The sequence below is a fragment of the Diplotaxodon limnothrissa genome, linkage group LG15 (genome assembly GCF_057381915.1).
Source record: "Diplotaxodon limnothrissa isolate DT_005_m linkage group LG15, D_limnothrissa_male_GT1.1, whole genome shotgun sequence".
Classification (NCBI taxonomy): domain Eukaryota; kingdom Metazoa; phylum Chordata; class Actinopteri; order Cichliformes; family Cichlidae; genus Diplotaxodon; species Diplotaxodon limnothrissa.
In genome coordinates, this window is record NC_140610.1 from 20,145,323 (window position 1) to 20,433,680 (window position 288,358).

The following is a 288,358-nucleotide window of genomic DNA, read 5'->3' on the forward strand; positions in this document are numbered from 1 at the left end:
TGTGACTTTGATAAGGCGGCATCATTCATCTCACACTCACAGATGTATCTCTAAAGAATGCCCGATTGCTTTTCCCAGGTTCAGATCCATGTTTACGCACTGTAGGCAAGTGTGGTGAATAAAGTCCACTCAGTTCACAGGTGCTCCGTCTCATTTCAGAGCTTGTTTTATTGATTTAACAACAGAACACACAGAATGTGTCTGGAATGTGTCTGTGTTTATTTCCAGACACATTCCAGCGACAGTAGGCGGAGGTTTTGTGGAGCGTTCCAACTGCAGCTGGTCGACATGTTTTTATCATCATTTCACATCACACGTGTGATAGCAGCGATCTCCTGCAGCTTGATCTCTGAGGATTTCACATTCTGTGCGTTGAAGCCACATGATTCAAACATCGTGCATTTAAATTTAATGACACATATTTTAAAATGCAATTTCACCGGCTCTGTCCTCACAAAAGTGTAAGATTCGCTTCTAGTATTGTTTCTAAATGATTACTTGGGGACATTGGAGTGTTGATCAGATCACTCAGGCTCTGAACACATGAAAGACATTTTCAATATTGTTATTTAAAAAACACCATTAAAAATCTTTGCTATACTAGTCAATTATGACAAAAATCCCAATAATGTCATCAAAACAAAATACTGGATCTTGGTTGGAACTACATGAGCAGTTCTCTCATCAGCAACGCTGCAATAAATACCTGCAAAGTCACCCTGTTCCTGTACACTCCCATATGTGTGTTTAGGTTAATTTTGGCAAACAGTTCACCAATTAGCTCAGGAATGTGAGGACTGCTGCGTGCCCAAACTGAGAAGTAGCTGTTGTCAAATTACAACCTCGGGGTCTGTGTTTGTGTCATTCCTCAAGAGTGGCTCAGGAACTGGAGCATGTTTAACAGGAGCTTGGATCAGGAGATGTCTGAGTGACATTCGTCTCCCTCTGTGACTTTTTTTGCACAACGTACCCCAGGTTATCCATATTAAAACCAAATGAAAACATTTCTCCTGTATGAAAATGTCTCTTTGCCTCTACGGAGAGCACAAATTCTCAGTCTGTCATGTTGTATCACATAAACTCAACACGGATCTGGCCTTTTTTTGACATGCAGTGTCAGTCAGGTTTCTAGCACACAGGAGGAGATGTGTTTCATACCTTTAAATAAACACAAAACACATGGCTGGCATTACTAGCCAGCAAAAGCAAAACAGTTGAAAGGAACTTGAAGAATTCAGCTTTGAACATTTCCCCTCTTAAATCCCATGTGTAGAAAGTCCATGATGTTGGTCACTCATTCCTCCCTGAGACAGGTGACACTTCCATCTCATTAAAATGTCAACATGTCCTGGATGCTCCACGAAAGCTTCTTACAAGCCTGAGCCACGCAGGTCTCCGACAGCAGGCCAACACAAACGGCCATCAGCGACAGACGTCTCCTGCTGTTCAGGATCACTGGAGAGGAGATCAAATTATTAATGCACACCCTTTTTACATGCTTGCTGTGTTATTGGAGTAATCTGGAGTAACACAGAGAATGTGCAAACCAAAATAGTGTGAACTTAAATGGTGAGAAGCTGAGAAGGCACCTGTTATGTAAAGAAAGGAAAAACGGCCACACAAGCTGGACGTGATGCGAAATTAAGCAGTAAGAAAGGTGAATTCGATACTTTGTTCACTGCTCAGAGGCTCGCCGCCAAACACGCAGATTTTTGTTTCCACAGATGCTGAAGAAATAATGACATGAAAACCAGAAACATGGACCTAAACCTTTGTGTTATATAATACGTTTATCTTCAAGTGCTGGGTCCTCTGAAGTCAGGATCACAGCAGCAGGGAGTAAGCTGCCAACTGCTGATGCAGAAGCAAAGAGGGCAGAAGCAAAGCTATTTGATCAGCAGTGGATCTCTTACCTCTGATCGCCTGTGAATTTGAGGTGAGCACAAATAGTTTGATGAGGCCCAGGCAGAGCGGGGAGTAATCGTGCTCCCAGATGACAGCGGGGATGAGGAGGACTTTGCCGTAGCACGATAACAGCAGGGCTCTGAGGAGCAGGCAGAGCTCCATGGTCTCACCCTGCAGGCAGCAGACCACCACCCAAAGGAAACACAGCACTCCGCCACAGAACGCTGACAGCTCTGAAGGTCCAACAGAGACACATATATAAGCCAGATCATGTAGCTTATATACTGAAGATACATGAAACAGGAGTCAGTATGAGAAGATGGAACCTGGGTACTCAGGTCAGCCACAATCAATTGGGACAAGTAGGTTACCCATGTGACACAAAAATATTTTCCAGTAAATAATATAATTTTATATGAATTAATGCTGATGACACTAAGTTGGTGTCAGTGATGAATTTCACACAGCTTTTGGTTGTAATCATAGATGTGTATCCTCATATCTGGAAGTTTTCCATATAACATTAAGTGCTTATAAGCTTATAAAAGTCAAAGAATAATTCTCTTTGCAGTTTTGGAAAATAATAGGCAATCTAAAGATGTCATATCGGGCTCTGTGACATTATGACGACTATTATTATTTAAGTAATAATTTAATACTTTACTCAACTTCCAGACACCGTTAACCCTCACGTGCTCCTATTTCATTGATGTTTCCTTTGCTCTGTGATAACACACTGATAGAAACTGTGTCTTATCATCTTACCAAGAGCAGCCAATCCAAACATGCCGTAGAATTCCCATTCCTTTGTGTATCTGATTATATCAGCAGGGTCACTGCTCTGCTCGGAGCCATGGAGCATGGACCACCTGAGGTAGGCTTCACACAGCAGGGAGAAAACACACAGCTTCCAGTGGATCTGCAGAGGTAAAGATTAACATGTAGAAACACGTGCATGCTGGTCAGAAGTCATGATAGCACCTGCACAAACGAATATGTGTAAGCCAGGACACACAAAGCACAAATCTTTAAAGTTATCACTCGTGCAATAAAGATAAAGGTGTCATTTCATCTGAAACGATCACATTTTAAGAATTTTTTTTTGCTCAACCATCTCTTGATTTGCCTAGAATTGTTTTTAAATGTGTATGTGTGTGTGTATGTGCAGTTCCTTTTTTACAGGCCCGTTCACCTACTTTTAAGCCTTTTCCCCCACCTTGTAATCTAAGGCAATACTTGAACATGTATATCCATTAGACTATTAAAGATACAAGTCACTGGTCTCTCTTACCATCAAAATGAATCAGGATCTGTAATTTAGGACAAATACCTAAAAAGCCAGACTATTAACTAGTTAAAATGTGAAAACAAACAAAAAATAAATAAAACGGAAGCCTTCCATTAAAGTTCCACATTTGAACAAACACTAATAAAAAAACTTCAAACTACAAAAGACAGCAAGTGATAATTTATTAGACTCTTCTAAGTCTTGAAATGGTAGATACAGCAGGTCTTGACAATGAAAAATCTGAGGTATTGTGAAATTAAATTATATACCATAAAGAAATTGTCACTACTTGTTTTTTGCAATGTGAAGGTTTTTTTTTTTTACCTGTAAAATGAAAATGCTTGATTTTTTTTCAATTATTAACCAACATTGAGACATTTTAATGTGTCTGTAATCTGTTTGTTTGTGGTAAGAGAGGCCACTGAATAATATTTTATATATGAAGCTAAAGTTTCCCAAACTTTAGATCATAAAGTTAATATGCAGATTAAAGATGGTCAACCAGAATGTCCATATTGTTTTGCGATGGAATGACCCATAATTTGCTTACATTTAGTCTTGTGTTGAACAAAATGTGCCTGAAAGCCTGTGTCTTGCACAAAATGGCATCGATGAGGATGATGACTGGGTCATATTCAATGTACTTGTCCACTGGCTTCTGGCAGGACTCCTGGAGAAACACACACGCAGAGTTTATGTCAAAGCCCTGCTATAATGTCTCTCTTTATATCACCTCCCAGATCTACTTTAAGAAGCACGCAGTCCATGTTTAGAAGCTGGCTCCAACTAAGGCGTGATGGTGATCGCTGTAATTAACATCTAAGACATGAAGTCCAAAGTTTGCTTGTTTACTTGCTATTCAGTAAAAAGGCCAGAGATCAGTGCACCTGAGAGCAAGACCTCAAAAAGAAAAAAGCAGTCACCATTTCGCTCATAAACCATTTAGCAGACAAGTTATTTCACTACAAATGTGTCTAGTTGCAACAGGAAAAGGTAGGAAGCTGTATGATATCTGGTAGGTAGCATCCTCATCGCACAAACGGTGTGACTTTCCAACGCACACATATTGTTATCTTCAGGATCCCGTTGCTGTAATCCCTGTGGAGTTCCGCTGCTTTTTCGTTACATTCAATACATCTAAAATCATCTTTTCCCATCTTTCATCTCTACACAGCTACGAGTAGCATGCTAGTACCCGGAAGTAAACCGGTAATAATAATGATTCTCAATATTTCAGTGGAACTCCTTCAAAATAAAAGTATGTCTTTGCCAGGTTCTGAAGGAGTGTCAAACGCCACTGAAATACTGCTAAATGACCTTGCAAAAACAGGAAAGAAAAATAGGAATTGTGAACAAGTAAACCTGATAATAAAAAAGCATCAATGGACACAAACCTATTAATATTATTTGATAGATTGGTAAAATATATTTGATTAAGATGTCTCGAGATAAATAAGTGTGGTTTTAACAATGTATGTTTTTTCACATTTACTCCGTATGCTGTCTTTACATGAGCATTGCAGTTTGAGATCACAGTGGAAAGGCTCAAAACCTTCAAAGATTGTCAAACTTAAAAGAAGACCATTGTTTATGATTCAAACAACTTTTCTAGATTTAAAAATAATTACATTTCCCCCTGTTTAGTAATGCTGGATAAACATGAAAAGTTAGTATTGCATCAACTGAACTCTAGCTGTCTTCAACACTTTGCATCCAACTCATTTGGTGCCCCAACCTATATATACGACACTGCTTTTCCAAGTTAAAGTGCAGCTGACAGTGTGTGTTGGAGTGAACCTGTTTTCACGCATGCAATATATGTTTGTTTTTGTGTTTTCTGTTTTACAGAATATGATTTTACTCTGTCCAGAGGTTGAATGTATATGGGTATATTCACTGCAGATACTTTTAAAAGAATATACAAAGAATTTAAGCTCTTTTCTCAATATTTTATGTTGATCAAGCATTTTATGTGGATGTGGACAGGACTAAAAATTAATACATCAGCTGGACAGCTCAGACTAAGCAGTTTGGAGAAAGATTTAGAGAGGCAAGGCACAGCTTGGACTAGACAGGAGAAGAAAAAGCTGTTTTCTCAACATAACTGACCAAATGTAAAATTAGCTCTACCAACCCTCTACCCCTATTTAAGTACTTAAATGCACTACTACTGTGCAGCTGCCCTATGAATAGCTTTTATTCTGATTTGTTTCATTGCACTTTGAGACAGAAGAGAACATTATACTATTGCCTACGATGTCAGAATTGGTTTATGAAGACAGACTGCATACTCATACTGTTGCGAGTTGCGACTAACCTCAAACCACAGATTCAGCCCATCACAATGTCATACGATTACCAGTTATTGCATAAAGCTGTGGATCATGTGAAAAGACTGACGTCTTCATTTCATGCGACATTGCTGTCTGAAATAGTAGAAGTTGAGAGCTATATACGTGACACTAGACCACAAGGGAGTCTGATGGGGTGTAAATTCCTCATACAAGCTAAACTGGATTGGGAAGACAGGATTCCACCCTTTACAAAGGCATGGCATGCAGGTCAACTGGTCAAGAAGTGGAGTACATACATAATTTAAAATTTTAAAAAACAAATTTAGAAAAATGTAAAAAAAATAATTCGCGTTGTCTAACCTTAAACATTTATAAGTTTATAAGTTTATAAGTCTCCTTTTGATGAACAAATTATCCTAGAAAATTGCCTATACTTTTATATTGAATCTCATAACGGAAAACCGTGATTTCTGGCTTGACGCTCGCGGAACCGGTTTGACAGCCGCGGAGGGTGTTGGGAAATGTGGTTTAATAGCTCCCTCCGTTTTGCGGGCTTCTTGTTCGCGTCCCGCAGATTCGCGCGTGAGGGGGGCGTGCCCGTTTGGGTCGAACTGCGGCAGCTTCCGCCCTGTGGCGTCACACATGTAGCACAACATGGCCCCTGCCAGCCGGGCTGTTGTTGTGGTAGCTCTCTCACTCTTGTACCTGTGCCGGGCGATTTTCTCCACCGAGTTCTTCTCCACTCTCACTTTATTCAACAACGACCTCCACAAACAGGGATGCAGCTCGCTGTCTGAATGGGAGGACTACGCTGCTGACTGCGGTAAAGTCTGCCTTTTCGCTGTTACTTTGCCACGTCCTCTCTGATACAACTGTCACTTGGACCCGGCTAGCCCAACCGTTTAAAGGCTAACGTTAATACGCCAATAACAGTAAGCGGTGACAGCTCGAAGGGATCATTAAGAGTAGCCTTTCCTGCCTCAAAAATAGTCTTTTTTTCCGCCAAATATGAAAGAAAACAGAGTTCAAACACAGGAAGTGGAGTTCAAGTGTAAATAACTGTAAAGAAACTTAAAAGTGCTTATCGAAAAGCTCACTTCAGTCAGCAAACTGTATGTTTTACCTTAAACAAAGAGAAGTAAACCATACTCCAGCCAAAGAACGCGCAATTTAATGTCGTCTTCTGCAGCAGTAAAATAAATATTTAAAGAGGAAAACTGAAAAGTTTTTTATAATTACAATGTCCTTTCGCTGCATTCGGCATGTCAGTAACTCACCCACTTCTATAGTTAGACTGACCAAAGCTTGTTGCAGTAACTATAACTGAGTTAAAAACCTATACAACGTGTGAAAAAGACATTTTAGTTCATTGAAATATTAATTAAAATTAGAATTCTGAACAAAAAGACAACCAACTGTAAATGTGTTACTTTCACTTGCTTAAAAACAAAATAAAAAGGAACTGACGTAAATTTACTTAGATTTGTCATTAAAGTGTTTTGTGTTCAATCGACTCTTAGTTGTTTTTTTGTTTTTTTCCCCTACAGTCTTTAGTTTACCAATACAAGCCTTTCATCTCATTGCCTGTTTAGATAGTTAAATGTAAGGAAAAGCAATGCGTCACCTGACTGGTTTGTTTTGCATGATGGCACGTCTGACTTTAGAAGAAGCTAAGATAAAATCTGTCTGTATGTAGATGAAATGCTTGTTTACTTTAACGCAACCTTTAAATTTGGCAGGTTTCCTGTAAATGTTGCTGCAGGCTCGCAGTAGCCACCTCATCTCTCTCTAGCAGCAACACCTGCAATATGCAGGGGCGAGTCCTAAACATGAGCCCAGCATGTACTCCACTAAGCTTCAGTTACTCATTATTTTTATATATAGGATAATAAAAAATTATATCTACTGATAACATGTGCAAATTGATAATAGAAAAATGTAGCACGTTACATTACATGTTAACTCAATGTGCTTAACATGGAATATAAGGCCCATTAAAAATATACAAGGGACCACTAAGAGCCTGATCTGCTGGCTGCTGGGGGAAAATGTTATGTTTGATACCAGTTAAGAGTCGCAACAGCTGAATACAGGCGTGTAGAGATGGGGATTTTCTTGCTTACAAACCAAACCAAAGAAGCTCTGCTATACTGCTGAAGGAAATTTAGCGGAACTGTAGCAAAAATATTGTTTAGTGCTTTTAAAACATGTGTCTTGTTTTCTCAAGCATAAAAATATTGTTTTTCTTCATCTAGTGTCCATATTTAACTGAAAATTAAGGTAATGGAGACTGATATGCTGAACAATGCTTACATACGTTTTCATACATCCAAGAAAAAGCCTATACACAGACCATTAAAAAACAACTTTAAATGCTAAACTCTTTACCTGCATAGTTTGTGTGTGTGTTTCTTAAGTTAGATTCACTAAAATGTCAGAATGCCTTTTTGTAGTTGTAGCGTGTACCAAACAAACATACTCTTTGCCCACGTTTAGTTTGTTGGAATTATTACGGACACCTCTTGTTTTCCCTGTGTCACTGCATTTAGGACAGAAATAATGAGAGATAATATAGTTGTACAAGTTGAAATAAACAGATTCTTAATGATTTGTGAAATATGAACCACGACATTGTTTCTTAACTTTTCACAGTGTTTTGCTTGCTTCTGATTCAATCAGAAGATTCAGTTCTTCTCACCGAAGGGCTCAATGTGGTGGTTGCTGTTACTGTGAAAATTACACCTAAAATGTACAAAACAAAGTAAAATAACACAGCGGCTTTACACCCCTAAGTTTATAAGGAACCATGCTGCATGCTCTTTTTATATGATGGACAAAAATGGTTGTGGTTAGTATTCATTTTGTACATTTGCAGCACTTAAAGACTGTCACATGCACATCATTGATCATCGTCTCATGATTTAAAGCTTTTGCCTTTTGGTCTGAGGGGCTCCGAAAATGTCCTGGAGAGCACTTTGTAACAGGCTTCATGAGTTTGGATTTCAGTGTGTGTCAGGTCAAGCCTGCTTAACTTCTCAGATACTTTTCTTTCTTTGAAACTTTACAATGTTTAATACAATTTAAAAGACATAGTAGCGTAATGGTCTGAAATACCCTGCCATTATGAACCGTTTTGTTTCCAGTGATAAATACTTTGAATCTTTGTCTTTTCAGAGTCTTCAATTTTACAGTTGGAAGACCCAGACTGTGAGGAGGGAAGCAACCCGCCCTGCGAGTCTGTGTTCTCACTTAATGCAGAGAAGATCTTGGTGAGATTTCAAACACTAGTCTAGATCTAGAGCAGCCATGGCCTGTAACGGTTTCCTTTAGAGTTAAAAAAATAGTATATTTTATATATAGTCAAGTATATATAGTCAAGGTTAAACCACAAAACACAGGTGTGTGTAAGCAGTTTATAAACCTTTTGAAATCTGTGTTCTAATGTTTTTTTTATGTTTTTTCCAAAGCAAGACATTCTGGTTATGTTTTAGTTTTACACACATTTTCTCTTCAGCGAGAAATAAAAAATCTTAAGTTTCAGTGGTGATCAGATACTTAAGCTCACAGTGATGGGTGTGGTTGCTTTTGGTGCTTACACATGTAACCACACCCTAAGGTGCTGTTGGAGTGTGATACTGACACCCTATAATTCACCTCTATTTCACTGCTCCAGTGTGTGAAAATAAATGTACACTGCAGGGCTTCAACTTACCATTTAAAAAGGCCCAAATTTAATGACCTGGTGAATTTTGCAATAGAATGACATTCACTGATTGTAGTGATCATATTGGATCTATGTATCCCCCCCCCCCCCCCCCAAAAAAAACAAAAACAAAAAACAAACAAAATGCAGTTCCTATCCATGAAAAAAAAAACACACAGAAGAGTACGGCACAGCTCATGGTTGGTGCTCTTCACCACAAGCTGCAAGATAGATAGCTTTTTGGGGTTGGTGAAAGTGGTTAGTGAGTTGATAGACGCAACGTCTGTGCTAAAGACGTTGTGACACACACACACAAAATTGCAGGTTGGCATGCTAGGTGCAGAAGCAACTGAAGACAAAACCTGATCTAAGGGATCTGTGATGAAGGCTGCAAGATGTTTAGGATCAAGATTTCTTTTTTAGGGCGTGGGGTGGGAGTAGTGCAGTCCCACAGTTTTATGTTAGGTGAGATTTGATAAGGATCCCCAATAAAAGGAATGGGGCAAGTGCATGCCTTGTCAGTTGCCTTGTAAAATGCTGCCGCAGCAACATTTCCATGCTGTCCAATTTGGATACAGTAATTCCACTGCAGTGCTGCCGTTTGGGTTAACATAGCAAGTACAAGATGGAAAAAAAGAAGCATTGTTGTTAATGCAGTAGTTTATTTTGCACATCGAGTCTGTGGTTGAAATTCCTGTATGTGCTAAATTTCCAGTTACAGGTCTACTTTGAAATCTTTATGCCTGCATTTGGAATTTGAAATAAAAAGTTGCTGAGTTGTTCTCTGTTCAGCAGTAGATAATTCTTCAGAGTAACCCTGAGATATTCAGCAGGGCTCTTAAAATCGCTCGTAAAAATATCCTTGAAAAAGCTGTTAACAGTTATATTGAAAATGTCATTTTACGCAAGTTGTCAACACGTTCTAAAGCTCTCCAATGAACTGAAAACACAGGTGTCGACAGCATTTAAGTGTTATCTTTTGTTTTTTCTCCACTCAATCGAGTTGCCTTCACACAGGAAGGAAATGATTATTTTGTGCCTCTCTTGACATTTCTAATTTGTCCTTCTTGTCTTTTTTTTTTTTTCTTCTTGTCGCCATCTCTTACAGAATCAGGCCAAATTGTTTATAGAACAGAAAAAAATACCTTTTCCTGTAGATAACCAAAACACAAATGAAGAGCTTGGTAAGTCAGCATGTTGTTCAAATGCTGTGCAGCTAAAATGCAGCTTTTCATTGTCACTTTTTCTGTCATTGCAGCTATAGGTTATGTTCTCATAGGCAATGGACTTTATGATGAAGCCATTAAACACTTTTCACTCTTACTGCAGGTATGTGTGTGCATACATGTTACCCAATACGGCTCTGCAAAAATTACCTTTCAGTTAACCTTTGAGAGATGTAGAAATTCTTTTGATGCCAAACAAAACACCTTTCTTTGCGTATTCTGAACATTTGTTCTGTTTGATACAGGGTGACCCAGAGCTGGTCAGTGCCATCTACGGGAGAGGGATAGCTTATGGGAAGAAAAGTCTGCAGGTAAGTGGCAGCTGTAGAATTCAGCACCAGTGTAAGACTTTATCACCCACAAATATGAGTCAAACATGTTACTGGTTTTAAGCAAGCCTGTTGTCTATAAATTAAGCGATTGAATGGATCTTCTACATATTGAACCTTTTTATATGATGTTTTTGTTGTCTGGATTTCTACCTGCCCAAGAACAAATGATGCAAATTAGCATGTGGCTAACTGGTTGAAGTGTGTCTTTCCTGCAACAACCCAAAAAACTACAAAGCAAATGTTTCTTTCCCAGGATTTTATTTTCCTTTTATACCATCTCACATTTTTATGTATTATTTTGTTGCACTTTAAAGGTGCTGTAATAATACAATTTACTTATTTATTTACTAGCCATTAAAATGCATTTAAAGTGGGCCACTGGTTATAAGCAACCTTACTGGCGACCTGATATCCAAGTGGTGAAAGCAGAGAGCACGTTAAACTCACAGGTAAATCTCTCTTTGTGTGCATGTGCACTGTTGCTTTCCACTAAAAGAAACAATGCCACAAAATGAGCTTAAAAAGCAACTTTTCTTGTATTGTGGGATACAAGTCTCAGTAGCAGAGGTTTCAGATGTAACCGCTCTTGTTATTTCCACAAAGAGATGGGGAGTCTGTGAACGCATCTGAGGAATACTGCTTTCAGAAAGAGGGAGGACTGTTTTACACTCGATGTCAGATCTTCCTTTTATCCTCAAAAAATTCCCAGAGTCCCTTAGGCAATAGTCACACAGGCCTAGAGACCTGTTGGCAACTATCTGGACAGGAGAACTTACATGAGGAAGACATAATTTCCCTAGAGGTTGCCAGGAAATATGTAAATGATTATGCATGAAAGATATTGAATTAAAATATAAGCAAATAATGTTTTACACCTAGTTTGCTAGGATGCCCGTCATAACTCCCAGCCTCTGAAATGTTTAAAGAGCTCCAGCAACAAAGTAAAACCCAAAGCCTGTAACCAGAGCAGATTCTTTTTAAATTCTTTCACTATAATTTTTGGGAAACAACTGTCTGCAATGACTAAATAGGCGAATCAAAACAAAACTGCATTTCGTTGCCCTGTACCTGTGCATGTGCAATGACAATAAAGTTGAATTCTATTCTATTCTAAAACAAACACTACTAATATTCTGCTTTCAGTGTTATGCAAAATGGTTTTTAATGCAAGCTAATCTGTGATTGAAGCATAATTTAATGTTGCAAGAAGGGAAATAAACCAATAATATAGTGTTTTCATTACTGAAGCAGTTATCCATCTGCATATCATCTTAGTCATAATATATTTATGAACTGTCGTAAGAGATCATCAACGGCTGTGGCTTAGGAGGTAGAATGAGTCCTCTACTAATAGGAAGGTCAGTAGCTCTCTGCATATGTAGAATACGTCCTGTGTGAATGTAGACTTTATAAATACAATCCACTTATGATATTTACTTGGGAGAGAATGTTGCTGGTATTTTATCAATGTGTCAGAAACACTATTCACTACTGTGCTGTGAAGGACTTGAGCTTAAACTTCAAGGCCGATGACTCATACTTCAGACTGTGCACACACACTTTGTTTAATGGACAGCCTTTATTTGCATTTGTCAGATGTTGAAATATATTTATTCATATTCTCGTTTTATGTTCTGCCAAATTGTTCTCAAAATCAAATTTAAAACAATTCTGACCTCCGCTGAGTTCGGGCTGCACAGAGAGTTGCTGTGTGGATGTGTTTTGTTGGACGCCTTTGGGGAGGTTTGTGGGTTTTGTTTTGGTTTATTTGTCCTCAAATAAAAAGAATCCTGTATTTTGTTGACAACAGCAGTTTCAGGTAAATGCAGAGTGATTCAGTGTGACATTCAGTGAATGCCAATTCAATCTGCCAGGATGCTGCGGTTATGGTAGTGTGCCCTCCAGAATAGGGGGGAGAAGAAAACTGCTTAGAGTAGTTTTTGTGTTTGGTGTTGTTTGTGGCTTTGTTCCAAGTTTTGTGCGCAATATGTTAAAGTTTATGGCAACAAAATGTAAGTGCCTCTCTCCTCTTGTGTGTCCATGCCAGGATATAAAGAATGCCGATTTGGCATTGTACGAGCTCAACAGAGTCATCACCCTCGAGCCCAGCTGGCCAGAGGTCTACGAGCAGAGAGCAGAGGTGAGAGGTGACTCTGTGGCAAATGTGATCTATTATTAGTGTTCCTCAGCACTGATATATTTTATGGCTTTCAAGTACTGCAACAAGCTAAGACAACAGTTTAACCATAAACAATCAGAAGAGTCTGTTCAGTGACAGGTTGCTTCTCCCCAAGACAAGAACTAACAGACTTAAAAACTCCTTTGTCCCACACGCCATCAAACTGTTTAACTCCTCTCTGGAGGGGAGAGGGAGGGGAAACAGGAGGACAAAGGAGGGGGGAACAACTAAGCTGTAGTGCCTCTTCACCTCACTGTACAATACCTTGTGCAATACTTTTTGTAAATAGTCAACAGTGCAATAGACTCAATACTTGAAATGTGCAATTCACTTGTATTTTTATTTTTTATTCCTATTTATTCTATTTATCCCCTTTGTATATTTTATTTATATTTGTCTCTGTATTTATATATGTGTGTGTGTGTGTGTGTGTGTGTATATATATATATATATATATATATATATATATATATATATATATATATATATATATATATATATATATATATATATAACAATTCTGTAACTGTAACTTCGGTCGTTGCTGTGCTTTTTGGAAGTCGAATTTCCCAGAGGAACCCACCCGAGGGATTAATAAAGTTCTATCTTATCTTATCTTATCTTATCTTAACAACTGTTGGTAGCAGTATAATTAAACTGATTACATGTAGTTGCCTTCCTCCTGTTTTGTAGCTAATTTTTCTGCTTCTAATTGTCAAGTTTCGGATTAATTTTGAGCTTTAATGTCTAATCAAGACTAATCTAATCAAGCAGTCAGAAGTTGTACTAAAGAGAATTCGTGTTCCATGAACTTTTTAGGTTCAGTTTTCAAGTGGAGTTGGTGACTTTTAAAATGCATCGAGCTGTGTTGTTTTGGTTTTTTAGACTAGAAAATACATCACAGCCAAATGAAAAAGATCTGCAGTCAGTGAGTCATCAGCCAGACATAAAATGTGAATGAGCTACAAATGTGCTCCAAGCAATCAGTCACCTCTCTCCAAGTCTGATGAGCTCCTCCTGCTTTGATTTTCTCCCAAATGATTTATCTTGACTGTTGAAGTTGGATCAGTTTGGAAAGCACAGAGTTTTTTTTAATCATAAAACATCATTTGCATTATTCACAAATAACTCCCCCAAACAGGTTTTGTCGATTTCATCTGCTTTCACACACACTGCATCCTGGAACTTTTCTAGGCATTACCCAGCAAGATATACTTGATAATGCAAATTAGCCTGGCAGCTTCCTACTGCAAAGTCTCTGTGATATCCGATTATTTTGATGTAAGACTAGAGGATGTTGAATTCGCAGCTAGCGAGCTGCTTTGCCTCCTGGACATTTTACTCAGCCTGCACCTAAACCACACAGAAGTGAGAACGTGCCAGGCACAGACTACATCCTGTTGTGCACAACATATGAGAAATGGTGTCTTTATACGAGTCTGATTCTCTTAACATGTTCAGAAACGGCTTGAAACACATCCTCAATAAATGTTAGCAACTTTTCATATAATCATGGTTACTGATGAAGGTGATCTCTTTATATTTGGACAACACATATAGAAGTAGTAGCAGCTGCCTTTTACTACAAATAATCGACAATGCATTGTCATTTTGAAAGAGGCAAAATATAAATTTTAAAGTGAATTCAAATAAGTTTTAAGCTACAGTATAGCAAATAATATTAGGCAACAGCAATATTCAAAAACAGTTGGGCACATAAACAGTCACCAGACATGGTTAGAGTTCTGGCAACTCTCACAAGATTAAAGAAAAGAATTCCCCCACTGCAGGTTTCACTCTGCTGTTTTATTTACCATTTCCTCTTTGGGACTTTTATACCATTTGAATTTAAACACAACACAGTGAAAAATGTAAATAAAAACAGAATTAAATGCTTTGCAAATCTCAAAACCCATAAACCATATTTTTATTAACAGTAGAGCATAGAAAACCTATCAAATGTTTAAACTGAGAATAATATTAGTTTGCTTTGTGTTTGATGGCAGCAACATCCCATGTCTCTAAAAAAGCTGGGAAAATGTCATGTTTATTGTTGTGTAGCATTCCTCCTCCTTTTAACAAGAGGCTGTAATCCTCTGGGAACTGAAGCAGTCCCGAGTCCAGATGTGTCAAATGTTTTCAGTTGGTGAAAGGTGTGGGCTGCATGCCAGTTCAGGACCTGGACTCTTTTTACTATGAAGCCATGCTGTTGTATTAGCTGTACTGTGCAGTTTAACATTACCTTGCAGAAATATGCAAAGCCTGTCCTGAAAATGATGTCATCTTTTGAGCACTGCAGTGACTGAATCATGCCTGTTTTTCATGAAATAAAAACAACAAACTTATCTTTATTCCCCCCAAATGTTCTTTCGATGCGGTGTAAAAGCAAAGAAAATAATTCAGTTCATCAGTATTTTGCAACAATAAAATTAAAAAGATGAAATGTGCAATTCGGTGCTTGTGTGTTTAGATCCTGTCTCCTCTGGGTCGCATCAGTGAGGCTCTGAGTGACCTGACAAAAGCCATCCAGCTACAGCCCTCAGCTCGTCTCTACAGGCACAGGGGAACGCTGCTCTTCATTTCAGAGGTTTGACAGTCAGATGCAGCATGAACGTACATATATGCCTGTATGTTTCCATGTGATGACTCTGTGCTTTGCTCTCTGTTCAGGACTATGTGGCCGCTATGGAGGACTTCCAGCAGTCTTTAGAGCTTAAGAAGAATCAGCCTATTGCCATGCTGTATAAAGGCCTGACCTTTTTCCACAGAGGCATGCTCAAGGTGAGCTGTTCACAGTCTCATATTCCCAGTATGGCCTTGTCCATATCAAAGATAAATAAACAATGTGATATCACTCACTGGTTAATGAATTACTGTTTGGAAGACTCGTGGCCTCCACCATCACATTTTATTGTAACCAGATATGACCACAGATAATGACATAGTGCACTGATTAGCTGTTTTTTTTTTTTGTTTTTTTTTAGCAAAGTGTATCTCTAATTCATTCATTCATTCATTCATTCATTTATTTATTCATTTTCAGGCACAACAAATACCTATATTGAACATAAAATACACAAAACAAAAAACAAAACTTGCCTGAAAAAGGAGTGGGACGAAGAAAACTTATTAAATCCCACCCCTATACTCACTCATCAACAAAAAAAAACAATAAACTTCCCGCAGCTACGCCCATCATTGCATACAGACCCATCAACAGCCCCGGGCAGATACAAGCATCTAAGCGGCAGCTCGCAACCAACAATTAGAGCCTTCATAACTGAATACAGAATATATAAATTATAAATTGCATTACCACAGGTAACAGGCAGTAATAACTACAAGTAACAGACACACATACATATACATACATATATATCTACACACACAAGTACATATATGTACATACATACGCACACTTTATTTTTTATTTTTTATTTTGGAATCCATACCAGCAATGGTAAGAGAACAGACATTACAGAGCACACTAAAACCCATCATTGAGTATACTGTGACCAGACCAACTGTTTGTAGAGAAATTTAAATCTATGAATATTTTTGCATTGTTTCAATTGTAAACTCAGACTGTTCCAGATTTTCACACCACATACAGACACACAAAAACCTTTACGGGTTGTTCGAGTTCTGGGTAATTTGAATTCTCCAAAGCCTCTCACATTATAAACCTTTTCTCGAATTTCAAATCTAGTTTGTAAATTTGCCGGTAAAAGTTTAGTAAAAGCTTTATACAAAATTATGGATGTATTGTAATTAACCAGATCCTGGAATTTAAGTAACTTTGCCTGAAGAAAGAATTTGTGAGTATGATCTAGATAACCAGCCTTGTGAATAATACGCAGTGCTCGTTTCTGTACTGTGACTAATGGATTAGTTGTATTTTTATATGTATTTCCCCACACTTCCACACAATATGTAAGATATGGAAGAACCAGGGTACAGTACAGAGTACGAAGTGCATCTTTATCAAGGTATGGTTTCACTTTGTTCAAAACTGCGAGGCTTCTGGAAATTTTGGTTTTTATGTGTCTGACGTGGAGTTTCCATGAAATTTTGTTATCAATTACGACTCCCAAAAATTTGTTTTCACTCACATTATCAATTGGTACACCTTCAATGATAATTGGTAATTCTATATTATATTTTAAATTACCAAAAAACATTGCTTTAGTTTTATTTATATTTAATGATAATTTATTTATGTCCATCCATTTTTTTTATTAATTTTAGCTCCCTGTTTACTGTTTATTCTTGTTATAAGGAGTATGGATTCCACTGTATGTTATAGCATTATCAAACTTGACAGTCTGGAGTTTTGCTCTTGTTTTTTTCTACAATCAGATATATCAGAATTTCACTAACAGAGTTTTTGTTGCACAAACATCCTGTTAGTGCATGATTACACCTCATTTGTGTATCCTGTCTATATTTATCTTTTCACTTTTTAATTACCAAAATATTATTTGAGTCAACAACATCAAAGAGGATTTAATTTAATGCAAACTAACAGGGTCGTTCTCAGCTCGCTGCTGGAAACACAGTCACAGAAATGTATTCAAATGTCAGCTGACTGTTTGGTTTTTTTGTTTGGTTTTTTGGGGGGGTTGTTTAAATATTATATTTGCGACTTACAGTGTCAGGAGATGAAGGGAAGGAGATGAATAATACAAGCTCAAGCTTATTGGGTTTCATGCATATTGTGTTCTAAGCTTGTCTGCAGATTTAACTTATTTACATATATGCAGCTGTGAAGCAGATGGAACCACATGCTTTGGTAAAGTTATTCAATTTGCTTTAACAAAAGTCAACTTTGTTAAAGTTGACTTTTTTTTTTCATTTTCTTCCTGGCCTTTCTGACGGATGAGATTGTTGCTGTGTTATACCAGAGTTTTCTGCTAGCTGTTTGTTGTGCTTGGTGATGTTTAGCACGTTCATGCTGAAAGTGTCTCTTAATGCTGGGGTAGCTGCTTTCGTCTTTGATAAAATCCGCTGTGCACCACAAGGGAAGTAAAAATGGTAGATGAATGATAAGATGTTGCTTAACTTCTAATTACTATGTTAATTTAAAGTCTGCCCAAGCCAAGTGCATTTTTATTTCCCACACACTGACTAATGTGTGCAGAGCAGCACTTGAATCTACATGACATGTAGATGCTAAACATAAAGGATTTCCTGGGGGAATCCCAGCTGCAGCTCCTGCAGGCAGCTGACAGTTAACTGCAAACAACAACATTAGCGCTTTTAATGATAGTTGCGAATGTGATTGTTGAACTAATTGCTTACTCTAAATGAGAGAGTTGTGCCCATTGGTGGAATCTGCTTTTTATTTGCATGCTATGCACTAAGGTTGGGCGATATGTACATTTTTTCTAACTGACATTCATCGGTCCCATATATGACGATAGGCGATATATCTGCACAGGTGACTTTTTGATGGGCAGAGCAATGTAATCATGCACGGACTGTTTTGCACGTTTAGAACACAGAAGAAGTCCAAACTTGGAGGAACTAGTTGTCCAAAAAAATTGAAAGTCAGCAATTTCGGATTTCTTTGACTTTAAACTGGATTAAAGAGCCAAACCTGAGGATGTAACCGCAACCACCGCTTGTGCAGATGTATATTTAAATAAAATATTTTGTTTTCTATTTCTGAACATAGGCTGCTGCCTTTCTTTCTGTTATGAGTTTGAGTAAATAAATCGCTCCATTTGGGGGCAGTCTGAGGAGGGTGCATTTGCTCCCAGCTGGAAGAGGATGACGTTAAAACAGCCCTATTTTTTTTTTTTTTTTTTTTTTCCCCCCCCCATTGACTGCTTCTTTTAGCTTCAACTGACATTATTAGCAAACCTACTCATGGGCAAATAAATAAATAAAACGACCAGTGAAAGGCTCAACCTATCGTCGATGGTTGATAAATTCGTCCAACTGTCCAACCTTACTATGCAAAGAGTGGCTGGACCAGGCTGAAATATCTGAACAGTTCTTAGTTGGCTTTCTATGGCACTTGGTGTGAATAGTCACAGATGGTGTCTGATGATCCCCTGTCTCAGTCTCTCTGTTGCATCACTATGATACTGATTTCTTAAATATCTCAGTTGGCTGGCTTGCCACAATATTTTGTAATAACGTTGTGCTGAACACCTAAAACTATCAGCATTACTGTCACCTTTGTTTGTAAAGCTAGGACTGTAATTATAGTAAACAGTTTAACTGTTAAACTAAGTGTTAAACAGTTACTGCTACACTCCAGCATTTAGCCATGTCCACACTGGGGTTACATAAGACAAAATCTGAATGTGTTAAAGTTCTGAACCACCTGCTGACTCAGAATTTCTGGTCTGCGTGTTCCTTAATGCATTTCCTCTCAACTGTGTTGTCAATGTATGTGAAAGGTTGCTTTTTTCTTTATCAGGAAGCCATTGAGACCTTTAAAGAAGCACTGAAACTGAAGTCTGACTTTATAGATGCCTATAAGAGCCTCGGACAGGCCTACAGGTACAAGCACTCTGCAGCATGCTTTCTTACTCCATGCATAAATGCAGGATGTCACTTTGACATAGGGTATTTAGCCAAATATCAACAGTTGCTTTTCCTCTTCCTTCTCCCAGAGAGCTTGGTGACTTTGAATCAGCCATGGAGAGCTTCCAGAAAGCCCTCATGCTGAATCAGAACCACATCCAGTCTCTCCAGCTCCGTGGCATGATGCTGTACCACCATGGCTCTCTGCAGGAGGCCATAGGCAACTTCAAGGTAGAATTATCCACAACGAAGTAAAACAGGCTGTCCTTACACCCCTCTCTGCAATTTTAGGAATTTTTAATTTACACAGGGTTTGCTAGCAGTAAAAGGAAAGAAGTGGTAATGGATTCACATGCAATGTAATTCTCTTGTTTTCCTCAGAGGTGTCTTCAGTTGGAGCCTTACAACGAGGTGTGTCAGTACATGAAGGGGCTGAGTCACGTGGCCATGGGGCAGTTTTACGAAGGCATCAAAGCTCAGACTAAAGTCATGTTGAACGACCCTCTGCTGGGGCAAAAAGCCAGCTCTGAATACCTCAAAGTTAAATACCTCAGAGGTGGGTGGGTCTTTATATATATACACACACACATGCATACACATTATGACTGATCGCAGATAAAGAGAAGAATGCTGATTCAAGATCAGTCTTATTTTACAGGGTAAATAAAAAGTCTGCTCTCCAAGTCAGAGCTCTGCCTACAGGATAAACTGGCAGATGAACAAACCTCAGAAACCAATGACTGGGGTGATTTATGGCAGCTACAACTGTCAGCTTATAAGACTGCCGCTAACATGCTTAGGATACCACGTGACACCTGGAGACTTCCTATAGAGTCCATTCAAGACATGTTTTCAAAGAACCTAGAGCACAAGAGTTGTTCAGGCATAGGTGTGCAGTCTATTACAGAGTCTATACTGAATGCATTATTACTAATTGTTTTAACAAAAAAGGAAACGGACAGTTATATTTTAGATTCTCCAAAACGTCACATTGCTTGTTTTTTCGTGTATTTTTCATATTTTCAAATGTTCAGAGTTTCTTTGAGCATTGGAGGCTTTCATTAAAACAATTGTTAAAGTACAAAGTTGAGGAAACAAGGGGGGAGTGACATGCAGCACAGCTGAGGTCAAGGCCACCAGATGTGACATACAGAGGAGTATTTCCAGTGTATTACTTTTGCATTAAAGAATAGCATTTTCTTCTGATTTAATTTTCAGGAGAACTATTGCAATTTTAAAAAACCCAGGAATGTTAGAATTTGATGGGCTTTTTAAAAAAACAAACAAAACAAAAACAGGAAATTAAGGCTTCTGAATGTCCTCCTGGTTCATCAGAAGAAAGCATTCATTCATTCAGTCTCATTTGTGCTTGTGCCCTTTTTGTATTATTTGGCCATGATAGACTCTTCTGTATACCTTAACCATGCTTTTTCTTTATTTTTAGCTTCAGTATCCTTTGACCTAAACCACCACCTCATAATGCACCACCTCTGGTCTATTTACTTCTCACATAAAGGTCCTGTTTACTTGATTTCTTCCAGAGTACTCTCGTTACCTGCACTCCCACCTGGATATCCCAGTAGCAGAGTACAACGTGGACCAGGACTTACCGGGAAACTTTAAGAACCACTGGGCCAAGAACCTGCCTTTTTTAATAGAGGACTATGAAGAACAGCCTGGCCTGCAGCCACATATCAAGTGGGTTTGGGGGACTGTTAACTCTGACCATAACGATCAACTGTAATAATGCTGCGATGATGAAGTGATTAATCTAGCTATTCTTTATATAAATGTCAAGCTTTCTCTGAGGTCAAAGCAGAAATTATTGTGACAGATTACATTTATTTTCACATTTCAATCTGAATTTAATTTAGGATGCCCTACGCTTCACCTTAAGTCTGTCATCATAAGAAAATCTAGGAAAATCAGGACCATCATAACTGTGGTTTCCTGAGCTTCAGTTTGTAGCAGTTTTCATGAGCTAAAACACGAGGCAGCGTTTTGTGGTTGAAAACCAACACCTGCCATGTTTTCCATATGACACGAAAGCTCCTGTGTTCATCAAGTAGATGTTTTTATGCATGCATGTCAGCAGGCTCGAACTACTTCATCTGTTTTGTGATATTGTAGAAGGTTGACAGCCAGTGTCTAGGAAAAAAAAAAGTGCGTTTCATGAAAGCCTTATTCTCCACGTCTTTCTGGTTGGCAGAGACGTGCTGCCACAGAACTTCGACAGCTACAGCAATGAAGTTCAGAAGCTGATCTGCACGGCCGACCATCTGGGGGCACTCATGCAGTATGACACTCCTGGTTTTCTACCCAACAGAAGAATACACAGAGGTACCACAGAGACAATGCCACAGTTTGAAAAGATCACCAAGTGTTAACAAGAGCCTAAAAATAAAGAGCTGTCTGTGCTTCTTCAGCCATGGGATTAGCAACCTTAGAGGTAATGCAGGCCATGCATCGGACATGGAGCAACTCCAAAGTGCGAGTCAACGGCAAAACCAGGCAAATGCAGTGGAGAGACATGTTTGACATAGCAGTCAAATGGAGGAGGTGAGAAACACACAAAATAAAAAGGACTTTGTACCAAATTTATATGAGATCACTCAGATCAAATTTATGGAGGCACCATTATGTTTGACATCTGTATTTCCATTGGAAAAGAGTGGCATAATGCAGAGACTGTAGGGAATTAATTTTAGCATCACTCTTTTAAGTGCATGTTTAGCTTGGACAGACATTAATGAGTAAAACACCTAGAAAAATGTTTCTTTCTCATTCCACAAGAAATTGGGTGTTGTGAAGAGGAACTATGGGATCCTAATTATCTCCAGGAAATGACTCTAAAACTGAAAACTGAAGGAATAGGAAGGATACAGATGCTGACATATGATGTTTCAACTGTCCTGCATTGCAAAATGAAGTCTAGACTGAAGCTGACACATGGCTTAAGTTTTTACCGTGTGAGCACTAGAAAGAACTCAGCAGTCAGGTCGTTTTTCACATTTCACTGTGGTTTACTTATCCTGGTAACTAGCCTGTTCTCACCAATTCTGGCCAAATTCAACAAGTCACTTTCCCACTAGAGTGTTTGATGTGTGGTTAATTAGATTGCAGTGTTGAAACACTAAACGGGCCTTTCCTGTACTCGTAGGATCGCCGATCCAGACCAGCCAGTTTTGTGGTTAGACCAGATGCCTGCCAGGAGTCTCAGTCGAGGCTTCAACAATCACATCAACCTCATCAGGTAACAACTTGGCCTCGAAGACGGCGTCAAACACTCTCATGGGTTACAGGATTGAATTTCCATATGGCCTCACCTTGTAGTGCAGAAACATTTATTTCAATTTCTTGGAATATGACGTATCTCTATCATTCTGTTCCCTTTGAGAGCCTCATTCTGAGAAGCTCCTTGAAAAGTAGTATATTGAGGTCTGTTTTTTCCCTCTTTATTTGTCCAGGGGGCAAATTATCAACATCAGATACCTTGCCTACTTTGACAACATACTTGACTTCATCAAAGACAGAATACTGGTCTACCACGGGTAAAACCTGAATCACAACTCCAATGACTTTGCAGAATTCCTTGAAGCATCATCTATGGCTTAATTATTCTTGCAGTGTTTTTGCTGTTTCTGTAACCAACATGTTCTTATTGTCTGTCTCAGGGCATACAACCCCAGAGGCCTCCTGGAAGTCCGCCAAGCTCTAGAAAATGTGAATAAAGTAGAAGATTTGCTTCCTATAATGAAGGTAAGAAGGATATGAGAGAATCTAGTTCAGGTTGCACTCAAGGATTCAAGTGGATATTAGTTTTAGTCTACTAGTAACACTAGTGATGTTCATTACTTCCCAGTTTTGTGTGTGAACTTATATCTATAGCTTAGATCTGGAGCCTAGATCTATATGCTGTTGATCCAAAAAATCACATCAAACTTGACTGACAGAAACTGAATTTGAAAAAAACATAAAAGTTTAAACGCATGTATTACATTTTTCCATATTAAATTTAATCAATATTTGGTTGTCATGTAGTTTAAAATATATTTTGATATTGATGAATGTTTGCCCATAAGAGACCTTTTAAAGCAGCACAACATCCTGTTTTGTTTTTGTTTGTTTTTTTGTTTGGTGTGTTTCTTCCTGAAGCAGTTCAACAGTAAAACCAGAGATGGCTTCACAGTCAACTCGAAGGTGCCGAGCCTGAAGGACCCTGGGAAAGAGTACGATGGCTTCACCATTACCATCACTGGAGACAGGTGCAGTCTGCCGTTCTCTGTGTTCAATATTCTAAAAGAACACTTTCTTCAACACTAACATTTCATATAAAAATTAAATATAAATATTTGAACAGGGGAATAATAATCACAAGGATCTCCTAGAAGGTATATTTCATGAACAGTAAAGTATTTACATACGTAGGTACGTGTACAACACAAAGGTCAATCAAAAGGTGCTAAGAATATGTTTCTTGTGCACAGATAAGGAGCAGTAACTGTCAGAATTTCACATGTTTTACAATCAGCATTGGGAGCGCTGGATTTTTGAACTGAATTAGAATTATTCAGGTCATTATAATAATAATAATAATTATTATTATTATTATTGTTATTAGCCATACCTGCACAGTTGTCTCTTTCCACTGGTACTATTCATCTTTTGTAGCTCCCCGTGACTTTGTCCTTTCACTTTGACTGAAATCAAATTTAAAAAATGTCAGAAACAATGGGAATTTTGTATCTCTGAAAAAAGTGACTACTTAAAAAAGGAGGGCAGTTGAAATTTAATGTTTTCATTTAATATGTGCAGACTCATTACTGCAAAAACCAGTAACACCTGTTTTTTAACATGTGCTCCACAGTTTTTAGGTAGATGCTTTACACTTCTACACACATAACCAGATATTTCCAAGTTTTACCCTCTGAAGTGTTTAATTTTCTTTTATTTCAGGGTGGGAAACATGTTATTCTCTGTAGAAACGCAGACAACTGAAGAGCGGACGCAGCAGTACCAGTCAGAAATAGAGTCCATCTACAAAGACCTCACAGCCAAAGGAAAGGCATTGATGTTATCAAGCGAACTCGGGGTAAGATTCCTGCTGGTAATAGAAAGCAGATGGTGGTGCAATGTGAAATATCCATTTCTGGACAGCTTTAAGTAGATGACATCTTAAGTTAACAAAGGATGTTCCTTTCTCTAAAGCAATACCTGCAAATAAAATGTTGTTTTTGTGTTCCAGCTTTGGTTCTAGTTTTTTTTCTTGCGGTTTCATATCTCTGATATTGTCTCTAGTGTCTGGGGTTTGGACATTTGGCAAAAAGATTTTTTTAATATATTTTCTGAAGAATAAATAGAAAATATTTACAAGTTGAATTCTGTTCAAGCAGTATCTAGCAAAAAGGTTTTGTATCGAGCTAGAAACAGTCACAGCTGCAGGAGAACAGATGGATCTGTCAATATAAACATAAAAACACATTAAGTCGTATTTATTATTTATTAGAGTAGCAAGGCTGTTTACAATCTCTTTACATAAGAGATAAAAGTCACTTTAGAAAAGACAAGGCAGTGTTCAAAAGCAAAACAAAACATAAGCCTCATGTCTGTTTTTTCCTCAGCGTCTTCCTCTCCCCTCTTATTCCCACTCTGGCCCTCTCTACTGGAATCACATATTTTACTTGTCTAGACAAGCAAACTATGAGTAGAACTGATTAATTCTCTGTCACTGTTGGATTTAGCTGAGTTTATTTGCTGCCATTCATTTCTGTTGATGGTTTTCTGTCAAACTGCCGGAATAAACAGAACAAACCATTTAAGCAGTTTGTCTTGATTAAAAAATCTGTGCCGGCAGCCTACCGTGACTTGTCTGCTAATTTATACAGACAGCACAACAGTGGTCCTGACTAAACAACTAACAAACAAGAACTAAACAGGATGTTCTCACTCCTCTGTAACAGAGACCTGGAACAATGTGAACATCCCTCCTGGCTTTCGCTCTTTGTTCTGTTTTATTATGTCTGCAGCCTTCTCTGCTTTCACCCCGTTAAGATAAACCGTAACTGAAGACAGCACACAGTGCAGCAGAGGTCACGACTACATTAAGCCTTTGTTCACAACTGAACAGCTGATTCTGTGATGATCTTTGTTCTTTCAGGATGCAGATGCAGTGTGTAACCTGATCCTCTCCTTGGTTTATTACTTCTGCAACCTCATGCCTCTTTCCAGAGGATCCAGGTAATTTCAAAGTCAAAACAGCCCACAGGTGCAATATGAAGCATTTCTACATTTGAATGATAAATGGGAGAGAGAGTTTCTTTGTAGCTGTCATCTTAGTTTGGAAAAAACTCCCAGAAACAATGGCCTAGTAAGACTGAAAGATAAATGCAGGATAATAATATTAGTGTTATTTTAGTCTGTGGTCTTGAAACTTGAAACTCTTGAAACATGTCAGAGGAAGTATTCAGCTAATGAAGCATCACTTTCTCCTCAGTGTGGTGGCTTACTCAGTGGTGATGGGGGCACTGATGGCCAGTGGGAAAGAGGTCATTGGTAGGATCCCGAAAGGAAAGGTAAATTAATGTGAATCTTACTTCAGTAGAAGAATATATAGCAAGTTTTTATTGACTTAACACTAATCTCTATGACATTTGTTATATATGGAAGTAATGCATAGGACCAAATGCAACTTTTTTAGCAGATAATTAAATATTTTAAATGTAATTTTTTAAAAATGGGTAACAAAAATTTGAAAGCTGTCCATTGTCATTTACACTGGTGCTTACTCTACCATATGTTATGTAAGATTACATTGCTTATACGGTCTAGAATGTGTTTCTAGGTCTCAAGTCGTGTTTAAATGAGCACTATGTACATGTAGGTGCTGATTTACCTGGTGCAGAAGGACTGCAGACTTCATGATTTCCTCTTGCAGGAGTGGTGCAACATTCAGAGATTACATTTTTTTGGTGATTTGTGGTCACTTCATCTTCTGTACAATTTTGGACCATCATCACTTCAGCCAAAGTCCAGATGGTTTCAGTGGTCCAGAGTGGCAGCAGAGCAAAGGTTCAGTCTTCAAAATAACATATAATCAGACTGGAAAACTTTTTCCTCATAAGAAAGAAAAACCATTAGCTCTGCAGCAACCTCCCTTGCTGACATATTTGATAACAGTCCAGGATAATCGGTTTAAATCCGTTTAGTTCTTTTTGCCTGATTAGTGATGACATCAGTGTCTGCTGCCTTCACCTGCTTCTCATATGTTAACTAATAAACATGTTTAATTAAACTTCAGGTCATAGTTTTCTTCAACTTTGCAGTGCTTTTTTGGTACTTACTTTAATAATTAGAGATTACAAGTGCTGGGATGTATCTGCTGAATTGAAAGTGGGCCAGGGGTCAGTCCTTGTCTAAAATCAGATGTGGTCTTTCATCTATGATACATCCTGGTATCGCTGATCTCTGTCTCCTGCCGTTTACTGCATGTAAGAGAGGATTGTTCGCGTTCCTTGTTCGTGTTCAAGTCGAGAGTGAAAGCAGGTGTCTCACAGATGGTATGAACAGTTGGCAGCCCTGCTGTGTTTTTCTTCATATTGTTGCTTCTTAAGGAATTTTCCAAAACCCTTCATGATTTAGTCTGACCACATTGGAAAGAAAGCGGGCTTCTCATTTTTGCTACACAGCGTTTAACTTCTATAAAGTTATCTGTCAATTTTTAGAAAAGCTTTCTTTTTTTGTAAATCTGCACTGCAAAGAAAGAGCAGGAACTGGCTTGTTTAACTTCAAGTGTGTCTTGGAAAGCATGGTGCTCAGGTTTATTTACACGTCTCTTTATTTATGGAAATGTGGCCTTCGCTTCAACTACTGTACCTATCCTTTAAGCTGGTTGCGGTTGTGTGGGAGTTTGGGGGGGTTGTTTGTTTGTTTTTGCTTGATTTAAATATATATATATATATATATCTTTTCAGCTGGTAGATTTTGAAGCCATGACCACACCCAGTCCAGATAGCTTCAGTAAAACAGCAAAGAGCTGGATGAATCTCAAGAGGTACAAAGAGTAATAATTTCTCTGGTGTGTTATTTGTCTGCTTCAGAGGCACATTATCTGACATTTTCTCTTCCTCTCTAGTTTACCAAGTTGGTACCAGAGTCTTCCATCTGTATCAGAGTCCTTCCCGACAACCAGAACAATGATTGAGGTCCTCAACACAGACTCATCTTCACATTGTCCAAAAAAGTCTTAACACGACTTGTGCACTGCAGAGAGGTCTGTTTAGGAAAGTCTTAATAATAAAGCTCCTGCACTGGGTAGAGCCTAAGGGACCGTCATCTTCTACATCCCAGTCAACACTGGACTGAGATCGGCAAAACCATCTCGGCACAATTAATTAGGAATTAATTATTTAAAATGTAATAAGGGTTTTGGCAAAGTAGTAGTGTGAGCTCTTTTTGAACCTTGAAGGAAGTGAAAGGCTTTTAATGCAAATTCATGGGATTGCTTTACTCTTTAAAGAGGTGACCTCTGTTTTAATTTACCAAAAGTTGATCTTACTGTTTTATCCAAATCTTTGTTGCCTGTTGTTTCTCCTTAAATCCATGTAAAAAATCAGCTTCTACTTAAAAAACATGGTTTGAAGGGTTTTCAGAAATCTTAGGTTGACGTGCTAAGTCACCTCTCTGCCACCTGTTTTAAGTTCTTCAACCTCTGTTGTCAGGCAATTCAACATTTTTCTTTTCTACTTCTTATAGCACAACCTTAACTCACAGAACTCTAAGGATAAATTTAGGTGCTTTTGTTATTACTGGCCGATGTTAATTCCTTAGATCCACACTCTGTGTTTGTGGAAACGATACTGGATGGTGAAAGCAGGATGTTTCAGTTTGTTTGGGATGCAGAAGAGATTCTGTCCACCTTTTGCTCTTTCTCTGCTTTATAGGCCTCGTGCCTCAGACACCCAAAGCACAACCAACGCCATCTGTCCATCGGTCGGTATGAACAAGCTTTCTTTGCAGAGTCATGCCGAAATCTCTTACTTTAGGTTACCAAGAATGTGAAATGGCACTTTCTGGTTTTATTTAACATTAAAGATTGTAATTGGCACTTTAAACATTTTCTGTTAAACCACTGCTGTGCACGCACACAGAATCCAACCTTTCAGCAGAGAATGAGTCTGGGGGGTTTTAAAAATATGGAACAAAATTTTCAGGGCTATTGTTTGTCAGCACTTGAGCAAATATGATTTATTTTATTATTTTCTTTTTGTTAATGATGAATAACAGCAGTCAGAGATTTTAGAGAGCTTTCAGAGCCATTTGGTGCTTTTTGCGTAAAATATCAAACATTCACCAAATCTGCAGGTGTCTTGTCGTTATCAGTTTTGAATCTACAAAAATTACAAAAAGTCAAAAAGTTTCTTGACTTTTTCTCTGGTCTTTTATAAGTTCAATCATTTTGGGGGATTTTTTCATTACAAATGCATTAGACCATCTGTCATTAAAAACAAAAAAACTCTTAGAAATCTCCCCAGAACTTGTTTAAAACAAAAAATTAAATACACAAAGTTTAACCTGGCCCAATCAAGCATAACATTCAACCACTAAAACATTTTTCTTCCATGGAGCAACAATGGTAAATGATTGCAATTTGGTGTTATAATCAAAAAATAATTGCTTTACTATTTTATTGCTTGTTTTTGTAAACCTACATTTACAAATTGATGGATAATGATAATTATTTATATTATTTTGCATTAAAAGTATTGAGCATTAAGTATTAAGCTCTTGATTAGAGAGCTTTTGCATTCTGGTGATCGAATAAATATGTTAAGCACATGTAGCTCTAAATGGCTAACATAAAACAATTTCACCGTAAATAAAACCACAAAGAAATCAGACTGGCTTAATGAGAAGACACTTCTTTATAGTTTCAATCATTAGCTCTTAAACACTACATTTAAATTTTTAAAGTTTATGAATGTAATCGGACTTACCTGACCAGAACTTCAGATGATCGTCCTCTAACATCTGTGACTGTTGTGCCTTTAAAGATTCATTATGGATGGAGAAAAGCACACCGCATTTATTTCCTTCCTGTCTTCCCTCGAACTTGCATCAGCTGCCTCTCTTACATCGAATATTAGCTCATAGATTCAGTTTGCTTCCTCATCACACCTGAGAGCAATATCTTTGGGAGATAAGGGACATGTCTTAAAGATTAAAATATTGTCTTTGATTATTTTAACCCCCCTTTTTATTACATATGTAACAAGTTCTTGTTTGAGTTTTTGATATCTGGAGAAAATCTGGTCTGAATTGGAATGTACTTCAGTTTAAATAATAAGACTGATGGTGTGGTCTTTTTTTGTTTGTTGGTTTGTTGTTTCAGAAAATCTGGGTGAATCCTGCAGGATTTTTTTTCACTTAGGTAAAATGTAAACATGCAGTAACCTATGGAAATAAAATTTAAGCACAGTGATGAACAAAATGAGAAGGTGTGACTCACCTGGACTAATCTATCATATTCTGTGGCCTTTGATGCTTAAAGACACACCATTAATAGTCATATCAATACTGCAGTAGTTCTGTTTTTTGAATGTCCACAACAAAGCAGTCTCTCCAGTGTTTAATTGGTTTTCGCACTTCACCAAAACGTCAGGTCCTTTGGGGTTTTTTCTTATCGATGGTTATGCTAACTGGTTGTTATTTTCTTTTCTGTGCTGGGTGTCCCAGTCATTTATTTCTGCAATGGGCTTTAGAGTGAGGAGTGCACAACTTATCTAATGTCTTCAGACTTGAAGGAGGGACTTTTTTATGAAATGAATGTTCAGCAGTTAATAAAAGTGTTTGACAGTTTTAACAGTTTGTGGTGATTTTTGTTTTCCTCACAAGAAGTTCACAAACAATAATTTAGTCAAGAAGAAAGAAAAATGCATTCATGTTTTGGTGTGGCAGACCGTCAGTTCTGTCCTTACAACGTATATATATATTTAAATTACATGTACCAAATGAAAGTGAAGTCAGTAAAGAAGTGTGCGTCTTCCTTTGGCTGATCGCTCTAGTGGTCACCACAGCAGATCTGGTTTTCCTCTTTACCTCCCGCCTGGCAGCTCCATCTTCAAAATCCTTTGTCCAGTATATTCACCATCCCTCCTCTGCACGTGTCCAAACTATTGAACATTCACATCTCACAACTTTGTCTTCAAACTGCTCAACCTGAGCCGTCCCTCTGATGTACTCCTGTCTAATCCTGTGCATTCTGGGCACTCCCAGTGAAAATCTTAACATCTGCATCTCGGCCTCCTCTGGCTCCACTTTGTGACTTTTTGTCAGCGTCACTGTCTCCAAATACATCATACCTACCGTCATTGTTTTAATTCTTGGTGCTGTCCATCTGTCACAAATCAGCTCTGACATCCACCCACTCTACCTTGAAAATACTCTTCTTCACCTTCTCTTATGTTCGCATGCTCATTTTCTACATTTATCAGCTCTTCACAGGACTCTCCCACCTTCTCAGCACACTCTGACTTGTTAGCACATTTCTATTTCTCTTTGATCACCCTAACCTTCTGTTCTTTCTCTCGCTGATTTTGAATTATGACTGTAAAATATCTGATCTGCTAGGTTTAAGTTTACTGTTATTACAATTATTTAAACAAATACAGTTAAAATGTAGAAATCACTCCACTTTCCCTTGAGAAAAGTATGTCATTATTGTATTATCTGGACTAAGAAGTATTTTCTTTACTGCAGTTCAATTTCATTCACTTAAATTTGTTTTTGGTAGCGTATGTGGGCTTCCATATAGGGTGGACAGGTCATGCTTTGTAGGCTCAGTTTCGTAGACACGGATTAAGCCTAGAGGCAGGATAAAAGAAACATTCAGGGAAGTTCTCCAATGAAAAAAGGCTAAATCCATGTCTGGGAAACCAAGCCTGAGAGATTTGCATTCAGATTTAATGAATGCAAAACTCTGTTTTTGCACTGAGGCTCCTGCAGTGTTGTGCATTAAGAGTCATTTCACACCCTCATCATTGTCAAAATCTCTGATCATGTCCACAATCCTGGTCGACAAGCCAAGTCTATCGAGCATGTTAGGTCCATTATGTCTGTTTACCTTCAGTCACATTTGAACCATCTAAACGAGTAAGATTACTGTTTACCCTTTGCCATGTTGCCCCCTAAAAAGCTGCTTATTAACTGAGCCAGTGTCATCTAAGGATTTCATCACTATCACCGACTGTCAGCTGCAAATATCAGAACCTCAAAGTTCTGACAGTAAACACTCTTTACTGTATGCCCAGCACAGACAGCATTCATAATTGATGCTGAAAGTGGCCAACTGAATACACCTCCACTGACTGTTGGAGCTTAATGTGGCTGATTGACTGGCTGATAAGAAGGAAGATGTTTGTAAGAACAACAAATGAGCCAGTGATTAAGTATGTCTGTGTATAGAACTGAAGAGCAGCTCAAATTCATCTGCAGTTAATGTTTAGTTTTGTTGCACAGCTGAGTAGAAAAGCTTCTTTCAGAAATTACTTTCTCTTGCAAGTCTCCCTGCTCACCACTAGGTGCTGCATAAAGGTTTTCAGAGTCAGACCCACGTGATTTTGTCACATGGAAGATGTAGTTTGCATAGCATCGCTGCATTATAGTGCAGGTGACTACAGATTAGTTGTCAGAGTGGCTGTGGGCTGATGTGGTGATCATGGCTGAGGATGTGGCCGTGTCAGAGGAGATCTTAACAGATGGTCTCACTCTGCTGGTGAACATGGGCAAAGTTCTCCTGCAGAACGCCAAGGAGGAGGCAGCAGGTAGGGCTGATCCTAGTCGCAAACCCTGTTGAAAACCTTTCACACTTTAATGTGTGTTGCTACCAGAATATCTAAAAACTTCCTAGAAATGTATGTTTATGCTTTGTTAAAGTTTTGTTCTGCCTCTTTTGTAATTCGGCATATAAAATATGCAAATTATCATTTAACTTTTTTTTTAATGGAAACTTTATTACTGGGTAATAACCCTGTGTGTGTGTTATGGCTGTTTTACAAAGAAGTAAAACCACACACAAAAAAACAAAAACAGAACAATAATTATGTCTATGTTTGTCTGCCAAATTGAAGAAAAGATATTTTTATAATAAGCTGATGCTTTATCTTCGTTGATTAACTGCTTTATAACAGTCCCTAACCTTAAGAGTATAAGAATGCAAGAAATTTGAATGAAGTCTGGGTTTCCTATTGAATATTTTATAACTTGGCTTCTGGAGCCTTGTTACTGGATTAAAGGGGCCTGCTGGCATGAAGGTGGTGTAATGTAATCCCCGTCATGCCTATTGCCAACACAATGACATTGCACAAACAGCTTGACCCTGTAACTGTGGCCCTTTGTTCTGATGCAGACTCTTTGGAGAATTTTGTCCCACATAAAATCACCACTTTATTCGGCCTGATCACAGCTGGAGCTAGATTCTACAGCAGGTAGGATTTGGCCGTAGACGCTTAAAGAAGCACATTTGTCTGTGTCCTTATGAGAAAAATAATAACCGTTCAATCTGTTGAGCAGCATTGAAGTTAAAAAGAAATGTGAAGCGGAGGCTGTTTGGCAGAAGTCTTATCAGTAAGTATGTTTAAATAGCAAGCTGAAATAAAATGCCATTTATATTTTGTGTGGGTGATATAGAATTTTTCTATCCTTATTCCTTCTAGCATTTGAATTCAATGACACCATTATGCCATATTAAATAAATTTAATAAAATGATGTTTATTGAGGCAAACGTATGAGGTAGACCGTGATAATCCCAATACACTGTGGAACAACTGAGAGAAAACACAGATGATGAAACTCTTCTTTTGTCCCACTTGTAACTGAAAACGTTGCCAAAAACATCCCCAAATTTTTAAGACTTCTCTTTTTTGTTATTAAGTCAGCTTCTACTTCACAAACCGCAAATGACGAAAGGCTCTTCACAGCTATGGTTGCCAAATAAATCTTTAACAGCATTTAGCCACATACCAAGCTGAAGTTATTGCTTTACTAGTTTACAACATTTACATCATGTAACATTAATCACCTACAAGTGATCTCGAATAAAAACAGCTGGAGAAAAGAATAGCTCTTATTTACTTTAAGATAAATCCATCTGCAGACCCAAGATGTGTCAGTAAGTGTATGTTGCTTCATTTTTGTTAATGCTGAAAAGTCTGGCCCTTTGGGAAACTGCTGTATTCTGCAATCTACAGTCTTGAGCAACCCCTCATGTTTATATTCTGCTGTAACCTCCTAGGACAGGAGTCCCCAATCCCAGTCCACGAGGGCCGGTGTCCCTGCAGGTTTTAGTAAATGGTAAAATTTGTATAGCGCTTTACTAGTCCCTAAGGACCCCAAAGCGCTTTACATATCCAGTCATCCACACACTGGTGATGGCAAGCTACATTGTAGCCACAGCCACCCTGGGGCGCACTGACAGAGGTGAGGCTGCCGGACACTGGCGCCACCGGGCCCTCTGACCACCACCAGTAGGCTACGGGTGAAGTGTCTTGCCCAAGGACACAACGACCGAGACTGTCCAAGCCGGGGCTCGAACCGGCAACCTTCCGATTACAAGGCGAACTCCCAACTCTTGAGCCACGATCGCCCTTTAGATGTGTCCTTGATCCATCACAGCTGATTTAAATGGATAAATTACCTTCTCAACATGTCTTGAAGTTCTTCAGAGGCCTGGTAATGAACTAATCATGTGATTCAGGTGTGCTGATCCAGGGTGAGATCTAAAACCTGCAGGGACACCGGCCCTCGTGGACTGGGATTGGGGACCCTTGTCCCAGGACCTGGCGTCCACATATGTGGACATCACATTTTGGGTTATTTAGACCAAAATTTTGCTCTACAAGGGCCTGATATCCACTTATAAGGACATCATACTGCTACTGTTCTATCGAAATTTTAAACGAATATCCTCATATGTGGCTCTCATTTTTCTTAGAAACAAAAAGTCAGGTAAAAAAAAAAATCTGGTAGTTCTTTGTTTTTACATTCATCGGGCCCCAATCAGCCCAAATATCAAAGAGAAATTAAAAATGCATGCCGTGGAAGAGGTCAGGTCTTAGGAGGTTAAAGCAGGCAGACTCTCCTGTAATGTTTTTTCTTTAGACATTTTCTTCTTCATTTTCTCTCATTTTTAGTCCAGTTGTTGCATCTGACCAGTTTCAGAAGTATGTTTAAGCAATTTAACTTTCAAAAAGGGTACATAACAGATGAACCATTGTTGTGTCTACACACAGTAGAGAACTTAGTAAAATAAATAAATAAATAGTGTTTTTAGGCACTTTGTTACATCTTTATAGGAATCTGAAAAATGCCCAAAATAACACAGCTTAAAGAAATTCCAAGAACGCTGCCTAAGAGAATTCAGGCTGTGTGAAGAAAAAAGATGATCATATCACAGATTGACTTTTAAGCTAATTAAAATTGTAAAAACTCTGTTTTTGCTCATACATTTGCTTATATTTCAATAGACTGATGCACCCGTTTGACATTTTCCTAGCAAAATATGAAAAAATTAGGATGGATTTAAGACTTTTGCACTGAATTGTAACTCCTTAGAGCATCATGTATAAAACACGCAGTATTAGCTCAGGTGCACTCAGTGCTGTTATGATGCTGACTGATAGATCTTGGATGAACGACAGTGGTGCTGACTGAAGCTCTATCACCAAACTTGTGTGTTTTTCCAGCCATGCAGCAGTGAGAGAGCAGGTGCAGGAGCTTCAGCAGCTGGAGGTGTGTACAAGTGCAACTGTTATTTCTTCTTATTGTTATATTATCCTTATTTATTTATTTTTGAGCTACACAAACTTAAAATTAAGCTTATCTGGTTGAAATGAGTTTAAACTAAACCCATGACCAGTTCCTTTTGAACACTTTAAACTGTCTATTTCTTTGTGTGTGTTTGTGCTTGCAGAAAGAGTGGGACTCTTTCCTGGAGAGTGTGGACAAAGATCTGCAGACAACAGATGTGCAGCTGTCTGGAGGAAAGACGGCCGACAGTCTGAGCCCAGAAACTCTATTCACCGATGGAAGAAGTGGAAGGTAAGTTTGCAAACCCGGCCTGAATGTGGTGCACCAGCAAAAACCAGTTCAGAGCATCAGCTGGTTTGAGGTTATTGTTGTGTTGTTTTTTAACTGACCAACCTGGGAAGACCATGTAGGTTTTTTTGTTCCATGAAACCAGAGATTAGTTTCATTAAGATGTGTTGTCTTGTGTTGTATTTAAAGGAGTGTGACTCTCAGTCAGTACCTGGGTCAGGGTCAGAACCTGCTGCTGGTTCTCCTCAGACATTTTGGATGACTGCCGTGACGAGACCACGTGACCGAGCTGACGGCCAATCAGGTCAGCGTACCTTTATTCTTATTCCACTAGAAAAAACCATCGCCATACTGAATGAACTCCAACACTGAAAAACCACAGGCACACAAAAAACAAAAACACACTGTTACTTTTTTATGAAGACAGAATTGGAAATTGAATTACTAATTTAGTCATTTAGTAATCCACAAATTAATTGTTAGGATCAGAACAGAGAAAGCCAAGATTAAGGTTTAAATTCATGAAGGCCAGTTTGTGATGTTAATAGTGGGTTTAAGGTGGGCGACAGTGGGAAGGAAAAACACCCACGACCCAAGTTCGCTCATAATATTTTACGTCTTTTTATTACTGCATCTTTTTTATAAGCACTTAGTTTACAAGGACGAAATCTTTGCTGCAAGCACTGAGATCCCAATGAAGCCACAAACAAATCTTTTCTTAGCAAGACAGCCTATAACGTTGTGCTGAAATACCCCTTTTACCTCTTTGAGGCTTCATTCTGTCTACAAAAGATTCTAAGATGTTTTTCCATAGTGGCTGTCTTCACTTAATCTTGCATCCAAAACTGGTTTAAAACTTTTTAAATGTGTAAACAGTGTTTATCAGTAATTAACATTGTATCATCCCGCAGGCTCTGCTGGAGGCTCGGTCAGTGCGGGTCTTGGTAGTTTCTTTTGGCAGCGTCGAGGGCGCTCAGCTGTGGTTGGAGCAGACTGGATGTACCTTTGACATTCTGCTGGATCCACAGAGAAAGGTTAAGAATTTTTTTCCCCCCCGCTCTGATCATCTGATTCAAAAACTGTAACTTCTGCTTTAAAACAAATTCAAATAAAAACAGTCAGTCCGTCTGCACATTTTACTACATTTTATATTTATATTCAGTGCTGGTCGGGAGGTGCATAAACTCTAAATAGGCCACTGTAATTTATAGAAAGTAGATTTGGCTGTGACTCAGTACAAACAAACCGAGGGACCCGGAGGATTTAGCAGCTGTTTGATGATGTGTCATAAAAGCCCAGCGACCTCAGCCTCCAAACCATTTATTCAGAAAAGTCAACCACCAGATGTTAGCTGGAGTCAAGTTGAAATAACCAAATATGAAAACAGAACATTTTCCACATGCCACACAAGCAATCCTCAGTCGCAAAAAATGCGACGCTGATGCATGCTACTGACTGTATAAACCGCATGTGTTCTTAAATGTCTCTTTTCTGGCACAGGTGTACAGAAGTTTTGGCCTTGGCTCATCCTACGCCAAGGTGATGAAGTTTGGCTGCCTGCTACAATACTCAGACTACGTAGTTGCAAACATAGACTTCCCAGATTTCCCCCATCGTCTGCTGGAAGACAGCTACCAGGTAAGAATGCACAAGTCTGTGAAAACCTTTGACGAGACTCTTGTGATGACACATTGAAGAAATCCTAGAAATCTATCCAAGGATGGATTTACATGCACGAGTATCTCGCATCCTTCTTCTATCCCTTGGATATTAGCAAAATGAAAATCCAAGTTGAGTCCCTGAAGTCCTGTGAGATTAATATTTTTTATCTTGTATGCAGAAGATCAATGTTGAACATTATAATTAACAGTGTGCATAGAAATAAAATGAAAAAATGCCCTAACACCCTCAGATGCACTTAGCCACCTTATATGGAGACAGCTTATGATTAAACTGAACAAAAGCACTGTAGATGTCTCTTTGGTTGAAGTCTATCTAACTGCTTTGGTAGATAAATGTGCTCTTTCCAGCTTCTTCTATTCAAACCTGACCATGATGTAACTGAGGACACTTTACTTTAAAAGTGAAAATTAAAACGAGGACAGAGGTGAGGCGGTGAGAGTGTCAGTTTGTAGAAGTCAGGATATGGATCAGATTCTTTTCTAACAATAACTTTAGAGATAAACATCCAGTGCCATCATTAAGTCCTTCTCTGCTTCAGGTCATTTTCATGTTCTTGGTTTTGTATGTGGCCCTAATTACAGGCTCATGTCTATATCTGTCTGTGTAGCTGCATCAGCCTTTTAGAGAACACGAAACCTCCGTGATCAGGGTTGGGAAGGCAGCGAAAAATCCTGTCTTGCAGAACACCAGAAGAATATTTTCTGTTTCTTAAAGCACTTTTCACAAACTATATGAGAGCAACTACTACTACTTAGTCGTTGGTTATAACCAGAAGCGCTTGGGAGGTCTTTTGGTCAGTTAAATGCATCAGGCGAGACATAAATGCAGGTCATAATTTGCACAGAAAACAATAACATATTTATTGTGTTTTGTCCTTTGGACGAAGAGGGCATGTATAGTATAAACTATAATGTTTAAGCTGAAACAGCCGGGGTTCCTTTAAAGGAAAAAGTAATTTGGGGCTATTTATGGGACTCCACAGGGTTCAGTTTAAAACTGCAATACGTTTTTATACCACTTGGGGGCAGTGACACATTCATATTGTCCTTTTAATTCAACTTTACTGATTAAACAGTTATTTATTTATATAGGCGGTATGTTATGGAGCAACATGTTCATTATTTTTACATTATTGCTACTTTAAATCCCCGGGTGACTCTTTTGTTTTAGAAAATTAATTTTAAATACTCCATAACAGACAGGACTACCACATCCACCGTAAAAAGTCAGACTGACCTTCAAATTTTACAGATTTAACTTCAGGAGTGGTGATAATTGAATAATGTGTGTTTGTCTTTTCAGCTAGGAGGTGACTTTTTGCTGGACAGTGCAGGGAAGGTACTTCTCTCTCATCCATCGAAAAACCCTCTGGACAGGCCGACCGTGGAAGACGTCTTGCAGTCCGTGGACTCCGCAGGACAGTCCACTAACTCTGCTCACAAGCAGAAGCTGTGAAATTCATTCAAACACAGCCTCAGGGGTTCAAGTCGCTAAACGCATCGCTGACTCCTCACGGCAAGCGCAGCTCTTTGGCTCGCGTTCATGACGTCACACCTTACACTCATGACATCATGAAGGGGTGCGACTGATGTTCCAGTGCGAGGCAGAGACATCTGCTCTTCTGTGTTGCGTCAGCATGGCGATGCAGCATTGCAAATAAAGTAGTGGATTTGATTAAAACAGAATTTGACAATATATTTGTATTATTTAAATTTAACAAAGACTGAAGATTTGTTTCAGGAATTTTACCTTTTAAAGGTGCATTTAACAGGTTTGGATTTTAGTGACCTCAAGTGACAGTGAACGGTAACACAGTTTGAATTACATCATTACCCACAAATCACACAGTGATATGAGACTACTGCAAAAACTTTTTTATTACATATTACCTATGATCCATGAGTAGTTTGATGATAAAATCACTACCCAGATAAGGCTGAGCACTAAAAATATGATGAAAAAATATACTGACATATTAATTTATGGTCAAGTATGTGCCCTTGCTTTATATTTTAAAAATGTGACATTTATATACAAAGTTTCTGTGAGAATTTAAGCAAAATTTAACAAGAACTATGACTTATTTTGTAGCATAAAAAAGGAATTTACCTCTATATTTCTAAACAGTTGTGATATTGCAAAGGTTTTGTCTTGGTATGAAAATGAAAACTCATTTTAGTCCACTGATTTAGTAGTACTATTTAAAAAAAAAATGAAAAGTACCACTCCTTACGAGTGAAGCAAATCTCCCTTTTACCTGTTGAACATGTTGAACAAACTATAATCAAACCATAATAGTAAAGTTTTTAAAAAAAACATCCAGGCTTTTATCTACACTAGTTTTCTCTTTTGTCTTTATGCATGGACTCTGGTTCAGGATACATTTGCACACAGTGATGTGTCATTTTAAGGAAGTAAAAGAGGGTTCAGGGTGGGATTGCAATAACAGAAGTCACACCCAGCACTAGACTTTGTTAAAACATCTTCAGCATGAAACATAGAAATGCTGCTTAATTCCACTTTAGCCAGAGTACACACTGATTCATCCCTTCAAGTTCAGTATGTGCTGATCCTGAGAGAAAAAAATAACTCCAGCGTTCCATTTTTCTCTTTTTTGGAAACTTGACAAATATTTAGAATCCCATGAATGAAATCACAGCAGAGTCCAGACTGGCTTTAACTCATATTACTGCTGCTGCATGAATAATGTAATATTCATAAGTCTGATAAAGCCTTATTCAATCAGTACACATCTTGTATAGAAATAAAGGATTTCTGAGACATCGCTGTAAAACACTTTAAATACTATAAAGTATTTCCATTCAGCAAGAATCTACTTAAACAAAGCTACAAAGTTTTAAATGAAAATAAATTATTAGAAAATTGAAATGGGCTTTGTTTTCTAATGATCTGCTGGTGTTTAATGTCATAAAGAGAGGCTGTTTGGAAAAGGTTCCTTTTAAAGAGCCACCCTGTCATCAAATTCGCACATATAGTTCATGGTTCGATCGCAGTAGTGGTCCCACCAGTCGCCATCATCTGACGACATCGCCACGCAGTTCTCTCGCCTCCCTCCATCTGGCTGGCTGGACAGGAAGTGCTTACGCCACTGGAAGTACGTGACCCGAGTTCCATCGTCAAAGAGGTACAAGCCCTCAGAGCGGAGGTCGTTGACTCCCAGCCAGACCGGCCAGTTTCCAGGGTGGAAGAAGTTCTTTACGTAGTCAGCCAGGGCCTCTTGCTCCTTTCGATCACGGGGCATTGCCATGCGTCCTCCACGTTCTATGCACTTCCTGGATGCTCCGGCATAATCTTCCAGGCTGTTGTACACCAGGTAACACTTGTATCCAATCCGTTGTCCCTTCTCGCAACCTTTGAAGCAGAGAAAAAACAAGACTGGTGCATTTTCAGACATTTACCACAAGTTTCTGAATTGGCCACTTGAAGCGGACTCTAATAGAAATAAACATGTAACATGCATGGTTTTGGTCTCTATGGCTAATCTTCCCCTTCATTGTAACTGCATGGAAGACCGAGTTTATTTATTTATTAATTTTTTTAAATTGTGGTATATCTTGAACTTATGGACTATTAGGTGCATGGCTGCTTTGAGTGGTTGTGAGTAAATAAACTAAACCTCTTGGCTGTTTGTGGAACTTTTTAGAGCATTTTTAAAACAGCTATCCACAATCTAAAGATGCAGCTTGCTAACATTAGCTGCTAATGTAGCATGCTATCGTGTTGTCAAAATATGACCACTTCTGGTTGAGGAAACAAAACAGGAAAAAAAAAACACATACAAAAACATGCTTTCTTTTGAAAGCAGTTGAACAATTTGTTATCCTTTCATAACCTTAATAAGTCATTGTTGAAAACATGTTAGCCGGGAGAAATTAGCATGGCTCTGTTATCTCCATTTTTAGCTGAATTTTGGTCTCTACCGTCTCTTAAGGGAATCTGTGTTTGCTGAATTTTTCAGCTTTATGCAAATGTTTTTGTATGCTGGTTAGTCTGAACAGGGAGCATATGTGGGTTTATTTTCCAATGAAAATGGTTACCATGCAACCAGAAGAGTGAATCAAAATAGATTCATAGCCTGAATAAAAACATGCTAAAACAAGCCAGAGGAGTGCGGGAAAAAGTGGTGAGTGTTCTCTCTTTGAAATGCTGGTTTTGATTTCAGGCTTGAGAATTGATTGATCTTCCTCTTTTGTTTTTTGTTTTTTTTAAGAGGATCAAGTCCCAAAACCAAACCAATGTCACGCCTCTTGTTATTACAGCTACTTGGTTGATGCCTGGAGTGCTGAGCCATCAGCACGATTTTTAGTTTAAAGGCACGAGTGCACCTCACGTACCCTTTAATTTTGCTCAGAGTTGACAGAAATGCTGTAAAATTTCAACACACCTTGTTGATACAAACATAGGCGTATTTGCATATTACTGAACAGTTGATATGTTAGTTCCTGCATGTTGCATCACGTGTCCATGTTGCCATTCAACCTTCCCTTTCTTTGCACATATCCACTGTCCTTCTCTGGCCTTCAGATTTTATTACCCCTGTTAATTAGTATTTATCCTCCAATGAAATTTTTAGGTGTATTTTATATATGCTTTTCTCACTATTTTCTCATTACTGATAGTTTAACAAATAATTTAACGCTACAAAACATAAAATAGAAATTTATATTTATACAATATTTAGTCTGCTATTTTAAAATGCCACAGTGCAGGATGGGATGCTTGAAGTAGATCTAAGGAAAAATGATACACATGTACCTTCGAGTCTTCCGATCTCCTTGCGGTTGTCCTTGCTGTGTTGGTAGACCTCCTGGATGCTGTCCTCCAGCTCACCGACTTTAGCTGCCATTTGAGTGATGAGGAGCAAGAGAAAGACGGGAACATAAAAGTAGGTACAGCGAAAGGCTTTGTTCCCATTAGATCTAAATCGAAAATAAAAGCTCCCGTGGTACAGCATTAATACCCCTACTCTCAGTTTCATCAACACCATCACCAGTCTTACCATCCATCCTGGAGAGACGATCCATCAACTGGCTGACTTTAACATCCAGAGTGTAGTGACCGACATTCAGCTTGTGGATGGCTAGGTCCATACTGGCCAGTCTGGATACTGTGGGCCAGAGTAGATTGGAAGTGAGAGCACAGTATGATATTTTATTTTTTTTAAAAGAGAACACACAAAGGAAGGCTACCGGCATACAGATATGTGACTTTCCAAAATCTGGACACTTCTTACTCCAGAAACAAAACAGAAAAGCCCTTAATTAGCCTGTCAAGAATGTCCAATGATACGGCCATCAGTCTGTGGATGCACTCTACCAACCAACGTTGGTAGCATAACTTATCTCTGTACTCTTTTTATTTTCTATTTTCTATTTGGGTTCCCCACCCACCCCTATAGTTTCTTTTCTTTTTATCTCTTTTTTCTCTCTGTCAACTCTTGAGGGAGATACCTCGCTGAGATGAGGCTTAAAGTTATCATGATGGTGAGTGACATCACAGATTTCTGACTCGTATGACCAAAACCAACACAAATTTCAACATTTCTAAAATAACGTACAGACATAGTTGTATGAGTTCTCAAAGTCCGATACTGGGCTGGTTGGCTCTGCTTCAGGTTCTGGTAGAATATCGGGAACATCGCCTCTTGTCCTCTTCACCTCTGGTTCATACGCCTGATGGAACACACACACACATAAAACTCCCAATCCATCACATGTAAGTGTGTTTAGTGTCTTGGCTTTAGTGGTTAAAGTAAAACAAAACCCAACTTCCATTTCTTCCCAAAACAAACTTATTAGGGTTGTATCCAAATTCCAGTTTAGACACATCTGGAGCTGTTTTACATTCATATTTTCCTTATCGCAGAAAGCAGAAGCATTCAATATCAAGTCAGGCCAAGAATTTTACTCCTATTACACTTATAGAACACAGAGGAGCTCAACCAAGTTTATCACTTTATATTTAGATTTAAGAGCTCAGTGGATAAAAATGTTACCATTTAAAAGTTGAATATCTTAGCTGGAAAGCACATGGTGTAGACTTTGATCGACAACAGCAATATATTTACAAGTATCAGCACGTTCCTTCAGTGGCTTATGGCATGGTGGAGGGAGAGGGGTGCTTTATTTTGAAGTCAAACACACATGCAGACAAGTCCAATGAAAGAAAAACCTGTCGGGTTGATCTGCTTCTCTGGGTGTGTCATCATCAGTTCTTCACATGTCCTTTCCATTACATCATAACTTATAGTAGATAAATCAACACAGATTACATCATGTTTTCCACTTTATTCTTACATAAAGATAAAGAAAGAACAACAAAATCTGCCTTAGTGTGTCTTAATTGCCTCATTCACTGAAACACTCACAGTCACTCATATACATTTACTACATATGAAAGGGATCAGAGTCTCAACCTAACAAACAGGCATGGCAGATCACAGTTAAGAAAATGCACGACAGTGAGAGCAGCCTCTAATAGAAAGAGCACATACAGCATATGAAGTCCTGACCTGTGCTGGTGCAGCGCTGCCTGTCCCCATAGGAACACACACTCCCAGAGAACATAAACACAGCAGAGCGAGCGAGGTGGCAGCCGGTCCCATTTTCTGCTTCATAGTAACTCTGCTTTTCCTTCAGCAGCAAAAACTCCCTCTGTACCTCCTAGTCTCTCTGTCTCTCTCCTTCCACTGTCTGGGTTTCTCTCTCTCTCTCCTTCACTCCTCTCCTACAGTAGGAAGCCAGTAGGAATCTCCCTTTAGATGTGTGAATGGGAGCTGGTGTACAGCCCTCTTTAAAAAAAAGGGGGGGGGGGGGATCACAGGTATCAAACAGGAAAGTCAAAATAAAGCCCCTGTTGCCTGCCTGCTGCCCGCTCTTCTGTCCTCCTTCAGAACAAGAACTCCTTTCAAACAAAGGAAAGCTCTTTGTTTTTCCTACTACCTCCCATTTCCACTCTTTGTGTGCACACTGTGGAGTTACAGGTCTCTGTCCGGTGGAAAACATGTACAGTATGTCTAAAACGTAAACAGTTCACGAACCGTGAAAAACAGCTTTGTTACCAGCTTTGCATTAATGTATTTGAGGATTTACCAGGGCTTTTATAACATACTCAAACTAACAACAAATATATGGGATCATCCAAAGTTTATGATTGAATTAGGTTAAAATAAAAGCTTCATTCTTCCTGTCTTTTCAGTAACTGCTTTTTTCCAATTTTCCTGTCCTTGAGTTAGTGTGCAAGAAATGTTTGATTGGCCAGCAAAAAAATGGGCATTTTATTTCAGTCCTTGAAAGTGTAAATAAAAACAGAATGCAATCATTTGAAAACCAAATTTTTTAAACCTACAAACACAAATAACACATTTGTGAAATGAACACTGTAAAACCAAACATCTGGTGGATTATCTGACATATAAAAAGAGAGATGGGAGTTGGGCAGAAACCGAAACTGAATGTTTATGATGTTCAGGCTCTCGTGCAAAGCTGCATCAAAACCAGAAATGATTCTGGAGTAGAAATCTTTGGCACGGGAACATTTCTGAAAACCACTTGTCTTTGGACTGAAGATGAGGCGCACAGTTTGAAATCGAGCATTTGTGATGCTGTCGGCATGCTCGTGGCACGGGAGATCTGCATCTGTTCAGAAGTTCCATTAATGCAGAAAATGAAATATGCAGGTTTGCAAGCAACATGATCGTTAGCTTTCAGGAAAGATCATGAAAACTGTTATGTCTGCTGTCCAAACTTGTCACGCACTGAAAGCATTTGGAGGATAAAGAAACACAAATAGAGCCCCAAAACTGTTGAGTGACTGAAATTCCATATTAATGGAAGAAACTGGTTGCAGACTATACTAATAATTGAGCTACCAACTACCCAAATGCTGCATTTCTATCCTTGAGATGCTCTTCTAGGACTTTACTGCAGCCACCTTCAGCTGCTGCTCATTTGTGGGTCTTTCTGTATTTCGCAACTGAACTGTGCTTTATGGGGTTGAGATCAGGTGACTTGACTCGGTAATTGATGAATACCCCTTTTCTTTGACTTAAACTCTTGGGTTGCTTTTGCAAGATGCTTTTGGTCAGTTTTGCAGCATTTTTTTAATCAGAGCAGCGTATCGGCTCAAACACTTATAGTCCCAGCTGCTTCTATCAGCGGCTCTGTGATAGGCTGGCAACTTGCCCTGTGTGTACCTCAGGTTTTCCCATATGACAGCTGGGATAACCTCCAAGGCCCCCCTGCAACCCTGAACTGGATGGACGGACGGATGGACGGACGGATGGACAGACGAACTTCAAGCAGTCACCTACAAACACTAGTGATCCGGTTCCACTGGCAGTCATGTTTGAACATGACATAACGCCGCCTCCACCATATTTGACAGATAATGCGGTATGCTTCAGATCCTGACCTGTTGCTTTTCTGTTATCATTCTGGTACAACTTTTTCTTCGTTTCATTGATCCAAAGACATTTTCCACACCTGTGCAGCCTCTGTTAGATGTTTTCTGACAAAGTTTAACCTGGCCTTCTTGTTTTATCGACAGATTACACCTTGTTGTAAATTTGTATTTTTATTCTCGAAGGCATCCCTTGATTGTAGACTTGGACAATAATATTCTGAGCTCATCCAAAAGTGTTCCTGACTTTGTTAGATAATGTGAAGGGAATTTCTTGACTAAGCAAAGAATTCTTTAATTGTCTTCCGTGGTCTTTCAGGCCTTTTGTTGTTGCTGAGCTGGCCACTGCATTCCTTCTTTTTAAGGACGTATCAGACTGTTGATTAGGCCACTCCTAAAGTTCCTGCTATGCCCTCATTGGGTTTATTTGGGTTTGTGAGCCTAATGATGGCCTCCTTCACTTACTTCAACATCTCTTTGGACCTCAAATGCAGTGGTCCACTGGAAAGCCACCACATGCTAGATCAGCACTTGGAATAAACTTCAGATCTTTTATCTCCTTAATTTTTTCAATTAAAAATAATGAGAGAACAGACATCACCTCACAGTTGACTGCCAATTAATTTTGAGCTTCTGAAAATAGGGGACTATGCATAAAAATAGTTGCAACTATTAAACAGCTAATGGAAGATTTTTGCCAAACATCTTGAATTAAAGCTGAAAATATTACATAACGTCTCGAGTGCTTGATTTGAGACCTGTTTTCATGATTTAGTGATATTATGGTATCACATTTAAAATTCTTATGGACTTAACTATTTTTAGCTAAGGGTTTTACAGTTTGCAAGTCATACTATATATCATATCTACACAAACAGTCCTTTTATGAATTTGGCTGAATGTGTATAATATAAAAGTTGGACAGTTTTCTAGTATAATTAAATACATTGGTGGTAATAGAAATATAATTTTGTGAATTTGTTTAGGAAATTGTGACATAATGACGAACCTGGCACTGAAGAGAAACCTTATGTAAGTGGCCATGTGTGCGTATGTGTGTGTCCATATGTTTGGGCCTGCAGCAGGAGGTATGCCAGTTAAAATGCCACAAGAATCCAGCAGAATTTCCAGGGAAGCGAATGAGGAAAGGCTCTGCGATGTGGAGACTGGGTGGAGCTCAGACGGGGACTGTGAGGGACATTCGGGTCTGAGTCGGCAGGACAGCTGCACATGCACAGCTGTTTCAGTAACACAACTGATTCCAGACATGTTTCCAGACCTCAGTTTTGAGTGGAGCAATGGTCTGGAAAAATAAATGAGAGCAAGAAAATCCTTGCTTTGACCTCATGGTTCCTTATCGCTGGTTTATAGAAACATTGAATAAAACACAATGTATTCAAATGCATCATTAGAAAAATGTCTTCCTTTTTGCCTCATGGAAGATTTTGAAGCACACACTTGGGCTTGAGGAAATTGTCACTAAAAAGTTTTTACTATATTCTCAAAGGCCAAACAAAAATACCAAAATAATTCTCTGTACTAACAGTTCTGCAGAATAGGACTGAAATGCAAACATTGCTCACTTATCATGGAGTATATCAGCAGTAAAATATCTGGATGACTCAGTCAAATTTCCACCTAACCCTGTCATGTTTGACCTGGGAGGGAAAAAACATCAGTCAGGAACAACACTAACAGTTACTAGATTATTTCTTTTGGCTCATAAGACATAAGGTAACAAACTTTACACAACAAGAGTCCTGTTTCTGTTTTCGTTGTAACTTTAATACCATTCAATGATTTTCATTCACCCAGATTTTTGATGAAAAAATACATCTTCACCCAAACATTTCCTGAACACAAAGCAGCCATTCAGGGTCTGGAAGCACTGGGTGGTGCTTCAGTGAGGCAGCCGGACTGGACAGAGGTGCCTCAGTCCAGAGTGTCCACAAGCACTCATAATACATAATGTGATAAATGAGCAATATAAGATAGTTATGAGTCAACTCTGACCATTTAATATTAATTAGTTCTTCAGTCATTCATTGTAGTCTAATTATAGATAACATAAAAGTGCAGATTGAAATCTGCTAACCAGTCTGAGGGAGTAGCCGACTACTGCTGATACAGCTTTTTTATGACTGCACAGGGAGCTGTGCAAAGACTGAAAGTGCCTCAAGTGATTTCACCTGACTCAGTGGGACTGAATGTTCCCCAGTTTTGCTCAACTCTGCTAGATGCCGAGCGGCATTCTGGGTAATTCTGGTGCCAAATTTTGACTAGGAGGATGAAGCAAAAGCAAAATATCTCTGGCTCTGCACATGTGGTAGAGAGTGTTATCTACCATTTGGAAGATTGGTGGTTTGATCCCAGACTTCTCCTGTTTAGAGTCACCAATCAATCAAACATGCCTGGCTTTGGATCATGGGAGAAATTTCTGAGTTCTGAGACAGAACCCACACAGGCACATCGGCAACATGCAGACTCCACAAAAAGGTTCCAGCCGACTGGTGGATTCAAACCACCAGTTTGTTGTGGTTTGGCCTGACAGTTCAAAGTTTCAGATACTATTTTTGGATAGTAGTATATTTCAGATACTATTCAACAACTGAGGTGGTTCAGGCATCTCACTAGGATGCCTCCTGGAAGCCTCCAAGGCAAGATGTTTTGGACATGTCCTACCAGTAAGCAGACCCAGGACTTGCTGGAGAGATCATATCTCTCAGCTGAGAGGAGAGGTGGCTGGAGTGAGGGAAATCTGGGCCTCTGTGTTCATATGGCTATTATTTTATTTATTTACTTTTTGGTCTGTCCTGTCTGGCACTGTTAGCAATCAGAATTATTGCCTAAAAGCCAAGAAAAATGCCCAACAGATTTATTTTCCCAAGTAGATTGTACAGCTTTTGCTATACTGGTCCACTTGATTGTCATATTTTATTCTACCTTTATTATTAACATTATTATTATTTATTTATTTATTTATTTATTTCATGAGTTATTGCAGTCAGAATGGACAGGACCGGAGGACAGGAAAGAGAACGAAAGGTTGGGAAGATTGTGAAGGTTGTGGGGGGAAATAGAGGAGAAGAGGAATATAGAGAGCAAAGACTGAAAATCTGCTTGATCACCTGCTGAGAGAGAGAGAGAAAAACAACACAACTTCACAAGTTCACAAAAATGGACAACAGTTGCAGACAGTAGATGCCCTTTGTGCAGCCGTCTTCACCAGTTGGTGAAATGTTTCCACTCACCTTATGGAAATGCTCGCATCAGCAGTAACAGTGGAGCTACTTGTTACTGAGTTCATGTTCAGAACTTTTGATCAGCTGTAAAACAGCCTGTTTCAGTTTAAGAGTTGTTTTCAATAAATTGCATGCTCAACAAAAATCTTTTGTCTCGCTCCCATTTCTTTTTGTTGCATGTTGAAGCTCTACTTGGAACCTTGTTAAGATGCAATCATGCAAAACATAATTTCTGGCCATTTTTCAAGGGCTCTTAAACTTTTGATTAGGATTGTATGTTTAGAGGCAGCAGCCAACCAAGATAATGTGTGTCTGTAAGTACCTGTTTGTACACCTGTGTGTGAGCGCAGTTATGTTCATAAAGTTTCTCCATGTAAGTATTTAATTGTGGGTATGGGGAGCCATAGCCCTGCCTTCCAGGTCATGAAGTAGGCATGGAGGAGACATGGGCCCAAGATATCCAGAGGCCCCCCAGAGCACAAGAGCCCAAGGAGGACCACCGCAGGGGCAATCGTGCCACCTACCTAGAAAAGGGCTGAAGAGTGTCCCGGATGGGGGTCACCTAGCAGCCACTGTGCAGAAGCCACAAGGGGCTGCAACAACGAGCCCGCAGGCTCCACCAGCAGCTGACTACACCAGGGCAGACCGAGCCCCAGGCCTAAAGACCCAAGGGCCCTCCATGCACCGGAGGAGGCCCAACAGAGCCAGGGGGACCAGGGGCTTTTTCTCATCTAATATTAGTTTATTTTAAGTAAACTATAATAACCATGCTTTTTTGCCTAACAGCCTGTTCACTTAATATAAAGATTTTTGAAATCTATAGAAATATGCCTTAATGAAGCTTTAGATGACCATTGGACTAAAACAGGAAAGCAGCTTTACATTTGCTGTACAGACTTTACTTAAGTTAAAAAAAAAAAACAATTTAGGTCCATCAAACCCTAGCAACACTGACAAATGTTACTTTACCTCAGTGCGAGAGAGCTGAGCAGCTATGCCTACACCAGCCCTTCACAACATACATAATGCATGAAACAGAATATCGCTCTTGCTTTCCTAAAATACACGCTGCATTGTGGTTGCTTTGCACCCCGGAGGGAGATGGTAGATTTAGGTCTAATGATTCTAAACGGGGCTGATGAGATGTTTTATCAGAGCAGCACAAAACTTCCTTCAACTGCAGCATCCTTCTCTCTCCTTCCTAATGACATGATGGATTAGGAATCATAGATGGAGAAACACAGAGTTCTTTTTCACCACTTTTTCTGTTGTAGGTTTTTACTACCATAAGCTACTGCAATGACTCCTTCCTTTTCCTCCACATGGAAACTTTCATCATCATGGTCTTTACTATTTGAGGAAAATATATTTTTGGGTGTCATGGAGGCATTTGTGATAGAATGAAAAAGATAATAGCCAGGTTTAAGTACAATTTGTTTATTTCCTTCCAAACTGTGACCCCAAAATGCATGAATGTGATGCATGTGTGTAACAGAAGATACAATGAGCAGATAAATATAGAAAACTAAGCATTACATGTAGATCTGACACAAGTGCCACCAAACACTATAAGCCTGCCCATTTACCTACGACACAATAGTTGAGTGTGAATCATTTCACACTATGCACACTAGATTTGTTCAGCATTATTTTGAGGTCAAAGGTGAAAGCTGGGAGGTGTGAAAGTGTTTCCAAGTAGCTGAATCCATGCAGGACATCTGTAACTGGTTCCCATAGCAGCCCGGACATACAGCCCATGACTTTTCCATGACTAAGTCTGAGCACTTCCCAGTTCTTCCCTCCTGTGTGTTTTTTTCCAAATACCAAACAGAACAATGCTGCGGTTTCTATTTAGCTACATTTAAACCAACCATCTATTTCTATGTATGTATAAAAGCTTTAAATACATTCTGCAATAATAAGAGATGTAACGGTAAAATCCCAAGATTTTTACTGTAGTAATTGCACTGTGTGGGTCAGGACTGCAACATCACGCACTACTCTAAATTTCTTAGGTTTACAGGAATATATAAGCATAAATAAAAAGAACATGAGCAATAAAGAATAACAAAAATATTAACTTAAACCTGGATATGGGTTTAGTGTTTTGTTCCATGGTGACGAATAAAACTGTTCATTTGATAAACTCGTGTCTAGGAGCTACGTGTGAAATCAACTGTGCATTCACAGCACACGTACGCAACAGAATCATCAGGTTACTGTATGCAGCAGGATTATGTGACCAGCGTGTACATCAGATCGATAAACTTATTGATTTCAATTTTTCTCTGAGTGGATTTCCAGCAGACTTCATATCAAGTGGTAAATGTGGAAGTGTTTGGCAATTCTATGGACTCGATCCTATTCTGAGAAAGGAGAGGGGGGAAAAATCCACCAGGAAAGGAGCAGTGAGATAATGTCTTAACTACCCACTGAAGACGATTACAAGAACATAATGTGGTTATTTTAAAAAAATGGTGTCTCCTAAATCTAGACGTGGATGTCTGTGGTCATGGTAGTGTGGTCCTTCTTTAAAGTTATGATGAGGATGACTCATTCAGAGCAGTGACTGGGTCCTGCTGTGGTTTACCAGTTGTCTAGGAAGTCGAATCCGGTCTTCAGGATGTTGCTGCTTGTATTAAACTGAAAGGAGAGAAACAGAGAGATCCTGATAAATAGCAGTGAGGCAGAAGACACTGTACAGACTGCGTTTGAGCTATTATTGGGCTACCAACGAAGAAGTCATAAAAGACAAAGACCTTGCTTGGTAATGCCCCTCCCACTGTCTTAAAGCTTGGGACTCTTTCTTTAATTGCACATAGCATCAGCCCTCTTTAGGGTTTGTGTTTGCCTCATGTAATTAAGCCAGTTTGTGACAGTTTGTCTATCATATTTTTTAATCATCTCTGTCCTGTTCAAGCCATTCAGTATTCTACCTGCACTCTTCATTACTGTCACTGGGCTTTGCATTTTTGGCTTTCTTGCAAACTGCATTGTCAAGCAGCTAAAGTGCTATGTGATTAGGTTCCAACACAAGACCATAAATAACATATTAGTCTTCTGTTACAAAGGAAACAAAGGTGGTCGTGTTGGAGAAAGGCCAGGTTTGAAAGACCAGTGATGTCTCTTGGCAGAATAAGTCGTACACTGTCATTGTGGCATCTGCGTTGATCCTGTAACACATCAGTCTGAAGCCTTAATACAGAAACACGGGTCAGTAATAGACTTTAGCCACTATGTCCAACACCAACAAAATGAAAATGTAGCAACTACATGTTAACTCTCAGCTCCAACGTTATGACACAAAATGTCAAGGTTTGCTGTTAATATCCAATATTAGGTTTCATCCTTATCAATAACACTGAGTCCTCCCTTTAATGTAAAACTTAGTTTCTCTGTGTCAGTACAAACAATAATGAAGCAAAACTAAAAACATAACCATTTTTTTAAATTACGTTTAAAAAAAAAAAAAAAAAAAAGTTTTCTAAACTATAAATGTAAACCCGACCTTTAGAAAGCTTGGACCAGGTCAAGAACCAATATTATCATGGGCCTGTAAATACTGGGATAAACACATACGGTATGACCTTTTTAAAGCATATCTCATGCCCGGTCACCATCAAGCAGCAGGTACTTCAAAGAGCTGGGCCTTTTATTCTTAACTTTAGCTAGTGTTTAATAAAATCCAAAGCAAATGCTTAATTCAAATGTACTTAGTACTTGCAGTCTCTGAAAACGGAACTTACCTGGGTAAAAGTGGGGCTGACGTCAATATTGGCTGAGCTCTCTTCCTCCTTCTCTTTCTCCTTCGAGACATTTGAAGGCTTGGACACCAGGTTGGAGGCGAACATTTCATCGACCGTGTTGCTGACGGATGGCAGGGTGCTCTGAGATCTCTCCCAGCCTGCATTTGTAGATGGGACGCTGATAGGTGGGGGCGGGTTTGGAGAAATGGAGATGGATGCCGGGGTTGCGCTGACAGCGGTGGGGATAGGAGGTGGTGGCACAGGAGGCTTGGGTGCTCTATGCTTGGTGGACCTAGTGGGAGCTGGAGCATGGTGCTCTGCAGTTTCAGGCTCCTTGGCGCTGACAGAGCTATCCTGTGGGAAAATGTAAAGAAAGCAGCATTGAAGGATAACGTTCAGAAACAAACCTGGCATCAATTTTACATTTTCTTTTCTCTCCTTCTTAAACTGTAGCTTGTTTACATTTGCCATCTGCTTCTACTCGTGGAGGCGTCACTGATGCCAGATATTGCAGTTTCAGGCTAGGTTCTATTTTAAGACACAGTCTGATAACACATGTTAAGGCTGGAACTTTCCATCTGTTATTTATCAGAAACTTTACAGATCATAACAAATGTTTTTGCCTGAGAATTCGGCATCATCCATAACTTTTTTTGAAGAAGTTGCAACCTTCAGATTGTAATCAGTAAATAGGATGTGATGGTATTTTTACATGCGTACCTGTCGGAGGTAGGATGGGAGGGGTTTCTCTCCTTTCTCTATGGACTTGATCTGGCTGGGGGTCAGGGACTGGAAGTCAGCTTGCTCACCCTCCAGCCTGGACCTCTCAGCACTGATCTTCCAGAAAGATGACTCCTCTTCTGGTCTCCGGCCCTCGCTGACCGACACCTTCCCAACCACACAGAAACAGTTATGCACACAGTCCTGCATTCTTAAGATACTATGAAGCGAGGCTTCTCGGGTAAAATTCCTAAAACCTATTTTAGGTGATCTACTTAGCTCTTTTTAAAAATGTGAGCAAAGGTGAAGGTTTTTCAGAAATAAATGTATCTGAAAACTTTTTTTGTGGCTACAACAAGCAATTGTTCTGTGAAAAAAAAAAATCACAATACCAGTAGTCAGGCATTAACCGTAAGAAATACAAAAAAATATATACAGTTAACATTTCTGCCATTTTTACACAAAATTAAACAAACATCACCACATCCACTTTATGCTCGACTACTGCAAATGTTTCACTCATTTTACAGTCCTATTACAACAGCAAACACTTCCCTTCCAAATGTGCATGCTGAATCTCTGCTTCAAACATGAGGCCCCACCATACCTTTGTTCCTGCTGCACTCTTGCCAATCTGACCGGAATGAGTAACCTTCGCCGCTTTTGAGTCAGACTGAGAGGATGATGAGATCCCCTGGTCTACAGGGCCTGATGTCAAGCTGAAATCCATCTGACTCTGAAAGAATGACATGTAAGGGAGGATATACTTTATGTATCCAGAAAACAGACATTCCTGTTAATTTATTTTTACCTTTGTTTCCCACGAAAAAGGTGCAGAATGCTCATCCTGCCAGGTGATATCCTAAACACAAACACATGCTGTGATTAGTTTCAGCTTACACAGTCATTGTGCTCACTGCCCGTATTTAAGGGTATTTATACTAGGTTAGGTGGCTAAAGTAACATATGATGTGTGTATTTTCTATAATCTAGCGCCAACAAATACCTTGTCTATTGTAAGACTTCCTTTTGATACACTGGTTTATCGGTTAAAAGGCAACAAATGATACTTCCTACCTGCCAGTTTTTCTTAGGAGTTAAACACTTGTCAAAATCTGCTCATAGCAGCCTTGATATCATTTAAAAAAAGTGTTGCTGTGAGCTGATGTGTATGTTTTGATGCTTACTATTATAAAACAGTAAATATGTTATTAGTTACAAGTATTTAAAGCGCATAAAAGGCGAACTGTCTTTGCAAACTACTTTTTTTCTGCATTTATCTTTTACAAATCAACGATTACATTAATAATGAAACTCGCATAAATACAGTGGCTCTTACCATATATAAAGATAAAGCCAATGTCATTTTAAACCCTTTAAAATATAAAATGTTTCACTCTTAAATATTTCTATTCATTATACAGTGACACAACACCATATTTGTCGCCAGCCGTCTCGCCACAGTGACGTTTACCAACATATTTTCGAGGCTACGTGGCTCTCGTTAGCAGGCTTTTCTTGTTAGCGGGCTATCCTCGCCCTAAAACACACCTTAAACACACAGAATCCAAACTCTAATGTCTTTTAAGTACCTCTTCTCCGAAGTGAACTATCTTCTGACCCGTTTGAATGAGCATTTTAGGGTAACAGACCACTTCTTCACGCTCAACTCTGTGCATAGCGTATCGGGCTCGGATATGAGGATCCATCATCCAGTTGTCGATGGCGTTGTCCTGCTCTTGCGGCGTCATTTTCTCCCAGGACGAGCCGTGCTTGGCTTTGATTTTCTCCCTCTCCTGCATTATTTTCTTTGCCATGGAGTTGATGGAGGAGAAGTACTCCAACTTCTTCTCCTCCATCCTGTGGGCATCGAGCCCCGCCACGGTTGCGACGGCCATCTTTAACTGGGGCCAGCTGTTGTTATTGTGAGAAAGAGGAAGCCGGCGTCGCTGAGTGGGCGTCACCATAAAATCCACACGGCACCACTGCTCAGATTTAAGGGCTAATAGCGCCATCTAGTGTTATAGTGTACGTGTAAATAAATATATATATATATATATCTGGCAACCTGATACATATATATGTATTAGGTTGCCAGCCATACATACAGGGCCAATACATAAGAGCTTTGTAAATTACTAGCTATATTAAAATGATCAACAGGGATTAGCATAACATAGCATAAAGGCACAAGTTGCACTGGATAACATAAAGAGGAAGATAAAGAACATTAGTGGACAGGGTAGTCAACTTACCTCATTGTGAAAAATGTTTATTTCTTATAAAACAAGCTGTATGGTGATTTTAATTGAGGATTGCCTAGGTAACACAATGATATTTTTCACCCGTGGTTCTCTTTTATGTGGCTCATATAAAATAACACAGTAAGAACACACAGCATGACTTATCTAAGTAGTGCTTTTCCTAGTCCACCTCTTTTCAACACAGTAGGCCCACAGCAACAATTCTCATCATTAAGAAGGCCTGTGTAAGTATAGTTGGTTAGTTGAGTACTTTTCTTTTCCTGCATCCTTATGAATCATGTCTTTCCTCAACCTCATGAAGTTGTTTTGGGGGCTATTCAAACGCTTCATGTGTCCATTAAACCTGTTGTGTGTTGTTGACCACTCGGGGGCAGTGGGAACAAGCTTTAAAAGCTGGGCTTTATAAGTTGTGGCCAAAAATTTCTTTTTTTTTTAAATTTCCTTTATCTATTTACCCATCTTATTTTCCACATACTGCTTATTGTTACACTTATTTGCCTTGTATGTCTACTGTACAAACTGAACTGGAATGACTGACTGTTAACTTTCATAATTTCAAATAAAGTAAAGAATAACAATTTTAAAAAAAGTTGTGGCAAAAACGTCGACAAACTGCTGTATCTTTACTCCTTTAGCTGCTATGCATTGATTTTAAGAACTGCAAAGTTAAATCATGTGCATGCTTTATTCATCTAATCCACATGGACAAAAAAAAGAACCACAGAGCTGCAACAGTCATTTGCATCATCTTTGTAAAGTTACAGAACTTCATAATCACATACTACTTTTAATTTGTTCTAATAGTCTACATCTGAGTATTGGTATTTATTTCTCCTCACAGATCTGAAATTTGTCCTTGATGTTTTACTTCTTCTCAGTGAGTCATTTATAATAAATCAAATGAAAGAGTTTCCAATACAAAGATAATTAAACATAAACAGAATTTTAAAACAAAATTCAAAACATAAAAAATATTTTTTTCTCAATAATATTTATTAAGATTACACGAGGTACAAAGACAAGCCACATGAAGTCACATATATTAATATATAAACATCAAAGCAAACCATTTTAAATGACATAAATGTACATTTCCAAAACATCCATGTCTGTAAAATCATCAGTACATCAGAGAAACAAAGAAAAAAGACATTTATAAAGCAAAGTAGTGCTAACAGTCATACCTTCTTAGCGCTACAAAATGGCTTTTAGTAAATGCAAACTGCAGCAGTTAAAACATATCAGCAGTGGGTTCAGAAATCTAGTCTTTAGATATTTAGCCCATGTAGTCAAAGGCCACACATCAGACTTTTCAACTAACACCAAAACATGCACCTGTAATATTATGTACAAAACCAAAAGTAAGTTAAAAAGAGACAAAAACAGTTTACTCCAGTGACAATATACCAAACATCAGATTGTTTTAGATGTTTCAGATGTGTGAGTTTATTGCATGAATTTCAAGCATTTAAAATAAATAGCTGTGAAAGACGTTTGTTTTCCCTTTTACAAATGTGTGCCAAAGCTTCTTGCAATGTATCCCTATTAGCCTCTTTGTTATTTGCCCTAGTTAACTGTTCAAATACTGCACATTGGATCAAAGCCGCACTTCTCAGGCTGTGCTGTTACTGACATCATTGAGGCTAAGTTTCTGATTTTTCAACATAGTGTCACTGGTGAAACGGGGGTGAAGGGGAATGGCGGTCATCGGCACTGTTTTGGCCTTTCGTCTGGATGAGCGACAACACAGCAGGTAGAAGATCTCAACCACGTTGAGCACAAGTGACAGGCAGGATGCTACCATCATGAACATGATGAAGATGGTCTTCTCAGTGGGTCGAGACATGTAGCACTCAACAGTGTAGGGACATGGGGCTCGGGAGCATTCAATTAGTGGGTCCATGACGAACCCATACAGATAATACTGCCCCACAATAAATGCTATCTCCAGGAGGATCCTGAACACTATGGAGACCATGTAGTTTCCCAGCAGATTACCTTTAATCTGCACCTTTCCTTTCTCGTTTGTATACTTTGGAGCTTTTGTTATTTCACTGCTAGAGTGGGTCTGTATATATTCTCTCAGCTTTTTCTCTTTGTGGATGACATGCATGACATGACCGAGGTAGATCAGTGTCGGTGTCGAGACGAAGATGATCTGCAGGACCCAGAATCGTATATGTGAGATTGGGAAGGCGTGGTCATAGCACACGTTCTTGCAACCAGGCTGTTTGGTGTTACAAACCATCTTGGACTGTTCATCACCCCAAACCTGCAATGTTCAGATGACAGTGTTTATTATTATTATTAAAAAAAATAAAAATAAATTAAGGTATTACATTTAGTCACACAGCAGCACAAATCCTATACACTGAAGTGCAAAATCAATGTCCTAACATATAGTAAGCAAGCTGATTTAACTTAACTTTCATACTAGTTTTATAAATGAACTCGTTTTACAGAGTTATCTGTGCTTTTTTAATTGAATAACTGGTACACTTGATTTGCCTGAGTATGAACAGTGCAGACTGGTAGATGCAAAGAGTCACAGACCTGGTACAACTTAGGTTAAAATAATTGATTTGGAAATTTTCTTAGCTTAACCAAATTTTCTAAGTGCATTTAACTTGTTCAGTATGCATATGTACATATAAAGACTATAATATATTTAACAATTATGAAGTTAATTTGAAAAATTCTCATCTTAACTATTGAAATAATCAAATTATTGCAGACCACTGCCTTGCGTTTACACTTTTAAGACAACAAACCAAAAATATATTGTATATTTTACATATTTTGTAAAGTGTTACTCTGTACAATGACCAGGCTATAAAATAGAATTAGGCTATATATCTATAGTAAGATCAACTTTAATAATAAAACTTCAATGTACCAAACCAGTGTTTTTTCACTGTCAGTGCAACCTAGCAAATTTATATTGAGAAAAACGTGTAATTCTCATATCCACTGTAATCCACTGTTTGTGAAGAAAATTTACTCTATCAAAGCATTATTTGAATTTTAGTTTCAACACTGTTTTTATGTGGACTTTTGTTATACCCACCAGAGGGCGTTTTTTTTGTTTGTTTGTTTGTTTGTTTGTTTGTTTGTTTGTTTGTTTTTAATCTGAAAGGCCAAAACTCACAAAAGTACCTAAGGCATGTGAGTTATGTATAATTCTTTCCCTCAAAAGATGAAAAAGTAGAAGCGGACCTTCTCTGCTCCAGCTCCAAGGATCATGATCCTGAAGATGAAAAGCACGCTGAGCCAGACCTTCCCGATGACCGTGGAGTGGGACTGGACCTTATTCAGCAGCGAAGACAGAAATCCCCACTCACCCATGGTTTCTGAAAACAAATAAAGATCCTTAATGACTGATAAGATGTGAATAAATTCAAAGTTTCATCAAATCTAGCCTTCGGCAGATCATTTAGAAAATAAATGTTTTGCTGAGGAGATCATAGTTTGTTTATTTAGCTGTTGCATATGCAGTACACTATATTCAAATTATAATCTGAGACAAAACCCTGAATTAAACTTAAATTTTAGAGTCAAATGACTAAACTGGCCTCAAATTTTGAGTCTTTCAAACTTATAGATTGAAGTATCTTATTATTTAAATTATTAACTTGTAGTTTGTTATAATCAATCAGTGGAAATTGTTAAACATCACCAGAAGCAGCAGAAAGTCTGCCCTGCTTCTAAGACAATCACATGTACTACTATCCCCAATAACTGTTTAGAAGTTAAAGTAGGAGCTGTGGAATAAATATATTTGATTGGATTTTAAACAAGAATGTACAAGCAACGGATGTTTGTATATGGCTTTCACTATATTTTTATCATATGAAAGAAAAGCCCTTTAGTGCATTAACAGCATAATAACTGCATATCACTGATTTATCCAATCTGAGAAAATACAGAAAAATGTAGTTAATCAGATGTTTGCTGTCACAGATTATGTATAGTGTGTCATTTTGTCTCACTAACATACACTCCCTAATAATAATCAGTGCTCATCAGTCAACACATGACAAGATGCATCTTAAGATACCTTAATAATGAGAACATGACATTATTTGAATCTTATTCCAATATATTAATTAAAAGTTTACCCTGTTTACAGTTTATAATTAAAAATAAATGCCTTGTAAATGAGGAGGATTTTTAAATAGGTCATTCTGTAGCTTACCTTTGAGTGTAACAGCTCTTCTTGCAGGCAAGCGAATCAGTCACCAGTTGTAGAGCTGAATGGCAGCGAGCGTACCAAACCAGACTTGTCTATGATACCTTGAACTTTAGATTAGATGGAGTTGTGCAAGCGTGTGAGCTGTCACGTTGTCATGACATCTGGAAATGAGAAATCTCATGTAGACAAAATTGGGCTGAACATGGAAAATGTTAATGATTGCCAAACTTTTAACCGCTTGTACTTGATTTTTTCCCCTCTGTATTGGTTTCATAAGATGATACAGTAGTAGTTATCACTGTATGATAAGCTTCTTTAACATTTTGAATTCAACAACATTTGTCAGTTATGCATTTTTAGTCAAACAGTAACAGAGTCAACGACTAAACGGTGCAAACAGATTACAATGAACATGAACGCTGCTGCATTTTGTGAGGACTCATGTTCGTTTTGTCATTAAAAAAATGCTGAAAGTCCGAACAAACTGAGTAAGTTTAGTATTATAAGCTTCACAAAGACTGAGATATTGAACTGAAATATGCTGAGCTGATATATTTGATCTATAATGTTCCACTTTCTTTCTTTTTTTCTTTATGTTTTTTTTTATGAAGATATTCTCATTGTCTTTAGATAAACTTTGAAAGTATAGCGCGATCGATTACCAGTCAACCTAACAGCCGCACCCCATTCTGAAGAAATACCAGATTATAGATGGAAAAATTAGTCAGTCGCCACATGATTCATTTGTAACAACCTTGTATTAAACAATTATTTACATAAGTTTAGCAAAATGTAAAATTATTGCATTTCAAAATATGTTAAACAAAACTATCAGCTATTATCACTATTATCAGCTCTGGGAGGCTTTGACTGTTGTTATTTGCCAGTTTCTACACACTGTCACTTCAACTAATGCCACTTAAATAGTTTAATAGTTTAATAATTTATATAGCACATTTAATTACAACAGGAGCATTGACCAAAGTGCTGTACAAGAATACAACATACATAATAAAACAACTTAGAGTATTAAAAGCAAACACCAAATATGAATTAACAAACAACTCTCATGCTGTATTAAAAACCAGTAAATAAAAATGCGTTTTAAGATAAGCTTTAAAAAGATTGACAGTAGGAGCCTGTCTGATGTGTAGGGGTAAATTATTCCACAGCTTAGGCGCTACGACTGCAAATGCTCGATCACCTCTATGAACCAGCCTCGACCTTGGTACAGCTAAAAGCAAAAGATCACTTGATCTAAGATATCTAAGGGGGGTATAAGTCTGCAAGAGGTCAATGGGCATTGCACTAGTTTTGCACAAACTGTATATAGTACTTGTCTTAAATTCTATAAATATTGAATACTTTTTTCTCTTTTTTCCTCTTTATCATAATTATTACCGCTATTTTCTGTTATTTTCTTCTTAATTTAACTGCACACTTCTATATGCTCATGTAAAGCTGAGGAGCACGAGCCAAAGAACTTCATTATGGGTAAATGTGGCTACACTGTTTATCTGTACATGACAATAAAACTTGAAACTAGAAAAACCTAAAAAACTAATGAATAATGAAAGTAATTATTAGTTGTAGATATGAAGTCACACAAAATGTGTGTAAATCATGGTTTTTCAAAATAAGGGCTTATGAACTGAAAAGTGTGAACATCTAAAGACAAGAGATTGATAGAAGCAACGTTTCTTCAAGTTCAAGTCATTTATTTCAAACAAATAAGTATACAAAAAAAGCTGCTTACACATAACAAACAACATCATTTTTATCTTTCAGTAGGTAAATCAACTCATAGAAAATGAACAAGACAATACCATAACTTAGAGAACATGACCGGGCATACAGACATTTTTTCTCATTAAACTGTTACAATTTTTTTCATGTTGTCAGCAGAATACTGATGGCAGGATTACTAGTAGTTTACTGTTTATTTGACAGTTTTCCTGCTATAATCTACTTTACAGTAAGTTGCTGTATTTGATGATTTGCAGTATAGAACTGGCAGCTAAAGTTTGCTCGTATAATATAAATATGTTAGTATTGCACCTTTTAGTAATAGATTTTCAGGCATATACAAAGGAATGGAAGCAAATGCTAGAAGAATATATAAGTAAAAATACAACAATGTATTATGTGAAGACTTTTCTAAGCACATACTAACATATTAATGCAGAATGACAAAGCTTTTCTATTGTCTTTCAGTCCCTTGGATGTATCTGAATGCAGACACCGAGCAAGATAATACATTTTAATTGTCACAGACATGGTTTTTAATGACCGCTCAGGAGTCGTTTCTCATCCTTTGCCCCATCCAAGCTCCCTGCAACACTGTGGCTGGCTTCAAGATCTGCATTCATCCTGTTCTGCTTGAGGGCTTCCTCTGCAGTTGGCCACCTTGGACCTGAGAGGCTAGCAGGATATTCTGGAGAGGTAAACTTATGAGGGCGACGTCTACACCTGACCCTTTTGCAAATCAGGTAGAACATCTCAATGACGTTCAGAAACAGAGAAACACAGGCCACCACCAGCATGAAAATAATGAAGACGGTTTTCTCTGTGGGTCGAGACATGTAGCACTCAACAGTGAAGGGGCAGGGCTTTCTAGAACAGGGGAACATGGGGACCATGACGAAGCCGTACAAATAGTATTGTCCCACAATGAAGCTGGCCTCAATAACTATCTTGACCGCAAGCTGGGTCAGATAGCTCCCCAGTAGATTCCCCTTGATTTGCACCTTCCCCCTTTCATCTGTGTATTTGGGCCTTTTGCACTGGGTGCCACCAGGGCTGGAGAGCAGCTCCCTCAGCTTGTTCTCCTTGTGGATGATGTGCATGGCGTGGCCCAGATAGATGAGTGTTGGCGTGGAGACAAAGATGATTTGGAGCACCCAGAAACGAATGTGCGAGATGGGGAAAGTATGGTCGTAGCACACATTCTCACAACCAGGTTGCTGAGTGTTGCAGACGAAATCTGACTGCTCATCACCCCAGACGCTTTCAGCACCTGCACCCAAAACCATGATTCTGAACAGGAAGAGGACGCTCATCCAGATCTTGCCAATCACAGTGGAGTGTGACTGGACTTTTTCCAGCAAGGTTGACAGAAACCCCCAGTCTCCCATCTTTAATGACAGTGTTTAGCCTCTATTTCTGAAAAAAGAAGGCAAACGTTGTAAAGACATAACACCACACCTTATTTCTGAAACATTAACTACAACTTATTCTTTAATCAATAAACTCCTGGTGAATGAAAAGAGCTTACAGCTCTTTAGATAGATCATTTTATCTCCTAAAACCTGAGAAGGAAGAAGAAATTACAGTATTCTGACCCTTGAGCTTTTGGATCAATATTTTCCACACATAATCATTAATCATTAGAAAACGGAAGAACAAGAGACACAGTGTCATCAGACAAATGAGTAAAAGTGGAAAAAAAAAAACTTTAAAAAATGTTTCTTTTAAAATAAGTACATGCAAATTTTTATGCATACAGAAAATTAAGCTATAATATGATTAAAACTATACCATAAATAAAATTAACAAAGAAATCTGATGCTGTTAATGTAATCAAAAAATAGTAATTATAACTGAAAAGTAAATTAACAACCAGCCATGTACTTACGATAAAGTAAGAAATGAATCTTTAGTGTGAAAAATTCCAATATAATAACAATTTTCTCTAATTGATAAAATGATCGGTTATCTAAAGCAGAGGAGAGAAACCGTTACATCTTACCTGTTGATCTGCTCAGAGAGGACTGAGTCTCGTTGAGAAAGATCACCAACTATAGTTGGACCTTGGATTTCTGGGCTCTGATCAGCGGCTGAGTTACGCAACACACATCTGTGAGCTAACAAGAGCAGGAAAAGTTTAAGAAACACCAGACCAAGAGGGCAGCGGGTGTAATAATTGACAAGTGTTCAGTTCAGTTGTGTCAGTGAACCGCCATTAAAGTTTGAAAATAAATAAAATAGGAATGTGTGTGTGTGTGTGTGTGTGTGTGTGTTTTCATGTACCGTATTTACATTTTTTGTGTGTGTTATATACAAATGAGGAAGAGGAGGAGTAGCATGATGAGTAACTGTATTAGTCTGAATTGGGAGGTTAGTTTGAAATTTGCACTCTATGTGAAACCATTAATCATGAATGTGTCAGAAGAGAAGAAGGTCTTCTGTCAGCTGCACAGTCGGCGAGCAAGAGATGTCACTTTAAAATAGCACTGGAAGTTGAAAATAAGGTGCATGTGTTCAAAATATATGTATTTATCAATTTCATTTATTTGTGTATTTCACACACAAATGAGAACTATGCACATGGATGATGAAGTACTGTGTAATTCCCAGTTGGGAGGCTAGATTGGAATTCGGGCACCTTGCTAAAACATTTGTTGATTTAGTCAACAAATGTTTTAGTCATGAGATTGTAGATAAGGTTCAAGTAGATGAACTGGTAAGTTTTGTGACTCACAGTAACATTCATAACCAGCTGTTTCCTGCCAGAATCATCAAAACATCACGCCCTGCAACCAGGAAATTATTCATAATCTGTGGGATTAGAAAAACCGTTTACTGTCACTTTTCTTATGCAGGTCAAAAGCTAAGCTAAAGCTAAGTGGTAGTAAATTAAGTTTTGTTAAGTTTAGGCAGAGATAGTTTAGCTCTAATCTTTTTTCTGTTTCTTATTGTACATTTTTCTGATGCTATTAACAACAAATGTGGCTGCTGTGGCTCAGGCAGTAAAGGAAACTGCCTATTAATCGCAGAGCTGATAGTTCAGATGTGCAAATAAAGACACTGAACTAACTACCAAATACAAAAGAAATTGTCCGTTACATTTTAAAGAATAAATTGCATATATTTTTTCATTAGATTCAATAAACACTAAGTTTTCAAAAAAATTGAATTTTCCGGCTTTACAGGGTTAATATATTTTAGGTCATTATCCAGATCCAGATTTCATCAGTTTTGTAAGCATTACACAACTGCTACTCCATATACACACTTATACATTAATGGTCCAGTTTTAATTTTTAAAAAATTAACTAAAAAAAAAAAAACCCAACAAAAAAGCAAATGTTAATATTGTGTTTGTGTATCTTTGTAAGAACTGGCAACCTCTCCAGAGTGCAACACCACCTCTTATCTCATGACAGTGTGAATGAACGCCAGCTACCCATGATGCTAAGATAGATAAGGGATTGAGAAAATTGATGAATGGAGGTTTTGTTCATTTTAAATTGAGGAAATTATTGTATGGGACATTGCACATAAAAATTATTTGAACATTTATTATGTATGTTCCATTACTTTTACATACAGGGTGGTTCATAGCATAAGAACAGGACAGTGACATTTCAGTCACATCTGGGTCTTTATTGAAGGTTTATTGAATCAGCATTAAACATTATTAAATGTATTAAAAGTGGAAAGCAGTTGACTACAATCATGTAATGCATTAACAGTAAACTCCAGTTGTCTATTGTGAAAAAAATGTAATTTTCTGCAGCCCTTTGCATGTGACTGAGTCTTGTTTGCAGAAGCTGGCCATTTCCCTCCCACCTGCTCTATTTAGTGCACACACAAACACACGTCTCCAAAGCCTCCAGAGCATACAAATACTGCCAGGAACCGCATATACAACCTATTGCTGGGCTTATACATCAGATGTGGATCTCCCCCATGTTGTTGTTCTCAGGTGATCCATTTCTAGGAGCCTCACTGACTCCACTCGTGATGCCGTTCACCCCTAACTTTCGTCCTTGCAGCTCCAGCTCCAGGTTGACATAATTCTGAATCATCTCGTCCCGGTTTTTAAAAGCCTTCCTTTCTGAGGGTGGAGGAGTCACTGGGGTCACAGTGTAGTCCTGTCTCCTCGCCATGCATTCCTTCACCGCTTTCACACACAGATAGAACAGCTCCACCAGGCTGAGGACGAGGGAGACACAAGCCGCCACCAGCATGAACCAGATGATGACCGACTTCTCTGTGGGCCTGGACAGGAAACAGTCCACTTTGTGCGGGCAGGGGAAGCGGGTGCAGACATAGCGTGTCTGTAGGGAGAAACCATAGAGAAGGTACTGACCCACGATAAACAGAACCTCGAGGGCAATCTTGGCCAGGAGATGGAGGACGTAACTGCGCAGGAGGCGGCCACGGATGCTGATCTTGCCGCTGTTTTTGGTGTACTTGGGAACTTTATAGGCCCTCCTAAGGAGCAGATTGGTTTGGTCATCCAGCTCTTCCTGCTTCTTCATCCTTTCCTTCATCTTGGATTAGAAAAGCAAGAACACAGAGTTATACATTTTCCAGGAAACAGATAAACCTTAATTCTGGCAGTGTGAACAAACTCTCACAGTTCCAAAATGTTCTGCCAAAATATGGCTGAACAGTTACTCCAAACTGCCACACTGTTCCAAGCTGTGTTTTCATTAACATTTTGGCTAAATGTATGAGCACAATATAAAATATCAGAGCAATGTTAGCATATGGTGGAACAGCTAATAATGTGCGTTGGAGAAGCACTGAGAAGCTTTTTTGTTTCTTTAAACTAGCACTAGAGATTTGTCCTGCTAAGAAAACTCCTTCTTAAGCCATCAAGAAATGGTTTGACTATCAATCCATTGTCTTCCGCTTCCAATTCAGGGTTGCGGGGGTGGGGGCCTGGAGCTTGCCCCAGGTGTCCACCCGGGACAGGTCGCCAGGCTAACATATAGAGAAGCTATTCACATCTATAGGCAATTTGGAATCATCAATTAACCTAACCCCACTAAGTACATGTCTTTGGACTGTGGGAGGAGCCAGAACTCATGCGAAAACAGGGAGAAAATGCAAACTCACACGGCACAGGCCTGGCCTGATGCTGGAACTGAACTCGGCACCTTTGTGCTTTCAGGCAACACTGCGCCATCATGCTGCCCCATCCAGAGTGCACCCCACCTCTCATCCTAAGGTAGCTGGGATAGACTCTAGCACTGCCACCCAGTCCCATGAATGTTTGGCCACCAAGGTGAAGAAAACATGAAATCAAATGTTGTGTTTACACTGGATCATTTCCAGCAGTGCTTGTAATATAAGCCCTTTGCAGGTTCCTTCTTTCAGCCAAAACAAAAGCTTTGGAGACTTGAGTCTACTAGCTGCACATTACCAGCAAATGTTACATTGTAAGTTTGGTTTATGTTTGACTTGGTTAGCCTGCAAAAGTGTCCAGGTCTTTATTAGCAAGTTATTTACTCTAATGGAAACCGGAAATATGGACAAAAGCACTGGACCACACCTCTTAATGTTTGAATTTTCACTCCAATTGCCACAGGTGTATAAATTCAACCACCCAGCCATGTAGTCTGCCTTTACAAACCTTTGTCATTCTAAAGAGATCACTGAATTCAAGTGTAACTGTAACAGTATACTACTGTTGCAACAAGCCAGTTGGTGAAACGTCTTCCCTGTCCGTATTCTTGCGAAATAGAAACAGACTCAACAATAAGTCACCAACACTCTCACTTACTCGATAACTACAGAGCTTCAAACCTGGAGCTGTTCAAACCTCTGGCATTAATATTGCAAAAACTGTGTGCCAGGAGCTTCATGGCATGGAGCAGCTCCTGTAGTCAAAATGTGTTGATGTCCCAGGGCTTTATTCCAAATATTGTTGCCATGTTAAAGCACACATAAATAGACATACTCATAAGGTGGAAAGAATAAAAGCTGTTATGTCTGGGGTGAAAAATAATGACGCAGTCTTAAGCTTCCTCTTTAAGTGATAAACATTAATGCTAACGATGGCGCAAATTAACTTCCCATAAAGGGTGCTAAAAGGATCTTCTCTTCCATGCAATTGCCACTCCCTTATAGGTGTGGCATGCATGACAAAAAGCAGTGATACAATTGTACTGCACGTACTGCAGCGACACACCTTCTTTTCAACGTGGATAACATGAAGGACGTGACCGAGATATAACAGCTTTGGAGTCGCTATTGCAATAATCTGAAGAAACCAAAAGCGCACGTGAGAGATGGGGAAGGCCAGGTCATAGCAAACGTTCTCACAGCCGGGTTGCTGAGTGTTGCACACAAAGTCAGACTGTTCGTCTCCCCAAACCTGAATGAGATCAGAGGAAAATTAAAAATGTTATTTAAAAAAAACACCATAAAGCTATAATCCTGGTTTTCACTCAGATATGTCCTATAAAAACAGCACCAAACCTTCTCAGCACCAGTTTGCAGGACCATGATGCGGAAGATAAAGAGCACCGTGAGCCACACTTTGCCGATCACGGTGGAGTGGCTCTGCACTTTATCCAGCAAGTGGCCCAGTAGATCCCATTCACCCATTTCAATCACCAGCTGTCCTGCTTCTGTTAAAGAAGGTACAGATGAAATAAACATGGAGGCAGATAGACACAGCAGTCGAAGGCAGTCATTTCTGAAGGGATGCGTCGGTGATCTCAGATGTGTATATATTATTACAGAGAGTATTTTGTAACCTGACTTGCAGTTCAGGTCAGAACAGACAGCCTCACTCACAAGGCCAACTTTTTATCACTTCTTGCAGCCTTGTGACTGTGCAGATAGAGGCCACGGCTGCTGATTTCAAGTCTCCAAAACATACTTATCTGCTGGACACTGAAACCTTAGCCTTGGTTACCGCCAACCGCCGCCAAGCATAATTCAAAGAATTCCAGAAACTGAGCTTAAACTGTTCATAAAGAAAGTTTTTGCAGAGTTCATTTTAGATGATGATTTTAAAGCTGATACTGTTTCACGCAATATTCGGTGACGCTTCTGTGGCTTTTCTGGCCCACATTGCATTATCTTTGGATTTTAAATTACTCTAAATACATGATTTTTTGCAGCTGGCTTGTTTTGCCTTTGCCAGCTCTGATCCATATTTGCATGCTTACACTCAGTGTCTCATAACAACAACCATTAAATAAAATTCAATGATGAAACGCAGTTATCCTTGCAAATAAAACCCAAGTCATAACAGAGACATACTCCAACATCAGTCCATTAACTATTATTTTTCTACAACATGTACATCATTATCACTGATTTTCTTTCTTTCTTGAATGGTGAAATCAGAGATAGACTGCATCTGTATATAAAAATCAACTTACCAGCTGACCAAACTGAAAAATTGAAAAGAAAAGGTGGCTGAAGAGAGAAGTACCTCAAGAAGATGAGGAGAAGAGAAAGTGAAGAAGAAGCCGTCCTTGTTTTATTGTTCATTCAGCGACTTATCTGGAAGGACACCATCCTAACCACAACAGCAACTCCTTGTCTTAACAACAATTCAGACGTTCTGCTGAAGTGTAACCAGTCATTGGTTTATAATATAATTTCATTTTTGTTGCATTTCAGCTTTGTTGGACAGTGAAAAGAGAACGTGATCGTCTGCTGTACGTTTTCTAATTCTTTTTAATATTGGGAAATAAAGGAAGATTCAGGAGATGAACTAATGCAGAAGCTCGTAAGCATGACTGACACTTCAGGAAAACGGTGTGAATAATGCGGTTAGCTGAAAACCAAAATTAAGAATTGAATCATATGTAAAAGTCCCTTAAATGAATCTTTCAGAGCTTCCTACGCTTTTTCTTACACAAGTGAAACATTTGCTCAAAATCAACAGTGTTTAAATTTTTGTTAAGATAAGATAAGATAAGATAAGATAGAACTTTATTAATCCCTCGGGTGGGTTCCTCTGGGAAATTCGATTTCCAAAAAAGCACAGCACCGACAGAAGTTACAGAGTTATACACACACACATATATATAAATACAGAGACAATATAAATAAAATATACGAAGGGGATAAATAGAATAAATAGGAATAAAAATAAAAATACAAGTGAATTGCACATTTCAAGTATTGAGTCTATTGCACCGTTGACTATTTACAAAAGTATTGCACAAAAGGTATTGCACAGTGAGGTGAAGAGGCACTACAGCTTAGTTGTTCCCTCCTTTGTCCTCCTGTTTCCCCTCCCTCTCCCCTCCAGAGAGGAGTTAAACAGTCTGATGGCGTGTGGGACAAAGGAGTTTTTAAGTCTGTTAGTTCTTGTCTTTGGGAGAAGCAACCTGTCACTGAACAGACTCTTCTGGTTGTTAATGGCCGTGTGCAGAGGATGCCTGGCATTGTCCATAATGTCCATCAGTTTCTTTAATGTCCTTTTCTCTGCCACTGTCACCAGAGTGTCCAGCTTCATGCCGACCACAGAGCCAGCCCTCCTGATCAGTTTCTCCAGCCTGGATGAGTCCTTCTTTGCTGTGCTGCTCCCCCAGCACACCACAGCATAGAAAAGTACTCCAGCAACCACCGACTGGTAAAACATCCTCAGGAGCTTCCTGCAGATGTTAAAAGACCTCAGCATTCCTGTTAGCTTTCCTGTCAGTATTTCACTAATGTCCATAATCCATGTGGTCTTTTTCAAATTATTGCCCCAACTGTGAAAAATTGCACACGAGAAACTGGAAAAAAACTCGATAACCTCTCTGAAGGAATGACCTTTTACCTAGACTTAGCTGTGAGTTTTTTTTGCTGTTGCTTATAGTATTTTTGCTTAAGCAAATGTTTGTCTTTTCACCAGCACAGTATTCAGACTCTGGCGTCATATTTAAATCCTACCACAGAAGGGTTTGCACAGCACCGTGTCTGTTTACTACAAACCACCACACTGCGGGTTCATGAGGTTTACAAGTTTCCTCTAAGGTTTCCTCTGACCCAGGTCATCTGTGGGGGTTACAGACTGAACTCTGGAAGCCTGCATCGTCTCTGCTCTGTAAATAATTTACTCCGTACTTACACTTTAAAGAGAAAAACAAAGCCTGGCCTTCACCTTATTGATCAGTCATTGTATCAGAGAAGACAAACATGCACAAGTAAGGCAGAGGGCTGAGGTTTTATAAAAATATGGTTCAACATAAAAGACAAAAGTTACAGTACACACATGAAAACAACGTCACAAGTGATGTTGGAATGGAGGAGTTTTATTGGTCTGATTATGTGCTACAATAACACACGGATTTCACATTCCAGCAATCAATTAACATAATTAATCTCAATGTGTGTGTCAAATATCACACAAATGATTAACTAAAGCAGACCTATTATATTTTTCCACATTCATTTTCTCATATATGTGCTGTAATAGTTTAGGTTATTCATTCTAACCCACCTGCTGTTCAAATCTTGTGTTTGTGAGGGACAGCCAATTAGTTGGCTTGAAATGAGGAGTTAAAAGTGGTCGAATCAGTAACGAGATGGAAATTAGCATAACAGGTCCACTTTAAGCAAAATGCTCTCATATCAAATGTCTTAAATATTGTTTCTTAATAAAATAAAATACCATAAACTTCAGTACACCTTTAAATTGGAGATGCTTGAATATCACACTTCATTCACTCGTCACACACTTATCTGTATGTAAACACTTATATATATATATATATATATATTTTGCAACAGATAAACACCACACTGTATTGTAGAAAGCTTGACATTTAAACTCTTTGTTTGATTAGACCAGCAAATCAAAGAAGCCGAGGATACAATCTCGGTGCAAGAACGAGTTGAAATATAAACTATTTTTTTTACTTTCAACAAACATGTTTGTAGCATCTGGATGAGGTTTCCCGTACAGCTTTTTTATACAAACACATTGATGAAAAGGCTATCACATATTATTAGCCTGTTATTTTTGTTTTTGGCTCTGTGTATGTGTCAGATGCGCGTGGTCAGAGCAAAAAGTTTTTGGTTAGAATGAAGTCACATGGTATGTAGATTAATAGCAGATAAAAGCAAACCTTATCACAGTGCAAGTCAAAATACTTTCTTAAATTTATTCTTAAATCTAAATCAAGCCTAACTCCTTAAATTTAGACTTGTGTAATTAGTGAATTTGTTTATACTCGTTTCACTTCGGCTGTGTTTGTATTATATTGCTCTTATTTGTCTCACATTTAAGGTGAGGATTTTGATATTGTCTGCACTTATACACAATGTTCTCTTCCACTGAAGTGTTTTTGAAGATACACAGGAGGTAAAATGAGTTTCACTCGTATAAAATGGTTTCTGTGCACAAGACCAAACAAAGTCTTATTGTTAGGCTCCAATAATAATTGACAAGCTTGTAAATCCAACCCAAACACAGGTCTGGAAATAATTAAGGTTGTCTGGCTTCAAAGTAAACGCTGGATGTCACAGATTCATCAGACCATAATCTAGTAATGCAGGAGCAATGTTGAAAAAATGTTTGTACTTTTACTCATCATTTTAGATGAATTCCACTGCAGGTTCTTTATTAACTAATACCCAATCAATAGAAAGAAAACGGTAGTGTCAGCCTTATCAGAGCATCAAAGTTCAACAGATTTAATAGCAGAAGAAGCTGGAATGCAACAAGATTCGTGTAACAACAAGACCCAGTGCGTCAGATTAAGCTCTTAGCTTGAGCTAATGAGCACTCGTGATCCGAGAACCCAGATCCACTCTGGAATGCATCTCATCAATCCGTACTGCAAAGACAAAAAGAGAAGAGAACAGGATATGGAAAAAGTATTTAATGTTTTCAATTCTGGTTTCACAAAAGCTTTAACAGTATCAGAGATCATCTCACTCAGAGTAATATACTTCACATTTTTTACATTTTCTGTGATGCTGTCAAAATAAAAACTGATGACATGACTTCATTTCAACTGACCTGCAGGGTATGAGGCCAATATCCTGTGGTCCTGTTTGAGACTCCCAGAGTGGAGATGGCATGGCGAGCATAAACTTCTGGCTTTGGTACAAACCAGCCTTCTCTTCGTGATGGTGATGAAGATGATGGCTGCTGCTCACTTGAGGCTATCTAAATGGACATGGACAAAGATGAAGTTAAGCAGCTTGATTTCATCGATCTCCCTAGTTTGATAGCCAATTTCATACATGATGTGCAAACACGACAAGCCACAAATTAGCATCTATCAGAGTAATAGCAGTGGGGATCGTGGATCCAGCCAGACTTTTGCTGCCAGATTTCAGGTCTTACAGAACAGCTACTGTTAAGATATTTACCTGGAAGGGGAGCAGACTCTGAATGAATATGCCTTTGCTGCTGTACTCAAGGTGAAGAGCTCTTGACAAATGATCCAGGTATCCCTGAAATGTCAGAGGAAAGGTTGCTGTTGTCAGGAAAAAATAATGTTGTTGTGACTGGGACTATAGCCAGCACACAGAAGAAATGGAGATGACAGTTCAAAAACCTACATAATTTACTTTAAAGAGCGGCTTACTCTGCTGATTCTCAAACCTTTTTCTGGCTGACACTACTTTACATACTAAAAAAAAGTTACATTTTTAATCAATCATTAACAAACAATCATGGTTCAAAACTGAAAACAGAAGACTAAAACTTATTTTGCATAAATCCTGTTTGTTCAGCTTAGTTTTACAACATATTTTCCACCAGCAGTGGATCTACTTGCCACAAATCAAGAGCTAATACTTTAAGGGGATAGTAGTAACAACAGATCTTCAAATTGATCAGAGACATCAATGTGCTCTTCATCATATTACAAAGGATCTATACAGGCTATAGATATGTTTTACTGGCACGTCTCCATGCCTGCAGACTGTAACAGTGATTTGTCTCACAGTGGAGGCGGTGAGCGTCACTCTTCCAAGAAGAGGTCTGCAGCAGGCACCCGATGATATATTGACCACGGCACCTCTGCTGCGATCCACCATCCCCGGCAGAACCAATCGGGTCATCAGAGTAGTGACTGCAATGTTCCTGTTCACCAAATCCAAGAGGTGCTGTTCGGGCACTTCAATCAGGCTCTGGGGTGAAGCCAAAGATTCATCGACACAGTTTACCAGGAAGCCAATATCTTTACCCCTCAATGCTTCTTTGATGGGCTTGCAGGCCACTTGGTCCAGGGAGAAGTCAGCTGAGACCACAACAGTTTCCACTCCATAATTCTGGGAGAGGTATGCACTCATGTCTCTAACAGAGGAGGGGTCCCGAGTGACAAAGATGATGCTGATGGCATGCCTGGCCAGCTCCTCTGCGTATGCTTTGGCTACAGGCTCCGATGCACCTGACAAGAGAGATGACAAAGTCATGCCAGAGAGAACAAAAAAGTTTGCAGCAACATTATAGACATTGAACCAGTTACAGTGCTGTGAAAAAGGATTTGTCCCCTTCCTGATTACTAAGCTTTTTGCATATGTTGTCACATTTAAATGTTTCATCATCATACAAATTTTAATATTAGAGAAAGATAACCAAAGTAAATTTAAAATGCAGCCTTTAAAAGATGATTTAGGACATTCTGCTTACTCTATTATGTTCTCTACCAGAAAATCTTGATGTAAAATATCTGGTCATCAGTTCGTACCCTGAAGCTCAAGCACACTTGGGTTATACAGCAGAACAATGATCCAAAACACCAGCAAGTCCACCCCATAAAGGTTTTGAAAGGGCCTAGTCAAAGTCCGGATTTAAATGCTTTGGCGTGACCTTAAACAGGCCGCTCATGCTGGAAAACTCTCCACTGTGGCTGAATTCATACAATTCTGCAACGAAGAGTGACCCAAAATTCCTCCAAAGTGATGTGAAAGACTCATTGCCAGTTATCACTGGTAGATGGTACTTCTTGCTGTTAAGGGGGGCACAACCAGTTATTGGGTTTAAGGGCCAATTTTCTTTTTCACAAAACGCAAGGTAGGTTTGGATAGCTTGTCTCCCATTCATACATGCAACCATGATTTAAAAACTGCATTCTGTATATACTCCCGTTGACTTTGGCTATTGTTAATGAAATAGATTCATGAAATATGAATTTAATGAAATAGAGTTTACTTCAATTATGATATAACAGAAATTAACTCTGCTGCGGCCCATCCTTACCATAAACGACAGCCCAGTCACCATATCTCTGGGTCAGCTTCTTACTTGGGATCAATCTGGGCAGAAAATGCACCCTAACCAACGTGCAGCAGTCGCTCAGCAGGATCACTGCCCTGCTGGCCGTGTACAGAGCACCGACCAGCGCCAGGGTTTCAAAGTAAGAGTTGCACGTACGAGAAATTTCTCTGTACAAAAACTGAAAGCTGTCAACCGCCGCCATATCCCACGCTGGAGTTGATGATATAATTTGCTAACTAAAGCTTATTCGGTGATATAACGCTGGGACCTGTACGTGAATAGGTTAACGAATACTTCAGAGGTGTAAATGGAAGCTACAACTAACCCCACATAGTAAAATTACTAATAAAAGCTGTAAGAATTCTCGTTTAAGAAGCAGGTATGTCTCCTCTGCTACACCCGGTGAAAACAGCAAAACATTGGGTCACGTGACAGTGTAGAACAGCAGTGCTGCATTCAAAACCGTAACAAAAAATCCGTCTAAATACTTTTACCTCATGTTGAATGATTTTTAAATATATTCAATAAGGTTGAAATATTCTTTAATTATCACATGACAAACAATAAAAGCAAGTATAAACTCTAAAATTAATCCAAAGACATCCTAAATATCCAGATTTTTATTAGGAAGCCAAATTCCGATTATCGTGGAGATACCATATGGGGGTCTCCCACAATGCACCACAGTTAACACTGGACGTTTCCATAGAGATACAGTTGTGGATAGCAAAGCGCTAGCTCGATGAAGCTCTTTTATATGCACAAAGACAAGGTGACTGATTTAAAAAGCTCTGTGCGTGATGGTTTCCGTTTGCCTTCGTTGCTTTTTAGTCCAGCTTCCGTTTTAGTTTAATTTTGGCACTTTTGTTTTTCAGCTAGCAGTGTTTCAATAATGGCAGCGTCAAGCTAACAAGAGAAGGGACACATTCATTGTTGTTAGCAGCAGAATTAAGCCTTTAGATTGCAGGACAAAATCAAACTGATTGTACCGTTATTTTACATTTAATCACACATTTACGTGGTGTACACTGTCATCATTGCTGTGATCGCCTGTTTTTCCAGATAGGTAGCCAATTTTCAAACCTGTTGGTGATGAAATTTTTTCCTCCTCACTAAATGAAACCGAGAAGGGGATAATGATAAAGGACGTACGTTTTAGTAACATGCTGGAGGTAGAAATATACACATGAGCACGTTTTGGTTCGTCTGTTGTTAAGTAACTTAATCTGTTATCTTACAGAGTATTAGTTTATATAGTTTCCTGTTATTTTTCGCCATTGGATGAGCAAATGTGTATTTTATGCTTTAGTGAATGGAAAGAAAAATGCCTCCTTTAGTCTCTTAGAAATCCCTCTGAATTAAAACCTTTTGTTTTTGACACAGCAGTAGCAGAGATGTCTGAGTTTGCTGAGGATGAGGTGGAGTTGCAGTCCTTGGTTAAGCAGTTTCTGAGAAGCATCAGTGACAAGATCTCTAGTGCTCCTTCACCTGAATGTGCTGAAGAGATCCTTCTTCACCTAGAGGAGACTGACAAGAACTTTCACAAGTGAGTCCATCATCATGTAATGACTGGATCTAATAAAATAGGCTTTGTTATGTTTCTATGGGTATGTGTTCTTTGTGTTGTTTTTAGTATATATTTACAGTATAGGTGTGACTTGGTTACTTCTCTTCTTACAGTTATGAGTTTGTGAAGTACCTCCGTCAATATGTGGAGAACGCTTTAGGATCTGTGGTTGAAGAGGAAACAAACAACTTGACCAGAGAAGATGGACAACATGCAATTGGCTCGGGACACGACACTCTGATTCACGCAGTGACACAAAGGACTAGATACTCAGCTGAGTGAGTGTCTCTGAATATCTTTAGCATCTTTTTCTATTGGCCCATATTCATCATGTTTATTGTGTTTCAAACCTACTTCATTGACCCTCCATACTTTCGGATATACTGGAAAACTCCAGAACTCAACATTCTTACTAAAAAGAATTTCAAATGCAAAACTTTGTTTTTTCTTTTGGCTGCACCTTTTAGGGTCGCCACAGAAAATCTGCCTCCATCTCACCGTATCACTTCCCTGATACCAGCTATCTACAGGGAGTGCAGAATTATTAGGCAAATGAGTATTTTGTCCACATCATCCTCTTCATGCATGTTGTCTTACTCCAAGCTGTATAGGCTCGAAAGCCTACTACCAATTAAGCATATTAGGTGATGTGCATCTCTGTAATGAGAAGGGGTGTGGTCTAATGACATCAACACCCTATATCAGGGGTGCATAATTATTAGGCAACGTCCTTTCCTTTGGCAAAATGGGTCAAAAGAAGGACTTGACAGGCTCAGAAAAGTCAAAAATAGTGAGATATCTTGCAGAGGGATGCAGCAGTCTCAAAATTGCAAAGCTTCTGAAGCGTGATCATCGAACAATCAAGTGTTTCATTCAAAATAGTCAACAGGGTCGCAAGAAGCGTGTGGAAAAACCAAGGCGCAAAATAACTGCCCATGAACTGAGAAAAGTCAAGCGTGCAGCTGCCAAGATGCCACTTCCCACCAGTTTGGCCATATTTCAGAGCTGCAACATCACTGGAGTGCCCAAAAGCACAAGGTGTGCAATACTCAGAGACATGGCCAAGGTAAGAAAGGCTGAAAGACGACCACCACTGAACAAGACACACAAGCTGAAACATCAAGACTGGGCCAAGAAATATCTCAAGACTAATTTTTCTAAGGTTTTATGGACTGATGAAATGAGAGTGAGTCTTGATGGGCCAGATGGATGGGCCCGTGGCTGGATTGGTAAAGGGCAGAGAGCTCCAGTCCGACTCAGACGCCAGCAAGGTGGAGGTGGAGTACTGGTTTGGGCTGGTATCATCAAAGATGAGCTTGTGAGGCCTTTTCGGGTTGAGGATGGAGTCAAGCTCAACTCCCAGTCCTACTGCCAGTTTCTGGAAGACACCTTCTGCAAGCAGTGGTACAGGAAGAAGTCTGCATCCTTCAAGAAAAACATGATTTTCATGCAGGACAATGCTCCATCACACGCGTCCAAGTACTCCACAGCGTGGCTGGCAAGAAAGGGTATAAAAGAAGAAAAACTAATGACATGGCCACCTTGTTCACCTGATCTGAACCCCATTGAGAACCTGTGGTCCATCATCAAATGTGAGATTTACAAGGAGGGAAAACAGTACACCTCTCTGAACAGTGTCTGGGAGGCTGTGGTTGCTGCTGCACGCAGTGTTGATGGTGAACAGATCAAAACACTGACAGAATCCATGGATGGCAGGCTTTTGAGTGTCCTTGCAAAGAAAGGTGGCTATATTGGTCGCTGATTTGTTTTTGCTTTGTTTTTGAATGTCAGAAATGTATATTTGTGAATGTGGAGATGTTATATTGGTTTCACTGGTAAAAATAAATAATTGAAATGGGTATATATTTGTTTTTTGTTAAGTTGCCTAATAATTATGCACAGTAATAGTCACCTGCACACACAGATATCCCCCTAAAATAGCTAAAACTAAAAACAAACTAAAAACTACTTCCAAAAACATTCAGCTTTGATATTAATGAGTTTTTTGGGTTCATTGAGAACATGGTTGTTGTTCAATAATAAAATTATTCCTCAAAAATACAACTTGCCTAATAATTCTGCACTCCCTGTATATATCCTCCCTTACTGCCATGAAATTCCTCTTAAAATAGAATTGCATTGACTGTCTTCTCCATCTTCAACATCATTTTCCCAATAAATTCACTATCCCACTGGGTAAATGGTCTGGTACTTCTATACTGCTTTTCTGCTTTGTATTTATTTTTTAAATTCATTTTTGCCCCTGCATCCTGTCCAGCAGTGAGGCAATCAGAATTGTTGTCTGAAGGTCAAGAATATTAGAATATTTTATTTTGATTTATTACAATCATAACGAAGAAGACCGGTGGACGGAAAAGGAAAAGACGAAAGAAGTTGAGGAGAACGTTATGGAGAAGGATAGGGAGAGAAAAAATGAGGAGAGAGAGAAAAAACACTGAGAATCTGCTTCAAGACCTGGTGAGGGAAAAAAGTAACACAGCAGAGAAACCACAGCAACAGCTAACATATGCATAAATAACAGTAAATAATGAATAATACATTTTACTGAACAGCACACAGTACTAATAATACAAGATATTTTTAGAGGCAGCAGCCAACTACAATAGTGTGTCTGTGAGTATCTGTTTGTACACCTCTGTGCGTGAGCACGCTTGTGTTCAAAAGGTATCTTCATGGAAATGTCTAGTGTTTGTGTGGGACACCACAGCCCTGCCCCCCAAGAATCACCAATGCATTAGTGGGTGGGGGCACCAGCCACTGGCAGGGCATGTGGCAGGGCCATATAGGCCCCCACACCTGACCTGATACACAAACAAACAGGCATACACAGACACAAGCATGAATTCACTACCATGGAGACACGCTGAAAAAATGAATGCAGTACACACACTCCCCATACACACTTTATACTCTCAGGTCCAGGCACCAATGCCTAAAGAGGGGCAATCAGCCCCTAAACACAGGAGATGGTCCCTTTCGCTCTTTTCTGCTTTAACTGAGCACTTTTTAAGCGTTATCACACACACGCAGAAATCTTTCTAACATTTGCACACACACTCTGATGGAAGCGTATAGGCAGGCGATCAAGCTAGCAGCCTCCAGATTTGCATGTGACTCACTTTACCTCCTGAGCCACAACTACCACACACACATGCGCTCAGCTCCATCTCAGCTGTCCAGCCTCAGCTGTCCTGTCGATGACCTTCACTCTGTCACCTCTAGCTCCACCTCCTGACTTTTCTCTTAGCTACCCTTTCTAATCTGAGCAACATAAGTGGTCTTACTGCCATCTCATACTCTAAACCTACCTTTTTATTAAGGCTGCTACCTTAATTCTCTTCTCCACCTACTCCACCTTACCTGCACACTCTCTCCTTACCTTTTTTTGTGCACTCCCCATTGATTTGGATCATAACCCCACCTCTAGTACCTCTATTCCTTGCATCACCATTCACCTTTCCATTTGCCTCACTCGCTCACACATTTTTTTCTGTCTTGATACCGCTGACTTTCATTCCTCTTCTTTCTACTGCACATCTCCGTGTCTGTAGGCTCTCCTCTACCTGCTCCCCACTCTCAATACAGATCACAATGTTGTCTGCGAGCAACACAGTCCACAGAGACTCCTGCCCAACCTCATCTGTAAACCTGTCCATCACCACAAACAAGAAGAGGCTCTAGTACAAATCTGTGTCCTACATTTTCATATAAAGCTGCCACCGGTGTTTTTGTACACAGGGGACATTTTGGCACTTCAAAAGAGGTTTTAGTGAGATTCAAAAGATAAATGTTAAGAACTGAAAGTGGAAAATGGGACTTAAGAACCTCTGCACATGTCCTTAATAGTAATTTGTCAAATTTGTACAAGCAAATACTTGACTTTCTGCTCTTAGCTCATTTCTCATCCACAGTCTCTATATTTTACACTGAATAAGCCAACTAAACTCCACTGTTTTGAACCTGTCAGTGACATCTTGGGTTTACTGTTTAGAGCCTGGGTGTACCGAACTCTCATGGTGACTTTAAGTAGCAGTTGGATTTAGTTAGTTGTATTTAATTTCAGTTTTAAGAGAACTTACTGTCATGTGTAGCCATCTCCCATAATCCCATTCTTAGCCAAAACCCTGGATTAATGTTCTTTAATAAGAAGCTATCCAAGGCCATCAAATGTATTTGTGGTATTAAAGTTAAGTTGTCAGTTGGCGGTTATTTTAAAAAGTGGATAAATCTCATTTGTATTTACAGTATATTTCTTTCTTTTTTTCCATATTGGATAACTGCACCATCCAATCTCAGCGCTGAATTTCCCTGCTTTCAGCTATAAATTGATGCAGTAATTACCTTTCACTTGAGTTTCATATGAAGCAATGTTTAGGCTTGCTGTGACTCATGCAATCATATTGGTTGACCTAGTTTAGCTCATTCACTTTCTCTCTTTATGACAGGTACCAGCAGATGATACACACCTTAAAAAACACCATGATAACAGTTGTGGAGTCTTTAAAAAACAAGTCTGAGGAGGACCAGCTGAGAAAGGAGGAGACGCACCAAGAGAAGCAGCATAGGCAGTCCAACATCCAGTTCACTGACAACTGCTCTGACAGTGGCTCGTCCTTCAGTCGGGTTAGAGAAAACTGCTTACAAATGATGCCAATAAACGCTTGTTTTATTAATTTTTTGCCTTTATGTTGTATTCTGGCCCCAATTTCTGGATGACATTAATTTCACAAGTTTCTTTCTTTCCATGATACATGGAACGGGGGTGAAAATCAATCTTTAGACATAGAGTGAAGCTGTTTTGAGAGATATTTTCTTTTTGCTTTTTGGTGAGTAATGACGCTTTCCCCCCCATTTCCTGTCTTTTTTTCATTCCCAGAGTTATGGATTCTTTAGACAAGAGCAGCTGCAAATTTTGGCTGAAAAGCTTGACTCCAGCAAGCCCAAAGAGGTAAACAACTTAGACATATCTTTTGGTTTTTCTTTAGGTCACTGGAGGATTCTGTAGCACAAATCCATCTTTCCCAGTTAGATGATCAGGTCTCTTCAAAGAGTTGCAGGCAAGAGCGAGAAAAATGTCCCTTTAATCTTTCCGTAGATTTCTAATCAGGGTTTTTTTTCTTTGTCTTAATCTTTTAACTTGACATTATCTTCACATTTATCCATGTTGGAAAAACTGGAGATGGTCTTGTTTAATTTTGCACTTAAACTGATTTTGAATCAGTTTGAGTGAAACGGTCGCTGTTTGTTGGCACAGTTAGCACTTGCAAGTAGGGTTGCAAGTAGACATTGGTTTGTGTAAAGGGTTAACCAGCTAAAAGGTTACGAACCACTCCTCGGCATAATTGGCAGTGTAGTCCAGGTGCTTGATGTGAGTCTGTGTGTAGGTGCGTTGGGAGGCTCTGAAGGTCCTCTGCCGTGCTCCTACATCTGATGTGCTTAGCTGTGAGAGCTGGAGCAGCCTGCGTCTGAACCTCTGCGTAGCTCTGAGCGAGCCGGATCCCGACCTCAGTGTGAGTCCTGAGCAGCCTCATCTGCACACTGCAGTAAAATAAGTAGCATTAATCATTTATTCATTAATAAATAAATCAATAATAACCATGTTGTTGTTATTAACGATTTTATGCTTTATAATTGAACATTGAAAAACCTGTTCCTCATTCCACGGATCCTTAATCTTCTTTCTGTTCTTCTCACTGAATTTTCTTATCATTTAGAACGTAGGTATCATTGATTGGTTATATAAATGGCTGTGAATGTATGTTCACGCGTGTCATCTCACCTCTGTCAGGATAATGCGCTGCGATTCTTTGCTAAAAGCCTCTCATCCTCTCCTCTGAATGTGACACGAGAAATTTACACAAGCCTGGGTAGGTAACTCTCAATGGACCCTTCTGGGTTTTAATGTAGTGTGCTGGACTGTTGTGTTTGAATTAAACAAAGATGTTTTTTAAAAAGTAAAATAAAAAAAAAAGTATATCTTAAAGGGTCACTTGTTTATTTACAGAGCAAATGAAAAGCAGCTTGTTATTCAGTGACACATGGGAAGTAGTTTTGGTTTTATGTTTAGATGGAAGGAGATGTTTGGTTTGTGGATTTTATGGGACAAGGTTACTTTCAGGAAATTTCCAAGCAGAAAATGCAACTGTACTAATGTGATCCATGTTACTTACTGTATCTTTGAGTGGTTGTAGCTCACTGCTATACATCCAAAATCCATATTATCTTGTGTGGCTTGTAATAAGAATTTGCCTTTGAATGTGCAGCTAAATCTGTGGAGTCAAGTTTTCTGTCCCATAAGCTGAGCTTTCCAAGTGGCTCAGCTACCATTGACGTTAACAGGCCTGAGATCAGTCGTCTCCTCAAGCAGGTACAGCAACTTTTCTACAAGAGCTTCTTAACTATATCATGTCAAAAATAAAGTGCACACACTGTTTTTCTCTCTGTGTGTCTTGTTTCAGATTCGACTGATGAATGATTTTCAAAAGGAGGTGACTAACTTCTGGATACGTCATCCAGAGAAGTAAGTTGTCTTTATCTTGTTTCTTGATTGTGTGCCCAACCATCACGGACTATCCAGATGCTACTTTTCAAATCTGATGTATAAAAAAAAGAACACTTAGTACGTTTTTAAATGATTCATTTTAAGAGGGTGTGAAATTTGACCCACAAATACATATCACTTAATATACGTAATTATTTATAGAATGATGGAACGGACTGTGAACTTATTTTGTGTTTTTGTTTCTCGACCTTGCTTATAGATACATGGAAGAAGTTATAGAAAACACCTTTTCCCTGCTGTCCTTCCATCACGAACATGGCTCACCAGGAACTGAGAGAGTCCTGGAACCAGTTCACTTACTGGCTTTACTGGATGTAAAAGCCACTTGGTTTAAAAAGTGGATGGTGTGTATGCCCACAGTTTCAGATTTACACAGACTGAATTTTTGTATGAACCGCTGTGTTTGTGTATTGCATTTTAATGTTTTGATCTCCATCCTCTCTTGTTTATATTGCACTCTGTAACGTATATTTTTTCTGGTTTTCTCCTGGCCTCTGCCTCCCTCTCAGCATGGCTACTACAGCAGGGCTGTGATTCTCAGACTCCTGGAGAGAAAATACAAGTCTGTGGTGAGTGGTTTACTCAATAATAAGGATCTTTCACTGCTTTGTACTTCTGAAAGGTCTGAGACAAGAGGGGAGCAAATGAACATCAAAAGGATTAACCCGAGTCAATACTGGATATTTGAGGACAGTACAGATAGATATTATTAGGGATTTTTTTTTTTAAAGTCAATATCAAGATATTCTCTCTCACATGCTTTCTGTCCATATATATGCATATAGTTGGAGCTAAATTAAAAGGGAATATATTACCATCTGCTAAGCTGTGATACTACTCTCTGTGCTTCAAATGATACTGAGTGCTCTGTAAACACTGCTGGACAAAATATGTCTTTACAACATTTCTAACTGACCCTCACACATTTCTTTGCTTTGTGGTTGAATAAAAGACATTTTTTTTTCTGTTGGTGCATATTTGACAACAAAAATCCTGAAATTATTATATCTGTGAGATAGTGGCTGATAGTATCAGGCAAACATTATATTGGCCTGGTTCTTGGGTCATCCAAAAGGCATCAAAAGTTGCATCTAAAACAGACATTGTGCTCATGAGAAAGCAAAGCTGTGATTGGACCAGAGGAAACTGGTGAACTGATGAAAATCTTGGTTTTTCCCAAACAAATCCATTTACCTGCAGAGCCCAAGGGTGACCTGTTTCCATATTGAAATGCTGTAGTCAGCCTCCAAAAGTTGATTCTGTTCATCTGGACGTAGCGTTTTCAGTGGGAGAAACGTTTCGCCACTCATCCAAGTGACTTGCTCATTCTCAGCTGACTGCAGGTTTTCCCAATCTTATAAACAGCACATTTGCATAATGACAGAAAATGCTACAGTCAGCATTTTCTGGTTTGGTTTTTGGGCCTTATTGAGAACCTTCTCCTAAATTCTACCTTTACTAAGATGTAAACTTGTTGAAAAGCTAAAGAGATTTTCCAAAAGACTGGCTGTATCTAACTGCTTCTGACACCTCCTATGAAAATGGTCCTGTTTGTGTCATTTTGTGGGGTGCAGGTGTAAATCACAGCCAAACAGTTCAGTGTACTGGTCTTTTAGACAAAAGGGCACAGAACAGGAGTGGCACTTTGACATTCAAGAATTGGTCTTTTTTTTTTTTAGCTCAAACCTCCCTTTTAACTGTGACTTTAGAAGAGTTACTGTGGAATCGCCGCTGAAACTTTCTCTAAAGAAACTGCCAATATCTTTCTGAAACACTGTAAGCCTAAACTGCTCTTGCATCGCAGGGCATTAAAATTCCCCACAGTGCTTGGATTTAGATTAAAAGCATGGCTTCTAGTCTTAAATCTCTTGATTGGATAAGAGGAGGTTGCACTGAGATTCTGACTGAATTTTTAAGTAATTGTTCAGTTTTTGGCCTGTTTATGACAGTAGTCTACAAATTTGGCAATGCACATTAGCCGTCGTCATTTTATTCAGCTAATTTAACATGCTTAGCATCCGAAGCAACATGCATTATATATTTTCTTTCACAGGCTGTAGCAGCTCTTCAGCAGTGCATCAAGTACAATGAGTCCTGTGAACGTTTCACAAATGAGACAACTGAGTCAGGGGAGCAGCGGAGCATTGGCAAGTTAAAAAAAAACAACCACTCCCTAATCTCATTATTTCTTCATCAGGTTTGTGTACTCTCTCAGGCATATTCAAATACCAAACTTCACTCGGGGCCTCTCCCTGTGTGCTAAGCATCAGCACATTTGCAGTAATGCTGATTTAATGTGTCTTGTGAAACAAACCAAAAAATAAAACTCTCAGAGTGAACTACTGTGAAAGTCTAATGAGAAAGTAATGCTTCATTTGAAGCCTTTGAGTGTTCGTACCTAGACTTTGCCATCATTTATTCAGCTTCTTTTATGCACAGACATTAAAACATAGGTGGACAGAGGAAAAATGGTGGAAAGGACAAGTTATAACACTGACAAATTGGCATAGCAACACTTCAGGAATACATTACATATTACATGACGCAGTCCAGTTTTGAATGACGTTCTCAACAATGTGTACAAACAAGAGGCAATACTGGAGATTATCGACAGCCCTTTGCATCACCATTAAGTGTTTTTTTTTTCTCAAATTTTAGGAAACATTTTTTAATGAATTCCTTCTAACTTTTTTACGAAATTATCTGTTTGTGTCAAGTATTTGATAAATTAAAAATAACATGATAATTATAGAGTAACATGGACATGGTGCATATCCATTTGCAAAGCTACGTGCTAAAATGGAATAAACCAGAATGAATACAGGTGCAGATGGGGCATAAGGGAATGCAAGTGGAGCCTGTTATCTCCTGTAAGCCAGCTGGCTCCTTGAGACTGAACATTGTGACCTTGTCTTGGATAAGTTGCGATATGCCAGTTCCCTCGCCACTGATATAGTCCTCATAAAAGACATAGTTTTTTTCCGAGCTGTGCCTCTTTTGGCTTTCTGCTCTCTAGAGACACTGCAAGCCTGACACATTTTTTCACCTGTCAGTCTCATTGTAATTCTGAGGCCTTTGATATGAACAGTGTGAAAACTGTGTCCATCTCAGTGCTGCCACATTTTTTTTCCACATTGTTTTCTTCTCTTTTTCTCATTTTAGTTCCTTAAATCATCTGTTACAATATCAGTAATATATTGTAACAATGTATCACTTTGATTTTTCTCTTAATGTTTCAGGTTTGGTACAGAGGAGTGTTTATTCTGGAAAAGAGCTCGAGTATTGCTGCTTTGTTCACTCTCTGTGTGTCCTAGGGAAGCTCATCATCTACACCAATGGAAAAAAGCTCTTTCCCATCAAAATAAGGAAATACAAAGGTTTGATGGTGCAGGATTATGTTACATAACTCAACATGTCGTCTGTTGTATCATCTTGACACTGATCTTGAGAGTTTATTGCCATGTACAGATCGTCATATCTCCTTTAGTAGATGTAATCTTTATAGTGCAGGACTGTGTCTGATCAGCATGTATAATCCTCCCTCGAACAGAGATTTTAGCCCTCCACCCCACTGTAATTACTAATAAAGTTACATAATAGTTACATTTCACTTAGTCAGTTGATTAAAGCAGACTCATCATCTGACTTTCCTGAACTGTAATTGATTTACTAATTAATAACTCCTCTCAGGACATTCGTGTACAGTCAAATCACCCCAGTTTTGTAATTTTATCCAACATAGGTTACACAACTAGGGTGTTGACCAGCAACTCATGGATAATGACCACATCTTCAAGTGTTGACCTGGATACCCTATCTGTGTGTTATAGTTTATCACCTCCTAAAGCTTTCACTGCAGTTTTTTTAAAAACATGTACTATGACATTTTAAAATCTAAGTGCGGTATTCTACCAGGATTTTTTATTTTTGTATTTTTGTGAGAGCACCACTGACGCCAGGTGTTCACATATGTAGCTGTCTGGAGTCTGGAGTTCAGTATAACTTCAATTCACTGTCCTGCCACACAGTCGCAGTCTGTTCTGCCTTCAGATTTTTAGCAGTATATTCAGTGTTTAGTGTTTTCAGTTTAACATTTTCTTGTTATAGTTATAGTTTTATTTAATATAATGTATATATAGTTATACCATGGCGCTTTATGTACTCATGCTACGACTATACAACACTATAATAATAATGAGAAACCAAGCAATAAATTGATTCCTTATGAGGAAGAATTCGGTGAATGTGGGGAAACAAGAGAATCTCTTTTTTAAGAGTTCTTCAGGTTGTCTCACAGGTTACAGGGGGAGACAAAGATGTAGAGAGAAGAGATGAACATAGAAAGAAAGGACACAGTGTTTGAACTGTAGACCATCTGCACCTATAGGATGGTACTGGGAGATGAATCATTCAAGGTTAATGGCATGAAACAGATGCACAGTGAGAAAAGGAGAGATCTGAATATCTTTTTCTTAGTTTTCTTAAATGTTTTTAATTTTCTTTTTTTTTTCAGAACAAAGTCCTACTCCCAAATATTTTCTTTTATTTAAAGTTTTAGAAAAGCAGAAGCTCTCTTTATTGTAGTACGTGCAACCAGGAACTGTTGGTGATATTTAGGCTTGTAATGAAATGTCATATTAAGACACTTTTAAAAGTCTGTGGATACTAAAACCCACTGTGCACATAATATGTTAAGTGAACTACACACAAGGGGCTGATCCTTGTCTCTAAGGTTACCTTAACTTTTGATATGGACTATTTCCTTACCCACCTAATATTTTTAGTCGCTGTCTAGACACGGTGACTATCAACTGATTGATTGATTTATTATGTCTATTTCAGATCCTGTTACCCTGACAGACCTCGTTGTCATCCTGCTTAACATAATGTATAAACACCCTAGACCTCTGGACAGGGATTCCTCACACACAGGTAGGGCATGCATACGCACACGCGGGTATATAGTAGAATTTCAGCTTCCTTATTGGTCTCTGTTCAGATAGGAGAATTTCAAATCAACTGCTGAGGTAGGTTAGTGACCCAACGTATGAGATGGAAAAAACTCCTCGGGCCATATCTTTTATCTCTTAACCTTGTACTGAGTCGTGTAGTACTTAATTTGTCTCCTTGAAGACTTTATTGCCCCATTCATTCTCATGAATTACGTTAGAGAAATGTTGGTCCAGTGATCAATGTTGTTCCCCACCTTGACTTTGTCAGAGGGTAATCTCCTTTGGCTGAGACAGAGAGTCATGCTGACTAAGACAGATATTTATATTAATATTTTACCTGCTGTCTGATGCAGATCACATGAAGCATTCTTGAGATTGTATTTTGAGCAGCAATATGATACAGCACAGTGCACTCTGCGACAGATTTAGTCTCGAATGGAGGGTAAGATGTTTGAATTTAAAGCCCCATTAGGCTAAGTTTCCAGCTATAACACAAACATGACTTGTAAATCTTCACTTTTGTAATTTTCTCTTGTTACACAACATTGAACTCTAGTTATACGTGGCTTTTAATAGTCTTAGAGTTATGTGCATGTAGTATTAAAAGCAACAATATTCTTATAAAGATTGGTCCCAGATATTCATTTATGATCCTCACAGACATCATCTGTGTTCTCTGTATCTTTGGGCATGTATTGGCATATATCAGAAATAAAGTGCTTCTCAAAAGCGCTTTACTTGTTCCACAGTTTGTCATGTTAGAGCCTTAGTCCAAAATGGATTCAATTAATTTTTCACCTCAAAATCCTACACATAGTACTCCTTAATGACAAAGTGAAAAAGTTTGCTTAGAGTTCTTTTGTTTATTAAAAATATAATAACAAGAATATACCACGTATTTAAGTATCCACAGTCTTTGCTCGTCACTTTATTAAAGCGCCTATGGCAGCAGTTACAGCCTGAAGTCTCTTTGGGTATGATGCTACAAGCTTGGCACATCTATTTTTTTTGCAGTTGCTCCCATTCTTCTTACCACAACCTCTCAAGCTCCATCTGGCTGGTTGCATTAGTACACAGCCATTTCACAATAGTTCGCTCAAGGACATTCACACAGTGGTCCAGAAACCACTCCTTTGTTATCTTGTCGTCCTGCTGGAAAATGAACCTTAGACCCAGTCTGTGTTCAGAGCCTTTTGGAGTACGTTATCATTAACTACGTCTGAACTTTTCTTCGTTCATCTTTCCCAGTTCCTGCTAACAAAAAACATCCACACCACCATGCTTCAGTGTAGGGATGTTATTGGCCAGGTGATGAGTGGCACCTGGTTTCCTCTAGACATGGCGCTTAGCATTCAGGCCAAAAACTTTTGTTTCATCAGACCAGATAATTTAGTTTCTCCGGGTCTGAGAGTCCTCCAGGTGCATTTTGGGAAAAAACTCCAGGTTGGGTGTCATGTGTCTTTTACTGACTGGCTACTGTCTGGCTACTATATAGGCCTGGTGGACTGCTGTAGAAATAGTTGTTCTCTTGTAAGGTTCTTCTCTCTCCATAGAGGAATGCTGAAACTGTGTCTGTTTGAGGTGAAACATGAATTTAAGCCATTGTGGAATAAGGCTGTGATATGAGAAAAAGTCGGTGGATATATGCATATCTCAAAATAGTGGAAATACAAGTTCATTGGCCACTTTGTTAGGTACAACTTGCTAGTATTGGCTTGAATCATCTTACTGACATGAAAGCAGCACAAAATGGTCATTGATTGCATATTTAGGTGATCTAAAAGTGTAAACCTAGTGGGCAGATATAATCCTAGTGGGTATTAATGTAATTAGATGATTTCATATGCATTTAATTCAGCTAATTAATGTCGTTAAATGCATATTAATTCATTTACTTTCGGTAGGTTCAGACGTCCTGTCGCCCAGCACCCTTGTGATGGAGGTGCTTTGGATGCTATGTGAACAGACAGAATGCGCTACAGAGTGTCTCTATCAGACTCCAGTTATAGAGAAGCTACTAACTCCTGTTATAGCGCTGCTCAATGGACAGAAGGTCACAAGCATACACACACACACACACACACACACACACACACACACACACACACACACACACACACACACCATTTGCAGATTACAAAAAAGGTTTTTGATTCATACAGTTTCAAGTGTAAAGTGTCCAACCATGACTTTCTACTCATAGTAAATAAGCATGTAAACTACTTTCCTTTTACATTTTTAGTGCAATAATTTTCAAATGGAGACTCCTCATCTTAAGAGTAACATAGCTGTCCTCTGCGTAAGGACTTGTCATCGTTCAGCCTTCCAGAAAATGGAATTACAGAGGCTTTGGTTATGAAATGTAGTAGTTTTTTCTTCAGTTCCATTATTGTGAAAGATAAATGTGTTATTTCAGTGTTGAGTATCTGTTCAGGTGCCAATTTTTCTGAAGCAGTTGGTAATTTTGTGTGTTTATTTTCTGTGCTTTGCAGGCTGAGTTAAAGTCTCCTGCAGCAACCCTGAGTCTCATTGCAGATATTCTGGCTCGTATTGCAAACACAGACAGAGGATTAGCGCTCTTCTTATTTGAGAAGAATCTCGTCGCAGCCCACAGTGAGAGGTGAGATGTTGTGATTAAATTCGCAGCGTCGTTTTGTCATTCTTGATAGTAATGAATAAATTACATTTTCCTAACTTAGCTGGAAGATTTTAATACAGAGTTAAATTTGCATAGCAAATCCTGCTTATTCTGCACCGAGAGCAGATTGGAACATGAGGCTGCTGCTGGTTTGTGAGCAGCTGGGGTTATATTATACTGCGTTATATTCTGTTGCCTGACAATGACTAGTCTGCACTGTAGTTTCCTTCAGTCTGTCCAGAAACACATTCTATTGTTGTGAATGACCAAGAATGTATTTACCAACCACCTATGGCTTCACTTCTGTATGCTAGCTCATTAAAAATGTGAGTGTATGAAAGTGCTTTGGAGACCTCCAGTGTAGGCATGTAAAGCCACAAGTTGAAATTGCTATACTTACAATCTAAAAATCTCATGTTGTGGCTCTATAATAAACATTGTCTTTTTTCACCCTCGTCTGCAGAACCTTTGCTGCTCATATCATCGTACAGTTCACCCAGAGGCTGCTCGACAAGGAATTGCCATCGTTGTGTGAATCTGATATGCCCCATTCATTATGTGGAGCCTTTATTTTAGTTTGTCGGCAGATGTACAACACCTGCGAGGGTCTGCAGGTTCTACGACCCTACGGCCTGCACAAAGCTTTAGCTGCTGCGTGGAAAAAGGTACATGTAACTAATTTGTGCTATTTGCAGAGACTTTATTATTTGACGTGGAGCTATTATAGATTCAAAGATTCAGGATTCAAGATTCAAAGTGTCTATTGTCATGTGTTCAAAGAAAAAAATGCATTTCTTTGTGCAATGAAATTCTTTCTTTGCTGTCCACCCACAGATGCTGATTAATATATACAATAGAAATAGAACAGACAAAATACAAATAGTACAAATAAATAAATGAAGACAGAAAAGGAGACAAAATATTGAAGTGTGAAACAGAGATGTGTGCAAAAGAGCTATAGCTTAATAATTAATACAGGTTAATTATTATTACTGTTCAAAAATAGTTCAGCTGTTCAAGAGTCTGACAGCAGTGGGGAAGAAGGAGTTGTTGAGTCGGGATGTTCTGGATTTCACACTTCTAAACCTTCGTCCCGATGGCAGAAGTGTGAACAGTCCGTGTTGGGGGTGTGTGGGGTCTTTGAGGATGGAGGCAGCTCTCCTCTGGACTCTGTGATGGTAGATGCTCTGCAGAGAGGGCAGCAGAATCCTCATGATCTTCTCTGCAGTTGTTATTACTCTCTGCAGGCGTTTGCTGCAGTAATCCAGCTGGTCAGCGTGCTCTCCACAATGCAGCTGTAGAACTTGCTGAGGATCGTGGCCGACATACCAAATTTCCTCAGCCTCCTCAGGAAATACAGCTGCTGCTGCGCCTTCTTAACCAGCTGTGAGGTTTTCAGTGTCCAGGTGAGGTCCTCAGAGATGTAGACGCCCAGGTATCTAAAGCTGCTCACCCTCTCCACTTCAAGGCCCCGGATAAACTGCGGCTGGTGAGGCCTCCTCTTCTTCCTCGTGTCCACTATCATCTCCTTTGTCTTGTCAGTGGTGAGGGTGAGGTTGTTGTCCTCACACCATGACACCAGACCGGCCACCTCTCTCCTGTAAGCCGCTTTGTCCCCTCCAGTGATGCGACCGATCACTGCAGTGTCGTCTGCGAACTTCAAAATAATGTTATCTTTGTTGGAGGTGACACAGTCGTGGGCGTACAGGGTCTAGAGGATGGAACTGAGGACGCAACCTTGTGGAACTCCTGCGTTTGTAATAATGCTGACTGAAGTCCTGTTGCCGATCCTGACGGATTGGGCCCTGCCAGTCAAAATGTCCAGTAGCTAGTCACGTAGGGTGGGGTGTAGGCCGAGTGTTGCCAGCTTGCGAGTGAGTTTGTGTGGGATGACAGTATTGAAGGAGGAGGTGTAATCAACAAAAAGTACCCTGATGTATGAGTATTTGTTTTCCAGATGGGAGAGGGAATAGTGAAGGGCAGCAACGATGGCGTCTGACGTAGACCTATTGGGCCGGCGGGCATACTGCAGGGGATCCAGAGTGTCTGTGATGTTGCTCTGGATGTAGGCCAGCACCACTCTCTCAAAACACTTTTCAATGATTGGAGTGAGTGCAACTGGTCTATAGTCATTCAGGCAGGTGGCTGGGCTTGTCTTGGGGAGAGGGATGATGGTTGTGGTCTTGAAGCATGTGAGGACAGTGTTCTGGTTGAGGGAGAGGTAAGAACCTCCGCCAGCTCATTGGCACATGCTTAAAGGGCCCGTCCCGGGATGTTGTCTGGTCCTGCTGCCTTACGGGGGTCGATCCTCCTCGGGGTTTTGTGCACCTGGTCTATTGAGACCACTGACGGGGGTGGGGGTTGGGTGGTCTGGGGGTTCTGGCAGGTCCTGGTGATCTGGGGGGTCTAGAGGGTCTGGGAGGTCTTGAAGCGGGTGTAGAATGTATTGAGATCATCCAGCAGACCGCCTACAGAGCTGATGGTGCTGGTGCTGGTGGTGGCCCTATACTCTGTGATGTGCTGCAGGCGTTGCTACATCAGGACTTGCCATCCAGCTTCTCTCTGTACTGCCTCTTAGCCACTGTGATGGCTTTCCTCAGTCCATACTTCGCAGCTTTGTACTCCATCTCATTTCCTGATCTAAATGCGAGAGACCGAGTACGCAGCATGTGCCATACCCGACTGTTGATCCAGATCTATATATTATTATAGAATAATATATGTAAGATTACAGTAGTGGATGCTCATATTATGGGCAACCAGTCAGAAGAATGTAGGATTAAAAGGAGGATGAATAGCTCTGTAGAGCTGTAGGGGTGCACCAAGGCCCAGTATAAGACAAATGAGGATTAATTTGAACTTTGAATCATGTGAAACTTTTCTGCCCAAACACAAAACCATGTGTGCTTGGAAATAAACCAAACTCTACACCAGCTTTTCTTTAATAAATCTTGCTTTGGTAAAGGGAACAGTTTATAAACACAGTGCAGTGGGGTTTTTTGGATCACAAATAATACAGCAGTGCTTTACTGTATGGAAAGTGCACTCAAGAATTTCACATCCTGCTGTTTTGCTGACTTGAAACAGTTTAAAGAAATCCATTTTATTTCATCAAACATGTTTTTTTTTATTATTATTATCTCTTTTATAAGAGAGACTTGACCCAGGTAGCAGATAAGCTACATATCATAAATGCAACACATAAAACATTATACAAATACCCACAACAAAAAACAGTAGTGTTGTATAAGGAAACCAATCACGTCTTCACCACAATGATACTGCCCTCAAAGTTAACAATAGATGTCGATTTTTTTCATTTCCAAGATGTGATTTAAGAAAATGCTGTTTTCCCAGATATGTTACTTTTAGAGTATAACTGTAAATATAACAAATCCAGGAGACATTTGCTTGACTAACTGAGCCATGACTGGATAAGAGATGATGGCCCAACTCAGTTTCTGAATCTTTTATCTAAATATGTAAAGGAGGGGTGTCTGTATGTAATGATCAGATCCCTGGCTAGAATATTTATGCTGTATTTCATTTACTTGATGAATGCCACGTTCTCGCTTTATTCAGTCAACACAGCTTGAAAAGCACCATCATTTCATGCAAATGGTGGGAATTAACTAACCTTTGTAATGTGCTTCATTTAGTTCTTGGAATGGTGTTTCTGACTCGACACAGCATCAGTTATCTTTAATCTGCAGTTTGTGTTTCAAAGCTAAACCAGAAAATATGCAAACAAAAATGAAGCTCTGCTGCAGTTCATTTACAGGGGCGTCATAGAGAAGGTTTCAGTGGCGCTGTTAGCATCCCTGGGTTTTTGTCCTAGTATGTTGAGTTTTTGGTTGCTTTGTGTATTTTCCGGGTTTTTCTTTATGTATTGATAGTCTAGAGTTTTGTTACCTAATTCTGCTCTGTGCTTTGCTTGTATTCTACTTCAGTTTTGCCCCCTTGTCTCCTGTCCTAGACTCACCTCCGTAAAGCCCCTGTAAATCAGTATAATCTCCATCGAATTTCCCAGAGGAACCCACCCGAGGGATTAATAAAGTTCTATCTTATCTTATCTTATCTTATCTTATCTTATCTGTTTGGTTACTTTTCTGACTCTGTGTCAGTTTGTGTTTCTGTGTTCCTTTGTTTGTCTAGTTTCTGTGTCCTGTCTCCCCAGTCTGTCACATCTCATATGTAACCAGTAAATGATCGAATCCAATTAAGTCTGAGTTTCTGTTTTTTCTATTTTGGTTCCCGAGCTCCAGCAGTAAAGCTGTCTGAGTTGAATTCGTGTCTCCATGTCTGCATTTTTGATCCAGAAGCTATCAGCCACACCTTGACGCATAACAGGCAATCCTTCTGTCAAGCTGCCCAGTGACTGGTAGTGCCTCAGTAGCTGTGAAAGCAGTTCCGCCCCACAACCTACCTGTTTATTTTCAAAACATCTGGTATAAAAATTAACGTGTATGAGACATTGTTTTATTACTTTATTACTGTCACAAAATGGATCGTGTTCCTTTGAAAGTCTCAAACGCATGCCCATATTTGTTCAATGGAGAAACAAAATGCAGGTTTAATCCTGACTGACAGTGGGATCAGCTGATGCTCCATGTTTACTCACCTTCTTGTTTCATGTTAAGCAAATGAGATCCTGGTGTTTAGAGCACTTTTTCAGTCTGTCAAGAACCAAGTAAACAAATGAACACATTCTGTGGGATTTTGGATTGCTTAATTATTTATTTATTCGTTCTAATTTAAGGATGTAAATGTGGTCTAATATTTCAGGTGATCCTCATGTTCACAAACTCAATTTAATATAGAGTAATTAAAGTATGATTAAAGTATATTGTGTAATAATACTTTTTTTAAAACTTTATTTCTAGACCAGCTCGCTGTCAGAAAGGGTTCAGACTCCAGTACCTGGAGCTGGCGCTGGATCATCTACCCAAGAGCTGCAGAACATGTGAGGCCGCACATCGTAAAATCCAACTTTAAATAATTTTACAAAATGTCTATATTTATTACAGCAATGAATGAGGACACCATCCAGTAAAATACAAGAGTATTGGAGTTCAGCGGTATTTAATCATGTCTTTTTTTCAGTGTATCTTCAACAAGAAGCAATCTAAATAAAATACTATAGGACACCATGTAAAATCGAATTGTAATACAATAAAGTGACTCTATAAAATGAAATTGCCCCAAGAGTTTAATAAAGCAATATGAAACAAACTAAAAATGGATAACTAAAAGTAGAATAAAAACAACATACACAGAAAATGTCAGATGATATTAAATGGCTCACAGTAAAGTACAGTGGTATCTAAAAAAATGTCTTTATGTGTAAGGAATTGACTCCTAGTGATTTTAATATTGTGTTTCTTGCAGTGGGAGGACAAAGCACCATCATTTTTCTGTCTTTCTTGTTTGTGAACAGGCTCATTTGGGAGGAGACATTATTGGACAGTCTGTTGAATTTTGGTGCCACTCCAAAAGGCCTTCTGCTGCTCCAGCAGACAGGAGCCATTAATGAATGTGTCTCCTACATGTTCTCTCGCTTTACCAAAAAACTTCAGGTAATAATGTACTTAACTGTTCGTAGTTAATTTGTGGTAATTGTCCTGCTTGTGTTTCCATCATACTAATTATGTACAGTAGTGTATCTCCAGTTTGCGCGCATTTTGATTGTGTTAAGCTTGAGGTTTCCTGAGCCAAATGCTCTGTAGCAGCACTCTGCTGCACATTAACACAACTACAGTATATAAGAGTAGCCACGTGGATGCTGCCAAATTCAAATGTAGTCACTGAGAGGCCAAAGTGTAGCAGTGACGAGATCAAGTGGGCTGTTGGGGAGTGGCATTATGAATTGATTTGCTCCATGAGATTCAAATTCCTCCAATCAAAACGGTGCCAGCAATGCAACGTCAGATTTAAAATAGCATTCTTTAAAAATTGCACGTGGTCACAAAACGAGTCATTGGGTTATAAAGGCACTGTTAGTAGTTTGAGGTTATCGTCCTGCTTTCATCAGGGTGGGTTTTCATGTCCTGATAAGCACTGCTCATGACATAGTTACATTAATGTTTTATTGCATTTTATGGAAATCCTTTGGCAGCCCTTATTGATCCTATCAAAGTGCCAAAGTAATTTCATGCCTCTCAGAATCTTCCGGGTCATGCTGACTTGAGTTAGAGAGATACAAAATGAATAATCACTGATGAGACAAAAAAAGAGAAAAGAGTGATTATTGGAGTGCGTACAAATATTTGTGCAGAAACTATGGATGCACATTGTATTAAGGATTTATGTTGTATTATTCCCTATGCAGCAGGCATAATCTTTGTCAGATTTATTCATTCTGCTGGCTCATGTCATCAATATCATAATTCATTCTTCACAAGATGTGGTAATTTGTTGATCCTGCTCCTCCTTAAGGCCACAATCATAATTCCCGAGGACTCCTTAGTATTCACAGCACCCTGCTCGACACTGAAACACACTTTCTAAGATTCAAATTGTAAACACACATACACTCAGGCTTGCTGCAAACCTTAGCTGATCCCCTGTGGGCTTAATTTACTGCCATTGTTTACGCACTATTGTAATTGCTTCTCTAGTTTAGCATTTCAGTTTAATTATGGCATGTAATTATATTTTGTCTATTTTTAGTTGTGGCATTGTGTTGTAATTAATGAACGGCCTGCACACTCCAAAATCAATTTACAATTTGATTTCTCCACAGCATGTTTAGCTACATTATGTTGTGCCTTTCCAGAATCCTAGATTTACTTACACATCTCCCTTTATCATACATTAGCACTACATTTGACCTAAACCTTTTCCATCCTTTTTCCAAACACTCATTCATTTTTTACCTGAAGAGCAAAAACTACAATAGTGAAAGGCTGAAAGATTTCTAGGGGTATGAGATTTCTGTGTGTTTTCTGTAGGTGAGCAGCTGCGAGAAGTTTGGCTACGGGGTGATGGTGACACAGGTGGCAGCAACTGCTCCGGGAGTTGTGGCTCTGCACAGTTCAGGTATTAATGCAGTTACTTGGACACAACAAACACTTGTCAGCTGTGATGCTCAAGGCTTATATTATAAGTTGTTGTTTTTGTGTTGTCGGTATAAAGGAGACTTCAGGCAGCTTAGGGAGAAATGTATTTGTCAAACTGTTTTTGTCTGGGTAAGAAAGAGTAAGAAGAGGCGTTTTCTTTTTTTCTTTTTGTTTTGGAAGGATTAAGATGGTGTGTGATGTGAGCATCATTCAGGCAAGAGAAAATGTGATTTTGTTGTCAGCAACACATTTACAAGTAGCATGGTGAATCATAGATAAATGGATTCACATATCAGTTGTATACTGATACTAGGTGTATCCATATGCAAAAGGCTCCAGGAAATACCGTACTCTTGTCAAAAGAGGCCAAAAAATGAAGCCAGTGAACAAATATTTTAATCCTGCATTCTTTCTATGGGCCAGAAGGGGCGACTCAACTGGTTATGGAAAAACAAAGTCTGATTTCTTATCAGCCCTTCGCATATAACAGCACCGCTGCGCTCTGAAACCTATTCTCTCTAATGACTTTAGCCACGCAAGAACAGTTCCCTGCTGTGTTGAGCAGCGCTGGCTGTGGAGCACTCATGTGTTCCATGATGTGACATACGTTTGTGCCATCGATAAAAAGGCTGACTGACAGAAAGAAGGATGACCTCAAAAAGTGATATAGTCCAGGCAGAGCTTACAAATTATGGGCCGTTTGCTAAGCTTTCTATGTGAGAGAGCCATTCTGTAAGAAAAAGACTCTACTGCTGACTTGATCTATGACCACTGAAAAACAGTTTATGATTTCCATCACTATTCAATCATTAAATTTTTTTGTAACATTACCTTTTTGTAGATAATGTTAACCTTCCAGTCAAAAACAATACTTTAAGGAAGGCCTGCAGTGTCATTTAGAAGTCTACATTCACCCCCAGCTTGTCACCAAGACCCAAAGCATCTGCTTGAGGTTTCAGAACTGGACTTCGCTAATCAATGGGTGCTGTTAGGGGGCTATGTCCTTGTTTTATATACAATACAGTACATTCCCTGGGTTATACAGCACTGATATGCAAAGATTAATTGTATATCTGTAACTCTAGAACTGCAGTACTTGCAGTTTTCATAGTTTAAATTTGTCATTGTACTCTGTTTGCATATTCTTCTTCTAAGTATAAAATCCCTTTTGTTATATTTGTCTTGTTAATTTAACTGAAATACACTGAAAATTGCTCACAAATTAATGTTTATGTGTCAATACAAATGCAGCTTTTGTTGCTGGGAGCTTCCCGTGATGCACTGACTATTTCTTCTTCCATGATACTAATGTTATGTCTTTACTTCATCATTTATGTACTGTAGTGTATCCCCAGTTTTCCAGTGAGGGCTGCATACATTTTGGTTGCATTAATGTTGTTATCCAGCCGTTACGTGCAAGCTTGAGGTCGCTGAGTCCAATGTTCTTTAACAGCAGCACTCTGCTGCACATTTAAACAACTACAGTGGAAAAATATAGCCAATCAGAAGCTGCAAAAATGTAGTTACTGACAGGCCAAAGTGCAACAGAGAAGAGATCAAATGGGATCAAAGTGAGTGGCATTATAAATTTACTTCCTCCCTAAGATTCAAATCCTCCAATCAAAACGGTGCCAGCAATGCAACGGCAGATTTAAAATGCCATTCTTTAAAAGATCGCACACAATAACAAAGTCAGTCGTTTATTTATTAAAGCACTGTTAATAATTTTAGTTGCTGCGATTTAAAATAAATGTTGGTACAAAACATTTCTCCATGTTCTGTCTCAGGCTTTATACGGGCCCTGGTACTAGAGCTGTGGTCTGTTCTTGAGTGCAGCAGTGACGACGTCAGAGTGGTCCGTCCCAAACCAACTCCCATTGACCCCATAGATAGGAGCTGCCTTAAGGTATTGTGTGTGTGTGTGTGTGTGTGTGTGTGTGTGTGTGTGTGTGTGTGTGTGTGTGTGTGTGTGTGTGTGTGTGTGTGTGTGTGTGTGTGAGAGAGAGAGAGAGAGAGAGAGAGAGAGAAAGGGAGAAGGAGAAACTTCCTGGAGCCCAAAATGCCCCAATTTTTAGATATCTACATGATAGTACAGACACAGATTTCTTAGAAGTTTTGCTTTTCCATCATGTTTTTAGCTCACTGGTTACAAAGGTGTTTAAATTGATTAAAATTAAATTGATTCCAATTATTATTGACTCAGAATAGTGGTCCATGTGTTGCTGTGATACCAGCAGCCATGTAGAAAACTGACTTGTGAATATTCATATTTAAGAAACTGGCAATAGTGATTTTGTTAACAAGAAAGGCTTTTTTGCTCAGAACTGATTGGTTTATGGGTGTCTGGGAAAATAAGCCTTACTTTCATAAGACTGCATTTTTAGTTATGTTTTTGGCAGAATTTCTCTCAGGAAAGCTTCAACATTTCATTTGAAGCTCCAGTGTGCGCCTGTCTGTGTGTGTCTGATGCTTGGCCTCTGACAGCAGCCAAGTCATCTCTCTCAGAGAGACTAGCCAAGTGAATTCGGACAGCCAGTGATGTGTAAACTGTGTCCTGCCACAGGCGACTTTAAAGCCTGCCTTATCAGTGGGTTATACATATATGCTGAGCTCAAAGGAAAACTAAATATACACATACCAGTATTTTGGTGAATTAACTCGAGTCTTTGCTTTAATCTGTGCTAAGTACAGTAGGAGGTTTGGTAGTACATATGAAGATAAGGAAGTACACACATGCACAGAAACATCAGAAGACACATGAAAGTATAGAAATTTTTATTTTAGAAAAAAAAATCCATCGTATGTTGTTTTTTTCTTTACGTTTCTTTGAAGCTGTTTAATATAATCTAAGTTGTAGCTCGTTTGTGCAAATGACTGTTTTTTTTTCCTTTGATGCTTTTGATGATATGTTTTCCCTCTTCCACCAGACCCAGTGAAAAGCGCAGGGAGCTTTCCTGTAGTTTAATATTCTTCAGGCTGCAATAGGTTTCTGCTCAACCACTCTGCTCAGAATTGTGTATATATGTCATATTCAGTTTTGAGAGTGTGGTAAACCATGTTTTATCTTTGCAATCATAAATTCTTTTTACATTTTGTTTTTCTTTGAATACTACAGATAGTATTTGTCATATTATCTGTAGTGTTTGTAGTTGAATAGTGTTATATTGTTATTATGTGTTAGGATTTGATCAATCCATGACGTGCACAAATGCATTCACAGTGGTCTTTAAAAGCAAATCCATTTTTCTCTCTAACAGCTTCTGTATCTGTTTTACTTTCCTCTCTTCAGTCCTTCCTGTACTTGGTCAACCTCCTCTCTTCTTCCCAGTCGGTGTGGGAGTTGCTGGGCCGGCAGCCTTTGGCCAACAAAAGCGAATACACCCTGAGGGAGATGCCAACCTCCATACCTGTAAGCGTTTTTTTTTCTTCCTTTTTCCCCCACACACTGCAGTTCTTTTTTCATCCATCTGAGGGCATGTTTGCACTTTTTATTTGGCCTCCAAACACCACCCACACATTTGTTTTACTTCAAACGCATTCAAATAAACCCCCCTCACACTGAGACTGATATATGTTCTCCACCTTACACATTGTAAATTCCCACACTGTTTTCGTTTTGCACCCTAACTGCTGCATTCTTGTTCAAAGCCTCTCATTTTACTCCACAGGATTTGATTGACAGACTGATTGCCGTGAATTCGGATGTGAAGATTCATTCTCTCTTCCGCTACGAAGAGAGTCACACATTCGGCCTGAGGTGGGATTGATATTTTTTTTTTCATATTACTTAACATCAGTGGGGAAGCACACGATATCGGATTATCACCTGGTGACTGCACACACACTTCAGCCTCTGGCAATAGGAGACTGGCATGGTTCTTTATACTTTGATTACCCAGCATTGAAAGGCTGATGAAAGGATTTCTCTGGATAAGAGAGAAATAAGCTGGGCTGTGTGTGTGTGTCTGTGTGTGTGCTTGTGTATTTCTATGAGAGCAGTGTGAGAAGGGTGGTGAAGGAGTTGAAGAAATTTATATAAAACGAAAAGGTGTTTCAGATTTGATTTTAGTTTTAAGGTTCAAAGTAGAGATTGGCTTGCAGTAAAGGCTGAAGTTAATACTGAAATACTGAGCTGAGAGGATTTAATAATGCCAGAGAAAATCTGCATTTTGTATCTTATGGGCTAGGTGTGCATTACAACAAAGATGTGTTGTAAATGTGTGTGAGGAGAAATAAAGCAGTGTGTCTGAGCTAAAGAATGCTTTGGTCGTTACATACCCTGGTACATGCGTGTCTTTGCACAGTCCTCCGATGGCAGCTGTGCATCCCTTTTCCTTTTTAAAAGCTTTGTGAATCACAATAGCTTCAGCTTGTTTGGAGTTTCGCTGACTCACTCTGTCTGTGCCTGTCACTCAGCCCACTCCTGCTAACATCCTGAAGCAAACTGAAAGGAACAAGATGCTCTGTTCATTTACCACCTGGACTGATGGAGTAACTGACAAACTCTGTGCTCTTCAGTGGCTTGCTAAATTTGGTAAATATAGCCCTTTGCCTATAATCTGCCATGCTATTATTTAGTTACTAGAGTACTTGCTTTAAATCAGTGACTCTCAAACGTTTTCTCGTCTGACCTACTGCAGAAGCTAAAAAACTTCAAGGCTTTTAATCAGTGAGCCAAAAGAATACATGTAAATGGTAAATAGTCTGGTTCTTATATAGTCCTTTTCTACTCTACTCTACAACTCATTCACCCATTCACGCAAACAGTTCTATACTTTCTATGCATTGCAACTTGGAGTTAGTATCTCGCCCAAGAATATTTTTGCCTGCAAAGTGGAGCAGCCAGGGTTTGAACCATTAACCTTCCAATTAATAGATTAACTGCTCTCCCTCCTGCAATAAAGCCAGCCATGTAGTAATATGTGTAGTATTGAAGTTTAATTTAAGTAAAATAATATCCAGGATTATAGTTATTTAAGCTGCTTTCACTTCAAATTTCTGCTCTGCTCCACTTTTGGGGCCTCCCCCACAGTTTGAGAACCACTGCCTTAACCAAGCAACATCTGGAAAAATGTCCTATGTTATTTTGTGCGCCTAAAGAGAGCAAGCTCAGTGTTCTTTGAAGTTATGCTCATTAATTGTTAATTAATTGTAAATGTTTGCTTGAGAAATTTGGACAGTAAAAAAAAATCGATTCAATCATCAAAATAAAGTAAAGGCATCTTAGGTAGTAAAGGTTTAAAATATACACACACACACGCACACACAAACAATTGAACCCAGAAGGCTCATTACTAACACATCATCACCTACAATGTGACTGCTTCTGTTTTCATTCGATCTTCTGATTATCCTTTGCCTGAAGGGATATGACAGCGTGGTACATGAATTGTGCTTTATTGATCCCAGAGGGGAAAATTGCATCACTAAAGCAGCATTTACACAGGAGGACACTCCTCTGATTAATAAAAAAAAAGTGTATCAAAGACAGAAAAAAGTAAGAATAAGAAGCATAAAAAGTGGCAGATGAGCATAAAAAAAAAGTTTTATTATATTGTTAGGGCAAAATATATTTAATACAGATATAGTGCAGTATACACATTATTTATGTATAAAATACATGTGAAAATGTCAGCAAAAGCATGTGAGAGGCATTTGAGATAAACAGAATAAAACCATGTGTGAATAAGGGAGAGAGTGAGCTTTTGATAGTCATTATGTAAATGCAGTCTTTTTAGAATTTCCATTTAACAGAAGAATACATATATTATATAAAGTGTTTTCGAATGTCTTCTGGTCATGTCATTGCAATGGCTGATTTTCTTACATCATTAAGTTCTGATCAGTAAAGAAGCAGAAATGACAGCTCAAGTTTTATGTGATATCATGTAGTGTGGTTTGGTTAGATTTAACTGATAGTGGCTTAGCAGCAGTTAATCTACAGCTACGACTGCATGAGATCACAAACTGACACCTGTTTGCTTCAAAGCTGCTGGAAAAAAACATTTATCTCATTAAAATGGGTTTATATAGGATTTTTGTTAGTTACAGTAGTTTCATATTAATGGAGAGAAAGATGATATCAACAAAAAAATTTAAATAAAAATGTTATTATCATTGAGAGAAATCAATATTTGATCCCCAAGCAAAACATGATTTAGTACTTGGTGAAGATACCCTTGTTGGCAAGCACAGCAGTAAGATGTTTTCTTATATTTGGTCAACAGGTTTGCACACATCTCAGTAGGGATTTTGGCCCACTTCTCTTTACAGAAACTCTGTACCGGTAAATCCTTTAGGTTTCTTTGCCATTCCATGACCTTAATGACTTTGTTTTTGAACTCCTTTCTTGCCTTGGCGGTATATTTTGGGTCATTGTCATGCTTCAAGACCAATTAATGACCCATCTTCAGTGTTCAGGCTGGGAGAATGAGGTTCTCATCCATAATTTTTCAGTACATGGCCCAGCCAACTGGCTTCTCAATGCAGTGAAGTAGTTCTGTGCTCTTAACACAAAGCAGTCCTAAAGCATAATGTTTCCACCTCCGTGCTTGACTTTGGGGATGGTGTTCTTTGGGTCACAATCAGCATTTCTCTTTCAACTCCACGGATCGAGTTGATGCCAGAGAGCTCAATTATGTTTTCATCTGACTGCAGCACATCCTCCCAAGCCTTCTCTGAATCATTTAGATGTTCACTGACAAACTTAAGGCAGACCTGTACACATGCTTCCTTGATCAGGAGCACACAGTCAGTGTTGCAAGATTTCAATAGTGTATTACAAATGGAGCTACAGACCAAGAGTAATTTAAAGTTGATTTATGTTTTTTTCCATTTTCAAATAATCACACCAACAGTTGTCACCTTCTCACATGCTGTAGGTCTTGTAGCCCATTCCAGCCTTATACAGGCCTTGTCCCTGATGTTTTTTTGAGCCGCTCTTTGGTCTTGGTGGAGAGGTTGGCATGGAAGAAATTGATTCTGTCGAGTTAAGAAGCGAGTTAAGATCAGGAGTATCTGTGATTGATTGGTTGTAATTCATGTGCTACATGGCCACACAGCCAGTCTGGAGCCAGAATTTTGTCTGGGTTGTAGGGGATCAAACATATATCTAATTCAGTGACATGCTCAATCAATTTGTAACTTTGATGTAATGTGTTTTTTCTAGCTTTTTGTTGATATTCTGTTTTGATCTATTAAAATGAAACTACCATACAAATTATGTCATTCCTTTGTAGGTGAGCAAACGTACAAATTCATCAGAGGATTACATAAATACTCAGCTCAGGTGTGCTGGATGAATAAAATCACTGCAAACCATAATAAAAGGTTTAATTTATTTTGCTATTAGCAGATAATAAAAACACCTTCTGAAAATATTCCAATTTAATGATCCATGCATTTACAAATCATGTTCAAGCCCAGGCAGAAATATATCTTATTAAAGGGGTCCATAAAATAAACAAAAGCAAAATAGAACATATTTATGATAAAAAAAAAACATTTTTAAAAAAATATGTTTCTATATGTTCATATTAGACGTTCTCAAACCTTTAGTGTTTAGCATGGAGTTGATTACTTGCCCAATTACTGTGTGGTGGACAACAACGCCCCCTGCAGTGTAAAGATAATTAAGCTCTGCAGGCTATTCTGAAAAATAAAAAAACTAGTGACAAGAATGTCTGACATGTACATTAATTCACAACACGATTAATTAGCATATTATGCATGTTATGTATTGTTTATGCACTTGTGAATGTCCCTAAGTGTGTATTTCCCATTAGCTGCAGGCAGTTCGTCATAGCATTAAGTTATATAATTACTGGTTTTGCCACCTTTATCTTTTTTCTGTGACTCTTTACAAGGAAGCTATTAGATTCCCTCCAGATATCCAAGGCAAATTTCTTGTTAAAATTTTAATCCTTAAAAGCCTTTGTTGTCATGGCTGGATTATTAAAAAACAAGACTAACCCTCAGTCTAACATTCATACACGATGTGCACTGGTTGTGTTTTTAATAATGTAGCTGCAATAATAGAGTTTTTTCTTTTTTTCAAACCACACAGCAGACTTTATGGGTTCTTCATTGTGGATAGTATTAGCTTTTCTATGCATCAGGTGCACCTGATGGTGTTTTATCTGCTCCAGGTAGCTTTTCTTGCATAAATAGAGTTACAAAATACAGCAATAAAAAGTTATGGACGACTGTCTAAAGCTCAAACTAGACATTTAGATGTTTTGTTTTTTCAATTTTGAGACGCACAGTTTTATTTTTTTTCCTCTCAATTAAAGAAAAACAGACAACCGGGCAAACAACTGGCTGTCTGATTTAAAAAAAAAAAAAAAGTTAAATAGATATCCCGAAAGAACATTCACTTAATTTTGTTCTGAGCTCGTTATCAATAGCAGAGAGTGATTATCCTCAGCAGCACCTTTCGCCTTCTGCCTTGTATTCATGAGGTTTATTCATGAGTTTCTTGTCATGCAAACCTTATGTAAACCTTCAGATGAGAAATAGAAACTCTGCTTCACCTGAGGTCAAACGCAGACATATTACCACCTTGTGTGATTATGTGGCCACAGTCGATGAGAGTGTGAGGGGAGCCAGCCTCATTAATGTGCTCAGGTGTTGATATATCACGTATGCCACATAATGAATAATAGATAACACCTTCAGGTGGTTCTTCTATTTTTTTCCAGTCTCTTCTGGATATCCATTCACTTGAAAGGAACATATAAAAAGTTGTTTGAGTTTTGTTTAACATTATTATGAGATGTTGAGAAATGTGCTCATTGTGGTATATTTTATGGAGGTTCTCTATTTTTAGAAGCAGCATATTTGTTTCCTGGTATTTTCTGTTTACTGTGGTGTTCTTCTACTTTTTATATTGTCAACAAGTCTCTCAATACTTTTGAGCTTTAATACCCTGACTCAGTCCAAGCAAAGCAATATTTATACTGAACCCATAATTTTTCCTAAAAAGATATGATAATGTTACTGTGGAAATGTTAGAGAAATGTTATGTTTCACTGCTATTGTGAGCTTCAGGTGTACACGCTGAATAATTATAAAAACATTATAATATTTGGAATTGAGCAAAAATATGAAAACTTTTTATGGCCACTGTGCTGATAGAGTATTACAAACACGACAGAGTTTTTAGATAATATTAGTATAGAATATTTTGTTATATAATTTATAATAAATGTACACCCTTCTATTCTATATTAAAGTATAGAGTAATAGAGATATACTGACCTCCTTAAAGAAACTCTCAGAATCAAATCTTAGGAGCTTATTGGAACTATTACAGCTTATATTCTTGTGCGCTAACAGTTTTAAATCAGCCTCCAGGAGTACAACACAACTTTCGGTTCTTAATAGACTTCTATCACATTCAGTGCAGGTCTGATCACTGGCACTGCTGTCAAGCAAGCCAAAAGAAAGAAAGAAAGAAAGAAACCACAATTTCCACCCCTCTTGATCTTCACAAGCTAATGAGAGCTAAAATCCCCCAGCCCTTTCCCTTGTTGCTAAAAGCCTCTTTGTTGTCATGGCAACTGGCTCTCATCCCTCTGTTTTTTTTCTCTCTCTGTCTGAATTGTTTGGATGCCTTTATTCCAGTCTCTCCTATTCAAGGCTCTAAACATGCTGCTGTGGAGCTTCACACATTTCAACTGATGTGATTATATTTTAGTATTAGTGTGAATGTGATCTTAAAACTTAAAAAAAAAATGCCAGCAGTGAAAGAAACGGTTATTGGTGTCTTGTAAACTTGCATCACTGACTGTATATATACTTTGGGGACACCACAAAGCTGTTGCTGTCTTTACTGTATCTTGAAAGACTACTAAATAAAGACTGATACATGGGAATCAGAGGTGCAGATTCTCCTAATCACCATCATTTTTAGAATTAACATTATATTTTATTCAGTTTTAGTTTTTTAATTTATTATTAGTAGTTTATTGATTTAGTTAAAAAATCTCATTGAGATTAAAAATCTCATTTCCAAGAGAGACCTGGCGTCATGGCAGCAAAAGTCTAAAATACATGTACCACATAAGTACATAACAATTAAACAAATACAATATCCCGTACAAACATGTTAAAAATATACAAAAAACAATCAATTAAGAGCGACATTAAAAACAATCACACTGACTAAAATAATTATTTTCTCATCAGTTGACCCTATAAACTAATAAGGAACCTGCTTACTGAGTTCACAGACTCAGTGAGCATGGGGCATTTTCCTGTGGACTGCTATATAAACGCAGTTGTTTTTGCAACTTCCAGTTAGTGCTAAAACTTGCTTTCTTTCTATTGGCCTGCAGAGGGCGACTCCTACTGACTAAAAACAGTGTCAATCACTAGTTTGTTTTTGTAGTTTCCTATTAAATCCAAGCTGATCTTGATTTTGTAAATTATAATTCCATCCAACATCACGTGTCTCTTAGGGTGGGCTACCTTGCATTGCTTGCGACATCTGGGTTGCTATCAAACAGGAACCCACGAAAAGAATCGCTAACTGAGATAAATGACCCAAAATTATCTGTTTGGAAGCTGCAATAAGAACTGGTTCATTCCTAAGGAAGGCTGGTTGAGTGCTTCCTGTTATCACCACCTTTAGCAGAAAGGAATGAAAGGAAACCTGTCTCACAATTAATAGCAACACACAATCAGATCGTTCATGAAATAATATCATCAACATGGCCCACAAGTGACACAGATTATACAAATGTCACGTTTTCCATTTCTTGCCATAACCTGCTGATGTGTTTTGAATATTCAGGTAATGTTAAACTCAAAATGCTCTCTAAACCAACATTATGAGCTCTATTACTATACATACTATCATATATTACTATGTACTTCCCCATTAAAATGATCAAAGTGAATTGGTGGATCACTATAGCTCAGTTTGCATTAGTTAAACATGCTGCTTTTTAGCCTTTAAGATTTTCTTTAATTAGCCTTCACAGAGTCAGGAGTTATACTGGATGGTCTCTTCAGCATGAATGAAAAATAAGAGTGGACAGGATGAGAAACTAATCTCAATTTATCAAACCTTTCATTTCACTTTTAAGGTTATGTACTCCCTTATACTTTAAGATTTTAGCCTTGTTAATGAAGTGATATTTTTCACTTGTGGTTCTTTTTAAAAAGACCACCACGTTAGCAACTCATGTGACTTCTCCATTGACCTCAAGGATACAAGGATGGAGTTCTATAGCCATATTATTTCATGTACAGTCTATGGATAAATCCAAAGGAAAACCTTTTAGAGTGTTCTTACCAGAGTTTAAGAACATAAAGGAATAAGACATTTAATTGTTTTTGTACAGTTGGCATAAAAAGAGTCCTAAGGTGGAAAATGCAGTAGAGATTGCTTTGTTTTGTTTTAATGATGGATTAGCAGCTTATGTCATGTTGTTACTGTGACTCATTTGCGGTGCTAAGGGCCAAATGAAGCTGCTAACTGATATTTGCAGGTGTTCAGTCTGTGGGGCTTTCAGAGTGCGGCTCTAATATATGCAGCTCATTAACACGTGTTTTGACTTGTGGAGAATGGGTTAGATACTAATTTTCTCCCAACTTTTCACTGTATGCGCGCAGAAGTGGAAAACTTTGTTTCTGGGACGAGCTAGTTGTTGGTCTACACCAGTCTCTAAGTCTTGCTGGCCACATCTCAGGAGATTTTCTTTGTTTGCTGATTCTTTTGATTGAAAATGTATGAATTCGTTTAACATTTCATTTGGCAGCAGCATATAAATATTGATGTCTTAGATTGTTTGATTTCTCCCTCTGACTTCAAATGACAGAAGTCTCCCAAATAGCACACCCATAAAGTTGACCATTTGCATCTTACCTAATGCATGACTAATCGATCCGTAGGACGCTCATCAGTCATGCTGTCAGGCAGATTACTCCTGGCTTGCTGTAATTGGTTTATACATAAGTCTTGTGATGCATGTAGGTGTGTGGGCACATCATCAAGTAAGCAATCATCTGTCACAAGTGGGTGTTTTTACCGCTCGCATGTCTTTCAACATTAAATGAAGTGTGCCGCAGACGTGGTCACCATCAATGACAATAAGACTGAGGCGTGAGGTGAGATGAATTGCAGCGTTTGAAGTGAACAGATGTCTCGCTTCAAAAAGGGGCATAACAAGTCTGAAATAATGTGGAATAATCACATTTTGAGTGTGGCCATTAGCTTACTCTCCTGATCTTTTTTCTTTTAATTGCAAATTGCAATTAACACCAAATTACTAGTGCTGTCCCACTGCTTCACTTTGTGCCACTAAATAGCCATTTATACATTTCTGTCCTAATTACATGGTTTGGGTTCCTGTGAAGTTAACTATGCTGCTTTAATTGTGGCACGTGCCATTTAAACTGTTCAGTAATGTCATAGCGACCTCCATATAGTGGTTTGCAGGTTCACCTGACAAGTGAAAGATTCCCGGTTTGATCCTGGGAGGAGGCAGCAGTCCCTTTGGGGTTGTGTCAGGAAAAATCATCCAAATCAAACATGCAGAGCTACCTGCTGTGGCAACCCCTAGGGAATAAGTAAGAAGCTGACCACATGTTACGATTAACTAACACAACATAAATGCACTGTCATTATAAATGGCTGGCAAGGGCTTTGTTATGCCTTGTGTTTCCTTAGTTTTAAAGTTTAGAATTGATGTAGTTAACTTTTTCTTTTGTGCATCCTTAAGTTCACTCGCTTTACTCACTTTCCTTTAGAACTGCCTTAATTGTTCATGGCATAGATTCAGCAAGGTGATGGAAACATTCCTAAGGGTTTGGTCCATATTGACATGATAGCATCATGCAGTTTCTGCTCATCCATAATGCAAATGTAAACAGTTTAAACTTCTTCTATCTACATGCCTAAATGCAATGATTTGCTGCCTTGTCATTGGCTAATTATATGTGTACAGGCTCTACTTTAAGGTTATGGTTCCTGTGAAGTATCTACACTGCAGATGGTAGGGATGAAGTAACTAGATATATTTATTTTGCGGAAACACAAAATCTTCATGAGACGGTCTCCCTTAATGAATTTAAGATAAATTTGAATGACCTGGAGGCACTTTTAAGTTGATAGTCTCTGATGTTTCTCTATTTCACATGTTTTTCACTGTGTGGATATTGTTTGTATAACTGTTGTGTAACCACTGCTGAATGGCCTGCTGCCTAGCTTGGCCGGGACAAAAGAGACCGAAATGTCAAGAGTCATGTTTTCCTGATTAAATAAAGATTAAATAAGTAAAAAATACATTTTGTAGCATTAAATTTAGCTGCTGTCGATGACAGTTTATAAATGATTTATTAGAAAATATTTAGCAACCGCTGAAAAAAACTACTATATAAATAGTGCCTTGGATTGCTTTCTGTGATAGTAAACTGATGTTATTCATCCAGAAGCATGCAGTTAAAAAGACTAATGCGACACCTGGTCTTCAACACACTTCAAAGTGGAATATCAAGTAGACAAACTGAAAGTAGGTTTTGTCCTCCATTTACTTGTTTCAAACTGAGACGAGGTCACAAGGCCCAGTAGACTCTCAGCCTCTTGCTGTGCTGTTGTCTGAAAGAGTGAGTAGAGCTGTCAGTCACACAGGAGTCCAAGAAACTGTCCAGCTGCTAAAAAGGTGGCGTTTCTCACAAGTTCTACAACACTCAAGAGACTCAAGACTCAATATGTCGAGTAATGTCCACAGATACCTGTCGTCTCTGAGCACATAAACACACAAATGCATTTTCAAAATTGAAATGACATTTTGTGAAAAGTGAGAGCCAGACAATTTTAAAAGTCCTTTTTAAATGTTTGAAAATAATTTTGACATTTCTGTAATTTAGTGTTTTTTAATGGCTTATTTTATAAACCTGGTTCACTAAAAGCTCTAGCACTGAAGAAGAAATTCTGCAGTGCAGACTGGGATTATTAGCTAATTAAAACAGTTTCATAAAAACACACTGACATCGCTTTTCTTTTCTTGCATATCCTAAATTGCTGCAGAAAACATCAAAATGAAGGTCGGAGACCTTGTTATTTTATATATGATTAAGATCTTAAAGGGCACCCACTGTTGGCAGTGAAAACGGCATCCTCTCTGGCACTTCACCTCATTATACCGTGTTACGGTTTTTGGCATCCTCTGGCTTTCTGCCTGTTATACCTTGCTATCTTGTGAAGTCTCTTTGTAGTGTAGTCCTCTCAGTTGTGCCAGTATGCTTAAGCATTTCAGTTCACTACTCAGGTATAAAGCATGGAAAATCTCATTTTGAAAAAAACAATTAGCGGGAAATTTAATATGAGGGACCAATTTTGGCAGAATTACAGTAAACATTAACTAGATTGTTATGATTATTGGTGCGTATCCTTGATGTACATATGGGAAAACTCTAATATGCTCTTAAATCCAGTATAATGCAAAATCAGCTTTGGTACTGAAGGGATAAAGTGGTGAGGGAGTGAAATTTGGTATTGGTATTGTTTTTTTCTTATTTTCTCTACTGGTCATGAACCTTGGCCTCAAACACAGAGTTTTCTTTGGCTTCTGCTTCTTTACTTTCTCAAAAAGCTCCTTTGAGCAGCCTGTATGAGTCTGGCTTCATTACCAGCAACTGAAAATCAACCATGAAACCTTTCCTAAGGGTTGCTACTTAACAAAGCTTACAATTGGCTACAGCAAGCTGATGGGGGAAAAATTATGTTGGGCAACCTAGTACTTGCAGACATAAAAGGCCGGGGGAATTAGACAACAAAAAGAATAAATGGGGTCTTTGCCTGCACGATTTTACCCTGCTGTATAGTGTGGTAGAAATTACAGCTCGTTTTTCTCTGTGCTGCTGTTCTGCTACAATATCTCAGACTGCCAGGCCTCTCTGTATTTTGATGTCTCTGTTTTTGTTTGTGTGTGTTGCTGCAGACTACTTAACGTGCTCTGCTGTAATCTGGACTCCTTTCTGCTGTTGGAGAGCCAATATAACATCTGCTCCATGTTGCTGCAGAGTCAAATGCGGAACGTCACTGACCCAGACTCCAGTGAGGGGTATGAACTCATAAACACATGCTTAAAAATTTATGGCAAGTTATTTAAGAGTTTAGTCCATTAATATTTGAATGATAACACAATTTTTGTAATTTTGCTTTTGTACATCAACATCAACAATCAAGAAAGCCAATCATTTTCGGAGGCTCAGTTTACTCCACATTTAACTGAGAAGCAGCTTCAACCATGAGAGGTCTGTCCATTGTTATTCCAAGAAAAATTAAGCAAAATAAAGGCTCTTTAGTCAGGTAGCTGTTGACTTGAATCAATCACTCAAGTCAGTATGAGGTCCCGTGATGTGTTGATTCACATCACTGATTCACCATTGGGCTAGAAATCCAAAATGAATCTAACAGAGACAGAGCGAGTAAGAACTTTAGAATTGGAAAAATATACATATTGTTAAAATTAAGGAATTCATATTTGAAGGTTTTTTGTTTCTCTGTGAATCACTTCGATATGACAGAACACTTTTGAAATTAATCAGTGCTCAGGATGAGAAATTGTTTGTTTGCCTTGTGACAAATAAAATAAAATAAAGCAGAAAGAAAGGGAAAAGGCCCTTTCCGAGAGTTTATATTCAAGAGCCCTTTTCTGTTGTTCATTTCTGGCAGAGTCATTGCTGTTGGTTTGAATGGGAATGGCCCTGAAATGCCAGCTCGCATGGCATGTCTGAGTGCTAGCTTCCATCTCCTGATCTCTTTTCCTCTCTTTTTCTCATTGTTATTATGAGCGTACTATTTCTTTTCTATCTCATTCTCATCCCTTTCCTTCTTCTCCATTCAGTGTCATCTAAACGTAACACATTTTTGGCATTTCATGACTGACTTTTTCTGTTGTAGCTCTTTTGCCCGTCTCTTTATTCATATTTTGCTTCTGACCTTTTCAGTATGAATAACACCAGGATTTATCAATCATTTTCTTTTACTACACTTCTTTTAGCCACGAGGGTGTATATATATATTTTTTCTCGTGCTTAAAAATGTATGCAAATTCCCTTTTGTGCCAAGCAGGCACCCAAAAAGAGCACCATATAAGAGAACAGTCCTTTTTATTACTCATTTCAAGTCCAAATTGCTGCAGCTGTTAGAACTATCCAGCATGGCTGACACCCTTCGATCCTGAAGTGCCTTTATAATTGGAATATTCTCTGATCTAATCGGAATTTGTAACTTGAAAACCCTGCTATCTTTTCTAACTTGCCTCACAGCAGTGTACAGTTTAAGTTATTGAGAGGCTTCAAACTCTGTGTAAAGTACTTCACAGGACTTAAAAACACATAGAGTGACTTCCAGTGTGGTTCCATTTTCATTTGAAGGGCAATCTTGCCTTGGAATGTTATTGGCAGTAATTGCACATGCCATGTGGGCATAATTGGCCAAAAGTTCCTTTTATATTTATATATGTTTTCTCTTTAAGTCATAACTAGAAATACCTATGATATACAAACTACTGAAGATGCATGACATCAAGGCTGATTTCCATGCTCATTGCTGAGCTCTTCTTTAACCTTCCTTTAAAGAGGGTTTGCTAAACGTCCGGAAACTTAACTTGATTTAATAAATGTCAGTAAAATAACCTCCAGTCTTCTCTGTTCTTCTCAGGACTATCATCATAGACAGTCTGTCAGTGGAGAGGAACCATGTGCTGGTTCGTGTTAGTGTCGTTGGAGGACCATCTGAGAGGAGGCTCCCTCCTCGAGACTTGCAAGAGGTGAGCTTTCCTTTGAATTGCATGGAATTAGTCATACCTTTCTACATGCTGATTTGACTGTTGCTGCCACTTAAAATTGGTTTTTTGTTTTGTTTTTTGTTTTGTACAAAACTGGCCCACTGGCCCTGGCTAACCCTTCTCACCAGTTTTTTGTAGTCAGCTTCTGATTGCAGAGTGAAGTCAACAGGAAAAAAAGTTACAGTGGATTCAGGGAAAGAGAGGACCTACTGGGCCAGTAACACTGCTGTTGTTTTTTTATTGTTTCATAGGATCATCTTGTCCTTTTTTTTGTTTCACAGCCAGTAAACAAGGACACCGCAGGACTCAAATACACAACCTGCAGCTAGGAGGTTACAGTTCAAAAAAGGCACACTTTAGTGGGCAACAAAGGTTTAAGTACACAGCAGATCAGACAGGGGAAAAACAGAGACAGGACCCAGGGAGAGCAGGCACAGTAACACTAAATGGCCCGGCAGCTTTGAGTATAAAAAACCATACGAATAATAACAAAGGGACAACATAAGCTGAGACTTGACTTGTTTTTATTTTTCCCTTCACCATTCCTCAAACTCAGTATTCCCTCTGGTCACAATCCGTGCAAAAACCCATCCCTCCACTTCTGTTCTGCACTTCTGCTACTCACAGTTTATTACAGATGAAGTGTCCTACTGATTACCATCAGAGCTTCAGTTGTTTGAAGCCTGCAGGTTTATTTGCTTATTTACTCAGCATATTTTGGGATAGAAATAAATTATTTAGGTGTTGTTTATGCAGAACTGAAAACAGGAACTAATTTATGCTGAGGTCAAGGAGAGGATATGAAATATAATTTGGAAGAGGGGGAAGGTGTAAATTGTTTCCGTCGTGTTTCACAGGTCTCTCTTATGCCCTTCCCCTGTTACTTGTAGAGAATATAAGAAATAGAAAGCTGTTAAATAAGTTCTTAATTTGTGTGAAGTCTTCAAAACGAATAAAACAAGTTTTTTAGAGGCATGAAATTAAGTGATTCACTGTAAGTGGTACAAGTCTACTCCAAATGTTTAGAGCTGAGCCGTATATATTTTGTGTTCTGCTTCTTTAATGTAACAGCAGAGCTAGACGTGTTATGTTGGGATCAGGCCTAAAAACATACTGGCAGCAAAGTTACTTTATAAAATGAGCAGAGAGGTTTACAGTCAGACATCAGTATAAAAGCAAAACACTGAGCACAAAAGCCTCTCTGCAACTTTACTCAGCTGTGCACACATGCAGAGATCTGCAACATCAAACATCAACTATTTTCTTTTGTATCTAGTATCGTATTACATAGCATAACGTTACATTCATTAAAATGCAATGTAATTTAGGATTTTAAAGAAACTGTTTAATGCTGTGAGTCAAATTCCCCAAAAATCCCAAAAAAGCAATAACGAACAAACGAAAAATACAGTTGTATTGTGACAGCCCTCTGCCCTGCCTGCTGTGTGTGTCCATCTGTATTGTTTTGCTTGTTCCTTTAGTTTGAGTTAATTAGCACAACTGGGAGCACCCGGTCAGTCTCCTTGGGGCATTTAAAAGCTGGCTTTTGCTCTCTGTCCATCCACCCAGCACCGTGCTATCTTTTTGGTTGGCTTTAGTCTGATTATTTTAGGTTATACACTCACAACACCACACACCTACCATCCAAACACTCATCCATCTGTTGACACACTGATAAAACTTATAAAGTTAACTGTGATTGTTTATTTTTGGTTGATAAATTGTGCAGTTTTTAATGTGCCTCTCCCATTACTTATCATGGCTCATGAGCCGAACCATGACAGACACTCTGAGGAACCCTGTCTTATACTTTTTAAGAAAGTGACTAGAGGTGCACTCAAATTGAATGTCCATGAATTTAATTAAACCCAGCTTGGTAGTTTTTGTGTAACCTTGCTGGCCAGCAAACAGGATTGAAAACTTACCTCTCCATCAGCTTCCTAATAATGTAAGGACACAGAAATTTAAAGGCTCGCTTTGTTACCTACAGTAACAGCAAGGTCATGTGGGGCTTGTCTCTATGCCTTCAAGTGCTCCTGTTTCCTGTCATATCCCCCCCCAAAACAAACAAACAAACAAACAAACAAACAAACAAACAAAAAATGTCATTTAGCACTTCAGGTTTGGCTGTAGCGGCAACTGTGATCCTGAATAGTTGTCTGTCTCTGTAATTGACTAGCCTGCCAATAGTGTAACAATATCATGCTGCTCACATATTCATTACAAGTTCTCAAGCTGCATACAGATTGTGTGCCATTCCAATTTTTTCCAACATCTTCAGACAAGCACATCATTGAGTGGTAGACTCAAATACCAACAGGGATTATCATGAGTGTAGGGCACAGACAATTGGATAAAGAGGCCTGCTTTCTAAACTTCATTAACATTTAGAGCATATTATTTTGGCAAGTCACATGCTGAGTTATGACCCAAAAGTTATGGTTCTTCAGAAATAAGTAATGAGAAAAATAATGAATGCGGCACTAAATGGCAGTGGGTTATACAAATAAAGAAATAAATGAAGGAGGAAAAGAGGGGGGAAAAAACAAAGAGGGGGCGAAATAAGTGATGGCACATAAATATAAACAACCATTTTATGAAATGCTACCAGCTCAGAGCAAAACAATTGCTCAGTAATGAATTCATCAACACTGTTTAACTGCACTACGCTATTCATAATTTTCCGTGTTTCAGAAATACTGTCACCATACATTATCATCAGAAAGATAAAGTATATTCCATTGAATTACAAACAAATGCTAGCAGCCCTGCATAATAATGTGTCAAAAATTCAGAAATACAGCCATAAAATAGTCAGAGTAAGACAAAGAGAATAAATGGAAATAACGTGACTCATGCAAGTCTGAAAAGGACTTGCAGTGCTAATCACCACATCTTAATATGTTTTTGTTATCATGACATTGTAACCGTGTGGATTTAAGCGTAACGTATTAAACATTGTAATAAGTGGGCATCAGGTTTTTTTTTTTAATCTGCTTGCTCTAGGGAGAAGGAGAACATCCTTACCCCTGGCCCTGGTTTTCATGCTATCCCGTACCTCGCTGCTACACTTTGGATCCACCAGACATCCTACATACCTCACCGGGTAGGAGGAACATTGATGAACTCACTAATAATATCTTAGTGTTATTGTGATTTTTTTTTTCACCTCTAGTCCTTTGTCTGTCTTCAGACTCCGAGATCAGTGCGTTTCTGTCTTCATGGAAAGATCCAAAGAATGACGGAAGCTGGGTGGAAGCCTGCCGAACGTTGTACTGTAAAGTCATGGCGTCAAAACCCAACGTGTTAACTGGAAAGGGTAAGCTGCTGGCTCTCTGGGTTTCTGTTTCTCCCACATCTAGTTAAACGCATCACATTTCTAATACACTACATTGCCCCCTGTGTTGATTGTAGAAGAGATGCTCTTGCAGCAGTTGAAAAAAGTGCAAATTATCTTTTTACGCTAAAAATGTTTCTCTTAAAGTGTGAGAGAATTTTTTATTTTTAAAAAGTATAGAAAAGCTAACTGAAGGGTCATGAAGAGTACTTCACAAACTGTGCTGGGTATGACTGAGCATTACTTCTTGAGGATTGATGATAATGTATTTCACGCTATTTCATTCAAACAACAGTACCAGAAAGGAGACTAACTTGTGGATTTTAGAAAGAAATGGCTAGTGGTAAGAGTCACACCAATTAGAACATGTAACAGCTACCGATTTCAGAAATACCTGTGAAGAAGCTCGTCGAATTAATGTCTTTTTTGAACTATTTTGTACCTACAGCTTAATTCACCTTCAGTGTATCTGCACCATTTGCTTTAGCTATTTTTCTTTGCCTCCAGGAATGTGGAGAATGATGACAGATCTCAGTATAATTTCTGTGTAAATTTGGCTGCCACATCAGATTTGCAATTTAAAGAATCTTTTTAAAACAAATGACTGTTGTTGTTTCTTAGTTTCTCCTTAAGGAATATTATTTGACCAAAAAGATGAAAAATGCAGGGTTTAAATTAAAGGAGTCAAACAGTAAGACAAAGGCATATATTAACACTGTGCACCCCATGGAGGATTTCTCTTTTTGTTTGAGAGCACCAGAGTACACAAGGAAGAAAAGAGTGTGAAATGCTGGTGGAGTGGATGGTTTGATTGTGAGTGTTTTGTGGATCAGGGATGAGGGGACACATTTAAATTGTAGATGGGAATACCAATGAGCTTACTGGCTGAAAAAGTTAACTTTAAGTTTGTTCTCAGTGGTTCAACTGTAAGGATGTAAAAAATAGACAAAAGCAGAAAAAAACTGCTCAGCAATGCTTCGGTACCGAAGAAGAAGGTTGGAGAAGCAGGTAACTGTGTGTCTCTGTTAGCAGACAATGCTTCTAAGTGTCACTGGTATGTCTACGATTTCAGTATTTGAGATGTTAAGATGGAGAAAGTAAGACACAGAATACTAGGGGAGAAAGACTTTCTCCCCTTTCTCTGCTGTTACTGACGAGTGCAAGAATGCGCGTGTTTTCCCCGTGTTTTAAGCCAAGAGTAGTTGTAATTTATCGTTTGTAGTGAGAAATGGAGTACATAGCCCTGTGGGAGTGAGAATAATGGTGGGTGACAGTGAATTGTCAACTTTAACTGCTTGTGCTCTGCTGGAGAGGAAGTTATGGACCCAGCGGTGCTGCAGTTAGTTGATTACTTAATGGCATGGATTGATGGTAGGAGTAAAGTTTATGTATGCATAATCACATTCAAATAAGCTCTATTGGCTTTCACATAAGCCATGTTGTCACAAATATTTATGTTTCGTTAATGCCAAGGATAGTTTGGGCAAGAACATTTTAAGCCTCCTGAAAGGCTTCATAGATAAATCGAATTCAACTAAGACTAAAGAAGTGACTAGATTTGGTGTTTGCTGTTTTATAGTAACATATTTGCTTGACTGACAGAGTGATTAAGTGACTGTAAATAACACAAGTAATTAGTAACACCACCAAGAGACCACCATCCTGATCTAAGGAATTATTTAAATAAAATAAAAGTGTTATCCTCTTTCCACTGTTCTGCATCTGTGTGATGCAGTTATTCTGAATTCAGTAGCTATATAAATGGGAGAGCTAAAACTAATTTCACTGGTCACTGGGACATGACTAAAGCTCCATGTATAGAATCAAGAGTCAAATCTAATAACAAAAATACTTCAAAGGTTTGGTGACTTTGCCCAAAATAAGGTTTAAAGGGACTTTTTCCCTGTAGATTGTGCTTGTACATGTTTATAGCTTCATTATCAGAGTATTTTTGGAGCAGGGACAGGACAGCATCTTTAGTGTTTAAGAATTCTTCTATAGTCGTTTTTTTTTAAGGATTCTTTGACTCTATATAATAAAAAACACCTTTATTTAACTATCTCCCTCGGATTGATATTAGAGGTCTTGTCACATGATGTCTTTAGAAGGAAAAGAGTTAAATGTACATCCACTAGCAAGGAGCTCAACCCCCAATGCAAATGAAAAATGTTGATTGATAATGAAGCACTGAGCTAAGCCAGAGGTGGCAGTTTGGAGAAACTGCTGTAAGGATTGGCGGTGAGCTTCGCATATCCCTTGATATCGTAGCGAGAGGATGAAAAATTAAGAAACAAAGGAAAGGGATGATGGTAAATCGAAGCAAAAGCAAACAAGTATGAACAAACAGTTTAACTGTGTTAATTTACTTTAAAATCATTTTTATCCTTTGTTTTTTCTTACTGGTGTGTAAGACTTTTTTACAGGACTCTTCAGCAATCTGACACTGTTAATCAGATTTCACTTGATTAGCTGATCATCAACAAGTCTAAACACCTCACTAAAAGCAGAAATTTGGGCAGTTTACTGGTCTGAAGCATTTAGTTAGCATGTTTATGTTCCAGCAAATTCACCCCAAGGTCAGACCCACTCTAGAAATGTGGTCTGAACAATGCTCAGAAAATCTCCAAAAGTTGATTCTGTTCATCTGGACGTAGCGTTTTCAGTGGGAGAAACGTTTCGTCACTCATCCAAGTGACTTCTTCAGTCTCAGCTGACTGCAGGTTTCCCCAACCTTATAAACAGTACATTTGCATAATGACTGAAACCAGCCCACTGAACGAACAAAGGCCTGGGAGGTCAGTTCCTTCATTATAATTATGCAAATTCTCATGACCATTGATCAACAACCATTGATCAATGGCCATGAGTACCATTCACAGAGAGTTGGGGAATGGCTGCAATCACAGCATTGTAAGATGGTGAAAGATGTACCTTTAGGCCCCCTCCTCGATTCAGAGATGGTCTTTCCCTTTTCACGTAAATGGCCTCCTTGACTCCGCGTTCAAACCAGTGTTCCTCCCTGTCCAGGATGTGTACATCCTCATCATTGAAAGAGTGTCCACTGGCCTGTAGGTGTAAATAGACCGCAGAGTCCTGGCGAGACGAGGTAGCTCTTCTGTGTTGTGCCGTCCGCTCCGCCAGAGGTTGTTTGGTTTCCCCGATGTATAAATCCTGGCAATCCTCCTGGCACTTAACAGCGTGCACTATGTTACTCTGTTTGTGTCGGGGGACCCAATCCTTGGGGTGGACCAATTTTTGGCGCAGTGTGTTTTGGGGTTTAAAAGCCACAGAGACCTGGTGTTTAGAAAAAATGCGTCTCAACTGTTCCGATACTCCTGACCAGAGATGGGGAGTAACGCGTTACTGTAATCTGATTACTTTTTTCAAGTAACGAGTAAAGTAAGGGATTACTATTGCAAAATTGGTAATTAGATTACCGTTACTTTCCCGTAGGAATTCTGCGTTACTGCGTTACTAAAACCGTGATTTTTTTGCGAGAATGTCTCATGACAGTGACAGTGATCATATATCGAGTGCGGAGAGAGTATGAGCATGCAGCGTTTAAAGCGTGGAAGTACTGACCTTACTTTGAGTTTGATTCCATAAAAAGTGACAAAAACATTAGCGTCCGTTGTGCGTGGGAAGAAAACTTTTTACAGCGAAAAAAACCCCTAAACTTCCAAGCAAGCACTGAGTGCGCCATGACGTAATGGGAAATTCTGAGTCTTTGACTTTATTTATTTTCTGCTGTGTTTTACTTGCATCTATTTGAAAGAGTGAGTGTAAACACAAAAAATATTTTATTTTATGTGCTGGAATGTGTAGAAAATAGGTTTAAATGTTAAACTAATTTATTCAAGTCAGAGAATGTTGCATATAATTTAATTTTTGCTTGATGCATAAAGTTAAAAGATTAAAACTGATAAAGCAAGTTAAGTTAAAAAAAAGAGACTTTTCCATTTGATTACATTTTGTATGATGGATTATGTAGAAAAAGTAGAATTGGGCTGAAAGATCTATCGCTTTATCACCTCTTCAGGTTGTAAATCGTGTTTTTAAAAAGTAACTAAGTAACTAATTACTTTTGAAAATAAGTAATCAGTAAAGTAACGGGATTACTTTTTTGGGGAAGTAATCAGTAATTAGTTACTGATTACTTTTTTCAAGTAACTTGACCAACACTGCTCCTGACACGTACGAGATCACTACAGGGATCACTACAAAATGCTCAGAAAAAAGAAAAAAGAGTGAGAGGGACATCTAAGAACCTACAGGCCTCATTTACTGTAGCAGGATCATGAATATTAAAGTTCGTGACAGTACAACTGGAAAAAGAACAAGTATGGCTTATTTAGAACGGTTGCCTCTTCCCTCTAAAAAGACCTTGACAGTACGACTTAGTGTTGCGAGTTATATTTGAGCAAACCACAAGGCTTCTGTAACAATGTCCTTTGGACAGTTAACACCAGAGTAGAGATATCAGCACAAACTTATCATACCACCTGGTGGTGGAGGGGCAATGATTTAGGCTTATTTTGCTGCCACACGACTTGGGAAACTTGCAGTCATTGAATCGACCATAAACTCAGTGTATCAGAGTATTCTGGAGTCAAATCTTAGGCGCTTTCTTCAACAGCTGAAACTGAGTCATGCAATTGGATAATCATCCCAAGCACAGCAGCAAATCTACAACAGAGTGGCCAAAAAAGAAAAGAAGCAAGGTGTTGCACAGGCCAAGTCAAAGTCCAGATCTTAACCTTATGGAAATGCTGTGGATTGATCTCTGCACATTAAAGAATGCCTGTAAACCTCAATGAAGTGGAGCAAAGCTGTAAGAAACACTGGCTCAAAGTTCCTGCACAATAATGTCCATGTGACTGATAAAGTCACACAGAAAACAATTATTTCATGTTATTGCTGCTAAAGGTGTTTTTACAAGCTGGTGAATCATGGGGTGGACTTAGTTTTTCACAGGACTGCAGTCCTATGAAAATATGACTACATAAACATTGATGATCCAGATTCAGGAGGGAGACCACCTCTGTGTGTTGGATGCACAAGGTCAAATAAATAATCTTTCTTATTGACTTGATGGGTGTAATATATGCTAAATATATTAATAGTGAAAAGAACAAAAAATCCAGATGACACAATCTGAAGGTTTTCAGGTTGTTGTTTTTTTTTTAAATTTAGCCTCCTTTTCTCCTGATTGCTTTTATTGAAATTCAGGTGCACTTCACACTTTTCCTCACCAAGATTACATAAACCTGATGTCCATGAACCTTTTAAGACTCATCATCAATGTCGTTGACAGCCACTGTGAAATTGCACCTACGCCTACTTTTCCTATGTAGGAGCAAATAGCTGTGATTCAATGAAGACAAAAATATATTCAAATGAAGGAGGGCTGACAATCTTGTCATTAATGCATGTACTGCACAGTGATTGCCTCCTTTCATCAGTACACTGTTGAAGCCTGTAAAAGCAACTACTCCACAGCTCATTTGAGGCTTTTCACTGGAAGACCACGATCAAGATTTATTATCATTTAGGCTTGTCTTTGCTGTCGAAGTGCTATTTCATGTGTCACATCATTAACCACGTACAACCTGGTATTTCACTTCTCGAGAAACATTCAGTGAAGGAAATGTTTTATCTTTTATGAACTGACTACTAAAGGAAACTGATTTCCTGGGAAGTTTATTCAACAATTACTTGCGTCTATTTCTGAATATGAAGACACTGTGATTATCACTTGTCTTTGACAAGCTTCTATTCAGCTGGATGATGATATTGATTATGCTATCTCTTGGTTGAAACACTTACAATTAGAACTGTTTCACGTTCAATACCTTACTATCTTGTCAGCTTATCAATTCCCTAATTGGTTTTCCTCAGCAGCATATCAATGAAATGCATTCACTCGTGCTCAGAGTTACTGAGCTGTGGAGTGAATAGGTTTGATCAGCCCTTTTAGTCTTCTCTGAATTGGCAGCTTGTGAAATGATTGGAAGGCTGTGCCACTGTGTTTACAAAACACCTTACACTTAGTTCACATATTTAGTAGTATAACAAAAACATGCTTCAAAAAAGGTAAAAAAAAGTATTTTATACCAGGACACAAACAGGAAAAGAATGGACAGTAGGTGGAAAAATGTTAATCAAAGGTAGCTAGTGTGAAATATGAGCCATCCAATCAAACAAACTTCACACAGCAGCAGACAACAGCCCAAGGGACTAGAATCCATCCAGGAATTTCAAGGAAGCTATAATACCTACTTTCCCAAATCCATTGAATCCAGAAACAAAAATAGTGGCAGCTGCTAGTGCTACCCCTCAGCTGCTATTAGATACATGTATACATGTCGACTTGTTTTCAAGTCATCTTATTCACAGAATTTTTTTAGAACACTTGACCTCTGACCTTGAGGTTTTGAGATTTCAACTCCTCCTTTTAAGTAATTGAACCTATGGTATCAATATGGAAAATCCTACATCGCCTCATTGTCGAGTTATCACATTCATTAGATTTTCAGAAAACTTGAACTCTGACCTTGTGGTCAAAGAGACTGGAGTTTGAACTCGTCCAAGACTTTAAGTAGATGTACCCATGGTATGAATGTAAAAATTCTAGGTGACTGTGTTCTCAAGTTATCACATTCACAAGATTTTCAGAAAACTTGACCTCTGACCTTGACCTTGAGGTTGAGATCACTGAGATTTGAATTTTATCATTATTGTTAACATAAAAAGTTTGTGAACGTTCTCATATTCATAAACTTGCTTGTCCACACCGCCCACCTGCCTTTTATGGCTGAGGTGTAAAAACTCTATTTGATTCGAATTTGGTCAACATCCTCTACAAGGTTATGGTCCTGTGCACCTCTGGATGACTTCCAATGCTTTAGCCCAATCTTTGACTGCTTGCATTTCTGCACATGCACGTTCACCTCGGATGGCAAACCTACGCAGAGCATCAGCTTTCAAACTGACTTGACTTCATGGCAAGGGTCATGACTGGTGGTGAGTTTTGGATCGAACAGGAGTTTACAATGTCAAAGTTGGCACATCAGATCAGCAATGTGGTGCATACTAATCTTTGACTTTCACAAGGTTGTGCACCATGCATTTGTCCCTCTGGGTCAGCCTGTAAATGCAGACTTCTACTGTAACATCCTGAGGCATCTGAGGCTGAGCATTTGGCAGAAAACGCCTGAACTGTGATGTGTGCTGTGGTGTGCCAGCACAAAGCGCATTGAAAAGACAGGAGTTCTTTGGCCACAAAACAGACTAAAACAAACCAGTCTATTCATTTGGCCTACTATGAGTTAAAACAATAGGTTAAACTCTTTGGCCTGTAGAAGGTTGGTTTTGTATCGTCTTTATTTACTGTTTCTTCCTACCTCACCACGCTCTTCCTCTCTTATTTCCACAATTAGATCTTCAGTGACTGTGGGTGGTTCTTTGCGCAGACGTGTTAAGTGACACTAAAAGCCATGCTGACACAGTTTACTGAGTGACAGTCGGGGCCAGTGAATCCACAGTTGATACAAGATGTACATTTTTTGTGTTGTATTACAGTGCATGTAATTTTTTCGCTGAGCTATAATTTACTTTGTCAGAGACATCCTTATCCTAGAAGTGAAGCAGGTTTGTTTTTAAACTTCTATTATATATATTATCTTTTATTAGTATTTATAATGCTAATGACTTTATGCCAGCTGAGCACACTGTACGTCTTACATGGAAAGTATCTGTCCAATCCACTTGCAGCTGCTTAATAGCGTAGAAAACAGGATGGAACCAACAATCTAAAAATAGTTGAAAGCTGACATTTGACTGTTTAAACTGGATTTCCTTTGAACGCAATAGTTAATGCAGACCTGCTATCTTATGATTTTTTATGTGCCTGATTTTTCTCCTCAGTGCTGGCTGACCTTCTGGAGAAAGTTGTAGCCCATCTATCCAATTCTGCTTCAGAGTGCTTCTTCTCTCCAGCTCCGTACAAAGGTCAGTAAGAAGAGCAATACCCCCCCCCCCCCAACCCTCCATTCTTACAGTTTAGTCAAGGAAAATAACTAAAGGGCACTTTGTGGATCAGTGAAGACAGACGTACCGAACCTCTGTGCTCTGCTCTGTTTACTTTATTTCTGGGTTATGAAAATTATGTAAAGGTAAATGTTGGTTACACTCCAAAGCATATACAGTACACACTGTGTATAAATGTTTTAACACCTAATTAACACCTTTAGTGCAGTGTATTTCATGTAAGTTTGAACTTGACACTTTGTTTTCTGTTGTGGGTTGTTATTGCCTTCTACTCCAGTCGCTTCTGAAAGGGCCTGTTGGCTCAGTCAGCTGAACTGAAGCCTGCTTGTGCTTCAATGTGGAGATCTGGTTTGTTAATAGTCTTGGTGAACTGAACCCTGGCGATTAAACTAGCCCTGAGGATAGGAACCAAAGCTGGTGATAACAACTGTGTATAGACGGTATAAAAGCACCATCTTGGTCTTTTGTGACCAGACATGGCAAAAAAGACGTCCCTTTTTTGTCATGACTGGTTACAAAAGACCAAGATCTGATTGTTCAACTAAAGAAAACACACACGCATTGGCTATTAAGTTTTAAATGATGATGAGATTGTATGTCTACTCTGGGAGTCATAAACATCATTAGACCAGTGCACATATTGTCTCTAAAACACTTGGGTGGAGAGATGAGGAAACCTATCAGTGCTCTGTCTTGGTTGTTGAGTTAACTAATGTGGAAATAAAATTTATCCAGCAGTAAACCTGAGTTTGCGGTGAGGGAAGCATCTTGTACAGTACAGCACTTTCCAGCAGGAACTTCGATAGAATGTAAAATAAGACATTTTGTGTATTTTAAAAAGACATTCAGTGTGTTTTTGTTGTTGCCGCACTAATCAACCACTTACTACTAACTGCAATGGTAGTTTATTGGATTGGAAAGTGTGGCGATGCTCGCCACCTGGTCACCCTTCTTGCTTGTTGGTGTGGGCAGGTCTCATTTGTAGGTGCTGGAGAGCTGCTGTGGCTCATTTCCATCAGTGGCACTGGCAATACCTGGGCTCATCAGTGCACTATAAAGGCCCTCAGAACCCAACTGTGTAGTGGCTCTCCTCCCTGAGAAACATTCTGGATTATAGTTTGGGTTTTTGCACTAAACAGCATTGTGTACACAGTCTCTTCAAGCATGCACTCACTTAAGCCACAGCCATTGACTGTACACATGGTTAGTTTAGGTTTTTCTCTTGTTTCTTTAATTTAAAATAAATAGTCTTTTTAATTGGCATTTGTGTGTGCATCTCCTGTTTTGTCATGGTTGTATGTCCCGGTTCGTGACAGGCTGCATGAGCTCATCTGGTGGGAGTGTAGTACTGTAGTATGTCAGGCATAAAAACGTGGTTTTCATGATAGGAGGAGTGTAGAGTAAGTGTAAATAAAACAGTTTAGAGATAGAATAGACTAAATATTATATTTTAAGAAACTCCAAATTTTCCACTTGTCACAGGGTCTGAGTTGGAAGATTTTGGTAAAGCTTTGTCCCTGAGGTAGTTGAAAAACCCCAGTTGGCTAAAGCGTTGGGGTTTTTTGTTAACAGACATGCTTATGCCTATTTAGTTGGTGTTATTTTTTCATCTAAATTTGTTAGTGCAATTAGCACTTTCAGTACTAATCCATAGCAATGTGTTGTATTTTTCACATTGTCTGTGTGTAAAATACACATGTAAGCATGGATTACACAAAGGATCCTGCACCCCAAGCTGGAAGGCAGGATAAAAATAGAGATCCCTGGAAACAATTCTTTCTGCCCTTAAGAGCAGCTTTTTCCACCACATGCTAAAATGTGTTATGTGTCTCAGATCGAATGAGTGAATGATCTTAGCAGGTTGGAGTATTTAGTAGCCAGTAGGCTAAACAAGCTGACTGATAGCAGTCAAAAAGGCATAATGCTAATAACTAAATGCCGCAACATCTTTCTACCTAGAAAGTCCCTAAAGGTAATGTGCAATAAGTGTCCAATTAGCATATTTATTTGTTCCAGTTTACATGTTTTTTATAAAATCAAGTTAAGTCAAATCATAGGTCATTCATGACCTTCACCTCAAAGACGCATTGCAAAGTTGTACTAAGTTTAACATCATATTTACCATACTAATTGGTGGAAGGATATCAGTTTGAATTTCATCAGTGACTGTATGGCTCTGCTGAAATAATGCAATCATCTGGCACTTAGTAAACATTGGTATAATTATAATAGTGTGTCATTTGTTCAAGCACTCGAAACAAGTGCAGAGAAAGACTCAGAAAGACTCCAAGACTCAGCGATTTAAAATTAAACAGAGGTCCAGTTCTATAGAAATTAGGGTGTGGGGAAAAAGCATGAATGGCTCACACACTCAATATAAATTAAAAACAAGCAGCTGTTCATTACGGAAGCAGATTTACCACATTTCTGATTTGCATTGTTCAGCATTGTTGTTTATGTGTTTTGTTTTTTTTAAACTCACTCGGCCATTGTTTTGCACGGGTTAGAGGTTTTAATTAAGATGCAATTAGTTCAGACAGGCCACTAAGTCAGTGATTCCCAGCAGATCAGCTGATGGTTTTGCTGATACCCTTTGTTGAATATTCGGCCAAGTCTCATATAGGGTGCACTATTTAAGCTGCTTAATCAACCCACAGTTGTTGTGCATCTACAAGCCAGTCTGAAGTGCACCTCCATGTCTGCTCCTCCTTTTTATTCTCTGCATGACCCTGTCATTGCTACTGTCTGTGCTGGCTCTCGCTGCTGCTCCCCTGCCGTATTCCTTGCCTGTACATGAATAGAAGGGTGGGGAGGTACAATATCAATTGTTGTGGAGACATTTTGGCCGATTCTTCTTTACGACATTGCTTTAGGTTGATTGAGGTTAACAGCTACATGTTTTTATGCAGAACTAACAAAGCATTTCAGTGGGTTTGGGGTCTGGACGTTGACTGGTCTATTGCATAACCTTAATTCTTTTCTTTTTCAGTCATTGTAGATTTACTGTTGCTGTGCTTGGATCATTGTTGCTGTTGCACAACAAAATTTCAGACATCTGATGGATAAATGGGCTTTTCCACCACCATGCTTGAGAGCATGTCTTTTTTTGACCTTTGAATTTTTTTTTTAACATTTAACATGCTAACTGAGGCCTTTAGAGTCTCTTGGATTTTGTTTTTGGCATCCACTCCCAAGAAAATCATAGCACTGTGTTAACACAGCTGAACGCTCTAGACCAACAAACTGCCAAAACGTTTGCTTTACAGAGGTGTTCACACTTAATCAGGTGCATTTGATTAGCAGCAACTGGCTGCTGCTTGCACTCCTAATTCCAATGAAAGCAGTAACAATGAACAGGAGTTCATCGAGTTCTTTGAAAACTTTCTTTTTCTGTAGGTTGAACTTAGTGGTTTAAAAAAAAGAAAGTGAATCGCAGTCTCTTGTCCTGGAAATCATCTTGGACATTTCATGGACAATATAGTCTGGCAAATGCTTTGTGGTATCAAAATGCTATTTGTTGTGAATGCAGGTGTGTGTGCTCCTTGTTGTTCCTTTCTGATGCCACATGAACTACAGAATAGGGGAGTGCAGGTGGGGAGAGCTGTGTCTGTAAAGATCAAATGGTAAAACTTTTTTCTTCAATAATCTGCTCAGTCAAACGAGGCTTGTATTTCTCTGTGGGAGACTTCTGTCCATAGGTCTCGCAATAATAACACAAACACACAGGCCTGCCACCCATTATTGTGTTACTCAAACACATTTGACTTTCTTCTGCAGCCAAATTGATTTTTATGCGTATGCTTTGTTTATGGCAATAGCCAGTTTCCCATATGATGACAGCATGCACTATAACCTCTGTAATACATTTATTATATTATGTGCAGGCAACTGTTAATACGCATTGTAATTTTTTTTTATTGCTAAAGCTGAAAAATATTATCAGAGGCAGGTCAGAATATTATGGATGCTTTATTTTTGGCAGGTTTAACAAAAGCGTACAGTTTGGCTTTCCATACTGAATGCATACTCCATTAATCATAGTTGTATTTTAACCACAGTCATTGTTTAACAGTAAATTTAATTTCCCTCTACTTAGCTAAATGTGGCTCAATTATATCCAGCAAGGGCACTTAAAAGAAGTGGGTGTGAAATACTGAAATAACATTAACAGTGCATTAGCTATTAATCTGCACTCCAGAAAATTTCGGACAAGTGCTGATTATTTTTACAGTAAAGAGATTTTCTGAATCGTTGTTTGAAATTTTCTGTGGCCCAGAACACCTGTAAAAACACAAGATTTCATTGTAGAACAACATTTTGAACTTTGTAATATTCTGATGTCTGACACTGACATGTTTATTATGGTTTCGTTTTTTATTTGTTTTTCTAAGGACATAATATCAATAATCTTTCTTTCATACACATTTTCTAGAAGTAATTTTCCCACCTCTTTGTCAATACACAAACAATGCACAATTTGTCTGTTCATAATTACCAGAAGATATGACGACATAAGAGCTTTTTGGAGCATTTGGATACACCCACAACCCAGGTGTTGCCAAAAGTATCCTTTGAATTTTAGTCTTGAATGGCTAAATCTAAATTACTGGGAGGTGATCAGATATAAAGCACACTGCTGCTAAAATGTGAATGAAAACCATTTCACTGTGGTCTTCTCTAATGATTACTCAACATATAAAACCAAGATCATGTTGCTTATTTCAAGTGCTTTTCAAGGGACATAAAAAAAAAAGATATAAGGACACACAGGTGGTATAAAACAATGCAGGATTTAAAATAGAAGATAAACAGAAGATATATAAAATAAAATTGATTATATGGAAGAATATAAAGGTACAAGACACTGCACTATTTGAGTAAATAGCTTCATATTTTACCCGGTGACAGTAAGGTTTTAAGCTGCAGTTTAGAAGAAATGACTTGGTAGAAGCTTGAGGTTTTCCAGGAGTGAGAATCATGTGAAAAAGAAAGTTTTCATAGGACTCTATGCTCTATACCAGTAGTTCTCAAACTTCTCACAATGAGTACCACCTCATAAAACATGTGGCTCTTGAAGTACCACCCTTATGACCGACATTAAGTTACAGTAGTATAGGCTTATTTAACACCATATACAGTTTACACTAGACAATTTTATTTCTTATATGAATGTTATTTATTGTAACTGTCATAAACAGGATGTGACAAGTGACAATAATAACAACTGTACTGCATTAAAACATTCACAGCAGGTGGGATATCCAGTCTTTAAGTAATGACGTATGAACCCTGTTTCCGAGCCCAAACTAATAGTTTATTAAGGTTGTTGTGTTTTTCCCATATGGAAAAGAAATAGTAAAAACTTATATGTGATTACTCATGAAAGTGGCCACTTTCATGAGTAATCACATATAAGTTTTTACTATTTCATATAAGGCTTACATGATTTACTCATGTAAGTGGCCACTTTCTCATTACTTTCATATATTCTTTTAGTAAGTATCCAAAACATACAAGTTTCATTATATAATTTTTCAAGGGATCTTATATCTGTTTTCACACTTATATGCTTTTCATACAAGTTTCACACAAGACAGATACAAACTTTATAAGATTTATATAGATCTTTTCCATATGGGTTAACATGTTTTAATGCTTTGTATCTTGTTCTGTTTAATCTGTACAAGCTCCTAAAAAAGGCAGTGATCACTGTCGGCCTCTCTCGGTTTTTATTACCACTGTTAAAGCTCAGTTTTTAAAACCTTACGATGTAGCTACAGCCCAGCCCATGCAGTAGTAAATTAATGACTAACCTCGTATTGTGGATGGATTATCTCAGTTGTTCTCCTGACTGAAGTTTGGTCCGTCTGCAGGATCCTGCCATGCATTTGTCTCTAACCATTGAGTGGAAAAAAGTTGGCGTTCATCTTCCAGCTTCAGCGTGTTTATATTATGCTAACTATAGCTGTGTAGCTAGCCAATGCATAGCACATCATTATATACGAGCTAGCCCAACTTCAGTAACCCTGTAAACGTCACTACTGTTTAGTTTTCTGTCTTCAAGTGATAGCAGAGCTAAACGTTTACATTTTTCCCGCGTACCAGTAGAGGGAGCCCACGTACCACCAGTGGTACGCGTACCACAGTTTGAGAATGACTGCTCTATACTCTATGAAGTAAAACCCATGATTCCCTATGATTTAGTAGCTTGTATGATCTTTGAAATACTTATTTTCTGTATGACTTCATCAGTCTCTCACATGGTTATGGAGAATTTTTAACTCATTCTTCTTTACAATGTTGCTTCTGTTCATTGAGGTTTGCAAGCATTCATTCATGCACAGTTCTCTTAAGGTCATACATGCACTTGCTTTTTGCACAGGGTATGAATGTTTCCAAGCACGTTAACAAACACGTGCCATTTTTTTCCTAAACTGTCCTGCCATGTTCTTTTTAGAGAACAAGTCGGAGCTTTTTTTCTCAGAGCATAGTTTGGCCTTGGGTGAAAATTCTGGGACATCCACTTTTGGCATTGCATCACCTGAATGATCAGCAACCTGTTAAAACTTTGCTTTTACAGAGGTGCTCACACTTGCTGATGATCAGTGAATCAATTACATTTAATCAGCAGCACCTGGCTGCCGCTTACCCTCTAAATTCCTGTTGAAGCAGTAAGGGTGTATGTACCTAATTAAAATAATTTAGAGTGTGGTTAAACCTACAGTATAGATTTGGACGGTTTGACTTGTACAGTTTGGAATTTAACTGTAATTGCCATAAGAATGAACATTCTTCATGCGCGTGGTGTGTCATGCAATAAAAAGTTTTGAAACCGTGTTCAAATTTGACAGACTTTATAAGTAACATCATCCCGAATATGTCTGAGCTTCTAAAGAAAAGCTGTCAAGATAATTCATGAGAGTAAAAGCATTCACTTGGATCTATGAATTAGTAGACAGTCATTTGTGGCAGGGAGACAGCTAATAAAAGGCAGCATCTGTCTGTAGTGCTGTGTCTGTCAGCAAAAAGGCCTCACTTCTCTGGGGACTGATGAAGAACCTTAATTCTGGGTTTTTGTTTTGATGATTTATTTATCTAAATTCACAAACACACATCAGAGTTGTTTGCACTTCCGCTTTCTTTCTTTCATATTGCCTCACATTTTTGTAATACTTCATTTTTAGGATCAGTCACAATCTTATTTGCATAATTTCTTTAACACAGAGCTGTTGTGGAAAATAGTCCACCCACATTTTACATGTCAGATTGTTGATGCTAATATTTTTAAGTCCTTTTCTTTTGGAGAGATTGCAGGCTTGAACTTTGTGATGTTTTTGACACACTTTGACCTGGAATTCACATCTGTCAGAGTTACATTATAAGAGAGAGGCATAGATTTCTGTTCAGGATTTTTATATAAAAATACATACTATGGGTGAATTCAGTAACGGCAACAGCTTCCAGGGTAAAAATAATCTTAAATCTGTATTTTTGGGCAAATATTTTCTCACTGGTGATACTGTAGATACAGTTTTTGTGTACCTATGACAAATTAAATTTCAGTTAATTTATGTAATGCTTCAAATTAATTGGACAGATAAGAGCCTGAAGATATTTTAAGATGGGTTCTGCATTGTAAGGCTTGGTTCTGTATAAACATTGACTAAATACAGCTTCTGCTTCAGTTACAACAGCCCTTAAAGGAGACCAGATAGCAGTCAGGACTCTTGTTGAATTCTGCAATCTGCCGGTTACATTTGTGTGTAATTGTCTGCATGTGACATGGAAAAATGCCCAGTGGTGTTTAGCATTGACTAGTCAAAGCCACTCTGCCCAGCTTGACGCTCCCATTGTATGGAGAGAGCAGGCTCATTTGCCAAGTGTTAACTGCTTTCAGTTCACCGTTCAGAGTTGTATCTCATCACCTGCCATGGCCCTGACTCCTGAAGGCAGCTGTCCAGCAATCTCATTTATCTCAGCTTCCTGTTGAAATTGGGTTACTGCATCCCACGAGGAGCATCTTTTTATGTTCCAGAGATCTATGCTTGCTCAGATAAAATAATTTAAAAGGATTTTTTAATCCACATCCTCAAACTTTTTTAAGTCTCTGCTTTTAAGTATTGCATGAAAAACATCAAAATTGCATTCCCTTTCCCCCATTCTGAGATCAGAATCAGAATCAGAATCAGAATACTTTATTGATCCCTGGGGGAAATTATTTTTTGTTACAGTGCTCCATTTTAAACCAACATTAAGACAAGACAGACAATACGCTAACTAAGAATAGTACAATATATACATATATATACATACATACATACATAAGTCACTTATAAATAAATATTTGGAAAAGAAACATGTGTAGTTGTAGCAGCAAACAGTGTGTTAAGTGGATGCGTTGTACAGGGAGATGGCCACAGGCAGGAATGATTTCCTGTGTCGTTCAGTGGTGCTTTTCGGTAATCTCAGTCTCTCACTGAACGAGCTCCTGTGACTGACCAACATGTCATGGAGTGGGTGGGAGGTGTTATCCAACATTGTCTTTATCTTGGACAGCATCCGCCTCTCCGACACCACCTTGAGGGAGTCCAGCTCCATCCCCACAACATTGCTGGCCTTACGGATCAGTTTATTAAGTCTGTTGGCATCTGCGACCCTCAGCCTGCTCCCCCAGCATGCAACAGCATAGAGGATCGCACTGGCCACCACAGACTCATAGAAAATCCTCAGCATTTTCTGGCAGATGTTGAAGGACCTCAGTCGCCTCAAAAAATAGAGACGACTCTGGCCCTTCCTGTAAAGTGCTGTGGTGTTTTTAGCCCAGTCCAGTTTATTGTCAATGTGTACTCCAAGGTATTTATAGTCCTCCACAATGTCAACACTGACCCCCTGAATTGAAACAGGGGTCAAGTGTTTCCTGGTCTTCCTGAAGTCCACGATCAGTTCCTTGGTCTTTGCCACGTTGAGCTGCAGATGATTCTGCTCACACCACGTGACAAAGGAGTCGACCACAGCCCGGTACTCTGTCTCATCATCCCTGCTGATGCATCCAACCACCGCAGAGTCATCAGAAAACTTCTGAAGATGGCAGGTCTCTGTGCAGTGGCTGAAGTCTGTGGTGTAGAGGGTGAAGAGGAAGGGGGAGAGGACAGTCCCCTGTGGTGCCCCTGTGTTGCTAATCACCTTGTCAGACACACACTGTGGGAGACGTACATATTGTGGTCTTCCTGTCAGGTAATCAACAATCCAGGACACCAGAGAAGCATCCACCTGCATCGCTGCTAACTTATCACCCAGGAGGGTCGGCCTGATGGTGTTGAAAGCACTGGAAAAGTCAAAAAACATGACCCTCACAGTGCTCGCCGGCTGGTCCAGATGGGTGTAGACACGATTGAGCAGGTAGATGATGGCGTCCTCTGTTCCGAGACGAGGCTGATAAGCGAACTGAAGGGGATCCAGATGTGGTCTTACTATGGGTCGCAGCTGGTCCAGGATGAGCCTTTCCAGGGTCTTCATGATGTGGGAGGTCAGTGCCACGGGCCTGTAATCCTGGGGGCCACTGGGACGAGGCGTCTTTGGTACAGGGACGAGGCATGATGTCTTCCACATCACCGGGACCCTCTGCAGACTCAGACTCAGCATAAACAGTTTATGAAAGACTCCACACAGCTGGGGGGCACAGGCCTTGAGGACAAGGGGACTCACTCCGTCTGGTCCAGCAGACTTGCCTGAGTGAAGTCTCCTCATTTGCATCTCAACCTGGTATTGAGTGAAGGTGATGGGTGGGGGAGGGGTGTCAGGAATCTCACAGGAGGCAACATGTGAAGAGAGAGGCTGGCACAGTGGTGTGGCTCTGGATTCCAGGCTGACTGCAGGTGAGGTTGTGGGGGTGGGAGCAGACACTGTGGTGTCGAATCTATTGAAAAACAGATTCAACTCGTCGGCTCTATTCTCACCTCCCTCAGCTCCCCTGCTGTTGGTTGGCCTGAATCCAGTGATGGTCTTCATGCCCCTCCACACCTCTCTCATGCTGTTCTGCTGGAGTTTCCACTCCAGCTTCCTCCTGTAATTGTCCTTAGCCTCTCTGATCTTGTCCTTTAGTAACACCTGGACCTTCCTCACCTCCTCTTTGTTGCCCCCTCTGAAAGCCCTCTTCTTGTTGTTGAGGAGGGCTTTGATGTCCTTAGTCACCCACGGCTTGTTATTTGGGTAACAATGAACAGTCTGAGCTGGAACAATGGAGTCGGTGCAGAAAGTTATGTAGTCTGTGATACACTCAGTAAGCCCATTGATGTCCTCGGCGTGAGGCTCACAGAGTGTTTCCCAGTCGGTCACCTCGAAACAGCCCTGTAGTTCCGCTATTGCCTCCTCTGACCACCTCCTAACAGTCCTGGTGGTCACAGGTTCCCTCCTCACAATTGGCACATAGCGGGGGGTGAGGTGAATCAGGTTATGATCTGACCTACCAAGTGGGGTGCTGCAAGATGCTGCAAGTTACTGTAAATGGAGGTTAGTTAGAAGAAATGTTTTTATTATTGTTATTAATCACATGATGCATTTCCCTCTTCTGGCAGTGTTTTAGGTAGATGTCACGGCAGAAACATCCCAGCAAGTGCAGCAGGGTTTGAATGACCTGCTGCAGCACTTGTTGCGTGTAAGGTTCATATTAGAGTTATAAGGTGCTTAAAGGTGCTCTTTGTAGGCGGTCTGACATTTGCTGGCTGTCACAACCAATGTGCTGCTGCCATCCCCAGACTTGATGAGTGTTTGAGTGGTTGTCAGACAGTTAGTCATAGGAGATGTAGGCTCCCTGTACTTAGTTTCTAGCACTAAAATATAGGAGGTGCTTTTGAAACATGAGGTTCTTAAAGTCTTTTTCACGTGTGAACTTAGAGTTTCAGAAAATCAGGTTGTGAAATTTTCCATTTCTGTGTCCTCACATCTATCATGGCAAATAGCCTGCTTCAGACAGGTTCACACAAGTGCAAATACTGGTTTAGGTGAGCCCACTGCCTGGATGGAGTGGGCAGGAAGCAGCGCGCTTGCTGAATGTACACCGTTAGCTGTGTTGTTCTCACACTGGTGCAATCCGAAATCTCGCGGACATGTCAGGTTAAACGTTTGATACCGTTGTGTCTGACTTTTGCATTCTCTGTCTAATGATGTCTAGAAAAGTTAGAAAAGCAGAAAACTTAGATATTTGGAAATTTCTGAGCATGTTAGCGTGAGTTCAGTGATTCATTTTTTATTTTCTATTTTTATTATTTTTTAGTTCACGGTTAATCAAAATTTTCTTGCTTTTTTTAAATTGAGCTTTTTAATTCGGTCCTGCCTTTATTTTTACAGCTGAAGACATTCTTGGATATATTGTCGTAAATGATGTATGCTCATATCTCTAAATGGGTTTCATAACTACCTCTCACTCCGTTAAGTCCTGACACTTTCAGGCTTCTTTATTTTTAATATTACTTTTGTTTTAATTTCTCTGAAGCACAGGGGATTGCACAGAGTCTGGGAACTAAATCAACTCAGAGCTCCAGATTCATGATATTACTCTTCATAAGCTTCACAACTACACCTAAACGAAGTACAAATTGTCATAACTAATCTCAGAGATAAATCAGATGTGCCACCTTTCATAGTGTATCTTGTTAAATGATTGTGATTATAGTTATTAAAAACTGCAAAATACACTCTGGTGGCTTAATGCTGAGGAGAGAGAAATGGGCAGGGAGGGAATAAATACAACAAGAAGAGGATTCATCTCCATTAGACAGTAATTGCCATCAGCTAGAGGTTTTCACAGATTTTAATATATAGGGAGAGAAGAGTGAGAGAAATGACAGAACCAGCTATCCCGGCATAGATTCATGCCCTCTTCAAAAGCCATTTTTTCTCAATTAATCCAAGATTTGATGGCCTGTGATTTATCCACATTGGTCAGCTTTGATATTTGGATGGCAACAATGTTGAATTATAACTCTGATATGTAGATTACAGCTACTGTTATCATCATTTCCCGTGCATTTTTCTGCACCATTAGCCTGTAAATTGAATTGGAAGTTTTTCCTGCCACTGATGGTGTCTGGATAATACTCATCATATTAATTGTTCAAATGTTCTCATCATCCTCCCATAAACTGTCTGAAGCTGGGGATCCATTTGCACAGATGTAATAATATCGGTATTCCCCAAAGCCAGGAAGCAGTGGAAACATCTTCCAAAACAAAATGTTAGTCCTCCCACTGTTATTACTTCATTTATCGTTCTATCTGTGCAGTGACAACTGCAACTCCAAAGACGAATATATTTTTAATGATTTTGGAACAAATACTGGCACTAAGTAAGAGCCCATGAGAGCTGATTGCATGCGAGCTGTTTTTGTTTTCACGACTCTAAAACTGGCCCGTATTTTCAGTTGCTGTAGCCTCACCATGTGACTCACAGAGAAAGAAAAGGTCTTGAGATAAAGAGCATTCCCACTTCAGTTTTCACTTCTTTTTTTCAAAAACCCTGCCACAGCCCTAAACTCCTGAGTTATTGCTCTGCTGCTCTACACTGTCAAAATGCTGCTGTTAAATTACCCATGGCTGACTTTTACTGATATTACCCAAGTCACCTTGATGTCACAATAGCTCGCAAACATCACAATTAAAGCCAAACGACTGTTGTAAAACTGCCAGCTACAAAGTTACCCAGACACAACATTACATCTCTGGTGTCTTAAAAAGTAGCAATTCATGATATGCTGTCATGTTTTTCCATTTCCCATTGGAATAATATAAGCTGTTAGGAATGTATAGGTAGTTTTCCACCCAAACCTTCTTTTATATACCCTCTCATTGAAATGCATTGCTTCGTAACAACCACATCTTTTTTTCATCCTGTTTTATAGCAGAGGAGAAGACTGTGAAGAATGCCGTATTATCATCTGTGGAACAGCTGGGAATCAACACCTGTCTGAAGTATGTAAAGGGATTTTCTTTAGCTCATAAACCCTTACTTATTTAGGCTTCTTACAGCAGAAGGAGAGCCTGCTGCGTATAAACTATTTCAGTAAAGTCTTAGAATTACTCAACTGTGAGCTCCATGGAAGTAACTACCCCAAAGTATCTCTTAAAAAGAGTCTAAATCACTGCGATGGGACTAACGTGCATGTACCTTAATTTTGATTTTGTAGTGTCTACATTCACAATGAATGTGAGGAGAAAGTTACATTTCATATTGGATGGGGAAAGCATAGTTAAAGACTAGAAGCTGTGTCTCACTCAGTTTGAATCTTTTTGCAGTTACTTTTGCTTCAATTAGGCGCTGATGAATGTTGACATGGTCCTAATCAATTGTTTCAATAACCGCGTCTTCATCACTGGGCTCCACATGAAAACAAGCATCACCACTTTTAACGCAGTGGTGTGTTTTTCTGCTCAACACTGACATCTTTGACTTACAATGATAATAGCATGCTGATGTTCAGCAGGCATAAAGTTTACTGTGTTCAGCATCTCAGTTAAGCATGTAAGCATGCGGACGTTGGAGAAATAGCACTAAAGAGAAAGTAGAGCTGATGTTGAAGATGTAAGTTAGTTTGGTTTTAACAGAATAGCAAGGCTCAGTCATTAAAGTGGCCGTCGGAAAGTTAATTGCATAATCTTACCACCCTGAACCTCCTATGACCTGGCTTCAACAAATGTGGGCATCACATTTTGGGTTGTGCACAATACTAAACTCTATAAGGGCCTGATATCTGTTACGAGGACATTATACTGCCATTGTTCTATCGAAATGTAAAACAAATGTCCTCAGATGTGGATTTCCAGCCATTGTAGAGCAAAATCAGGTAAAAAGATAATTCTTTGTTTTTACATTCATCAGGTCCCAATCAGCCCAAATAGCAAAGAGAAATTAAAAATTCATGCCATGAAAGAGTTCGGTTCATAGGAGGTTAAAAAAGAGCGATCCCACTCCCTCAAGTCTAAACATTTTCTACTGACAGTGCTTAAATTGAGTCTCCAATTGATTTGTGATATTTTTTTTCAAGAAAACGATGTCTCACTTTATTTTTCTTTTTTCAGTTTAATATGGGTATAGAGATACGATGCAAAATATCCATGTTTTTCCTTTCTTGCTCTACAAACGCCTTCTAAAGATTTTCAGATCCACATCAGAATTGACTCCAAAAGTTAATCACTCCTAACATGAGCCAAACTGGTAAAAAATTTTCATGCCAAACCTTCAATTACTTTTTGAGTAATCCTGCTGACAAACAAACAGGCAAACAGAACCAATCTACATATAAGCCGCTTGGCAGTGAAAGTAATGGCTTTATCTGCCTTTAGTTTTCTTCGCTATGGGACTCCATCACTATGCAGTTCTGTTTGCCACTGCAAAGTCAAAGGAAAATAAAGTCTTAGAAGAGTGAGAGTATATTTTCTGTTACTTTCAAATTAAGTATGAACTGTTTCCATCTTTCATTTTTCAAAACATCAAACCAATCCTTTGCTCTACACTTGCTAAGGAATTTGTCTGCTTTTATATCTCCATTATAGACCAAATGAATACACTCATACATGTTTTCTTTTGCTTACCCCAACTCAAACCTCTGTAGCTACTCGTTTGTGAATAAGCAATATGCAAGTTTATAGCTCATCTGGTCAAAGGACTGATGAGCTTATGTCTATAATTCACAATAGTTGTTACTCCTACTAGAGTAATAGTCAGATCTTCACCCAAACTGTGCTCAAGGTCAAGGTAACATTTATCGCTTTGTTAATACCCTGTGAATTGTGATGGATTAGGAGCTGGATGAGCTAGTACATCACTGAAGGTCTGGTTTCTCTGTTTAAAACACAACAACTGTTTCACTCTACCTTTTCATTGTATGTGTCACTTTCTTATCTCTCTGTACACAAAGGTGTTGCTTATTCTTAGCACCTACTCTAAAAAAAATGAACAGTAATCTGGTCTTGCTGTCCCAAACGTAATATCACTTGGAAAAACCAAGAGAAAGATAAAAAGGTGGCTTTTGCCGCTTTAACCTATAGCATATTTAAGCCATCTAAAAAATGTAAAAGCTCACTTTCATTTTTCAACAAGCTTGTGAACTCAAAGCCGTAACATTAGAATTCACCTTGGCGTCCACTCGCAACATGAATTAAAGCTGCAAATGTGCACAAAAGTCAAAAAGGGAGAAGACTGAAAGTTTTTTTTGTTTCTCAGTTCAGCAGCTGGAGACACTTTTGTTAGCAGACATTAGGAAAATTGTCAGAGCTGACTGATGTGAGATATATAAGTTGAGTCAGTTTTTATTTTTTACAGCACATTAATACACCCTTAGCTGACCGAAGTGCAGTACATGCTATACTATAATTAACACTCACTAAATCAACAATAAATTTGCACTAAAATACAGAACAAAAACATAAAACATCCTCAAATTAAACAAGAATGAAAACACAACCGTGCTTGCACAATAAAAACTAGGAAATCATGCTCAACTGAAAGCTGGAGAAATTAAATAGGTTTATAATTGTGTTTTATAATGACTGAGTGACTGGGCAGGTTGCCCCTAAATATAGAGGCTAACATCGAAAAGGCAGTGTGGCCTCTGTTTTAGAGCCTGGATCAAGGAACATCCAAGATCAGTTGGTCTGTAGACTTCAGGGCTTTGGCACAAGTGCACTGCTATAAGACTTCAGCTAAGTAGAAAGGCACAAAATGGTTGTGAAAAGCTGATCCTGAAATGGACTGGAAGCCAATACAGGTGGAATGTGAGCGCACCTGTCAAAAAGCGAGCTGCACTGGGCACTGGGCTTCTTGAATAAAGTTTTGAGGACTCCTCTGGGGTATTTACTTGACTTCAATGTTGCTTTATTTCTGAGTTTGATATAAAGTATCCCATTGGGCAATGTGACTTTCATGAGTGATTCTGGGAACTGAAAGAAAAATGGTCATGCTGAGAAATGATCATTTTTTTTAAATTAATATTTTCACAGTTCATTTTATAGGTTTTCATTTCAGTAATTTAAAATGATGGGGAAATAAAAGAAGAGATATGAAACAGATGAAAAGTAATAAAGAAGTAAAGTAGTAAAAGCAGAGCTATTATTCCAACAGGATTTTATTCTTGAAATCTAGCAGCATAGCTTTGCATGTTTCACAGTTCCAGATAATTCTTGTTAAAATTTAACTCTGCATTCATTAAACCAGTTTTCTTCCAATTGGTTGCTTCTTACAAACAGAAGGTTTGAACAGCACACATGTGGCGGCTGTACCTCAGTACACTATATTAAGGATATCCCTTCTCACTGACATAATATAGAGCCAAGAATAGAAAAAAAATGAAACAAGGTGCGGTTGAAGCTTTAGCTCACAAGCATCATGTTACAGACCTCATTATTTGATGCTTTGGCCATGTTCACTATAAGAATTAACAATGCAGGAACCCCAGCGACACTTAAAAGTATTAAGAATTATACAGGAGCTGATCAGAAATGGAAACCCGTGCCATGAAGCTCTCGGTGTTTGAGCTGGTGTTAAGGTCAGAGGATGTGTGGAGCATTTAGTGCGACTTTGACAGCACCTGGAAATTTGACCAACTTACTTTAAAAAACAAAGGAAGACTGATCTATAAAAGGTTTGCACTTGAAGATGTGTGTTTCATACATTTCATTTATATTCACAGGTATGGGATTTACCTTGGGCTGCTGAAAGAAGAAGCTGCAAATGACCTAGCTCTGCTAATTAAGCATGTGAAGATCTTCTTGTCCACGCAGAGAGTTGAAACTTCATCAGAACTCAGTATCCTTTACAGAGACCATACAATAAGAATTCACAGTAAATGGACACACTGTGGCTGTAAATGTTAGTCACCCATCTGACAAATGTTCTTCTGTCATAACATTTTATTTTTGCATTTGGTCAGTTCAAAACTCGAATTTGGAAAATAAGAATGTTTTTTTTTAGTTATTTGTGTCTGTTTTGTGTCAGTGTATCACCGAAAGTCTGCTTACCTTTGGTTGGTGAAATGATGGCCTTGCCCCTCCATGATGTTCCTGACATCATGCTGAAATTAGGTTTCAATGTTTCTTCTTCAGACATAGCGTTCTACACTGTATATGAATATTTTTGTAGAGAGCAGCAGTTTCCCCCTTCTTATTCAGGGTTTTTCTTATAATGAACATATGAACAAAGATTGTAGCAAGTTTTATAGGTTTCACAGCGATGGTCTTTGTAGGACATCTACTGTTCAGGAGAGCAGTCATCCTGAATTTCCTCCATCTGTAAACAGTTTGTCGTTGGGCATAATTCATACCCATCAGTATTTCTTGAGCATAACCTTTTTCTAAGCTGACTTTGTATGCCTTTATTTATATGGATGAGCACCATTGCAACCCACGCATTCAGATTACTGCAGAGTAATTACTGCAGAGGTTCACTGTATGTATATAATGCACTATTATTTTAAATAAGCAAAACAGAAGTTTTGCCAACTCTAAAGATTTCACAAACATTTTCTTTGTGGCACTCTGGCTACTGAGGCAACACTATATGTGTGTGACTGTAGTAGCAGCTATCTAGTGTCTAGTGTGAGAACGCCACAAGTCGCCCTTTTTAAAAGAAAGAACAAGAAACCGAGAGTGTCATGTCTCACGCTCTGATCAACACAATATAGATTATCTTGCTCCATCTGCTCCTCAGTGAGTAGTTCAACCTTCTTTTGTCCCAAATATCAACTGACAGGCGTCCTTTTTCCTCCAGATAGCTTCCTTTGTAAGCAGACAATTGAAACATGAAAACACAGAGAGAAGATAAAGAGCCCTCACAAATATAAAATGCTGACATTTTGTTTGTAAAGAAGCTACAGTACTAGACCAGACTGACATTTGAGTTGACAGCAAGAAGCTCGTTTTGGGTTATCTTTGTGTTTAGATGGCAGCTGTAAACGGATTTATGCTAATGTTTCTGACACAAAACACAGTGTACCTATTTAAGCTAAAAGAATTAAAAAGTTAATATACTTAAAAATTTGCAAAAACTTTGGTCTAAAGTTTACCCAAAGAACTGAAGTACTTTTTCAGGTAAAAAGAAATCATTTTAAATCTAAGGTATAGATGTTGATTGAGTTAGTATTTTATTTCGAGGATTTTCGGTTTCGTTGATGGTGATTAGGTAATCGCAGATGAAAATGTTAATCGTGTCTTTGGGGTAACTGATTTATTTATAGCTGTCCGTTTAAAAATGATATCTTTACAGAATCCATTACAAATGCATGAGGTCTGTCTGTCAATCACTATCAAAGAGCATGCATTTGTCATTGAGGGTTGAGCCAGTGGTTAAGCTAACCAGCTCACACTGTTGCATTATAATTGTATTTAAGTATTCACACTGTAGTTTAAGCTTTCAACCGCTGTCATAAATTTATGAATAGAAAACAGAGACAATATATAGTTCTTTTGTTTAAGCAATTCAGTGCCGAGCAGAGATGATCAGGAGGATCTGCATAAGTTCAAAGTGAGCATCAGAATGGGGGGAAAAGGGGGCTTTACTGTAAGTGCCTTTGAATGTGGTTGCTGATGCCAGATGGGCTGGACTGAGTATTTTCAGACACTGCTGATCTACTGGGATTTTGCTACACAACCATCTCCCGAGTCTACAGAGAATGGTCCAAAAAAGCAAAAAAAAAAAAAAAAAAATTGTCTTAATAATGCCACAGGTCAGAGGAGAATGGCCAGACTGCTTTAGGCATAAACAACATGAAAGCCTTGTATCAGTGGTTCAGCCTGCTGGTGTGGCGTATTGATGTGTTTAAATGCAACAGTATTTCTGCTGTCCGTCCCTATATGAGCACAGTGTGCTCATCTTCTGATGAGTGTTTTCAGATTGATAATGGCACTAATGTCAGTAAGCTTAGATCATTGGAAACTGGTTTCTTCTATGCGACTATTCTATGAGTTGGCTGTTGTCAAATAGCCTCCACAGTCACCAGACCTCAATCCCATAGAACAGCGGTCCCCAACCCCCGGGGCCTCGGACCGGTACCGGTCCGTGAGTCGTTTGGTACCGGGCAGATCTGCAGCAACTGCCATGCTCTTATGTCAGTATGGCCCAAAAATCTGAGAAATGTTTGTTAATTCTGTGCTACAAAGAATTAAGGCGGCTCAAGGTGTAATAATACAGTGGTGATTGTGTGACCTCCAAATATTCTTTAAATAATGAAGTTCAAACCAAGGTTGTCCAGACATTTCCTTTTTTTTTTTTTTTTTCGCCTGTCCCATTTGGTTCTTTAGCCATCAGAATTGTTGTCTGAAGACCAACAAGGATACCCAATGGATTTACTTTGCCAAATGGATCATCGTGGCATTGCCGTATTGGTCCATTTGGTCGATCTTTGTTTTTATTATTTATTATATTTTATTTTCAGATGTTACAGACGGGACAGACATGAGTGAGAGATAGGAAAGGGAGAAAGAAAGAGGAAGGAAAGGAAAAACAGAAGGGGAGAGGGACAGTGAGAAAGGGGGGGAGAAAAACAAATAAAAATCTCCTGGATCACCTGTTGAGAGAAGAATAGAAAACAAGCAAAAAAAGACAAAAAAAAACAAAAAACAAAGCAACATACTAAACACAACACCATCGCATTAATCTAGCTAAGTGTAAACAGCAGTAAATACTAAATATTCAATGTTGTTGTGCAGCACGCAGGACAGATGTGCTTCGAAGTAGCAGCCAAGAAAGGTGTAATTTGGGTCTACGAGCAGTGAACACCCGTGTGCATACCTGTGTGGATCAGCGCGCTTGTATTCCAAAGGTTTCTCCATGTAACGATCTGCTAGGGAGTGTGGGGGGGCCACAGCCCCGTCCTCCAGGGTGTGAAGCACAGACATTTGTCCAGACATTTCCATTAACAGGATAAGGCAAAATTGGGACAGATTGTACCCATTTGACCACATTTCAAATCCTCACACTTTCACTGTCACCAATAACATGCCTTGCTGACTTTAAAACAGGCTACAAATAAATGCCAAACCACTCCACACATCTAAGCTGAAAAAAGATGTTTCTTCCCATCATGCACTCGCTGACATCTATAACTGATAATCAAAGCCGATGGAACTATCAGCATGCACAGTTAGTGTCAAGTTTCTGTGTTTCTGTGGATTTGGTCCTCATTATTGAGCTTTAATGCAGACAGCCATCCTCCAGTTCTTTTAACTGGGTATCCACAAAGGAGTCCCGTCTTTGCCTTTTCTTAACAATGATATAAAGAACTCAAATGCTTGTCATTCAGATGCAAATCTAAGGCAATTTCTTCAGTCTGTTACAGGATCCAGTCAAAACATGGCAAAACACGAATATGTTTCTGTATTAACAATTTTGAAATTGGTCTAAAAAGTAAGACCTTTGGGTTCTTACAAAACAGACACTTTGGGTTTCGGTTGTTTGTCCCTATCTGCTCACTGAACAGAGTTTGCTCAGAATAATGCATTACTGTTTTTTTTTTGTTTTTTTAACAGCTTTATGACTTCTTATCTGTGTTGGCTCAAAGGTTAAGCACTAAATATAAATGTAGTTATTTAAAGAGGTGCTTTATGGTTATTTTGAGCTTCACGTTTTTATTCTTGGACTCTGTTAGAATAGATTTGCATGATACATTAAAAAAAAGCAATTAGAAAGCTGTTGGAGTCATTCAGGTTATGATCTGTCACAAAAAAACATTTTAGCTCCTCAGCAGTGAAGCCACCTGTCTTCTGATTGGCTCCCCTTTGCAAACAGCATTGAACAGCAGGAGGGAGGGGCTTCTACGGTCATAGACCAAGCTGAGCGCCTGAGATGACCAGGCATTATGGCAAAATCCCCAGTCTTGCCACGATACAGAGCCAAGAACAGAAAAAAACACTGTCTGAAATGGAGCATTTAGAGCCATCCGAAGCCTGAGCTTTTGGCTCAGTGGGAATATTTGTACACTGACCTCATTATTTGAAGCTTTGGCTGTGTTCAAAGTGACCGTTCACCACAGTAACAGTGTATATCTGACAAAAAATAAGGAAAACGATCATAGGTACCCTTTAAAACTATTACTAAGAAATTAGAATGTAGATTCTTAAAGCAGATCAAGGCTGCTGTTGTCTTTTTTCTGGCATTGGTGTGAAGAATTAACATCATTTTACAAGATTAATTAGTTTAAAATTAACATGCTGGGAAGGTACATGCTTTTTTCCGTAGAGTTCACAGGAAATGAACTAAAAGTAATAGATTTCAATGTAATAGATGAAGAAATTTGCTAATTTAGTCTTTTTTCTCATTAAAACTTTCTCCTGTGATATCTTTGTGGCAGAAATGTAGAGAATCTTTCGGCGGGAAGATGTAAATAAATCTGTGTACATTTTAACCTAAAGAAAAATTAAACGGTGACAGTGTTCAAAGGGAGCAACTCAACAGAAAGACATAAAAAGCAGCAAGTGTTGATAGGCCTGGGGTTGTTTTCTGGAGACGAGCCAGTTTGTGTTCTCACTCCCGATTAATCGGCCCACAGTTCTCCTGGAACAGGACAGAGACTCGCATATCAGCGCAGTTATTTGCTGCCAGCAGGGTTTGAATGAAATTATCAAACGTCTAAATGACCTGAATTTAATGAGTAATGCTGCAGAGCCTGAATAAACCACTCGAGACGTACTTGATGAAAGGAAGCTTTAACCTTGGAGCCTGATTGCAAATCCTGTTTGCTGTTTTTCTTTTTTTAAAGTATGCTGCTCAGTGTCCGTGCAATGTTGCGTTCACAATGTAAAGCAGCTACTCCTGCTTATTAAGACAAAAATCACAAGAATTATATGTTTGTATCAGTTTGCCAGTGGCTGTGGGTTAAGATTTTTTCATGTAATACCTTCAGAATCTGACACTAGACAGAACTGGGTCTTCACAGTCTGTTTTTTCAGCTGTGACAAAGCTGATGGTGTATTGTGGTTAATTGACTGTTACTCACTCTGTAGATAACACTCACTGGCACCAGTGTCAGCTGACATCAAACTGGTATTAGCTTTGCACTTTATTCAACCCATTATGAGCGCTCGTGTCTTCTGACACAGAGACAATATTTATGGATCCTTTAAAACACAAACAAAATCTCTTAATTTAAGCTTTACAAGTGGTTAATACAATGCACATCTAGTTAGTTATTTGCATTTCTGTTTATTTCTGATTAAAAAATTATTTGTGTTTGTCAAAAATACTCATGTTACCACAATGTTTGCTGAACATGTCTAAGACTTTGAAATCTGTGTATATTTTTTACTAGCCATTTTTGGATCTTTAACTTTGAAACCAGTAACTCACCAGGAAGGTTATCCAGGTCATGACTGGCTAGCCTCTACAGTGTTCCTCATCATGGCCGGAAACATGGAAAAGTCTTTATGTTTGTTAGTCAGTCTCTCCTCCCTGCTCACCTCTGCCTTCATCTGGCCAGCCAGGATACATGCATCGGTGAGTACAACTACGGTAAAGTGAGTACAATTACATATTTAATAGTATTTTAATGTAAATAATTAGGTTACCCTCCAGTGGTGCCTATAGACCGTGCATAAATATGGACATCTGACAAATCTGACAGATCTGACAAACATCAAACATCTACCTTATAACTGACAAACTGTTACAATATGAGCATGTAGTGCCCTTCACTTTTTTTCTCTTAGCCACCCCTCACTTGTCAAAACCGGACTTAGTCTTTCATAATACCACTAATTGTATCTAAAATGTACTCAATGTGCTTTTCTGGTTGAAAAGCAGTGACAAAACATTTTCGGTCCTGATTTTAAGAAAAAAAAGATAAGCATAAATAAGTTAAAAAGCATAAATCTGTACAATTTAGGAAACTAAATGTAGACACTAACAGGCAAGACAACTGAGCTTTTAATACAAATGTAAAAAATATGTATAAAAAAATAAAATATGCAACAAAAAAACAAAAAACCCCACAACATTAAAAGGTAACGGAGAGTTATTTCAAAATCCAACTGATGTGCCACGGCAAATTATAGAAGCATGGCAGTAGTGGCTTTCTAAGCAGGTCAACTAGATGGAACAGTTAAGGACGCAGTTAATCAGGAAGTCAGACACAAAGAGCAACTAGTGAATTTCCTAACTAAAACACCCCTTTCCCACTTAATACTTCAGTTCTGAAACACTAACATTGCGATTTGTAGCCAGAATTGAGCAAAACCGCACTGCAGATGGATTATCACAGACCAGCACCTGGTGTATTCCCAGGATAAGATGAACGGACCGTCACCTAAAAGCAGCTGGTGATGTAAGTGGTAATTTTTGGAATTTAGGTAGAGAAAGATATTCAGAAAGGTTGCAGCAGGTTATCAGTGTGTGGAAGTGACTCATACAATATGGTGTTGTTTAATTTTAAATGGATGGATCCATTTAAAATTGGATTGGTTTGCTGGAGTGGGTCAGAAAAGTGTGTGTGGACAAAGCATAGCCTCGTACCAGTCAACAACACAGGTCTGAGTTGTGTTTGCTAAATTTAGGACAGATAAGTATGGGTAGGGAAGGGTGAGGCCACAGCTGTATGCCTTCAGAACTACAATTTACATTATGACTGTCTGTAAGCACTGCAGTCAAATTGAACAGCCAGTTAGCTTCAGACAGCTTGTTTAAACAACCCGACACAAGAAAATTTGCCTGATCACTGTCTGGCTTCCTGCATTCTTCCAATACATGCCCTCCACTTTGACATAAATGTCTACATGTAGGGAGGTTTATTCCTCTTATCATCTCTGAGCCTATCTATGCTTGAATTTCTGTGTAGATTCTGTAGTGCGCTTTACATTTAGGTCATTTAGCTACAGACACTGGAACACCTATTAGCTGAAACATGTTTGTGGCTAACAATTCCTAACACAGACTTATTAGCCTAGATCTTTTTAATTGATAGAACATGTTTTAGATCTGTGTTATGTAAACTGCTGCAAACTTTACATTTTGACTTTCTTGGTATATATTTTTCAAGAATTCACACATTTTTCAAGACTTCTTTGACATGGTATCAAGAAGTTTTGGGGCCGCTTTTGGAGTAAATGTAAAACGGGCATTATAGTCTTTTCCTCCCACTTCCAAAAAAGAGGAAAATCACTTACACTATGATTAAAAATATTTACATTTTGGCAAGAACTGAGAGGAAAATGACGTCTGTTAAGTAAGATAAGACAAACTCTGTCACGGGCCACCGGGGCAGACCGTGTGGAGTGAGTGGAGGACCCAAGAGCAAACAGAGGTGAGGACACAAAAACCGGACTTAACAGAAGGCGAGCCTTTATTTAGGGCCGAAAACTTAAGGAACAAGGCAGCAAAGCAACTGAGGGAAAACCTGAACATAGACTGGGAAAACTATGGCTAAACAAAGTACAAACTAGGACTAGTTAAGGCTGGGAAACTATGACAAGGGGTAGGGGAGATAACACAGACGACGCGACACAGACTGTAAGAAACACAGAGACTAAATACACATGAGGGATGATCAGGGGAAGTGGCCACACATGGGAACGCAGCTGACACACATGAACTTAACGACAGGACAGGAGGAGTGAGCTGAATACACAGACAGTGAATGCAGGCCTTCAAAGTAAAACAGGAAACATGAGACATGAACCGGGGAGACGTAGTACAGGGGGAGGTGACATAACTGACAGCATGAACTTGACAGTACAAGACACACAGACATAAACACACGAAGGGCAAGGGAGACGTAATGCAAGGGTGACATAATTACAAAAAGGGCTGGACTACCTTAAAGAACCTAAGCAAACAATAAACATCAAAATAGGTTAAGCATAACACACTGGGTCACACGACCCAGGACCATGACAAACTCTTTTTTTGTTGTTCTTTTATTCCCTCAGCAACCCCTGCATCTGGGCATTCATTTGTCTGTGGCTTAATTGGGTGACCCGTATGCTAAAAGGCTACTTTAGGTTGCCTTTGAGCCTGGGTTCAGTTCTGTCCAAGGCCATTTCCTGCTTTCGGTCCCTTCGTTCCTGCCTGTGCTGTTATCTTATCATAAAAATAATACAGGACCAAAATAAATCTTTGGGGAAAAAAACCTCCTACAGAAGTGAAGTTCAAACATTACAGAATCATATTTTTGTCTACAGTGATCCCTGTGGTGAATTTCCATCTAAAACATTGTCATGTGTGGCTTTACTGGACATAGTACTCCATGCTGTCCCTGCCCCTCAGTCCTAGTACTCTGGATGAGCTGTGTACAAGACACTGCTCCTTCAAATTTCAAACAGCTTGAAAGGCTGTCTCTGTGTTGTCCTCATTTAATCCCAACAACAAAAGAAAAAACAAACTTGAAAATGAAAACACGAACAAAAGGAGATAAATCATCTTTTTCATGACTTTCAGGTTTAGGCTGCGAGACAGCAGGAAAGAAAAACAGGAAAACAGGATATGAAATAAAAAGCTTGTGTAAATATAATTGAGGGAAAGAGTTCAGCTGAGGGGAAGAAGTTTACACTGAAGTCTAGTTTCAATCATTCAAAATTGCGGAGGAGAGCTGAGGTGCTGAGATTAACTTTGCTATCATTATACCAGCCTCTATCATCTCATCGTCTGTCGTCAAAGTCAATTACGGCACAATGGGATTAGACCGAACGTGTTTTTTTGCTCTCAGTGCATTTGATGTAGATACAACTGCTGAATATCTCACGCAGCGGTTGGCCTTCACAAAGTGGTCGATTTCATCGATATCACGGAAATTTAAAAGGGCACAAATAATTAAGAGGCAGAGACAAATGGAGGAAATGTGGGCATGAATGCACACTGTTAACACGCACACCGGCACATGGCTGTGCACACTGCATGCTGTTTCTGATTGTTAAGAAGACTTTTTCCGCATAGCAGCATTGAATACAAAAATTAGAGCTTGCAAATACTGTTTTTGCTTTTTTTTATATATATATATTTCTCAGTTGTGTAAGTATGATCTAACATTATTTCAAAATCATTACCAAGAAAAGTCATGACATCAAGATGTTTTTGTTGTGACAGATCCATTTTTCTAAGGAAGTGGCTGAATCAGGAATCCCTCCTGTCTACTGGTGCACAGCTCACTACGTGGAGATGCTGCTGAAAGCTGAAGTTCCTCTAGTCCACTCTGCCTTCAAGATGTCTGGTTTCACCCCATCACAGGTATTATCTGTAACACTGGCTACATTAACAAATTTCAAAATTCCCAGTTTGATCCAGCACATTTGTAAATCAGCATGTTTTCAGTTTCTTGATTTTAATTTTTATTAAAACTAAATGTCATAGTTTTATGACATTTAGCAAATTCACACATAATACCTGATTAAAATTTGTCCAATTTCCCCATAAAGATAATCTCCTTGTGCACCTTATTATTTTTAGAGTGATATAAAAGTAGAGTGCCATAGGATCACAAGCAGAATTGCTCCTCATAGAGGTAGAAAGGGACATTTATCTACTATTTATCTGCCATCTACAGATTTCACTATTGGCTTACTCTGCAGGCTTATGTCTGCCAATTCTGCTTTAGGGCCTTCAGAGCCTCTGAAACACACAAACCAGACTGGTCATTAACCAGAATGACTTTGCAAACTTTGCAGCTTAAAGGTTTAACTGATATATTTGAGGGGAAAACTAAAACCATTGCTAGTATAATTTCAGTCTTTTGTTTTAAAACACAATGCATATGTAATGTTTCAGTGGCAAAAAAAGATCAGTTTCCACTGGATTCTAAATATGACAGCTCAATCATTGTTGGTGAAGCATGAATTTTAAATTATGCTCTCTACTCATTTTCTGCTGTATTATGGGTAAATGTTAAAGATTAAATATTCTTAAACTAGGAACAAAATCTTGCACACTCTCCCTGTGACTTGCTCTCACTTTATTAACAGTATTATGCATTCTGCTAAGACCTGAAGTCCATATAATTTAAATGTACTGTAGCAGTGGCATGTTTAGCATTCCAAAACTAGTTTAGGTGTTTATTGTGTTCACCTCTGTTGGTTTTTATTCTGTCCCCTAACAGCTATTTAACTGTATTAGTTTTTACAGTCTGAGCTGTGCACTGCACACTTGCGTGGTTTCCTATCAAGCAAACCTGTTGGGAAGGAAAAAAATATGTAACTATCAAAAATCCACAATGATATCAGATACACACTGCGAATTGTCAAGGTCATACAAACCCAACGAACACAACTGATTTCTGTCATAAAATTCAAGCAGCAAAGTAGAGAAGGTTTGCTTAAAAACTGCTGCTGAAACCAAACACACTATGTAACCGACTGAAGTGATAATGTGAACACAGACTCACATCATTAGGAGTCACAGAAAGTTAAAGTCAGGCTAATGAAGTCTGTGAAGATAATATTTACTTGGCTGCAGTCTTTTAGTTTTCAAATAAGGAATAGTTTGGTATCTTGGAGTAATAACCTTGGTTTTCTTAGATCAACAAAGGATAATCATGAATATTAATGGAAGGAATAAAAGAAACTGAATTTGGAACAGAAATGTTCAGTTTCAGCTAGACTGCAACTATCTACAGCAAGACAGACAACAGTCTGTTAAGTTTTTTGGATGCTGTATATATTTAATAAATCAGGTTGCAAAACCTTTCATAACCATACTTGTTCTTGCCCTGTAATTGACCTCCTTTTTCATTTTGCTTTGACTTAAGTCGAATTTAAAATACCACAATACAGCTTTGACATTGAAACCTTTTCCCTTTGTTTTTAAATACCAGAGCAGTTGAAAAGTTAGAACTCTTCTCCTCCATGCTTCTTTTCTCTAACGCAAACAACAAGGTACGAAAAGCATTTTCACCTTGAACGCTCTCATGTTTGATCTCGTCTTCCGCGTGTCTCCAGTTGACAGTGAAGGCTCACACAATGAACGCGTGCTTATAAAAGTCGCCACATTTGCATCAAAGATCTGAACCCGTCGTCTCCGGGGTGGAGTAATGCGTTAACATTCAGCTGGTCTCTTTGCTGTTCAAGGCAATAATGGGCTCCTGTTCTTCAGTGAAAAATGGAAAACTCTATTTCAAAAGTTTGAACTTTAAAATCCTGACAAAGCAGCAGTGGCAAATGAAGCATTAAAAGCCTCTGACGATCATACAGTAAAGGGTGTATTCAAATGTCTGTGTGTGAACGTGGACACAGAAGTCATTCAAAATCCATCTGCAGAAGGTTTTAACGTTTGAATCGGGAGTGTTTGTGACAGGTATCATGAAACAAAGCATTAGTAAGTGTCTTCAATTTTAAAAATGAAAAATAAAAAACATCTTCTAAGGTCATTCTGCAGAGTGAAAATCATGTGCAGCAAAACTACAGAAAGTTGTGACATGAATCTGAAGCTCTCCTCAGTTTCACAGAACTTTATAACTATAAGGCAGAAAACAGGCACAGTTATCCACACCCTGGTGAACAGAATGGCGCTTGCTCCTCCAGGTATCACCTCTGGAGTTAGTTGACACCCAAAAATTGAGCTAAAGGTAGAATTATTCCCCAAACACTTACAGAAACATGACCCCAAATACTTAACAATGTTTTCCCATAAAGGCTAGAGGTTTTAGAAGACAAGTTAGCTGTCAAGGGTAGTGTCGTGGATGAGAGAAGGAGGACCCAAACGCTGGACTCACAGGCCGGTAGGTGAAGGTGGATGTTTATTGCCGAAGGAGTGAGCAAACAGTACAGAGGGAGGAAATGGCTGGCTGACTGAATGAACAAAGGACTGACTGACTGGACATACAGACGACATTGACAGACATACATCATTAATGACCCGACATTGAATGGGTAGAACAGAGGGCTTAAATACACAGACTGGTGATAATGATGATAATGAGAGACCGGTGAGTACACAGCTGAACATAATGAACTAATGATAATGGGAAGAGGACTGAACATAATGCACACAGACCAAGGCTAACACAATAAAACAGGAAGTGGAACAGGCAGTAGATAAACAGTGAACATGAACTAAGAATACTGGGTCAAAGACCCAGAAACCCTGACAGTACCCCCCCCCCCGCAAAGGCCGGCACCCGACGGCCAAAAGAACGAAAAACCAGGACAGGGCGGGCGGAGGGGGCCCAGGACGGAGGGACGAAGTCCACACAGAGACAGTTCAGGGGGCCGACCGTGCGGACGGCAACGGCGACGATGACAGCGCTGGTCCGGAGGCCGGCCGTGCGGAAGGCGACGGCGGCCACTCAGGCGATGACGGTGTAGTTCAGGGGGCCGGCCGCGCGGAAGGCAGCGGCGGCGGCTCTCCAGTGTCAGGCGTACTGGCCGAGGCCCGGTGGGCACAGGACCAGTCGAGGCGGGACCAGGCGAAGCACAGGCTGAGGCTGCAGCAGACGAAGGCTCTGAGGCTGCAGCAGACGAAGGCTCTGAGGCTGAAGCCGGGCCGGGCGTGGGTGCAGCTGAGGCAGAGGCCGGGCCGGGCGTGGGTGCAGCTGAGGCAGAGGCCGGGCCGGGCGTGGGTGCAGCTGATGCAGAGGCCTGACCGGGCGATGCAGGCGCGGAGGCCTCTGGCCGGAGACAGGCAGGGCCAGTAGGCGCGGAGGCCTCTGGCTGGAGAGCGGCCGGGCCAGTAGGCGCGGAGGCCTCTGGCTGGAGAGCGGCCGGGCCAGTAGGCGCGGAGGCCTCTGGCTGAGGAGCGGCCGGGCCAGCGGGTGCGGAAACCCCTGGCTGAGGAGCGGCCGGGCCAGCGGGTGCGGAAACCCCTGGCTGAGAAGCAGGAAGGCTCACAGCTGGCTCTGGGTGCTGTGGCTGCAGGTCCGGGAACTGGACGGGATGGTGGACAGGTGACTGGGAAACAGGAGGCGACTGGACTACAGAAGAGTGGAGGACAGGTGGAGACTGGACTACAGGAGGTGACTGGAGGACAGGAGGGGACTGAGCTACAGGAGGTGAGGGAACTGACTGGAGGGAAAGCTGAACAGCAGGTGAGGGAACTGACTGGAGGGGAGATGCTAAGGGAGGAACAGAGGCAGGCGTGGCTGCTGGCTGAGCTACAGATTGAGCTAGTGACGGAGATAAAATTACGGCTTGGGCTCGTAAGGCTGGTGCCTGGGCAGGGGACAGTTCAGCTAATCTAACTAGGGATAGTGCGAGGGCGTGAAAGGCTGGGTCAGGAGGTGGATGAAGTGGTGAAGTAGCAGGTGGACCGGTTAGCTCTTCCAAGCCTCCAGGGAGGTCAGGCTGGGTTCTGGCTGCCCTCAGCCTGGGCGCTGGGACAGGCACAGAAGGTGGCTGGACACCAGTCACCCCCACCCGAGAAACAGGAGCGGGTGTGGAGGTAGACTGGGTCGCAGCTGCCCTCCTCCTGGGAGCTGGCACTGGAGTGGGTGTAGGCTGACTGATAGGAGTGGAAATAACGACTGGGTGAGTGACACTGACAGGTCTATCGGGTTGTATTCTGGTCTTTCTGCCACCACTATTTACAGTTTTTGACTGAACAGTCTTTGGGGAGCCAGAGCAGAAAAAATCTTCCCAGTCCACATCATCCTCGAGGAGGGAAACTCCCCATGAATCAGAAAAGAGTCTGTTGTGTGTTTTAAGTGGATAATCAGATGAGGGGTGTGGAAAACAGTCACTGGAACTCACCACCGGGAGTTGCTGAACAGAGTCCGTTTTATGGCGGCGTGTGCGCCGCTTTCCCCGGGAAGAGGAAGCGGGCCGGGTAAACGGCTGAGCCTCTGGCGCGGTAGCCTCCGCTGAGCCGAGATGGGAGGTGTAGCCGCTGTGCCGTGGCGAGGCGGAAAGGCTGGAGAGTGAAAAGGCTGGCGGGCGAGCGAGGAGCGAAGCGGCGGGAGAGCGAGCGGCCGAAGCTTGGGCTGTGACGCCCACTCTCCGCGGCGAATGCTCCGGTGCAGCTGAGGCAGCAGGTGGGGGAACGTGGCGTCTCCGAGGCCCGCCCAGAGCCAGGCGAGTCCCCTCGAAGACGTGCTCTCTCTCCGCGAAGAGCCGCTGTTTTCCCCGAAGCCCCTCCGTCCAGCGAAGGAGCGCTGCCTCCTGCCGCTCGAAAAGTTCAGGGTCCGCTGGGTCCACAACGCGGGGTCGGGTCATTCTGTCAAGGGTAGTGTCGTGGATGAGAGAAGGAGGACCCAAACGCTGGACTCACAGGCCGGTAGGTGAAGGTGGATGTTTATTGCCGAAGGAGTGAGCAAACAGTACAGAGGGAGGAAATGGCTGGCTGACTGAATGAACAAAGGACTGACTGACTGGACATACAGACGACATTGACAGACATACATCATTAATGACCCGACATTGAATGGGTAGAACAGAGGGCTTAAATACACAGACTGGTGATAATGATGATAATGAGAGACCGGTGAGTACACAGCTGAACATAATGAACTAATGATAATGGGAAGAGGACTGAACATAATGCACACAGACCAAGGCTAACACAATAAAACAGGAAGTGGAACAGGCAGTAGATAAACAGTGAACATGAACTAAGAATACTGGGTCAAAGACCCAGAAACCCTGACATTAGCTGAAACACTCCACTGTAGATGGAGTGCAGAAAAAAGAAGCCATAAACACAACATTGACATAAAATGTTAGGTGAATGTAAGACACAGAGCCGGATTAATTGGATCACATTCCTGTTTCCCTCAAGAATTTGAAGTAGTTGTTCTCATCTCTCTGTTTCTCGGTTTTGGTATCTACCAGTTTGCGAGGCGGATACAATGTTGACATTTTACCTGCTACTTTAAAAATCTCGTTGTAACAATAAAATTAAACAACAAATTCATGAAAACTCATTCAGAGCAGTGATGTTAAGGGCATTCAAACCAAAACATTGATCCTAAAGATGGTAAAACAGAATTGCAACACTATTCAAGGTCTTCTGTGCATCACTGAATGGAGACCCCTGTTAGCAGATATTTGCAATGCTTACTTTTGGTTGGGGTGTTTCTTACTCTGTGGCCTCACTTGTAGTTGTCAGTTCAGATATTTGGGAGAAGAAAGGTTAAAATAAATGAATAAATAAATAGATTTACATTCACCTTATGCTCTCGAGTTTGGGCTAAAAGGAAATAAGATGCACTTGGAAAACCTTGGATAGATTTACAGTCGCAGTAAGAACACTGTATTTGTCTGTTTACTTGTTTTCCACAAGAGTGTGTAAGGGCAGCATGGAGCCAATCATTCCCTGTTGTTATTACAACACACAAATTAGAGTGTCAGTGTTTTGATTAGAGTTTAGTGGAGGAGGGAACAATTGTAATCTGGTTTATGGGGCATAGGTTATGCATTTCTATACACTTGAGCAGAGTTATGTTGTTTGTGAACATAGTGGCTAATTATTGCACAGTTTGTGAAACTGGATACACAGTGAGGATGTCTAGTTCAGTAAGGCTAAAGGCTGCTAACAATATCCCAGTTGTATTCAAGCACAGCAGAGCTGAGATTAAGGTTTATGAGTTGAGGATATGTAAAGTCATGTGGACTCTTTGTAGTCATGTGAAAAACTAACTACACCCCATGATTCAGTAGCTTGCAGAACCACCTTTACTAGCAAAGACCTGAAGGAATCCTGACTTTACATCATTGCAGAGGTATATTGTCATGCTCAGGATTTGCAGGCATAAAGTTTAATATTCTTCAAGTTAACTGAGGCCTGCAAAGTCAGTTTCTTTTTTTGCATTGCATGAGCATTGCACTAATTGCATGGGTGAATTTGCTCGAACATCTAATCCTGGGAAAAATAGCAATTGTTTTACCTGTTTTCCCACTTGAATTTTAAAAAATTAGCAAAAACTACCAGACAGGCCCGTTATTAGTGATTAGGTAATAATGAAAATAATAATTATTATTTGCTTTTTTTTTTCCCTACATGGTTCTGCAATTTGATTTTTAATATAAATCCAGTGCACTGCTCTTCTTTACAGTTGTGTGTCTTTGCTTCATCCAAAAAGCTCAAATGATGATAGACAGATGATAGACAGTGAGCAAGTACTGACTGGAACAGAGGTGCTATTTGTTTAATTTCTTACATTTTCTGTGTCTGGGGGTTTATCCCATGTCAACACATCTGTGGCTACTTTCCAAGTTCTCCTATGGTGGGGAAAAGCTTTTTTAATTTTCAGTTGAATTACACTTAAATTTCCCAATTCCTTTTTTTCCTCTTTTTAAATAGATGCATGATTTGTTTTCCCTCAAAACTGACAAAAATAGTGATTAGCATAATTGAGTAACCGCTATTCCATAATGCCTCAGTTTTTCAATCTTAGTAGTTATAATGTTGAATGGAGCCTATCCCAGAGCGGTGAGAGGAGGGGTACACCCTGGATAGGTTGCCAGTCTGTCACAGGGCTAACACAGACAACCATTTGCACTCACATTCAATCAGCACAGATGGGCCCTGGACAAATGCTGGATTCGTACCCAGAACCTTCTTGCTGTGAAGCAACAATGCTAACCACAGCACCACCGTGCTGCTGTTGTTCAGTATATATTTACTGAATTTAGGGACTCTGTTAAGATTTGGAAAAATACACTGCTGTAAATATATCTAACTTTTTAAAATTAACATTCGGCCTATGTCATCAGTTGGTAAACACGCTCTTTTCTAAAGATGATGTAGAACTCTGTGTTCTTTTCACTGAGATCAGGTGGGAATCCCATCATGAACCACTGCATTAAGGTCACTAATTTTAACTCAGTCATCAACTGGAGAAGTAAACATTAGCATGCATCTCCATGTCTCTTTGTCCCATAATGCAACCTCAGTATTAATGTCTGCAGAGAGTTTGTGAATATTTTTTCACTCTCAAAGTAAACATGTTTCCTGGAAGACTCAGAAAGCTGAGCAAATGAAATACATTTAGACACTTGCACAAGAAATGTAAACTCATTGTCCATAAACCCAACCATGCAAATGTGTATTTTAAGAGATTATCAACCTTTTTTTTTCACTTTGTGTGTAAATAGAAATTTAAACAGGTTTTCAGCTTTATAGTAAATGTAGTAGAAGCTGTTGTTTATTAGACATGGATGTGCTGAATTGCCTAGCACAAGTGCCTTTTTGTAGTTATTGAGCTACATCTTGTATCCATGTGTTTATATTAACATACCTTTTGTTTCATTGCAAGGCAAAAAGAGAGAAATAACCTGCAATACGAACAAAGACTAGTTAGTTCCCAATGATGATATTCAGATCTCACAAACGCACATATATAGTATGAAACAGATAACTTTAGATAATTGTAGTAGATGGGTGCCATTTCAGATAAACATGACTTAATATTTATCATTTGTGCTTCCATGGTTTTGTAACTACATGTAAATATTTTTCTGTGTTTGCTTATCATTTATGTTCTCCTTATTTACATTTAATTGTCTGGTGGATTTATACCAGTTTAATTAAATGCTTGAACAAGCTCGGTTCAGAAACGAGATACTGTGCAAAGTTATGTGTTAAGTTGGTTTGTTTTTAAATATTTGATCGACAAAACTAATTAAAGAAAAGCTGAAAAGATATTAAGGATGAGATGTCTGAGTAACATATTTCTTTTTTTATGTAGTTACAATAGCTGCCAAACTCATAGTTTGCTGTTGTTGTAGAGCAGAACACTTTTAATTACATGTGGGGTTCGCGATTTGTCAGCTTGAAATCCTAATAACGTTTGTTTTTTCTCTTTTTTTTCCCACTACAGATGTGCCTCCATTGGCTGACTCAGTGTTTCTGGAACTACCTGGACTGGACAGAGATCTGCCACTATATTTGCACCTGTGTGGTGATGGGTCCTGACTACCAGGTTTACATGTGTGTGGCCATATTTAAGCACTTGCAACCAGACATCCTGCAGCACACACAGTCCCAGGAGCTACAGATCTTCCTCAAAGTAAGATGGAGTCAGAACTACAATATACATGCAATATTTTACTAACAGAACATACTCAGATTCACCTTAAATCTCTATGGTAGCCTTGTTAATTACTATATGTAGGTATGTCAAAGAGGAACAAGTATCCAGTTTTCTGTAGTTTTCCCTCAAAAATCTGTGTTCTGTGAAACCTCGAACACCTCTGCAGGTAAATACACTTACCTGCTACTTTGTTCCATCTAATCAGAAAAATCAAGTACATTTGAATTCATGTAGGAAGTTCTTTCGGGCGATCGTGGCTCAAGAGTTGGGAGTTCGCCTTGTAATCGGAAGGTTGCCGGTTCGAGCCCCGGCTCCAACAGTCTCGGTCGTTGTGTCCTTGGGCAAGACACTTCACCCGCTGCCTACTGGTGGTGGTCAGAGGGCCCGGTGGCGCCAGTGTCCGACAGCCTCGCCTCTGTCAGTGCGCCCCACGGTGGCTGTGGCTACAATGTAGCTTGCCATCACCAGTGTGTGAATGTGTGTGTGAATGACTGGATATGTAAAGCGCTTTGGGGTCCTTAGGGACTAGTAAAGCGCTATATAAATACAGGCCATTTACCATTTACCATTTTTTGCTTTGATAAAGACTTTCTTTTCACTTTCGGTATTCTCTCACTCTGCTTCATATGTATATTAATATTTATAAAAAATGATCTTGGTCTTGTGTTTCTTAGCTTAAACACTTTGATTCTTGTTGGTCTCTTTCACTAGTATTGGTTTATTTGTAGCAGTTTGAGGGCCAAATTCTTCTTCCAAAACTTAATGATGAGATGTGTTTGCTATTTGAACTCTGGGAATCATTGATGTGGGCTCTAATCTGATGTGCTGTTAATTGGCGATTTCTGAGGTTGGGTAACTCTAATGAACTGATGCTCTGCAGTAGAGTGAACTCTTGGCCTTACTTTCCTAGGAACGTTCCTCGCGAGAGATTCATCACAGTGTTTGATGATTCTTGAGACTGCAGAGACTTTAAACACATTATTGAAAACTATTTGAGGTAAAGAAGGTTTTTAAGAATGCAAAGTTATCTTTTCACTTTTTTCAGCAAACATAATAAAGAGCTTTGACAGGTCCCTGGTTTGTTTTTGTAATCATACCATTAGATCTGTGGCCATATGTCTCAGGTGAAGAGAAGAGCAGAGCTGCTAATCCCCTGGTGGTAGGGAAGGTTGCTAGACAGGCTTCGAGTATCCAAATATATAGTGAGATTGCATTTGGAATGACCTCCACAGGCCCCAGTCTGCAAAGATCTTTAATGTCCACCCCCAACAGAGCTGGGCTCATCAAGTCCAACATTAAGTCACAGACTTCAGCACTTGGTTTCCATGGCAAAGTCTATGTCCGGGTTATGGACAGATGATTCCACCCATCAGTCAAACTTCAGATCCAGGAGGAAGAACGCTGTGGGCAATTTGGGATCTATAGCTCGCTGTGGTCCCTCCAGTGCCGTAGTGAGCGCTTTGTTCGTATTTCCATCAGTAAATCAGACCCATTCCAGACCTTTGGGAATTAGGCAACTCTGCCGGGGCTGACCAGTGATGGATCCACTGATGGATGGATCAATCCATTAATCGTGATTGACAGTGACAGTATAGCCTGATGTGCACTTTGCCATAAATGTAACTATACATCACAGCTAACCATGCCACACCACCTTTGACTGGAAGATATTGATTTTTGTAAAGGTAATGCTTCTTTGAAAGAAACTGCAATATATAATGAGGCGCAAATGTATCTGGCTTGCCCCTAATTCATACCGAATAGGCAGTACTGCCAGCATAGCAACATGCCGTTTTCTCATTTTCGTAACTCTACCCAATCCGGTCTTTACTTGATTGGTTCTGACATATTCTCTTTTTTTTCAGTGTTGCAACAATTTCACTAAAAGTAACTGTTGTTAAACATTTATAAACTCAAACTCCAACCCGGTCAGCTCAGTTTCATTCTCTATTGTTTGAAGTAGACATCAAACTCAACACAGTGGCATAGAAACTCCCCTACCAGCCACTGTAGACAAACATAAACTATAAATGCTTACAATGACGTCAGCCACCTGCGTAGGCTACCGCATATATTTCAACACAGGAATACAAATGTAAGTTTATACATTTGTCATTGTGAATCTGGTAAAGTGTTATAAAGGTTGTCCATCAAATGTAATCATTCATTTCCGATTCACATATAATAAATAATTCATTTAAAAAAACTTCACTTTTAGAACATGTTCACACATCCTCCCACTGTGTTGTATTTCACTGAAACAAAGTCTGTTCATTAAAATGCATTCTGCATGGTGGATTGGATGAACTTTATATTGCAGAGCTTTCACAAAAGGTCTAACGTCACGGTCTCAGAGATACTTCTAATATCCAAAGCAACATGGGCACTGACATGAAGTACTCATCGTCATTACTCATTAAGCATTTTGATCCGTCTTGTCTCTGCCTTATAGCTCTGATGTTAACACCGGCATGAGCTGCCGCTGACAGTTTTTCTGAATAAAAGATCAGTTATGGAAGCTTTATCTGAGGAAGTTCCTCTAATGAGCTGTAGCATCAGATACTGCTGCAAAAGGCGAGCTTTGAGACAGTCTGTGTGTTTGTGTCTCTGCATGTTTGTGTATGTGTGTGTGTGTGTGTGTGTGTAAGAGAGAAATTTACTATTCCTGTCCTGAGCTGAACTGTTAAAAGTTTTAGACATGCTGGTTTGCATCCAACGGCTTTATCTTTCTTCTTTTCCTCTGACTCTCTCTGTGGGAACAATGTAAAGGGAGTATTTCACACAGACAGATGCGGTACTAGAGGATTTTTAAAACATTCACGCACACTTGCTCTCCTCTACACTCATCCTGTCTCACTAGGGGGTGTATCTTTATTTCATCTAAATTAAAATTTGAAGAGGCAAATGACTTGTTACAAATGCTCTGTCTGGCTAGAGTTAAACTGCAGTGATGCTGAAGTGGTGAGTGGAAAAGCAGACAGAAAAAGAAAGACTGTTTGCCACTGACTCAGAGACGACATGAAACTGCCCATTCATATGTGTGGTATTTGGGGAAATATGTTTCTGCCAGCTGACATCTATTGGTGATATCAGTCTTACTTTGGTGCAGACCACAGTAGTATTTTCTTTTTTTTTTTATTGACATTTTAGAATCACTATACAATGCCATCAACTTCAGCTATCTTTCAGTACATATATTTTTTTCTTTTTTTCTATATTCAAACAACTGAAATATCCATACAATAAGAATGAAAGAAGAAGAAGAAAAGAAAAAGAAGCAAAACAGGAAACAACAAACAACATAAATAAAAAATACATAAGGAAAAAGAAAAAGGAAAAATAAATAAATAAATAAATATAGGGAGTGTGTTTTTGTTTCCCTTAATATAACTAATATTTCCTCTAGTCTTCTAGTAGTTAACAAAGTCAAAATTATAAGCAAAAACTGGCCTGCGTTTTCTAATATAGTCCATCCATTTCTTCCATCGTGATACAAACAGGTCCCTCTTGTAGTTCACATCTGCTGTCATTTTCTCCATTCTGTAAATGTCCAATGTGATGTTCATCCACATGTTCATAGTTGGTCTCTCTGAAGAAAGCCATTTTTTTGTGATGGCTTTTTTGCCTCACAGTAGTATTTTCATGTTGCCTACTCATGAACCTGCTTCTCCTACATTTTAGGTTTCCCTCCTGTTTTATTATGCATTTGCATTTATTTTATACTGCATACAATTTCAAGACACCTGTCAATGCAAAGAGTGACAAATTGTGTCCAGGTCAGGGACAAATTGCGTCCAAAGTACATTTTTAAGTATCCCGGCTGAGATCCCAGTTAAAATAAGCTTCTCTAAAGGCTGGCTGGCTTCTCCTTCAGAGATGAGGTGAGGGTTTTGGTCATCCAGGTGGTTGGGCATCAGACTGGCATGCCTTCTAGGTGCCTCCTGGATAAGTTGTCCTACCAGTAGGAGGCCCTGGGATAACCTGGACATGTTGGAAAGATATGTCTTTCAGCTGCCCTGGGAACCCCTGAGTGTTCCCTCAGATGAGCTGGAAGAGGGGGTTGGGTAGAAGATGAGCTGGGCTTCTCTACTTAGACTGTGCACAGACAAGAGAAAAGAAGAGAGGAAATATAGATGGATGTGTTTATATGCAACCTGACAACCCAAAGCCTAAATTTCGGGGGGTGTGCAGCTGCTCTCTAGAGAGGCAGTCTGTTCAAAATACTCAAAGTAGTCCACAAATACATGCAACAGGTAATTTCAGTCCAAATCTAGAACCAAACCTCAACCACCTCTTCAATCTGTTGATTGTACATCCCATGGTACATCTGTCTCTAGCAACTCATCTTATGGGGCAATCATCCTGAAATATTCATGGTTTCCCCTCGTTTGTGCTCTGACACTCACTAATTCTCAGCTCTCATTTTCCAACCCTCAGGGTGCTAGACTTTGGGTGGAAATCTTTGTGCATTGAGAGTTGTTTTCATGTCTCGACCTCAGTGTCTGTCTCCCCCTGTGGCCAGGTTATCATTCCAACCAGTAGGGCTTATGTTTTATTCATACAGTTAGAATAGAATAGAATAGAATAGAATAGAATAGAATTCAACTTTATTGTCATTGCACATGCACAGGTACAGGGCAACGAAATGCAGTTTGCATCCATCCAGAAGTGCTTTAGTGATATAGATATATTACAATATATATTAGCAATAATATAGATATGTGAGTATATTACAGAAATGGGTCTATTATGGTATGTTATAATATTCTATAACTATAAGTATGTACAGGCTGTAGTGAGTACAAGCTATGTACAGGATATGAATATAAATATGAAAAACTATACAGAATATGAAATAAATAACTTTACAGAATCTGGGATATACAGCTATACAGAAATGGGAACTATGCAAGTTGTAAACAGTTGTAGGATTAAAAATTATCGAATGTACAGAATGATTATTTACACAGAGCTATACAGTAGTGCAGTTAAGATAAGTGAGGGTGTAGATAGTTCTACAGAGGCTATATAAAGTGCTAGTGGTTGTGAGTGGTGGTTCAGTCCATGTTATTATTGTGTTTGAGGGTACAGTTGTCCATTGTGGGTGTGTGTATGTTCAGTCCATGAGTTTAACGTGGGTCAGATGTCAGGAGGCAGAGTTCAGGAGTCTGACAGCTGTGGGGAAGAAGCTGTTCCGGTACCTGGTGGTCTTAGTCCGGAGGCTCCTGTGGCGCCTCCCAGAGGGCAGGAGGGTGAAGAGTCCATGTGATGGGTGACTGGGGTCTTTGATGATTTTCCCAGCCCTTTTCAGACACCGCTTCCTGTAGATGTCTTTTATGGCAGGAAGTGGTGCTCCGGCGATGCGCTGGGCAGTTTTCACGACCCTCTGCAACGCCTTCCAGTCCGAGGCAGAGCAGTTCCCGTACCAGACTGTTATACAGTTGGTCAGGATGCTCTCGATGGTGCAGCGATAGAAGTTCACCAGGATGTCTGAGGACAGGTGGTTCTTCCTCAGAATCCTCAAGAAGAAGAGGCGCTGGTGAGCCTTCTTGACCAGCTTGGAGCAGTTGGTCGTCCAGGTGAGATCCTCGGAGATGTGGACTCCCAGGAACTTGAAGCTGCTCACACGCTCCACAGCCGTCCCCTTAATGTGGATGGGTGGATGTGGGTCAGCATTCCTCCTGTAGTCCACGATGAGCTCCTTGGTCTTCTCGGTGTTAAGCAGCAGGTTGTTTCTGTCGCACCACTCAGCCAGACGATCCACCTCCTCCCTGTAGGCGGCCTCATCGTTGTCACTGATGAGGCCAATCACCGTGGTGTCATCTGCAAACTTAATGATGGTGTTGGAACCATCAGCAGGTCTGCAGTCGTGGGTGAAGAGGGAGTAGAGGAAAGGGCTCATCACACAGCCTTGTGGTACACCGGTGTTCATTGTGATGGTAGATGAGCAGCGGTTATCCAGCCGGACATGTTGGGGGAGGTTGGTCAGGAAGTCCAGTAACCATTTGCAGATGAGGGAACTGATACCCAGGTCTGTCAGTTTCCTGATGAGTTGTGAGGGGTGGATTGTATTGAATGCTGAACTGAAGTCTATAAACAGCATTCTGGCGTAGGTGTTGTTGTTGTCCAGGTGTGAGAGGACAGAGTGCATTGCGATGGAGACTGCATCCTCTGTGCTCCTGTTCCGGCGGTATGCGAATTGGTGGGGGTCCAGGGTGGGGGGGAGACAGGATTTGAAGTGTGCTAGGACCAGCTGCTCTAAGCACTTAGTGATGATGGGGGTGAGTGCTACTGGGCGGTAATCATTGAGGCAAGATGGGTTGGAGTTTTTGGGTATCGGGACGATGGAGGTGGATTTGAAGCAGGCCGGTACCACAGCGTGGGCCAAGGACAGATTGAATATGTCTGTGAGCACTCCTGCAAGCTCCCCAGAACACGCTCTGAGAACACGCCCGGGGATGCCATCAGGGCCTGCAGCCTTGTGGACATTGATCCTGCTCAGCACCGCTCCTACATCGGTGGGGGAGAGAGTCATAGGTTGGTGGTCTGGCGTCATGTCTGCTTTGGTTGTGGTTGTGGGGTTCCCTCGCTCAAAACGAGCATAAAAGTTGTTGAGCTCGTTGAGGAAGGAGACATCAGAGGATGCGGGGGAGGGTTTGGTGGTCCTGTAGTCTGTGATGGTCTGGAGTCCTTGCCACATGCGTCGGGGGTTGGAGTTGGAGAAGTGTTCTTCTACCTTCTTTTTGTAATGGTGTTTGGCTTTTTTGATGCCCTTCTTTAGATTAGCCCTGGCTGTACTGTAGGCGTGTGCATCTCCTGACCTAAAGGCAGTGTTGCGGGCCTTCAGGAGGAGACGAACTAACTGGATTCTCAGCACCCGTCTTACCTACTGAATATGTTTGGCTATTAGGGGACCTTCTTGCATCTTCACCATGATTCCCTTTGGACTGTGGGACACTTAGACACTTGTAGTTGTTTTGTATTTTCGATAACTCCACCTATTTAGTCTTGATCAGCTTGATAGCTTTACTACCATTCAACCACAAATATTCAGTCCTCTTCCTGAAAAAAGTTATTGGGCCACTTCATATATTTCCAAGCACTTCAGTTTGTCTTGTGGGGATCCTTCCTGATCAGGATTATTCTGGCTCGTGTCAGCTAGTCTTCCCATATGGAAAAGAAATAGTAAAAACTTATATGTGATTACTCATGAAAGTGGCCACTTTCATGAGTAATCACATCCCATGGATGGGCGGTATCAAATGACGTTTACTCTTTAAAGGTCTTTTATGTTTCATTAAGTTTCATTATATAATTTTTCAAGGGATCTTACATCTGTTTTCACTCTTATATGCTTTTCATACAAGTTTCACACAAGACAGATACAAACTTTATAAGATTTATATATATCTTTTCCATATGGGTTGTTGTTAAACAAGTAGGTAGCAGCCTGCTAAATTAAGTAGCAGTATGTAGCTTCTTCAGCCAGCAGGTGTTTGATGTTGCTTGGATCCATTTCTTTTTAAAAATGATTTTTTTTCTCAGCTGGACTATTTTTCTTTCAGTTCTCACAATTCCTTATGAAATCCAATCACTTAGTCGGGTATTTTATATTAAAGTTTGGGGGTAAAAGCAACACTAAAATCCAGAGAAAACACCCAGAAGAACTCGTCAAAAGCATCTATTTGCGATGGCCAATCAGAAATAAAATGAGCTACAAAGAATCTCACAGAGATGTGACTGTGTCACAGAATAAAAGACCTTTAAAGAGTAAACGTCATTTGATACCGCCCTCCAATCAAAACTACATCAGCCTTACTTTGAGAGCAACCAGCTGAAATGCTTCTATTTTTTAAACTAAGTAATAAAACTGTGTGTGCACTGCAATGCATTCCTGTTAATTTCACCTTCTGTGCATATCCAAACTCACATTGAATATTAACATCAATTCATCACATCAGTGCAAGATTAAGAAAATATAGAAATCTTTGGTAATTATTACATTAATTATCCTACCTAATGATCTCATAAGTGCAAACGGTTAATAAACCATTAAGATTATGTGGAACATTAAGCAGCTCATATTGCCTGTTAATCATGAAAGTATCCACTTAACAGCTCTGAACACTGGCATAGCAACTATATTCTGTGCAACCCTTTTTAGTCAAAATAGAAAGTGAGCATCAATAAAGTATTTACCTTTCTTGTTCATTATTCACTGTTCTTAAAATATCAAAACACAAATACTGCTGTGTCAGTGGTTGTTTGTCATTACAATAAATGAACAAGCCAAATAGCTTCAGTTTAGATGATTCTTTAGGACTCATTTCACTGTTCACTGTTCAAAACCATATACCTCCTGTCTGTGTGCATCCACAGTAACAAAACATGGATATAATAGATTTAAAATAATATAGCTGGTACTGCAGACTTATCATTTATGTCTTGTTTTGTGACCTGTAAATCTAAAGAAGATGTAATCACAGCAAGCCTTTATTGTTCTTTTAAAGCTTTCTCAGACAGAAATGCAATGCTTCCTGGAATAATCACAGAAGCAGGGTCCTTCATCAGACTGAAAACTCATTTCTTCCTGGCGGTACTTACTCCCCTCTGAACAGTCACTCCTCTGAAGTCACTTTATTTTCTCCTTTTAAATTATAGAAATGTATTGCTCCATTTGTTCTTAATCTCTTTCTCTTCTTTGCACTTCAGTACTCGGTGGCATTTCTACAATCACAATAATATTACTTCATAAAAGACATCGGAGCCTAAATGTTATACAGACTGTTTTAGTAGATGGTTATTAAGGGTCACAAAATGACTCTGAAGAAGCCTGAGGTGAGCCCAAGGTGATTTGCAGAGTAGTAGATGATGGATACAAAAGAAAAGAACTTTGGTTACGTAAAAATTATGCTGCTCTTTTCCTCCTATTGTTAACCGCTACACAATAAAGCAATAAACACAAACACCTTACAGAGGGTGACAGTCAAACCAGGGTCCTTTTAGAAGCAAGTCTTTAAAGTCATCATCTTAAATTGCATATAAGCACTTATTAGCACACTTATTCTAAAGTATTATCTAAATGAACTTTGAATGCCACATCCAGCTCTTGGCCAAAAATTTGTATTGGAACATCTCAAGCAATGGCACATTATAACATTATTAAATTTACTCTCTTAAATTGCAGTACTACTTAGCTCACTATAGAGACAGTGGTGAGTATTTACAGTTCTCTGTAAACACAGAGAAGATTGGAGAAAGTTTGTTTACATCCTCATCAGTATGATAAATAAATGATTGAGAATTAGTGTGCAGTCTTAACCCATGTTTGCAGTCACTGAATGTGTTTTTACCTACAAAAATAAGAGAGAATTAAGAGAGTGCTGAGCAGTTCCAGAAGTCATTTAAAAGTGCTTTTTTTCTTTTTAAGTTCCCAGCCTGGATACTGAAAGGTTGGGAACTTAGACTTTTGCTCTTTGTGTGTGTTATTCTGAATGCAGATTGTCTTCTGGGTGCAGGTTTCCTCAGGCTGCTAATTGATGATGCCACTCACAGCCACAGTTGCAGTGTTTGCATTGCCCATGGGGTCGGGTGTTGCCATCACAGATGCATACTTAAGCTCAGGCAGCAATTATAGCAGCTGAAATTAAAATCCTGACTGAACAAATGAGCCAAATAAATGTTCTGTTGTCTGGTCTAATACACGTCTCTCTAGTTAAGATATTGCAGCTTGTTAATTTACATTCTGTTGTGTGTGTGTGTGTGTGTGTGGGTGGGGGGGTGGTGGGGATGGTCGTAGTTATTAAGATATCTATGCAACCCTGTTTGTTTCGCTTTTCCAACACGTAAAACCTCATTACCTGAACACCGAGCAAGCATGTTGTTTACTGGCGCGGTGCAGCATTCGATTGCCAGAGATTTGATTTCCGCTGACTTTGAAACAGATTGAATGTAAAACATTTTAATGAAAAGGTTATATCAAATTATCCACACCTCATGTCCTGACAAAGTGAATGACGATAAAGCAAACAACCTTCTGCCTCCAAAACACTGTCTAACTGCACCTCTTAGGACACAGACTTTTGTGTCTTTAAAACAATATTAACTGCAGTTTTTTTTTTAAACAAGTCAACTGATGGCAATTATAAGACAACAGTCTGCTCTTTAGAAAGTACTTTAAAACTTTTGATTGCCTCGTTTGTACTTTAAAGTGGTACTCTGGCGATATATTCCACTAGCAAGAGACAAAGGCCGTCTGAAGATTGCTTTCTCATTCGTTCGTTAACTACTGCCTATATAACAGTCAGTTAACTCTAATGAGCAATTAAGTGTGATTTTTGGACACTTTTAAATCTGTCCATAACCTGCAATAGAGCGCACATTTCATGTTGAGGGTGTCAGACGACACACAGTAAATGTACAGTACAATGAGCAGTCAAAAAGATCAACCATTCCACTCATAAAAGTACATCTTAAATTAATTGTCCTGCTGTCCCTCCCAAGGTCTTGTCCTTGTTCTTCTCAGATTCCTCCTTCATTGGGATCACTGTCTGACCACTCGCTTGTATACATTTGCAAGCACGAGCATAAAACCTTATGTCAGATTGATCAAAAAAACATTTTATCAGAGGAAGATTCTGCAGTTTCCAAGCTATAAGAAGCCGTAACAGGTCAGGAATGTGACCTGACCTGCTGCATGCTGGTCCATCCCTCCATCGTTCATTGCTGTGAGCACTCACCACCCATGAATCCCCCAGGGTCACTGTCAATGCCAAGTCAGAAACCTCGTCAACATTCTTGGACAGTGACACTACTTTAACCCAGTATAAAAGTCACTTTGTTAGCTTTCAGGTTTATATATAGAATTAGTTTATAAAGATCTCAGTGGTTTGCTCCCTCACAGTACATCTCTGACCTGTTTGGTATCTTTAACCTAAGACGACCCCTCAGGTCATCAAGTAGTTATGCCCACACATGTGTGTAATAACTAGAGATGGCACGATACCACTTTTTTATGTCCGATACCAATACCGATATCATAAATTTGTATATCTGCAGATACTGATATGAATCCGATATAGTCTATTTTTATAATAAAAAAAAACCTGTTTTTTTTTTTTAAATATCTTGCTGCATTTTGAAAAGTTCATACTACAATTTAAAAAAAACAAAACACTAAAGCCATCCTATTACACTTTACACTGCACCCAAAATATTTTGCAGTTCAGCAATACTGCTCTTTTTATTTAGATTTAAAGTTCTGCTAAAAGTTTAAATATTTAAAGTAATATTCCAAAAGTAGTTTAAAATGCAATTTTATGAAGATTTCAAAAAGTCTTTGGTTCTGAAAAAAGAAGGGCAATATCAGCACAAAACTAAAAAAAAAAAACAGGTTGTAGAATGGACCCTTTTATACTTAAAGCTTAACATAAATAGACATCCAGAGTGGAAAGCAGTGTAAATAAATGCAAACATGGTTTCACAACACTTTTATAAAGATGGATGTCAGTGTAAGCTGTTTCTATCACATTTAACCTGAGACTGAATTTTGTGTCATTTCTATACAAGACTTAACACAAGTATGAAAAAAAGTGTTTTTCATAGTTTTTTTTTTTCTTCGAACCACGAAACTGTTTAGATTATCGGTATCCCCGACATAATTCTTCCCCCCTGCGTACACGCTAGGCTCTCTGAATCACAGACAAACAGTATCCCACATTCTTGATTTTTAGTTCAGAAACACTTCTTACAACGACTAACTACTCCTGAAACGTTGGAGGTTTTAGCTCTTTATATAGTAAAGTTAGAGGAGGATAAAAATAATTATCAGGCAAAGTGTCCTTTGTTTGTTCAAATAATCCTGTCCGATACCACTTGAGAACAATAAATATATAATATTCTGTTGTAACCCTCAAACTGAATGGTAATGTAACACACTCATTTTTACCTTTTTCACAAAACTAAAACATCACTACTTCCACATCTAATTGTCTGTAATGGAAGCGGAGTAAACTGGATCTGCACTCTGTGCCCAACAAATGCTCGCGGTGCAGGGGGAACAAACTTTTCGGAGATGCCTACCTTGGCACAACACCTGGTTTAGCAGCACGTAGCAAGGCTCCAAATGCGTTCAGTGTGAACTCTACACCGCTGACAGGTCTTGCACACAATTATCACGTGACGCATACTGCTCCTAAGGTCGTGCTAAGGTCACTACTTGGATGCCTTGATCGAGGACCCATCAACCAGGATAAATGCTCAAAGATTGACTCTAACTCTAAATTTCTTCTTTTCTACCTGCAGGAAGAGCCAATCCAGGGCTTCAGTTTTACCAACCACCTGGAGTTTATGGGTGACCTGGAGCACAAATACAGGGACATTGTTCTGGCTGATATGAAAATGATTTGAAGTTAATGTCACAGTTTGCCGAGGCAAACTGCGTGGAGTGTGAAGAGTGGACCCAGGTGCAGACATTGTAAAACTCAAACTTAACTGATGAGCTGTTTATTAAGGCAGACAGAACAGTACAAAATAAAAGAGCAAACAATGCAAACTAAGCAATAACCTAAACTGGGTAAACTAGAAAGGAAGCATGAAAAACCCTGGCAAACAGAAAAACAAACAAAACTCTAAACATGGCAATGATGATGTGTGTATATATATATATATATATATATATATATATATATATATATATATATATATATATATATATATATATATATATATATATATATATTAGGGGTGCAACGATACACAAAATTCACAGTTCGGTTCAATACTTTGGTGTCACGGTTCGATATTTTTTCAATACAAAAAAAATGTTCATGCCTTTTTAATTTGTCATTTATTAAAATTATAAATATATATTTTAACTCAAAAGTACAGTTTTTAAATTTAATGTTGCTGAAACAAAAAAGTAATAAAAAAATAACTATATCTGATTGAGGAATCACTCATCTTTGGAAAAGAGAGTTTATTACAGAGAAATGGCTCTTTCCAAAATAAAAGCTATACTATACGCTTCTTCTGGGCTATATTCTCAGCAGCATATTAAACATATCAGGTCCCCATAAGGAGAATCATGTGCTAACGGCTGTCTAAATGACTCGGCTAAAGTTTGTAGCATGCATGCTTGTTGTTTTTGTCTTCTTCCACTTTTCTTTGCACTAGGATGATGTCGGCGTAAATGTGCAGTCATATTCGTTGTGCTCCCACTAGTGCTGTCAGCGTTAATCTGAAATGACGTTAATGCCACAACACGGCAAATCTCCGTTAACGAGCTACTGCGGATCGCTTCGTGCGTGGGGCTGGACGGCCAACACGTTAACGAGCTAACTATGCTAACACACTAGTTCCCACCCATGTAATTGAGCATTGCGTGGCACATCCAACACACTGTTTTACTTTAGTCCATGACGCGCTTACCTTCAGGGTCATGCGTCACATGAAAACCAAAATAGTTCCAAACGCCAGATCTGAATGAGGGTGGGGGAGGTTCAATTTGCCATGTTGCAAGGAGAGCTTAACTTCTGTCTCGCTAGCTTGCCCTGCGCTCAGTGAATCTGCGTTCGACCACTCCGCCTAGGCTGCACTGTCGAGCGCAGATCCACTGAGCGCTCAACACAGACAGCATCGTCAGAAGGAAAGTTGATAAAATAAATTAAAAATTTTGTATTTTTCGATACATATGCGTACCGAACCGAAAGCACTGTATCGAACAGTTCAATATCGATACGAGTATCGTTGCACCCCTAATATATATATGAAAACCTGAACGCAGGACTTGGCATGGGAACAACACAGACGATCCGACCAAGACTGAATGAGAACGCACAGACTAAATACACACAGGAGGCTAATGAGAGAAGTGGGAACACACGGGGGACAGCTGACACACATGAACATAATGATGTCACAGTGGAAGAGTAAAACTAAACACGATGAACACAGGAACACCAGACCTCTTCAAAATAAAACAGGAAACATAAGACGCAGACATAACAACCTGAACTTGAAAACGTAAGACACAGACATGAAACACATGAAGGGGAAGGGAGACTTGACAAGGGTGGAAGACATAAGGGGAATCTAATAACAAAGAACTAGAACAACCTAGGCATGATAAAAAAATGAACTTAGAAAATCTGAAGGGCTTAAACATAAACTAAAACTCAAAACGCTGGGTCAAAAGATCCAGGATCGTGACAGTTAATTTGAAGGCAAGGGAAAATTATTTGATTGCTATCAAAACCCAGCATAGATCAACTGTTAAAAGTATATTACTGTCAAAACATCACAAAAAACCCACTAAAAGTCAGGCGTGTTCAGTAAAATTAGTTTATAAGGCAGGTCTTACTGTCACTAAATCTCATGAAAGTCAAAAACCACCAATAAATGTTTCATGACAGTGTCATTTACATTGACTCAGTGCCTCATACTGTCACGGTGGGGTGCGCCGGTGTGTTTTTTGAAACAGGACCCAAAAGCAGATGTGGACGAGGAGTTGCAGGTTTAACAGAAAGCGATCCTTTATTTGGATGATTGCAGGGGTTAAACAAGGAACCCTAAGCAAACTAAAAAACACTAAGAAACAAATAGTATGAAGTTCTATGACTATGACAATGACTATGGTGGAGATAACAGACGACCCGACAATGACATTCAGAAAACAGAGGACTTAAATACACACATGAGGTGATTAGGGGAAGTGGAGACACATGAGGAAACAGCTGACTAGGATAAACATAATGATGCACAGGCAAGAGTAAAACTAACCACATGAACACAGAACACAAGACCCTTTTCAAAATAAAACAGGAAACATGCAGACTTAGACACGACAACACAACTTAACAGGCCTAACACGCATGACAGACTAGACAAGGAACCAAACATAACCACACAGACATGACACATGAACCAGGGAAACTTAATACAGGGGAGATGACATAACTAAGAAACAGGACTACACAGTAATCTAGAAATTAACTAGGTGCACTAAGCTAAGGCACAAAATAAATACAAAAGATACATAAACTCAAACACTGGGTCGCTTGACCCAGGACCATGACACTTACGGCATCCTGGTAACAAAGAAATTCACTAGTACACCAAATGTGTGACAGTCTGCTGCTGAAAATTCATTTCATTTTCATTCATTTATTTGTTCATTTTCAGGCACAACAATACCTATATTGAACATAAAATGCACAAAACAAAAATTGCCTGAAAAAGGAGTGGGACGAAGAAAACGTATTAAATCCCACCCCTATACTCACTCATCAACAAAAAACAATAAACTTCCCGCAGCTACGCCCATCATTGCATACAGACCCATCAACAGCCCCGGGCACATAAGAGCATCTCAACGGCAGCTCGCAAACAACAATTAGAGCCTTCATAACTGAATACAGAATATATAAATTATAAATTGCATTACCACAGGTAACAGGCAGTAATAATTACAAGTAACAAACACACATACATATACATACATATATATCTACACACACACATGCACGTATATATATATATACATACGCACACTCTTCTTTATTTATTTATTTATTTATTTATTTTTTTCTCTTGGAATCCATACCAGCAATGGTAAGAGAACAGACATTACAGAGCACACTAAAAACCATCATTGAGTATACTGTGACCAGACCAACTGTTTGTAGAGGAATTTAAATCTATGAATATTTTTGCATTGTTTCAATTGTAAACTCAGACTGTTCCAGATTTTCACACAACATACAGACACACAAAAACCTTTACGGGTTGTTCGAGTTCAAGGTAATTTGAATTCTCCAAAGCCTCTCACATTATAAACCTTTTCTCGAATTTCAAATCTAGTTTGTAAATTTGCCGGTAGAAGTTTAGTAAAAGCGTTATACAAAATTATGGATTTATTGTAATTAACCAGATCCTGGAATTTAAGTAACTTTGCCTGAAGAAAGAATTTGTGAGTATGATCTAGATAACCAGCCTTGTGAATAATACGCAGTGCTCGTTTCTGTACTGTGACTAATGGATTAGTTGTATTTTTATATGTATTTCCCCACACTTCCACACAATATGTAAGATATGGAAGAACCAGGGTACAGTACAGAGTACGAAGTGCATCTTTATCAAGGTATGGTTTCACTTTGTTCAAAACTGCGAGGCTTCTGGAAATTTTGGTTTTTATGTGTCTGACGTGGAGTTTCCATGAAATTTTGTTATCAATTACGACTCCCAAAAATTTGTTTTCACTCACATTATCAATTGGTACACCTTCAATGATAATTGGTAATTCTATATTATATTTTAAATTTTTCTTTGTCCAGCAGATGATTGATTGCTTGATTGATTGATACAGAAAGCTACAGCAACCACAACAAAACAGGTTTTTCTGCAGGTTGCAATTGTATAATATATTTTTGTTTATGAAGTAAATAATGTAAACAGCTGTTGGAAGATTCAGTAATTGCATTTAGGAAATGTTTGATGCTTTTTGGTTATTTATTGTTTTTCCAACACTATAAATATATCTGAGTATTTAAGATCGTTTGTATTTGTTCAGCAAGAATCTCTTCTTCTGGGTTATTAAAGGTATCTCATGTCACAATGGCAGCTTTGTTTCTGTTTTTATTTATATAGTCTAGTATAAATTGTGTTCTCTCAGATACACTTGGGAAAAAAAACTGGGGGATAAGGAAAGAGGAATTGTCTGTGGCCACCAGCTGTAAAAATCTTTCCCTTTTTGGGGGTTCTCTTGTTGTTGACCCTCCAGGGCACCTGTTGTCACTTTTATTTGCTCTAAAGCAGTTTATTTAGAGTTACAATGGTTTTAGTATTATTAGTAGTAGTATTATCAATCTTTGGCTCTTGTCCACAGCTTGTGTTTTTTGTTTTGTTTTGGGGTTTTTCCCTGCCTTCCTCCCCTCACAATCCACCAGTCATGACAGATGGCTGCCTCTCCCCAAGCCTTGTTCTGCTAAAGTTCCTTCCTGTTAAAATGAGTTTTTCCTTTCCGCTATCACCAAGCGCTTGCTCATAGAGCCCCTTTTGCATTAGTACCTACTCGGGTCGACTAGCCACAGTTTTCTAGGTTCTCCATTAGATCATAGTACCTGCTTGGCCAGAGTTCCAGGCGATCTTAGCAGGTATTAAAATGCAACGTTGTTAGACTGCATGCCACCGATTGGCTGGTCAGTGTAGTCACTCAGTGAGCCAGCTTATCATTCATGAAAATCAAAACTGCGCTTTTTGAAACCCAGCAATAAGTGAAATGGCTTTTTAAAAAAACAACAACACTGTGGTCCCCAAGTATGACAAGAAGCCACAGAACGAGCAGCAGGTACATCGTTGTCTCAATGTCCACCTTTGTTTATTTCACATACTAATTGCGTCATAGAACGCTCGGCCGTGTTACTATGACGACCATGCACATTAGGTGATACTTGATTGTAATGGAAAACCAGTCAGTCCGAGTCGAGTTTATCCGATTGAGTACTAATGGAAAAGGGGCTATAAAGCACTTTGAATGTTGTTGTCATTTGGGGCTCCATAAATAAAGCTGAATTGAACTGAACTGACTTGATTTGAATAATCCTTCCTAACTGGAAAGATCACTTAAGTTTAATTGAATGTTTTACTGTGATGATCAAGTGTTCTCTTAATTTTTTGAGCAGTTGTGGTATCAACATGACTGTTACTTTCTGACAAACTGACAATGTACTTTTAATATGCACTAAACAAAGAACATACACAGTCCATCTGTCCATCATCTTTTCCACTTATCAGTGCTTGAGCGTATCCCAGCTATAACAGAGTACAGTAACAGGTGGAGTATAACAAAGGCTTAACAGAGAGAGACGCAGCCACATTCATGCTTAGTTTGACATCTGCAGCCAAATTAGAATCACCAGTTATACTAACACAGACTGTGGGAGGAATCTGGAGTACCCAGAGAGAACCCACACAGACACGGAGAGAACATGCAGTCCCACACAGGAAACCCCCAAGCAGCCTGTGGATTGGAACCCAAAGGAGACACTTGAAACCTGACTAGAGCACATGGCTATCATGCATAGCGTTAGTATGTTGGGTATCAGGTAAGGCTCTCTATTCACATTCTGTTTAGCAGGTATTTTAAATCAAAGCGTATGGAACTCCTCCACCTGCTCACTCGGTTGAGCAGGTGACCCTTATGCTGTAAGGTTATTACCAGGACTGCACACAAGTGGTCCGCAGGTGCGCTTACGCTGTCAAAATAAAAAGACACGCACCAGATAAGAAGTTGCAACGCGCATTTGCGTACATAAGATTTTCTGGAGGAGGACAGACGTTTGTTTAGAACTCTTAAAGATGTCGAAGAAGCAAGCTCCAGAATATGCGGCATATTCTGCACCACATCTCTGTGCGTTCATCATTTGTTTGAAGCCAGCTCGCATCTTGCAACCACTTTTCCGAGAATACGCGCTTTTTTTGCGGATCGGACTCCTTCTGACATTTCTTTGGAGATGGAGGAGCACCAAAGTAATTGCTTAAAGGAGCTTGCTTCTTCGACATATTTAAGAGTTCTAAACAAACGTCTGTCCTCCTCCAGAAAATCTTATGTACGCAAACGCGCATTGCAACTTCTTATCTGGTGCGTGTCTTTTGCTTTGACAGCGCAAGCGCACCTGCTAACCACTTATGTGCAGCCCTGGTTATTACAGAGGCCTGGGTTTGAATCTGGCCAAATTGAGTTAACTGATGCTCATTCCCTACTCTTTCTTCTCTGTACTGTCCTTTCAATAAAAGGTAAAAAGCCCAAACCAAAGTCTTTTAAAATTGAAATGTATAAGGAACACTGACTTCCCTAAAAGAAAGCTATTACAACTTTCCTTTGTTTGTACAATTAATAACAGTAAACTGAAAATTGTACCTGCTACTTGTGTTTACTGGTGAATGACCTTCCCGACCTTCATCTGAGCAATGTAAATCAGGTCGGGCAGGTACACCCTGCTAATGTACCTCTTTTTCTTCCAAGCCTAATATCTACCAAATTACGACTTATATTCAAAATGACCAACAACGCTTTGATCAGTGAGAGTGAGCAACAGCAACTACTTTCAGTGATGTGGCTGTGGATACAGACAGCACTGGTTTAAACCTGTCTGACACCTGGAACCACAGAGAGCAACAGGAACGTGGAGTCTAGCACTCCTGTGGATATGACACACATCATTTATGCACAGACATCGATGAATGCATCGCGCAGCCTCTCGTGATGTGTACTTCTGCAGGCCTTTGTATGAAAGATGCATGAGGAAGGTTGAATCATTGTGATAAACCCTCATTAGTAACCACAGCCTTATCTGTCTCTCCCTGCACTGCGGTCCTGTTGTCCCTCTTCAGACACACTGAGGCCTGAATAATAAATGAGCTCATCACATCCATCCATCTCTCCCACAACAATTGTGTTTACCAGGGGAATGTGCTGGGCACAGCAGAGGTGGTGTCTGGCTCACGGTGAGGAGGAACTGATCAAATGTTTACCTCGTAAAAAGACGGCACTTCACACAGAGAATTTCACCACTGAGTCTGTTCATAATGCATTGAACCCCAAATTGAACTTTAAAGCTGCAGCAATCAATTTTTGGCCACTTTGGGGCCAAACTCCACAACAAGATAAAACACCACAAACGTGTTTTCAATATTTAAGCCTGTTAGAGTTCATAGGATTAATTTGTCAGTAAAACAATTGGCTAATTTACCTACAGCAAACTTTATAGATGAGTCCAAACAGTGAAAAATTTAGCCATTATGGATGTATCAGAGGGTCCAATTTTTTAAATGGCCACTTGAGGCTGACTATAGGGGAGTCAAGCTATATACACTATCTTGCCAAAAGTATTTGTTTGTCTGCCTTCACACGCATTTGACCTTGAGTCGCATCCCATGCTTAATCCATAGGGTTTAATATGATGTTGGACCACGCTTTGCAGCTAAAATTCAACTCTTCTGGGAAGGCTTTCCAAAAGGTTCAGGAGTTTGTTCATGCAAGTTTTTGACCATTCTTCCAGAAGCAAATTTGTAAGGTCAAACAGTCTCTGCTTTACTCGGCCCCAAAGGTGATCTGTTAGGTTGAGGAAAGGACTCTGTGCAGGCCAGTCAAGTTCTTCCATACATACCTTGCTCATCCATGTCTTTATAGACCTTACTTTGTACAAAATCATGTTGGAACAGAAAGGGGCCATCCCCAAACTGTTTCCACGAAGTTGTGAGTATGAAATTGTCTAAAATATCTTAATTTACTGAAACATTGAGAGCTCTTTTCACAGGAACTAATGAGCCGAGCCCAGCTGCTGAAAAACAACCCCCACCATAATCTCCCAAACTTTACACTTGGCATAACGCAACCACCAAACCCAGACTTGTTCATCATCGATTGTCAGATGGAGAAGTATTATTTGTCACTCCAAAGAACTTGTCTCCACTGCTCTACAGTACAGTGGTGGTGTGCTTTACACTCCTTCTTCCAATGCTTTGCATCATGCTTGGCGCAGCTGTCTTTTTAAGCTTTGGATGCAGTTGCAGAGCCATGAAAGTCCATTCTTGATTTTACCTGTGTCCATGGAAGTGAATGAACACCTGAAACAATTGATTTGGATGGGTGAGTGAATATGTTTGGCCAATGACCGTATCCTCCAACACCTTTTCTTGCCAGGTCTAAAAGCAGATTTTGCTAAATTATGTACAAACAGGTGGAACCACCCGTTCCTGTCAAACCCATCCTCGCAGTTAGTCGGCCTTTTGACCATGTGATTGTTGATTAGGTGAGCCCACTGCTAAAAACAAATTATGGTCATCAGATCCCATTCATCCAGCCCATCCCTTCCCACAGTTCATAACAACCAGAGTCACGAGTTGCACTAGAGAGGTAGCATTAAAAAAAAGAATGACATCATGTTCAAATACACAAAGCAGCAATCTCTTGGCTTTAGGTTTGCTAAACTAGTGTTTAGTCATAGTGTGTGAGGGTCACTTCACCACCTCAAACAAACAGCTTTGATTTCAACAGTTCTGGGAACATTTATACTGTGCTTGTTGCTTAGCCAAAAAGACCCATTTCTCTTCCCAGGGGCACACAAAAAAAGGTATATGATAGAAAAGTTGTTCGGTATTTTTCAAACCTGATGACAAGGAATTAGTTTCGACCCACTCAGCACAGTTTGGAGGCCCATATGTAGTTAAAAGCTGGGTGAATGAACCTGACACCATTATCAACACTCCTGAGCAGAGGTCCCAGACATGTCTGTTTCATGTTAATATGCTAAATCTGTTTCGCTCCAGGGAAGAGGACCTTGAAGACTCACATCAAAAGAAGAAACTCCCTGAGCCCGCTCCTACTGCCTCAGTTTACCTGGGATCTGTCTCAGCAAGCACAACTTGCCTCATTCACTCATTCAAGCACTTTCTTTTCTATGCTCTTTTTGAGCTTTCTATCGAACGTTCACATGCATTCATACTCCGATGAATGCGTCGGAGAGCAATTTGGGGTTAGTATCTTGTCCAAGGATATTTGGCATGCAGACTGGAGCAGATCGAACCACCAACCCTCCGACTAGTATTAGACCTGCTCTACCTCCTGAGCTACAGCAGCCCCAATGTACAGCTCTTTATTACACCAACTTTAGTAGTCAGTGCAAAATGAATGAAACAATATAAAAATGTTGTCCAATGTCATGGGTACATGTCAGGTTATTTGCCAATAGTCTGCTGGCAGCAGACAACACCAATATCAACTGATACCAGTGTTTGGCCAATCAGCCTTTCTCTAGAAGCATTAGTCGACAGTAGTTTTTTTTTTTGTAAAGACAAATCAATGAGCAGAAAGCTGCCAACAATGCAACTTATATTTTCTCTGTGTATTAATTAGTATAAGCTTATGCTAAAACTGAGTCAGTTGACTTATTAGTTCCTACAGCTTTCATCCATTTTAACCATATATCAAACAGCTTCTCTCCACAGTCTTTGTAGTCTCTTGATATTTTGCAGTTGTCATAATAGCCATCTGTCAATACATTTTCTTCCACTTATCCAACTGGAGGATTGGAGCCTATCCCCCCCATAGGAGGACAGGCAGGGTACACCTTGACAGATTGCCAGTCTGTTGCTAACACATAGAAACAGTCATTGACTGCTGTGTTGACACCTATGGCCAGTTTAGAATCAGCGATTAACTTAAACCCATACTCATCTTTGGATCAGAGTATTTTCATTCCCAATGTGTAACATACCACCAATTTGTCATACCCCTCGGCGTCTCGTAGTAAAGCAAAAGGTACCCTTCCGCGTCCTTATGAAACGCTCTGGGTTCTCAAGGGAATAGAACGACCATCGCGTTCTATTGCTTAGAACAGAGGCTACAGCCATCTATTACCACCATAACTATAACCTTAACCCTAACCTTAACCATTTTGAGTCTTTTAAGTGGGCTTTCCAAGTATCTGAAAGTAGTCTCAGAGACGGAGAGTGCTTGAGCTGCTGTGCTCAGGAAGAGATCTATAGATAATCTATTGCATATTTTCACACATTAATTAAGGTGGATAAGATTAAATAACTGGGGTTAACCACCAAAACAACGGAAAGTACACAAAAGAGACAAAAAAGAGAGTGCAGGCAGGAAGAAGTGGGTGGAGATGAGTGTCAGGGGTTGGTATATGACAGAATGATAGCAGCATAAGTGAAAGGGAAGGTTTGCAAGATGGTAGTGAGACCTGCTATGATGAGTGGTTTAGAGATGGTGACACTGACAAAAAGACAGGAGACAGGGCCAGAGGTGGCAGAGTTGAAGATTTCTATTGGGATTGACCAAGATGGACTGCATTAGAAATGAGTATATAAAAGGGAGAGCTCAGACTGAGATGTTTGGACATGTGCAGAGGAGGGATAGTGGATATACTGGGCAAAGGATGTTGAATATGGAACTGCCAGGTAGGAGGAAAAGATGCTAAGAACAGGGTGAGATGGAAGCAGATGATTCATTTTGTGAACCCCTAAGCAGTGCAGGTGAAAGAAAAAGAAGAATATATATTCAGACTTTTTGTAATTTAGCACAGAAATTGACATGGGCATCACCAAGGAGGTAAACACTTGTAAAACAGCAATTTGGGGGCAGTGTTATTACACAGAATCAGATTTTTAAAGCCAGGAAAATGTGCTAGGAATTCTAGATTTGTTTATAACTGTGTATGGAACTGAGATAGAGTAGAGTTAAGGTGAGTTTATCTTTAGCTATAAAGTGACAGGATGATGTTTAAATTTTCTTCTTTTTCATAGAGGCATGAAACTACTCTGCAAAGTTCAAAAGTTGAAACTGAAGCCTGCAGCGTATACAAAGTGACAGCAAAGTTTTCTTGAAATTTAATAGAAATGATTACATTTTAGAGTTAGCCATTATTAGTGATTCTGGAGGAACACGTTCTTGCTGATGTCGAGGATTTATGGTCTCCGCTTTAAGTTTCTCACAACAACAATAAAATTTAATTACAACATAAAGTCTGTTGCATTTTCTTTATGTGAAGCTAGCGTAAATGCTGATGCTCTTTGCTGTTGCATGACAATTAAGGGCCATAAAACAGGTGATTTTCACATCACTCGTTTTCAGTGTGAAGTGTCAACATCCTCCTTCAAAACAATCCTTCTTTTCTTGTATCGCCACACTAATTTTTTTATTTTTTTTGTCAAAAACTGAAACAAAGAGTGGTATACTAAGATCTGTCCTAAAGGCTGAATGTTTCTCTTACAGTTTTGGCCGCAGATATAAAACGTCTCATAAGAAATGAGGATATCGGATAAACATGCAGATGCCAGGCAGCTAACACGAGTAAAACAAGGCTTAAATTTGATTCACAGGCCGACTGAGAGGCAGAACACATAACTGTAGTTCATTTGTGCTCTCGCTTAACAGGCAAAGAAATGAAACCCCTGGAGGCAAACAAATAACACCGGCCTGTCAGCTTAAAGGAAATAAAGTGCATTTGTGTATCATGTATCATCATTGGCTTTTCTGTGTTTTGATGAAGTTGCAGACATGAAGTGAAACCATTACTGAATTACACGCGAGCACCTCAGCCTCTCTGGAATAAACTGTCGACAGTGCATTTTTACTTCATCACTTGTTTTAATAATTGGACGGTGAAATCTCAGATGCTTTATGTCCTTTAGGTTTGATCGATTTTTATCCCAGTTGTGCCGCAGCACTCGTCAGTCTGCTTTATGGAAAATTTAATGTCAAGCTGTTACCAGGTGTCACTGTTTGCTTGTGAGTTTGAGTGGAGAAGATGCCAGAAGTGGGAGCACAAATCTCACTGTCATTGCTGGTGGGAGTATGATAGGGTCCATATTAGAAATGTCTGTCAGCGGAGCACAGTGTTTTCATCAGCTGAATTCATGTGGATGCTGCTTCTATTGAACAGGGGTTGTAAGAGAGCGAGAGTGGTGGGCTGTACTCTGTCAAAGCTGCGGGGATCTAGAAGGTTTAATTTAATTTAATTTAATTTTTTTCTTTAGGACAACGTGAGAGCTCGACTTTGCTGAGAGGAACTGATGTTCCTAGCTGTTGGATGGATAACAGTCTTGGCTCACTTTGCAGTTTATGAAACTAACTGAACAAACTTCTGTGGAGTTGGGGGGGACATCTGACCCCATTTTTATAAACTTGGACAGGCCTGGCAGTGTACCAGCCAACACAGGCTGAGGGGACAGCTAACCTTTTAAAGAAAAGGGAGATAAAGAAGTAGAAGTGTCGTCTAGAAAGCGCTACTGGAGCATTTTTTGTACATAGCAGGATCAACAGAGAAAAGCGGGATGACAATAGAGAAAAGACGGTTCAGTATGAAAAATAAATAAATTCAAGAAGACATAAATAAGAAAAAAAAATATTATTGCAATTTAAGAATGTAATAAAGTTGATATGGGTTACTTTGGGGTAAACTCTGGAGACACTTGTGTGCAGCTTGACTGGGGCGATCGTGACTCAAGAGTTGGGCGTTCGTCTTGTAATCGGAAGGTTTATTTATTTATTTATTTATTTAGGACAGTGCATGTTAATGAACGTAAATGTAAAAAAAAAATTACATGAATGTAAACATGCCAGATTATAGCCAAAGGCTAATTTCCATCTGTTGTCCTTAAACATAAAAAATAGACATAATAATTCATAAAAATTCATCATTCATTCATAATAAAAACTCCATCACCAAACTTACACATACACACCATTCTGTTCCCAAATAAAACATTAAAACTATACAACTCATACATGATCACACACTTGATTTGTCCATAACCAGTTTTTAACCTTTGCCTTAAACAAATTGAATGTCGAGCATTCTCTAATGGGTTGAGGAAGACTGTTCCACAGATGGCCACCCTGGACAGAAAGGACGTTCTGCCCAAATGCTGTCCGTCTGTAGGGTATAAACAAGTCTCCTCAGATTGTAGCTCGAGTGGTCCTGTCTGAGCTTTCTTTATGCCTAATGAACTGTTTTAGTGGCGGTGGAGCAAGGGAGTGTAAGACTTTATATATTAAACACACTCTTTTAAGTTTCACTAAGTTATTGAAGTTCAGTAATTTATGCTTTTTTAAACACATGACAGTGGTGGTGGGAAGTCGGTTTTTTGTCAAGTAGTTTTAAACTTCTTTTATAAATGTTTTCAATAGTTTTAAATGTTGTTGGACAAGCAAGTGACCAGGACGTCAAACAATAGTCCATATGAGAGATGATCATTGAGTAAAAATACGTTTTTGCAACATTCATATTTAAATTATTACGTATATGATTAAAATTTCGATTATTAAATTTAAGTACCTGGGACACTTTATTTATGTGACTCTTGAATCATAATGTTGGGTCTAGAATGACCCCAAGATATATATATATATATTTTTTTTTTTTTTTTTTTCTAAATGACATCAGAAACAGCAGTATGCGACATTACGTGATGGCAGAGCTTCAGTTCATCCTTTGTCATTTTTTTTTTTTTTTTTTAATAAATAGGACAGGGGGAATGAATGAGAGAGAGAGGGGGAGAGAAAGAAAGAAAACCAAAGGGGAGAAGAGACGGTGAGAAGGGGGGGGAAGAGAGACAAAAAAAAAAAAAACTCCTGGGTCACCTGTATGGAGAAAAAACAAACAAACAAACGAACAAACAAACAGAGGAGACAGCAAACAACAAAGAGCAACATAATAATAGAGAAAACAAAGCACCATCACAATAAACTAGCTAGTCATAGATATCAGTATTTACTAAGTAATAAACAATATTGTGCAGCACGCAAGATAGACAGCGCACAGTGTGCTTTGAGGCAGCAGCCAAGAAAGCTTTAGTCCGCGTCTGTGAATACCCATGTGTGCATACCTGTGTGGATCAGCATGCTTGCATTCCAAAGGTTTCTCCATGTAATGATCTGCTAGGGAGTGTGGGGGGGCCTCAGCCCCGTCCTCCAGGGTGTGAAGCGGGTATGGAGGAGATCAAAACTCCAGACATCCAGAGGCCCCCAGAACACAAAAGACCATGGAAGACCAACAGAGGGGCAGCCGCGCCACTGTTCCAGTAAGAGCTGAGGAGAGTCCCAGATGAGGGTTCACTCAGATATTTAAATTCTGGAGCTAATTCAAGCTCTGCTCCATCCAGGAATATGTTTGACTGCTTCAAGGTTGTCGAGCCCCAGCTCCGACAGTCGACACAACGACAGTCTCGGTCGTTGTGTCCTTGGACAAGACACTTCACCCGTTCCCTACTGGTGGTGGTCAGAGGGCCTGGTGGCGGCAGTGACCGGCAGCCTCGCCTCTGTCAGTGCGCCCCAGGGTGGCTGTGGCTACAATGTAGCTTGCCATCACCAGTGTGTGAATGTGTGTGTGAATGGGTGGATGATTGTGTATAGTGTAAAGCGTTTTGGGGTCCTTAGGACCAAGTAAAGCGCTATACAAATACAGACCATTTACCATTTGAACTGCTGCTTGTTTGTGGGTCTTTCTGCATTCATTTTTGTCTTCAGAAACCGAAAAGCATTTAAAAGCATTGAAGAAGATCACATTTCTTTACCTTGAGAAACTCTTGGTTGCTTTTCCAGCATGCTTTGGGTCATATATCTGTACTGTGGAGATGTGTATGCCGTTTGGCTGAATGTGAGACACTAATAAAGCCCAGTCAACTCCCCACTTCATCCTGCTGCTTCTATCATCATATTAGCATGCTGCATTAGCATTCTCAGTACAGTTTCAATGAGCACTAGCATAGCTCATTTCTTAGCAATTCTTTACAAATTTCTACTGTATGTAATTCCTTACAAACAATAACATTTTCAAAGATATGGGAGGATGGTCACCTCCAGCTCTTAACATAATTAATGCTTCAACAGGCTGTCACCTTCAAATCATTGGGCATCAATTTTCTATGTGCTGGGTTAATTTTGTGATGTTGTAAACAAGCAAGGCGGAAACCAAATCTTTCATGATGCTGCATTTTTGCATAGCTTGTTTTTCACTAAGCACACAGAAGGATTATGGGAATTCATCCAACCCAGAGGCAAACAAGACACACTTGCATGCAATCTTCCAAAGATTTAAGTGGTCTGATTGTTTTTATCACTTGGTTTCCCTTGACTAAAATGAAGCTATTTGTGTATTATGACACCTGATTTCTCTGCCTAAATAACATGTAGATGTTAGTCTGCAAAACTCTGTACCTGCCACAAAGGATGTTTCTACTATAGAATTTGAACTATGTCCCCGGCTAGTGTTAACTTCCTCATGAGTTCCATTTCATAACCAGTTTGAATTTGGAAACATAGAGAAAGACAGTGGAGCAATAGCTTAATGTGATTGATTAAAACGTGTGATGTTGCCAGTAAAAATGCATTTAATCCCACCACTGCTGACAGTCTAGTCTATACCTTTTTAGTGTAGTCTATAGTCTTATACTGGACTGGATTTTGGATCGTGTGATGATGTAGGATGGCAGCTGGATTTGGCTCCAATAGTCAGTTTCACTTTAGATTAGACTGATTGTTAATTGGTAACAGTATAAATGGATTAGCTAAGATCCCAAGCTAAATCATGATACTTTTATTTTTAGAAATATGCAAAACATTAAGATAGCTGTCTCCTCTCTTTAAGATAATTAACTGTAACAAATTAATGTTAATGCCTGAGGTTAGTTGTCATGAGGCCAGAATGAAACTCAGCTGGTTAATGACCTCTTCGCAAATTGGTATCTGGACACAGCCAAAGATCCCCTCTGCTGTCTCACTCTATGGCCTGTTTTCAGACATGCACTGCAGCCCTGGGCTTTGCAAGACATTACCTGATGGAGCTGTATTTGAGAATGCAAATACTAAATGCAGAGAGATCAGAAATCAGAATCTTTTGTTTTAAAACAATATTAAATTAAACACAACTATACCCGTGCACCTTTCATGGTGATGGTCAGAAAACACATTTACTTTTGGCTGATGTAAAACACTATGTATACTACAAGCTGTCCTGTTATTCTATTGTGGAAGTGATAAGCAAGTGGTTACTGGAGGTTGCTGGGTGAAATCAAAGAGGTTGGTGTACCAAAAGTTTTTCAGTCTTGAAATGTATATTTTTTCCACCAAATTTCACCTAGGGAATGCCAGGAATGAACCTCCAGCAATCACTCAGCAACTGGTTGGAAAATATACAATTTTCTCTAGCAACATGTGGTTACCAGGGAGTCACTGACCAATCCCTAGAACTAGAACTGCACTGGGTGCACTGGGGTCTGCTTTAGAGTTACTCTCTATGTCTGTCTTAACTATGCTTTTCTGTGGCTCCTTTAGGTTGTCTTCCACTTGTTTTGCCTAGGGTGTGCCACAGGGTTCTATTTAAAGGCCCTTATTGTTTGTTATATTTGCTGCTTCTTCAGCACACTTTAAGCACTTTTTAAAGATATTTTATATCACTGCTACGCAGATGACATTCAGTTATAAATCTCTTTCAAGCCCTACAATGTTTCTACACTATAGATTCTGCAGAGGTGCTTAGTTTCTATTAACAGTTGGATGGCTAAAAATGTGTGTGCTAATTCAGTTGCAGTGGTTCTCCATTAACTTTAGAGTCCATTTATATTTTTTGTTTTTTGGACTTTTTAGAGCACCTGTATACCTCAGTCAACTTTTACTTCCTTATGTGCCCTGGTGGTCCCTAAGGTCATGTGATCAAGGCCCGCTGTGCATCATGAAGGCTGAGAAATAAAAGAGACTTAGCTTGTACAACAAGTATTCCCCAGAACTCTGGAACTTACGGAGCCCCGCAAAAGTTTTAGCCGCATTCTTCCCGTTAGCTCGAAGCTAACGGGAGGTCGAGACCTACTACAGCCAGGAGGAACACCGCTTTCCCGGCACATCGTGCCTCGACCTCCCGGTCGGCTACGAGCTGGCGTCCGAAGAATGCGGCTAAAAGTTTTGCGAGATCTCGCAAAAGTCCATCTTAATTTTTTTTTCTCCCATGTCCCCTGCGGGGCTCCGTAGGAACTCCCTCTGCAAAGGAGATCTTTTATAAAGCAGCTGAAAACTCATCTTTTAAAATCTGCTTTTCTGTAACTTTTTGTTTTAATGTTTTAGCATTTTTGCTGTTAAGCACTTTATGATATTTATATTCAAAGTGCTACATAAAAAAATGTTTTTGCAGAGGTATTGCCTAATCTGCCAGTTCTCAAAATAACATTCAATGTTCAATTGCACCCATGTGGGTTCAATTTACAGTGAGCTAATTATTTCCTCTTGTGTGCAACATCTAAAAAAAGGGCGAATACGAACACTGACTTAATGTTCCCAGCATTTTTCAGACTCCATGTGTGAATGGCTCATAATCATCAGGCAAGTGTGTTTTTAGAGCTGAACAAAGTGCCAAGTGCTAGTGCAAACCATCTGGTGGCATTAAGATTGCCAGTCAAACATGTGTTAATGAAATTATATGAAATCAACAAAATAGCCTTGAATTGTTTGGCTTACTTGCATCCAAAGGTAACCACCTGTTATCCTGGTCTGCATGATGCATAACCAACATTTCACACAGTCTGTTTGTAGCTACGAACTGAAAAAATAATTAGGCTCTCACTCAAAACTTAAAAAAACAAAAAACAAAAAAACAATGGACAAAATTAATTTGTGATTTTCTTTTTTGTTTTTAATCTTAACAGACATGGTATCCAGAGCATTTAGTTCTGATAATTAAGTTTGACTGACACAAAGGATTGATTTATATTCTGTACATATGATAACAAACCTGAATCCAAATTTCAAGCTTATAAAAACGAAAAAACAATTTACCTCCTACGCCATGTACAGAAGCATCCTGCTTTAACTGTAATCATACAGTAAAAATCTGTAATTCTGCAGAGTAATCTTCTGTTTTGGCCAGATCAAGGAAAACAAATGTGAACATGGCCTCACTCAGCAGTAAGCAGCATGTATTGATGTTTCGTGACGTATCTTCAGAGCTCAGCTAAATTAGACTCTCTGATATGCTGTTTCCAAAGTGGTCTCCTGCTGTGCCTCTGAGAGTTAGCACAGTAAAATGTAAAATCGTGTCCTGTGGGACATCACTGCTGCCTACTGAGTGATGAGGAGCTTAATGCAAGACTGTAATATTTTGTATTACACTGGTTTGTTCCCTTTCTAATTTCTTGGGGGGGGGGGGGGGGGGGGGGTTTGGGTTTTTTTTGTATATCTGTCACACTTAAATATTGCAGATCAAACTAATTTTGATGCAAAATGCAGTGAGTCATGATATAATATGGGTACCTTACATCTAAAATAAAAGCTGGATAATGAGATCAAGGACAAGCTCAAAGGAAATTATCAAGGAAATTATCAAGGCATTTCATATGCCTAAACTCAGTCACAGCATTATCTATATTTACACATACAGTACATCAATGAACATTCAGGAACATTACATGCAGGAAACTACCCACTGTAGGTCAAAAACATGCAACAAAACCAACAAAACTCGGACTGTCCTGGTTTGCATAGTAGCTGCTCTCCATCTCCCAATGAGGGGTACTAATTAGGATTTTCCATCAAGTAGTAAGTACATCACTGCAATTACATGTATATTGGTGGTGGACATCAGAAAATGTTTGTAAGAAATCCTATAAAGTCACAAAAAAGCACAAGAAAACACTGAAAATTTCCATAAAACCTGGTTTACTTGGAAAAACAGACAGGATTGAATTCAAGAGATCAAGATGACATTATTATGAGTGGGCACACTGAAGTAGCTTCCTCCTGCATGACATTTGAAATGATGCAGATGCTGCTACAGGAGAAAAGAGGAGGCCGAACTGTGTGAACAAAAGTATTTTTAGCTCATCTTGCTGGTTGATATCGAGGCTTGAAATCACAACGCATTGCTAAAGTGTGATTTATCTGATGCAGATGATGTAACTGGTGTTTGCATGTTTTACTCCATTTGCTACGCATTAGTACCACTTGCGTATTATTGCGTAATCCTCTCTAGGACCGCCAAAACAGCTGTTACCCACTGAGGCATAAACACGGGTCCTCTTGGGTGTCCTGTGGCGTCTGGCACTGGAATGTTGGCAGTGGAGTCTTTGGGCTACAGCTGGGGCAGGCGCCAGCACCCTCTTGCTCTCCATGATGGAAATCAATAGCAATATTCCTACTCCCAACATTGACCCAGCACGGTCAATGTTGGGTGTAAATCCATCTTATTAAGAGAGAGGTCAGATGCATTCTTCCAGATCAAAAAAAAATCTCAGATGAAAAAAACTTACCTTTGAACAAGTTAAAAAGGATAAAAAGACAGTAACAATTTGAATTTTAAACCTAAAAACTCGCAGACACGGTTACACTTTTCTACCTCTCTGTCCCACTTCACGTAGCTGTTTCGCTTGTCTGATCATTGGCTCTTTAGTTTGACCTGCACTTTTATCGTGTGGAGCCAATCAACTCCTTAAATTTGACATAATTGGCTGTTTATTTCAATTAGCTTGGAAAACCTCATTAGCGGGAGCTGACTCGACCTCAGAAGGAGAAGCGGTTTAGAGATGATGACTGTAATGGCAGTATAATACAGTATAATGATCTGTTGTGCTGTTGATCTTGATTATGGACTTTTCAAACTGACAGCAAGCAATTTGAAGGAGATAATTGGTGATAATGAGGCTGATTAGGCATCAGCGAGGACACACCTTGCTCAGCTCGGAGCCTGAAGGTGTCTGCAAACCTTTTCCTGTTATCAGCTGCGCCTTGTTATCTTTGTTGCTCATTCTCATTTGTAAGTGTCACTGATTCCTTGATTATACAGAACTATTTTCATCCCCCTTCTGTGATTTTAATCTTTAACTTTCACATTTACTATAAAGGCTTTATTTTCCTCTTATCAGCTTCTTATCTTTTTTTTTTTTTTTAATCTTATGGACCCATATTCAGTTTTGGCTACCGTCGCTGCTCCTTATTGTTTGCAGCCCCTGTAATACTTTTGTTTGCAGATTTTCTACAGCAGCCCAATTTCAGCAGCCAGAGATGTCATATTTTGATCACTGTGTATGCACACGCTGCTGTGTAGGAACAGCTCTGTGCTTAAGGGAGTGTTGCATTAGCATTTCCATTTGCTATAGTCAATATTTTCCACAATGGAGTGAATTGTTCATTGTGTGCATGCAAATCAGATGACTTTGGGGATTTGGAGCACAATGATACAGACTGTAATTCAAAGTGTATTGATAAATACTCAATGCAGAAAAGGTCATCGGCATGTTTAATAAGGATGCCATCAGACCTTTGCATTTCCTTTTACTGCCTGTTTTTAATGAGCACACAAACTCCGAATTATTTATTGATCCCAAAACTGCAATGAGTGATGATGGAAGCGCTCCACCTCCTCTTTGTTTTCCTCCGTCTCTCACAGTGCTCTGCTGGGTCTTACTTTAATTTAAAGTGTGGCCTGGTCTTGTTTGGAATGCATGCTACAAGCCTTCCCTGAGTCCCTCTGCCCAAACCCTGCTGCTATCAACTCTGCTGCATGTCAGACAGTCTGAGACGGTGGAGAGACGCAGAGAATTATAATTCCCATTCACACTCCTCATTGCTTAGGCACAAAGCACTGCAGAGACTCAACTTTAACTTCTCCCTTCCATTCCGCGGATTTGTGGAGCAAAATCAAGAGTTGGTTTCCTAATCCTCATAAGTCCAATCATATCCGGAGTCTACTGGTACATGAAGTTGCCTCCTGTCCACAAACAAGGGATCGGTTCAATGTGGAAATTACTGTGGCTCGGATAAGTCTTAAGTCTCTGCCTTGTGAAGAAAATTGGCTTCAAGAATCGACTTTGCCAAAGCCTTGAAAGTAATCAGTACAGTCTGCAAATTACCTCCAAAACTATGGGCAGCCAGTTTAATTTCATACAAACAGGGACACATTCATTAAGTTTCCATCCAAGACCTCAACATAACCAGGAGCCATGCCTCATTAGGTCGGACAGTATGCCAATATTATATACCAAGGTCCTGGCAATAGCTGTAAAATTCAGTGATTTAATTAACATTCTCTTTTCCAATATTTTAAACTGTGTCTGCTGCTGCTGCTCCTCACAGCCTGTCTGTCTAACTGTGAAGCAACACCGAGAGGGAAAGGTGATAGAAATGTTTGATTCCAGTCAGACGAAACCAGAAAAATGATGTGGACCAAGTTATAAACAAATATAGCTCAGGAATATTTGGACACGGAGCAGAGGTGGAAATATCACACACAGTTCTTTCCACTGATGCAGAGACTCATAAACAAATACGGGTGAAAATAAGCCTGCAGCAGTGCATCAGAATGACAACCGAGGGAACAAACGAAACCCAGACTGAACCTGATTTAGCTGTAACAGTGCTGAAGCTTCTAAACATTTTGTTTTTCGTTCTCTGGTCTCCTTAAAAATCTGCAGACTGAAAATGGCAGACTGCATAGAAAGCCTGTAAACAAAGCGTCTGTCATGGTCGACCCAGTGAGTTGACCCAGTGTTTTGCGTTGGGCTTGTTCCGTTTATCATTTGTTATGTTAAGTTTGATTCTTGCTAACTGTTTAGATATTCAGTACCTTTGTGTATTTCCTTTTTACTTATCCCCAATACAGGTCTTGATTGTTTTGTACTTTTAAATTGCTTATTCCATAAGTTTTATAGTTCTAGTTCTCTGCTGCCCCCGTGTTCCTTTGTACCTTGTCTGACCGTCGTCTCTGTTAGGTGCTTTCGCTTTATTAGTCTTTTCGCCCTCGTGTTTTGTATTTAGTTTACATCCCCCGTCTCATTCTTTCTGTTTAGTTTCAGCTATATTTTTTTTCCCAGTGAGATGCTACATCAGAACTTCCTATTTCCCAGATTATGATATTTCCTTGGCTTTTTTGGAACTGATTCCTTTGACATTCACCAAGAAAAAAAAAAGCGTGCCCTTTGTGGGGGAAAATTTCAGCTTGCTGTGATAAAGGCATATTTTTTTGAAGTCCCAGTATAAAGAACCTAGAATAAAGCTTTAAATAAAGTTAAAAAAAATGCAGGCTGACTTCAGTCCAATCCAATCAGCAGTTTAAAATCTTAAGGAATACAGCAAAAACAATGCAGGGCCACTTTACAGCTTCACTGTATCTTCACCTCTTAGTGGCCTATCAACCTACTGTCAAAGGTATTATACCTAATCTCTGTTAATCCGCTTTGCAGCTAAGCTGCCATTTAGAGGGCCGACGACCAGAGACATTTAGTCAGGGAGCTCTGGAGAGTTCAGTGTTTTCACTGCTTGATTACACACTTAACAAGATTAATGTACCAACAATATTCATTATTACCGCAGACACATTCGATTAGGTCTTGAGAACTTGTTTGTACAATTGATTTAATTGCATTGATCACTTATGCCTTATTGTTTGCATTATAATTCAATCCAGCAACAACTCTATTAAGTTCAAAATTCTTTGCGTTATCACCTCTACTTCTGCTTACCAAGGAGGTTATGGGTTCAGTTCAGGTTTCCCCATCAGGCAGGAAAACTCAAAAACTTGTACATAAAGACTTTACCAGAGGTGAGGCCTAGACCAGCTAATGCGATGTAGCATGATTAACTTGTGGAGATGATTTAGATCTGGATCTTTCTCATATGAAGTAAAAAAACAAATAAATTGAACTATAAAAATGGTAGACACTAACTAATCTGGATCCAGGGACTTTTATCAAGGGAGGAACTGTCAGAATTGGCCTGTGGCATTATAATTACAGCTGCATTTGTTTCAATCAATTCTCCCAATTTGTCATATTTTTGGAATACAAGATCATATATTTCCTTCACAGTACTAACTGATGGATACATTATTCCACACTGAAACTTCAGCATGGAATGAATAGTAAGCTACTGCAAGCTGATGGCAGACTTCAGCACATACAAACAGGGGATTCAGCTGTCTTATGTCTAAAACAGAAACCTCACACTCAACCATTTATACTGTCTGTCATAATACACATAATGACAGGCTCTTTTAAACAATTTACTTTCTTTTAAATGGTATCAAGAACAAATCAAATGCCATCCATTAGTGACACAGGAACTGACCTCCAGCACACTAAAGAATAAATCTAATGCTAAAATCCCATTAAGATGTGTTAAATGGACCTAGAATGAAATATCCAGCAGAGGGAAGAAGTAAAAGAAGTTTTAGCTTAAATGTATCTCAAAAAGATGAGTTATGACCCAAAACGCAGAACATGAAGTCGGTTAGCTAATTTATCATGGCCTTTGCATGGCGGAGTCAGTTAAATGTTATTTATATAGGGCAAAATCAGAACAACTGTCATCTCAAGGCCCTTCATATTGTAATATAAAGACTTTTCTATTCTTTTGAAAATGGAGCAAATGGGTGGGGTTAAATGTTGTTCATACAAATATTGTGTGTGCATTTAAAATACATTTGAAAATACCTTCAACCCAACCAGTTGGCATGAAGGTTATCCCAACAGTAGCATAATTGTTTTTTTCTTTTAGACAACAGATGCACTTGTGTGTCTGTAGTTTGTATGTTAAGTGCGTCTCTTCAGAGGGCCGCCCCTCCCTGAACCTGGTTCTGCCTGAGGTTTCAGCCTGTTAAAAGGGAGTTTTACCTTCCCATGGTCACCATGTGCTTGCTCACAGGAAGTCGTCTGATTGTTTGGGTTTTCTCTCTATTGTTGCAGGGAATGGGTGCCCAATCCCAGTCCACGAGGGCTGGTGTCCTGCAGGTTTTAGATCTCACCCTGGGTCAACACACCTGAATCACATGATTAGTTTATTACCAGGACTCTGGAGAACTTCAAGACATGTTGAGGAGGTAATTTATCCATTTAAATCAGCTGTGATGGGTCAAGGACACATCTAAAACCTGCAGGACACCGGCCCTCGTGGACTGGGATTGGGGACCCCTGTTGTAGGACCTTTACCTTATAGTACAAAACACCTTGAGACAACTGCTGTTGTGATTTGATGCTATATATGGTGAACTAAACACAATTGAACTGAATTTCAGTCCACACAAACCAAACACTATCATCCCTTATGTCATGCAATGTCTGCCAGGTATTTTCTCTAAAGGTGGACATACAATGTGTAATTTAAAGGAAACAAAACTGAATAAAAGATTAATGAAAATAATGCATATTATTGGTTGTAGCACCATAACTTTCAAAGTTAGCTGCTGTAATGATCTTATGCCCAAACCCAGCCAGTGACAAAACTCAGAAATTTCACAAATTTAGGTTAATCGTTTAGAAATTTGAATGCAGCTTTGATCAAAATTCTTCAAAAACCAAACCAAACCAAAAAAGGGCAAAATAAAAGCACATAAATGGAATACCTGGCAGTAAAACATGCAAATTAAAATATCTTGGGATTCCAACAAGCTTGTTTGTATGATAGGTACTGATGATCCTGCCAAGGAGAGCATAACACTGAAAGAAACATCGGATCCAATTCAATTAGTATTATCACTGTGAACATTGAAAAATGTGGATATTGTGGATGCCTGAAGAGGCTGCTAATGCTGTATTTTAAGCCGCATAAACTGAACCAAACTATGGCTGAAACCTAAAATTAATATAGTAGAAACATTTTTTTGTCATAGAGCCTGACTAGAAATGTGCACCACGTAACCTAAAATAATGCAAGTGAAAGTATTTTCTGGCAAAATGAAAACTGGCAGAGAATCTGTAGCTGAAAGGTGGTTGAACATATTTTCCAGCAGCAGCAGCAGCATTGTTTTGAGACAGTGTCATGTCTGGGGACAGAGTTGCGATCATCCCTGACATTCCCCTGGTGGCCTTCCTAGCCTCTATGTCTTAGCCCAGTGGAGGAGGGAAATGAAAAGGTGCAGAGGTAAAAATGGCACAGAGCAGCAGTGGCTGCAGTAGTTAATCCACAATAAAGATTTCTCTAAAATCTTCTGTTTAAAGCTTTTTTTTTCTAGTCGTGGACAATATTACGGATGGATGTGATTTGCTTTGTGAGTAAAAATAATTTCAAAACAAAAGGTGGGCAGATAAGTTAAACAAGCACCGTTTTTTTGTTTTTACTGTTTACTGTTTTCACTCTCTCTTTCTGCTGCTATGAGCCAGAAGAGTTATTTTCTTAATAAAGTGCAACAACTGTTTACAGCCAAATATCTGAGCAGATCCAAATGCAATTACTGTTTGGCTCCATTAATTAAACCTTGCTGAGTAACAGTATGCATTACAAGTAGATTTTCTATTTGGATTCCCTGGAAATGAATTTATGTGATGTGTTACGGGGTCTCAAAGTAATGCTGGATACATCGTGCCACACAAAATCCTCACTTATAAACTGTGCAGTCTGTCGCACATTTTAGGAATGAGTATGAGGATTTTATTATTTGCTTCCCTTTGTAATTATAAACTTAGCCAAGTACAACACATTTTTAATAAGAAATTCAAACATGCTCAAATAGTGTTATGTTTAATGCCTCAGTGCCACATGTTCCCTCTAAGTATTTGGGTTTCTTGCCACATTGTAAGCAAGTGAAAAACAACAAAAAGAAGAAGACTATTGAACACGTTGTCATAATGCAATATTCTTAAGTTGAGGCATTCCCGTATTACATAAACACTGTTGTAGACCAATAACCAGAGTGAGAATGCACTGATATACTCTTGCGTAGCCATGTAAGCAAACTAAGCTTTCAAAATTGATGCAAATTATTCCAACATGTGTTCTAACATTTTGTTAAATACATGCAAACTGTCTGCATTTACAAAGGAGGCGCTGCAATAACCTTTGTTACTATAACCTCTAATGGATTTTTAAGATAACACTATGGAAAACAGTACTGTATACTGCAATCAGAATGATGAGAAAAGGGTAAGTCGTAGTAGCAGACTGTGGTGATTTTTAATCTTTTTCTTTTAGTGTTAGTTGCCCAGTTTTGGAGATATGGCATATTAAAACGTCTGTCATCACTTGAATATGATGAAAGTAAATTGCACTACATGTGAAAAGTTTCAATAGTATTTGTTAAGGTACATGCACCAGTGATATCAATCACATATCATGTGCTTTTACCTGAGATGAGAAGTTTGAGGTTGTGATATTTTGATAGGATGTAAACACTGATGGCATCCCCAGCGGCTGAAGTGTATTATTAATTAGCTACAGGTTTCTTTTAGTTTGGTAAAAGGCCAGAATGCTTGTGATAGGTTTGTAGCTTGAACCTATTCGCTGGAACGTTGAAGACAATATAATTACACAGCAAGCAAGACACGAACACAAGGAGCACAAGTCCAGAACGGTCCACAATAAGTTCAGGGGACCGACCGTGCACACGCCAACGGCGGGCAAGCAGTTCAGGGGACCGACCGTGCACACGCCAACGGCGGGCAAGCAGTTCAGGGGACCGACCGTGCACACGCCAACGGCGGGCAAACAGTTCTGGAGGCCGACCGTGCACACGGCAACGGCGGGCAAACAGTTCTGGAGGCCGACCGTGCACACGGCAACGGCGGCGACGGGCAAAACCAATCAGGAGGCCGACCACTTGGAAGGCAGTGGCGGCCACTGAGCAGGTCCGGAGGTCGGCCGCGATGCCAGCGACGGCGACGAACTCTTTTCGGAGGCCGTCCCCGAAGGCCATGATGCCAACTTAGAGGCCTGGAAAACGGCCGGCAGAGGCGAGGCGGAATAGGTCGAGCGGGCTCTGACGGCGGTGTGGCAACCGCAGGACCGGACAAAGGCAGGACCGGACGAAGGCAGGACCGGACGAAGGCGGAGCTGGGGCAGGACCGGACGAAGGCACGGAGGCTGGACCAGGCGTGGACGAAGGCAACTATGTAGAAGTCACAGGGGATGATTCAGCAGGTGGTGGCTGAACAAACTTCCCCGGACCGTCAGCAGACGTGAGGATGTGCTTGCTGGGTCCTCCAGGACCCCCAGCAGACGTGGCTTGAAGCTGGACGGGCGATTCGGGCCACGTCAGCTGGAGCAGATGCAGGAACAGAGGCAATTGGGACCCCTGGCTGAGGGTGAAGATGAGTGGCTGACTGAGCAGATGACAACGCTAATGAGTCCTCCACTAACTGAGCTACTGACTGGGTTATGGACTGTAACAAAGCTTGCAGAAAATCCGATTGTGGTAGCGACTGAGCTATGGATAGCGGGGGTGAAGACTGAGCTATGGGTGACTGAACTTGAGGTGGAAGTGGTGGTGGTGGAGTTGGTGACTGGGCGGCTAACGGGGCTACAGGCGGCTGCTGATCAGAAAACACTGGAGACTGAGCTGAAGGCGGCTGCTGATCAGAAAACACTGGAGACTGAGCTGAAGGCGGCTGCTGATCAGAAAACACTGGAGACTGAGCTGAAGGCGGCTGCTGATCAGCTAACTGAGCTGAAGGTGTGGAAATGAAAACAGCACCAGTCCATACTACAGGAGAGAATGGAAGTGTGGTTGGGTGATGACGGCGAGGGTTGCATTTCTTCTTCAAGGATGGATCAAACGATTTGGCAATAAACCTTGGCAAAAAATGCTGCTGTCGTTGAGAGTACCAAGTGGCGAGGGCCTCCAGGAGAACTACTGAATCCTCTTTCCCTGGGCTGCCCATGCCAAACAGTTCAAAACTTAGCCTCACTCTTAGAGCTGTTATTATTTGTTTGAGTCCATTTATATTTAGAAAACTGACAGTGGAGGCAGTGGATGACAAAAAAATTATCAAAAAATACTACCTCCAGCTGCCTCTTGTAGGGGCTCGCGGCATGGACTACCCTCCAACAGTAATCCCAAAGGAGCGCGAGATTCTCTCCCTCAGAGGCGAAGCGTGAGTCCGCTGGATCCATTACTGGTCGCGTCGTTCTGTCAGGGCTCTGTGTGCGGGCAGGCGGAGAGGAGGATCCAAGCGCAGGACTCGAACACAGAATTGTAAATCAAAACCTCAGCTTTATTGCTGACATGAAAACCAAACGTGAAGTGCCGTGAATACAGAAACCAAAAAACACACAGGCATAATCTGAGGGTACGACACAACACTGGGTTGAGGACAGCACAGGGCTAATATACACAGGGTGGTAATCAGGGAATGGGTAACAGAAGGGAGACACAGCTGGGGGAGATCAGGGCTAACGAGACGGGGGAGCTAAGCTGCACACACTAACATAAGACAAAGACTTTCACAATAAGACAGGAAACAAGAAACCACTAAACAAAGATGCAGACACGACACAGAGACAGACTAGACACTGAACAGGAAACTGCAATACACATGAGAACCCAAAACCTAAGAACTGATACCTCACCAAGAATAACTGAAACAGATCTATAATGATAGTAATAAACAAAGCACCAGAACATCAGAAAATAATCCATAATGCAAAAATAGACCAAAATATAAGAAAATCAAAATGCTGGGTCAACACTGACCCAGAACCGTGACATTGGGACCATCAGTCATGTTGTGCAGAAGTCAGGTTGGTACACAGCTGACAGCTCTGTTTGACAACTGTTAGAATTCATGTTATGGCAGGAACCAATCAGCTAAGTAAAGAGACACGGCAGTCCATCATTACTTTAAGAACTGAAGGTCAGTCAGTCCGGAAAACTGCTCAAACTTTGAATGTGTCCCCAAGTGCAGTCGCAGACACCATCAAGCACTATGAGGAAACTGGCTCACATGAGGACCGCCCCAAGACAGGAAGCTCAACAGTCACCTCTGCTGCTGAGGATAAATTCATCCGAGTCACCAGCCTCAGATATCGCAAGTTAACAGCACCTGAGATTAGAGGCTGGATAAATGCCACACAGAGTTCCAGTAGCAGACACATCGCTACATCAATTGGAGACTTTGCAAATCAGGCCTTTATGTTCAAATAGCTGCTAAGAAACCACTTCTAAGGAAAAGCAACAAGCAGAAGAGATTTGTTTGGGCCAAGAAACACAACAAATGGAAATTAGACCAGTGGAAATCTGTGCTTTGGTCTGATGAGTCCAAATTTAAGAACTTTGCTTCCACCTGCCTTGTGTATGTGCGACGCAGAAAAGGTGAAAGGATGGTCTATACATGCATGGTTCCCATCGTGAAGCATGGAGGAGGAGGTGTGATTTGCTGCTGACACTGTTGGGAATTTATTCAAAATTAAAAGCGCACTGAACCAGCATGGCTACCACTTCATCCTGCAGTGACATGCATCCTATCTGGTTTGCGTTTAGTCAGACCATCATTTACCTTTCAACAGGACAATGACCCCAAACACACCTCCAGGCTGTGTAAGGGCTATTTGACCAAGAAGAAGAGTGATGGAATGCTGCGCCAGATGGCCTGGCCTTCAGAGTCACCTGACCTAAACCCAGTCGAGATGAGATGGAGCTAGAGTGAAGGCAAAAGGGCCAACAAGTGCAAGACTGTTGGACAAACCACTTCAGGTGACTCTCTCATATATTTGTGGATTTTTATCTTTAGAAGCACATGTCTGACACATACAGTGGGGCAAAAAAGTATTTAGTCAGCCACCGATTGTGCAAGTTCCCCCACCTAAAATGATGACAGAGGTCAGTAATTTGCACCAGAGGTACACTTCAACTGTGAGAGACAGAATGTGAAAAAAAAAATCCATGAATCCACATGGTAGGATTTGTAAAGAATTTATTCGTAAATCAGGGTGGAAAATAAGTATTTGGTCAATAACAAAAATACAACTCAATACTTTGTAACATAACCTTTGTTGGCAATAACAGAGGTCAAACGTTTACTATAGGTCTTTACCAGGTTTGCACACACAGTAGCTGGTATTTTGGCCCATTCCTCCATGCAGATCTTCTCGAGAGCAGTGATGTTTTGGGGCTGTCGCCGAGCAACACGGACTTTCAACTCCCGCCACAGATTTTCTATGGGGTTGAGGTCTGGAGACTGGCTAGGCCACTCCAGGACTTTCAAATGCTTCTTACGGAGCCACTCCTTTGTTGCCCGGGCGGTGTGTTTTGGATCATTGTCATGTTGGAAGACCCAGCCTCGTTTCATCTTCAAAGTTCTCACTGATGGAAGGAGGTTTTGGCTCAAAATCTCACGATACATGGCCCCATTCATTCTGTCCTTAACACGGATCAGTCGTCCTGTCCCCTTGGCAGAAAAACAGCCCCATAGCATGATGTTTCCACCCCCATGCTTCACAGTAGGTATGGTGTTCTTGGGATGCAACTCAGTATTCTTCTTCCTCCAAACACGATGAGTTGAGTTTATACCAAAAAGTTCTACTTTGGTTTCATCTGACCACATGACATTCTCCCAATCCTCTGCTGTATCATCCATGTGCTCTCTGGCAAACTTCAGACGGGCCTGGACATGCACTGGCTTCAGCAGCGGAACACGTCTGGCACTGCGGGATTTGATTCCCTGCCGTTGTAGTGTGTTACTGATGGTGACCTTTGTTACTTTGGTCCCAGCTCTCTGCAGGTCATTCACCAGGTCCCCCCGTGTGGTTCTGGGATCTTTGCTCACCGTTCTCATGATCATTTTGACCCCACGGGATGAGATCTTGCATGGAGCCCCAGATCGAGGGAGATTATCAGTGGTCTTGTATGTCTTCCATTTTCTGATGATTTTTTCACACCAAGCTGCTTGCCTATTGTAGATTCACTCTTCCCAGTCTGGTGCAGGTCTACAATACTTTTCCTGGTGTCCTTCGAAAGCTCTTTGGTCTTGGCCATGGCGGAGTTTGGAGTCTGACTGTTTGAGGCTGTGGACAGGTGTCTTTTATACAGATGATGAGTTCAAACAGGTGCCATTCATACAGGTAACGAGTGGGGGACAGAAAAGCGTCTTACAGAAGACGTTACAGGTCTGTGAGAGCCAGAGATTTTCCTTGTTTGAGGTGACCAAATACTTATTTTCCACCCTGATTTACGAATAAATTCTTTACAAATCCTACCATGTGAATTCATGGATTTTTTTTTCACATTCTGTCTCTCACAGTTGAAGTGTACCTCTGGTGCAAATTACTGACCTCTGTCATCATTTTAAGTGGGGGAACTTGCACAATCGGTGGCTGACTAAATACTTTTTGCCCCACTGTATTTGTTCCTTTTAAGACACATTTACTCCTTTAAGGCATAAATATGTCATGAAAAGTTAGTTGACTGTTGCTGATAAATATGTGAATGAGTTGCATTAGGTAACTGGTCGCATGGCTGTAGAAAACCATTGCAGAGACTGATATGGCAGCACAGCACTGTTCACACATCATCTGGTCCTTAATTCTGCAATGAGAAAGGTCAGCGAGAGGAGAAGTATCATTAGCTGAGCCCTGACTTCACCTCCCTACCGACGTGAATAAACTCGGAGACAATGACAGAGGCATGGTGAGAAGATGATGGATGGAGGAAGATGAGAATATAATAACCACAGTGTGACATTGGAGCCCTTTACTCAGGTTTTTCATTGTGTGTTTGAACAGTCTCCTCTCTCTGCATTGATTTTCTTTTTGAGAGTGTCCATTTTGTCAGCGAGAGCTTATCAAACACCAAAATGATTCATTTCCCTCTAATGAATAGTTGCCTGCTTGCCTTAACTTTAGGTACCAATGTGCTGTGTGAGCGCTGTATAAAATATCAGACTTTGCTTTTTTTGCACTAGTGGCTTACTGTTCTGTCCTTGTTGCAAAAATGAACATTTGTTTGAACTGTTTTGGCGATTTTAATAATTTGTTTCATACTGCAAAATAAATAAGTTGACAGATTTTTTGAAAGACTCCCCCAAAATGTATCTAACTTTCTATAGATCTTGTTCAGATTGCAATTTCTTAAGCTCAAAGATTGGGACGAATTAGTTTGATTTTTGATCCTATCATGTTAAAACTGCACATAAACACACCATCACGGCTGGAAATGAACCTGATAAAGTGAAGAAGAGATTTTCAGATAAAATTTTTTAAAAGACCTTTTCAGCCCTAACAATTAAAATACTGTAGTTGTTGAGACATCTATGAAGAGGGGCTTTTACTAATTAGCATTTGCCCTCTCAAACAAAGACTGCTGCTGCTTCCATCAGGATCACTTAACATACATTTCTAATCCAACTATAATTGAAAAGCTACAATAACTTAATGTACATCAACTAAAACGAGCACATTTTTTCTTTAAATACTAATGCAGACTCATGCTATATTATTTAATTTGCATGTATTACTCTGGGCTTAACTAAAAGACTTTACTAAAAGCAGTGCATGTACTTCAGCGATATATAATTAAATGACCATCAACATTTCAGCACTGATTAAAGTGACATTTACCTACACTGCTATTTAAGTACTCTACTAATGGAAGGATTTCCACTTAATTAATACGATAATTAGTTGGAACAAGCCATTGGCTAACCTTGAGGGCAAATCGTAAGAAACACATGCACAGATAATGTGTGACATGAATAATCCTCGTTGTTTAATTGTTTCAGTTTTTCATAAATTACATGTTACTAATTTCTATCCAGTCTGAGAGCGTAAAATCTGGTCTTATCCGTGTCTCCCCCACATGCTATCAAAACCTTTACATAATTATGCAGAAATCAACTTTGTAAGGTGCCAGAGGGTTGAAACTACATGTAAGAGTCAGAAATGTAAGAGTGTGTGAGTGGTTTATAAATAAATGTTCTGGAAGTGGTCAAGTTTGTAGTAACAGTCCCTTCATTCAACTGCTGCTAACAGAACTGATCACAGCAGGTGAAAGTATTAAAGCTCCTTGACATTTTGAAAGGCTGGTACTGACTCTCCTGTTAAAGTTGAACATTTCTACTTCAATTTAAAAAATTACCTGTGCTACAACCCTCGTAGAGCTGCCCCCACTGCAGCACCACAAATGTACAAATGCATAATTTACATAGAAGACATAAATAATTTCATCCCATGAATATTTACAAAAACTCTGAACGTCAACTAATGTTGTCAGAACAATTTTGGTGAAAACTAGGAATACCCAGCTAAAGGGGGCTGAACTAGAGTTTAACTGATCTCTGGGTTAAAAGTACACTATATTTAGTCCTCACGCTCCCTTTAAAGCTACCTGTTGTGTAGCCCTAGAGATTAATATAATTAACGATTAAACGCAAAGTGGTGTATAAACACAAATTGAATAAAAAAGGCGAGTGAAAAAGAAACACTGATGGTGAAACCTAGTAACGATGGGAAGACCCCAGCAGCCTAGATTTTGCAACGTAACTAAGGGAGGATTCAGGATTACCTTGTCCATTGCTAACGATATGCTTTGTCAAAAAGAAAGTTTTAAGCCTAATCTTAAAAGTAGAGAGGATATTTGTCTCCTGAATTTAAATTATGAGCTGGTTCCACAGAAGAAGGCCTTGAAAGCTGAAGGTTCTGCCTCCCATTCTACATTTAAATAGTCTAGGAACCACAAGTAAACAAGTGCAAGTCCTCTATAAGGTGGTATCGCACTATAAGGTCTTTAAGATAAGATGAGGCCTGACTATTCAAGACCTTGTATGTGAGGAGATAGATTTTGAATTCCATTCTGGTAGCCAATGAAGAGCAGTCATTATATGGGAAATATGCTCTGTCTTTCTAGTTCCTGTAAGTATTCTTGCTACAGCAGTTTGGATCAACTGGAGGCTTTTCGTGTAGTTTTTAGGACAGCCCAATAACAATAAGTTACAATAGTCCAGCCTCAAGTATAAGATGCATTAACTAGTTTTTCAGCATCACTCTGAGGCATGAGGTTTGTGATTTTAGAGGCATTGTGCACATGCAGCAAAACAGTCCTATATATTTGCTTAATATGCACATTGAAGGTCATCCAGGTCTTTATGTTTTTAAGATATTCCTGCATTTTAACTGAATTGCGTGTGTTATCTGGCATCATGGATAGATGGCTCTACGGATCATTTGCATAGCAATGAAAATGTATGCTATGCCTAAAAATGATACTGCCTAATGGAAGCATCCATAATGAAAACAAAATTGGTCCTAACATGGAACCCTGTGGAACTCCATAACTAAAGAAGAAATCCCCATTGGAGTTGAGATAATGTTTAGAAACCAATATTTACATTAACACAGTTCATTTGAATAAAATAACTGAAAAAAACATATGCCAAGAGAGAACTATGGCACTTTGAGTTCAGTTTGTTTATCTAAAAGTTCCACTCAGATGCATGAGGTATGAATGGTTATTTATTTAGCAGAAATGGGGAATTTTCCTTTACAACCAGCCAACACTCTACCAGTGTACCAGCTTAGTTTTCTACTTTCAGAAAGTTCAAGAAAACACCTTGTAGAACTGCGCTATCTATCAGTGTCACAAGTTTATAACTTTTGGTGTCTTTACCATTTTTATCATTTATGAACACCTTTGCATTTCTCTTTGTATTTGTACCTATACGTCTTTGTATGTATGCACTGTAACAGAAGAAATGTATCTTCATTCCTCTATATTCTCAATAGTAATGCTAACAGGACATTGAATTGTACCCTGACCTTGACAATGCTGGTTTCCTCTTTAAAAAGTAAATAAATAAATAAATGATTTTTTAGCTTTGCAAAGTTTCTTCCAGACATCATATAAAACTTCACTGGATAAGCTGAATTCCTCACAGCAAGTTAGCGAAACTTGATGAGTTGAACTGGTGGGGAATCTTTTTAAATGAAATAAGATGTGTTTTGCAGCCTTTAACCATTTTGGTGACCACTAAAAAAGCTAAAAATTATCTTTGCGGGGGGCATATGTGATGCATTTTTAACAGCTTCCGGTCAGAGACAGAGGCTAATTTCAAGTCTGGCTGCAATCTCTGGCCTCAAATCCCAGCCTCCCACTGTTAACTACTTCCTGAAATTCCTTCCAATCCACAGCACTCAAACCTGTTCAGAGATTGACTCTCTAACCTTGCCTGCTTGCTTAGTGTATCTAAGCTTCTTCCTCCATCTACCACATCACCTCCTCATGGCACATAGAGTTATGCAAGGTTTAATGGTCTACAGAGTACTGGACCACCAAGTAGGCTCCTGAGTTGAGAGGGGGTTCGGTATCTCTGTCGGCCATGACTGCTCACACTCTTCTGAGCCTGAAGTCAATCCCCGAGACAAAGAACTCTGCTCTGGGAGAAGGAAAGGCTAACTTTGCATCCTGGCTGAAGATTTAGAAGAGCTGGAGTGTGTCAGACTTGATGTTGGACTCAGTTTTAATTATTTAAATCTGTTACATGAGATAAATATGTTCTTATAAATGTTTAGTAGTCAGAAAAATTAACTTCTCTTAGACTTTAATAAATTTGTTAATAATTTGTAAATTGACAGGTATTTATTTCTGCTCTATTATAGTGCTCAAAGCATTGCAAACCCACCTATACAAACAAACACATATAGTTATAGTGTAGTTGTAGAGTAGTCATAGTGTACAACAGGAACTGTATTAACAATACTATAAAACATAGTATTGTTAATAGCATTAACTGTTGATCCATAGGCAACAGCTAATGCTAATTTCAATTTGTACACACAGTTGAAAGATCTGTCTGCACTCCCTCCACAATAAGAGAACTTAAACCAAATATTTCTTCCAAGAGTAATACTTCCACCCACAAAGAGGCAACTGAATACTCCTGGACATTTTGTATGGTATTTATGTTTTGTACGGTCCCCTGTGCTTGCATACATGCCTGACAATGTCGGGGCATGCTCCGAGACAATGAATGGTGTCCTGGGAGATCTCCTCCCAGTTTGGACCAGGGTATCACTGAACTCCTCCAGATTGGACTACTGTAACTCCCTCTACTCGGGCCTCCAACACTCCTCTCTCTGCCGGCTCCAGTTAATTCAAAATGCAGCTGCGCGTCTTTTAACAGGTACGAGAATTCATGAACACATAACTCCAATTTTAGCCAAATTACATTGGCTCCCTGTTAAATATCGTATAGATTTTTAAATTCTTTTGTTCACTTTTAATATTTTGAATAATTTAGCGCCCAGTTATCTTTCTGATTTACTCCACTCATACAATCCCAACAGAGCACTTAGATCGTCCAACCACAGGCTCCTAGCACAACCTAGGACTCGAATGAAGTCGCGAGGCGACCGGGCCTTTGCATCCGTGGCACCCAGACTCTGGAATAACCTCCCCGTTCATATTCGCACTGCCGAGTCTATCCAGTCTTTTAAATTACGTCTTAAAACTTATTTTTTTACTTTGGCTTTTGATTCTGTCTAGTTGGCTGTTTTAGCTTGTTGCGTTGTTACCTATTGTCTGTTGTCCTCTTTTATTGTTTGTTTTAACTGTCTCATGTTTTTATTGACTGTGAAGCACTATGGTCAACACTGTTGTTTTAATATGTGCTATATAAATAAATTTTGATTTGATTTGATTTATGGTAGTCAAACTCTATTGCCTAGCCTGGAGAGATCTGTGCGTTATTCCTCCCCAGTCTATCTCTGACCCAACACCAAACCGGTTGCGCTGAACGATGTTACAGGCAGCATAATATTTCCACGGCTTCTCCAGACCCTTTCACGTCTGTCACATGTGCTCAGGGTGAACCTGCTCTCATCTGTGAGAAGCACAGGGCACCAGTGGTGGGTCTGTCAATTCTGGTATTCTATGGCAAGTACCAATCTGGCTTCATGACCTGATTTTTTCTTAGATGTTTATTTCTTAACCAAGCACGCTTTCACCCTAAAACTATGACTTTGACTGTCTCTTATAAATATTTGATGCTACAAGAAATATCTATATTGAAACCAGTTTCCTATAAGCTCAGCTCAATGTGAAAAATTATACTCACTACTCATTATTTATAACGTAATAACAAGAAAACAGAATATACACACATAGCATAGCTTAAAATCTGTTTGTTATATTACATGACATCTGAATTACTGCTGAATTTATTATGTTTTAATGTCTATTCTGCAGTTAGATAGACTGAGCCAATTACAGCTTTGTACAATGAACTGCTGAGCACCATGTCGGTGCAAAGATAGCTCGCTACCTGGCAACATTCATGAACAACAGCGTGAAAAATGGCAGTGCAATGGCGATGGAAGAAATGCAGTGGTTACACATGCATATTACATCTTTAGATATTTTCAGAAAACCACTAAATATTCAGCTTGAAGAATTGATTTATTAGAGATTTGTTGAGGTCAAACAAAACAATCCGTTCACGTGCCGCCAACAGGAAACAAACATGACGTGATGAAAAATGTCGACCAAAGCAAACATTAAAGGAGCGCATGTACAATTTCGGCAGCTTATCACCCAGAGGCAAAGATGTTAAAGTATAAATGCAAAAGTTAAGAGAAAGGTTGACTGAGTTCTTTGTGTAGAGGAGAAGCTTGGGTAAAAAAAAAATCTACTCAGGAAGGCATAATCTCTCAACTGTATTGATGTCTAAAAATATCTAAAAGTGTAACTTTATATATTTTGTTATGTTTAAAAAATGTTCTTAACTTTAAACTAAGCCCAGGTTGTTTCTTATATCTAATATCTTGTTGTTATAACCAAATTGATATGCTAATCAAAAAAAGGAATGCAATAAAATCTATTGAAAACACAGACTTTCATTTCTTTAACTTCTAGTGGAGAAAAAAAATGAAAAGTAAGGTTTATTTGGCTTTAAAAATAAAGAGTTAAAATTATTAGTTTAATGTGACTGCATATTTTTTTAAAGTTATTATGGCTGTTCTGTGCACTGCCAGATCCTTTTGTTAAAAAGATGTAAAACATTATTTATTTGCATATCATCACTTGCTCAGATGCTGCTGTATAGATACTGTATAGGAGTCCGACAGCAATGAATGGCTTTATGCACTTCTTTACTAGATCCAAAGCTACTAGTGCACTGCAGAATCTTTTTTTCTCTGAATCTGGGTGGCTGACAGTGACTCTGAAATCTCACAAACACACACACACAGTCACATACACAGAGGCTAAGCAGGGAAGCAGTAGGAGCCAGCAGGAGGGAAATGTCAGCACAATGTCAGGGTGTTAGCTTGGCAAGGCACGGCAGGGCTTGCCTCTGAATGTTTCTGAATGTCACCACTCTGGAGGCCAGTGGAGCAAACACACACACAATTAGATCTCAAACAGAGAGAAGAGCAAACAGAGAGAAGAGGGAAATCTGTATTGCCCCGAGGCAGCGGTCACGCCAGGGGAAAATGACCGACAATAAAACGTATCTCACTCCTTTTATAAGGTCATATCTGAATGCCACTCAGTGATTATTAAAAACAATGCAGCAACTTGGGTCATTTGAGTGTGCATGAGCAGATGTGACGTCTGCTACTGAGGTTGTGGAGACACGTGACGTTAACTTGTCAGTAGTTTGGACGTCTGATAATCAATATGGGATCAAATGAATGGGTTCCCTGTGCATAGGTCTGGAGACAGCTAGCTAAAACTTCCTTGTGACTGCCTTGGTTGTAGCATGCTGCTGCAGTCATACTTCAAATGGAAGTGAAGGACTTGTCTACAAACACTGTCCAGCTACTCTCTGAGGTAAAGTGAAATGGAGAATGTTTGCATTCAGCATAAAGGTTGCTTTAAAACATATTTACTGCAGGCTCAGGGACAGCTTTTATTTTGAAAACAAGACTTCTCAATTCCTAGTTTGTGTTACACTAGTTGTACTACCAGTAGGCTAGTAGTTCATCAGTATTTGGAGACAAATATAAAAAGCTGCAGGATATCTGCTAACAACTAAAAGCAATTAGTAGGTTTTGGTTCAGGAACCAGTCATGAAATACACATTTTCAATCAAAAAGTGGTTGTACCAGGTCCATCATGGTAGAACAACTCTCACGTAATATGCACACTACTCTGCTAACACTGTAAAAATAAAAAGACTAAAATAAAACAAAAGAGAGAAGTCAGTTGTCTCCGACTCAGAGATCTGTTTAGTAATTCAAATAGCTGCAGTGTTGTGTCCTTTAATATCTCCAAAAAGTGGATTATGTTCATCTAGATTTAACGTTTTCAGTGGGAGAAATGTTTCGTCACTGTGACTTCTTCAGTCTCAGCTGACTGCAAGTTTCCCCAACCTTATAAACAGCACATTTGCATAATGACTGAAACTAGCACCACTAACGAACACTGGGCTGTGAGGTCTGAAGAAGTCACTTGGATGAGTAACTAAATGTTTCTCCCACTGAAAACGTTACATCCAGATGAACACAATCAATTTTTTGGGATTTCTTTACTCGGATGATTGAGTGTGCACCAAGACTCCTTTAAAGTCTGTTTCCTGCTGTGGTAAAACATTTCATTCAAACACGTTTTAGCAGATAGATTTCAAATAGAAACTTTGTTTTCATCCATAATGGTCAAATTAAAGTAGTCACATTACAGCTGTACTTGATATTTGTCATGGTCCTGGGCCATGTTGGCCCAGTGTTCTTAGTTTCCTTGTATGTTTGTATTTTGTTCCTTGCTTAGGCCATGTTTTCTGAGTTGCCCTGTTGTGTTTGTTCCCTAAGTGTTCTCCCTTCATGGCTCTTACCCCCTGTGTGCCCCTCTATGTATTTATGAGCCCTCGTCCCCTTTCGTGTTTATTCCGTGTCTCCCCTGCCTGTTACGTTGGTGTTCTACTCGTGCTCTCTCTCCTCCTGTCTGAACCTCTGTACTTCCTGTTTCACCTCTCCCGTCAGTGTTCAGTTCACCCCGCCCTGTCTCGTTATGATTATCAGTGTCACCTGTGTTCCCCGTGTGTTCCCACTTCCCTCGTTAACCCTCTGTGTATTTCTGTCTGCGTCTCCCTCTGTTCAGCGTGACGTCGTCCCTCATGTTGTGTGGATCTCCCTGTGTCTCTCTCTGCGTATGTTAGTTTACTTTTCCCAGTTTAGTTTTGTATTTCCTGTATTCGGCCGTGCCAGCATTAAAGCTGTGTTCTTTAAGTTTATCCCCGTGTCTGTGAGTCTGCATCCTGGGTCCTTCTCCTGCCTGCCGCACAGCGATTCATGACAGTACGACGTCACCAGACATGGACCCAGCAGGCTCCTCCCGGGAAAGCGATTTGGCCCGCATCTTCGGCCTGTGGGAGCGAGTTTCCCACGCCTCGGACATTAAAGCCGTGTCCATTGGGATAAACGCCATCGAGGCTATTCTCAAAGGGAATCCCCATCTCCACGAGCTCTCAGGATTTTCGGGCCTACTGTCCAATCTGCAGAAAGCCAAGGAGACAGTACAAATTCGCGAGCTCGTCATACCGCAACAGCGACCGCCACAATCGGGAAACGTTTCCACGCTGCTGCCACTGGACTCCTCTCCATCCACCCTCCACTCTGACTGTCACTCACCCGCTGCTTTTCTCGCAGCAATGTGGTCGGAGGATGAGGAGCCGGCCGCGATCTCTCCGTCGTTGCCGGTTTCCTCCATCACCGCACCTCCGGCTTCCCGAAGAAAACGGCATTCACGCCGCCGACGCGCCACCCCACAGCCGGACATTCGGCCTTCTAATTCACCTGCTGTGGTGAGTGAGAACTCTGTGTCTTTTCCAGACATTATGACTGTTCATTCAGGGGCTGTGTTTTGTGTGGCGGAAGTCAATGCGAGCTGCTTATCGCCTGCGCAGCCCTTCACAGCTCCGTTAGCTCCCTCGCAGCCCTTCACAGCTCCGTTAGCTCCCTCGCAGCCCTTCACAGCTCCGTTAGCTCCCTCGCAGCCCTTCACAGCTCCGTTAGCTCCCTCGCAGCCCTTCACAGCTCCGTTAGCTCCCTCGCCGCCACCCTCAGTTCAGTTAGCTCCCTCGCAGCCACCCTCAGTTCAGTCTCCTGTGTCCCCGCGAGCTCAGCCATTAACTCCACCACAAGCTCCATTTTCACCTCTACCATCGCTTCAGTCATCAGTTCGGTCTGCCACTCAGTCGCCCTTAGCTCCATCATCCACACTACCACCTGTTTCTCTTCCACCACAACCGTCACTACACCCAGCCACTCAGGCTGCTACTCAGTCAGTCATTCAACCCATAGCCCTGCCGTTACCATACCCTGTAGCTGAGCCACTAGCCGTCCGACCCACAGCCACTTCAGCCACTCCTTCACCCGTTACACCTCCACTACAACCATCACTGCAGTCTCCAGTGTCCCCAGTGCAGTCTCCAGTGTCCCCAGTGCAGTCTCCAGTGTCCCCAGTGCAGCATCCCTTAGCACGGTCATCCACTCAATCACCAGCTCCACTTTCCCCTCAACTATCACTACCACCTCTAGCTCAATCTCCTGTGCACTCACCTCTGGTTCATTCTCCTGTGAAGTCATCTACTCCACTGCCTACTCCACTCTCACCACCTCCGTTACAACAGACATCAGTTCAGTCCCCTGTGCCAGTGCAGACGCCCTCAGTTCAGTCCCCCGTGCAGTTATCTACTTCACCACCATCAGTAGCTCAGCTCCCACTCTCATCCGCCTCTCCAGTAGCTCAGCTCGCACCTGAACCATTGGCCCAGTCCCCGATAGCAATACGGTCTTCTGTTCGGCTTAACATTCAGCCAGGGGTCCCAAACCTCTCTGGCTCTACATCAGCTCCTGCTGGAAGCTCGGATGAGCTCATCCAGGACTCCGTGGCTCCCACGCCGCCATCTACCTCGTCCGCTGGGGGTTCCAGTGAGCCCGGCCAGCACCTCCTCGTCTCCGCTGGAGGGTCCGAGGGGCCCGTTCAGCCTCCTGTCTCCGCTGGAGGGTCCGAGGGGCCCGTCCAGCCTCCTGTCTCCGCTGGAGGGTCCGAGGGGCCCGTCCAGCCTCCTGTCTCCGCTGGAGGGCCCGAGGAGCCTGTCCAGCCTCACGCCGCATCAGCTGGAGGGCCCGAGGAGCCTGTCCAGCCGCCATCTGCGACCGCTTCGTCATCGCCTGGGCCAGCCTCTGCCTCTGCTTCTGCTACGCCTGGTCCGGCCTCTGAGCCTTCGTCTGCTGCAGCCTCCTCAGAGCCTTCGTCTGCTGCAGCCTCAGCCTGTGCTTCGCCTGGTCCCGTCTCGACTGGTCCTGTGCCCACCGGGCCTCGGCCAGTACGCCTGACACTGGAGAGCCGCCGCCGCTGCCTTCCGCGCGGCCGGCCCCCTGAACTGCACCGTCATCGCCTGGGTGGCCGCCGTCGCCTTCCGCACGGCCGGCCCCCGGACCAGCGCTGTCATCGTCGCCGCCGCCTCCCACGCGGTCGGCCTCCTGAACTGCTCCGTCTCCTTCACCGCCGCCGTTGCCTCGCGCACGGCCGGCCTCCTGAACTGTTTCCACGTCGCCGCCGTTGCCTCGCGCACGGCCGGCCTCCTGAACTGTTTCCACGTCGCCGCCGTTGCCTCGCGCACGGCCGGCCTCCTGAACTGTTTCCACGTCGCCGCCGTTGCCTCGCGCACGGCCGGCCTCCTGAACTGTTTCCACGTCTCCGCCGTTGCCTTCCGCATGGTCGGCCCCCTGAACTGCTCTGTGTTTGGGTTATTTTCTTGGGCTCCGGTGTTTGCTGTGCTCTTCTTTTGTTTTCTGTTCCGGGCCCTCCGTCCTGGGCCCCCGCCGCCCGCCCTGGGTTGTTTTCTGTTTGGTTTTGTTTTTCTGTGTTTGGGCTGTCTGGAGCCAGCCCTTGAGGGGGGGGTACTGTCATGGTCCTGGGCCATGTTGGCCCAGTGTTCTTAGTTTCCTTGTATGTTTGTATTTTGTTCCTTGCTTAGGCCATGTTTTCTGAGTTGCCCTGTTGTGTTTGTTCCCTAAGTGTTCTCCCTTCATGGCTCTTACCCCCTGTGTGCCCCTCTATGTATTTATGAGCCCTCGTCCCCTTTCGTGTTTATTCCGTGTCTCCCCTGCCTGTTACGTTGGTGTTCTACTCGTGCTCTCTCTCCTCCTGTCTGAACCTCTGTACTTCCTGTTTCACCTCTCCCGTCAGTGTTCAGTTCACCCCGCCCTGTCTCGTTATGATTATCAGTGTCACCTGTGTTCCCACTTCCCTCGTTAACCCTCTGTGTATTTCTGTCTGCGTCTCCCTCTGTTCAGCGTGACGTCGTCCCTCATGTTGTGTGGATCTCCCTGTGTCTCTCTCTGCGTATGTTAGTTTACTTTTCCCAGTTTAGTTTTGTATTTCCTGTATTCGGCCGTGCCAGCATTAAAGCTGTGTTCTTTAAGTTTATCCCCGTGTCTGTGAGTCTGCATCCTGGGTCCTTCTCCTGCCTGCCGCACAGCGATTCATGACAATATTCAAGTAAGAAAAATGCACAAATCAGTCACAATATTAAAACCACAAGTGCCTAAATTATGTAGGTCCCAGTGTGCTTTCAAATCACATTTAGTGGCTTATTGGTGTGTGCCACTGGCTACTGCTCAGATATAGACCAAAACAAACTAAAACTGCCAGTCTCAAGATCGACTTCATTAAATGAAGTGAAAGAATGTGACACTTCAGTGTCTTATCAGTGTGTTAATTGGCCATTTTGTCAGATGCCACCTGCGTCTTCATCATCCTACACCAGTTATGTCTCAAGCCTTTGAGTGATGGTGAACTGTTTTAGATACTTGGAGTATCTTTAGGACATCCAGTGACCTAGGTGCCAGGAGTCCACTATTTGTGCCCTCCTGGCACATTTTTGTTTGTTCCTTTGTATGCTTTTTTATTTGCTAATTTGTTGTTGTCTTTTACTTGCTGGTTTGATTTTAAAAATCACTTAAGTAGGGTTAGAGTAGATACAAAAAACTACGTGGTTAGGTTTAGGAAAAGGTTTCGGGTAAAATAGCTGAGAAACGATGAGCTGGGTGTGGCAGACCTGTCTCCTTAATGCCACAACCAGGAGCATCAGGTTTGCCATCAAAGTGCGTGTTGCATTTTAAAAGAACCACACAAGACTTTGAATAGAGGCTTGCTAAATTAAATGAAATAAAAACACATGCAAAAGTTGCTGGTGAGGCACTGATATTCCAAAGATAAGACTTTCTGGTATATGCAGACCGAGCCATCAAACCCACAGTCAATACAAAAGTAGTCCCTTAAATAATTAGTTGCAGGTTAAAAATGAATTCAACAAAAAATAAATCTTTTTCCCTCAACCTATCAGTCTTTCAGGTGTTTATCTTGAATCAAAGTCAGAAACAAGGGGTGTTCAGTATTAAAAAGAGATGCCTGTGTGACACAGTAGCTGCTGGTTTTCTTTGTTTCCTGAGACAGTGGTAGTTTATTAAGTTGTCAGCCAGCTAAATCATTCATGAAAACAAAGAAAAAGTTGCAGTGACTTATGACTTATCTATCTCAGAGCTGAGCAAAAAAATAAATAAACACCGTCCTTTGCTCCCTCTCACACACCTACGTCTACAGGCCGGCATTGTGGGAACCACAAGAAGATGTTGTGAGAGATAAATGAGGAAGATAGGCTTGTGTTTGGCTCTGCTGTAGTTGGAAGCTATTCAAAAGGGCAAAACTAAGAGGGCAGATCTTCATTGATCACAATGACCCCCCAGAGACTAAATAGACAATAACTCTTCAACACACACACACACACACACACACACACACACACACACACACACACACACACACACACACTTCTAAAGGTGGTTAAGACAGTAACACTACAAAAGAACTGCATTCAGTGCAGTTTCTAAGTTGCACATAAAAAAAACCCCCAAATGGTAGTAATCTCCATTTCTCAAGTCCATTTACCAGACTTGTGAGAACCCTCATCAACAAAAGGTATCATCAAATGTAGTTGATACCTTTTTCAGCCATTTAACACCCAGCTCTTTGAAGAATCACAGACCAGAAAACAATTTTTCAGTTGCAAAACCCACTTGGTTGTCACTGGGCTTAAATTAATTTAATTTCAGTTCTTCCCAGGAATCAGTGCCAAAATACGTTTCTATTCGCCAGGAAAGCACCTGCAGGATTCTGGGCCTCAGTTGTGCTTTTGTGTCCAGGTGCAGCTTTGTGTAGTGTACCACAGGCTTTATAAAGTCAGGTCCAGGACTCCCTCTTCCTGGGCATTAACTCCTGGAATTAAGGAGGATAACAAAGTGTTTCTAGGCCGGTTGAGAAATCTCAGCTTGTCCTGGATCTCCTCAAGGATTTCTTCCTAGCTGGATATGACTAAAACACCTCATCTGGGAGGTGTCCGGGAGAGATCCAGATATCCAGACAACCTCAGCTGGCTCTTTTTGATGTGCAGAATCAGTATTGCTCTGAATCTTTCTCATAAAATTGTGCTCCTCTCTCTATGGCTCTAATCCTGAGCCCAGATACCTTCAGAGGAAGCTCATTTGTGCAGCTTAAAATACACAATCTTACCCCTTCAGTCACTGCCCACGGCAAGTGGAGATGGTAGGAATATAAACTGACCAGTAAATCTGTAGCTTCACATATCCACGGTCACCACAGCAGATCACCACAGCATCTGCATAACTACAGTCGCCCGGATCAACAAGGTCCGCGTCAGGTGTTGAGGAACCAGGGCACCCTGACGAGAAGTGGGCTACTGGAACAAGAAGGCATCGGTGGGCAAGAGACGAAAACAGGGCGTTGTTGGAAGGCTACTACGCAAGTAACCCTGGCGGAAGGGGTTACGTGAATAGGATGAGGGACCTATGGCTTCTTCGATACCCAACATCCACAATGACGGCGAAACAACTAGTAGCTCAGTGTTCCAACATTCGAAAGAAGGGACTGCTCTCACAGCTAGAGATTGACGAGGTACAACATAAATGCTACGGCAAGGGGGGAGCCAGTACGCCAGGTCAGGGGGGAGATATCATCACCCCCACCCGAGATTGCGATAGGAGAAGGATTGTTGAGTGCGAGAGGAACTGACCTGAAAGATAGGATCATGGCCAAGCTTGAAACCTGGACCCCCCGTAGCTGGTTACCAAGATTACATGAAGTACCCTCAGAAGGTCTGCTAGATGATGTTAATGCAGCACTACGGACGATACCTACAGCCACGATTACCGACACTAACAGCTGATCTACAATACGGCAGCAGTGATCAGTGAGATGCTTGGCTACAAGTTGAACAGCCACAAGGGGCAGTACCCTCCATGGAGAAGGAGGCTAGAGGCTAAGATCAAGGTAGCACGGAGAGAGGTTAGCCAACTATCGGAGTTGCAGAAAGGCGCGATGAGGAAGGTGCCTAAGAACCTATGGAAGCTGTCCATACCTGAGGCCTTGGAAACTGCCAAGCAACGACTCAGCCAGCCGCTCGAGGAGGTACACCAGAGAGATAGAAGGCAAGAGAATAAACCAGCTGTTCTCCACGGAACCAATATGAGAACAGCACCACCAAGGCTGGAGGCAGAACAATACTGGAAGAGCATATGGAAGAAGGATGCAACCCATAACGGCAATGCTCAGTGGCTAGTGGATCTGAGGGCAGACCATCACAGTGGCAGATATATAAACACCCAGCACGCCCCTGCGGGCGGTTTATCCTTCAAGCTCGGGTCCTCTACCAGAGGCCTGGGAGCTTGAGGGTCCTGCGCAGTATCTTAGCTGTTCCCAGGACTGCGCTCTTCTGGACAGAGATCTCCGATGTTGTTCCCGGGATCTGCTGGAGCCACTCGCCTAGCTTGGGAGTCATCGCACCTAGTGCTCCGATTACCATGGGGACCACCGTTACCTATTCATGTAGCGTAGTAGCATTCCAACAACGCCCTGTTTTCGTATCTTGCCCACCGATGCCTTCTTGTTCCAGTAGCCCACTTCTCGTCAGGGTGCCCTGGTTCCTCAACACCTGACGCGGACCTTGTTGATCCGGGCGACGTCCGAGCCGGCATGCCTTCATATTTATCTGTCTCGCTCATGTCTGCGGTAGGCTCGCTTAGCATATATATATATATATATATATATATATATGACATGACACCCTGCAGGACCCGGTTGTCAACATGCAGACATGTTGGACCATACACCCTCAAGTATTGAAAAAGTAGCTTAGCAACTGCAGGACCTGAAATCTTGCTTTGTATATTTATTTAGACCCAAACCCAGGCTAGTTAGTTGCTCAGTTAATTTCTGGTTCAATAATATTCTGCAAGATAGCATATGGTGTGAGCTGTGAGATGGAAAAAAAATGATTTAGGAGAATTAATTTCCCATTAAATGGCTCTCTAAATTCCAAGAAAAGTCTATTGTACAAATTATTTAAAAAATGTATAACTGTCTCAAAAGCCTGAAGAAGAAAAGACGTACTATTAGCATTTCCTTTTCTAATATACATAGTCACTGTGATTTATGAATGTTGGAGCAGACACTGAAGTTTAAATCTATGGTTTTTCTTCTCTAGTCTCAGACTTTCTTCTTTTGTTTGAAAACTAAATATCCATCAACCTGCTTATGCTTCTATGATTTATTCAGTCTTATTCAGTATTTTCGGGTGTAGTTGTAGTTGGCTGACCTAATTATAAAACATTTTTGTTCATTAATCATGAGACTACTTCAACCTAAATCCTCAAAAAGGTAGACTCACATGGCTTTTTACCCGAGGAAAGCATCTTTGACCTCAAAGACTAGAGCAAAATCATAATGAGCACACTGAGCACACTCTCATTCAGACATAAAAATTTCCATCCAAGAAGAGATGCAAACTCACACAATCTATTGTATTACACAAATGTGCACAGACAAACACACATGCACACAAAGAGAGCACTGAAACAAGTGGCCAGTGATGCAGGCCTTCCACGGAGATCAGTCTGATAATGGAGCATGGCTGTTAAGTCTGGAGATGAGATGATGATTGCCACACGGCCCAAAAACAAATTAAAGCATTAAAGCCCCAAGCTCATTTCTTTATTAATGCAGCTAAGATGAGATTCTACACTAGCATCCCCAGGCTTCTACCTTTCTACCTATAAAACCCGGAGAGCAGTCAAATGGTGGAAGTGGAAGCTAAATTGGCTAGTCATTCATATGTATATTAGGCTGTTAAGTAGGAATTCTGGAGGGAGGGGAGTGGGGGAGTGGAGTGTTTCAGTTTGCCATCTTGGGGAGAAATCAACACACATGGGTGTATGTCCTTTGTTGCTGACATTTATTGATAAAAACAGTACAAAAAACCAACCATTTGTACACATATTTACAAATAATTCAACATTGTCAGCAATCACTCACAATCCTGGCACTGCCATGGTACCTGTAGTCTGCATTTACCACATGTGTATCTTTTGCAGTGAACACATCGCACAGTGGCCTGATTTTTCTTGCATTTGTGTTTGACCTGACACGTGGCTCTTTTTCCAGGGCTAGGTGTGGAGGGTTCTGCCCGAAGCAACTGATCTTTTCTTGCCTTCTTCGCAGCTACATGAGAGTGAGCCAACTCTGTTGCAAGCGCCACCAGGAAGTCCACCCGTCTTTCCTTCGTCCCGGTGCATGCTTGATACAGCACATGTGCATTCAGTGCTGCCATGTCAATCATGTTATAAAACACGGCGACTGGCCAGCGCCGTGTTCCTTTGCGGACAGTGTACTCCCGAACCATCTGGTCCATCACATCCACGCCACACTTTGTTTTGTTGTAAAGGGTGACAGTGTTTGGCTTCCTTTTGGTGGTGTTATCAGTCTGAACCACGCTGTGCATGCTGCTAAGAATATAGACTGTCTTCTTCCGTTTGGCCGCATACGCCGTCAGCGTGGCAGCAGAGGTTGAAAACACCTAAGAAATAAGATAAATTGTTATTTTCATAGCCCTTTTACACACAATGAAACACATAAACATAGAACCACAAAAGACCTGCAACATACCTGAGTGGTGAATACATTGCGATCTGTCTGTCTAGTGGATTGAGGAATTTCCCTGCGAATCCTGTTGACTGTGCCGAGGATGGTGGTTTTCCGTCTAAGAAGTTTTTGTGCCAGTGAAAGCGATGTGAAAAAATTGTCCGTGGTAACATTTCTGCCCTTGTCTAGGAATGGTTCCACCATCCTCGGCACAGTCAACAGGATTCGCAGGGAAATTCCTCAATCCACTAGACAGACAGATCGCAATGTATTCACCACTCAGGTATGTTGCAGGTCTTTTGTGGTTCTATGTTTATGTGTTTCATTGTGTGTAAAAGGGCTATGAAAATAACAATTTATCTTATTTCTTAGGTGTTTTCAACCTCTGCTGCCACGCTGACGGCGTATGCGGCCAAACGGAAGAAGACAGTCTATATTCTTAGCAGCATGCACAGCGTGGTTCAGACTGATAACACCACCAAAAGGAAGCCAAACACTGTCACCCTTTACAACAAAACAAAGTGTGGCGTGGATGTGATGGACCAGATGGTTCGGGAGTACACTGTCCGCAAAGGAACACGGCGCTGGCCAGTCGCCGTGTTTTATAACATGATTGACATGGCAGCACTGAATGCACATGTGCTGTATTAAGCATGCACCGGGACGAAGGAAAGACGGGTGGACTTCCTGGTGGCGCTTGCAACAGAGTTGGCTCACTCTCATGTAGCTGCGAAGAAGGCAAGAAAAGATCAGTTGCTTCGGGCAGAACCCTCCACACCTAGCCCTGGAAAAAGAGCCACGTGTCAGGTCAAACACAAATGCAAGAAAAATCAGGCCACTGTGCGATGTGTTCACTGCAAAAGATACACATGTGGTAAATGCAGACTACAGGTACCATGGCAGTGCCAGGATTGTGAGTGATTGCTGACAATGTTGAATTATTTGTAAATATGTGTACAAATGGTTGGTTTTTTGTACTGTTTTTATCAATAAATGTCAGCAACAAAGGACATACACCCATGTGTGTTGATTTCTCCCCAAGATGGCAAACTGAAACACTCCACTCCCCCACTCCCCTCCCTCCAGAATTCCTACTTAACAGCCTAATATACATATGAATGACTAGCCAATTTAGCTTCCACTTCCACCATTTGACTGCTCTCCGGGTTTTATAGGTAGGAATCCCTAAAATGATGGCTCGCGGGGGTTTAAGTGTAGATGAATGATTAGCCACTCCAGGGTTTCTTAAAATTCACCCAAACCTGACTGGAGCAGAGATTTCAAGGGCTGTTAGATCTGAAAACAGATGCTTAAAATTGTGTTTCAACACATTGTGCTCAGCTCAATTTAACTTTAGAGACACTTAACTGTTCGGAAGACTGCATAAAGACGGTAGGTTATATACCCAGAGTCTGGTTAAATTGAATGCTGTTTTATCAGATTATACGGGGAGGATTTTAAGTAGCATTTATTTCTTTTCTTTCTATATATGTGATTTTAAAAATAGCACACTCTTTGAGTTGTATTAATTCATTTAGTGGTTATTATTAGTACAACAGAAGTGCATGGATGCAGGCTGACTTAAAAACCACATAGTTTAGCCAAGTAAGCAAAACTTTAGTTCAGTGGCATTCTATCGCAACAAGCAAGGCAAGCAGTGCTTGCTTTGTCACATTAAAACATGCCAAAGTAAAGCGATCTCCCTCCTTTCATCTCAAGCAGCCCCTTGCTTGTTTCCATCCATCTTTTCCATTATTGCCATCTTGTGGCTGCAGTTGGCTATTGTTGCTGGAAGTGCCGCTTGTTTTATAGTTATAGAAGACTGTAGCTCTTTCCATTTTCAAGTTGTGGCTATCTGCTATTAACATTGACTGAAGATGGGAAAGAAAATATTTACAAACAAGCTGTGTTATTGATTTTAATTAGAAATTAGTCAGCAGACAGCCTGCTGGAGGCATTTCTCAACCAGGCAAAACCTAGTGGTGCATTTTATTACATTTCTTTTAAGAGTGTTTTCTTGCATGTAAAAACAATTCTACTATTGAATTAAATTCTACTATATTGGACAACTATTAGAATCTTTTACACGGACAATGATTTTTTTGTTACCTTTCTTTGCTGTAAATAACACTGACATTGCAATCTGATTTCTGTTAGGTTTTTTGTTTTTTGTTTTGTTGTTTTATCTTTTATCACTCTCTTTTTAAAATTTTGGTTGCAAAACAAAATGGTAATTTTAAAAAAAAGAAAAAGCTACTCTTTAAGGCTTTAGGGCTGCCATGATTAGTCGACTATCAAAATCGTCGACGACTGATTTAATAGTCGACGCGTCGTTTGAAGCTTTGTAAGATCACAAAAGACGCAGGAATAAGTAGTAGGATTTAAGAGTGTAATAACGGACTGAAACAGAAGATGGCAGCAATGCATGTACAAGGATGCCAGCTGCTGTTAAACCCCGAGGAAGAAGAAGCTCTGTCCCAGAATTCATAGCGCAGCCCTGTGTTAGGTGCGGGCTGTGTGCGGACAGAGATAAGACCCAAGGTGCAGACTCCAGAGACAGATGTGAACTCAAAACCGCTTTAATGTTAAACTCAAATATAACATAACTGGAAACAATCAAAATAAACTAACACCAGAGGACTGACAGAACACACAGCTTGGTAAACGGTAGATCGCGACACGGACACAGAGAAACACAGGGCTTAAATACACAGAAGGAGCAATCAGGGAATGAATAACAGGAGGGAAACACAGCTGGGGCAAATCAGAACTGACGAGACAAAAGGAAGCGTAAACTGAACACACTGAGATAAGACAGAGACCTTCAAAGTAAAACAGGAAACACATAACACAGACTCACATGCAGGCACTACAGAGGGAACAGAGACGTGGGACCAGGGCAGACACAAACACTGACTGAACACGGGGATATAGGAACTAAGGATACACAGAGACGCGAACTAGACAAGGGGATACAGGTGATAGGGGAGACAGAGCAACTAAAGAAGACAGAGACATAAACCATAAGACAGAACTCAAAGAAACCAAAGACTAAAAAGTATAAATAATATAATAAACTCAAATACCCTGGGTCAACGACCCAGGCATCCTAACACCCTGCTCAGTTTCCAACAATGGCGGCAGCTAGTTAGTTTTAATATTACTCTTATTATTCTTTCTGGGTCACAAAATAAACGTTTAACATATTTTCAGGCGAGAATGTAGCTGTGTAAACCTCAAATATCTGCTCAGTTTATCAAGACACCACATATTTTCAAAAGCGCTCCGACGTTTTCGGAGACGTCTGTTACCCACTAGCTCGATAGCTAGCCTGGGGCAAGGCTCACTATAGAGCCCGTGAGAACACCGGACTCCCGGCAAATCGTTTTCAAACCCACCGCCGTCTTTCGCTACTCAGGTTAAACATATATGAGTCACTTAGATAACTTAAAAATGTTATTGTTTGGCTTTTTTTTAATGTTTTTTGTTCCTGAGTAAATCAGTTTGGCTGAGATTAAAGTTATAGTTTTTACACAGCTGAATAAACGTCAAGCAGACAACTGATTATCAGAAGTGTGAGATGCTCGAGAATATACTCCGGTGTCCCGTTATTTAAGATAGCAAGGAGTTTATTAAAACTCGATCCAACACAGCTGATTTAAATGGCTAAATTACCTCCTCTCCAGAGGCCTGGAAATGAACTAATCATTTGATTCAGGTGTGTTGACCCAGGGTGAGATCTAAAACTTGCAGGACATTGGCGCATGTGTCACCAATGTAAATGAATGAATGTCACAGAAAAAGGTAAACTTATGTCCATTTACTCACACATAACAAAAGAAAATATTTCATGACTATTTCTTGTTTTGCCATGAGACTAGGTTGTTTTGTAATTCTAAAATAAATGCTCACATGAAAGCTGCATATATATCATTTGGCAGTAATCCCAAGATTATTATGAGACTGATCAGCTTCCAGACAGCAGATGTGACGCTATGGCCGTATCAAGCAGAACAAAACACATCTGAATGCAAGCTGCAAATGAGGTCTTAGTCAGTGTATGTATAATCGAGTGTTCAGCCTCTGCTTACAAATTGATGATGAGCACATTGTGATCACATATTTTTGTCAGTAAACAAGGGAGTCAACTGCCTAAACCCGGAGCTACAACAGTATCCCTGCATTTAACACCATCATTATTCCCACGTCTTTCCAGCCTGAATACACAGTGTACTAGAATATCTCTCTGCAACCCGTCAGCTTAGACGTGTATGGTTTTTAGCACTGTTACTTTAGATATAAAATAATAAACTATTTATATGAGTGGCATGAAACTAAAGATCCACTCTGTATATTTCTCCCAGTGGTTAATTCACTCTTTACATAATTTATTCACCCACTGACTGCATTTTGGTCACACAATTTATTTGTCCATTAATATTAAAAACATTTGTCCATAGCAGAGAAGTATGGTCTGTGAGAATGTCAGTTGCATATAATATCTGTACTTTCAAGCATGCACATGTGATAAATCCATGTGTCCAAGCTTCTATGTGGTGTACCAATGTATTCATTGAAACACATGGGTGAAAATGCAATAAAATAAATGTATGGGTGCATACCGTATTGTCTGCTATACATTATTTAGATGAGATGGCTACACGCACTCAGCCCACCCATCGCCAGTGATTTCCCTTTGAAACAGTCTACCCTGCAATTAACTACCCCTGGAAAGTTCACCCTCCTCCCACTGCTATTGATCTAGTGGTCAGTTAACTAGGCAGAGGAAAAGGATGGTGTGCATTCAAGTTTATTTATGTGTGCTCCAGCAGAGCACTGTGCAAGCTAAGACTAAACTTTTGACTGTAATTGTATTTCATCTAATTTCATCAGTTAGTTAATTTGTTTAATTAGCGCAGTTTTTCTTCTAGTCTAAAGATACATTAGGATATATAACTAAAAGACTAAGTAACCTGAATCTGAACTTAAACATTGACTAAAAGGAACTAACATTAAAAATATGAATTGAACTTTGTTTTTGCATCACACTATATAAAGAACTGAACAAAAAAATACAAATAGTATATATTTTGTATACTATGAAAGTCTTGAGCCCCTCCTCATTTGTTTATATTTTGCTTCCAAGAAGCCGGGCTTTTTTATCATTATTAAAGTAGTCTCGAGTGTCACGGTCGCAGTGGCAGACCGTGTGGAGAGTGTGTTGAGGACTCAGGTGCAGACACAAGTGAGGATACGGGAGTGAACTTAAACAAAAGCGAGCCTTTTATTGTGGCTGAAGGTCACAAAAGAAACAAACAAGAATGAGGGCAGCACAAGAGCAGTAACTAAACCGAAACCTAAACTGGGAACAAACTATGGTAAGGCTATGGCTGGGGATACAAAAGACTGGGCATGGAAACACGGAGGGTGGGAACACAGACGACGCGACACTGACTACATGAAACACAGACTAAATACACATGAGGGATGATCAGGGGAAGTGGCCACACATGGGAGCACAGCTGACACAGATACACATAACGAGACATGGCAGGAGTAAACAACACTGACGGGAGACTGTCAAAGTAAAACAGGAAGTACACAGAGGTTCAGACAGGAGGAGAGAGAGCACGGGGAGGACACAGACATAACGGGCTGGGGAAAACATGGAATAAAACACAAGGAGAGATGAGGGCTCACAGATACACAGGGGCACACAGGAGGTAACCAAATAAGGAACATCTTAACTAAATAACCTAGGAACCAAGGCATAAATAGGGAACAAAATACAAAACACACAAAAACTAAGAATACTGGGCCAACAGGGCCCAGGACCATGACACTCGAGTAATAGTTCTCCAGGCTTTCTCAAGGTCTTTCAGAGTTGTTTCTGCTGCTGTGGAGTCGGGGCGGTCTGCCTCTCCCCACCGCAGGGAAAAGGGTAATACCACCTGGGTCTGGGTGCAATTCCCCCCTCCAGGGGCAAGGGTACCTAGACCCGGTTCGTAGAGTACGCTTGGGGAGTGTGATCGTGTGTACAGCGTCTCTTTATGTCTGTCTCCACGTTGGTTGAGTGTGGAGTAAGTGCATATTAGAGCATCGGGGTGGGAATGGATGTTTGTGTCTGTGTGTGCCTGTATGTCTGTGTCTATATGTCAGGTTGGGTATCAGACGCCACCTCTCTGGGGACATCTTAGGCCCTCCAAGGTTTGGAGGCCTATCTCCCCCCACCACCACTTCCCCTGCCAGTGGCGGACTCCCTCAGACATCGGTGCGTTGGTGGTTCTTTGTGTCCGGGGATGGGCGTCCAGGTACACACCGGCTCACTCCTTGGCGGCCGCTTATCGGGGCCTGGAGCCTGGGGCTCGCTCGGGCCACTTCGGAGGTGGGGTGCCCCCGGCCTCTCGGCCTGGGGCTCGGTCACTCAGGCACGGCTGGCTGCCGGCGGAGCTCACGGGCGCGTCACTGCAACTCCCCCTGGCTTCTGCTCCGCGGCTGCTGAGTGAGCCCTCATCTGGGACTCTCCTCAGCTCTTTCTGGGACAGTGGCGCGGCTGCCCCTCTGTTGGTCTTCCTTGGTCTCTTGTGTTCTGGGGGCCTCTGGATGTCTGGAGTTTTGATCTCCTCCATACCTGCTTCATGCCCTGGAGGACGGGGCTGTGGCCCCCCCACACCCTCTAGCAGATTATTACATGAAGGAACCTTTTCAAGTCTGTCCCGTATTCAGCAAGTGAAAATAAAATAAACAATAAAAGGTGAATCAAATGGACCATTATGGAAAGGCTGGGATGGTCAATTTGGTAAAGTAAATCCGTTGGGCATCTTTCTTTGCCTTTAGACAATAATTCTGATGGCAAAAGAGCCAAACGGGACAGGCAAAAAAAAAAAAAAAAGAAAAGAAAAAAAAGAGTTGTTTCTTAAGAATGAGTTGCTTTTTTAACTAATTTTCAGTCAAGTCATTGTACCTGACCATTTTCAGAGAGAAAAACAAGAAGTCAATGTGTCTTTAGGGACTTTGTTATTATTAGCCTGTCACAAAAACACATCACTTGTTCCCATTTTTAGCTGAAACTATGAAAAATGCTAAAGATAACACAGTTTGAGAGGCACAAAGGAGCACAGTGTGTCTTTAAGTTGGAGAAACTGGAGGACGAAACAAGGTGCGACAGGCTTAAAAAACAATCTATAGCAGATGAACAGTATATGAAAGTCATGTACTTAAGAAATAGCAACAAAAATCCAGCAAAGATCTGACACCAAGCCTGAGAGATGCATTTGGCCTCATCAGAAATGGTCTCAGTGAAAGTGTAGCTGTTAAGGAACCATTATTAAGAAAGGAAAACAGAGAAAAGGCTGAAGTACGACAAAATACACACTAAAAATCAGTGAAAACCAGTCTTAAGGAGTGATGAATACAAATTTGAAATTTTTGGTTCAAATCATCGTCAGAACTTACAAAAGGGGTCTGGAAAGTGGTACAATAGTGTCTACAGGAAAATCACACACAGCACAGACTGCAACATTATTGAAGCAGTGTGAGATCATCTTGACAGAGGACGGAACAAAAGGCATCCAACATCCAAAGAGAGGCGTTGAATGATACTGTTCGAGAAGCCTGGGAAATTAATCCTGAAGGCTACTTTACAGAAAAGTCCCATATTGAAGGGAGTTAAAGAGACGCTGAAGAATAAAGGTGATCATACCAAATATTTTTTGGTATTGTCTTTGAAGCTCAAATTTTGAGCTCAATCGAATTGTACAAATTGTGTTTATTTCTCATATATTTTCATGTATATTTGCACGTTTCAAGAAATCACTCTAAAAGAAGTAAAGGGTGTCTAAAGACATCTAAGTGACTCGGTTGCTCAATTCATTTTTGAGGTCATGTTTGAGCTCATGGTACTCTGTGTAGGATTTTGGGAAAAGGACACCAGGATAATAACAAAAGTTAGTATACCCCCTAAAATTGGCAATACATCTGATATTTATACCATTCTTCTCATTATTCTTTGTACACCAACAACAAAATGTTCTGTTCCACCAGTGACCACAACATCTCCCATGAGGTTACAGCAAATTACAAATTACAAATTGCACAGTCCTCAATGTGACTGAGTTGTATTCTCCTCCAAAAATATGTGTTGGCATATAGAGCGAAACTACAACAGCTATTTGTTGTGAAAAAGGGGAATTATACTTTCTGGAGACATGCTTTTCATTATAGGGTGAGAGATCAATAGTGAAGACATTTATTAAGTGTCAGTACTTTACACTAAGCCAGTGTGCTGAACCACTCTTTTCTGGCAATAAATTCGCAGCAGTACTGTGATATTGTTTTCAGGATGCTGCTGCTTCATCATTCTCTCTGCAGTATGTGCAAACTCAAAGACTCTCAGCTCCAAGATGTCTGCTAAGAGTTTAGGTCTCAACAACAAGCACAAGTTCGTATTTTTTCAGTGAATAATGACTTTCCACCTACACATCATTGCATGTTGGATTTGAAGCGGTTTAACATTACCGTGATGCAATAACTGAAGATTTGTGGAGATACGCTTATCAGTACCCTATAATAAATAAATGTGATTTGACCTGGCAGGTTGCTTTGCTCGCAGGGTTTCTTTCTCATGCAGCAGAAGAGCAAAGTAGTATGTAGAGAGCAAAAGGAAATTAACCTGGAAATAAAGGCCCTGGAGAATGCATTCAGCTGAGCTGAACTTAATGCAGGTGGAGGTTGGGGTGGAGAGGATTCTTGGAAATGTCTGAAGCAGTGACAGCAGCAAGCACATGAGGAGACTATAAGAACACAGACCTTTAAACAGGGTAGTGGATTACTGCTGTGCAGACACTGATGGTGACTATATGTACAGTGTGTGTCAGCTGGTGTAAGAGACCCAGCCTCATTTAGGTAAAGAATCCCCGGATAGTGTCAGATGAAGCATAAACACAAGTTATTAACTTCAAACATCCCTACAAAATCCTTATAAACAGAAATTGCTCCATACTGACAACTTGATGCGCTAACACCTCTGTTATACTGGTTTCTTTACATATCTGTGCTATGTGCATTAGTTATTTATTGTTGCTATCTGTGAGCAGCTGAGAAGCTGTAACTCTTCTGTTGACTTTATTTCTAATTGTTTGTAATATTTTTAAAACATCCTATCCAGTCGTTAAGAGATGACGTGACTGTTGGTCCCCCTTAGACTCAAAAAGGAGGCCAGAATAGAGTATACATCACATTACATTATATTATACATTACTACATTAGAGCAGGCCTATCCGGTCGTTAAGTGATGACGTGACGAATCCTACTTCTGGGCCTAAAGTAGTCTGCGTTTAATATGGCTTTTGTGTTGTTAACATGTTTAATGTTATGTATTTTCTTCTATTTAATCTCAAGAAGCTCCTAAAACAGTCAGTGATCACTGTTGACCTCCCTCTGCTTTTATTACCGCTAATCATTTATTTAAGCTCAGTTTTTAAATCCTTAGGATGTAACTACAGCCCAGCCCATGTAGCAGTATATGAATGACTAACCTCGTATTGTGGATGGATTATCTCAGTCCTGGCTGAAGTTTGGTCCTTTTACAGCATCCTGCCATGCAATTACATTTGTTCCTGACCACCGAGAACACTCATGTTAACTTTTATCGAGTGGAAAAAAAGTTAGCTTGTTTATATTATGCTAACATTGCTGTGTCGCTAGCGGTCACGTAGCACATCATTATATACCAGCTAGCCAAACTTCAGTAACCCTACAAACGTCACTGCTGTTTAGTTTTCTGTCTTCATTTATGTTGGAAGTGATAACAGAGCTGTACGTTTTAATTTGTTTCTAAAACCCCGCAGTCAGGACATGCTATATTGTATTTAGATAGAAGCTAGCGAGCTAACTTCCTGCTAACTTCTAACACCGTTAAATGTCATAAATTCCGTTTTCATGGATGCCTGGATGTTAAACTCAATTGTTACACCTGGTAGAGCAGAATGCTGATCATTTTATTAAAGATGAAAGACTTTAGACAGTTTTTCAACTCTCAGTAATGCCATAGTGATCGTTTGATATATGGACCTGCAGTGGAGTTTAGGCCCAGACACGGCTAGTGACGTCAGACTTAACAACCGGATAGGCTCTACTTCCTCTGTTGCATAGAGCTTATTATCTATTAGTGATTAAAGACAAATCACTAAGCTGCATTGTCAGTCTTGGGTAACACATTTCTTAATTACTATTGAAGTAGAAGTAAACAATCATCTGAACAAACTATATTACATTATATTACAACACTAAGGGTGAAAAACCCCCATTATCATTCTGTTTATTTATTTGCAGTGGAGCAAAATGAAATTTGTTTTGTTATTTATCAAAAGAACCAATAATCGCTTATACATTTGAGAAGAAATAATTAGGATAATAAATAAGTGTGGTACAGCATATTTTCAGGTGAGAATCAATAACAGCATTGATTGACTTTAGTAATGATAACAGTATAGACAGAACTCTTGACATGTCCATGCCTGCTGTTATAGAAAAGGGAGACATCAATACAGTCTGACTGGATGTTATGGTTAATCTCTCCTCTGTATGGACTTCATCTATTGATTCTTTTCAGCAAGAAATACACAAAACATAAACTAATAAAATCAATAAACAAATACAATACAAAATGAAACAAAGAGAATCGGAGAGGATAAACTCTTGATATAAATAACGTTTTAAAATTTTCACAAAATACACAAGATCATGAAATTAGATCAAATAATAAAGTGGATAATTTAAAAATGCAGCATATGTAGGCATGTGCGAAGATGTCTGGTACCCCAAGCTTTTGGGTTTCCGTTCGATTGCTGTCAACTGATGGCATTTGAGCAGGCTTTGCTTGCATGCAGGTAAACAGTTGATGTAAAGAGTAAATGATGGGTTCAGATACTTTTAAACCTGCATTTGTAAACGATGAATGGTGGACGTCACAGAAAGACTCGGAGTGGATATCTACTGGCTACTCTGGTGTTTGGTGTGTGTATAAGGTTATATATAAAAAAGCACTGTTTCTTTAGTAAGTCTGAGTACACTGAATACATCTGAAAATAACAAATCTAAAAATAAATTTCTAATAGGCTTTTATTGCATTTTACTGCAGTGTGCACTATAGATGAGCTATCTCCACAGCAGTAATGAAGGTGCAGTATTGGTGCAGTATTTATGCCTCTCGGTTTTTGAGAGACTGTTTGAATATTCAACAGCTGCTGCGAAATAGAAAACCCCTCATTTTGCACTCGAAGATATGGACACAGCTAGTAATTTGGCAGAATTAATTAGATGCAAAGAGGAAGAGGGGTTGCGCGTGCATGTGTGAGAACATGCCCACGTTTGTTTGAGAGAAATACTCCAGCAGTTGCAGTAAGTTCAGCATGACTCACATATTAGCTTGTCTTTAATTAACGATACTGGTCTGGAGCTGTCACACTGACACATCAAATAACCAATGATGGCGAGCTAAATACAGAAACAAAGAAAATCATGAATGCCAGACTGTTTTTAATCTTTCCCTTCATCTCTTTTACCTCATGAAAAATCAATTTTCCATGAGTGAAAAACTTAAAACCTCTATTATTAAATAGAGACATACTTATATAACATATAATAGGTAAGCATAGACACGTATTCTCAAGCGTGGCTCTGAAACAGATTATAGAATATACACAAATAACTTTTGTGTTGTGCATCTTTTCAAATAGCTTTGAAAAATGTTTGGGAACCGATGCATCTAAATATGTTTTCCATCCTCCTTTCCTTCGTCTTATCGTCGTCCTCTCCCTGAGTGTCTAAGCATAATTGAACTCAGGCTTGCAGAAGGTTATTTCCTCCACTCACACTGAACCAAATGCAACACTTTTTTTCTCCTCCTTCTTACTCAAACCCCGTTTTGTAAGAATGGAAGGCAGGTTGCAAATGCATCACTTAATGTGTCAACCACTACATACAGATTACACATTCTTCAGACTCTCTGATTGGCAAGCAGCACAATATCAGTAATTAGTGGTGGGGTGGATGAAATAGAGGGATTTCAACAAACAGAGGAAGGCAGACTTAAAGGCAGCTATCCGTCTTGACTAACGAGAACCAGCTACAGATGTTTCAGTCACATGTAAAAAACCTTTTGTCTTATCCTCATGTCATAATTCTAGTGCTAGTGTCAACAAATATTTCTGCTTTTATTTTAACTTTCTATTATGTTTAAATTTACTGTCTTCTTGACAGCTTAAGATTTGGTTATGGTTATGAAAATAATGGTTATTAAGTTTAGTTCTTTATATGTGCTCTGTTTGATCATTAACATATCGTTTTCATACTGAAATAGAAATAAATCAAGCTCATAGACTGTCTACAAAAGATGGCTGTAGCCCCTGTGACAACACACACTGTTTTTTAGACTCAACATACCATTTCTGCCTTTGTCATTTTGCTTTCTGACCTCTCCATATTTAGACATAGGCTGGAGCACTATGTTATAATCTACCAATAGTAAGCTTGGTTAGCAAGTTGCATTGAGGAGGCAAGTTGCTGTATTGCTGTAAATATTTATATTTTAGCATGGGTGTCTATGGGGACTGGGTCAATATGGAGCTAACCTTTAGTGGTTAATAGAATAACACAAGTTTTTGCCACTTTTGACTGTTTTAGACAGAACCACAGCACTGAAACTGCTCTGACCAAAGTGTTTAATGACATATGTCTGAATACAGACAGTGGAAAAATGTCAGTTTTAGTTTTACTGGATCTCAGTGCAGCATTTGATACAGTTGACCACAACATATTACTCAAACAACTGGAGAACTGGGCAGGTCTTTCAGGAACTGTACTAAACTGGTTCAAACATACTTAGAAAACAGGAAATACTTTGTATCAATAGATAACTTCACATCTGAGCAGACAAGTATCACATGTGGAGTTCCCCAAGGTTCCATCTTGGGACCCCTTCTGTTTAACATTTACATGCTCCCACTGGCACAGATTATAAAGAACAACAAAATAAACTGTTGGGTCTGTGTTTCCACAAGCCCCGCTAATTCTAGAGACTTATTCGTCATGAAGAAAACAAGACAGTCGATCGATCGATTATTTGCGCAAGGGAGGCCTCGTCTGTGTCCACCGCGAAAATGACCCCCAGATCTGACCTCCTCCTGCTACCTTTTATTGAGAGACAGTTCACACAAAACACGTCAGAACAAAGCCACGCCCCCTTGGTTCTAAGACAAAGCATTTTATGTATATGTGTGAACTTCTGTAAGTGTGTGTGTGTGTGTGTGTGTTATGTGAGAATGCGTGTGTGTGTGTGTGTGTGTGTGTGTGTGTGTGTGTGTGTGTGTGTGTGTGTGTGTGTGTCAGACCTCCTGCTGACCAAAGGGTCGTAAACCCAGGAAGCTTACATCAAAAGAAACAGATCTTTCAGATAGGATGTATCTACAATAAAACCTCCCCCAGCACAGAGTGGTTGGAGAGGTGGTCAGGATCAAAGGAATGGCTTTGATCCTACTGCTTGAACTAAGACTGTACAAATTTAAGAAACACAATGGCAACATTCAACAATTAGACTTAACATAAACTATCATAGCTATGCAGATGACACACAAATATATATCACAATGTCACCAGGAGACTGAGGCCCTGTACAGGCTCTTGGTAAATTTATTGAGGGAATTAATGACTGGTTGTGCCACAATTTTCTCCAGCTAAACAAAAACAAAACTGAAGTAATAGTCTTTGGTGCCAAAGAAAAACGATTACAGGTCACCAGAGAACTTCAATCTATACACCTAAAAACCACAAACCAGGCGAGAAATTTGGGTGTAGTGATGGATGCAGACCTAAACTTAGAAAAACACATTAAGACAATAACAAAATCAGCTTACTATCACCTCAAGAATATTTCAAGGATAAAAGATCTGATGTCTCAACAGGACCTGGAAAAACTAGTCCATGCATTCATCTTTAGTAGGCTTGATTACTGTAACAGCATCTTTACAGTTCTACCTAAAAAATAAGTCAGACAACTACAGCTCATTCAGAACTCTGCTGCTCGAGTCCTCACTAAGACCAAAAAAGTAGACCACATCAGTCCAGCTCTGAGGTCTTTACACTGGCTGCCTGTCCGTCAGAGGATAGACTTTAAAGTTCTGATCCAGGTCTATAAAGCTCTGAATGGTTTAGCACCAAAATACATCAGTGACCTCCTGACCCAGTATGAACCTTCCAGATCCCTCAGGTCATCTAGATCCATTTTTTTTAATCAGTTCCCAGAGTCAGAACCAGACACGGAGAAGCTGCATATGCTCCATATATCTGGAACAAACTCCCAGAAAGCCTCAGATCAGCTGAAACACTCAGTTTATTTAAATCCAGGTTGAAGACTCACCTGTTCTCAGCTGCATTTGAATAAAACACCAAATCCACACTTTTAAGCTTAAATTTCAAAACTTACATTTTAACTACTGATTTTATCTACTGTTCCTTTCTTTTTTTTTTCCATTTTAAATCATGCTTTTTATTTGTTTTTGTTTTTTAATGTCTCTGTAAAGCACTTTGAATCACCTTGCTGTTGAATTGTGCTATATAAATAAACTGGCCTTGCCTTGCCTTGCTTGATCAAGATAGTTCTTCTTACACCAATAGAATGCAGATACCGGTGGGTGAAATGAGCTTCCTCTGTAAGGTGTCTGAGCTAATCTTTAGGAAAATTCATGGTAGCATTGTTATGTCCGTTTCTGGGAATGCAGCCTTTGCGGATTTGCATGCAAAAGTCCTCCAAAAACCCTAAAACCAAAACATCAAAAAACAATGTACCATAGCTTGGCTTGGGAATTCATTGGGGCTTCCAAACAACTTTGAGGTGGTTTTCCACAGACAAGGAGGTCTGCTGTCCCCACAACCCAGACAAGCAGTGGATGTGGAGCATCAGAAAACTCTGTTTTCCACATAAATCATGCACATTCATCCCAGTTTGATTGCATAATTTTACCCGGGATCTCCACACTCCTTAATCCCCTTAACTTTTAGTGGGCCTGTGGTTTGAAACTTGAAGGCTTAATCCCTTCAGTCCAGGAGAGCTGAATCCACTGAGGCAAAGTGAACAAACATTTAGACCACAGATGAAATGTGGTATTAATTTTCCCTGGAGAGTTATAACCTTTAAGCCCCACTAGAGAAGGCAATGTTGGCACAAACAAGCAGATTTCAACCATAAGTTTATTCAACAACCCTCAAAGGCTAAAGCATTTTGCTTTGTTGTCGTACCAACCTTCATTTTTCTTTTTATTTCCTTTTCTTTTGTATTTCTCCTTGTCATGTGCACACTCTCATAGTCTTCCTGTTACACCCTGAAAGTTTGGTAGGATCTCACTGTCACGGTTCTGGGTCCGTTGGACCCAGTATTTTGAGTTTATCATGTTTTGGTTTATTTCTGCTTCATGGATTTTCTTCTCGTGATGATGATGATGATTATTATTAGTTTCTTGTTTCTGTTTATCCGTGCTTAAGGATTTGTTCTCAGTTATATCTCACGTTTAGTTTAGTTCAGATTCCATGTGTCATTCTGTCTGTCTCTTAGTGTAAAGTCTGCATGCTTGTTTAGTAATTCATGTTTCCTGTTTTATTGTGAAAGTCTTTGTCTTATGTTAGTGTGTGCAGCTTAGCTCCCCCGTCTCGTTAGCCCTGATCTCTCCCAGCTGTGTCTCCCTCCTGTTGCCGATTCCCCCGTTACTACCCTGTGTATATAAGCCCTGTGTTTTCCCATGCTCAGTGTCACGTCGTACCATCAGTTTTTGCCTGTGTGTTCTTGGTCTCAGTGTTCCGTCCTCACTTTATGTTTGTTTTCCTGCCAGCAATAAAGCTGAGGTTTTTTGAGTTACATTCCATTTTCCGAGTCCTGCATTTGGATCCTCATCTCTGCCTGCCCGCACACAGAGCCTTGACAGTTACAAAGTTTCCACAGCCATTTGTTTTATGGACTGACACAGACACACTCCCACAGAGTTTTATTAGGGACTCAGCAGACTATCTCCATTACAGACATTTATCTGACTGACAGTAATGCACCAATAAAAAAAAGGACAGGAAGAGGGCACAGACCAGCAGATGACCACTCCAACACACACTACACACATTTTTCTCTCAGACAAATGTAATCAGTGTATAACGTGTTCTGTGTTCCAGGAAATATTCAGTGATGAAGTGTTGCAATAAACAGTTTTGCTAGTGATTTCATATATTTCCCAGAATGCTTCTGTCATGCCACAGTAGGGTTGTGTACCTTGAGTTAAGGCAACAGCCTCGCCTTCAGAACAACAGTTTGCAATAACAAATACTGTATCAAACTTGGCTTAGTTACAAAAGAACAAATAAGGAAGGAATAGAAAACAATCTGACAGCTGATAAGTGAGACTCTAATAAGCTCTTGGAAAAAGTGGTCTCAGTAGAGTCACTTTCACTGTATATTTATTAAGTTTAACTGACAGTGAGTTTGCAGTTACTGTAGAACTTCTGGATTTGGAACACAGCTCATGTTGCTCTTAATGTCCTAGCATTGTCTAATTAGCCCTGAACACAAATTACATTTGAGGCTGATATAAATGTCATTAGTTTTGCTGGTATTTAGGTCATTAACTAAAGCACGAAACATTAAATTTTTAAACTAATGATGGGGCAAGATTAAAAAGGGGGAAAAAGCAAATGGATATTACTGTTATGAGGAACATGAATGTCTCTGTCAAGTCTCGATTTCTACTTAATGATAAAAAAAATAAAACAGGCTCTTGCTGTGTGATTCTCAGCGAATGACACAAGACCTGAAACTTTATCATCTCCGAGTCTCAGCAGGATTGTTCAGGCTTGAAGCATTTTTCGATGTTGTCTCATTAAGTTTGTCTGTTCTTAGAATATGCTTCAACACACACAGAAACTGACCTTGCACAGGCGATGCAACACAGCTGCTTGTATAAATGCTACTTTAGGGAATAACTTCACATCTCACAACTCTCTGTTCTATCTATCAGGCATGAGTGAGAGATAGAACAGGTTCATTTTTCAGGGAGCTTATTGATAGAAAGCCGGTGAACAAGAGGAAAAACAAACTTGAGCTCTTTTCAAACATATATTTGGGTTTTTAAAGGGACCTAAGTCTAAAGCACGAAATCCAAAAATTTTTTATGCAAGACACAAAAACTGTCACAACATTTTTATCCTATTGACTGGAATAATAGTAATATAATCCAAAACAAGATGGCAGAATGCACACCATAGATCAGTAAAAAAAAAGAAGAAGAAGAAAATGGTGAGTTTAAAAAGGCAAGTTTATTGTTGCATTGACCAGTTGCACGTCTTACTGTGTACGACACAATGCTCATTTCGTAACTGTTGGTCCCCCTTAGACTCAAAAAGGAGGCCAGAGTAGAGTATACATCACATTACATTATATTATACATTACTACATTAGAGCAGGCCTATCCGGTCGTTAAGTGATGACGTGACGAATCCTACTTCCGGGCCTAAAGTACTCTGCGTTTAATATTGGCTTTTGTGTTGTTGTGTGCTATAATGCGGTTCACCTGCGGCCTCGCAGTTTTGCAGATATTTTTTGTGCAAATATTATGGGTTTTTATGTTTGCTCTTTTTTTTTTTTTTTTAGCAGCGCATGGTGTTCTGCGTCCTGATTGGTTGTAGACCATTGTCAATTAATCTCCTCCCTGCCGTGTGTCCTCTACAGTACAGAATTCGTTCAGCTTGTCAAATTTACATAAATCTTCGATTGCTAGCAGTGTGACTCTGAAGTGCTGTATGCTTGTAAGTATTCTCCCCAACAAACGCAACAATGTTGACGAAATGTTTTGCACTTCCGGAGGCTCCCAGAAGGCAGAGTAAGATGCTAACCATTGCACAAAAAGTTGGACTTCTGGACATGCTAAAGGAATGTAGAAGTTACCGTATTTTTTGGATTATAAGGGGCATTAAGCAAAACAAAACAGTCAGTTAAGTCAAACTTTACTAAACTCATTCTTCTTGCTTCCTCTACTTCCGTACCATTGATTCATTAATGTTGAATTCTCTCGCAGCTTCCCACGTTCTGGACCTGAAAACAAGGTTTGATCTTTGGTTTCATTCTATAATACTGGACTTATTTGTCTACGAAGGTTTGAACTTTGAGAGTGTTTAAACAAGAGAGAAAAGTGTGAAAAGGAGAAAAGTGAATAAAGTGTGTAGTGAGGGGTTTTACAGCCTTAAAACATCTATAATAACTGTAAAAAAATAAACTTCCCAGATTTCACCTATCGCGGTTTATTTTTAGAATGTAAGTCCCGGGATAACCGAGATTTTATGCTGTATAGCATAAAATCACTATGATACTTGCCCCAATGTGCTATATATCGTAAGGTAGCGAAAATATAATAATACACAGAAAACCCCAACAATCAAATGAACCGCTCTGAGCATGGACGGCAACAGTGGGAAGGAAAAAAACCTGTTCTGCCATTCTACCATTGTTTCTAAACCCTAGAGATGGTTGTGTGGGAAAATCCCAGTAGATCAGCAGTTTTTTAAAAACTCAGATAAGTTCTTCTGGTACTAACAACATGTTGATAAGATGTTCAAAGTCACTTAAATCACCTTTCTTCTTCTGATGTGCACTTTCAGCTTCACCAAGTCATCATGTCATGCATGCATGTAGTTGCTGCTATGTGATTGGCTGATTAAATATTTGCAAGAGCAGTTGAACAGATGTTCAACACTGGCCATTAATGATGAAGTGGCCGATAAGTACAGTGGCGTTGTAGGTGAACACCCGTGGTCGCTGGCAGTGAAGCTGACACCACAGCTTCAGTGCCAGTGACCACAACATAAAAGTGGTAGCCTCACTCAACCAGACAATGGTTTAGGTGGTCAGTTTCTTCTCCATTAGGCTGTTGTAGAAACAACTGAATCAGTTGTCAGCGTTAAGTGGTGAATGAACATAGCCATTTTTTGATAAATGTGCTGACAGCTGCTGCTGCCATTACAGCTTCATCTATCATGGTAGACTGGTGTGCTCTCGCAGGGTCCATTACTTTCTGTAAGGCACGCACACACACACATATGGAAGAAATGGGTGAAAGCTTCAGAAATGCTCAACAGTCTGGAGAGGAAAGGACAAGCCGTCTTGTGATTTAATGGCATGAAACGCTTTATTCTGAAAGACTGAACAAGAAAGAGTGATACTTTTATGTTGTGTGTGTGCGTGTTCATGTTCAGCACTCTTTTCCCCTTCAGTAACACCCCCATCCCATCCCACCCCACCCCCCTTCACTTCAGCATTTCCTTCCCTCTGCTCACCCAAGAAGTGGAAATCTTGACAACCCAGGCTGCATAGCTAAAACAAACGTCAAACGCTAGCAGTAGCAGTCGGAGCATCACTGCTGTCTGCTCACTCTGTATGTGTGTGTAGGTGTGTGTATAAATGTTTGTATCATACAGTTTGTCTGTCGCTTGTATGCTTTTCCTTTGGTTGATATTTCTTTAACACACTCAAGATGTGACTGTAACGAGCAGAAGAGTGAAACTACACAGACATCTGCTGTCCTCTCACAAATGTGTCGGATTCTTTACAAGCAAATAAAAAATGTTCTTATTTATGAGCCTGATGGTTGTAAAGAGTCTTAGTAATCATTCTCATTTAGCTTCTGAAACTTTCATGAGAGGCTCCAAGATCCACATCACTGTGATATCCTCTCTCTTTCTCTCTCTATAAATACATAGATCTCATTAACATTCTTTGAGTGGCATAAAGTCAAATGCCAGCAGTCACGGTCAGACTTATAATAATGAACACAGGCTCTTTGTCAAGTAATTCAACCTTCGCTAATACAAATTAGGTTTATATGCAAATATCATGAAATACAGATTTCAACTCTGTGTCAAAGATCAGTACTACTCTATTGTAAGAAGTTTGTATAATTAAGTAAATGGTCTGTGATACTATTACTGAGGATGAAATAATGCATGTGAAACTTGTGCAAATTGCCTTTGTTATAGGAATTTTGCTAGGCTGATATTGAAGAATGAGAACTGCAGGACAAAAGACAACTGGGCACCCTTTATCTGCTGAAGATTTCATGTGATTTATAGCTTAAGAACAACAATTGCCAGTCCTTTGGGTGAGATTGTTCTGCCAACCATTACTTAGGTTGTGTTGCTCCTCATCCAAAACCATAGATGCAAAAACTCTAGTGTGCAAGTTATCACGTAAGTCACTGTTTTAAATGATTAACCAACAAGGGCCATGGGGAGGTATATTCTATCCCAGCTGTGGCAGTCAGTCTATCACAGGGCTAACACCCAGAGACAGCCAATCATTCATGCTCACGTCCACACATATGACCAATTTAGAATTACAAATGACATAAACTAAGAAAACTGGAGCAGCAATCCCCTGCTGGAACAGATGAGAAGGTTCTAGGAAAACGCTGCCGATGAAGGATTTTCTGACAATTAGAATCCATACGATTACAGCACTGTTTGAGTTGGAACCTCTGCACAATCTAGTGCTTAAGGCAACTGTGTGGGTATAGTACAGGTCCTAGATTTGTAGATAAAATGAATGCAACTGCAGCAATGGAAAAGATAATGCACAGCTTTTAGAGTTAACTTTAACTTTCAATATGTATTAGTAATATAAAACGTGAACGCAAAAAAACCCTTTAATAGTTTCCAACAGTGTCATTCACTGTTAATACTTAAAATGTAAATATACAGTATATTCCTTTCTATAAACCCAAGAGAGTCACCACTGTTGTATTAAAAAAGGTCTTGATATCCAATCACAAAAGACAACTTAAACTTAAATAATTAGAAATACACAAGTCTGCTAACCTTTACTGAACTGAGTGATTATGCTTTATGAATGGCCATGCTCCCAAAAGCATAGATTAAGACAGAAAAAAACCCAAATTCCTGCACGCTACTGTTTGTCATCGCTCTCTTTGACAGGCATGTGCTGTTTTCTGCTCGTTATTAAGGTTTTTAATATATTTATCCATATGTATCAAACAGAACAATAGTTCTGGCAGGTCACAGAGCAAAACTCATCTCAGTGCTTCTGCACATATATTGGCTCATATAAGGCATGTGATGTACTTAATCCTGCCCTCAAGTGCTGTCTTATCTGCGTGCCACTTTGCAACCCACCTCCACCACAGCTCCTCCTTTCATGCTGTATCTGACTTAATCAATGCATGGAAGAATGAGGCCTGAACAAGGCCATGCTGACAACTATAAATTAATAGAGTTTAGATTGTACATGCAGAAGTCCAGGGACCCTGAAAGCCTAGAGTTGCAGGTTGCTGTGATGGGATTTATCCTAGTGTTAACCAGGCGACTAGAGACCGCTAGAGGCAATCTGTATCATCTATGGAGTGCATTTAGTTGTCGTTTAGAGTTATGTAGGTTTAGTAAACTGACTATACGTAAACATGAAGCAGTAAGCATAATTTAGACATGGTGACTTTGAAAGTTTTCTTTTGATGTTGGGATTTTCTGTACTGATGCTCTTTAAAAAAAACAACAACAACAACAACAAAAAACAGCCCCCTGTCATCACGACATGACAACACTCCAGCTGTGAAGACCAAATGTAAAAATGCCAAATGCAAATGACAGATGGCAAGTGTCCTACAACATTATGAAGGACATGAAGTGGAAATAACAGAGAGCGCTGTAATGATGTAAGAGTCTGTAATCTTATCTCCACCAAACACTACAACTCTAGGGTGCTTTTCAGTGTTATTTATTCAGTTGTCATCCATCCTCTTTTTCTTTAAGTATCATCTGTACAGCTAAATATCACCCCCTGTCCCTCTTTATTCAAATATTTTATTTACTGAAAATATTCAAGGATTAAAAAAATCATTCTGAGGATAAAGACACTAGCATAAACATCCCCTATTAGCCTTTGGTTGAAGCTGTTTGTGAAGCCATTTCTTTCTTTTCCTGGAGGCTCTCATGATGTCCTCTACCTGTCATCCAGATATTGTTTCTTAATGAGCTCTGCAGTTTAGTCTGTGGCAGCATTTTCATTAGCTCTTTGACCACGAGCGTCTTTTCAGTGAGTCTTAAATTTCCTCCCGTCCTGACATCTGAGCTCCTGAAAACTTGGTGTCTTTAACTGCCAGTATTCCTGCCTGCTCTGGTTTTTGATGTTTTTGGGTGTCATAACCCAGTTAATATCTTTTATGAGTCAACATAATATCTGAGAAATTCCAATCTGGTTTTAGGGCCCCTCAGAGCAGAGAGACTGTTCTCCTCAGAGAGATTGATGACCTTCTTTTTAATGGCTGATGCTGGAGAAAGCTCCATTTAAATTCTTTTAAATCTCACTGCCGCCTTGAATATTGGAGTGAAAATAATTTTATAGCAGCGCTTGAAGGCCCATGTTCAGAGGACTTTATGGGCAGCGCGTCTCTTGGAAAGACACCTTGAAAGTGCAAGACATTGAACTCAAGATTTGTGACTGCAATTCTACCATTTTAACTGGACTTGAACCCTATTTGTTTAAGTCAGACATTTTAATCAACTACGTATATGGTCTTCTTCCAAGTCTCAGATCTTCATTATTGAGGGCTGATTTTATTACAAAATCAAGAAAGGTTGAAAGTTGCCACCATGACATCAAACACTTTTTGGTTCCTGATTTCTCAACTTTAGCTCGATGGCTGTGGCCATCTCCATTCTTTAAAGCCAGAAGTGACGATATTTAGATGAAGGCCCGTGCATTAAGTGAACCTTGCTTAGCAAGCTGGTTCCATAAACTGTGTTTGTTACTCAGTACTAAGTAATGTACAAATAAAATGCCTTTTATTTATCAAAACTGATGATGTTTTACTTGTCATTTTATACCACTGAAACAAAACAACTTGACAATTCTTAAAACGTCAACCCTCTGATGATCAGTAACGTGTACATGTTCACTTCATATGGGTAAAATTGGCATACATTCACAGAGGTGCCATGTTCATGCAGTTTCTGGTAAGCAAAAATGTTCAAAAAAACCCTATACTTTTTTATGTGAAGTAAATATTTTAGTTAATCGCCATATAATCTTGGTACCCTAGATATAGGCAAAGGTTTTTTCAAGATTCAACCAGTTAGGTTCAAGATTTTGTAGCAAACGTATCAGTATAATACACATATCATGTTGATGAGGATGTGATTTTTTTGCCTAGTGTCCCAACAGACTCCAGAATCGCCACTGATCAATGTTTTTATGTGTGTGTGTGTGTGTGTGTGTGTGTGTGTGTGTGTGTGTGTGTGTGTGTGTGTTACAATGACAAATAGAGCCCTACAAGAGCACACAAGTCTAAAATGATAGATGAACCTTTAATGGAAAAAAAAGATAGAAACACACTAGTAACAACAACGCCCCTAAATTTAAGCCTGCATTCAGTTGTTTCAAAGGGGTAAATTACCTAGAGACAAAAAAGATTTTTTTTGCCAGGCTATAAAAATGATTGATTCTGCTCAATACTCATGCATTTTACCATTAAAGTCAATGGGTATTGATTCACTTAAGTGAACCGCTTGGTTTTTCAGTCTCAGAAGTTGCTTCTTAATGAAGATTCAGTAATTTTGGGTCCTTATTAGGGATTAGAAACAGCAGGAATTTGCCTCATATATTCGTCTTATATTCCTAGTATTCCCAATAAACTCCCACACAGCCTCTGTAAAACAGATTTTGCCATTTTAGGTTTTTCAAATGATATTAGATTTATTTTCCTTTTTCCCAAAATCATTTTTAAAAAACTGTAAACTCATCAAATGAATTAAAATTAGCTTAGCCTCACTGAGAACCTGTGGGATGTGCCGGAGAAGACTTTAGCAGTCCAACTCTCCCATAATCAGTACAAGATCTCAAACTGAACATAACCTTGTAACTCTTGGGGTTTGACTTGGGACCAGTTTTTGAGGTCCTGACTAATAGGTGGAAAACGACTGATGGTTTTACAGATTTTTTGACAAAGAGCAAAATGGGAATAAAAGGTAGCATAGATTGATGTAAAATGTCCTGAAAGTTTGTTAAACCACATATTTTTTTAGGTTTCTAGTATGAGACTGCATACTAAATCTGGGTGGAACACACATGTTGTAGCATCTTTATATTGTGGCTCCTAGGTGGCTTCAAATCAGATCAGTCCGGAAATTACAGGCCTACCTAGGACCATAAAAGCTGATCTCAGATCAGGGGAGACCAAGATCCTGTCTGAGTTGATGCGCTCTAATATTTTCCCCTTTAAAAGTCTTTCCCATGGGGTTTATAATGGCCTAATCTGTCCTCACTCTGGCCCTCTTCCCCCTCACTCCCCTTATCTAATAAAATGAAATATGAATACAGGAAGGGGCCAGGCCATATGAATACTGATTCTCCCAATGGCAGGTGAGTGAATGAGCGTAGTCGCACATTCGAATGGAAATGCATGCAAAAAGCCATTTCACACCAAGTGCCATTTCAAGCTGTTGCTAGGAGTAACAAGTGCATCCATATTTCTCCTGGATAGGTGTGATTATGTAGCATTTGTCATAGGCCCTCTGCCATGAAATGGGGGCAGTGCAAGGAAAAAAAATAGCTCAGATGAACTCTTTATTGAAATGGAAAAGCGTGCTGATAATGGTTTCCAATAGATTTCCCATCACGACTCACTAAAGGCCCTGTGGATCTGCTGCCGACTGTCACAGGGGGCCGTGCAGCTGCACTCTCATGCTCCCACCCACTCAGACACTTTATACCTGATCAGAGTGGCCGTTTCTGCAGAGTGAAAACTCTCAGAGTATCCTGACTGAATAAGGAGCTGAGTCCAGAATTTTTTTTATCATTTATAAAGCTTCATTAAAGCTGCATTAAGCAATACTGGGTCTAAGGTAAAGCCTGCTGGCACAGGTGTGGACTTGAGAAACAAGTCCACTAACATCAGACTTGACTTGATAAAACTGAACATATGGAACTCTGGCCACGTGACATTGGATTAAAATCATACCCCCCTATGTTAAAACTTTAAAAACCATGTTATAAAAGTGATCTGTGAATCAGCTGACAGTGGATAAAAGCAGCCGACAGACACGCAGCAGATAATCACATTGTATGCAGGCAAGGAGAATTCTGTTTCTGGGCACGAGCAACTAGCTGACTGCTAATGCTCGATATCTGTGACAACAGCCTGAACAAGAAGCCAGAAACACCTTTTAACTCAAAGCTCTTCTGTCTTTTTGCTTCTCCTCAACACAACATGCACGAACAAAAGCAAATCTTTAAACCTCTGCCTCAGAGGCTCAAAGAAGCTGCTTAAAATACATAGCTGTAGCCTACCAAGGAAAACAGAACGGCGACATCTGGCTGACAGTCTTTAAACCTACTGATAAAGCCTAAAGATAACACCGAATGTCTTGATGTGGGAGGCAGAGGTATTAATAAAGGCTCAGTAACTCCCTAAAATGTAATTGCTGCCAGATGCAAAAACTCAAAATTTATAAATGATATTAACAAAGAAAATAATCCCCAGATCTTCACCACATGGTTGAAAAATCTGTCACTGCTGTAACGCTCAGGTATTTTACGTTAGAACAAGACACAACCAAAACTTCAAACCACTGAGATGAGATGAGGAGCTGCAGTCGGATACATGGTGCAGAAAAAAAGCAATCTGGCTTCAACATGGCTGCTGATTACAACCACTCAAGACGAGGCTGACGAGGAGGGCTTTTCAGAAGTGTGTCAGGAGCTGACCTCTGCTCAGTTTCGCATGAAATACTGTTAAAATAGTGGACGATTTTTTTTTTCTTTTTTTCATGGAAGCCGCATGAAATTGCACAGAGCAGGTGAGGACTGCAGGAAGTCAAACACAAAAACAGCAGAGAAAATCTGGTCAAATTTCAAAATAAAAGACTGTGCAGCAAATATGATGCTTCTGAAATAAACTTGGTGTGTTTGCACTGAGTTCAAGCTGCAATGTTAAGGGCACACACCAAGTATATTCCCAGGGTATGCTCATGACAAAATGAGACACACATTAGCAAAACACTTGTCACACCTACTGTGGGCAGGTAAAGAAGAGCTAAAAATAGGTTCATTCAAATTCAGAATTTTTCAAAATTTGATATCATTATTGATATTTTTCCCAACAATGTGGTTTTCTAGCTAAATTTAGTTCCCTGCATCCTGTCAGTTCACCGGTTGGCATACTACACCATCTTGTTGAGCTTGAAAAAGTTCATTTGCTGACTAAGACATGCAAACTGGTTGGCTTTTGCAGACTCATATTCATCCCATTCACTTCATTCACCATTAAAATACTTCCCCCAAAGCCACAGGCAACACACTGATACACATGAGGTGTCCTATGGCATCGGTGCAGTGATGCACAAGATTATAATGAGGTGGATCTTCCAAAATCATCACATATGGATAATTGCATCCTCTTAACACACAGGACCCCTGAGCATCACAATTCAATGGACTTGATGAGAGTTATTTTTAACTTGCACATTCTTTCTCTACGCCTTCCCTCTAGTATTTTTTTGGTACTTCAATCTAACAACGTAATTTTTGGTAGACAAACCTAACTAGCAAGTGAAAGCAAAAAATAAAAAGTGAGCATAAACAAAAGTAATGAGAAAGTAAAAACATACTAAAAAATGTCCCCAATGGTACACAAGCCAGAATCCTAGCAGGCAAACTTGTGAGTTACTCCACCACCACCCCTAGAACCCCTAAATGTGGAGTTTTTCACTTTAAAACAGAACAAATATCCCTTAGCAGCCAGTATTGCTGCGGCTGGTGCATCTAGGCACCAGTGCCAAAGGACATCTTGTGCACATCTCTGCATCCAGCTACATCAGACAAAACAGCCCTGCCAAGTCAGATAAATATGATTTAGAGATACTAAAACTATACTAAAATGTTATAACTTACAGTTAGAATGCAGACATAAACTCAGGTTTCAATCTATGCGATTTCAGTTACTCAAGTATAACAAGAACACCAGTGTAGGATGGAAAAAGAAAAAAAATGGTGTAGTCACTATCTAACCATAACCAATATAAAATATAGCTGCACAACCATTAAAAAAACAGCCTGTCTTACACACCAAGTGAGATGTGTTTTTCAAATATTGCTGTGTTTTTGTTGAGCAGGTAAAATAATTTCGCCTTCCCCGAAGACCAAGAGCTCTGAGCCGTTTTTCAACACTCAATCAACAACTCAGGAAGAAGTGTCTTGATCTTTTAGTGAAGAAAGTTCTCTCTTTCTCAAAGCTTTGAGTCAGTATCCCTCCGGTCGTCTGTGTAGCCCCGGGTGATGGTAGGAGGACGGGGCTTGAAAAGCATCAAACGGCAACCCTGTGGAATTAATCAATGGAAGAGAGCAAGAGAGAGGCCGTGTCAGGGAAAAGAAGAAAGGGAGGGACAGAGAGATCAGAAGAAGTGAAGAGTGTCAGGGAACAGATAAGAGGGAAAGAAGAACTGAGTGTCTGCATTGTGTATATATGTTTTAAGACTGTGCAGATATTGTCCAGTCATCCCGATGTGGATTTTTTTTGGTTTAATTTTATTTTTATAACTTGAACGTTTACACTGTGAAATTAGGCAATATCAGCTTGTTGTCTGTGGATAGTGCTGAGCCCGTTAGAAGCTTTAATTTACGCAACAGGAACATTTAGCATTTCTTCACTGAATTGCTTCATATCATATTTAGGCAGTGGATCAATCCCCGACTCCTCTAGACCGTGTGTCCAAGTGTCCTCGGGCAACATACTGAACCCTGTATTTCTCCCAGTGTATCTGCTGGAATGTTTGAACGTTGTTATTGTGTTTGGAAGTGCTAAGGCCGAGAAAAGTGCTGTGTGTGATTGGTTTAATAAGATTTGCGGTAGAAGCACTTTGAGTGATCAAACGAGATGAATGCAGCTGTATACAGCGCTGAGAGAAAATATTTCCCCCTTTCTGATTTTTTTTTTTTTACATTTTTGCATTTTTGTCACACTTTTATGTTTCAGATCATCAAATAATTGTAAATTTATCTCCATTAGTTTAAACAAAGATAACCTGAGTAAATCAAAAATGTGTTATTAGATGTAGATATTACATATATTAGATATAGGGGCCAATGTGTCCCCTATATCTAATAATTGCAGTCAAGTGTGAGTTTTTCAGATCACTGTGAGAATTTTGGCCCGCTCTCTTTCTTTCTTTCTTTCTTTCTTTCTTTCTTTCTTTCTTTCTTTCTTTCTTTCTTTCTTTCTTTCTTTCTTTCTTTCTTTCTTTCTTTCTTTCTTTCTTTCTTTCTTTCTTTCTTTCTTTCTTTCTTTCTTTCTTTCTTTCTTTCTTTCTTTCTTTCTTTCTTTCTTTCTTTCTTTCTTTCTTTCTTTCTTTCTTTCTTTCTTTCTTTCTTTCTTTCTTTCTTTCTTTCTTTCTTTCTTTCTTTCTTTCTTTCTTTCTTTCTTTCTTTCTTTCTTTCTTTCTTTCTTTCGCAGAATTGTTTTAATTTAGGTTCAGCCTTTGACCACACCACTCTAAAACCATCACACTACCACGACCATGGTTGACTGTTGGTATGAGGTTCTTTTTATGAAATGCTGTTCGTTTTATGCCACATATAATCTGACCTTACGATCCCTTCTCAAAAGTTTGACAGAGCAAGATTCTTTAAACTTCATATCAAGAACAAAAAAATCAACAACTCGCATAATGCACATCACAATTGCAAAAAACCCCTGAACTTTTACACATATCTGTGTCATCTTAAATCACATCCAGCTAGTTACAAGTCCCATTAAAATGTGTAATTACTCAGGGAAAAGGAAAAATCAGATGAAAACTAGGAAGTAATAGAGAGCTATGTAGGGAGCTTGCAAAGAAAAGCGTCTGGACTTCTTTAAGTTGCTTGAAGATGTTTCACCTCTCATCCAAGAAGCTTCTTCAGTTCTAAGGTCAAATGGTGGAGAGTCCCAGATATAAACCTAGTGGGAGTATCCCCCCACAGAGGGACAAAAGGACCCCCTGATGATCCTCTAATCGCCTGAGCCAAGGTGTAAATTTGGGTGTGGGTCCCAATCAGCCAGAGTTTCGGGTGTGTTCATTGTGAAACCTGGCCCCACCTTATCATGCGAATTCCTGAGGTCAGATGGCCCAGGATGTGAGTGGGCGTTAAGGCGTCTGGGAAGGGATCTCAAAACTTATAGACAAAAACATGGCTGTGCCATGGGCTCCCCCGTGTCACCTATTGTAGCCAACCTTTACATGGAGGAAGTGGAAAGGAAGGCTCTTGGCTCTTTCAAAGGAAGAGTACCCAGCCACTGGTACAGATATGTGGACGACACCTGGGTCAAAATCAAGACACAAGAAGTGGAATCTTTCACTGCGCACATTAACGCTGTGGATAAAAACATCAAGTTCACCAGGGAAGACACAAAGGACAACTGTTTGCCTTTCCTGGACTGCGCTGTGCACATTGAAGAGAACGGCAACCTCAACATCAAAGTTTACCGGAAGCCCACACACACGGACCAGTACCTCCTCTTTGACTCCCATCACCCTTTGGAACACAAACTTGGAGTAATCAGGACCCTACACCACCGGGCAGAACATGTTCCCTCTAAGCCTGAAGGAAAAAAGAAGGAACACACACATGTAAAGGAAGCACTCAAAACGTGCGGCTATCCTAAATGGGCATTCTTAAAGTCAGCAAAGAGGCACAGAAAAGAAGACCAGACACCAGCGAGGGAGGATAAGAAGGACAGACGCAACAACATTGTCATCCCCTATGTAGCCGGTGTATCAGAGAAACTCAGGAGAGTTTTCTCCAAGCATGACATCCCGGTGCATTTCAGACCCAGCAACACGCTCAGACAAAAACTGGTTCACCCGAAAGACAAAACTCCAAAACACAGACTTAACAATGTGGTCTATGCTGTACAGTGCAGCGAGGAATGCCCAGACCTCTACATTGGAGAGACCAAACAGCCACTTCACAAGCGCATGGCACAACATAGAAGAGCCACCTCCACAGGACAAGACTCAGCAGTCCATCTGCATCTTAAGGATAAAGGACACTCTTTCGAGGATGCCAATGTTCACATTTTGGACAGAGAGGACAGATGGTTTGAAAGAGGAGTGAAAGAAGCCATCTATGTCCACTGTGAGCGACCATCTTTGAACAGAGGCGGGGGTTTACGACACCAACTCTCTGCCATCTATAATCCAGTTTTGAGATCCCTTCCCAGACGCCTTAACGCCCACTCACATCCTGGGCCATCTGACAGGAATTCGCATGATTAGGTGGGGCCAGGTTTCACAATGAACATACCCGAAACTCTGGCTGATTGGGACCCACACCCAGTTTCACACCTTGGCTTAGGTGATTAGAGGATCATCAGGGGGTCCTTTTGTCCCTCTGTGGGGGGATACTCCCACTAGGTTTATATCTGGGACTCTCCACCATTTGACCTTAGAACTGAAGAAGCTTCTTGGATGAGAGGTGAAACGTCTTCAAGTAACTTAAAGAAGTCCAGACGCTTTTCTTTGCAAGCTCCTTTGACTACGATGACCTGGATGACTGAGAACCTTCACAGACATAGAGCTATGTAGGAGTATAATTATGAATTCTTTTGATTCCATGCGAGGCTGATGGTTTAAATAGCTTTTCATCATGCCAAGTTGTTTTATTCAAGTGTGGGAAATTTTCTCTGTTTCAGGACCATGGCCTTTGTTTCTACCTCAGCTCACTTATTTTGCAGTTGTGCAGCTTTTCCCCCTCCTTGATAGCAAAGGAACCTCCTGATGTCAGATTACGCTCGGCTCATTAACCACCAGGGAGAAAAGAAACATCTGGCATGACTTGAAAAGAGTGGATACAACAGTGTAAAATTTCTCAGTATTTTCACAGTATTTGTTGTCACAGTCACAGGAAGTGCTATATTCCTTTTAAAGCGACTGAACAGAGTTAAACTACAAGTACATGAGACAAAAACTTTTGTGGGTCTTTAATGAACAGTGAAGGGGATTCATGTACGACCATATTGCAAAAGAAGTTGTGTTTACTGTGCTGCAACAGCTTGAACTGTAAGTATTTCCCCATTGTATTGTGAAGTCAACAAACAAATCCAAATATTTAAATTCAAGATCTGATAGCAGCTTTCTACTGTCATTTTTTTAAAATGCCCTTTGTGTTTCACAATTGTTTTATCTTTGCATTAAAGTGTTTATTTACTGCAGCACTTTTTGAGTCTGCAGACAAGTTTTTATGAGTTTCCCAGTAAGAACACTGCACAAGGACTAATGTATAAACATCTATTTCTCCAATGTTTGCTAAGATAAAAACCTCCTGGTCTCCTGCAGACATTGATGATGTCAGTTTAGGTGATTCCTCTCAATTTGTTTACCGATTTGTGCAAGAAAAAAGAAGATAAACATCAGTAACATTTTCTATTTTCATTAATAACATAAATTAATTAATTATTTGGTGTCCCAGACAGTACAAAACTGAAGAAATGCTGATTTATCATATAAATCACAATTATGACTGAGGCATCATAGATTTTTAGTTAATCAATAAATGACACTGAATGGACTGCAATGTTCATTAGTGTTCATTGCATTATCAGATAGTGAGTTCATTTTTACAGTGTAAAATTCAAATTTCTCCCCTTGTTATAGCACCATAGAGTTTCCTGTGTTGCACATCTCGGTGGTGTCTTTGTTTTTCCCGCTGATTGCTGGTTCAGATGCAAAAGGTCCACAACAATGTTCCAACAAAGCAAGGGTGTGTCCAGATTGGTGCCGTGGGTATATACATAGATGTCCTTGATGATTTTTATTTGGAGGTGGGGAGAACAAATGTGTACTTTAAAGTTGAGGAGGAGCTAGAAGAGCAAGGCCAGACCGTGAACAACACACAAGGGGACAGCTTTCGGGGAGCTTTATGGGACACGGAAGCCACAAGAGCTGCTGATTTACACCTTCAGTGCACTTTGGGAAGTGCAGTGCAGACACAAAATGACAGAGACAAAAACACAGATGAATGCAGCACATGCAGGGAAAGACGTAAAGAAGGGGAAAAACATAAATTTACCGCTTTTAATGCTTGTAGAAGAATGAAGAATCGGCAGCATGTTGAAGAACCTTAGTGAGGACAGCAGTTTAGATGCAAACGCACACACAGTGGCCCTGCGCACCATCTCAGCTTTCTGGCTCAATATGTACGCCCAACAATTGGTGTCAGCAGTAATAAAAGGCAAAGAAATGATTATCTACCATTGAACTCACAGCGGGTGCTTGTTTAGATTCTCTCTTTTACCTTCCTGTTGGGATAGCTCTCCTAAAAGAGAGGGAGTGTGGCAAAAACCATTACTGCCTTCTCTCACTACCAGGGTTTTATTATATGATAGGTCATTTTATAGCATTGCAAAGCCTTTTCTTACTTCCACTGGTACTATACTGCCTGTGGCTTGTAAATGCCATATATTCCATCTAGTTATTGGTCCACTGATTAGATACACAAACAAATCTCACACAGATTTACAGGAATAAAAATAGTCAGTTTTCCTATGTTGCGTAGAGAAAAGATAGAATTCAAACTGTGCTGTGTCAGATCAAGAGAATTCACATACTTTTGCACCAAAATAACTCAAAGACTTATAACAGAATTGTAAAAGGCCTTGACTTTTGCAAGTTAAGAAACCAGGCTTGAGCCTTGACATATTCATTTTTATGTTTCTTTTCGGACAAGCTGGGTTGAAGTAAAAAAAACCTGCTAGTCAAGAATATAAAATGCAGAATGATTCAATTCTTTTGGGATTTGCATTCAGTAGTTTATTTTATAGGTCATTTGTCTGTGGTGTTATTTCTCTCGTGTTACCTTTTTTTTTTTTATCTTTAGCTTTCATGCTTACTGTGCTATGATTTCAAATGGGAAATTATATTCTGTGACATAATGATGACAATTCTTTGCAGATGTAAAATGTATTTTCATATACCCATTGAGGGCTAACCAACACATGGTCGTATGGTGGTTAGTACTGTTGCCTCACAGCATGAAGGTCCTGGGCTCAAATCCACCAGCTGGCTGGGGTTTTCTGTGTGGCGCTTGTATTTTCTCCCTGTGCCTGTATGGGTTCTCTTCAGGCACTCTGGCTTCCTCCCACATTCATGGATGTTAATTGGTGCTTTTGAATTGGCTGTAGGTATGAGTGCAGCGTAAACCCCACCTCTTGCCTCATGACACCTGGGATAAGTGCCAGGCGCCTTACGACCCCGAACTGGATAAGCAGAAGAAGAAAAAAACCATGGATGATACCGAATTAAAACGCATTAATTTATTTGACCATAATGCAAAAAACCCCCACTGTTCTTTGTAAGGCAGTCACATTGAATGATACATTTTATTTTCACAGATAAGAAAAATGATAAGTACACTTATCATAAAGCACGAGGATTACTCAAAAAACTATAAAATCAGGAAGGGGGCAAAAATCTTTTCATGGTACTGTAAGCTTTTTAACTTCCCCTTCCTTTGTGAGTCTCTCTTAATCAAAGTACTAACCAGGCCAGACCCTGCTTAGCCTACAAGATCAGATGTGTTCAGGTGTACTCAGGGTGGTATCACCACTGCTCGCTGGCTGGCAGTCTGTAACAATCAATATATTGCTTTTATTTTGCAGTGTGTTGCAAATAAAGATTTGGCAGTATAACAAAGAAATGTTTCAGGCCTTTTTGATGAACATGTTTTGGTACCAAAAGTTTTTAGAGCTTAAAAAAAAAAGTTGAACTGGTCTGCAAAAAAAAAGAAGAAAAAGAAAAGAAAAGAAAAGGATTATGCCAATTTCATGTGCAGATTAAAATACCCCCACCCCTACTGCAACACAGACCACATCCTTGCTTCATTACAGCTATTATCTGTTATAACAGTTGTTAATGTAGGAAAGGAGCCCACCAAAGAAATCCTACTGTGCGTAGAAAATTCTCCTGCGTTTAGTTTTGCACAGTGGAAAAAGCCGTTTGTGGTTTACAGATAACCAAGAACAGAAGAACACACAAAAGTAATAATTACTTTAAGGCGCCTAAAAGATTGAGAAAGAAAAGTTTTTAAACAACGTTTCACTGATATGGGTCCTCTATTAATGTGGACATAAAACATATTGTCAAAAAATATTATTCTTTTTAGTCATGCTCAATATTCAGGAGTAAATGCACTGATAAATTTATTAAACTGAGTTGCTTCTATGGCTAAAATAAAAAAAATAAAAATGGAACAACATCGTTTTTTATGATGAAATATCTTCCCCGTATTGTAACAAAAACACTGGAATAACTCAGATCTCTATATGTCCATCTGTTCTTTGCCTAGGTCAAAAACGGTGCATCCCACTTGCTTCAAACTTTGTTTGTGGATGTTTGTGCCCACAGTAAGCCCAGCGCTGAGACTGAGGTTATTTGGGTGAAAAATTCTCATATTTTGGCTAAATATTGTTTTTTGTTACCAGTCTTTCCCTCAAGGTTTGAGGGTTGGGCAATACAGCCTGAAAATTACATCAGTTTTATCAGTAAATGTAGCTTGCACGCAGCAGCATATATTAGTGCAAAGAAAACCAACATTTTCCATCTTTCATTTCCATGATGACACACTGCTTTTCCCTGGAAGTTGAAAGTAAAAATGTAACATATACTCTTTAACACTTTAGTTAGTAAAATGCACATCATCTCAATCATTTCTGAATACACTTCACGGATAGTTAGAGCTATAGAGCTGCACAATTTCCAAGACAAACCATCATTCATTGAGCACACATTGCAAAAACCAAGTAACACTTTTATTTTGAAAACAATATATACATAAAACAGTGAAAAAGACTGATTGCTGACTTGTTAATCTGTCAATCTGGTCTAAAACTAACCATTTCTGAGTTAACTTTGAATTATTTTTGTCTTTGATTTTCTGTAATAAATGACATAAATAATTTGTCACCCACACTGCTTGAATGAGCGATTCTGTTCTGCACAGCCGTGCTTTGAACAGACAATCTCAGGCCTGCATTCAGTGAGTGTATCCTGAAACAGTATCTTTCTGATTGCTTACTTACAACACAATTCTGGATAAATGTAGCCTGGGTTCCACTCTCACGAACTGGCTCTGCACTAGTATCTCAAATCGGATAAAACCCATAACAAAACATCTGGCATGCAAGATAATGCTCCCATTCACACAGTGGCATTTATGTCTTTATATAATATAGAAAGCAGAAAAAGGGGGTTTTCTTTTTTAAACAATAGATGCATTCACTGTGTTCTGTCCTCACTAGATGTGGGCGTGATTTAGCTTATCCAGTTTGACAGACAGTGAACAGAATGAGAAGAAGAGAATGCTTTGAACTGAGATTCTTCTTTACTTCGATCTGCATCTCCAGTTTACAGGCCATGTTACTGAGGCTTCTTATACATGGTATCCTTTATCCATTTTCATTACTCTCCTTTCTCTTTTCTTTTTGTAAAACTAAATAAACACAAAACAGATAATTACCTTCTCATTCACTGAACATACATAATGTACTAATTGAAACTTAGTTTTCATGACAACCAGCAAAAAACATAAATCTTAAGGTTGCCTAAATTAAACATAAACATCACCTTCAGTTAACTAGCATTATTGATCATAGCAAGTTAGCAAACACATGCTAATATACAGTCGCTAGCACACAAGTAGCTTTACAAATGAGTAATGACCACACAGCTGAAATAGTAACTCAGTATATGCACATTACACATGCATCACAAATCAGATAGTTAAGGTTATAGTATGTAATGAAAACTTACAGGCATGCGTGGGCAAAAGTTTCACCTCCACTGAGCACTTGCAGCAAACTAGCTGGGCATAACAACTTCCCAAGTACCAACTGTGGCCACAAGAGGGTGCCAAATCATACAAACAAAAGCATATTACCACATTAAAGTTATACCAACACACACTGACATCCAAATAATAATTAACTTTTAGTTAAAAAAAACAATCATCTGACATCGCATATACAGTGGGGCAAAAAAGTATTTAGTCAGCCACCGATTGTGCAAGTTCCCCCACCTAAAATGATGACAGAGGTCAGTAATTTGCACCAGAGGTACACTTCAACTGTGAGAGACAGAATGTGAAAAAAAAATCCATGAATCCACATGGTAGGATTTGTAAAGAATTTATTCGTAAATCAGGGTGGAAAATAAGTATTTGGTCAATAACAAAAATACAACTCAATACTTTGTAACATAACCTTTGTTGGCAATAACAGAGGTCAAACGTTTACTATAGGTCTTTACCAGGTTTGCACACACAGTAGCTGGTATTTTGGCCCATCCCTCCATGCAGATCTTCTCGAGAGCAGTGATGTTTTGGGGCTGTCGCAGAGCAACACGGACTTTCAACTCCCGCCACAGATTTTCTATGGGGTTGAGGTCTGGAGACTGGCTAGGCCACTCCAGGACTTTCAAATGCTTCTTACGGAGCCACTCCTTTGTTGCCCGGGCGGTGTGTTTTGGATCATTGTCATGTTGGAAGACCCAGCCTCGTTTCATCTTCAAAGTTCTCACTGATGGAAGGAGGTTTTGGCTCAAAATCTCACGATACATGGCCCCATTCATTCTGTCCTTAACACGGATCAGTCGTCCTGTCCCCTTGGCAGAAAAACAGCCCCATAGCATGATGTTTCCACCCCCATGCTTCACAGCAGGTATGGTGTTCTTGGGATGCAACTCAGTATTCTTCTTCCTCCAAACACGACGAGTTGAGTTTATACCAAAAAGTTCTACTTTGGTTTCATCTGACCACATGACATTCTCCCAATCCTCTGCTGTATCATCCATGTGCTCTCTGGCAAACTTCAGACGGGCCTGGACATGCACTGGCTTCAGCAGCGGAACACGTCTGGCACTGCGGGATTTGATTCCCTGCCGTTGTAGTGTGTTACTGATGGTGACCTTTGTTACTTTGGTCCCAGCTCTCTGCAGGTCATTCACCAGGTCCCCCCGTGTGGTTCTGGGATCTTTGCTCACCGTTCTCATGATCATTTTGACCCCACGGGATGAGATCTTGCGTGGAGCCCCAGATCGAGGGAGATTATCAGTGGTCTTGTATGTCTTCCATTTTCTGATGATTGCTCCCACAGTTGATTTTTTCACACCAAGCTGCTTGCCTATTGTAGATTCACTCTTCCCAGTCTGGTGCAGGTCTACAATACTTTTCCTGGTGTCCTTCGAAAGCTCTTTGGTCTTGGCCATGGCGGAGTTTGGAGTCTGACTGTTTGAGGCTGTGGACAGGTGTCTTTTATACAGATGATGAGTTCAAACAGGTGCCATTCATACAGGTAATGAGTGGGGGACAGAAAAGCTTCTTACAGAGGACGTTACAGGTCTGTGGGAGCCAGAGATTTTCCTTGTTTGAGGTGACCAAATACTTATTTTCCACCCTAATTTACGAATAAATTCTTTACAAATCCTACCATGTGGATTCATGGATTTTTTTTTTTTACATTATGTCTCTCACAGTTGAAGTGTACCTCTGGTGCAAATTACTGACCTCTGTCATCATTTTAGGTGGGGGAACTTGCACAATGGGTGGCTGACTAAATACTTTTTTGCCCCACTGTATTCTCAGTAGATTGTCTGAGTAAAATCCCTGGGTCTAATGTGCTGCTGTGACCTTTTACATTATTTCAAACTGACTCCTGGGATACTTGAGGCAAAGTTTTTTTTAATTTTTTTTTTTTTATTGATGGAACAAAGATGATCATTCCACAGAGAGGAGCTGGATAATTGGTAGAAAATACAGCTTGCTATATGGTATGAGAGAGAATGAGGGGCAAGGGAGCTTGTTGTGTATGCAGGGCCGGTGGTGTCTAATACTGTATATGCTCTCCCCATTTTAATTCAGTGTTTTACATTCTAGTCGGGGAATGAGCCCAGCATCACATTAATTACAGAAAACACAGCCATCTACTCTATTTCTTTATGTGTGTGTGTGTGTGTGTGTGTGTGTGTGTGTGTGTGTGTGTGTGTGTGTGCGCACTTGTAACTGCATTTAGAGAATTTGACAAAATAATGTGCAACTCTGCAACATCTCTAAGCTAATTAGTGCAGGGATTTCTATTGAAAACGCTGACCGCAGCAGACAAGTACTTGTTTATGAAATCAACTTTTTACGATAAATGCTGAGGAATACTATCTGTGTTCCTGCTCTGCCAGTACAGCTTTGATCCTGATTATATAGTGCACCAGCATGAATGCTCTGCCATGGCTCTCTGATGAAACCCAGCAAGACAAAATCTTGTTCCTTTTTCTCAGTTAGAACAGGGGTCGACCTGGGCTGCAGGCAGTAAGACCTGAATAAATCTGCTGTGCCTGCACAGGCATCATAACTACCATGCAGACCACTTCTTAGATACTAAAACTAATGTTCCTGCAACTAATGACTCATGATTTTGTTGAATCTTGGTTGAATCATTCAAGCTCCTCTAAGAATTTAACTCATCACTGGCTACTGGTCCATAATGGCGTAATAGAGTATATATATATTTATATGCCTTTTCCCCATCTTTTTTGACCCCTTAATAGGGCTGTGTGGCATGACCAAAATCTCATATCCTGATATGAGACATCTTTCGTCCCGATAACAATCTAAATCACAAAAATTTAACATTTTCTGTAAATTCTGTGAATCTCGGGCAGCTCGACTTGCATGAAGTGTTTCCAGCTGAGCGTCGTGTACCTGGAGTCGAGTGTTTTAACTGATGCATGAAACGATACATTTTTAGTCATAAGTTGTAACGGCCGCCGTTTTCTTTGTGAGCATTTATTACACGGCGTGCTGCGGGCAAAAAGCCTGTTCTAATGTTTGAGTCTAAGGTTAATTTTTTAGCACCTGACGGCTCTTTGTTGCTTTTCATCCACAAACACTCTGCATCCTCTTTCACATGATTCAGTTTATTTTGAAAAGTCTCAACAGGATCTTGAGCTTTATTGCGAAAGGTTTATGTGGAAAATAAACAAGCGGACATGCGACGGTTTTACCGTCATTGTTGCTAACACAACGCATAAAAACAGGCCCGTGTCCGTCCGTAGTGTGGTTATATTAAATATAAGAGAAAGAGAGAACTTAAATTAATATAGCCACCACAGTGACCATCAAAACGATGAAAAAATATTGCCGTAAACAGTTTATTTTGCGACACCACGAAACAAACGATAGCGTAAAATGAAATGATAGACGATTTTATATCGTCATCCCATATATATTGTTATATCAAACAGCCCTACCCCTTAACCTAGTGTATAAAATTTACCTAAGTTATACTATAACGATACTTTGCTGTCACGCTGAAGCTTAGTATAATAAAATCCTTAAAGATTAATATGAAGCATGTTGAGGCCGAGCACCTTAGAAGGGAGAAAAGCCGTTAAGGAAGGAAGGACCCCATTATTTTCTGTACTCCCATTAAGCTTATGCATGTTACCATTTGTTACCCTTAGATTTCATTAAAACTACAGTAGTTGTATTCTGAAACTGTTACAGACACTGGTATAATAGTATGTATGATGTAATGGTAAATGAACAGTTTTTATAAGCCACATTTACACATTTCATCGAGCCAATTTGGGGTCTTGCCCAGGGACACTCCAGTATGAAGAGTCAAAATATAACATGAGTGAAAGGAGAATTGTCCTAATCAAGGAGATGAACTTTTTAATAGCTGAGCACTGTTTTATAATTCATAGCAAATCATTCTGGAGACTCGTTAGTAATGGGTCATGGGGTCTCCAGAAACACAATAAAACAGGAACTATGCATGAAAGGACACAAACTAAGAAACGCGGACTAGATACAGGAACACACGGGCAGAACAGAGTAAACACTAAACAGAGGAAGAACAGAAAACACAAAACGCTGGGTCAGAAGGACCCAGGATCATGACAATTAGAGGTTTTGTAAGACAGTAATTTAATTAAACATCTCACAAAAAATACATTTTTGTATTAATTAAGCACTTTAGAAAAACAAAGTTGCAAGTGTTTAAGTCTTTAAATGTCTAATGTTCACATCTAATCTAAATGCAATAATCATTACAGGAGCAATGTGATATAGTTACCCACACAACACGACTATAGATATTTATCATGGTTAATCCTTTATGCTCTAGATATGTTTTTTTTAATCACTTCTACTTTTGTATTGTTATGGACCCAAATAAATGACTTTTACTCAAACCCATCAACAACCAAACTCATTTTCAAACATACACTGCACTTCTAAACTCTTTAAACCATGACCTAGCAGAGATGCATGACAGAGCAAACACCTGGCCTTTAACATGTCATTTTCCTATTACAAAGTCTGCATGATGTCACATTGTGCCAGGGTGTGAATAGGACAAAACCTTCACTGTTAGCAAGTAAGCATCAAATCTGTTGCTTCCTGCACACTCTGTGCAGATAGCTCCCTCACCTAAATCTCACGGCCTCAAGCCAGAAGTGTGAATCTGTCTGAGGTGTCTGGACTATCAACTCCTGCATGCAAAATGCAATGTCATGCAAAAGAAGTTAGTTAAATAATAACATTATAATAATTATAATAATAATAATGCACTATGTTACTCATTTTCTCCCCCTAGGAAGTAGACTGTGACAGTACTCATGCCATTACTTTTGTGTTACACATTTAGAAAAGGATGATGTGAATGGTTACATAATTGACAAAGCAGTTAACAATATAAACCACAGGCTATATGCCGACTCACTGACACAAATCCTCATATGCTTTCATTTTTATTTGTTATCTAATTTTTTTTCATATCTTTTTCATATCTACCTTGGAGATATGATTAGGAGTCATTTGTTGACTCTTCTTTGACAGATAATATGAAATGACTTCAAGTCCTGTTTCTCAGCGTTTGCTGTGGTGGTTTGTATAAATAAGTGTACCAGCCCAGAGACTGAGTCTGTAAAGGTAAGCTGACTCTGAACCACTGAAAAGGCATTTATAGTGTACCGCAGAGAGAGCTAACGGCAGGTGCCAGCTGCCTGAGGTCTCTTCTTGTTATAAGAGAGTTTTTCCTTTCCACTGTTGCCAGAAGTACTTGCGGATAAGGGATCATCTGATTATTGGGGCTTTCTCTGTTTTCTCTGTATTATTGTAGTGTCTTCTTACAATATAAAGTGCCTAGTGGAAGCTGTTGTTGTGATTTGGCACTATATAAATGAAAGTGAATTGAAATTGATACTGGTTCGAAAGCAGATGGGAGAGGACGACAAACAGTGAAGATTTTATTATTTACATGTGGGTGTCAAACTGAGACAAAAGGTTACAGCATTAAGGGTCTGAAAGACAACTGTGGGGTGACAAGATCAAGACTAAGACATAAATAAGTAACCCAGGGATAATAAGCTTCTAAAGGCAAAGCAAAGCAAAAGATTTGGAGAGGTGGGTCTTTCTCAATATTCTCCATTGCACCTCCTATGGGTTCTCTCAGAAGCACCAGGAAATAAGAACACACTACGGAAGAACCGTTGAACTCTTAAAAGACTAATAAATGCCCACCGATTTCTCTTGTTTCTCTTTGTTTGTGAGAAAAGTAAAACCTGAGCATGTTTGCCAAGATTTCATTTGAAAGATTTCTGAAAAAGTGGCTTCCTTACTCGAGCCCACTGAGAATTTCATGTTAGTGAAGTCTATGAATTCAGCAGAGGAATGCATTTTGACTGAAAATGGGAGTGGCACCGTGGCATGAGAGTTACTCCACCACATGAATACCCATGTATTGCTAAATGGATTATCTATGACTACTGCAACATGTACTGTACTACAGCTTCCAGGGATGGAAAATTAAAGCATGTTTGTGTGTCTGTTCACACGTATCCTTAAATAAAAAGAGTTTTCATGCATTAGGGTCTTAATCTGAAAGTTTAATTCACGGATGTTTCTATAAAAACAAAATGACAAAAGCATACAGAATGGAAAAAGACAGTGTTCATCATCCCCTAAGCTAAACCATTCAAACATCTTTCAGATTATGCATACTGGGGCCAAATTTCATGATTAACAAAGGTGATTAGTAACACAGAATGTGCAGAAAGAGCTGAAAACTCTAACTAGAAATGACAAGTCTTTAAGGGGAAGTAAGGTAAAGCCCAACCAGTGTAATGTTAGTATCTCTTAAAAAGAAATCTTGATTAATGCATGAATATAAGCCATATTCTCTGACAATTTGAGTTCTAAATGTCTTTTTTAATTGAACTTAGCTTACAAGGCCACAGCCCACTTTCAATGTCAAAATGGCACAGATACAAATACATGTACTCGCAGAGGGAACAAATGTCCATTGTAGAGCTCCTGTAATTTCAAATATAGTGGGTTATCTTATATTTGATAGGTTGTGTTTTGAAGAAACACAAGTATAAATAATCTTAGATTTAATCTGAAGTGGTTCTTTGGGGAAAAAAGGCAAATTAATAGCTGTTAAAGAAGGTGCTTTTGCTTTTCTTCCCACGTGTGTTGTTCAGCAATAATGAGTCATCTACAGCCCAGTTTTCACAGAAATTGGAATGATGTGTAAGCATTTTAAAGCTAACACTTTTAAAAAACAAGATCATTCTAAATTTGATCCCACTGTATCAAATAAGGGGCATGTTTACCACTGTGCTGCATTACCTCTTCATCTAACAACACTAATTGTTGTAGTTTTAAAAGTGAAATGTTTTCTTCCTGGATACGGGATTTCATTTATTCAGCAGTTCAGGGTCCACATTGATTTATTTTTTCCATTTCAAAATATCTATATTTAGTACTCAGGTGCTTTTTTATTATGGAAACAGGCTGTTCTACTGTTGGAATATATACAAAATGTGAGTTCCAGTTATCTTGTATGTAGATTGGAAGCACTGTCCTGCTGCATGACCCAATTTTGGAGACGCTGTTGGACATTTCACTCTAGAGTATTTTGGTATACAGACGAGTTGATGGTTGAGTCAAAGTACCCCCATTCCTGTGGCTGGAAAACAAGACAAAATCATCATCCTTCCACCATCATACTGACCAGTTGGTATGTGTTTGTGCTGTTACGCTCACCACACACGGTATTGTGCATTATGGCCAGACATTCCCAGATGTCATTCTGCCATTTTTTCCCCTGGCAACCATTCCAAACAACTTATACCTGTTCAGTCTTTTTTCCAATTGTACTGTCATAAACAGTAATATTTAGCATACTAACTGAGGCCTGTACAGTCTGCGATGGAGTGCTTTTATTATTACAATTCTACAATTTCTTTGAGCATCAGACGGTCAGATTTTGGGATTAATTTGCTGTAACGTTTACTCCAGGGAAGACTGTGGCATTGTGTTAAACACACCTTCAAACCAGCAGACTGCCAGACCTTCAGCTTGTATAGTGGCTTTTATAGCCATGCATACTTACAGGTAGCATTTATTACTGTAAAGAGGGATTGTTCCTGACACTAAGTTGATTACTTCGAAATACTTACAAAACATAGTCCCCTGTTTTTACAGAAACCTATAGCAACTCAGAGATTGGGAAGAGGATAAAACAAATTCTATTGAAATTCATGTCATGTGTTTGACTTTTTAGAAGATTCACTCTGTAGACTTTTGAGTCTCGAGAAAAATTGGCTCCACGCTGAAGACCTTATCAGAAAGGACACGGAGACCTACACCTGCCAATCATCATGTCGGGAAATTTGCTTGTGTGTGGCTCTGCGGTCCTGCTGGCTGATGCATGGAGACAAAGCTCTGACAGAAATGCATCTTATCAAGTCAAGTCATGTTGCTTTAAGTAAATGTACATGGTGATTGTATTGTCTATTTATTTTTATTTTTTTACTGCTTATGCAAAAAAGGGGGAGAAACAAACTCGGAAAGAAAACAGTGCATAGTGTTACAGCAGCATGGTGCTTAGATAATGTTTTTTAATATTAAACTGTTTCAATACAACTGACTATACAGTTTGTGTTATAAATTAACTATGTTGCACTCTGATAATTATCACACACAAAAAGTGCTCAAAATGACATCTGACTAATAAGCTGCCATCCTAATTGGCTTCATATATTTTTTAAAAGTCTTATGCAGCACGTAATATTTTCATCAAGGTGCTGTTTTTCAATGCAGTTGTCTGATCGGTTTGATCTGCATTTGTAATTAAAATTAAATTATGAAGTAATTTACATAATAATTGCTCATCTCAGGTCCATATCATCAGCTTCCATAAAAGACTCCCCTATATAATTACATTTCAGTGTCCCCATGCTGAATTAGATATGTTTTAAAATACATTTTCTCAGATTTCTGTAGGTAGTTTTGTTAGGAGAAAAAAACAGCTGAAAACAACGGAAGGTAAAGTCTTAAAATGTAAAACTTGGACTGTAACATAGGTGGTGTGTGTGAATGGCTGCCTTAAAAACAGTGCATTTCTTGTGTGTAAAAGCTTTTACTCTTTGGTTTGTCACTTCTTTAGCGCAAAACTTTATTGAATGCAGGAATCATTGTAGTCAGGGTGGCACAGGGAGCGCAGTCCACTGCAACAGAAAGAGATGAGTTATATAATAAAAAGATGCCGAAACCAATGGTGAGTATATTTTTCAGTGAGGAGTGGCTTGCTTACTTAGAGGAAGTGGCGAGTTGAGGTTCCAGAGGGGCGAGCTTTGCCAGGTGAGTGTCAGAGAGCATGACAGAGCAGAAAAAACAAGACGTCTGACTTTTCCTTTCTCTTCCAGGATCAGGAGGGCAGGAGCTGCAGGGAAGGCACGTGAGATATCTGACCTCTTTGTTTGTTTTTACAAAGCCGAGGAAGGGTGAGCAGGGGAAACCAGTGAGTGTATTGAAAGGTAGAGAAGACCAGCGTCAGTGAAACCAAGAGTGACTGGAGAGTATGAATGGTGATCCAAGGTACAGATCACTGGAGACACAAGGTGCCCAAGGTTTACACAAGAAGTATTAAAATGCAGGCGTACAAGTACGCGGGATGGACGCGGGGAAGTGGAACTTCGCCCAGAGCTGAAAAACAGAACTTCAGGAGCAAGACAGGAAAAATACACCAAACTCTGGCACTCAGATCACGACAATGTAAGGCATAAAGTCACATGAACACTTTAGTAGGATTCATGGATGTACTGAAGGAGGACATGCAGAGGGTTGGTGTGACAGAGGAGGATGCTGGGAATAGGGTGAGATTGACACAGATCATTCCCCGTGGCAACTCCTAACAGAAGCAGCAGAAAGAAAAAGAAAAATTTGAGATGATTTGAGCTTTGTGACATGGTTCGTTATCCTGCCGGAAGCAGTCATCAGAAGATGGGCACAGTGTGGCCATTAAATGATAGGCATGGTCAGCAACAATATTCAGGTAGGCTGTTGTGTTTAAACAATGTTTATTTGGTATTAAGGAGTCCAAAGTGTGCCAAGAAGATGTCTCCCACACCATTACGTCACCAGCAGCTTGATCTATTGACACAAGGCAGGATGGATACATGCTTTCATGTTGTTTATGCCAAATTTTTTCCCTACCATCTGAATGTTTCATGAGAAATCAGGACTCATCAGATCACACATTCTTCCAATCTGTCAAATATTGGTAAGCCTCTGTGAATTGTAGCCTGCAGTTTCTTGTTGATAAGTGTGGCACCCACTGTCATCATCTGATACTACAGACCATCTGCTTGAAGGCTTCATCTGCTGTGAATTCAGAGATGCTCGTCTGCATAACGGACAGTTATTTGAACTACTGGAGCTTTTCTATCAGCTTGAAGCAGTGTGGCCAGTCTAGTCTCTCACCTCTAACATCAACAAGGCATTTTCACCCACAGAACTGCTGCTCACTGGATATTTTATTTTATTTAGAACATTCTCTGCAAACCTTAGAGGTGGTTGTGCTGGAAAATCCCACGAGATCAACAGATTCTGACCAGTCGGTTTGGCAAAGTCATGTCCCATTCACAGTCCCCATTCTGATGCCTGGTTTGAACTGTAGCAGGTTGTCTTGACCAGAGATGGGCAGTAAGTTACTGTAATCCAATTACTTTTTTCAAGGAATAGGTAAAGTTAGGGACAAAGTAAGAGATACTATTGAAAAAAAAAAGTAAATGGTAAATGGTAAATGGCCTGTATTTATATAGCGCTTTACTAGTCCCTAAGGACCCCAAAGCGCTTTACATATCCAGTCATCCACCCATTCACACACACATTCACACACTGGTGATGGCAAGCTACATTGTAGCCACAGCCACCCTGGGGCGCACTGACAGAGGCGAGGCTGCCGGACACTGGCGCCACCGGGCCCTCTGACCACCATCAGTAGGCAACGGGTGAAGTGTCTTGCCCAAGGACACAACGACCAAGACTGTCCAAGCCGGGGCTCGAACCGGCAACCTTCCGATTACTATTGAAAAAAAAAAGTAAATACTGTTACTTTCAAGTAAGCATGCCACATTACTGGGTTACTAAACCATTATTTTATTTGTGAGAGTGTCTCATGACAATGACGTACGAGCCTGTGACGTCGGGGGCAGCAGCAGACGTGTGTAGATCAACAATGGATAATAGGGAGTGCGAGAGAGAGAACGAGTGCGTGGAAGTACTGACATTACTTTGAGTTTGATTCCGTAAAAAGTGACAGGAACATTAGTGTCTGCTGTACACTCTGCGTGGGAAGAAAACTTTCTACAGTGAAAAATTAAACTTCAAATCTGAGCAAGCACCGAGCACGGTGCCACGGGAATGTGAAATTCACAGAGAAATCCCTGGATCTCCCCCACTGACATGACTGCTGCAGCACCGGCAAACCTCCACCGACCCCACTCCTGCTAAACAGGTAAAAATAGATTTAAGAGCGACAGGATTTAGTGCTGCTGATTTATTATTTATTTATTTTCTGCTGTGTTTTACTCGCATCTATTTCAATGAATGAAACACAAAACATTATTTTATTTTACATGCTGGATTTTGAGGAAAATAAGTTTAAATGTTAGAAAAATTTCTTCAAGTCCAAGACTGTCGCACATAATTTAATTTTTGCTTAATGCAATGTGTATAAAGTTAAAAGATTAAAACTAATAAAACAATTTTTAAAAAGAGACTTTTGTATTTGATTCAATTTTATATGATGGATTATGCATAAAAATAGAATTGGGCTGAAAGGTCTGCTTTATTACTTATTCAGGTTGTGTATCATGTTTTTAAAAAGTATTTAAGTAATAAAGTAACTAATTACTTTTGAAAATAAGTAATCAGTAAAGTAAAGGGATTACTTTCTTGGAGAAGTAATCAGTAATTAGTAACCATAGCAGGACTGGCCATCGATGGTGATTTTTCATTTTTATGGGTCGATGTCTTTTTGTTTGTTGCTTGTTTTTTTTTTGTAACGGTATAAACAATGAAAGGTGGTGGATTGGCCAGATGCTGGCCGATGTGTAAAAATAACTCAGTTGTTTGGTGGTGGCTATGGCGGAGCTTCCACAGATTCAGTAACATTAGCAAGTGGTGGAGGCCAGCAGGTGGAGGAGGGAAAAGGGAGGCAGGAGGAGCAGAGACCCGAGACGGCCGCCGGTCCGAGTGTCAGGTGAACTGAACTTCAGGTAAGAAGTTATGACCTGCAGTCTATCTGGGTCAGATATAAACCAAGTTTAGGTGGAGTTTATTTTCATGTTGCTGACTTTTTACAGTCAGTTACAATAATACTGCATATTAGCTAGCATTACGGGATGCTATGATGTTACTGATAGTGAACTTTTGTTTATTCAGAAGCCAGTTAGTAGAGTTGCCAATGGAATCGGACCGTATTCAGAGAAATTGATTTTGTATTGTGGTGAAAATGAACGCAGTTTGTCCCGTACTTCAGCTAGAATGGAAAAAGACAAAGCTGGAGTTATTCTGTGTCAGCTGTCTCTTCTTCTCTCATTCTCTCCCCCCTCCCTCTCCTGTTGCTACTTCAATCACGAAACTGATCGATGATCAGCTGATTGGCTTTTCTGACCAAGTCCCATCTCTCTTGTTTGTTTATCGCCCACTTTGCGCCAGAAAGAGGAAACCAGCAGGTGTCGATCTAAACAACAGCAGCGCATTTAAGCTTGATCAGCTGTTGTTAGAATTCATTTAATGTTACTTTCTAGCTGATGTTTGCTGCAGGGAACCATGAAGATGAAACCAGGAGATGTCCTTACTGGATCATCAGAGCTGAACAGGTGATGGAGAAACAGGTTTACCTTTACGTGACATAAATGAGTTGAAGGGACGTTATGAACTGTTTCTGAGAGACAAATAACACCAGGATCCTTAGGACCTGACAAGTGGTAACTGTGCAGGGGCGGGTCTAACAAAGTTTTGCCAGGGGGGCAGGTAGGGCATTAACAGCGAGAGGGGGGGCACAAAGAAGTACTTTTCTTTCTTATTCTCATTTAAAATGCATCGCTTTTATTAGATAATTATCTGAATCTTACAACCAAAGTTTTCTTCTGATGTATAGAAATCATTATTGTACATAGTAATTTTTTTCAGGGTCCCATCATAATTTCTTCAGACGTAAGTGCTGTATATGATGCCAGTATTTTCCCACATTTTCTAAATTCTGCACCAGTACTGTGTAAAATACCATCAACAAGTCAATTAAGTTTTATTCTTTCTCACCTGTCTTTCTGGCTACTTTCACTTTTTAAAGGTTGCCATGTTAGAAAAATATTTTGTGCTGTCATGCTGTTAATTGATGTGGTAAATAAATAGTTTATGAAAATATCACTAAATCTATCATTTATTTATTTTAATATTATCATATCTCACTTCTAGTTTTCTGTCTTAATTTCAGGTTTCCACCATGTGTTGTAGATAGTTCAGGAGGTTAACACGACCAAGCAGTCTTTGGTTTCTGCTAAGTTGTTTAGAATACCAGAATAGGTTTATTAGATTGATACATATATACCAACAAGACAGTGTTACATCACTGTCACAACAGTGTTTGTTTTCATTCAAAGGCTTTATGGTTTTTCCTATTATGCCTGGGGGGCCGGTCTCCCAAAATGCCCAGGCCGATTTTTTGTCCCAGTCCAGCCCTGTTAGTAACTAATTACTATTTTCAAGTAACTTGACCAACACTGGTCTTGACCAGTGCCTAAATGCCTTTAGTGTTTACCAAGTGCTGAATAGATGCATTAATAGGCAGTTCAGCAGTTATACCAAATGAAATCACAAATAAGCGTATAATAGTAAAACTGTGTATAACAGTGATCTTTTTCTGCACACACAAAAAATGCTGATATGTTTTTACTTTTCTTGGTATCTCATAAGCACCATTCAGGAGCTCCTCTTATGGCTGGTGTTTTTAATACAATTTGGAAGAATTAAGTGGAAGCATAGTTTTGTTTCTGCTCTGGAAATTGTCCACACAGCAGACACACAGTTAGAGGTAGGGATACTAGATATCAATTGAATCGTAATGGCTGAAAGCTTAAAAGATTTGGATCTAAGGACTCACAATCACAGAGAAAAGCAGATGACATGTAAGCACTGAAGTCAACTGAAACATCAAAGATGTAACTGAAGATTTTGAGATAAAAGAAAGTGAAACAAACACACCTCTGTGATAAAACAGTGGTGCTGACACTTGTGTTCCACTATCAGCTGCTTGTTATAAAAACAATGCAGCGAAAGCTTTCTGAAAGCTTTTGTCTGAACAGCATCCGCACTTCAGCTGTAAAATTGTATTTGCTATAATGGACAACAAAGAAAAGGAGTTGAGTATCACACACAGACATGCTAGAACTACCAAATGTTTGAAATACATGATATTATGCACTGCAGTTTTGTGGATTGCAGTTTTAACACCTCAAGTATTTTGACGGTCAAAATATTTTGTTGTTATTTTTTATTTTTTGAAACCTGTGGTTTCTTTCAACGAGATCCAGTTAACGAGGGATTACTCTCACTTGGACTCTGACAGCTGTACGTAGTCACACCCTAATCCATACAGTATGATGCTTTATTACTACCATTCTAAACAAAATCTGACTTATTAAATCAACAAATGCTATATAAAATAATTCTTGACATTAGGGACTAAAACCAAAACCCAACTGGGAGAGGATTTACCGAGGTCTCAAAACAAGAAGTGAGAAATGAGAAGTACTTTCATTTTCTCAAAGCCTTTTATACATCTTTTTGCTACAGCTGAGTCACCCCCCTGCTGGCCCTCAGAAAGAAGTTTCCAGATTGGCTTTACAAATACACCTGGAGCCAATGTTCATCTTTTGTCTACAGTTTATACTTCCAAAAGACATGACTGTGTACTTACCCCTCCTGCCTAGTGACACACCTCCATATGTCAGAGGAGGAGGAATAATCTCACTGATCACACTCATGACCCATTCATGTCAGAATCACCATGGCTACCGAGTGGGGATAGAGACAAACAGAAAGAAGTGGGAGCCTTGGGAGAATGGAAAGCAGTTCTATTTTCTAATTGAATAGTGATTCAGTCCTCAAACTCAGTGAGCTGAACTGCAAAGCAATTAGCCGATTAATGGTGATTGGCCTGGATGGTGAGGAGATGGGGGAAGGGCTATTTAGTGTGTGTGTGCGCGTGTGTGTTCTTTTATCCCAGCCACATCAATCACCATCAATCATTTAATTGCTCTCACTGTACAGAGACACATACGCACAGTTTAAGTGCAGAGGGACCCCTGGTGTGACTGTGAAATTCCCTTGGCAGCAAATAATTCAGAGTATAGGCATGAAGTCACAGCGTGAAATCCCAGTAGTGCGTGGTGGATTACTGCTACTCAATTCTCGCTGCCTCTTTGAGAGACAAGCGGAGCCTGTCAGTCAGCCCACCTCGCTCGGCTCCACGTAATTGTGAAACAGATTCTCTCTTCTACTGTGACATACGCATAAACCACGGGCATGTATGCACTACACAAACTACATGTATCAAGGAAAAAATATATTAGAGAATTCTGGAAATCAAATCACGGAGGTGAGTCAAGGAGAGCTGAAGGTATATTAGCACGACAACCACGTCCCAAAAAAATAGGAGGTAAAGCTGCTGGAAAATAGGAGGAGAGGCTACATATACAATAATACCTTTTCATTTAAAACTAAAATGAAGGAGGTAAGTGACGGAAGTGACGGACAAGGTAAGCGACCCATGTTGTAGGTGACGTCAGACGCCGGAGAAAAAGCAAATGGTAGCATAGAGTTTAACAAAGGTTTTTCAAGCTTCAGTATTACCAAATATACTAATCAATTGTCATATAACTAACAACATCTGTTTTATCATCTCTAACACCCTGGAGGACAACGGGGAGAGTTTAGACGCTCTCCAAGATTACATCGACCGCTGTTTTCAAGATTTAGTAATGAAGAAGGCCCAGAGTGCATCTTCCCCGGCCAAAATTGAGACGCCGTCATCGAAGAGATGTCGCCCGGCAGACTCCCCCGGTACAACATCGCCTGCCGGCAAAGACATCGCAGACATCCTGGAGTCAATCGACAAGCGATTGTCCAGTTTCGATGCGAGGCTGTCCCTGGTGGAGATTTTACACCGGGAATTTAAATCTCTGAGAGAATCCCTGGAATTCAGCCAGCAGCAGGTGGAAACGCTTGCCGCTGAAAATGCCACGCTACGGGAGTCGGTCAAATCTCTCACCGATAACGTGACCCAGCTAAACATTGAAAATAAAAAAAATAAAAGAGTCCGTTATCGATCTACAAGCCCGTAGCATGAGAGATAATCTTGTGTTTTCTGGTATTCCAGAAACTGCCGGAGAGGACGCAGAGGCAACGGTGAAAAGCTTCATTAAAATCCACCTGAAGCTGCCGGAGGACACCGTAAAGAACATCAACTTCGATAGAGTACATCGCTTGGGGGGCGTGCGGTCACGGACCGGGAGACCACGGCCTATTGTGGCCAAATTCGGTCAATTCAAACAGAAGGAACAGGTGAAGAGTCGCGGCAGAGAGCTGAAAGGAACGGACTTCAGCGTGAACGATCAGTTCCCCAAAGAGATCCTGGAACGACGCAAGGTCCTGTTCCCAGTTCGACGTAGCTTCATCCAGAAAGGCTCCCGTGCTGTCATCGCCGTGGACCGGCTCTACGTGGACGGACAGCTCTACCGCGACCCCGGCACCACACCGTGGTTATATTGACTGCACTCCAGATAAGAACCCGCTACACTCTTTTCTTATTCATTCACACTTTCTCTTTTAACATGGGTTTAACCTAGTAATATCAATATGATGTCATAGCAGATATAACACTGTCACCCTCCGTCATTGCTTTAATTGGAATGTTTCCGTTTCGTTTCTTTTTTGTTGTTGTTGCTCACAGTTCATGTGGTTTCTTTCTTTCTCTTGTCTTTCACTGCTGTGATCACCTACTTCCCCACTCACCTACAAACAACACCCTCTATTTCTCCATATTTTCACACCACGATCACGCAAACACATCAGCTCAACGGCAGCACATTCACAACAGCCTCACAGCACGCACAGACTTGCAGGACACATAAGCAAGCCACGCTTGTTCATATTAGTGAATATTCACACACACATAGTCAGACTTATGGAGCCTCTCACCACACTTCTTTTTTTCTTTCTATTTACAAACAAGGGATGTTTCCACATTCTCTCCACCTGTCTAAACGAAACACCCAGCATACTTCATTAGACATACACACACAATTATGGGCATGCTGAGGTTTGTCACATGGAATGTAAATGGAGCTGGCACCAGAGGAAAGAGGTTAAAAATATTTAACCAGCTTAAAAAACTACAGGCAGATGTTGTTTTATTACAAGAAACTCACAGACCTGTCACAGGTTTAAACGAACTTAAAACACCCGAGTTTCCTAACGTGTTTGCAGCCTGTTATAATTCTAGACAACGGGGAGTAGCAATTTTAATACATAAAAATGTTAATTTTACAGTACTCGATACAGTTATAGATCCAGAAGGTAGATTTCTAATTATTAAACTATCAATATTGAACAAAAAACTATGTATTGTAAGCATATACGGTCCAAATGTTGATGAACCCTCATTCTTCCACGGATTTTTTAGTGCACTCTCTGAACACCTTGATTGCACACTCATTCTTGGCGGTGACCTCAACCTTGGACTAAATGAAGACATGGATAGGCTCAACACAACAGGAACTCAGCGCAATTGGCAGTCCACAAATATAATCAAACAGTATATGAGTGACTTTGGTCTTTGCGATGCATGGCGCTCTCTTCACCCCACCAGTAAGGAATATACTTTTTTCTCGCATGTTCATCACTCTTACTCTCGTCTGGATTATTTTTTGGTCAGCAGCTCACTGCTGTGTGACATTTCAGACACTGAGATTCATCCTATAGCTGTCAGCGATCATGCTCCTGTATCTTTAACACTAATGCACAAGAATAATACTACGCCAAGAAAAAACTGGAGATTTAATATATCACTACTTAAAGATGAAGACTTTATTAAATATTTTAAAAAAGAGTGGACTTCATATTTAGACTTTAATGACACTCCCGGAATATCTGCTTCTGTTCTATGGGAAGCAGGGAAAGCTGTGATGAGAGGTAAAATAATTTCTTTCTCATCACACAAAAAGAAAGAAGAAAACAAAAATACTCAGGAATTCGAAAAAAACATCAAATCACTAGAAGAAGCCTACGCGTGCAACCAAGATCAGGAAACATTGAACAAAATATGCAAAACAAAACTAGAATTAAATGAAATTATTAATAAAAAAACAATTCCTTATACAAAGACTTCGCTTGCAGAATTTTGAACACAGTAACAAATCAGGTCGATTTCTAGCTAACCAGCTAAAAATAAATAAAGAAAAAACAACTATATGTGCTGCTAAAGATTTATCGGGGAACACAATATATGATCCTGGAAGAATAAACAACAGTTTTAGGGATTTCTATGAAACTTTATACTCACCACAAATAAACCCATCTAAAAATGAAATTGATCTGTTTCTTGACAACGTAACTCTTCCAAAATTACTAGACAGTCAAGCAATGGAACTGGATTCGCCACTGACGCCAAGTGAACTCCAGGAAGCCCTGATAAGTATGCCCAATAATAAGGCTCCAGGTCCAGACGGCTTCCCTGCAGAATTCTACAAAGAATTCTGGATAATTTTGGCACCGGTATTCCACGGCATGTTGCAGGAAATCGAGGAAAATGGCAGACTACCACCAAATATGAATTCTGCCAACATTAGTCTCCTGCTAAAACCAGGCAAAGACCCTTTATTTCCCTCAAGCTATCGTCCAATTTCTCTTTTAAATGTAGACCTTAAAATAATCTGCAAAGCTCTCTCAAAGAGATTAGAGAAAATGACCCCCCTCTTAATTCATCCTGACCAAACTGGTTTCATAAAAGGTCGGCACTCCTCAACAAACACTCGTAGATTACTTAATTTAATAGACTACTCATACGATAAAAACATCGAAACCATAATATTATCTCTAGATGCAGAAAAAGCATTTGACAGAGTTAACTGGAAATTTTTATTCGCAACTTTACACAAATTTGGTTTTGGAAACTCTTTCATAAACTGGATAAGAATATTATACAATTCCCCAACAGCTCGTATCAGAACAAATGACCAGACATCCTCCAGCTTCTATCTCCTGAGGGGCACCAGACAGGGATGCCCACTCTCCCCTTCACTTTTTGCAATTTTTATCGAACCTCTAGCAGCAGCATTTAGACAGGCTACAACAATTAAGGGCATAAAATGTAAGAACATAGAACATAAAATCTGTCTCTATGCGGATGATGTGTTGCTTTTTCTGCAAAACACACAAACCAACCTCTCTGAGGTAATTACTTTAATAAACTGGTTTTCAAGAGTTTCAGATTATTCAATTAACTGGCCAAAATCTACAGTTCTCCCCATTAACTGCTCCTTCCATAATTCTTCCTCTGCCCCACTGCAATCCGGAAATATTAAATATTTAGGTATTAATGTCTCTCCTAAGCTTTCAGACTTAACTAAATTAAACCACATCCCACTTCTAAAGAAAGTAGAAGGCGATCTGACTAGATGGAAATCTTTACCCATATCACTCATGGGAAGGGTCGCCACTATAAAAATGATGATCTTACCAAAAATAAATTACTTATTTTTGATGATCCCTAACAAACCATCACAAGATTGGTTCAGATCTCTGGATTCATATATTTCCAAATTCCTTTGGAAAGATAAACCCCCGCGTATCAGCTTAAAAACGCTACAAAGAACCAAGGATAGAGGAGGATTAGATCTGCCTAATTTTCACCAATACTTCTTAGCCAACAGGCTTCAGTTCATCTCAGAATGGTTAAAACATACCTTCTTAGTTGAGCCCTGGCTAGATGTTGAACAGGCACTATGCAAGGATCTAGAGATTTCAGACCTACCATTTATTAGCTCAAACATCAAAAGACATGAATGCTTTAAAAGTATCAACATCAGCTTTTCTCTGACAGCATGGTGGGAGTTTCTAAAAATAACGGAGTCTTCATTAATCCCATGCAAACGTACACCTATCTGGAATAACCCTGACATATTACAAAACAATAATATGATTAATTTCCCAGAATGGAGTTGTAAAGGAATTAAATACTTAGAACATATATTAGAGGGAACAGAATTTATTCCATTTGACAGTTGCACAATATGGGATCAACAAGACAAGATTTTTAGAATATCAACAAATTAAATCCATAGTAAAAAAGAAATTTAACCTCAGTCAAGTTGAATTACAAACACCACTAAGTGCGGCACATTTTCTTACTCTTAAATCCCCCAAATTATTATCTAAAATATACAGAACACTTTCTAAATTAGATGAATCAATATCCCTTCCTATTGCAAAGTGGGAAGCAGATTTATCAGTCAGCTTAGACCAAAACTTCTGGTCTCAGATTTGCTTAAAAACCTTTAAATTAATTAAAAATCCCAGTCTGCAATTAATACAATACAAAATACTACATAGAGTGCACTATACAGGTCATCGGATGTTCAAGATGGGCTTTACATCTTCCAACAACTGCTCACACTGTCAAGGCAATACACCAGACAATTACATCCATGCTCTTTGGTTCTGTCCACCAGTGCAAAAGTTTTGGCGCGAGATATGTGAAGACTTATCAAAGTGTCTGAAATGTAACATTCCAACTTCCCCCTTAGTGTGTTTACTGGGCAGCTTAGATAATGTCACTTCAGAAAAGAATATAGCCCATATGATTTTCACTGCCCTATGCATAGCCAAGAAAACAGTCCTCATGAACTGGAAAAATAAAAATAATCTTAATTCTAACCAATATAGAAATTATCTATTAGATTACATTAGTCTTGACACAGCCTCTGCCACCACATCAGATCAATTGCTCTGGACTCCTTTTATCAGCTCCATCACCTAGTGGGGGTGGGGGGTCATAGTTTGGTCCCGCCTTCACTGTTGTGATTGGTGTGGGGGTAGGGACAGGCTTAGGGCGTCGGGGGGTTCCCCGGAGGCATCTTCCTAGGGGGGCTCAACCCGGGGTAGCGGTCATGTCCGGTTGGGGGCTCTGTTGGCTCTCAGGTGACTGTTTCCTCGCGGCTGCGTGCAGCGGGGCTAGGGGAGGGTCTGTGCTGACGGACGTGGGTTACTGACCTGGTAGCCTGGCTGGCCCTGGGTGGGTCCGGGATGGGCGTGAGGTTCTGGGGGCGCTCCATCTCTGGGCTGGGGCCCGGGCCGGGCCTCGGGGGCTTGGATCCTGGTTGGTGTGTTGCCGGGGTTGTGGGCGGGTGGGTGCATGGGGGCCCGGCCCTGGAGCAGGGTGCCGCCGGTGCGTCGAACCGCCTGGGGGGCTCTTCAACTGGTGGGGGAGATGGTCACATCTTGCAGGAGCTTTCCTCTCTTCAGGAACTCTCTCTGCAGGAGGGGGAGATACAGGAGAGGTGGAGGAAGATCTCAGCCTGGGCGTTTACTGTCTTATGTAGTCTGGAAGATGTGTGGATGGTGGGGTGGGTGCAGTTTTCTCTGTGGTGGGGTTGGGTGGACTGTCCCGGGCTCTGTGGGGCCGGGAGGCGCTGCTGCACTGGGCCCCGGTCTGGATGGGCCTGGGCCCCCTTTCCCTGGCGGGTCGCGGAGTGTGGGAGTGCCTACTGGGGTCAGCGGGGGAGCTGGCCCCAGGGAGGGGTTACCTGCCCCTCCCTTCCTTCCCTCCCCATCTCCAGCTGCCTCCCTCTTCGCGCTCCACCACAACCACCCACACATGCAGGGCCTTGGAGTAGGGGTATGTCACCAGGGTGCAGAGGAGGCTACCCCCCCCCCCCCCCCCTGTCCCCTTCTGGCTGCCTCTGCCTCAATTTTATCCCACAACTTAGACATTTACATCATTCACACTCTCATTACACATACATATAGGATCTTGGGGGTGGGCACAATCACGGAGTCCAAATTACCATCAGGGTGTATACCTCACCCCTGACGTCGTTGCCCACCTCTCAATTTTAAATACACTTAGACATTGAGGGCTATCAGGAGGGACTATGCGCTTACCTGCTGCTCCTTGGCAGGTAGCTCCATGCCCTCCTGGGTTTTAATTGCACCTTAGAACACACATGCATCAACACTACAATGAGCGGGTGGAGGGAGGTTTGGAGTCTTCTCCCACCCCCATTCTCTGCGGCCTGCTGGAGCGGGGGGGGCTAGGTGGAGTTGGCCGTCTGACTGCGGTCTGGGGTGTGGGGCCTCCCTGCTGCTACGGAGTCGGGGTGGTCTGCCTCTCCCCACCGCAGGGAAAAGGGTAACACCACCTGGGTCTGGGTGCAGTTCCCCCCTCCAGGGGCAAGGGTACCTAGACCCGGTTTGTAGAGTACGCTTGGGGAGTGTGATCGTGTGTACAGCGTCTCTTTATGTCTGTCTCCACGTTGGTTGAGTGTGGAGTGAGTGCATATGAGAGCATGAGGGGGGGAATGGATGTTTGTATATGTGTGTGCCTGTATGTCTGTGTCTATATGTCAGGCTGGGTATCAGACGTCACCTCTCTGGGGACACCTCAGGCCCTCCAAGGTTTGGAGGCCTATCTCCACCTACCACCACTTCCCCTGCCGGTGGCGGACTCCCTCAGGTGTCGGTGCGTTGGTGGTTCTTTGTGTCTGGGGGTGGGCGTCCAGGTACACACCGGCTCACTCCTTGGCGGCCGCTTATCGGGGCCTGGAGCCTGGGGCTCGCTCGGGCCCCTTCGGGGGTGGGGTGCCCCCGGCCTCTCGGCCTGGGGCTCGGTCACTCAGGCACAGCTGGCGGCCGGCGGAGCTCATGGGCGCGTCACTGCAACTCCCCCTGGCTTCTGCTCCGCGGCTGCTGAGTGAACCCTCATCTGGGACTCTCCTCAGCTCTTACTGGAACAGTGGCGCGGCTGCCCCTCTGTTGGTCTTCCATGGTCTCTTGTGTTCTGGGGGCCTCTGGATGTCTGGAGTTTTGATCTCCTCCATACCTGCTTCACACCCTGGAGGACGGGGCTGTGGCCCCCCCACACTCCCTAGCAGATCGTTACATGAAGGAACCTTTGGAATACAAGCGCGCTGATCCACACAGGTATGCACACGGGTGTTCACTGCTCGTAGACCCAAATTACACCTTTCTTGGCTGCTACTTCGAAGCACATCTGTCCTGCGTGCTGCACAACAACATTGAATATTTAGTATTTACTGCTGTTTACACTTAGCTAGATTAATGCGATGGTGTTGTGTTTAGTATGTTGCTTTGTTTTTTGTTTTTTTTTGTCTTTTTTTGCTTGTTTTCTATTCTTCTCTCAACAGGTGATCCAGGAGATTTTTATTTTTTTTTCTCCCCCCCTTTCTCACTGTCCCTCTCCCCTTCTGTTTTTCCTTTCCTTCCTCTTTCTTTCTCCCTTTCCTATCCCTCACTCATGTCTGTCCCGTCTGTAACATCTGAAAATAAAATATAATAAATAATAAAAACAAAGATCGACCAAATGGACCAATACGGCAATGCCACGATGATCCATTTGGCAAAGTAAATCCATTGGGTATCCTTGTTGGTCTTCAGACAACAATTCTGATGGCTAAAGAACCAAATGGGACAGGCGAAAAAAAACAAAAAAAAAACAACTAAAATGATCTCCATCCAGACAAACCTGACATAGGCTGTATTTGGTAAACTACATTATGGAGCATTGATTTTAACGTGTTTTTTTTTTTTGTCAACAGCTTAATTTCTTAGCTATACATAACCACTTGTGGAGGAAAAGGTGGATTGCTAGTGGGAGGTGATTAGCAAGGTATATCCATAGGTGCCTCTATTGCTCTGAAAATATATGTAATGAAATAAGAGTACAATTTTATGCACTAAAACAACCCCCCCCCCCCCCCAAAAAAAAAAAAAAAAAAATCTGTCAGTACAGACTGTTGTCCACAACAAGCTAGTTTCAGAAAATGGCCTGTCACTGAGGGAATGACACTTGTAATAAGAAAGCACTTTAAGTGTTTAAATAAGGTATAAAATCGCTTCATAAGAACCAATCGCTTTAGCATTTACTGCATTGGCAAAATGCCGACAGTTAGCTTCAGCCACCTCTGTCAGCAGTCACCTATTACTCCATGTGGTCCGTGGCCACGCCGAAAGGTCAGTGGCCACGCCCAAAGTAATGCAACTTCAAGCTTCATGATTTAAACCCCTCATCTCCATCCCCATTGTATTTGTTATAAAGCTTTAGAGTCTACACGTGCAAAAAAAAATCCTTTATTCGTCTGTTATTTAATTTCTATTATTTATCTATTTTCTGTGAATTTTTAAGTTGATGTCAGATTGCATCGTTTTTTTTAAATAGAAGTTGTGGTCTAGGAACAATACAAACACATATTCACTTGCAGCACCTTTGTAAATGATTAAACATCTGACAGAAGCTCCTCTTGGTTTACAAGAAATCAATGATCAATCACAGTCCACACAGCTTTATTGCCATAGGCGAACTCAGACAAGTTGCAGTCCAGTTGTTCTTGATTGCATCACTACTTGTTTGTTTTTGTGAGTTTTTGGCTGGCTTTATCTGCACTGCGTCACACATGTTTTTTTTTAATTTACTTATATTTTTAGATGTATTTGTATGTATATTTTTATTAAAAATGTATTGTAACATATTTTTATTGCTATGTTTAACACTTTGTCAGTGGTTTTTAAATAAAGTTGTCTTGGCTTGGCTTAACATAGAGTTCTCTGAGTTGGGGTTTATATGAGGTAATGAAGTTTTTGGCATGTTTGCACACTGGCTTAGTATTTCCGGCTCAAGAGGTTGCTGCTGGTTTAGGAATAGAAAAAAAACCAACCTCCAACGAAAAAACAAAATCCATGTCGCACGTGTCCTAGTTTCTAAAGGTCTCCTACGCACATCAATCAATTCTGCAAACAGAGTTTTCATCATTTGCACCTCAGAAAACCTTTTCAGCTTTCAGTTACCTACAATTGACCTGGTATTTAAACATATATAATTTCACTATAGATAATAAGTTAATGCACCTGTCAGTACAGATGTTTGCAAGCTTTAACACTGAACGGATGAATGGCCGAATCCTCAAACTCCAGCTTGGATATTATAATGAAATCTCCTGGGCAGAATCCCTGCAGTATGTTCTTGTTCTTTCTGCAATTTACTCAAGTGTGATTTGGGTAAAATCCATTTGGCTTCTGGAAAAAATGTCAAACCACTCCAAATACAAGTGTAAGGAGCAACAGAGGCAAAGAAAACAACAAAAACAAGTTAATAAAAAAAGATGGGACTTGCCTGTCTCAAATGATATACTAGCTAAATACACTCCATCAATTATAAACATATGAGCGGGTAGCGTGAAGCATAGCCGCACAATGACATTAAACAGGGAAATGCTCCAATGGGGGCTGCGAGCAGCAGGCAGTCATTTCTCACTCATCGTCACGATACTTAATTTTTTTGTGGAAAGAAGCAGAAACGGCTTTAATATTTCCATCCACGTATTAGCTAGTTGTCCTCACTTATTTAGGTCAGGCTCCTTAATGATTGTGTGAAAGTGCTTTACTCAAATCCCATGTTTTTCCGGCTGCAAAATGAGCTGGAAAAGAGTTTTGCACGCATGTAATTATATGAGCGCTAAGGCGTCTTGATCCTTGAGTTATCTGAGTAGCTGCAATTGTGTGCATGCACTTGTCCATAAATCAATGTGAATTAAGGCTGGACTGATACATTGAGATGTGAGAGTCTGGATGTGGGTTTCTCTTAAAGGGAAATGCAGAGTCATGCAACTTACATCTAATTTTTTCATTACATTTTTTATTGGTACTGTGTTGACTGACTGACTGCTATACCCCTGATTAATAGAAGCTGTTGATTCTAGGATAACAATACAATAACTCTGTGACAGGTGAACACACCTGTCAGGCATGAGATTCCACATACATATGTCTGTAGCACAATCATTTTCTCTTGCGGTAAAATCAGTAAAAGGCTCTTTCTGCTCGTCTATCTATTAGCTATTGTTGCATTACTTCCTAAGCATGATACATTTTGATTATTGAAGGAAACGGTTTCCAAGGCCTACTCCGTGGATCGGCTTCCTCCGAGGCGTGGACGTCTATCAGCAGAGAATGTACCTTCACCTATCAGCAGAGAATGTCCCTTAGTCTGTAACACAGTCAAATATATTCTCAAGTAATATTCAAGCATGCCATTCAGCGTGTTAGTACGAGCTCGGGAGCAGCTTGGGAGAACAAGAAAACAGAGACTGCTTTAGATTGTCTTCCCAAAGTGACTCAACTTTATTCACAAGTACAACAGTTTATATAGAGGGTAAAATTCATGAGACAGCAGATTTATCAGTTTAAACCAGTACAGACCAAGATAAGGCAGCGTCTTCCTGCCCTTGGGTGAAGAAGCATCCTTTGTGTAGTGTATCAGTTCAGCTACAATTGTGATTATCTCAGCGACATATTTTCAAGGCACAAAACAAAGAGTTCTTTCATTAGTGAAATCTGAAACAAACCATTTGGCCTTCAACAGGCGTCTAAAAGATTAAGAAACTAATGTAGCTGAGGGAGTGATCTCTGTGGTATTTCAACCTTGTACCAGCCTGTGATTCTCACACATCAATTCTTGGGTCAAAGAGAAAAATAACTAAAACAAAGGGGCCTTATTGAATGACAGAGTTTTCCTGTATAATGTCACTATAAAACAATATCCAGTAAATGCTACCATGGTACTAAAATACCTAACAGTTATTATTACAGTGGACTGTAAGATTACAAAATAATGTTTTCTCCTGTAAAGCCAAAAGCCACAATCAAGGATTAAGGTAATTTTTGCGACTCTGTTCTGCTCTTTATTGAATTTAGGAAACTGAATACTTCACTGAGCCCAGGAAGTGATACTCAACATTATGTATTTGCCAGTAACAGATCAGTGAAGCAGCTGTGTGGCTTGTCCAAGAAGGACTTTTAAAGTGGATATCGAAAAACATTTGTTGAAATTATCATCATAAAACGCACTAAATTCAGACAAGACTGAGATTATCATATTTGGGCCTAAGAAACCTGAGAAACATGGCACCTAACCAGACACTTGGTCTAGATGGCATTACCTGGCCTCGAGCAGCGCTGTGAGGAATACTGCAGTCATTTTTGAACAGGATGCGCTTTCAGCCATCTGTGTAATACCTCTAAAATTAGAAATGTCCAGACTCAGGGTAATTCTGGAAAAGCTAGTTTATTCATTTCTTACTTCTAAGCTATTATAAAGACCTCACAGTATCACATTATCCTAACAGAGCACTTTGCTTATTGTGATACTTGAAACTTACCAAAGTACAGGGTGGGCCATTTATATGGATACACTGTAATAAAATGGGAATGGTTGGTGATATTAAAGTCCTGTTTGTGGCACATTAGTATATGTGAGGGGGCAAACTCCTCAAAATGGGTGGTGACCATGGTGGCCATTTAGAAGTCGGCCGTCTTGGATACAACTTTTGTTTTTTCAATAGGAAGAGGGCCATGTGACACATCAAACTTATTGGTAATGTCACAAGAAAAACAATGGTGTGCTTGGTTTCAACGTAACTTTATTCTTTCATGAGTTATTTACAAGTTACTGACCACTTATAAAATGTGTTCAATGTGCTGCCCATTGTGTTGGATTGTCAATGCAACCCTCTTCTCCCACTCTTCACACACTGATAGCAACACCGCAGGAGAAATGCCAGCACAGGCATCCAGTATCCGTAGTTTCAGATGCTGCACATCTCGTATCTTCACACCATAGACAATTGCCTTCAGATGACCCCAAAGATAAAAATCTAAGGGGGTCAGACCTTGGGGGCCATTCGACTGGCCCACGACAATCAAATCCACTTTCCAGGAAACTGTTCATCTAGGAATGCTCGGACCTGGCACCCATAATGTGGTGGTGCACCATCTTGCTGGAAAAACTCAGGGAACGTGAATAAACTTTTTGTTCATTAGAAAAAAAGTTGGATTTTAGGTAATTAATGATTTTCTCAAAAGCTGGATGTCACACACTGTTAAGGTTTTCACATAGGAAGTGAAATCTTTTATAATTAAACTAGGGGAGTTTGTATCCTCTACTGCTTCTCTTCAATGTGGGGTTCCACAGGGTTCAGTTTTAGGCCCGCTTCTTTTCTCTCTATATCTCCTACCCCTTGGGTCTATTTTCAGGAAACATGGGATTTCTTTCCACTGCTACGCCGATGACTCCCAGATTTATTTCCCACTTAAAAAGATAAATGGCTTCTCAGTAGACCCGCTGCTCAGATGCCTTGATGAAATAAGGACTTGGATGGCTTTGAACTTTTTACATTTTAATGAACAGAAAACAGAAGTGATGGTTTTTGGTGGCGCTTCTGAGGCCACTATTATAGATCTTGGTTCACTGGCACAGTATGTTAAACCAGTCATCACTAATCTGGGAGTTAAAATAGAGGCAAATCTTAAACTTGAAAGCCAGGTCAGAGCTGTTGTAAGATCTAGCTTTTTTCATTTGAGGGAATTAGCCAAAATAAAGCCTATCTTATCGAAACAGCATTTTCAGACAGTAATCCATGCCTTTGTTACTTCTAGGCTGGATTATTGTAACGCACTTTATTTTGGGATTAGTGATGCGTCCATTAGGCGCCTGCAGGTTGTGCAAAATGCTGCAGCACGTCTTTTAACTGGAACAAAAAAGTTTGAGCACATTACCCCTATTTTAATTTCACTCCACTGGCTACCTGTACATTTTAGGATTGTTTTTAAAATTCTCTTATTTGCTTTTAAATCTCTTAATGGCCTGGCCCCCCCCTACCTCTCGGAGCTACTACAACCATATACACCTGCCCGTTCCCTTAGGTCCGCCAATCAGCAGCTCCTTAAGGTACCGAAAACTAAGTATAAATTTAAAGGTGATCGTGCTTTTGCTGTAGCTGCTCCAAAGTTGTGGAATGATCTGCCCTTGCATGTTAGGCAGGCCTCTTCTGTCTCTGAATTTAAAAGTCTTCTTAAAACATATTTATTCGCTGAAGCCTTTGGCATTGATTAGAGGGGTTGACTCAATTTGTTTTAACATGTTTTAATTTATTGTATCTATTTATTTTATCGTATCTGTATGCTATTAACATGTACAGCACTTTGTGAAACCCTGGTTTTATGTTAAAGTGCTTTAGAAATAAAGTTGGTATGGTATGGTATGGTAAAGTAAAATTCTGATCATAGGTAAGTAGCTTGTAATAGAACAGGTATATTTTCTGGAACTTTCTCAAGGCTGAAAGCTCACGAGAGCAATTTTTTTACTTTGCTCTCCGTCCTCCTTACTCTACACAAGGTCAGCTCTGGGCCTCCAAGTCTGCAAAAACAGGTATGTTTTCCTGCTCCCCATGGAAAACATACCTGCTTTGGCAGATACACAAGTTAGTATTCCGGCAGGCACCACAAACAGGACTCACTTTGAGGAGGAAATATGAGCATGAGTACAAGACTAAAAGACAAGTAAGCAAATCGTAAATCATAAATCTGACCTATAAACAGCCCAAGCAACATTCCCACATGGAGCACATTAATAACCTGGCAATGGGCAGTGATGTGAGCTGTTTTTAAATACTGAAAGTGGTTGAAGATGGGAAACAGGTGTGTTTGCTTGGCTCTTTCCTGGACCATACCCACTAATGGAAGAAAATGGTTAGTTTCACTGATGTTCAGAGGTGGGTCGAGTATCCAAAAATTGTACTCAAGTAAGATTAGCATTACTTTAAAATATTATTACTCAAGTAAAAGTGAAAAGTAGTCGTCAAAATCTTTTTTAGTATTTTCAAAAGGAATATATGTAAAAACATCAACAAAATAAGGCACAACAATTCTAATTTCCAGATTTCAGTTTTTCACAACATAAAGCTTTTTTCACTAATACCTACAATAAATAATATAAATATGTAAACAGTGCAAACAATTCCCAGTGACAAGACATGCTGTAAACTTTATATTCATTTTTGCTCCAAATTCCACAGCAGCCTCAGAGAAACATTAGAATGAGGCATCTTCAACATATGTACATACAAGGGAGCTCAGTTTACCTTATATTGTACGGGTGTACATTTAGTCCTGCATATTTAGCAAAAATGTGCCATTTCTTGACTCAGTGAGGTGATGGTTAAGCTTCAGCAGCAGTTTGCTCTCAAGGTTCTTTCTGTGAAGCTGTAACTGTTCAGCAGTGAACAGGAGTCCTTCACAAGCTCCAGATGCAGGAAGAGCAGTATTGATTTTGATCGACAGCTTCTTGATGTGAGGAAAGCCATGCAATAAATCCACACCTCCAGTGAGTGGACATGAAAGGTACTTAGTCTACGTGATGTCTGATAAAGTTGAGACCTGTGGAAAGATGTAACGTTTGCAAAAGAATTAGGTCTGGTCATTATAGTGCTGTATACACTGCCAAGCTGCGGATTTTTGTTTAGAGCTAGCCTCCAAAAGCTGGGCATACACTGTGCGATTTTTGGCCCATTTTGAGCTGATTTTTCAGTCGCGCAACCGTTTTGGGGATCGGCCCGAGTTTTGCCTTAATCATGTGTTGTGCATCGTGTCGTATACAAGGGGTAACGAAAAGCAGTTAACACCTCACGACCAGCTCCCAATCATCAATCGTATGGTTGCAAGATAATCAAACCTGTTTGAAATCCTGCCGCCCCTCAATGCAGCCTCTCACACTGTGCAAGCACAAGTACAGAAATGAAAGTGAAATGGTGGAGCAGCACGGCAGTGAAGCGTGTGATCTGCACAAAAGAGATGGAGGCACAACTTGTAGAAATTTGGCAAGCTCATCCGAGTGCGTAAGCGTAGAGCTGCCACCCAGGCAAAAGAAAAATAGAGCTATATCACGTTATAACGTGAAAAGTTTATTGTTTATTGTTCTAACA

General features: G+C 39.9%; 10 protein-coding genes across 14 annotated transcripts; 3 read left to right on the plus strand and 7 right to left on the minus strand.

Moving 5' to 3' along the window:
• Positions 1-1,259: 1,259 nt before the first annotated feature.
• arv1 (ARV1 fatty acid homeostasis modulator) lies at positions 1,260-4,365 on the minus strand. The gene is made up of 5 exons (XM_085373170.1): positions 4,255-4,365; positions 3,744-3,863; positions 2,671-2,824; positions 1,914-2,138; positions 1,260-1,455 (listed from the first exon to the last, which is right to left on the minus strand). The coding sequence occupies exons 1-5, from the start codon at positions 4,348-4,350 to the stop codon at positions 1,331-1,333; spliced, it is 720 nt and encodes a 239-aa protein (XP_085229296.1). The 5' UTR covers positions 4,351-4,365; the 3' UTR covers positions 1,260-1,330.
• A 1,776-nt stretch (positions 4,366-6,141) lies between these two features.
• Positions 6,142-29,016, plus strand: ttc13 (tetratricopeptide repeat domain 13). 2 transcript variants are annotated; one of them, XM_085372249.1, is made up of 23 exons: positions 6,142-6,310; positions 8,662-8,756; positions 10,299-10,374; positions 10,449-10,519; positions 10,662-10,727; positions 12,796-12,888; positions 15,398-15,514; positions 15,598-15,708; positions 19,358-19,440; positions 19,554-19,695; positions 19,846-20,020; positions 21,006-21,162; positions 21,674-21,804; positions 21,891-22,023; positions 22,625-22,717; positions 22,932-23,015; positions 23,139-23,223; positions 23,620-23,729; positions 24,421-24,556; positions 25,622-25,701; positions 25,958-26,036; positions 27,435-27,514; positions 27,596-29,016. In XM_085372249.1, exons 1-23 carry the CDS (start codon positions 6,142-6,144, stop codon positions 27,708-27,710), a joined length of 2,481 nt encoding a protein of 826 aa, XP_085228375.1. In that variant the 3' UTR covers positions 27,711-29,016. The 2 variants fall into 2 exon arrangements, with proteins under 2 accessions (XP_085228375.1, XP_085228376.1); XM_085372250.1 differs by having other exon boundaries at positions 23,623-23,729.
• Positions 29,017-32,176: 3,160 nt separating this feature from the next.
• On the plus strand, positions 32,177-38,692 carry selenol (selenoprotein L). The gene is made up of 9 exons (XM_085373012.1): positions 32,177-32,282; positions 32,867-32,945; positions 33,031-33,084; positions 35,203-35,248; positions 35,430-35,557; positions 35,744-35,858; positions 36,466-36,588; positions 37,055-37,192; positions 38,540-38,692. The coding sequence occupies exons 1-9, from the start codon at positions 32,177-32,179 to the stop codon at positions 38,690-38,692; spliced, it is 942 nt and encodes a 313-aa protein (XP_085229138.1).
• Positions 38,693-40,196: 1,504 nt separating this feature from the next.
• On the minus strand, positions 40,197-43,874 carry clec11a (C-type lectin domain containing 11A). Of its 3 annotated transcripts, none has more exons than XM_085373375.1 (5): positions 43,770-43,874; positions 42,816-42,930; positions 42,258-42,365; positions 42,014-42,097; positions 40,197-40,609 (listed from the first exon to the last, which is right to left on the minus strand). In XM_085373375.1, the coding sequence occupies exons 1-5, from the start codon at positions 43,872-43,874 to the stop codon at positions 40,197-40,199; spliced, it is 825 nt and encodes a 274-aa protein (XP_085229501.1). The 3 variants fall into 3 exon arrangements, with proteins under 3 accessions (XP_085229501.1, XP_085229500.1, XP_085229502.1); XM_085373374.1 differs by having other exon boundaries at positions 43,752-43,874; XM_085373376.1 differs by having other exon boundaries at positions 43,776-43,862.
• Positions 43,875-50,350: 6,476 nt separating this feature from the next.
• Positions 50,351-55,285, minus strand: lg15h1orf198 (linkage group 15 C1orf198 homolog). The gene is made up of 6 exons (XM_085372743.1): positions 54,959-55,285; positions 54,178-54,228; positions 53,974-54,102; positions 53,367-53,534; positions 52,647-53,000; positions 50,351-51,543 (listed from the first exon to the last, which is right to left on the minus strand). The coding sequence occupies exons 1-6, from the start codon at positions 55,262-55,264 to the stop codon at positions 51,487-51,489; spliced, it is 1,065 nt and encodes a 354-aa protein (XP_085228869.1). The 5' UTR covers positions 55,265-55,285; the 3' UTR covers positions 50,351-51,486.
• A 1,390-nt stretch (positions 55,286-56,675) lies between these two features.
• On the minus strand, positions 56,676-59,885 carry LOC146617438 (gap junction Cx32.2 protein-like). The gene is made up of 3 exons (XM_085373279.1): positions 59,826-59,885; positions 58,847-58,980; positions 56,676-57,902 (listed from the first exon to the last, which is right to left on the minus strand). Exons 2-3 carry the CDS (start codon positions 58,973-58,975, stop codon positions 57,243-57,245), a joined length of 789 nt encoding a protein of 262 aa, XP_085229405.1. The 5' UTR covers positions 58,976-58,980; positions 59,826-59,885; the 3' UTR covers positions 56,676-57,242.
• Positions 59,886-62,009: 2,124 nt separating this feature from the next.
• Positions 62,010-63,609, minus strand: LOC146617439 (gap junction Cx32.2 protein-like). Its single transcript, XM_085373200.1, has 2 exons — positions 63,571-63,609; positions 62,010-62,984 (listed from the first exon to the last, which is right to left on the minus strand). The coding sequence occupies exon 2, from the start codon at positions 62,954-62,956 to the stop codon at positions 62,105-62,107; it is 852 nt and encodes a 283-aa protein (XP_085229326.1). The 5' UTR covers positions 62,957-62,984; positions 63,571-63,609; the 3' UTR covers positions 62,010-62,104.
• A 1,885-nt stretch (positions 63,610-65,494) lies between these two features.
• On the minus strand, positions 65,495-69,062 carry LOC146617440 (gap junction Cx32.7 protein). Of its 2 annotated transcripts, none has more exons than XM_085373270.1 (4): positions 68,951-69,062; positions 68,037-68,188; positions 67,747-67,932; positions 65,495-66,100 (listed from the first exon to the last, which is right to left on the minus strand). In XM_085373270.1, the coding sequence occupies exons 1-4, from the start codon at positions 69,060-69,062 to the stop codon at positions 65,495-65,497; spliced, it is 1,056 nt and encodes a 351-aa protein (XP_085229396.1). The 2 variants fall into 2 exon arrangements, with proteins under 2 accessions (XP_085229396.1, XP_085229397.1); XM_085373271.1 differs by lacking the exon at positions 68,951-69,062 and having other exon boundaries at positions 65,495-65,540; positions 65,607-66,100; positions 68,037-68,165.
• A 3,108-nt stretch (positions 69,063-72,170) lies between these two features.
• Positions 72,171-75,139, minus strand: hsdl1 (hydroxysteroid dehydrogenase like 1). Its single transcript, XM_085373082.1, has 5 exons — positions 74,725-75,139; positions 73,467-73,912; positions 72,888-72,971; positions 72,532-72,681; positions 72,171-72,346 (listed from the first exon to the last, which is right to left on the minus strand). The coding sequence occupies exons 1-5, from the start codon at positions 74,942-74,944 to the stop codon at positions 72,275-72,277; spliced, it is 972 nt and encodes a 323-aa protein (XP_085229208.1). The 5' UTR covers positions 74,945-75,139; the 3' UTR covers positions 72,171-72,274.
• Positions 75,140-76,136: 997 nt separating this feature from the next.
• tbc1d32 (TBC1 domain family, member 32) lies at positions 76,137-173,060 on the plus strand. The gene is made up of 33 exons (XM_085372728.1): positions 76,137-76,288; positions 76,423-76,587; positions 80,776-80,953; positions 81,207-81,278; positions 81,715-81,840; positions 82,119-82,197; positions 82,594-82,697; positions 82,789-82,850; positions 83,092-83,236; positions 83,402-83,461; positions 84,946-85,039; positions 86,132-86,269; positions 87,735-87,824; positions 89,749-89,897; positions 90,337-90,464; positions 90,946-91,147; positions 95,366-95,445; positions 95,920-96,058; positions 97,433-97,520; positions 99,328-99,446; positions 100,830-100,949; positions 101,209-101,297; positions 112,489-112,611; positions 114,216-114,324; positions 117,349-117,448; positions 117,536-117,661; positions 125,606-125,689; positions 138,624-138,693; positions 142,410-142,525; positions 148,050-148,204; positions 151,784-151,924; positions 160,440-160,628; positions 172,956-173,060. The coding sequence occupies exons 1-33, from the start codon at positions 76,137-76,139 to the stop codon at positions 173,058-173,060; spliced, it is 3,897 nt and encodes a 1,298-aa protein (XP_085228854.1).
• The last annotated feature ends 115,298 nt before the right edge of the window (positions 173,061-288,358 follow it).

Bases quoted from the DNA above. Each gene is read 5' to 3' on its own strand.
- arv1 (XM_085373170.1), bottom strand. From the start codon at position 4,350: ATGGGAAAAGATGATTTTAGATGTATTGAATGTAACGAAAAAGCAGCG. The intron at 2,139-2,670 runs GTAAGATGATAA...TTGGACCTTCAG, and splicing joins GTTTGGATTGGCTGCTCTTG to AGCTGTCAGCGTTCTGTGGC. The intron at 1,456-1,913 runs GTAAGAGATCCA...TCTCCTCTCCAG, and splicing joins AAATTCACAGGCGATCAGAG to TGATCCTGAACAGCAGGAGA.
- ttc13 (XM_085372249.1), top strand. From the start codon at position 6,142: ATGGCCCCTGCCAGCCGGGCTGTTGTTGTGGTAGCTCTCTCACTCTTG. The intron at 10,728-12,795 runs GTAAGTGGCAGC...TGTCCATGCCAG, and splicing joins ATGGGAAGAAAAGTCTGCAG to GATATAAAGAATGCCGATTT. The intron at 27,515-27,595 runs GTACAAAGAGTA...CTTCCTCTCTAG, and splicing joins AGCTGGATGAATCTCAAGAG to TTTACCAAGTTGGTACCAGA.
- clec11a (XM_085373374.1), bottom strand. From the start codon at position 43,874: ATGAAGCAGAAAATGGGACCGGCTGCCACCTCGCTCGCTCTGCTGTGT. The intron at 42,931-43,751 runs GTATGTGCTCTT...GTGTTCCATCAG, and splicing joins AGGTCAGGACTTCATATGCT to GCGTATGAACCAGAGGTGAA. The intron at 42,366-42,815 runs GTACGTTATTTT...TCTGGCCCACAG, and splicing joins GAACTCATACAACTATGTCT to TATCCAGACTGGCCAGTATG.
- lg15h1orf198 (XM_085372743.1), bottom strand. From the start codon at position 55,264: ATGGCCGTCGCAACCGTGGCGGGGCTCGATGCCCACAGGATGGAGGAG. The intron at 54,103-54,177 runs GTAAAAATAAAT...TCATTCTTTCAG, and splicing joins CTTTTTCGTGGGAAACAAAG to AGTCAGATGGATTTCAGCTT. The intron at 51,544-52,646 runs GTAAGTTCCGTT...CTCTCCTTTCAG, and splicing joins TCAGCCCCACTTTTACCCAG to TTTAATACAAGCAGCAACAT.
- LOC146617438 (XM_085373279.1), bottom strand. From the start codon at position 58,975: ATGGGTGAGTGGGGATTTCTGTCTTCGCTGCTGAATAAGGTCCAGTCC. The intron at 57,903-58,846 runs GTCCGCTTCTAC...TGAACATTGCAG, and splicing joins TTGGAGCTGGAGCAGAGAAG to GTTTGGGGTGATGAACAGTC.
- LOC146617439 (XM_085373200.1), bottom strand. From the start codon at position 62,956: ATGGGAGACTGGGGGTTTCTGTCAACCTTGCTGGAAAAAGTCCAGTCA.
- LOC146617440 (XM_085373270.1), bottom strand. From the start codon at position 69,062: ATGAACAATAAAACAAGGACGGCTTCTTCTTCACTTTCTCTTCTCCTC. The intron at 67,933-68,036 runs GTTTGGTGCTGT...GATCTCATTCAG, and splicing joins TGCAAACTGGTGCTGAGAAG to GTTTGGGGAGACGAACAGTC. The intron at 66,101-67,746 runs GTGTGTCGCTGC...TTCTAATCCAAG, and splicing joins TTATCCACGTTGAAAAGAAG to ATGAAGGAAAGGATGAAGAA.
- hsdl1 (XM_085373082.1), bottom strand. From the start codon at position 74,944: ATGGCGGCGGTTGACAGCTTTCAGTTTTTGTACAGAGAAATTTCTCGT. The intron at 72,682-72,887 runs GTAAATATCTTA...ATGTCCATTTAG, and splicing joins AGAGTCTGCTCCCCTTCCAG to ATAGCCTCAAGTGAGCAGCA. The intron at 72,347-72,531 runs GTCAGTTGAAAT...TTGTCTTTGCAG, and splicing joins ATTGGCCTCATACCCTGCAG to TACGGATTGATGAGATGCAT.
- tbc1d32 (XM_085372728.1), top strand. From the start codon at position 76,137: ATGTCTGAGTTTGCTGAGGATGAGGTGGAGTTGCAGTCCTTGGTTAAG. The intron at 125,690-138,623 runs GTCAGTAAGAAG...CCTGTTTTATAG, and splicing joins CTCTCCAGCTCCGTACAAAG to CAGAGGAGAAGACTGTGAAG. The intron at 142,526-148,049 runs GTATCCTTTACA...CTTTGAAACCAG, and splicing joins TGAAACTTCATCAGAACTCA to TAACTCACCAGGAAGGTTAT.